Source organism: Ranitomeya imitator, chromosome 4 (genome assembly GCF_032444005.1).
Source record: "Ranitomeya imitator isolate aRanImi1 chromosome 4, aRanImi1.pri, whole genome shotgun sequence".
In the NCBI taxonomy this organism is placed as follows: Eukaryota; Metazoa; Chordata; class Amphibia; order Anura; family Dendrobatidae; genus Ranitomeya; species Ranitomeya imitator.
In genome coordinates, this window is record NC_091285.1 from 579742486 (window position 1) to 580030843 (window position 288358).

Sequence of the window (288358 nt, forward strand, 5' to 3'; positions counted from 1 at the left end):
GTGAGGGATCAGTGACCTGTCATAAGCCCATACTGATAAATATGTAAGCAAAGCACCATATAAAGACCCGCCTATATGCCGCCACGAGAATCTCATTAACTGAGAACTACAAAGATTAAACAACAACCACAAGACAGATTTCATCACCAGGCATCATTTTAATCAGTATAACTGTCTGACACTGTCTGTAGGTTACTGTGCCAATCCTGCTGATAGGTTTGCTTAAAAGTTTGAAAAAAAAAAAAGATCTGAAGCCTCAGTTACTTCAGCTCTATTCCTCACCTAGTGCCACCTCCTCCTGCTTGACTAGCGGCCTCTATTTTGTGTGACCTCAAGGCAAATGAGCTGTCAGTCAAGCAGGAGCCGGTATGGAGCATGCAATGGGCTTCAAATCTGCCTAATTTACATATCAATAATAGAGGAACAGACTGGCACTCAAGATATTGTGTGACTTGTTTGAAAGAGCTACATGCTCATATAAATAGTTTGTAGTGTGAAATCCTGCTGATAGATTTCCTTTAAGGGATTTTACATTTATAGGTTCTAAGAATCCGCCAATACCAAAAGATATGGTGGTGTGCAAGGTTAAAAAACAGGGATTTTTGTATACTCACCGTAAAATCCTTTTCTCTGAGCCACTCATTGGGGACACAGGACCGTGGTGTATGCTGCTGTCACTAGGAGGCTGACACTAAGTAAATACAAAAAGGGTTAGCTCCTCTGCAGTGTACACCGCCCACTGGCTCCGGATCAAACCAGTTCTTCCTTAGTGTCCGTAGGAGGCACACTGGGGTCTGCTATTCAGACCATACTTTTTTTTAGTTTTATGTTTTTTTACTTTTTAAACCTTTTTCACAAGGAAGACTGGGACGACTGACCCTTTCACGGCCTCCCCGTATCCTTTCCCACGACGTGGGATGCCAGGCCTGAGCTATCTTGGGGAACTGTTCCCTTCAGGGTGCCGATCTCCCCACACCAGCAATAGATGGGAACATGGAGTATCGCCTCCATGTACCCCTTTCTGAGCCAGGCTACAGCCGGACATAGCCCTGTGAAAAAAATCCTAGGGGAGCAAACCCTTAGGATACAGAGAGGCCCCCATGGCGTCCGTGCTGCTCCCACTGCACCACCACTGATGGAACAGCGGTGCTGCAGGGAGCTGGACGGTCCCTTTCCACCTCCCTGCGGCGAAGGAGAAAAAGTAAAAATAAATACTGAAGGCAACCACCCAGAACCTTCAGTCAATTGATAGGGGCTAGACTGGAATGGCATTGTGCATGTGTGACCTAAAATCTATTAGTTTCCCAAATTAATTGGCTTTTTCCTGCAGCCGTGTACAGAACAAATGGCATGGTGACAGTGCTATTTTGTAAAGGAGATTAAAGTTTCCCCATCAAGGATAAAAAAAAAAAAAAAAACATCCGTTATGAGGATCAGTGCCGATCTCACCAGCAGATCAGTTATCACCTACACTCTATCTGAAGTTGTAATTTCAATGTTGAGTGTATATTAGATATTTGAATGTATTTCTTTCTGTGTGTCCCTGATGCAATTAGGTTTATCATCTTCTTAAACCGTTTTAACCAAGCTCATAAAAATTCTACAGTATAAATGTTTAAAGTTGGAATTTTTGATAAAAAAAAAAAAAATCTGTGGTATGTTAGAGTACACAGTAAAGAGGTTTTCCCCATTTTATAAAATAATGTCATTTAGGCCGGCGTCACACTCGGCGTAAGACAATACGGTCTGTATTTTATGGCCGTAATACGCAGAAATGTTCCCAAAATAGTGATCCGTATGTCATCTGTAGGCAGGGTGTGGCAGCGTATTTTGCGCATGGCATCCTCCGTATGTAATCCGTATGGCATCCGTACTGCGATTTTTTTCTCGCAGGCTTGCAAAACCGACATCTAATGGATTTATGGGCTCAAATGTTCGTTACAACATAGATACAGTATATATATATATATATATATATATATATATATACATACACACACTGCTGGATGTCCCTCGAGCGTGGGAAAATATTCAGAAAAATTCCCAGGCTCGAGTTCATATGAGGACATCCAGCAGAGGGCGAATGAAGGTAACTACAGGTCATTGACCTACTTTCCATTCATTCGCTGGGGTTTTACAGGCAGGAGCACAACTGCATTAGCAGAGCTCCTGGGTGTAAAATTATTTAACCCCTTCAGATGGATTTACAGCGTGGGACGTGACAGATCATCGGAAGGTATGGGATATTGGTTTTTTTTTATTTTTACTTTGTTACAGAGCGAGGGTCTTCAGGTGGATTAAGAGAGCAATAAAATATTACAACAACCTGTGTTTTTATTTCATTAAAATACTTTGTAATAATGTGTATGTGTTTTTTAACCATTTCATGCTATTGGATTAATAATGGATAGGTGTCATAATTGACGCCTCTCCATTTATTAATCTGGCTTAATGTCACCTTACAATAGCAAGGTGACATTAACCCTTCATTACCCCATATCCCACCGCTACACGGGAATGGGAAGAGAGTGGCCAAGTGCCAGAATAGGCGCATCTTCCAGATGTGCCTTTTCTGGGGTGGCTGGGGGCAGATGTTTTTAGCCAGGGGGGCAATAACCGTGGACCCTCTCCAGGCTATTAATATCTGCCCTCAGTCACTGGCTTTACTACTCTGGCGGAGAAAATTGCACGGGAGCCCACGCCAATTTTTTCCGCCATTTAACCCTTAAATTTAATAGAGCGCACAAATTTTGCACATACACACTACTAACATTAGTAGTGTGGAATCAGGGCCGACTCCAGGTTTTTGAGGGCCCCGGGCGAAAGAGTCTCAGTGGGCCCCCCCTTTAACACATACCCCGATTCATGATCGCATATAAACACAGCCATGTAGTATATAACACTGCCCACGTAGCATATAGCAGCCCACGTAGTATATAGCAGCGCAGCCCACGTAGTATATAGCAGCGCAGCCCACTCAGGCACTGGTAGGACTAGGAGCTCCTCCTGAATCTGCCTCATAACTTCAGCAGGGCAGCCAGCCAGGGGCGGAGATCAGAGCAGAGAACGTGCTCTCTCCGCCCACAAACAATGTCACACTGGCTGCCTTCTCTTAACCCCTATGTGTGCCTGCCTGGCTGCACTCACTGAGTGAGAAGATGCTTGTGTCAGAGCTGGCACAAAGGGGTTAAGAGAACGCAGCCAGCAGTGACTTTGTGGGCGGAGAGAGCATGTTATCTCCTGCTCTGCTCTTCCAGCTGTATCTATGACAGCGTGAGTGGGCCCCCCCTCTCTCTCTAGGGCCCCGGCATTTGCCCAGGTGCGCCGGGTGCTGACGCCGGCCCTGTGTGGAATATGCAAAAAAAAATGGGGATATGAGATGGTTTACTGTATGTAAACCATGTCTTATATCATGTCGGGTTTAGGAAGGAGATAGCTTAAAAGCCGGTAATTAATTTGTCAACTTTTGCTATCTAGCAGCTGAATGAAATATTAATATATATACATATGTGTCTCAATGACATAGAATAGATATACAGTATATATACAATGTGTACACATTTATTCTAACTATTCTATTGTAAGCTGTCAGTGTGATTTTACTGTACACTGCAATGAATTGCCGGCTTTTCTCTCTAACACCGCTGCGTATTTCTCGCAAGTCACACTGCTGGTCCGTGTGTAATCCGTATTTTTCTCGCCCCCATAGACTTTCATTGGCGTATTAGTTGCGCAATACGGTGACAAACGCAGCATGCTGCGATTTTGTACGGCTGTAGAAAGCCGGATAATACGGATGCGTAATATACGGCTGATAGGACCTGACCCATTGAGAATCATTGGGCCGTGTGTAATGCGTGTTTTACGGACGTATTTTATGCGCTCATACATCCGTAAAACTCGCTAGTGTGACGCCGGCCTTATAGGACGGGTCATCAACTTATGATCAGTTAAGGTCCAACCTTTGGGACCTATTGTAAAAATGAATTGGGTATAGAACTGCCTGCCCCTAACAAGCGCCCCATCCACCCACAGTGCAGGTTACTGCAGCATGACCCCATTCACATGAAGAGAGCGTGAATATCAAGCCCAGCTCACCCAGATTTTGACAGGGATATAAAACGTTAGTCTTATATGGAATTAAAGCTTGAAATCGACACAGTATCAACCACAGACCAGACACTCGCAGAAGAACTAGTCTTTATCAAAACTGGTTCACTGGTGGATGGATGCGCGTCATACAGAACATACCACTGTTTCCCCAACATCTCAGAGCAGGGATGGGGGAATGAATATAAAATAGACGATTCAGATTTGTTTCTAATAAATAGACAGTTGGGGATCACTGATGAGAACATGTGCTAGACATAGGGGGGGACGTTAAATTCCTTGCTTTGAAGGAAATATACAAAAAGTGAGGAACAATCACTATAAGCACAACAGAAATGTGACGGTGTTATTCCTCATGGCCTCTTCAGTATACACAACGCTTCTTGCGATCAGTTCTCTTCATCAGAAGAAATGCCTTCAATTTCATCCCGGTCTCCGCCAATGGCCATCCAGAATGCTTTGGCAACCTTTGAAACAAAAGAAAAAAAAGAAGGTACAAGTAGTTCTACCGGAATTAATTTTCCATGTTACACTATGAATGATACGGATAGTGTTCGAAAGTTTGAGACACCGTTGACCTTCAGGTTGCTTACACAACAGAGAATGCTAGACTACTCTCCATGGACTTTATGGTTGGAGGTCAATGTGATTGGGGGTGTTTGATAAACAGGTTACCATCTCCACCATTCAGCTCCGTGAACTACTGTGTTTCTAAAACTCCAGGGTTGAGTCGTGCTGGGTTACGCCATTTCTGTAACTCCAAGTCACTTGGTATTGGTAGTAACGGTAGCAGTGATGCCTGCTCAGATTTTTACATAATCCGGTCAACTATGTGCTGCACGTGGCCATAAATTGTCGGGATAGGAATCCCCACCTCTTTATGGTGCTCAGACTTGTGCATACACTAATTATACACTGCTGTCTTACTGGTCATGGCAGTCATGTATAGTCCATTTAGCAAGGAATCTAGCAGCAGGTTTGTACTTTCCAGTTTGAGGGAAGAATAAAATCGGGACGGAGACCCTCATTCCAGGGCTGGGTAACTTCTTGGCTTCTTGCTGTAGTTTTGATAAAACAGTATTCCCTCTGGTGCAGCTCTACTAGCCTCCCAATGGTGAACTCCTGCGATGTGGTAGAGATGGGAAAATTGATGTCCATCAGCCAGGTGAGTAACGTGTGACCGCTGTACAGTAGACCTGCTAATCTCCACTCTCCAGCATTCACAGCTTTTCTTCCGATTAGCGAGGCTGGCCAATTGTGTGTACTTCATGCTATAATGATGAACTTTGGCTAGCCTGACTAACCTAAAGTACATCAGTGAACGTATGGAGGTAAAGAGATTCACAGACCTCTTGTCTAGGGGGTCACAGATTGCTGACCTGGCCGACGGGCTAGAATACTGCCAATAGATTCACTCATCTCTAAAGGGATCTCATTACTATCAAGGACGACATAGCAGGAGTTCATCATTGAGAGACCAGCAGATAAGAAAACACTTATCAAAACTACAGCAAGAAACCCGAGCAAGGGACACAGTGCTGCAATAGTGTCTGGCCCCAATTTCCGCTGCTCTCAGATGGGCAGAGTCAATTCAAGTGATCAAATCCAACTAACAAATGAAAATTGGGCAGTCAATCTCAGCGACAGAAGCAATCTACAAGGCCATCTCCATTGCAGAAAACAACGTGCAAGATATCGCCCTTTTACAATCAACATTATGGTGAAAAATACTGGAGCTGTGATTGGTTCTCTGAGACACTGTCCCATCTACGAGCGCAGATTTGTATTATAGAGTATCCATTACCACTATGCAACTTACCTTTTCTGCATGAAGCTTCCTTTGTTCGTGTGGCAAAGAGGCAGCTTTATCTGATGAGAATAAAACATTTTGGAAACTTGTATGACAATTGAATATTGGAAGGAAAAACTTCAGAGGGGTATTCCCGTCTCCAAAATCCTTTCCCAATATGTAGTAGGTGTAACAATAATAATATTAGCAAATACCTCTAAATAAAAAAGGAGATTTTTGTGTACTCACCGTAAAATCTTTTTCTCCGAGCCAATCATTGGGGGGACACAGGACCATGGGTCCTGCAGTATACACCCCTTCACTGGCCATGATTCGACCAGTTTGGTAGTAAAGCAGTAGGAGTATTAAACGAAAGACAATAAAAAACTGTCAAAACCAAAGGAGTAACAACAAGCCAAAAGGCTAACAGGGTGGGTGCTGTGTCCCCCAATGATTGGCTCGGAAAAAAGATTTTACGGTGAGTACACAAAAATCTCCTTTTCTCCTACACCTCATTGGGGGACACAGGACCATGGGATGTCCTAAAGCAGTCCCTGGGTGGGGAGCAACATAGCTGCTAATACCCCATGTACCACTGGCTTACCGCTAAGTTACCGCCAATTGCAGAATACGTCTGCCAAGGGCAGCGTTTGCAGAAGATAGAGAATGTGAGAATGTGGTAATGCTTCGTAAAAGTATGCAAGCTGGACCATGTCGCAGCTTTGCAGACCTGTTGTGCTGACGCCTGGTGCCGAATGGCCCAAGAGGCGCCCACCGACCGAGTAGAATGGCCTTAATCCCTGCTGGGATAGGAACCCCCTTGACACGATAGGATTCCTGAATAGCCGATCGAATCCACTTGGCTAGAATAGCCTTGGAAGCGGGAGAACCCTTCCTTGGTCCCTCTGGAAGTACGAATAGGACATCGACTTGCGGAAGGGAGCCATCCGTGAGACATACCGTCTAAGGGCCCTCACCACATCGAGAGTGTGCAGAGCTTTCTCAATGCGATGGACTGGTGCCGGACAGAACGAAGGCAGAATAATCTCCTGATTGAGGTGAAAAGAGGAAACTACCTTGGGCAGAAAAGAAGAAGTCCTCAAGACTGCCTTATCCGGGTGAAAAATCAGAAACTGAGGTCGGCAGGAAAGTGCCGCCAACTCCGAAATGCGCCTGATGGATGTAATAGCCACTAGGAAAACTACCTTCCAGGAGAGGAAGGTCAGAGAGATGTCCTGCAGTGGTTCGAAGGGGGCCTCCTGAAGGGCTCCAAGGAACAAATTAAGATCCCACGGATCCAAAGGCATCTTGTAAGGAGGTGCCACACGGGAAACTCCCTGGAAGAACGTCTTAACCGGTAATCTATTGGCAATTTTTCGTTGGAACAGGACGGATAATGCTGACACCTGTCCCTTGAGGGAACTAAATGCGAGACCCGACTCTTGTCCTGATTGGAGAAATTCCAATATGGAAGGGATGGAAAATGCCAGAGGTGTTCGTCCATGTGCGTCGCACCATGCGAAGAAAATTTGCCAGGTACGGTGGTAACTGCGCATGGACACGCGTTTCCTAGCCCTGATCATGGTGGAGGACACCTTGGGAGAGAAACCCGCTTGGCCTAGAATCCAGGATTCAACGGCCAGGCCGTCAAAGACAGGGCCCCTGAGTTCTGGTGGTAAATCGGGCCCTGTGAAAGAAGATCCATGCGATCTGGAAGACGCCAGGGGACGTCGGTGACAAGCTGAACCAGTTCCGCGTACCATGCTCGGCGCGGCCAGTCCGGCGCCACGAGGATCACTGGCACACCCTCTGCCCTGATCTTCTTGATGACCCTCAGTAGCAGGGGGAGAGGAGGAAAAATGTATGGGAAGCGGAATTGACGCCACGGCAGGACCAAGGCATCTGCTCCGACGGCACATGGGTCGAGGAATCGGGCAGTGAACTGTGGGACCTTGTTGTTTAGCCTGCAGGCCATTAGGTCCACGTCTGGGGTCCCCCAACGAAGACAAAGCTGTTGGAAAACTTCCGGGTGAAGGGACCACTCTCCCAAGGCGAGACCCTGGTGACTGAGGAAGTCCGCCGCCCAATTCTCCACATCTGGTATGTGGATCGCTGAGTGAATAGTTGGTTTCGGCCCAACGGAGAATGTGGGACACCTCGAGCATGGCAGTCTTGCTGCGGGTTCCCCCTTGGCGGTTGATGTACACCACAGATGTGGCGTTGTCGGACTGGATTCTGACGGGGTCACCCGCCAGAACGTGGTGAAAACTGAACAACGCTAGCCTGATAGCTCGGATTTCCAGGATATTGATGGGGAGACGAGACTTGAGTGGACCACCGCACCTGTGCTGTGTGGTGGTTGAAAACCGCCCCCCAGCCCATGAGGCTGGCATCGGTGGTCACCACCAGCCACCGCACTGGGAGAAATGACCTTCCCTGGTTCAGGGATGACTTCAGCGTCCACCACCTGTGGGTCTGTCTGACCCGTGGGGACAGACTGAAACGGCGGTCGAGAGAAAACGGGTTCCCATTCCACACCAACAGCAGCGCAAGTTGTAGGGGACGAAAATGAAACTGCTTCCATGGCTGCTACCATCTGCCCGAGAATGTGCATGCTGAAACGAATGGAGTGTGAGACTGGACGGGAAAGCCTCTGAGCTCCCCGCCGCAAGGCAAGGGCCTTGTCTGGAGGGAGGATGACTAGACAGCGGGAAGTGCCCAGTATCATTCCCAGAAAGAAGATCCGTTGAGTCGGGATCGGAGAGGATTTTTCGAAGTTTATCTTCCAACCAAGGCGAGAAAGAGTATCCACCGAGAGATCGACGGACTCTTCGCAGGCTGGGTATGATGGGCCTTTTATCAGTAGGTCGTCCAGGTACGGAAGTACCACCACTCCCCTGGAATGAAGAATGGCCATGGCAGCCGAAAGGTAAGGCCACAAACTGGAAGTGTTCCTCGTGAAATGCGAAGCGAAGGAACTGTTGATGAGGAGGAAAAATTGGGATGTGGAGGTAAGCATCTTTGATGTCTATAGGTGCTAGGAACTCTCCTTTTTCCATAGATGCGACGACAGAGCGGAGAGATTCCATTCTGAAGCGCCGAGTTTTTACAAATTTGTTCAGAAGTTTTAGGTCTAGAATCGGCCGCAACGATCCGTCCTTTTTTGGGACCACGAATAGGTTCGAGTAAAACCCTTTGAAACTTTGGTCTTGGGGAACCGGAATGATGACTCCATCCCTTTGTAGTGCCTGTATGGCCTGGAGAAAAGCCGTTGTCTTTGGTTTGGGAGGACACGACTGGAGAAAATGTGTCGGGGGGAGGAAAATTCTATTTTGTATCCGGAGGACACCAGTTCCCTGACCCACTCGTCGGATACGACCGAGAGCCAGGCTTGACGGAACGAAAGTAGGCGACCTCCTACTTTGTCGACGTCCTCCAGATGTTGCAAAGAGTCATTGAGTGGAGGATCTAAGGGATCTGGATCCCTTGGACCCAGATGACCATGGTCTGGGTTTCCAGTTATGGTTAGGTCTGTAAGAGACCTGGGAGCGTCGGCCCCCGCGGGCACCTCGTCCTGATGCGGGGGAGAAGGATGTAGACGGCCAATTGGGATTGTTACGAAAAGGCCGGAATCGAGATTGTTGTTGATACCGAAACGGCCGGGTAGGCTTTTGTTGGGGGAGAAATTTACTTTTCCCCCCAGTAGCATCCGAGATTATTTGGTCTAATTTTTCTCCAAATAGGCGACCAGCTTGATAGGGTAGAGATGTCAATGAACGCTTGGAAGCAGAATCTGCTCGCCAATCTCTGAGCCACAGGGCTTTTCTGATGGAAATTGCATTTGCAGCTGCATGTGCAGCGCAATTGGCCGCGTCTATTAAGGCATTAACTACGAAGTCCCCAGCCTGGGCTATCTGGTTAGCCAGGTTGATCTCCTCTGGAGGGAGATTACCATCTTGGATGGTCGTGGTAAGCACCTCAGTCCAAGCGACCATAGCTTTAGCCACCCAAGAAGCGGCGAAGGATGGAAAGAGAGACGCTCCTGTGGCCTCGAAGATGGAGCGAGCCAAGTAGTCAATTTGGCGGTCAGAGGGGTTCTTGACTGAGGAACCATCTGACAGAGATAGGATCGTTTTGGAAGCGAGATGTGGTACAGCAGGATCCACTGAGGGGGACTGTAGCCAGTCCTTGATTAGTTCCTGAGCAAAAGGGTATTTGGCCTCAATAGACTTTTGCCCCATGAAGCGTTTGTCAGGGCGGTCCCTGTGTTTTTGTACGATTTCTTTAAACTCAGGATGAGTGACAAATACTTTTTGGACACGTTTTGTCTTCTTAAAAGACACCGCGTGTTCCGGAGTGGATACGGATTCTGTGTCCACATTCAGGGTCTTGTTGACCGCTTCAATGAGAGAATCTAGTGTCTCCTGGGAAGTCGAGGGATCCTGAACGCAAGAGTCCTCGGACTCATATTCAGAGTCATTTAGGTTCTCCGGAGAGGGGGAACGAGAGACTGAGCTCGCTGATGCTGAAAAGCAAGCACGCCCGTGGTCGGAGGGTGAGACATGGGTACGTTTCCTGGTACCTCGAGCCCTTAGTGACAGAGGGCGCCCCCTGCTGGAGGACGGATCCGTACCATCGCCAGAGTCCTCCGCGGTCTGACTTAAAGAGGGACCCCGGAGGGAGTCAATTGCTTTGGCTAGAGAAACCATAGATTGTGAGAGGGAAGTGGCCCACTGAGGGGGACAAGGCTCTGCAGGGTCGTCGGCGGCAATGGCGGCAGGCAGCTGCACAGAGGCCTGGTCACAAACCGCACATAATGGAGTATTGGGAGCTCGGGGCAGGGCCGTATTGCAAGTGGCACAAGAAGTGAAAAACACTGTATGCTTCTTGTTAGTCTTTTTGGTCTCCTTAGGTTGAGACAGTGTTTTTATACAGACAGGGGCAGGATATGTGCTATGGTGCAGGGAAGGGGTTAAGCTTTCTTGATGCAGCTTACCCACGGTCCTGTGCCTGTATCCCCGGGGAGGAATTGTCCCCGCGGCGGTTCCTGTCAGTCAGCATGCCACCTTGGAGTCCTCGCAGATGAGTAATATGGCCCCCGAGATTTGCACGGGCGCCTCTCGTCCCATACGAGAAGCGCCGGGAAAAGGGGGCGGAGCGATGGACGTGGGCGGAACTGTGGCCTAGTCCGGCTGAAAGCCGGGGACTAAATTTTTGGGCCCTGCCGGCAATGCGCGGCGGCAAAACGCTGCTGACTGCTGCTAACACCCGACTGACGGCGCCTCTCCCCAGGGACTCGGACCGCACCTTTGCCGCAGATGGGAGCGCTGTACTCACAGTGCCACTGGTAAATCGCTGGCCTCCTGTCATGTGAGGGTGCTGAATCCATGCACCTGTGCCATCCATCTTCCTCTGTCCCCCAAGGGGGGCTTTAGTCATAGGGCTGTGACGCCATCCGATGTGGGCCTTGTCTTAGGTGTCGAGCCCCGGAGAAGAACATGGGAGCCTGGCTCTCAATGTGCTCGCCGTCTTGCAGGGGGACGGGGGGGGGGGGGAAAGATCGGGCCATAAAAGGAACCGTCGCCCCAGTAAGGTGGCGTGCCCCAGACGTCACAGGAGAGGGACAGGGGGGTATACTCGCCTGTTGATGGTTCAGGGGAGAATGGACCCTATAAAAAGGAACCCGTCGCCCCCTTCACTCTGTTAAGTAAAAAATTAAAAATGTACAGAAAAATAAAATCTTTAAAATAAAAATAAGAAAGTTGGGGTCTGAAAACAGACCCAAGTGCCTCCTATAGACACTAAGCAAGAACTGGTTGAATCCTGGCCAGTGAAGGGGTGTATACTGCAGAGGAGGGGTTAATCTTTTTGTGTTAAAGGGAACCTGTCACCCCGTTTTTTCGGTTTGAGATAAAAATACTGTTAAATAGGGCCTGCGCTGTGCGTTACAATAGTGTATGTAGTGTACCCTGATTCCCCACCTATGCTGCGAAATACATTACCAAAGTCGCCGTTTTCGCCTGTCGATCAGGCTGGTCAGGTCAGGTGGGCGTAGTGACATCGCTGTTTCTTCCCCAGCTTTCCATTGGTGGCATAGTAGTGTGCGCATGTCCAAGTGCCGAATCCACTGCGCGCAGGTGAAGAAAAAGCGCGCGATCTGCGCTATTACCCTTGTCATCGGTGGGGGCGGCCATCTTCCTGAAGCCGAGATGCAAACTCGGCTTTGGAAAAATGGCCGCCGCGATCTCCATCTGCGCACGCGCGACATCCCACGGCCATTTTCCTGAAGCCCCGTGCAGCAGAGCACTCCATCTGCGCCCCCACCGATGACAAGGGTAATAGCGCAGATCGCGCGCTTTTTCTTCACCTGCGCGCAGTGGATTCAGCACTTGGACAAGCGCACACCACTACGCCACCAACGGAAAGCTGGGGAAGAAACAGCGCAGGCCCTATTTAACAGTATTTTTATCTCAGTCTGAAAAAACGGGGTGACAGGTTCCCTTTAACTTAGTGTCCTCCTAGTGGGAGGCAGCATACAACCCATGGTCCTGTGTCCCCCAATGAGGCGTAGGAGAAATGTAATATAGTTCTTCTAATTAGCTATGTTGCTTACCCCATGTGCAGGGCACTGCAGCAGCTTAGATATCCATGGTTATGACCATTAACAACTGACTGTCACTATATGAGTGGTCATAACCATGGATACCCAACCTACTGCAATGCCCTGCACATGGGGTAAGCAACATAGCTAATCAGAAAAACTATACTACTAATTGGAGGTTTTTGCTAATATTATTATTACTATACCTACTACATATTGGGATAAGTTCTCGGAGATGGAAATACCCCTTTAACTATGTAACCTTTTGTCAAAACTGTCAAAGAAAAATGGTCCTTGTTGCCAATAGAAACCAATCAATGATCAGCATTCAATTCTTAAACTGTATTGGGAAAAATTAAAGCTGCACCGTGATTGGTGGCGACTTGCTACAATGACAGTTCTACTGATAGTTATAAGCTAGAAGGCCATAGTGTGTAAGGACTTATTTTAAAGGGGACAACAAGTAAATAATTGTATTTTTCCAACAGCAAGAAACACTTCACAATAATAGATTGATTAATGTTCATCTGCCAAATCCATACAGCACTCCAGTACTTCCGTTCCAGTCTCGCTTTGCTTCCAGCTGATCACATGCAGTCTGAACACGAACACGTGACTATGAAAGCCAGTCATAGACCTCAGCCGTGTCACGTTAACCAAGCGGCCAGACAGCAGGTGATCAGCTGGCTAGGAAGTGGCGACACTGGCGATGTAGGGCTACTACACTGGGGAGTTTTGGCAAGTTTACTACTTTAGATTAGGGGAGGCAGTGAAAGTTCCCAAGGGACCACATAAGAGACCATGACTATTGTGGAGGGCTGAACCAATAGGCTGAAATTAAAATTAATTCTGCTTGATATTAATATAAAATAATAATACGTTTATTATTGTATCTTGAGCAGAAATAGCTGTAGGATTCCATACATACAAACACATTGTGTGATGGTAATGTGACGAGTCCAGACTACACTGTCACTGTGTAAACACTGTCAGATTATTCTGGAAAACCCTTTAAATAGGAACCTTGAGAAACACTGTGTGCTTACAGCTAGAGGATTAATCTGCAAGAAAATGGCATTTATACCGCTTTCTGGAAGTGCGGACACTGAGAAAACAAAGTTTTATTCTCCCTGCAGCTGCTCGCTTCCAGTCATTGGGGCGGTGCAAGGAGCCGGCACAGTCACCCCTCACTATACAATGAATACACCTGTAATCACTGCCGACCACTGCGACAGCCTGCTGTGCAGCATAGGGGTGCAGTGTGTATGTAGTGTGCGCAGAGCAGGCTGTCAATCAATGTACCGGGGAGGAATTACAGTGCGATGACTGTTCACAGCTCCCCCTAAAAAAAACTTAATTTGCAACCTGTAGCCAGCTCTTCCAATAAACTGGCTGCACAGAATGTACCTGCAGATTAACCCTGTGTCTGCAGGTAACTAGCATTTTTTAGAGTTGACAGGTTCCCTTTCAAAATGCAATTTTGCTACCCAACCAAACATCTTTGGCAAAACCATATTGAACAGTAGTGCGATACCCAAAATTCTTTTCAACATGATGAGTGCTACCTTTCATTTCCTGAAGTTTATTGAAAAGTCGTCCGAAATTTTCCAGATCCCCTTCCCCGGAAGTAAGGCTGGCAAGCTCTCGAATATCAAGATCCAGCATAGGGTCTGGGGAGGACAACAGTTCGTTAAAAGCTGTGAATTGCTTTACTTTATATTTTTCAAGTATATTTTTTGCCGGATGAGGAGACCTGATGAAAAAAATAAAACGGCTCAAAAATAAAATGGAGTCTCTGGAGCTGCAAGAAACAACATTACATGACCTGAAAGCGGACAGTCACTTCACATAGAAAGCCTACAGTGATTGGTTATATGGAGCCCGACTTCTTGTACATATGTGGATATCACTGGTACATGTAGGCGACATTACACTAGTAGGCACGGTGAAGGGATGACGACAACATGACCCCTCTATACTGCTTCTTGGTATGCTTATAGAGAGGTGCGCTGCATGTTCCTCATCCATAATGCTTCCAAGTAATCCACATGATTGTTAATGAAGATAAATCACTTCTTGTTGCTGCTGGGAAGGCCAAGATTTCTCTGGCACAATCTGAAAATGATCATCAGGGCACGTCATAGAAGACTCACCTACTACAGTATTGATCTGAGAATCACTAGGACTGCTGGAGTCACCAGCTCGCCCCTGATCGGTGGAAGGCAATGTGGCGGCTCCACCGGACACCTGCAAGGAACCATTAACAACTTAGGTCAATTCACGCACTGAATTTTCTAGATACTTTTGATCTGACATCGCAGGCATTTATGACATTGCGGATTTACACACCAAACATTCCACATTTGTGCATTGCTACATTGATCGTGATCATCCCATAAAACTCACATTAGCTTGTGGATCCCCATTATTCTCTGTGCTGTGGTTCATGGCCGCCAAGGAGCTGAAGATCCCGTAAGATGGTTCTAGAATTATAAGGAAATGGACCTGATGTGGCCGATGTGTTCATTTTGAAAATCCATGTATAATCCCATCTGAAATTTGAAACTCAAGCTCCTCCTATCTAGCCAGATTGACAGCTCCTCCGTGTCCCTCCTCCCTGCTAAGGTCGCACACTGCTCAGTACAACCTGTAGGAGGTGTGTGGGACTCATCACATGCGCATTTCACTATCAGGGCTATAGAACCATTCTAACATGGATTTTCAAAGTAAATACCTGAGACTCATCAGGTCTAAGATATATTTAATAAATAATACAGCTTGTATTGTAAAATCTAGGGAGAGATTCGATTTCAAGAGGTTTAATCATTTTAGGAAGTGATGTCATGTCTCTAGGACAAGAATACCCTTATTATCAGTGAGGAGCCCCTAACTGATCCTTAGAATTAAGGTCTAGTGCACTCATTCACTGTTTTTGCTTGAATGATGGCTGTCATGATCCCAATGGCAGGGGATCACAAAAAGGACAAGCACAGATACAAACAAGCTCTAGGGCGATGGAACCTGAGCTGACCGCGACCCTGAACCTAACACACAAATAAAAGTAGCCGGGGAACGTGCCTACGATGATCCTAGACGTCTCGCTCCAGCCGAAGATCTAACTTCCCCTATCAGAAGAAACACAGACCTCTCTTGCCTCCAGAGAAATACCCCACAGCAAATAGCAGCCCCCCACATATAATGACGGTGAAATGAGAGGAAAGCACATACGTAGTATGAAAACAGTTTCAGCAAAATGAGGCCCGCTAAAGCTAGATAGCAGAGGATACAAAAGTGAACTGCGCGGTCAGCGAAAAACCCTTCAAAAAAACCATCCTGAAATTACTTGAACTCATGTGCCAACTCATGGCACATGAAAAGCAATTTCAGCCCACTAGAGCAACCAGCAGCAGAGAATCACATATCTGCAGGCTGGACTAAAAACCAAATTAAGCAAAACACAAAACAGGAAAATCCAAACTTAGCTTGTCCAGAAGGTTCTAGGAGCAGGGAGCAGAGGTAACAAGACACACTGGATACATTGATAACCGGCGAGGAAATGCCAGCAAAGCCAGGTTAAATAGGAAACTCCCATATGCTGATGGAACAGGTGGAACCCAGAAACCCAGGAAAGACAAGTCACCCAGTACCATCAGTAACCACCAGAGGGAGCCCAAAAACAGAACTCACAACAGATGGCTCCCTGTCCTACCGATGTACAGGGAACCTCTTATGGTAACGGTCTCCAGCTTCATGCAGAGCAGATGGCCGGGGACCAGGTGGGGGCCCGTAGGCTGGACAGGCACACATTATAAAGCAATATATTCTGGAGATATGCCAATGACCATTACAAAACCATATTTTTTAGACATTATTTTTCCACCACTTACCACTCTTCATCTCCACGTTGGACCATACATTGGCATTAAGAGCTTGAATTATCCGAGTGACACCAGTGGATTCTGGGAAATCATCTACAGAACAGATTAAATGTAAGTGAACAGGATGAACATTCTTGGTTGATGGGCAAAATACCAACTAAAGTTGCCAACCTACCATCTTCATCTGGCAGCTCTTCAGGGTTCACTTCCACCAACTCGAAGCCATGCTGTATACACCACTCCTGTGCCGCCTGTCGGCCGACGCCTGCGCAGAAAGCAGTAACACCATTAACCACAACACCTACCTGGCAGGGCCTAAAATAATGGAAAATAATGCGGCCTAGCAAGGAACAGAGAAGACTGACGCAGCCCCCTCTGCTGGACAGAGAGGGCTGCACGTGACGGAGCATATCTATTAACTCCATGATCACCATAGCGCTACTCCTCACCTGTATCACAGGCACGATCACACACCAAGATCATAACATCCAGCAGCCAGTCCTCCAGCAGTGGAAGCCAAGACTTCACCTTCTCCAAACCCGATTTCTGACATTAAATGTGAGAATGCAGGGTTATAGGATCACAATATTCAAGGTTGAAGTCACAAGTAAATTCACCATTTTATTCAGTCACCTTAATGTTTAAAGGGAACGTGCGTTATTGAAGGTGGACTCCGATCTGCAGGCGGCACATTATAGAGCAGGAGGAGCTGATCACTCACAGTTTTATAGGAAATGTTTTAGTAAAACTTATTAATTGAAATCCCGAGTCCAGTGGGCGGTCCTACTAATGATTGACAGTCTTCCCTGTATGACTGCATGCAGAGATAGCCGTCAGTAACAAGCTAGGACCGCTCACTGGACTCCTACACATAAAAACACCATGGATTTCAATCAATGAGCTGCAGTTTTGAATGTCAGCAAATGTTTCCTGACAACCAAAAAAATAATTGTGGAATGAAATAAAACAAATACAAATAATGCAAATCTGCTGTTGGGGTTATACATTGAACACTAAAAATAACCTGGTAACTCTTTGCTGCCAGATAATACAATTATGGCCATATCAAATGGTTATTATGCTTTTCTGCTTTATGAAATAAGCATTAAAAAAAAAAAAAAAAAAAGGGGGGAAGTTAGTTTATGTCACCATCACTTTATTTTTCTAGAATTCTTTAGGTAAGCGGTCTCTGTTTTTGTTAATACCACTGTAATAATAATAAATACATTTATATACTACACCTTTTTGATAATTTTTAATTTCATTTTTCTCCATTTATTTTTTTCTTGTCTATGATGTTCACCATACAGGGTGAGTAATGTGACCTCTTATATGCCATGGTCACTTATCAATGTATCCAGGGGTTAAACTGCGGTGACCAGACTTTGCTCTGACCGCGGCAGATACATAGGACAGTAAACCTGGTGTTCATAGATCTAGCACAGTTCTTCAGCGCACTCACTATATGCGCCCTGCGGCTGCCGAACATGCATGATGGAGCATGACAAGCGTTATTATTCGAGCGCAAGTGTTTTATAGCGTTTCACCTGTAAAATTAATCGGGACATGAGTATATGATAGCTAGTGGTCAATCATTTAATTACATACAGAGGATACGCTGCCGTCAGTCACTGTTGGCGCCACTTATCTCCCTGGGCTACAATGATTGGGCAATTACATTCCAACATATTCGTTGATCCTCCCGACAGCAGATGACCTGACTTTAGCGATGCAGTCTTCCTGACTGATGCACAATACGACCCCCCGCATTTTCACCCTTGGATGTGTGAAGGGGCTCTATCGTGGATGCAACTGCCCTCACAGCACAATTCACCCATGATACATTACCCCAATGAGTGTGGTAAGAAAATAACTTTCCCCTATTTATACACTTCAGCTATTCGAGGAGTCAAGTGGTATTCTGTATATGGAAAGTTAATTGCAGATGACCAACCAGCTATGGTTCATTATATGAATGAAAAAGAACATTGTTTGACGTCACAATTCACCTTTATTTTTTATTAAAGCCGATATATACAGTGCTGCGCAAAAGTTGTGGGTGCGGAAAAATGCTACAAAGTATAAATGCGTAAAAAAAGAAAATAGAAGTCTTTATAATGTATTATTTTATCAGTTAACAAAATGCAAAGTGAATGACCAAAATAGAAATCAAAATCCCATCAATATTTGGGGTGACTGCACTTTGCACTTGAACAGTTTTCGAAGGAACTCGGCAGGGAGGTTGCTCCAAACATCTTGGAGATCTAACCACAGATCTTCTGTGGATGTCGCTTGTGCAAATCCTTCTGCCTCTTCATGTAATCCCAGACAGACTCGATGTTGAGATCAGTTTTCTGTGGGGGCCAAATCATTACTTGCAGGATTTCGTGTTCTTCTTTACACCAAAGGTAGTTCTTAATTCCATTGGCTGTAAATATCGGGCCAATCAGAAGCCTCCCAGATAAGTATCTGCCAGTAATTCTTAATACTGAGGACTCCCAAACAAACGGACAACATTGAAGCCTGTAAATGATGCAGTGGTTGACCAAAAAAATCTTAGCGCACACCTGAAAGAAACCTCATGCTTACTTTCCTTCTAAATTGGTAGATGTCCAGCAGTGCCATCAGCTCAGAACCGGCATCAACCAGTGATATTCAGCCACACCAATCTACTATTTGTAAAGTCCGTCTAGAAGTGGTCGTCATTGAAGAATACCATCCAAAAAGCCATTACCTCAACACTGGAAAAAAGGCCAAACGACTCAACGAACATAGGAACTGGGGTGCAGAAAAATGGCAGCAGGGGCTCTGGACTCAGGAATCAAAATGTGAAATATTTGGCTGTCACAAAAGGCAATTTGTTTATCAAAGCGCTAGAGAAAGGCACAATGAGTGTCTGCAGGTGACAGTGAAGAATGGCGGAGGTTCCTGGAAAGTCTCAGCCTGAATTTCAGTAACTGGAGTTGGGAATTCAGTTAGGATTAATGGTGTCCTCAATGCTGAGAAATACAGGTAGATACTTATCCATAAGACAATACCATTAAGGAGGAGTCTTACTGGCTCCACATTTATTCTGCAGCAGGACAATGACCCCAAACATACAGCCAATGTCATTAAGAACTACATTGTGTGTAGGCAAGTTGTATTTTGATAACATGATACTTTTTATACATGTTGTCCTACTCCAAGCTGTTCAGGCTTGAGAGCCAACTACTAATTAAGTAAATCAGGTGATGTGCATCTCTGTAATGAGGAGGGGTGTTGTCTAATGACATCAAAACCCTATATAAGGTGTGCGTAATTATTAGGCGACTTCCTTTCCTTTGGCAAAATGGGTCAGAAGAGAGATTTGACGGGCTCTGAAAAGTCCAAAATTGTGAGATGTCTTGCAGAGGGATGCAGCAGTCTTGAAATTGCCAAACTTTTGAAGCGTGATCACCGAACAATCAAGCGTTTCATGGCAAATAGCCAACAGGGTCGCAAGAAGCGTGTTGGGCAAAAAAGGCGCAAAACAACTGCCCATGAATTGAGGAAAATCAAGCGTGAAGCTGCCAAGATGCCATTTGCCACCAGTTTTGCCATATTTCAGAGCTGCAACGTTACTGGAGTAACAAAAAGCACAAGGTGTGCGATACTCAGGGACTTGACCAAGGTAAGGAAGGCTGAAAAACTATCACCTTTGAACAAGAAACAAACGTCAAGACTGGGCCAAGAAATATCTTAAGACTGACTTTTCACAGGTTTTATGGACTGATGAAATGAGAGAGACTCTTGATGGGCCAGAGGCTGGATCAGTAAAGAGCAGAGAGCTCCACTCCGACTCAGACGCCAGCAAGGTGGAGGTGGGGTACTGGTATGGGCTGGTATCATCAAAGATGAACTTGTGGGACCTTTTCGGGTTGAGGATGGAGTGAAGCTTAACTCCCAGACCTCCTGCCAGTTTCTGGAAGACAACTTCTTCAAGCAGTGGTACAGGAAGAAGCCATCACATGCCTCCAACTACTCCACAGCATGGCTGGCCAGTAAAGGTCTCAAAGAAGAAAAAATAATGACATGGCCCCCTTGTTCACTTGATCTTGAACCCCATAGAGAACCTGTGGCCCCTCATAAAATGTGAGATCTACAGGGAGGGAAAACAGTCCACCTCTGGGAGCAGTGTCTGGGCGGCTGTGGTGGCTGCTGCACGCAATGTTGGTGGTAAACAGATCAAGCAACTGACAGAATCTATGGATGGAGGCTGCTGACTGTCATCATAAAGAAAGGGGGCTATATTGGTCTCTCATTTTTTGGAGTTTTGTTTTTGCATGTCAGAAATGTTTATTTCTAAATTTTGTGAAGTTATATTGGTTTACCTGGTGAAAATAAACAAGTGAGATGGGAATATATTTGGTTTTTATTAAGTTGCCTAATAATTCTGCACAGTAACAGTTACCTGCACAGATATCCTCCTAAGATGGCCAAATCTAAAAAAAAAAACCACTCCAACTTCCAAAAATGTTAAGCTTTGATATTTATGAGTCTTTTGGGTTGATTGAGAACATAGTTGTTGATCAATAATAAAAATAATCCTGTAAAATACAACTTGCCTAATAATTCTGCACACAGTGTACTTTCAGCATAAATAAGAGCATGGAGTCCTAGAAGTGATGATTCAGCCTCCACAGAGCTTGGATCTCAACATCATTGAGTTTGTGTGGAATTATATGAAGAGACAGAAGGATTTACACAAGCTTACATCCACAAAAGATCTGTGGTTAGTTCTCCAAGATATTAGGTGTTGAGTTCCTTGAAAACCTGTGTACAAGTGTACCTAAAGGGTTGTGCCCATAATCCGGAATAACAGCTTTTTGGAAGCAGCTCACCTGCGCCGAGTCCAAAACTCTGCACCCTACATTACGAGCACAGTGGATGGGATTTCTATATATCCCATGCCCACTGTGCTGTCATTTGACATGGTGTAATCTCACCAACAGTGCGGGTTTACGAGCTGCAGCATGTCAGTTATTCGTAACAGACACTAGTCTCCGCTGCGTAGTCTCACCCATAGCCATTCATTACATGCGGTAAATCCACATGATTTACTGAACTGCATCCAAAGAGCTGAATATCTTGATTGTGGGCACTCAACCTTAAAGATTTGATGCCGTTTTGAAGGCAAACTGTGGTCACACCAAGTATTGATTTAGATTTCTCGTTTGTTTATTCACATTGCATTTTGCTAATTAATATAAACAAACTATTAAGGCTTCTGTTTTTTAAATCAATCTTACTTTTGCAGCATTTTGTTTTCCACACAGAACAGTATATATTATATATTAGACTTTTACACATACAGCAGAAAATCTGCATGATTCAAATCCACCATTGCCTCGCTAGTAGCGGTTTTATTTCGTCCCCTATCTGATGCACCACAGGCAGAATACAGACAAGCAGAAGCGGCGGCCTGTACTCCGCTGACTGGGGCACAGCACTGAACAGCTTCCCCGCTAGTTTACCATAATTCTCACTAAGCATTTACAAATGTGGATTAGATGTGTATTCTTTAATATCTGAAGGTGAACTTGGATTTTCAGGTGGCTACATACTTCATATTTCCACTCAGCAGACAAACAAGTAGTGGAAGCTATTTCAGAGTGTTTATCCGTTTTGGAGGAAAAAAACATTGCCTGAAATGTTTTCTTTGGTATCCACACATTTGCTCAACAGCTGCTGAATCACTCATGTGAAAAGTTAGGGAAAAGTAGCAAACTCCTACAAAGCATACCCTCAGCCTCTACACATTACTTACCTCATTTCTTCAGCTTTCACATACGATGCCCTCCACGGTTGGGTAGATGGGTCATTTTGAGGATTTTGTTCAACCCTGTGGCTTCTCCTTTACCTCCCTGATACTTCAGACTTTTGGTGGGCCTCCATAATTGACCCTTGATGGTCTTAACCTCTCTATAGATCAACCTTCTTCTGTTGTCATCTCCTATTCTACCCCAATAACCTTGATTCTGGGTATTTATGACCCATTTAGGCCATCATCGTTTAGATGGGTTGTCCATTGAAACCAAGTTTACTTGCTGATAGGTGGTGTCCCATCGCTGAGACCTGCACTAATCAGTAGATTGGGGTATTTTGGCCCCATAACAAATTGGTGCTGTAGCTCAAATGCCTGACTGACGCTTTATTCTCTAGGGGGCCACCAGAAAAAGTAGAGTGCAGCAGTATGCAACCGCCTAAGGAGTTAATGGAGGGCGGGTTGGGCATGAGCACTGCCGCTCCATCCTAACGAGGATAAAAGTTCCCCAATCTATGAAAATCCCAGTGGACTTACCCCCACCGATTATCAAGCTATCACTTATCCTGTAAGTGTCGCTGTTCTTCTGTATCTGGTTAGATTCTCTTTTGTTCCTGCTCCGCTCCGTACCTAAGATATGGCCCATTGTTCCCTGTGCGTAAAACTAGTCTTTCAACCGAGTGGGCGTGGTAATCAAAACCTCTCCATGGGCCAGTTCTTGACGATCACGCCTAGTTGTATAAAAAGACTAGATTTACGCACAAAGAAGAAGGGATCACATCTCAGAAACAGAGGTGTGTGAACAAAAGAAACACAGGATCCCCTTTAAGGGTTTTCAAAACACTGACTCGTGCAGAACATGGTGATGTCTACTTTCACTATGTGACCATGGACACTTACCGATGTGCTGTCAAAATATACAATGAAAGCCTGGACGGACTCTGCCACCGGAGTGGTAACATGTGCTGTGCTGGGTACAATGCAGATATTCACATTGGCAGAGTAATACTTGTTGTCTATCCTCCATGGGTACTGTCGCACGTCCTCGGCTTCTTGTACCGGTGCAGGAAGCTGTTCTGCTCCAATGATTTCTACAAGAACCAGAGAGTTTAATGTATGGAACCAAGATGACTTGGAAGCTGGGAACCAAACTAAATCTTGTCAACTGGAAGAAAACTACAATGGTACATGGGGGACAAGCCGGACTCAAACTCCCCTCGACGTCACTGGGGGTCTACTTGTGCATAACCGGTCAACTTACTTTTCATCTACAGATTTGCAAGACAAGTTTCTCTACTCTTCGTTATTATCAGATTGCCTCTGTCCTTAGAAGAATGTTGGTGATTTAAGGTGGCACAACTGCTTCCGCCTCTTCATTCTCAGGATCGGTGGGGGTCATGGCAGCTAGATGTCCTCCAATCATTAAAGGGGTTTCCCACAAGCAAAGTTAATTTTAATCAATAGATTTTGGAATAATAATAACTTCTACAATTGGATGAGTTTAAATAAAATGTTCCTGTGCTGAGATAATCCTATAAATGTGCCCATGCTGTGTACTGTGTAATGGCCGTGTCTGACCGTACAGGAACATGGTCTGATCATACCACATCTCCTGGGAACGGGGAAGAAGCAAAAGAGTATACAGATAGCTGTGATCCTCTGCTGTAATGTCTGTTTGCTTCCTCCCTGCCCAGGAGCTGTGGTATGATCAGACCATGTTCCTGTACGGTCAGACACACGGCCATTACACAGTACACAGCAGGGGCACATTTATAGGATTATCTCAGCACAGGAACATTTTATTTAAACACATACAATTGTAGAAGTTATTATTGTTCCAAAATCTATTGATTAAAATTAACTTTGTTCATGGGGAAAACCCCTTTAAATAATGGCTGATCCTGGTGACAAGCACTATACCTTTTACTATAGGTCAAACACATGTGACTACTAAATTTCCAGTAGCTAAATATTATTTAACCGTGAAAGCCATCATATGTAGAGAAATATTTTCCCACGCTTCAGCCACATTTTCTTACTAATGTCACTGACTGTTTTCCCATTGAAATTAACCATGTTGTATCGTTCACTCTGATACAACAGGTGGGATCAAAAAAAGACCCCAGTAGTGGCCGTTTAATCCCTGAGATGCTGCAGGTAACATCAACTGTGGCATCTGAGCATTTAGACAGAGCGGGGGCAACTGGCCTATTACACGTCAGTACTGAAGCATTGCAATGCATTAATAGAGCGATTGTATGATTAAAGTCCCTAGTGGGACAAAAAACGTATAAAAAAAAAAGGAATATAAATATAAACAAAACTGCATGAGTTTCTATTTTCTGCCCAGAAAAAACCCCTAAAACTTAAAATGGAATTAATAAGGCTATGTTTATATAAAATGATACATGTCAGAAATTTTGCGCCATTGTATCAGGAGCCTGCCTTGGATTTCCAGTTTAAACTGCAGATCCGCACAGGAATTGGCCACATTTATTGGTGATAATCAACAGGCCATTAACTAAAATAAAAAATATAATGGGCCTTGCAGATTTTGGCACTAAAAATTTACACATTTCAGGACCCCCCCAAAAAAAACACCTCTCCATGAGAACAGATTCCCATTCCTCTTGTCAAAGGGGAGTGAAAGTCTGAACAGAGGTGGGATAAGAAATATGGACAGGTCCTTATCACAATTGTACCATGGATTTAGGAAGAAAAGCTTGGAACAATTGTTTCTCTTCCAGATTCTCTGGCGGCCATGCATGTCATGATAAAGCAGAGTAGTCCTCCTGATCAGCCTTGCTTCTCCTATTGACTTTCCATTAAGTCTCCCGAACTACAGCACCGTGCCTCCTCGCAGACAGTTGTAAAACACAGAGCGGCCGCCTCAGACAGGCTGTGCCTCCAAAACAAATGTTATCCCAGGAATGTGCTTTGAACGTGTGCCTTCCGGGCCTGGCTACCAAGAGGAACCCAATGTGAGCGAGAAATGTGCACACAGCACCAACAAGGTTTCTGTCAGGTTTCCCGACAACTGGCTTCGCGTCACCTCCTTTATTGACACCTCCTTTATTCGTCCACAACTCCACCACAAATGCGCAACGCTCGGGTTATTCTACATGGGGCGTCCTATATTCTGGGCCCAACACAAAAAACAGCACCACAAGCTGGAATGAAGGGAAACAGCCACTGCAAGCCGGCTACAGAAAATCATCGCAACGTTGGCCAACTCCACCCAACGTGTAAGCCTGGATATCAAGGTCGTGGCACACAACAGACTCCTCATTTATCTCAGTGGAGGTTTTAGTTTCTAATTATTATTTCCTTACTGTTATGAAATTGAACTTTCCTGGAATATCTGGTCTGGTACACCACACGTGGAGAGGAAGAGTTGCAGTGTAAAGCAGGGAGGGCAGCTCTGGTGGTCTCCCGCAGGACAGGGAGTGGTAATGTCCGTTTTTGTTTTATTTTGGGTCATCTGACTGCTGAAGTGAATGATTGGCTCTGACTGCTGAAGTGAATGATTGGCTGCAAACCCCCGGAATTTCTAGGAACTTAGCGATTTTACATGGGCATATAAACCGCCAGTAATGAGTTTAGGTTTAGGCTGGTGCGCCGATAGCTCAACCCCACCTGTCATACAAGTTACATTATTGCCAGTTTATATCATGGGATCAGCTGCTGACCAATAATGATTAGGCTTCAGTGACATCCATGTGCAGTGTCCGTGTGCTGCCCAATTTTTTAATCTGACAGTACATTGACCCATAGAGGTGTTCACACATCAGTTAAAATGACAGCTCCGAGAATGAGATCTGTGAAACTCAGAGGATCTAAACAAACTGGAACTGCAGGCAGCAACTAACAGAATGGTTTTTAAAGGGAGAAATGCAAAGTCCTACATCTGGGCAAGAAAAATTATAAAAACATATACTGAAAGGGAGGAATAGGGCTAAGCAACAACACGTGTGAAAAAGACTTGGGTATACTAATAGATCACAGACTGCACATGAGTCCACAGAGTGATGCAGCAGCAAAAAGGCAACCACAGTTCTAGGCTGTATTAAGAGAAGCACAGTGTAGATCACATGAAGTAATTATCCTCCTCTACTCCTCCTTGGTCAGGCCTCAACTGGAATACTGTGTTAGGTTCTGGCAACCACATTTTAAAAAAGACATTGGAAATCTGGATCAAGTTCATTTTTTTTTTTAAGTTCAGAAAAGAGCGACCAGAAGGGTGACCAGTCTGCAAACTAGGTCCTATGAGCAATGGTTAGAGGATTTGGGAATGTTTAGCTTGCAAAAGGGAAGACCGAGAGGAGACTTAATAGCTGTCTACAAATATCTGAAGGTATGTCACACTGTAGAGGGATCATCCTTATTCTCATTTGTACATGGAAACACGAGAAACAATGGGATGAAACTGAAAGGGAGAAGATACAGAGTAGATATTGGAGAAAAAAAAAAACACCTTTTAACAGTGAGGGCAGTAGCGCAAGTACCAGTGGGGCAGAAGGGGGCGGCCGCCCCAGGCCCTATGCTCTGAGGGGGCCACCCGGAGCTACGCTACTTTAACTGTATCGGCGTGCACAGCACACCCATAGTTTCTCTACTCTGCCACCCGGCCGCAATGGGGGCCCTGAGGAGTAGGGGTGGGCGGATGCCAGCACTGGGCCCTCCTGCCCATCATCACAAGTTAAACTGTCGTCTAGATACTGATACAGATAACCACATTGATGAGAGTGGGAGAGTCACGCTCCCTCTCCCATCATCCCCTCCACAGCATCTGACAGGGGACTACTCGGCGCCCACTGTCCAAAGATGTGCGAGCGCTCGGAGCAGCAGGGGAATAAGGAGGAGAGATGAATATTGTATTTATGGGGGTGCATTATACAACTATATATAGAATTTTCCTATGGGGGGTGCATTATATACCATATAGCCTGCCTATGAGGAGTGCACATTATACTATACAGAGGCCTATGGGGAGTGCACATTATACTATACGGAGGCCTATGAGGAGTGCACATTATACTATACGGATGCCTATGGGGAGTGCACATTATATTATACAGAGGCCTATGGGGAGTGCACATTGTACTATAAGGAGGCCTATGGAGTGTGCACATAGTTCTCCGTATAGTACAATGGAGAGTGCACACTACACTATACAGAGGCCTATGGGGAGTGCACATTATACTATACGGAGGCCTATGTGGAGTGCATTATACTATACGGAGGCCTATGGGGAGTGCATTATACTATACGGAGGCCTATGGGGAGTGCATTATACTATACGGAGGCCTATCGGGAGTGAATTATACTATATAGAGGTCTATGGGGAGTGCATTATACTATATAGAGGCTTATCTGGTACATTATACTATATGGAGGCTATCTAAGGGGCAATCAATCATACAGTGTTGGAGCCATCAAAAAGTTTGGGGGCTACAAAGGGGTTAGTATACTGTGTAGGTGGTATCATACAGTGAGAGGGCATCATACTATGTATAAGAGAACATCATACTTTAAATTACGTGATCACTTATCGTTATAGGGGAACTTAAGTTACTGTGACTGTTAAAGGGGCACACAGAAGGCATTATTACTTTCTAGGGGAACAGAATGCAAGCACTGTGTCCTAGGGAACTTACACACGGCATTACTGTATTCTAGAGGCTTGTTTTACCAGCTAGAGGGAACATGTAAAACCTATTCATATACAGTACAGAGCAAAAGTTTAGACACACCTTCTCATTTAAAGATTTTTCTGTATTTTCATGACTATGAAAATTGTAAATTCACATTGAAGGCATCAAAACTATGAATTAACACATGTGGAATTATATACTTAACAAAAAAGTGTGAAACAACTAAAAATATGTCTTATATTCTAGGTTCTTCAAAGTAGCCACCTTTTTCTTGGATGACTGCTTTGCACACTCTTGGCATTCTCTTGATGAGCTTCAAGAGGTAGTCACCGGAAATGGTTTTCACTTCACAGGTATGCCCTGTCAGGTTTAATAAGTGGGATTTCTTGCCTTATAAATGGGGTTGGGACCATCAGTTGTGTTGTGCAGAAGTCTGGTGGATACACAGCTGATAGTCCTACTGAATAGACTGTTACAATTTGTATTATGGCAAGAAAAAAGCAGCTAAGTAAAGAAAAATGAGTGGCCATCATTACTTTACGAAATGAAGGTCAGTCCGAAAAATTGGGAAAACTTTGAAAGTGTCCCCCAAGTGCAGTGGAAAAAAACATCAAGCGCTACACAGAAACTGGCTCACATGAGTACCGCCCCAGGAAAGGAAGACCAATAGTCACCTCTGCTTCTGAGGATAAGTTTATCCAAGTCACCAGCCTCAGAAATCGCAGGTTAACAGCAGCTTAGATTAGAGACCAGGTCAATACCACACAGAGTTCTAGCAGCAGACACATCTCTACAACAACTGATAAGAGGAGACTTTGTGCAGCAGGCCTTCATGTTAAAATAGCTGCTAGGAAACCACTGCTAAGGACAGGCAACAAGCAGAAGAGACTTGTTTGGGCTAAAGAACACAAGGAATGGACATTAGACCAGTGGAAATCTGTGCTTTGGTCTGATGAGTCCAAATTTGAGATCTTTGGTTCCAACCACCGTGTCTTTGTGGGACGCAGAAAATGTGAACGGATGGACTCTACATGCCTGGTTCTCACTGTGAAGCATGGAGGAGGTGTGATGGTGTGGGGGTGCTTTGCTGGTGACACTGTTGGGGATTTATTCAAAATTGAAGGCATACTGAACCAGCATGGCTACCACAGCATCTTGCAGCGGCATGCTATTCCATCCAGTTTGCGTTTAGTTGGACCCTCATTTATTTTTCAACACACCTCCAGGCTGTGCAAGGGCTATTTGACCAAGAAGTAGAGTGATGTGGTGCTATGCCAGATGATGTGGCCTCCACAGTCACCAGACCTGAACCCAATCGAGATGGTTTGGGATGAGCTGGACCGCATAGTGAAGGCAAAAGGGCCAACAAGTGCTAAGCATCTCTGGGAACTCCTTCAAGATTGTTGGAAGACCATTCCCGGTGACTACCTCTTGAAGCTCATCAAGAGAATGCCAAGAGTGTGCAAAGCAGTCATCAAAGCAAAAGGTGGCTACTTTGAAGAACCTAGAATATAAGACATTCAGTTGCTTCACACTTTTTTGTTAAGTATATAATTCCACATGTGTTAATTCATAGTTTTGAGATGAGATGAGATAAGATAGATAGATAGATAGATAGATAGATAGATAGATAGATAGACTTCCGCAGCAAAGCACAGGTCCGGTCGAAAGTCAAAGTTGACTGAGCAAGACCGTCAGACTCTAAAGCGAATTGTGAGGGACCACGGCTCAGAAAATCACTGCTGAGCTCAATGAACACCTACAGAACCCAGTTTCCATGAAAACTATTCGTCGGGAGCTGCACAAATCTGGATTCCACTGAAGAGCTGCAATTAGAAAAGCGCTGCTCTCAATGACAAATGTTTCCAAGCGTTTAGAGTGGTGTAGAAACCTCCAGAATTGGTCCCTCGAGTAGTGGAAACATGTGATATTCTCAGACGAATCATCGTTTACCCTATTTCCGACCTCCGGCCGAGTATACGTTTGGAGACAGCCGAACAAAGTGTTCCATCCTGACTGCCTTCTCCAAACCGTAAAACATGGTGGAGGTTCTGTGACGATCCGGGGTGCTATTTTGTGGAGATCCGCCGGGCCAATGATATCCCTTCATGGAAGAATTAACAGCTGAGATTATTTAGGCATTTTGGGCGACCAAGTGCATCCAATGGTTCAAGCACTGTTCCCGGAGGGGAACGCCATCTTTCAGGACGATAATGCACCAATTCATCGTTAAAGCATGGCACGAGGAACATTCTAATGAAGTTGAGCATCTCATCTGGCCCCCACAATCCCCAGACCTCAACATTATTGAGCATTTATAGTCAATTTTAGAGATTCAAGTTAGACGTCGATTTTCGCCGCCATCGTCGCTCAAAGTACTGGAGGGTGTTTTAACTGCAGAATGGGCTAAAATTCCTTTGGAAACAATTCACACCTTGTATGAATCCATACCTCAGAGAATTGAGGCTGTAATCGCCGCAAAAGGTGGACCTACACCATATTAAACTAACCTTTGTTGATGACAAGGACAAAATTGGAGGTGGGTTTTTCCTTTTTTTTATCATCATTGAACCCCTTAGTGACTGAGTCATATATCCCTTTGATTTTGAAAATATTTTTTCGTGACACTTTATCATACTTCATGATGTTAAATTTAGGTTGATATGTTTTGGGTTTATTTCTAAAAATATTAGAAGTTTTACAAAAAAAAAAAAAAAAAAAAAGTAAAAAAAAAAAAAAATTGCAATTTTCAAACTTGGAATGATTATCCCTTTAATCCCAATAGTCACACCACAAAAAAACATTAATAAAGAACATTTCCTGCATGTCTGCTTTACATCAGCACCATTTGTAAAATGTTGTTTTATTTTGTTCTTATTTTAGAAGGTTTAAAAATGTAGCAGTCATTTTTCATGGAAATTTACAAAACTTTTTTTTTTTTTCAGAACTTCAGTTTTAAAGTGATTCTGGGGGTCCCATATATTGGAAACCCCCAAATGTGAGACCATTTTAAAATTCGCACCCCTCAACATATTCAAAAATGCTGTCAGGTAGTTTATTAACCCTTCAGGTGCTTTTCAGGAATTAACGCAAAGTGACATGACAGGAATGAAAACGTGTATTTTTAGCACCTACATTTTGATACCTTTTGAACATGCCGCTGTAGCCGTCAGACTTTAGGGCCGTTATTTGGCATTGAACCGCCATGGCAAACATCAGGACCACGCGGTCAAGATCTCAGGGTGCCGATGAGGTTAAAGAGGGACCCCCACACTGTTAACCATCTAGATGCCATAATTACTGTTGACAGAAGCATTTAAGGGGTTAAACAACCATAGACGGTGCCAACGCTGATCGTGGCTGATGCAGCACGTGGTCAGCTATAGTGGTCAGCTATAGTGGACAGCTGCTGGATTGTCCCCCTTCGCGAGATGCTATTCTCTTATATCTCAGGTCAGTAGAAAGACGTATTGGTGGTGACTAAGGGGTTAATCTCACAGCCCTCATATGTCAATGGAAGAATACAAGAATTGTGGAGGAAACGTGTCCTGAGTGGGACATCTGCAGTAAGACCCCCACTACCCTATATAATGCTGAGCCTGTGTACCCCAATAGTTACACCCTGGCTCTATGTACCCGGATACTCGGGGTAACTATGGCGGAGACAGAAGCCTTCCCTGCCATAGATTACAGCACGGTCCGTCACCTCCAGCCCTCCCCTCCATTACACACACATGCGGCCTTACGTGTCACCAGGTCTTCCCCGGTAAATCCAGCAGCACAGCTAGTGAGGAGCACACAGGGGACAGAGGCCATGGCTGGACCGCTGCCTCTTCCGTACTACTGCCCAACACACTTCCGCATGGCAACAACCCAACTTCCTCATGGCAACTGTCACACTTCCGCCCTGCCTTCCCCGTATTGTGCTAGATGGAACATTCCCTCTCCCCCTGTTTTAAATGGTATGCTCTGTAGTGCGTCTCGTCGTCATGGCAGCACAAGCAGCGGTGAAGGGCTCTGATCACCGGGCGGATCCATGGCGGGATTATCGGGGGGCGCGGATCCTGTGGGCCGCCTGCTGGTTCAGGTAGGACCCTGGGGACGGTGGGAGGGCAGGTGTGCCCGCATGGCGCCCAGTGTCGTGTCAGCCAGTACGGTCACTGCCCCTCACTATACATAGTTATACCCCTCCCGCCTCCCCCAATATTCTCATTTTTGTTCCCACTTCTTCCCATAACTTTTTTATTTTTCCATCCACACAGCGTACCACCGATTGTTGTTGTTTTTTTTTTTTTGGCGGGACGAGTTATAGTTTGGAATGACGCCGTTCGTACTGTACTGAAAACCAGAAAAAAATGCTGAGAAACGGCAAAAAAATCCGTAATTCTTCCTTGTCTTGTGGGGTTTGTTTTTACGGTTTTTATTGTGCAGTAAAAATGCCAAAGCCGCATACAAGGAGGTATCAAAATCAAAGCAGCTTTATTTAAAACGCGAGACAAAAAAACGCAATGAATAAAACGCAAGTAACGTAATAGGCGCAGAAAATCTCCAACAGCAGATCCTCATCACGGGAACATAAAGTGATTTATCTGGGGACTGTGCCCCCTACCAGCCGTGAGCCGGGCGCACTGTAATCTGGGCCGCAGACGCCTATAAGAACTACAGTCTGTCCTGTAAGGAGAGCCATAACATATATCACGTGCAGAATATGAAGGACCCCTGGCCAAGATGGCCGATTCTTGTATTACAGGTCCAGGATGACTTGGAACATCTGAAGAAGGATCTGCTGCAGACGAGTCAGGAGACGGGGGCCACTGTGGATGTCCAGGCCCTGGAGACGGCCATTCATAGGACAGAACTGGGGCTGAGGGTAAGAACCGGCCACACGAACCTATATGTGCTATATACGCGTCATCATTCCTTAAAATATAAATGTTAATTTAAGGGAATTCTTCCCTTTCAACATTCTTTATCTGACAGGCTCCATTTTATATGAAGCAACAAATTGAGGTTACATTTGCCCTCCCCAAGTCCAGAGCTGCCCAGATCTGTTGATTGACTGCAGCAGTGACGTCACTTGGAGAACGCTGCAGCCAATCACTGATTTCTGTGGCTCGTGCCTTTTACGTTGGCTGATGCTGTACTGTTGAGTCGATGTCACCACTGCAGCCGATCAGCAGAGACGGGGGGCAGCTGCAGAGACGCAGTGCTGGACCCAGGGAGGATAAATATAAGGGGACGCCCACATCTGCATACGTAAAGGAGCTGAGATTTGCATCCAGAAGAGTTGGAGAGTGTCGTGCGTTTTTTCTCCTCACCTAGCATCCATATGACGTGCGTATGCAATGCGTTTTATCATCAGTTTTTACATACAGTAATTCTCTGTCATTTCAAGATAGTTTTCTAACTAATAATAAGATCTTATTTGTAGACATAGATAGATGATAGATGCCACTGAGATATATAATCAGTGCAGTACAGCTGGAGCTTACTGTACATGTATTTAGCTAATAAATAATTTTTTTTTAAAAATGGTGTGGGGTCCACCCTATTTTTCTTACCCAGCTGAGGAAAAACCAACAGCTGGGGGCAGATGTTTATAGTCTCGGAAAGGAGTAATAAACATGGAGCTTCCCAGGCTATTTATATCAACTCACAACTGTCTACTTAGCCGTTACTGGTTATTAACAAGGGATGACTTTCCCCCAAAATTACTTGTGGTCCCCCCCCCCCCCTATTTTTAATAACCAGCAAAGGCTAGGCAGACAGCTACAGCTGCGGGCTGATATTAATAGCCTAGGAAAGGGCCATTGATATTGCCTGCTTTACAAACTAATAACATCATCCTCTCCAGAAATGGTGCATCCATTAAATGCACTTGGCTGTGGCTCTTCCCTCTTGTCCTGGTGCAGTGGCAAGTGGTATAATAGTATTGGGTTGGTGTCAGTTTTGTAATGTCAGCTGACATCATGCCCAGGGGTTAGTAATGGACCGGCGTCTAAAAGACACCCCCATTACTAACCCTGTTAGTTTAAGTTAAAAAACAAACACAGAGTTATTTGACCAAAAAACTCCCCTACCCTCTTTTATCCATTCATTAATATCCAAACAAAAATAAAAAAAACAAGAAAATCCTCACCTGTCCACTGATAGTCTATATGTCCCGCCACGAGCCCAACTCCGCCACATCTGGATGCATTGCTGATCGGTGACGTAGAATGCTACCGCTCAGCCCTGAATCCTGGAGGTGCTGTGCGTGAGAATGCATCTTCACTACCGAGCGCTGACGTCAGCAAGGTGAGCAGAGTCCATAGCCGATGAGCTGCGGTTGCCTTACTGATGTCACTGATCGTACTAGGAGAAATTTTAGCCCTCAACTGTCTGCTTTCCCTCAGCTTGTTAAGAAAAATATGGGGACCACGCACCTTTTTTTTTCTTATATTCTATCTATATATCTGTTCTATTCTTACAGTTCATGCTGTGAATTTACTGTTTTTGGCTGATGAAATGTCAGGTTTCCTATGAGATCATGGTACACTCATGATGCATGTGCTGTGTGATTTTTTTTTTTTTTATTATTTATTTTTTCTTTTTTCTCGCATCCATTGACTTTTTTTTGGAGAGTCTCAGCCATTTTACGCCAGCATATGTAGCATGCTGCAAATTTTTCCTCACCCCAATTCCAGATGAGGAAAAACTCACAGATGAGCATTGCCTAATTGAATAACATAGCAGCACGTGTAATGCAATGTCTTCTCACATTGCACCTGCCGAGTTTAAACACAGATATGAGCGCACCCTTCCACAATTTATTTGGATGTTATTCCCTATCCATGGAATAAATAAAATTTTCCTGATCGCTGCAATCCCCACCTTCTGAAAAAACCCCATGTGAATGGAGCAGTGGTTGATCATGTGCATCTCCATCCAGTAATGGGAGTGCTGCTATCTCCGGTGCCATAGAGATTGCATGGAGTGGCAGTGCGCACGACTGACCGTCGCTCCGTTCACATGGAGCTCTTCGGACTCAGGTTCTCGGGATCGGTGTGCGTCTCAGCACTCCAACCCCCAAGCGATCGGGAAGTTAACACATATTGCTTGCATACTAATTAAAACTTCCAAACTTGGTGCAACCCCAAGTAAGGCCGGTTTCACACGTCAGTGGCTCCGGTACTTGAGGTGACAGTTTCCTCACGTACCGGAGACACTGACTCACATAGACACATTGAAATCAATGTGTCTCTGCACATGTCGGCGTGTTTTTTTACGGACCGTGTGTCCGTGTGCAAAACACGGAGACATGTCAGTGTTTGTGGGAGCGCACGGATTACACGGACCCATTAAAGTCAATGGGTCCGTGTAAAACACGCTGTCCGTGTGCAGTCCGTGTGCCGTGCAGGAGACAGCGCTACAGTAAGCGCTGTCCCCCCCACGTTGTGCTGAAGCCGCCATTCATATCTTCTCTTCAGCAGCGTTCGATGGAAAGAAGATATGAAAAATCCTTTTTTTTTTTCTTTTTCGTGTTTTAAACAAAGATCCCTGTCCCCACCCCCCTCCCACCCCCTGTGCGCCCGCCCACTGTTATTAAAATACTCACCCGGCTCCCTCGCAGCGTCCTGTCCTCGCCGCAGCTTCTCCTGTATGAGCGGTCACGTGGTGCCGCCCATTACAGTCATAAATATGCGGCTCCACCTCCCATAGGGGGGGGAGTATTTTATTAACAGCGGGGGGCGCACAGGGGTGGGAGGGGGATGGGGACAGGGATCATTATTTTAAACACGGAAAAAAAAAAAAGGATTTTTCATATCTTCTATCCAGCGAACGCTGCTGGAGAGAAGATATGAATGGCGGCTTCAGCACCAGATGCAGGGGACAGCGCTTATCTCTAGCGCTGTCTCCTGCACGCTCCGTGTGGTACCCAGTCGGCACATGTGTGCCGCACGTATGCCACACGGATGGCCTACGTGAGCTCACGGACACGGATAACTCCGGTACCGATTTTTTCGGTACCGGAATTATCTGGACGTGTGGGACAGGCCTTAGTAAGATCTGACTTTAAATTGTGTTGCTTACACAGATGTAGGGCTTGTATTGGCCTGTCAGCTCTCCATGCCTGAGCAGAAATGGATTCAGGCTAGTTTTGAGCTTCTTGACCTACACAAGAATAGCTTTATTCACTGACTGCAAGCAGAAATCGTAAAAGCTGTGAAGATTATTACAAAGTTGTACATTTTGTAAGCTGATCCGTGAAAACAAAATGTTGTAAATTACTGATGAATAATGATGAGCGATTGTGCTAGAATAGTGTGTTATCCGAGTATCTTGGGTGTGCTCAAGTAATATGTTCGAATCCTTGCAGTTGCGTGTATTGAGGCTGTTAGACAGCTGCAATAGTGATGAGGGAACGTGCTTGGATAAGGTGTTATATGAGCATGCTCGGGTGCTAACTGAGTGACTTCGGCGTGCTCGAATAATATGTTCGAATCCCCGCGGCTGCATGTCTTCCGGCTGTTCAACAACAGCAATGCATGCAGGGATTGCCTAAGAGACAGACAATTGCATCTGTAAAACAGCCACGAGACGTGCAGCCGCAGGGACTCAAACATATTATTCCAGCACGTGGAAGATACTCGCCCAAGATAACATGTTATCCAAGCACGTTCACTCATCACTACTGATGAACTAATGCTTTGTGTAGATGTGTTGCAGATTTCTCTGCCTAAATTCACACTTGCAGTGTTGTCTGTTTGGCAGAAGCACACCCAGGACTACCTAAGTTACATCAGCTGCAGCCCAATGACCATTGTGCAGGACAATAAGGAGAAGTATACACCAGCTGTCTATAAATGGTGAGTGCCCCCACGGATGTGCATTAGTGCCAGTGTGCTGATAAGGATTCATAACTGTGCAATTTTATAACATTTATTACATAGGACTCCTCAGCATGAAGCTGCAAAACTGAACCAGAAAACATTGGTGTCAGATCTCCTGGACAGTAGACCACATCCTCCAACAAGTCACGTATCCCCCGGGCAGCAGGTCAGTCCAGTACAAGGCGGGTGCTGTAGATTGGGATTGTTGTGTTGTCAGCTCATCAAGGCAGGTGACAGATTGTCATGTAGGAAATCTTATCAGGAGCCATTGTCTGCTACTGTCAGTCATAGGCTGGCGTCACACTACCGTGTTTTACGGACGTAAGAGAGGTGCTGAAAATACGGATTGCATACTGTACAATGCTTCTCTATGCCCCAGCTCCTATCAGCCGTATTTTACTGATCCGTATTATATGGTCTTCTACGGCTGTAGAAAATCGCAGCATGCTGCGTTTGTCACCGTATTGCGCAAAAAAATAAATCCGCCAATGAAAGTCTATGGGGGCCAGAAAAATACGGATTACACACGGAACAGCAGTGTGACCTGCGAGAAATACGCAGCGGTGTTAGAGAGAAAAGCCGGCAATTCAGTCATTGAGACACATATATGTATATATATTAATATTTAATACAACGCTAGGTAGCTTTAAAGCCGGTAATTCAATTGCCGGCTTTTGCTATCTCCTTCCTAAACCCGACCTGATATGAGACATGGTTTACATACAGTAAACCATCTCATATTCCCCTTTTTTTTTGCATATTCCACACTACTAATGTTAGTAGTGTGTATGTGCAATATTTGGGCACTCTAGCTATTAAATTTAAGGGTTAAATGGCGGAAAAAATTGGCGTGGGCTCCCGCCCAATTTTCTCCGCCAGAGTAGTAAAGCCAGTGACTGAGGGCAGATATTAATAGCCTGGAGAGGGTCCATGGTTATTGGCCCCCCCTGGCTAAAAACATCTGCCCCCAGCCACCCCAGAAAAGGCACATCTGTAAGATGCGCCTATTCTGGCACTTGGCCACTCTCTTCCCATTCCCGTGTAGCGGTGGGATATGTGGTAATGAAGGGTTAATGTCACCTTGCTATTGTAAGGTGACATTAAGCCAGATTAATAATGAGAGGCGTCAATTATGACACCTATCCATTATTAATCCAATAGCATGAAATGGTTAAAAAAACACACATTATTAAAAATTATTTTAATGAAATAAACACACAGGTTGTTGTAATATTTTATTGCTCTCTCAATCCACCTGAAGACCCTCGCTCTGTAACAAAGGAAAAATAATAAACCAACAATATACATACCTTCCGATGATCTGTAACGTCCCACGATGTAAATCCATCTGAAGGGGTTAAAATAATAATGCAGCTGTGCTCCTGACTGTAAAACCCTGGGGAATGAAGGTAATGTAGGTCAATGACCTGTAGTTACCTTCATTCGCGGTGATGCGCCCTCTGTTGGATGTCCTCATATGAACTCGAGCCTGGGAGCTTTCCAGGAACAGATCATCGGAAGGTATGTATATTGTTGGTTTATTATTTTTCCTTTGTTACAGAGCGAGGGTCTTCAGGTGGATTGAGAGAGCAATAAAATATTAAAACAACCTGTGTGTTTATTTCATTAAAATGATTTTTAATAATGTGTGTGTGTGTTTTTTTAACCATTTCATGCTATTGAATTAATAATGGATAGGTGTCATAATTGATGCCTCTCCATTATTAATCTGGCTTAATGTCACCTTACAATAGCAAGGTGACATTAACCCTTCATTACCCCATATCCCACCGCTCTACGGGAATGGGAAGAGAGTGACCAAGTGCCCGAATAGGCGCATCTTACAGATGTGCCTTTTCTGGGGTGGCTGGGGGCAGATGTTTTTAGCCAGGGGGGGGGGGCTGGATCAACATGTTAGGGCATGTTAGGTTAGGCTATGGATTGAACTGGATGGACATATAGTCTTCCTTCGACCTTAATAACTATGTAACTATGCAATAAATGTGTACCCTCTCCAGGCTATTAATATCTGCCCTCAGTCACTGGCTTTACTACTCTGGCGGAGAAAATTGCGCGGGAGCCCACGCCAATTTTTTCCGCCATTTAACCCTTAAATTTAATAGCTAGAGCGCCCAAATTTTGCACATACACACTACTAACATTAGTAGTGTGGAATATGCAAAAAAAAGGGGGGATATGACATGGTTTACTGTATGTAAACCATGTCTCATATCATGTCGGGTTTAGGAAGGAGATAGCAAAAGCCGGCAATTGAATTACCGGCTTTCTGCTATATCGCGCTGAAGTAAATATAAATATATATATATATATATATATATATATATATATATATATGTATATATATATATATATATATATATATATATATAAATATATGTCTTAATGACATATATATATATATGACAGTATATATGTTTTTATGATTTTTTGAGAACATGGATCCATTGTATGTCCGTATGTCGGTTTTGCAAGCCTGCGGATCTCGCAGTACGGATGCCATACGGATTACATACGGAGGATGCCATGTGCAAAATACGCTGACACACCCTGCCTACGGAGGAGATACGGACCACTATTTTGGGGACTTTTCTGCGTATTACGGCCGTAAATTATGGACCGTATTTTTATACGCTGAGTGTGACGCCGGCCATACCCTGCAGTTAGCTCAATATCTGGCATGGTGTGATAGGCCGCCCTGGTACATATTTTACATTGGAGGCAGCAAGTTATGTATTTGTCACCCCAAAATCAAAATGTATCCCATATCCCAATTTACTGATCGCTGGAGGTCAGACCTCTGCCTGTCACTAATGCTTTCCATTTTGAACTTCATGGATTTTAATTGAAAGGCCGAGTAGCCATGCACAGACCTGAGATCATCATGCATTGTATCAGATCGTCCCCACGATGGTGTAAGGCTACGCTCCCACCATCAGTATTTGGTGAGATTTTCATGCTGCAGATTTTCTGCACCCATTACCTATATTAACTTAGGCTACTTTCACATTAGCGTCGGTACGGGGCCGTCGCGCTGGGTCTGCCCGACGTACCGACACATACTGTGCAAGCGCCGCACAACGGGGGCAGCGGATGCATTTTTCCATCGCATCCGCTGCCCCATTGTGAGTTGCGGGGAGGTGGGGGCGGAGTTCCGGCCGTGCATGCGCAGTCGGAAATGGCGGACACAACGCAGCAAAAAACGTTACATGTAACGTTTTTTGCTGCCGACGGTCCGCCACAACACGGCGCAACCGTCGCACGACGGTTGCGACGTGTGGCAAAGCATTGCAATGCGACGCTAATGTTAGTCAATTGAGAAAAAACGCATCCTGCAAGCAATTTTGCAGGATGCGTTTTTTCTCCTAAACGACGCATTGCGACGTGCAGTGCACGACGCTAATGTGAAAGTAGCCTTAGGCTTCTTTCACACTTGCGTCGTCTGGCGGCCGTCACAATGCGTCGGCGTGATGAATCGACGGATGCGTCAAAAATAGTGAAAAATGGATGCAACGCATACAATGTTTCAACGGATCCACTAGACAGTTCCATCGAAAAACTGGATCCGTTGCATCCATCTTGTCCGTTTTTACCATCCGTTTCATCCGTTTTTATGACGGATCCGTTTTAAGGGAAACCTATGTATTGACTGTTTTTACACCCCATCTTTGACAGGGTTTAGAGAAAGTGGCAGAAATGGAAGGAGTGCTTGTGAAGATTGCGACCATATGTTCTGATGTTATTTTTGAGACCAATAGGATGGCAATAATAGTTCACAGGCACACGCAAACACACACAGATTCTGGCTGGATGCTGGCTTCTGGCTGGATGCTGGCAGGAGTCTTGGCACATTTGGGGGTGACACCCCAGGCCAGGTTTATATAGATTTGGGGCCTGTCTGGTGAATGGCCTACAAAATCCTGATTCTGAGCATGCTCAGTGTAAAAAGACGTATTCCAGCGCTGGATTCCGTCATACGACATGCCACGACGGATCCTGCGTCCATAGGCTTCCATTCTAGCCAACGACGTATGCCGCAGGATCCATCTCTACACGTTTTTCCTACGCAGACAAAAAAAACGTTACGTTGAATGATTTTTCCAGACGACGGTATGCCAAATTCCGACGGATCCAGTGCACGACGGACGAAACGTGTGGCCATACGTCGGCATTCGTCGCTAATACAAGTCTATGGGAAAAAAACGCATCCTGCGGGCACATTTGCAGGATGCGTTTTTTTCCCAACACGACGGATTGTGACGGAAGCCAAAACGACGCAAGTGTGAAAGTAGCCTAGGGCTACTTTCACACTAGCGTTTTTTGCAATACATCGCAATGCGTCGTTTATGGGAAAAAACGCATCCTGCAAAGTTGTTTGCAGGATGCGTTTTTGCCCCATAGATTAACATTAGCGACGCATTGCGACGGTTGCGCCGTGTTGTGGCGGACCGTCGGGAGCAAAAAACGCTACATGTAACGTTTTTTGCTGCCGACGGACTGCTTTTTCCGACCGTGCATGCGCGGCCGGAACTCCTCCTCCACCTCCCTGCACCTCACAATGGGGCAGCGGATGCGATGAAAATCTGCATCCGCTGCACCCGTTGTGCGGCGCAAACAACGCTAGCGTCGGTAACCCGACGCTAGTGTGAAAGTAGCCTAAGGCGGAGAAATGCATCCGCTGCACCCGTTGTGCAGTGCATCAAACGCTAACGTTGGAATCTCTGCCCGACGCATTGCGACGGGGAGATTCCGACGCTAGTGTGAAAGTAGCCTACTTGCATCTTTTTCCTTGTGTTTTTATCATGGTGTGATGCTGCGGTTATTGTCTCTTTTTGTTGTGTCAGGTCCGATTCATCTATATTCTGGAGTAAATTGCTTTGAAAAGTCACAAAGTCTTGGCACAACTTAGAATTGCGCAAAAACTCTGCAACTTTTGGTGTTTTCACCCCAGTTTCTCCAAGCTTCTCCAAATTGGGCTGAGCGGGGGGTATGACACCACGGCTTGTGATGACGATTTGTGACGTTCTCTGAGTAAGAAATCTTACTCCAGTCAGGAACCAGTTCAGATTTCTGGTGCGTGCACCTATTAACGAATCGGGAGCATCTCACTCCACCACATCGTCTCATCGAAACCGAAGAGAAAATCACCAGTCTTAATTAATCATAGCCGTCATATTTTAAATAAGGTTTCTTTGTTTTTGATACTTCCTGGTATTTGTCTTTGACAAAACTTTATTAATACACTCATGTGCGTTACATGCATTTTTTTTTAGTGAGTTTCCGGATGTGTTTTTTTTTGCCTGCAGATTTTTTGCATCTAATGTAAGTCTATGGGGAAAATCTGCACATAAAACTCTGCGTACCCGCAAGAGAAATTGACATGTTGTGGGTTTGAAACACGCACCGCAGATCGGTTTACGCAGCGTAAATAAATCCCATCCACATTGCTGGAAATGTAAGATTTTGCGTCAAAAAAATCTTTATGGGAACTTAACCTTCAGCACACCATCTATGACCACGGGGGAGCCATGTTTTCTGGAGTTATTACTGCGGTCATAATCTGGACATCAGACAATAATTCTAAATTTGGGTGCCAGCTGTAAAGTTTTAGTGAGAGAGGGGAAATGGTTTGAGCCTCCGCTATAATGGAGCCCCATGTAGAAGGCCAGGTCCAGAAAAAAATATGTTGAATATCAGAAGCAGACTAAGGCTGCCGTCACACTATCAGTATTATTAGGCTACCGTCACACTAGCAGTATTTGGTCACTATTTTACCTCAGTATTTGTAAGTCAAAACCAGGAGTGGGTGATAAATACAGAAGTGGTGACGTGTTTCTATTATACTTTTCCTCTAATTGTTCCACTCCTGGTTTTGGCTTACAAATACTGAGGTAAAATACTGACCAAATACTGCTTGTGTGACGGCAGCCTAATAGTTGTTTTAGAAGTTGATCATCGCCAAAATCCTCCTCAAATACTGCTTTAAAAACACCTGAAAGACTTTTCCTATTAATTTCTATTGGACATCATCTTTGTGTGTTCGTATGAGGAGTTTTCAGGATTCTTTTTTGCCTGAAGAGGTTTCGAATAACTACTGGTAGAAAAAGAAGCACAACTTGATGAAATCCGTTCCAAACTATCAATAGGCTACGAAAACACTTAGCAAAAATACTGTTCAGAACCTTTTCGGGAAAAAAAAATACTCCAAAACTCCCCAGAGAAGGAGCGTTTCCTGAAGCAGCTTCCACTTTAAAAAAAATTAGGGGCTGGTTCATTGAGATCGGCGTTATACAAGCCAAGGAATCCGTCAGCAGGTTTTGGCTATATAATCTGAGAACACCATGAGGTAGGGGCTCAGACACTGATTTAATAATAATAAATAATATTCTTTATTTTTATATAGCGCTAACATATTCCGCAGCACTTTACAGATTGCACACATTATCATCGCTGTCCCCGATGGGGCTCACAATCTACATTCCCTATCAGTATGTCTTTGGAGTGTGGGAGGAAACCGGAGAACCTGGAGGAAACCCACGCAAACACAGGAAGAACATACAAACTCCTTGCAGATGTTGTCCAAGATGGGATTAGAACCCAGGACCCCAGCGCTGCAAGGCTGCAGTGCTAACCACTGAGCCACCGTGCTGCCCTGATTTCAGTGATGTGTCAAATACTAGACTGGGTGCTGCTGTTTCAGTACTATCAGTGTGTTATCAGCAGGACATTATGACTGCTGGACTAGCTGCCCTCGTGCCCCCTGGTCCAACCACTGATTACGATACGATATGATACGATACACTTTATTGATCCCGTGGGAAATTATGGTATCACAGCAGCAATCATAAAAATCATAAAGGAATTACATAGTTGACATGACAGTGGAGTTGACAGAAGAACATTATACATTAGAATAGGACATACACAACGATTGAACTGAAATGTAGAGAAATAAGTAGAAAGTCACCTTTATGATTTAACCCTAGTGTTATTGTTGTACATTCCCATGGCAGTTGGCACAAACGATTTCCTATATTTTTCCTTCTTACACCTCAGAAGTATAAGCCGGTTGCTGAAGGTGCTCTTCTGTCTCATGAATAGCTCATATAGTGGATGTGCATTATTGTTCATAATTGCCATACACTTTTTCGGAGTTCTTTTCTCCACTACCTCCCCAAAAGAGTCCAGATTACAACCCACAGCAGAACTTGCCTTCTTAATAATCTTATTCAGCTTATTAGCATCAGAGGCCCGCACACTACTACCCCAGCATGTGATTGCAAAAAAAGATGGCACTTGCCACTACAGATTGGTAGAACATTTCTAACATTTTGCTGCACACATTAAAAGAGTTCAGTTTCCTTAGGAAATACAGTCTGCTCATCCCCTTCTTGTAGACAAACTCTGAGTGGCATCTCCAGTCCAGTTTGCTATCCAAATGGACCCCCAAATATTTGTAACTCTCCACCTGCTCTACCTCCTGACCAGCAATAGTGATCGGTAAGCATTCCATCTTTATCCTGCTATAGTTGGCCACCAACTCCTTAGTTTTCTTAACATTTAGTTGTAGATAGTTACCATTGCACCAATCCACGAAATTCGACACCACACTTCTGTATTCCTCATCCCCCTGATCTCCCCTAATGCATCCCACAACCACGGAGTCATCCGAAAATTTTTGAAGGTGGCAAAGATCACATTTATACTGAAAGTCTGATGTATACAATGTGAATAGAAAGGGCGCAAGCACCGTTCCCTGGGGGGCACCTACACTGCTCAATAATCTGCTTGACACCACTGCTCCCATCTGTACAAACTGTGGCCGATCTGATAGGTAGTCAGTTATCCAATTTCTCATCCCCACCTCCACCTTCATATCAGTCATCTTTTTGTGTAGTAAAAGTGGCTGCAGGGAGTTAAATGCACTCGAGAAATCGAAGAACATCGCTCGCACCGTGGTTCCGTCAGTCTCCAGAAATGAATGTACCTTATGTAACAGAGAAAGAATAGCATCATCCACCCCCAATCTATGTCGGTAGGCAAACTGAAGGGGATCGATAAAAGCATTGACCTTTGGTCTTAAGTGAGCAAGCACTAATCTTTCCAAGGCCTTCATAGCATGAGATGTTAAGGCTACAGGACGATAGTCATTTAGGGTTGCAGGAGAAGAAGTCTTGGGTACCGGCACCAGACAGGAAGTTTTCCATAACACAGGTACCCTCTGTGTTTGTATACTTCCATTAAATAGGCGTGCAAAGACAGTACACAGCTGGTCTGCACAAACTTTAAGGACATGTGAGCTGAGTCCATCTGGTCCTGCTGCTTTACCAATGTTAAGTGACTTAAACTGCCTCCTCACATCATTTTTGGATACTCTAAAATTAGTCTGCTCCTCCTCCAATATCGATGTTGCAGAATTTGCACCCAAGTCCCATCCACTATCAGTTGGCAGTGCACATGTACTGTTGAAATACTCATTCATCTCATTAGCTTTGTCCATTGTTCCACCATCATATTCAGACCTTACCTTAAGCCCAGTCAGTAATTTCATTCCTGATCAAACCTCCCTGGTATTATTGTGGGACAGTTTCTTTTCAAGTTTAATTCTGGAGGCTTCCTGGGCCTCCTTTATTTTATGTTTCAATTCATGCTGTATCATTTTAATTTCCTCTTTGTCACCTAGTTTAAATGCCTTTTTTTTCCTGTTGAGCAAATGCTTCAATTCCTTTGTTATCCATGGCTTGTTGTTTGCAAAACACCTAATCTTTTTAGCCGGCACCAACATATCAGTGCAGAAGTTAAGGTACCGTCACACTAGACGATATCGCTAGCGATCCGTGACGTTGCAGCGTCCTCGCTAGCGATATCGTCCAGTGTGACAGGCAGCAGCGATCAGGCCCCTGCTGTGCTGTCGCTGGTCGGGGAAGAAAGTCCAGAACTTTATTTGGTCGCTGGACTCCCCGCAGACATCGCTGAATCGGCGTGTGTGACACCGATTCAGCGATGTCTTCACTGGTAACCAGGGTAAACATCGGGTAACTAAGCGCAGGGCCGCGCTTAGTAACCCGATGTTTACCCTGGTTACCATCCTAAAAGTAAAAAAAAACAACCACTACATACTTACCTACCGCTGTCTGTCCTCCAGCGCTGTGCTCTGCACTCCTCCTGTACTGGCTGTGAGCGTCGGGCAGCCGGAAAGCAGAGCGGTGACGTCACCGCTCTGCTTTCCGGCCGCTGTGCTCACAGCCAGTACAGGAGGAGAGCAGAGCACAGCGCTGGAGGACAGACGGCTGTAGGTAAGTATGTAGTGGTTGTTTTTTTTTACTTTTAGGATGGTAACCAGGGTAAACATCGGGTTACTAAGCGCGTCCCTGCGCTTAGTTACCCGATGTTTACCCTGGTTACCGGCATCGTTGGTCGCTGGAGAGCTGTCTGTGTGACAGCTCTCCAGCGACCAAACAGCGACGCTGCAGCGATCCGGATCGTTGTCGGTATCGCTGCAGTGTCGCTTAGTGTGACGGTACCTTTAATGTAGTCAGTCACTCTACCAACCACTTCATTAACATTAGTATACTCGTCCATTGTCCCAAGCAACACATCCCAGTCTGTAAGATGAAAGCAATCCTGCACAGCCTGTTCATTTGTTGGACTCCACATTCTAACTGATTTAATGGTAGCAGGCTGTTTTCTAACAACAGGTTGGTAGACTGGTGACAATAGTATAAGATTGTGATCAGACTTCCCCAAGGGCGGCAGGGTAGACGATGAATAAGCATTCTTGACATTCGCATAGAGTAAGTCGAAAGTAATTTTGTCACATGTTGTACATTTAACAAATTGATAGAATTTAGTTAAGGCAGTAGAAATTGTAGCCCGGTTAAAATCCCCAGAGATTACAGTAAGCGAGTTGGGATGTTTCAGCTGGAGCCGAGCAATGACTCCTGACAGCAATTCACCTGCAGCCTCATGGTTTGCAGTTGGTGGTATGTACAACACTATTGCAGTAACAAGCGAAAATTCTCTAGGAATATAGTAAGGTCTGAGTCCAACAACTAGCAATTCAATGTTAGGACAACAATGGCGCTCCCTTACAGTCACATGCCCCTGATTGCACCAACCATTGTTTATGTAGAGTATAACTCCACCGCCCTTTTTTTTGCCGCTCTTCATAGTGTCTCTATCCGCCCGGACCATGTGAAATCCTGGTACTGAGACACTTGAGTCCCGGATCTCGCCACGTAACCATGTTTCAGTAAAACACATCAAACTGCATTCCTTGTAATCCCTCTGGGTCCGTATTAATGCCAGCAGTTCATCCGACTTATTAGCAGTTTTCTGTCAATATACAATGTACATAGAAAGCTGCCAATCAGTGGTGTGGGTGGGGTCAGCTTTCTGAGCTCTGCTACATCTACGACCTGCCCACACGTCCAGATAATTCCGGTACCGGAATTATCCGTGTCCGTGTGCTTACGGAGCACATCAGTGTGGCACACGTGCGGCAGCAGTGTGCCGCCCATGTGCCGACTGAGGACCACTTGGACCATGCAGGAGACAGCGCTACAGTTAAGCGCTGTCCCCTGCGTGCGGTGCTGAAGCCGGTATTCATCCCTTCTTCCCAGCAGCGTTCGCTGGAAAGAATGAATGAATAATCTTTTTTTTTTCTTTCTTTCCCCTTAAAAATAAAGTTGTGCGTCCCCTCCCGCCTCCCATCCCCTGTGCGCCCCCCCCCCCCCCCCCCGGCTTGCCAGTAAATACTCACCCAGCTCCCAGCTCCAGCAATGTCTCCTCTCAGTGGCTGCAGCAGGCCCTGTGTGAGCGGTCACGTGGTCCCGCTCATTACAGTGAGGAATATGCGCATATTCCTCGCTGTAATGACCACGTGACCGCTCACACAGCACAGTCTGCAGCCGCTGAGAGGGGACATCGCTGGAGCTGGGTGAGTATTTCCTGGCAAGCGGGGGGAGGCGCACAGGGGATGGGAGGCGGGAGGGGACGCACAAACTTTATTTTTGAGGGGAAAGAAAAAAAAAAAGATTATTCATTCCTTCTCTCCAGCAAACGCTGCTGGGAAGAAGAAATGAATGGGGCTTCAGCACCACACGCGGGGGGGACAGCGCTTACAGTAGCGCTGTCTCCTGCACGGCACACGGACTTCACACGGACAGCACCCGTGTGCGGTACGTGTTTTACACGGACCCATTGACTTTAATGGGTCCGTGTGATCCGTGCGTTCCCACAAACACTGACATGTCTCCGTGTTTTTCAAACAGACACACAGTCTGTGAAAACATGTTGACATGTGCAGAGACACATTGATTTTAATGTGTCTACGTGAGTCATTGTCTCCGGTACGTGAGGAAACTGTCACCTCACGTACCGGAGCCACTGACGTGTGAAACCGGCCTACAGAAGAGAAAACTCTTATTGCGTCACCCAGTAAAGTAAGTGATACATCTCTGGAATCAGGTACTCTTTCCCTACATTTTACTGTTCCCCAATGGAGAAGCAAAAACCTGTTGACAGATTACTTTTAATTAAGGGACATGAAGGAGTAAGATGCATCTGATTAATTGAAAAGCGCACACCACTTAATGAGTTAGGTGCATTTTACAAGTGCTGTGTGCCTCCAACAGAGATGTACTCTAGCCAGGGATTGGAGTACATTTCTGGAGTAAGTTATGTCACCAAAATGACAACTTTGCATGCATTAGACAAACAGGCGTAGGCACGCCTTGTGTCACCCACCAGAATTTTGGCATAAACACCTTAATGAATTAATTATTCGAGTTTTTAAATTCCTCAAAAAACTTAGCATGAACATATTTGAAGGCCAAGCTCAGACCGGCCTTAATGCTGGGCCGGCTGTCAGTCAGTTCCAGGGATGCGGTTTCGGCTGTCGCTCTCTATACACAGAGTAGTGACTGAACCCGCACCGGTGTCACCCTGTGACTGGAAGCCGAACACTGCCAGGGGGATTAAAGCTTGTTTCCTCCCGCCAGCGGGGCTCTCAGTGCCGTCAACGCAAGGTGTTAGAATGCTATTAACATCAGTGGATCAGTGAAAAACAAATGCAACACAAATAAAAAATGTATATTTTCCGTTTTCATCTGTGTCTGATGGATCCCCATAATCTAATATAACAAGAGTCTGATAGGAATGAAAACAGGACCTGCTCGGAGTCTCGTGGGCCGGACACACAGATCCATTTTTGAAACTGATACGTGTATGGATCGCCGAAACGCTATGGGTCCGTGTTCTGTCCAGTGAATAAACGGACCACACATTGACGGGTTAATGGATGTGTGAGTGTAGCCGTAGCGTGACCCTTGGGAATTCCAGTAAATGTTATGTCACAGGTCTTTTTCTTACATATTCCATATGTTACATGTGAGTCAGTATTTGTGAATTCCTATTTTCTAACTTGTTTTCTATTTCTGGCATTTTTGTGTTATTTTAATATGGAGGAAACCACACACATGGCTGCCCTCCTACAGAGTGGATTCTGGGAACTCTGCACCCACAGAGGCTCCTGAGCTCCCCTGTAGTGATGAATCACACTACAATGAAACTTGGTTCAATAGCAGTACTTCTTTGTTTTATTTTTTTATGTTTTTTAAGACCCTCAAGCACGAGATGAAATCAAACAATGACCGATCATCATTCATACAAAGATTTGTTTCAAGACTTCGCCATACGTTATACAATTTCATCGGAAATGTGTATCTGGAAGATAAAGCCATCCATTTTTGATATATAGCAAAAAATAACTCTTCGATAATTGTGGATCAACACCCACGCGAGAAGCTAAAACAAAAAAAACAACAATATCTTTCATTTTTTGAACACTCAGCACATACACATTGTGCCATTGGCAATAGTTGAGCGAGGATACCCGACACGCTCCATCGATTCTTTGGAACGACTACAAACGTTCATCATTCTAAACTCCATCGGCGTTCGCTCTTTGGTCATCCAAAATTGCAACGAAAAATGATCGATTTTGTCGAAATTGTCCGTTTTGTCCAACTTCAATCTAATGTGTATGGGGGCCTCTAACCAAAGTGCAAAAAAGGGCAACATATCACACTCCCTCTGCAAATTGAACACAGATCCTCAACAAACTTTTCCTCAATCTCCCAATGGCCAATGCTGATGACAAATATTTGCAAACCAGCAAGGTGGAACTCAATAGCAAAAATTTAATATTAGATCCCAGGAGTATGAAAAATAAAAACATTTGCTCCTACTAGTAGCTGCATCATATATTTCATTTCATACAATACAAATGATTAATTCATATTGAGCATATATTTTACTTGTATAGCACCATTAATTCCGCAGCCCTTTACAGACATCATCATCACTGTCCCCATTGGGGATCACAATCAAAATTTCCTATCAGTATGTGTTTGGAGTGTGGGAGGAAACCGGGGAACCCGGAGGAAACCCACAGGGAGAACATACAAACTCCTTACAGATGTCATCCTTGGTGGGATTTGAGCCCAGGACCCCAGTGCTACACAGTAACAGTGCTACCCACTGAGCCACCGTGCTGCCCTATACGTCAGGTGTACAGTATATCAGGGATTTACAGAGCGTACGTGCAGCAGATCTTGGCATAGAATTACATAACTGCATAGTAAATCCATTCCTAATTTTACTTTTACCTGGTCAGTAAATGTAGCTGCAGTTCTAATTAATATCCCCATACTTGTATAATTGGAAATCATTCCCATTTTTCATCTGATACTTCTATGATAGAATCACCCAGGATAGTCCCTTACAGATAGAAACCTATCCCTGTACTCGATATATAATGGCTATTCTGTAGAATAAAGGAACCTTATTTAATTGACCCATTGCTGCCACCTGCACCTCCCTCGGGCAGAAAATTGCTTGCGGCAGCGACTCTCCAACACCTGCTTAAAAATACATATCCTGTGACAGGGCACACGCACCTCATTTCTTAATGGAGTGAGAGTGCTGCTTTACCAGCTGTTCCTCATGCCTGGCATGCAGGCGGGCGCCGTGTTATTATTAACTAGTTAGGGTTCCAGCTGGGAAATTGCCACCTATAATTTGCCACCTTCTATCCTTCAAACAAGGTAAGCCTCGGTTGGCATAATAAAGCTTAGATCCTGATGGTGAAATGCCGTGATTGAGTAGGCCACAGCTGCGACGTGCGTGACAGTCGCAGAGTATTTGGCCGCAGCTTTATTTCTCCTTTCTGAACACGTTTTGCAAGATTTTATTCACTTATAAGGCCTCATTCAGATGTCCGTGATTCACGTATGTATGCCATCTTTTGATTTTCACAGCCTGAACTCATCCCATTATAGTCTATGGAGCTATTCGCACATCGGTGGTTCTGTAGACCACGCATCCTCAAAAGACTGACGAAGACTGGATTATTTTTTTGTCTGTGTCATGGGTCAAAATTTGCATTGTTTTTATGTTTTCATGTGTGAAAAAACACTGATGAAACACAGGCATTAAAAAGTGACAGACTGGTTAAAATGATCAAAAAACGGTCCATGTTTTTAGATACGTTAAAAAAATCCCTTATGGCCAAATAAGAACTGATAAAGCTTTTATAGTCATGTTTATTCTGTTAGGAAAACAGTGTAACGTAATGTAATATTAAATATCTATAGCTAAAGATGGCATTTCTGTAGCTTTCGTCATAAGAATTTTCACAATAATTACAATATCATCATAATATAGACTTATTCCAGTAGTTGGGCCCTTACTATGCAGCCTTTTTTGTATAATTTCATATGGAGGCTGTGACGCAGTGAGGGGTACGGTGCTGGATCAGAGATATATTCCTTCCATCAAGTGTCTCTCGCACTGGTGAACAGCAGGGAAGGAGGTCAAGATCTGGCCTGGACCTTCTCTGCTATCCTGGGTTTTTGGGGTAACGCCCGGATTGCACAGCTGCAGGTCTTCGGACAGCATAAATAGACAGAACTCCTCATAGTGTGTTTTTGGGATGAGAAAGCTGAGGGATGTTTTGTTTCAACATCAGACCTGACTGGACTGGCACATCCGGGCCCTAACCTGTGTTGTTTAAACAAGCTGGACTTTTGCTTTGTCTGATGAAAGACTGTGTTTTTTTTCTGCTGCTAGTATGAATAAAACGCTGAGCTTGAATTGAAAACCTGCATGTGCTTCTTTACTGTTTCCCTGCCATTGCCTATCAAATCCCCACAATTGGTGGCTTGAAGCGGGCACACACAGTGAGGCAAGCGCTAAAACCAGATTTTGTGCTTCTGGCCGGCTGCCTGTGTATGTCCTGGGTAAAGGGATTGTGGCAAACCCAGATGGGGATTTCTGCAGAGATGGAGGCAGTGGTTCAAGCACTCATGAAAGCCACCCAACAGTAACAAATATTTTACCAACAATAACTGGAAACCACCCAGCTGCTGCTGACTGTTCTAGAGACAGTAGGAACTCCGCGGGCAGTGCATGATATCTGGAAAAACAGTCCATTTGGCAATCCCCCAAAATGGAATCATCAGATGACAATGATGCCCACCTGTACATGTTTGAGAGTGTGGCCGAAAGGGGGTGGGTCGACCCCAGGATCAATGGGCAGAAGTCCATTTCGGACATGAGGACCACAGAAGACTTACTATGACTTACTGGCTGAGCAAGCGATGGACTACACAATCTTCATGGGTGAGATCCTGGCACGACTTGGCAGAAATGTGTTGGTTCTGGCTCACCTCTTCCGACAAGCCTACGACCTGCAGTAACCACCGCTCGACCAAGCCGCTGCATGACCAGCTCTACCCTCGCCTATTGTATCCTCACCTAACCCTTGTAGATTGTGAGCCCTCGTGGGCAGGATCCTCTCTCCTCCTGTACCAGTCGGTGACCTGTATTGTACTGTACTTGTTTTTATTATGTATACCCCTCTTCACATGTAAAGTGCCATGGAATAAATGGCGCTATAATAATAAATAATAATAACAATAATAATCTTGTGCATCAGTGGGAGTTTATTCAAAACCGGCGAGGTTGCAGGGTTATGACTTATTGCATCTGATACTAAAGTGGTTGCAGCTCGAGGTGTTGTGTCCCATTGCCATTTTGGACCACATAGTGACTGATAAATTCTGGAGGGCCTTACCACACCCCCTCCAGCTCTGGTTCGAACGGGCGTCCCCTAGTAATGTGCTCCAGATGGTGAACCTTATAGAGGGGTATGGGGCTACCGCACTTTGAAATTAGCCAAGACCAAGGTATTGTGAATTCTGTCCAGTGTGTCAGGTGACCAGATCCCATCTGCATTTCCAGAGTCCTTTTGCACCTCTACCAATTATAGATGTACCGTTCAAAAGAATAGCCAAGGATACGGTAGGGCCAGTAATTAAGTTCATCAGAGGTCATCAGCATATTCTGGTAGTCCTTGATTATGGTATCCGGAGACCGTTACTCTGCACCATATGTCGGCTAAACTCCTAGCCAAAGAACTAATGGGCATGTTCTCTCGGGTGGGTATACCTAAGGAAATTTTGACAGACCAAGAGACTCCCTTTATTTTTAAGGTCATGAAGGCACTTTGCCAGTTGCTAAATGTTAAACACTTGCATATGTCTGTTTATCATCCACAAACAGACAGCAGAAAAGTTTAACAAAACATTAAAGAACATGCTTAAATAAGCTGTATTCAAGGACAGAAAAGACTGGCATCTTCTGCTGCCCTATTTATTTTCGATGTGCGAAAGGTGCCCCAGGCATCCACGGGGTTCTCGCCCATCGAACTGTTGCATGGCAGACATCCACGGTGGTTGTTCGACATGGCCAAGGAGGCAAGGGAGCAAGAAGCCACCCCGCATAAGAGTATGATTGAACACGTCGCAAAACTACAGGAAAGGATGGAGACAGTTCTGTCTCTTGTCTGGAAGCCTTCGCTGTAGTAAGTATAGCGGACACTCTGTCCATTAAACAGGTTCAGGAGGCCCAGAAATTCGTTAGGCAGAATACAGATGTCTCCTCCACACTCCTTGGGCGTACCTCGGTAATCTAGCATGACATTCTCACTGAGCCCCAGGCCACAGTCCATCAAAAGCCGTATCGGGTGCATGAGACTCGGCAACAAGCCATCGAGGAAGAGGTGAAATTGATGCTACGACTAGCTTGCTTGACTAGCTAGCTTGATAGTACTAATACCTAAGCCGCATGGAGCGTTACGGTTCTGTAATCTCTTCTGGAGACTCAATGAAATATCAAAATTTGTCGCCTACCCCATGCCTCGGGTGGACGAGTTGATAGAGCGAATGGGGCAAGCACAGAAGTTTTCAGGTCCAAGACTTCACAAACGGGTATTGGCAAGTGCACTTGATGGAGGCTGCCAAGGATAAACCGGCCTTTATCACATGTGAATTGCTGTATCAATATAAGGTATTACCTTTTGGCTTGCATGACACTCCGGCAACATTCCAGCGGTTAATGGATATCCTCCTCTGTTCCCTTCGTCGGTACGCCTCAGCATACCTTGATATCATGGTCTATACCGCTAACTGGGCAAGTCACCTACCAAAGGTGCAGGCGGTAGTGTACTCCCTCCGGCAAGCGGGGCTGACTGCCAGCTCAAAGAAATGTACCATAGGGTTAGGAGAAGCTCAGTACCTATATCACTGGATAGGGAATCCTCAAACTGCAGGTGAAGAACATAGAAGCGATACAGAACTGGCCCTGCCCTCACACGATGAGTAGATTTATTCACAATTTTGCCACACTGTCGTCTCCGTTGACGGACTGCCTAAAAGGAAGGAAATCCGCAGTGGTCCGCTAGGATGCTCAGACCGAGGAGGCTTTCGTGACATTGAAGTCATTGTTGTGCGGGACACCTGTCCAGGTTACCCCTGACTTCAAAAGGGAGTTTATCGTACAGAAAGATGCCTTGGAAGTAGGACTAGGCATGGTACTGTCTAAGAAATAAAAGGGGAAGAGCACCCCGTGGGTTACCTGAGCCAAAAGCTCACCCCAGCCAAAATCAGGTACAGTGTAGTGCCTCACCTTTAAGTGGGCACTCAAATCTCTATTATTTGCTGGTGAAGACATTCCGCTTAGTAACGATCATCCACCTCTTATGTGGATGAGTCAAGCCAGGGAGGGGAATGCTCAGGTTACCATATGGTTCCTGTCCCTACAAAATTTCTGTTACCAGTGGAACATTGGGCAGGCAAGCTACAGGGGAATGCAGATGCCTTATCCAGAGTCCACTGTATGGCGTTTGTCCATCCCCTCCGGGTTGTACAAAGGGGGAGTATGTGGCGCATTGAGGGGTACGGTGATGGATGGGAGATATATTCCTTCCAGCAAGAGCCACTTACACTGGTGAACATCACGGAAGGGGGCCAAGCCCTGTCCTGGACCTTCTCTGCTTTGCCGGGTTTTTGGGAGTTACCCCCGTATTGCAGAGCTGCAGGACTTAGGACAGCATAAATAGACAGCTAGAAACCCTCAGATTGTGTTTTTGGGTTGGGAATAGCTGAGATATGTTTTGTGGCAACATCCGGCCTGAATGGTATGACACGCCGGGCCCTAACCTATGTTGTGGAAACAAGCTGGACCTTTGCTTTGTCTGATGTTAGACTGTTTTATTTTTCTGCAGCCAATGTGAATAGAAAACCTGGGCGTGCTTCTTTTCTGCTTTCCTGCTATTGCCTACCAGAGTGAATCCCCACAAGGCACAGAGTATTTTACTGACTGATTAGTCTGGTAAATAATTTGCGCTCTAGGCTCCGTGCGCTCGGCTGTGCTATATCTACTACACTGGCAGACAATCGTTTGGCTTAAATGTATAGACCCCTTTCGACTTCAGAAATATCTCAGTTTTTATTAAGAAAGAAATCAAGAAATCATATTTGCTTCTACATTCCTCAACATTACTATTGTAAGACCAAGAAGGAAAAGTCACGGAATTTTGGAAATCGCAGCATTGATAGCCATGTCAGTGATATGCAGAAATGCTCACACTCCTATATATGATAATGGTTATCAGTGCACTATGGTGGTATATTAGCAAACTTGACAATAATTTTTATTTTGCTGGGAGAGTCCTTAGAATCTGAGCACAAAAGAGGTGGAGTTGTTTCGGCAAACCTACACCCCCTCCAAAAAATATAATAAATCATGGCAGTTCATGTATTTTTGAGCAATATTGAATTAAAGAACACAATATATTGATATAATCAGCAAGGGTGAAACTAGTAGGTGCTGGCGTGGCATGTGCCCCTGGTATGGTGTACCAGGGTGCAAAGAACCACTCTGCTTCAACCAAAGTATGCAGATACAGAACAAGGGCAAAATATTAAATTAATGTTTACTTAGGGTGAAGGTAAGTCTAGATAGAATACTAATAAACAGACTTAACTGTGTTTTTTCAGGAAAAGACTTTCCTTCGCACAACCCTCATAAAAGAATAAAAATCAGCTTGGCACAAAGATGTGTCTAGCTGGAGGCTCTATCAGTCAGCAAGAAAATAACATGTGGCTTTGTGGTGGGCATGCTGTGTGTATTGTATGTATGTGTCTGGGGGTCATTTATAAGATTTATAGATACATTCACATGTAGAAAATAGTATTGCAGCATAAATAACAATTCCATACATGTGACCGGTATTGTTTCTGCACGTGTGCATGGATTTCTGCAATGGAACAGAAGCAGACATGTTTGTATAGTTTTTACCTCAATTTTGAAAATCCAAGGCAAGTAAGATGTGATTTTAATTTGTCTTCATAACGCGGGAATGCAGCCTTAGGTCAGTTCCACTAGCGTATTTTGGTCAGTATTTTGCAGGCCTTCAGCTTACATAAATCCCTCTGTAATACTAAAGTATCCTCCTCTGTGTTGATTATTTTACAGAGTTTAGTGTCATCTGCAAATATTGAAATTGTACTCTGCATGCCCTCTACAGGGTTATTAATAAATATGTTAAAAAGAAGAGGGCCCAATACTGACCCCTGTGATTCAAACTGTCTCCTGTTACTCAATCTCTGTGTTCCATTAACCCCTTAATCCCATATGACGTACTATCCCGTCCAGGTGACCTGGGACTTAATTCCCATGGACGGGATAGTACGTCATATGCGATCGGCCGCGCTCACGGGGGGAGCGCGGCCGATCGCGGCCGGGTGTCAGCTGCCTATCGCAGCTGACATCCGGCACTATGTGCCAGGAGCGGTCACGGACCGCTCCCGGCACATTAACCCCCGGCACACCGCGATCAAAGATGATCGCGGTGTGCCGGCGGTGCAGGGAAGCATCGCGCAGGGAGGGGGCTCCCTGCGGGCTTCCCTGAGACGATCGGTACACGGTGATGTGCTCACCGTGTACCGAGCGTCTTCTCCCTGCAGTCCCCGGATCCAAAATGGCCGCCGGGCTGCATCCGGGTCCTGCAGGGAGCACTTCCGGGTCAGGATCAGGCTGCAGCTGCAGCTCTAATCCTGCCCGGCTGTATGTCAGATCACCGATCTAACAGAGTGCTGTGCACACTGTCAGATCGGTGATCTGTGATGTCCCCCCCTGGGACAAAGTGAAAAAGTAAAAAAAAAAATTTCCACACTTGTAAAAAAAAAAATAAAAAAAAAATTCCTAAATAAAGCAGAAAAAAAAAATATTATTCCCATAAATACATTTCTTTACATAAAAAAAAAACAAAAAAACAATAAAAGTACACATATTTAGTATCGCCGCGTCCGTAACGACCCGACCTATAAAACTGGCCCACTAGTTAACCCCTTCAGTGAACACCGTAAGAAAAAAAAAAAAAAAACGAGCCAAAAAACAACGCTTTATTATCATAACGCTGAACAAAGAGTGGAATAACACGCGATCAAAAAGACGGATATAAATAACCATGTTACCTCTGAAAACGTCATCTTGTCCCGCAAAAAACGAGCCGCCATATAGCATCATAACCAAAAAAATAAAAAAGTTATAGTCCTCTGAATAAAGCGATGCCAAAATAATTATTTTTTCTATAAAATAGCTTTTATCGTATAAAAGCGCCAAAACATAAAAAAAATGATATAAATGAGGTGTCGCTGTAATCGTACTGACCCGAAGAATAAAACTGCTTCATCAATTTTACCAAACGCGGAACGGTATAAACGCCTCCCCCAAAAGAAATTCATGAATAGCTGGTTTTTGGTCATTCTGCCTCACAAAAAAATCAGAATAAAAAGCGATCAAAAACTGTCACGTGTCCGAAAATGTAACCGATAAAAACGTCAACTCGTCCCGCAAAAAACAAGACCTCACATGACTCTGTGGACCAAAATATGGAAAAATTATAGGTCTCAAAATGTGGAGACGCAAAAACTTTTTTGCTATAAAAAGCGTCTTTTAGTGTGTGACGGCTGCCAATCATAAAAATCCGCTAAAAAACTCGCTATAAAAGTAAATCAAACCCCCCTTCATCACCCCCTTAGTTAGGCTAGGTTCACATTGCGTTAATGGGTTAACGCTAACGGACAGCGTTGCACGGCGAAAATGTCACAATTAACGCCGTGCAACGGGTCCGTTAGCACAACCATTGACAGCAATGTGATTTTCAGGTGTAGCGCATCGCTAGAGCGTGCCATTTTCGGCTCGCGCTAGCAAGGTGCCATTCTTTTGTGGCGCGCCTCAGACGCTGCTTGCAGCGTCCGCGGCGCGCCCGAGGTCCGATCCCCGATCTTCCAGAGCGGGGACGTTAACGCGACCACTAAACACGACACCTAAAAAGACATTGTGTTAGCGCAATCCGCTAGTGCTAAACGGATTTCCCTAACGCAATGTGAACCTAGCCTTAGGGAAAAATAATAAAATTAAAAAAAATGTATTTATTTCCATTTTCCGGTTAGGGTTAGGGTTAGGGTTAGGGCTAGGGTTGGGGCTAGGGTTAGGGTTTGGATTACATTTACGGTTGGGATTAGGGTTGGGATTAGAATTAGGGGTGTGTCTGGGTTAGGTGTGTGGTTAGGGTTACAGTTGGGATTAGGGTTAGTGGTGCGTTTGGATTAGGGTTTCATTTATAATTGGGGGGTTTCCACTGTTTAGACACATCAGGGGCTCTCCAAACGCGACATGGCGTCCGATCTCAATTCCAGCCAATTCTGCATTGAAAAAGTAAAACAGTGCTCCTTCACTTCCGAGCTCTCCCGTGCGCCCAAACAGGGGTTTACCCCAACATATGGGGTATCAGCGTACTCGAGACAAATTGGACAACAACTTTTTGGGTCCAAGTTCTCTTGTTATCCTTGGGAAAATAAAAATTTGGGGGGCTAAAAATCATTTTTGTGGGAAAAAAAAGGATTTTTATTTTCACGGCTCTGCGTTGTAAACTGTAGTGAAACACTTGGGGGTTCAAAGTTTTCACAACACATCTAGATAAGTTCCATGGGAGGTCTAGTTTCCAATATGGGGTCACTTGTGGGTGGTTTCTACTGTTTGGGTACATCAGGGGCTCTGCAAATGCAACGTGACGCCTGCAGACCAATCCATCTAAGTCTGCATTCCAAATGGCGCTCCTTCCCTTCCGAGCTCTGCCATGAGCCCAAACAGTGGTTCCCCCCCACATATGGGGTATCAGCGTACTCAGGACAAATTGAACAACAACTTTTGGGGTCCAATTTATTCTGTTACCCTTGTAAAAATACAAAGCTGGGGGCTAAAAAATCATTTTTGTGAAAAAAAAAAGAATTTTTATTTTCACGGGTCTGCGTTATAAACTGTAGTGAAACACTTAGGGGTTCAAAGTTCTCACAACACATCTAGATAAGTTCCATGGGAGGTCTAGTTTCTAATATGGGGTCACTTGTGGGGGGTTTGTACTGTTTGGGTACATCAGGGGCTCTGCAAATGCAACGTGACTCCTGCAGACCAATCCATCTAAGTCTGCATTCCAAATGGCGCTCCTTCCCTTCCGAGCTCTGCCATGCGCCCAAACAGTGGTTCCCCCCCACATATGGGGTATCAGCGTACTCAGGACAAATTGGACAACAACTTTTGGGGTCCAATTTATTATGTTACCCTTGTGAAAATACAAAACTGGGGGCTAAAAAATTTTTGCGAAAAAAAAATAAATTTATTTTAACGGCTCTGCGTTATAAACTGTAGTGAAACACTTGGGGGTTCAAAGCTCTCAAAACACATCTAGATAAGTTCCTTAGAGGGTCTAGTTTCCAAAATGGTGTCACTTGTGGGGGTTTTTAATGTTTAGGCACATCAGGGGCTCTCCAAACCAACATGGCGTCCCATCTTAATTCCAGTCAATTTTGCATTGAAAAGTCAAATGGCGCTCCTTCCCTTCCGAGCTCTGCTATGCACCCAAAAAGTGGTTTACCCCCACATATGGGGTATCGTCGCACTCAGGACAAATTGCACAACAACTTTTGTGGTCTAATTTCTTCTCTTACCCTTGGGAAAATAAAAAATTGGGGGCGAAAAGATCATTTTTGTGAAAAAATAAGATTTTTTATTTTTACGGCTCTGCATTATAAACTTCTGTGAAGCACTTGTTGGGTCAAAGTGCTCACCACACATCTAGATAAGTTCCTTAAGGGGTCTACTTTTCAAAATGGTGTCACTTGTGAGGGGTTCCAATGTTTAGGCACATCAGGGGCTCTCCAAACGCAACATGGCGTCCCATCTCAATTCCAGTCAATTTTGCATTGAAAAGTCAAATGGCGCTCCTTTCCTTCCGAGCTCTGCCATGCGCCCAAACAGTGGTTTACCCCCACATATGGGGTATCGTCGCACTCAGGACAAATTGCACAACAACTTTTGTGGTCTAATTTCTTCTCTTACCCTTGGGAAAATAAAAAATTGGTGGCGAAAAGATTATTTTTGTGAAAAAATATGATTTTTTATTTTTACGGCTCTGCATTATAAACTTCTGTGAAGCACTTGTTGGGTCAAAGTGCTCCCCACACCTCTAGATAAGTTCCTTAAGGGGTCTACTTTCCAAAATGGTGTCACTTGTGGGGATTTCAATGTTTAGGCACATCAGGGGCTCTCCAAACGCAACATGGCATCCCATCTCAATTCCAGTCAATTTTGCATTGAAAAGTAAAATGGCGCTCCTTCCCTTCCGAGCTCTGCCATACGCCCAAACAATGGTTTACACCCATATACGGGGTATCAGCGTACTCAGGACAAATTGGCCAACAATTTTTGAGGTTCAATTTCTTCTCTTACTCTTGGGAAAATAAAAAATTGGGGGCGAAAAGATCATTTTTGTGAAAAAATATGATTTTTTATTTTTACGGCTCTGCATTATAAACTTCTGTGAAGCAATTGGTGGGTCAAAGTGGTCACCACACATCTAGATAAGTTCCTTAGGGTGTCTACTTTCCAAAATGGTGTCACTTGTGGGGGGTTTCAATGTTTAGGCACATCAGTGGCTCTCCAAACGCAACATGGTGTCCCATCTCAATTCCTGTCAATTTTGCATTTAAAAGTCAAATGGCGCTCCTTCCCTTCCGAGCTCTGCCATGCGCCCAAACAGTGGTTTACCCCCACATATGGGGTATCAGCGTACTCAGTACAGATTGTACAACAATGTTTGGCATCCATTTTATCCTGTTACCCTTGGTAAAATAAAACAAATTGGAGCTGAAATAAATTTTGTGTGAAAAAAAGTTAAATATTCATTTTTATTTAAACATTCCAAAAATTCCTGTGAAACCCCTGAAGGGTTAATAAACTTCTTGAATGTGGTTTTGAGCACCTTGAGGGGTGCAGTTTTTAGAATGGTGTCACACTTGGGTATTTTCTATCATATAGACCCCTCAAAATGACATCAAATGAGATGTGGTCCCTAAAAAAAAATGGTGTTGTAAAAATGAGAAATTGCTGGTCAACTTTGAACCCTTATAACTCCCTAACAAAAAAAAATTTTGGTTCCAAAATTGTGCTGATGTAAAGGAGACATGTGGGAAATGTTACTTATTAAGTATTTTGCGTGACATATCTCTGTGATTTAAGGGCATAAAAATTTAAAGTTGGAAAATTGCGAAATTTTCAAAATTTTCGCCAAATTTCCGTTTTTTTCACAAATAAACGCAAGTTATATCGAATAAATGTTACTACTAAAATGAAGTACAATATGTCACGAGAAAACAATGTCAGAATCGCCAAGATCCGTTGAAGCGTTCCAGAGTTATAACCTCATAAAGGGACAGTGGTCAGAATTGTAAAAATTGGCCCGGTCATTAACGTGCAAACCACCCTCGGGGCTTAAGGGGTTAATAACAACCTTCAGTTTCCTATCACAGAGCCAGTTGTTATCCTAATTAGTCCCATTTATCTTGTTCTATGTAACCTTTTATGTGACACAGTATCAAACAGCTCTGAAAAGTCAAACTAGAGGACATCCACTGCATTACCCTGGTCCAGCCTGGAACTTACCACCTCATAGAAGCTGATCAGAATAGACTTAAAGGACCCATCTCTCATAAACCCATGTCAATGTTGGGTCATGAGCCTATTCTTATTGAGGATAGCATCTTTTAGAAAACACTCAAAGATTTTGCCCACAGTTGAGGTTAAACTTATTGGCCTATACTTTCCAGTCTCAGATTTGGCCCCCTTTTTGAATATTGGCCCCACATTTTATGGGTAGAAAAACACAAAGAAGCAATAATCAGCTCACCGGATTGTGAAATGCCTGGGATGAGGGTGCGGTGCATGGGGGGGCTTCAGGCTGGTTTCCTGAGCAAGTGAACCATGAAAAAATGTGGAAAATCCAGCAACCGCAAGGTTCATTAAAACATCACCTGTATTTGTAGATTGAAACATGAACAAAACAAAATTAAAGAGACATATCAGTGCCACTGTTGACCCATTTCTAGCTACACTAGCCCTTAATCCTGACCACATTGGCCAGTCGTGTGGTACAAATCCTGTTATTATGGAATCCTTGAATATTTTATACTGGGTTTTTTTTTCTGCAGCGTATGAATGAGATTTCATGCCTCGGTAATACACACTTCGAAAATATGGAATGAAAATAGGTCGTGGGAACAGATTCAAACGGTGGTGGGGACTGCATTTAATTACCTCTGCATTCAACATTTTTTTTAACACCCAAAAAATTGGAAGGCAACCTATATTTTACATTATTTGTTTTGCAACATACGTAAAAGTACATAAATGTCTGTGCACACGTCCAGAAGAAAAATTTTGACAACTGAATACTTGTATTAAAACTCCACTTTTTCTAATTCTGCCCCATGTGTCCATCTGTCTTGCAGCACAAGCTGACCTTGAGCACACGCATCATGTGTAATCCTGAGAACCTGACTCACCGTGACCTCCTCAGTCAGAGCTATGGGATCAGCCTGCCCCTGATCAGCTGCAAACCGAAAACATCTGTAAGTCTGCCAGCCCTAATATTCTCCTCACAGTCCCAGCGTCTTGTAGGAACAGACAGCACCGCGTCCTGTTACTTGGTGTAACTTAAGCATACAGATCTGCTTGCTCATCAATGAAAATGTTAATAGGGATTAAACAAACCATCCATGGTCCTTACTGTAGACAAAGCCCGGATTATCGTCTGCTTACTGTAGGGCTTTGTCTCTCATACATCTGGGTGTATTGCAAAAGTAAAACCAGACTTACAGAATACATTTGATACAGAGGTTTATTATTCAGCTTCATTGTATCTTCGTGCATATTAAAGGGCCTCCTCACCCAGAACGAAAAATTACAGAGACAGAAAAGTTGTTGAGTTTCTTTCTTATGACAAATCAGTAAACCTTCTATTTAGCCATTTGTTAGGATTGGTTTATGGCACATTTTGAGTGCACATTTGAACAGTGTAATTGAATGTGTGACCCAGCTATATGCAACTTTATGGCTATAAAAATGCAAACCTCTGCCTATAATTTTATTGAAAAGTAGTGAAAGGGCTATTTCCATCTCCAAGACTCTATCCTAATATGTAGAGCAGGTGTATTAATAATAATATTAGAAAATACCTCCAGTTAAAAATATAGTATAGTTCTTCTGATTCTCAGTCACTTACCCCATGTGCAGGACATTGCAGTAGCTTAGATAACCATGGTTACGACCACTCATATTGTGACAGTTAGTTAGCTGTTAGATTAGTGGTCGTAACTAGGCTTGAGCGAAACGGATCGGACAAATTCAAAAGTCGCTGACTTCTGGCAAAGTCGGGTTTCATGAAACCCGACCCGATCCTAGTGTGGGATCGGCCATGCGGACGGCGATCTTCGCGCCAAAGTCGCGTTTCGTATGACGCGTTTGGCGCCATTTTTTCAGCCAATGAAGGAGCGAGAGAGAGAGAAAGAAGAAAAAAAAAATTAGATTTCCCATTGACTTTGCATTGGGTTTCGTGTTTCGGTCGATCCCCGACTTTTCGCCATAATTGGCCGATTTCACTCGACTCGACTTTAAAGATAGTTGGGTTTTGCGAAATCCGACTCGACCCTAAAAAAGTAAAAGTCGCTCAACCCTAGTCGTAACCATGGATAACTAAGCTACTGCAATGTCCTGCACATGGGGTAAGTGACATAGAGAATCAAAAAAACTATGCAACATTTCCAACTGGAGGTATATGCGAATATTATTGTTATTACCATACCTACTACATATTGGGATAGGATCTTGGAGAAGGGAATACCCCTTTAAATTAGACTAAAAATACACAGTTAAAAAAAATCTATGTCAACACATACTTGCTAAGCGTACTGTCCTTCAGGCAAATTCCTGGCTATTAGTCTATTGGCGCTTTAAATGTAAATTTTAGTACATATTCCGAATCATAAACCAAACTTAAATGAAAGCTAGCATTAGAAAATGATCTAATGATTAAATCAGTTTTTTTGAGTTACTTGTATTTTTTATGTTTTTTTAACATAGCGCAATCCGTATTCAAAATAAAAATAGAAATCTTGCAATTTACACGCTGGCCACCAGGGAAAATTACAGATTACTAATTTAGGCAATGTGCACATGTTGCGGATTCTCTGCGGATCCGCAGCGTTTTTTGCAGTGCAGAAACGCTGCAGATCCGCAATTGATTTACAGTACAATGTAAATCTATGAGAAAAAAAAATGCTGTGCACACTTTGCGGAAAATCCGCTGCGGAAACGCTGCGGTTTAAAAGAAGTAGCATGTCACTTCTTTTTTTGTTAATCTGCAGCGTTTTTGTACCCATTCCATTATAGAAAGCCGCAGGGGTAGAAAATGCAGCAAATCCGCAAGAAAACCGCAGCAAAAATGCACAAAAAACGCTGCGGAACCGCACAAAAAACGCAACAAATCCGCAGGCGTGTTTTCTGCCAGGAGAGGCAGAATCCGCACCAGAAATTCCTAAGCCTAATCCGCAACGTGTGCACATAGCCTTAATTGAGATCGTGATATGAAAAAAGAACATTGCCAAATTATAAAAAAATACATGTACCACAAACATCTGAATTACACAATGTCACTTTCTAATGATAGCATCCCTTTAATAGTTTCATATAAGCCTTCTTAACATCCACCCAGTTTTGTATTTTTTTAACACTTATAACAAAAAAAAAAAAACACAATAAATTTCAAACAATAGAATTTTTTAAAACTTTATTTATTGTTTTTCAAAGCAAATCCTATGGCTACCAAAACAAGAAGCAGCAGGACATTTTGTTTAATTCACACATTCATTTCATCATCACATGCTCCCCCACTAGCGGCCATTTTTTTTTTTCCAAAGTGCTGTTCAGTTTGTGAGGAAAGCTGCATTAAAGGGAATCTATTTTGCGGTGTAATATGAGAGCAGCAATGATATAGGGCCTGATACCCTGATTCCAGATATGTGTCCCATATTAGGCTGTGTCTTGCTGTTTCAATAAAATCAGTATCAGCAGGAGATTCACTACAGGACTCTGTGTCCCATGCCTCCTAGTCATCTGCTCTGTATAACGCCGCCCCCACCACTAATTAGCAGTTTTCTGCCTATGCACAGTGTACACAAAAATCTGCCAATCAGTGGTATACAGGGCTCAGCATTTAAAGGGACACTGTCACCTGAATTTGGAGGGAACAATCTTCAGCCATGGAGGCGGGGTTTTGGGGTTTTTGATTCACCCTTTCCTTACCCGCTGGCTGCATGCTGGCTGCAATATTGGATTGAAGTTCATTCTCTGTCCTCCATAGTACACGCCTGCGCAAGGCAAGACTGCAGTGGTAGCCCGGCGTTGCACATGCATGATTGCCCCTTTAGTGAAATGAAGGACACACATCCCTTCTGGCGACCATTGGGGTCTCAGTGGTTGGATCGCCACTGATCTTGTGCTTATTCTGTGGCTATATGATAACATGTATCTGGAATACCCCTTTTATTTAATATCTCCTTATAAAAAAGCAGCAGAGAAAAATGTCAAGAAAAGCGATGAAGAACGCTGTGTGTGACAATGGCCTTCTGGTTCCTGGAGATCTCACACATGTCTCCAGGGCTCCTGGATGGAGAATGTGGTTAGTTAGGGCTTCACGGGTGGCAGCCTTGGATTTTACTCCAGTTTCCAGCTGAAATGATCACAACACTCCATTTCTACTGCAATATAAAAATTAGCGTAAAGAGCATGAGCTGACCGGATCCCGGCCCCTGCTGGGTTTGATCCCTAGGTTTTAGTAGATCACTGACGGCATTGTGCAGGGGTCTCCACCAGCTGTCAGGCAGCGCACACCACCAGGAGTAACACTGGAATAATATACATTTCATGCCCTTGTTGGAGGTTGTCACGGAGGTTTACTTTCATTGTAATCAAATTGATGTTTCCATTGCAATGTACTTACTAAACCAGTAATGGGAAGCGTGACAATTTCCCTGATCGGATGGGAGGTAATTGTGTGTGTAGGGATGGGGGGGATGATATTATACAAGAGAGAGGGGGAAAAAACAAAAAACAAGCCCGGAACTAATTGCCGGAGAGTCGGAGCTGATTGGAGTCAGCGTTCCTTCCACCTAGAATCTGGGGACGCTCCGATATGCTCCATCTGGGATGACAAGGAGAGGAGGATTCTGCTGGTAAACAAATTAATCTTTGGAAAGGTCACCATTTGTTTAAAGTTTGTATCCAGTGCTTGTCATGTGGAATGGGAGATTGGCTGTCATTTCGCACGGTGAGCCTCCGACATTGCTTCTCCACTACACACAAATCCCTGGAAACCGCTCGGTGCCTGCTTGCAATGCCATGGACGGCTGCGTTACATCTGTCTCTGGACAGGCAGCGAGGGCCACCACTGAATTCCAATAAGATGGGCCCGCTCTTCTCTGCCTGGCCCTATGCCCACGTGCAAAGCATCAGGCAGATTGAGCCAGCTCCTATCTTCCTCTCTAAACCCCCATCCTACCATCCTTTTCTCACTCCTTTCTGCACCGCTGGTGTCACCCGCTCTGCGAAACAGATGTGGCGTTAGCAAAAGTTCTGCATGCGTTCCCCTTACCACACCTGCCGGATACATTTCCGATGAGGACCAGGGACCAGAAATGGCTCTATTTCTAATAGTGCATAGTGTCTGGAGAGTTTCCAGGGAACATGTCACCTCTTCCTGACAGGCTAGTAATATAACAGGACATAGCAGAAATGATGCGTTCCCAGCGTTCACTGGGTTAAATCTTCCTCCTTACAGGTGCCCATCGAGAGGGTCGCCAGGGGCCCCACCGTCAGTCATCTGTCCGTCCTCCCGGCCTCTCATCGTATGGACGCCTCTCTACCTCCACCACCAGTGCATGAAAAAGACATGCAGAAAGGTGAGAGGCGTGAATGCAGACCCCACGGCCACCACACCGGGGGATAATTACCACTAACTACCACCATTACCACTAACTACCACCTGTTTTCCCTATGGCCAGTGACAACATAATGTATGTGGGAAATTAGCCCCATCAGCTGAGATCAGGACATCCGACGTCCTCTTAGAAAGATGGAATTCATTATTGTTTGTATTTATTCTTTTTGATGATTTCTGTTCCAAAGTCATCGGTGAAACATATTTTTTCTGAAAAGTGACAGCTGGTGTGCAATGCAAGGAAGCCATTTTCCCAATTTATTTATTTATTCAATTTCCTATATTTTAAGTATGTTCTGTTTACACTGGAACTGATACATTTATACTACAATTCTTATTATACTATATATTATATACTATACTGTAATATAATACCTTCTGTTGTATCCTTAGCCTGTATAGAAAACATTAGAGCTCTGTGATCACTTATAGAGGTTGTTCTGTTTTATTAGATGGGTAAAATTGCTAAGTGTTTGTAAAAACAAGCTCATTTACCACTTATTCAAAATCCTGTCAGTTCTTAAGAACGGAGTTTTTTTTAATTGTATAGTTTACTGCTTCTTGCCTAGATCACTGGCCACCTCTGCAGACTATCGGAGGTGGCCAGTTTCCTAAGCAAGGCGTGCAACACAAGTTTATTGCAATATTGCTGGATCTAACCAGTTTCAGAGCTCCACATATGCAGCATAGACAAAGCTGCCAGTGTTAGAGAGCGCACTGTTTGGATCAGCAGCTCAGACCGGCCGCCGTCCTGAACTGTCAGTCATCACAAGCGCACCGCTGCACCCAGCTAGTAGGAAGCGGTGAGGCCAGGGAGTGGTTCGCTCCTGAAGATCAATAATGAGAAAACTCTGATTTACCTTCACTGACACAAATGAGAAGATGGAGGAATCTTGTTCTCCATCTGTTCCTCACAGTGTGCCCCGATTCGCTCATCTGAGAGAATCTGATCACACTAAGCTGACACTCTGAGCAAACTCTGATCAGTGCATAATCAATAAGATTCTCTCAGATGAGCGAATATGCGGTCGTGTGACACCAGCCTAATCGTTATGTTTCACAGAGAGATTTGCCTCTGGCAGATGTCTAATCCGCTCTCCCTATTGGAAACATATGCACACTTAACTGAAGTGAGTGTGAATTTGTATGGGGAAAGTCAGCAAAGAAAGAGCATCCAGCTGGCTCCTAACTAAAGGTACCGTTACACTAAACGACTTACCAACGATCACGACCAGCGATACGACCTGGCCGTGATCGTTGGTAAGTCGTTGTGTGGTCGCTGGGGAGCTGTCACACAGACAGCTCTCTCCAGCGACCAACGATCAGGGGAACGACTTCGGCATCGTTGAAACTGTCTTCAACGATGCCGAAGTCCCCGGGTAACCAGGGTAAACATCGGGTTACTAAGTGCAGGGCCGCGCTTAGTAACCCGATATTTACCCTGGTTACCATTGTAAAAGTAAAAAAAAAAAACACTACATACTCACATTCCGATGTCTGTCACGTCCCCCGGCGTCAGCTTCCCGCACTGACTGTCAGCGCCGGCCGTAAAGCAGAGCACAGCGGTGATGTCACCGCTGTGCTCTGCTTTACGGCCGGCGCACTGACAGTCAGTGCAGGGAAGCTGACGGCGGGGGACGTGACAGACATTGGAATGTGAGTTTGTACTGTTTTTTTTTTTTACTTTTACAATGGTAACCAGGGTAAATATCGGGTTACTAAGCTCGGCCCTGCGCTTAGTAACCCGATATTTACCCTGGTTACAAGTGAACACATCGCTGGATCGGCGTCACACACGCCGATCCAGCGATGACAGCGGGTGATCAGCGACCAAAAAAAGGTCCTGATCGTTCCCCAGCGACCAACGATCTCCCAGCTGGAGCCTGATCGTTGGTCGCTGTCACACATAACGAGATCGTTAGCGGGATCGTTGCTACTTCACAAAAAGCGTGACGTTGCAACGATATCGTTAACGAAATCGTTATGTGTGAAGGTACCTTAAGGTGTCTGTCCGCCTTCGCAAGACCATCAGTGAATGGTAAAAGCAAGCTGCTGTGGATCAATCTGTACTCTGACCGAGGGGCTGCAGGACAATTGCCCCTGACGGTTCTTTTCAGACCAACCCTAAGACCACGTTCACACTATCAGTATTCGGTCAGTATTTTACCTCAGTATTTATAAGGCAGAACCAGGAGAGGAACAATCAGAGGAAACACCCACTGCTGGATTTGGCTACAAATACTGAGGTAAAATGCTGAATGTGTGAACATGACCTAAAAGGGATGTCCAGAATTAGAAAAACATGGCTACTTTACCAAAAACAGCACCACTCCTGTCGTTAGCCACTGTGTGGTATTGCAGCTTAACACAACACCTTTCACTTCAGTGTACAGTGCCTGCAAAAAAAAACTTTACATGTAAAATCCACATCATAATTTCACTTTTTAAAAGTGTACACAATGGGGGAGATAATAAAAAAAATGTCTAATATTAACCCCTTTACCCCCAAGGGTGGTTTGCATGTTAATGACCGGGCCAATTTTTACAATTCTGACCACTGTCCCGTTATGAGGTTATAACTCTGGAACGCTTCAACGGATCCCAGTGATTCTGACATTGTTTTCTCGTGACACGTATTGTACTTCCTGATAGTGGTAAAATTTATTCGATATAACGTGCGTTTATTTGTGAAAAAAACGGAAATTTGGCGAAAATTTTGAAAATTTCGCAATTTTCCAACTTTGAATTTTTATGCAATTAAATCACAGAAATATGTCACACAAAATACTTAATAAGTAACATTTCCCACATGTCTACTTTACATTAGCACAATTTTGGAACCAAAATTTTTTTTTTGTTAGGGAGTTATAAGGGTTAAAAGTTGACCAGCAATTTCTCATTTTTACAACACCATTTTTTTTTTAGGGACCACATCTCATTTGAAGTCATTTTGAGGGGTCTATATGATAGAAAATACCCAAGTGTGACACCATTCTAAAAACCACTCCTCAAGGTGCTCAAAACCACATTCAAGAAGTTTATTAACCCTTCTGGTGCTTCACAGGAATTTTTGGAATGTTTAAATAAAAATGAACATTTAACTTTTTTTCACCAAAAATTTACTTCAGCTCCAATTTGTTTTATTTTACCAAGGGTAACAGGAGAAAATGGACCCCAAAAGTTGTTGTACAATTTGTCCTGAGTACGCTGATACCCCATATGTGGGGGTAAACCACTGTTTGGGCGCATGGGAGAGTTCGAAAGGGAAGGAGCGCCGTTTGACTTTTCAATGCAAAATTGACAGGAATTGAGATGGGACGCCATGTTGTGTTTGGAGAGCCACTGATGTGCCTAAACATTGAAACCCCCCACAAGTGACACCATTTTGGAAAGTAGACCCCCTAAGGAACCTATCTAGATGTGTTTTGAGTGCTTTGACCCACCAAGGGCTTCACAGAAGTTTATAATGCAGAGCCATAAAAATAAAACAAAAATTTTTTCCCACAAAAATTATTTTTTAGCCCCCAGTTTTGTATTTTCCCGAGGGTAACAGGAGAAATTGGACCCCAAAATTTGTTGCCCAATTTGTCCTGAGTGCGATGATACACCATATGTGGGGGGAACCACTGTTTGGGTGCATGGGAGGGCTCGGAAGGGAAGGAGCGCCATTTGGAATGCAGACTTAGATGGAATGGTCTGCAGGTGTCACATTGCGTTTGCAGAGCCCCTAATGTACCTAAACAGTAGAAAGCCCCCTACAAGTGACACCATTTTGGAAAGTAGACCCCCTAAGGAACTTATCTAGATGTGTTTTGAGAGCTTTGAACCCCCAAGTGTTTCACTACAGTTTGTAACGCAGAGCCGTGAAAATAAAAAATCTTTTTTTTTTTCCCACAAAAATTATTTTTTAGCCTCCAGTTTTGTATTTTCTCAAGGGTAACAGGAGAAATTGGACCCCAAAAGTTGTCCTATTTGTCCTGAGTACGCTGATACCCCATATGTTGGGGTAAACCCCTGTTTGGGCACACGGGAGAGCTCGGAAGGGAAGAAGCACTGTTTTACTTTTTCAACGCAGAATTGGCTGGAATTGAGATCGGACGCCATGTCGCGTTTGGAGAGCCTCTGATGTGCCTAAACAGTGGAAACCCTCAATTATAACTGAAACCCTAATCCAAACACACCCCTAACCCTAATCCCAACGGTAACCCTAACCACACCTCTAACCCTGACACACCCCTAACCCTAATCCCAACCCTATTCCCAACTGTAAATGTAATCTAAACCCTAACCGTAACTTTAGCCCCAACCCTAACCCTAACTTTAGCCCCAACCCTAACCGTAGCCCTAGCCCTAACCCTAGCCCTAACCCTAGCCCTATCCCTAGCCCTAACCCTAACCCTAGCCCTAACCCTAATGGGAAAATGGAAATAAATACATTTTTTAAATTTTTCCCTAATGGGGTGATGAAGGGGGGTTTGATTTACTTTTATAGTGGGTTTTCTGGCGGATTTTTATGATTGGCAGCCGTCACACACTGAAAGACGCTTTTTATTGTAAAAAATATTTTTTGCGTTACCACATTTTGAGAGCTATATTTTTTCCATGTTTTGGTCCACAGAGTCATGTGAGGTCTTGTTTTTTGCGGGATGAGTTGACGTTTTTATTGGTAACATTTTTGGGCACGTGACATTTTTTGATCGCTTTTTATTCCGGTTTTTGTGAGGCAGAATGACCAAAAACCAGCTATTCATGAATTTCTTTTGGGGGAGGCGTTTATACCGTTCCGCGTTTGGTAAAATTAATAAAGCAGTTTTATTCTTCGGGTCAGTACAATTACAGCGACACCTCATTTATATCATTTTTTTATGTTTTGGCGCTTTTATACGATAAAAATTATTTTATAGAAAAAATAATTATTTTTGCATCGCTTTATTCTCAGGACTATAACTTTTTAATTTTTTTGCTGATGATGCTGTATGGCGGCTCGTTTTTTGCGGGACAAGATGACATTTTCAGCGGTACCATGGTTATTTATATCTGTCTTTTTGATCGTGTGTTATTCCACTTTTTGTTCGGCGGTATGATAATAAAGCGTTATTTTTTGCCTCGTTTTTTTTTTTTTTTTTTCCCTTATGGTGTTTACTGAAGGGATTAACTAGTGGGACAGTTTTATAGGTCGGGCCGTTACGGACGCGGCAATACTAAATATGTGTACTTTTATTGTTTTTTTGTTTTTTTTTAATTTAGATAAAGAAATGTATTTATGGGAATAATATTTTTTTTTTTCATTATTTAGGAATATTTTTTTTTATTTGGAAATTTTTTTTTTTAACTTTTTTACTTTGCCCCAGGGGGGGACATCACAGATCGCTGATCTGACAGTTTGCATAGCACTCTGTCAGATCACCGATCTTACAGTGCTGCAGGCTTCACAGTGCCTGCTCTGAGCAGGCTCTGTGAAGCCACCTCCCTCCCTGCAGGACCCGGATGCCGCGGCCATCTTGGATCCGGGTCTGGAGCAGGGAGGGAGGTAGGAGACCCTTGCAGCAACGCGATCACATCGCGTTGCTGCGGGGGTCTCAGGGAAGCCCGCAGGGAGCCCCCTCCCTGCGCGATGCTTCCCTGTACCGCCGGCACATCGCGATCATGTTTGATCGCGGTGTGCCGGGAGTGGTCCGTGACCGCTCCTGGCACATAGTGCCGGATGTCAGCTGCGATAGGCAACTGACACCCGGCCGTGATCGGCCGCGCTCCCCCCCGTGAGCGCTGCCGATCGCGTATGACGTACTATCCCGTCGGTGGTCATAGGGGCCCACCCCACCTCGACGGGATAGTACGTCTAATGTCAGAAAGGGGTTAAAGCTGGCTTTGTTGCAAATATCAACCAATCAACGCTCAGTTTTCACTTCTCTGGTAAAGCGAAAGCTGCACTCTGATTGGTTGTTATGTGCAGCTCAGCCAGTTTTGCTATTAGGCAGACTTTTATTATCTCCCTCAGTTTTTTATTATCTCCCACAATGGGTCAAAAGAAGCTTAAAATGGAAGAGAAATCCCGTGCCTTGACTCTGCTCGAGAAGGGGGATTCGGTGATTGCTGTAGCTAGAGATCTGGGAGTGTCAAGAGAAGCAATTTATCAACTGAAGCGGTCGGCGGCATCATTGCCTCCTGGGATGGTACCGCAGAGGAAACCAGGCTCTGGCGCACCTAAGAAGTCTTCACCAAGGACTGATAAGCTTCTGGAGCGTGAAGTGATGTCACATCCTTCTATAACTGCCATTGAACTAAAAAACAAGTACCCTATGCTCCTCCAGAACATCGCAACCAGGACAATTCGTCACCGCCTGCAGAAGGACCTGGGTCTACCAAGTTGCCGTGCCGCAAAGAAGCCCCTGCTCACAGCAGCAGTGAAGAAGAAAAGGCTTGCCTTATGTAAGAAATATCAAGATTGGACATCTGAAGAGTGAAAGAAAGTGATGTTTAGTGATGAGAGCACTTTCAGACTGGTCAGGGGAGGCTCAAAGGTCGTGCGAAGTCCGAGTACCGTGTCACGGTATGAGCCAAAATATACAGTTAAGACTGTTAAACACCCTGACAGTGTGATGGTGTGGGGTGCTGAATCCATGCCTAAACGACTGCAGATGGTGATAAAATGTAAGGGTGACGTGACAAAATACTAATTGTAATAAAATATCCACAATAAAACACTTGAATCCACTTGAATGTTAAGATTTTGTGGTTTCATTGAACTTGCAAAGATTTTTTTTGCCGACACTGTAGCTGAACTACAATTCCAGATGTAACCCACAGACGGAAGGAAAGCAGCCATGGTTTTTTTTTGTTTTTTTGTGTTTTATTTTTAACTGTGGACAGTTTCTTTCTGAAATATCAAGCATATAACGTGTATTTTACTGTATTTTTATTTTACAGTTTTACAACTAAACACATAACCTTTACTGTATTTGGACAACTTATTTTAAGGGTTTTTCCTAAGTTAGTAAGTTTCCCCTATCCACAGGACAAGGGGTCAATCATCACTGAGGATTCGACCACTGTGACCCCCGTTGATCCTGAGACCAGGGCTCTGCACCCGGCTGTGTGGTGTGGTCTAGAGGCTTGCATGCTTGACCCTTGCTCCTGTCATATGGATTGCTGGAGAAAGCAGAGCAAAGCCACGCACACCATTTCATAGCTTAATACTGTATTAATCTTCAAAAAAATATTTTAAAGTGAATGTGTCACCAGGTTTTGCCACCTAATCAGGGAGCAGCATAATGTAGAGAAGCCCAAATTCCAGCGATCTGTCACTTACTGGGCTGCTTACTGTAGTTTTGATCAAATCACTATTTTATCAGGAGATTAATATTAAATCTGCTGCCAGGTAGTCCTCCATATTCATCATCTTTGTGCCACCCCTGCCCTCAATACTGACTAGCAGCTTTCTGCCTATGCAGTCAGGGCCAGCGTCAGCAGGCGGGGGAGGCCCACTCCCCGTCACCTTTGTGTTACTCATGCCCTCAACACTGACTAGCAGGTTTCAGCCTATGCAGTCAGGGCCGGCGTCAGCAGGCGGGGGAGGCCCACTCGCCGTCGGGGACACCAGCACGCTATGGGCGCCCAGTGCCAATGCCGGTGCCTGCAAGTGGGCACCCCACCGCTTGCTCCAGGCCTCGGCACTTGCGATACTTACCTCTCCCCGCTCCACTGCTGCGGTGTCTTCCGCCTCTCCTGACTGTCACGTTCAGGTTAGAGGGCGCGATGATGTCACGTCTGTGTGTCCTCTGCCTGAAGGCCAAGGAAAAAGAAACCGAACATGTGGAGTTTTAAGGTTAAAATACCTTTATTGGTGAGGGTAATAAGAAGTAGCACTACATACAGAAGAGGTGCTTGTACAGGTTAAAAAATGAATGAAACATGATTATACGTAATGATAAAGATATATTAAAAATGGAGCCGCAAGAAAATAGATGAAAAAATAGTATATAAATATATCAGCATAAATAGCGAAGTATTAGATAATTTAAGAAATAACAGGGGCCCACAAGAAATTGCCTCACAATGATAGTGTGACTAAAAATTGGATCACAATATCAATGTGACTGAGATAATAACGCAGTCTGGATACAAAAAATGTATATATATCAGAGGTACTAATAGCCAGGCTATATGCAATAGAAATAGGTGCAAATGCATCAGCAGCAAAAGTAATACATCACTTCATATAATATATAGCATGTACAAAATATAGGAAAGACAAGTGAATAAGAACAGGACCTGTGAAGGAGTGATTGCGATATAGAGCAAGTTAATACAAGCATGTTGGCGTAATCCAGGATAAGATGGAATAGTGTGGACATGGGCACAAAATGACCTGTGTGGCTCACGGTCACTGGTGCTGCACACACCACGCGTTTCAGAACGTATCATGAGCAGTCACAGTGCAGAGAGAGGGAAGATGCTGACGCTGAGGAGTCAGCGGCCAGCGACGAGAGGTGGGTATTTCATATTTTTTTTTAGGTTTGGAGCATCATATATGGGGGCCATCACATACTAGGGCATCATATATGGGGCCCATTATATATAGAGCATTATATGGGGCCCATCTTACACTGGAGCATTATATGGGGCCCATTATATATGGAGCATTATATGAGGCTGGTCATGGAGCATCATATGGGACCCATTATACAGCTCTGGCAAAAATTAAGAGACCACTGCAAAATGTTCAGTTTGCCTGATTTTTCTCTTCATAGGTATATTTTGGAGTAAAATGTAAATTTTTCTTTTATTCTATAAACTTCTGACAACATGTCTTAGAATTTCCAAACAATACATTTTGTATTTTTTTTTCTGACAAAGAGAAATGGTCAAAATTGAAAAAAAACAGTGCTTTCAGACATAATCATTTAGAACCAACAATACTAATGTTTTAACTCAGGAAGGGTTCGGAAATCAATATTTTGTGGAATAACCATGATTTTTATTCACAGCTTTCATGCGTTTTGGCATGCTTTTCACCAGTCTTTCACACTGCTTCTGGCCCAAAAAATGTAAGCAGTTCTTCTTTGTTTGAGGGCTTGTGACTATCCATCATCCTCTTGATTACATTCCAGAGGTTTTCAATGGGGTTCAGGTCTGGAGATTGGGCTGCACATGACAGGGTTTTGATGTGGTGGTCTCTTAATTTTTGCCAGAGCTGTATATGGAGCATCATATGGGGCCCATTATGTATGGAGCATCATATGGGGCCCATATTATATGGGGCCCATTATATATGGAGCATTATATGAGGCCCATACTGTATGGAGCAATATATGGGGTCTATTATATACTGTATCAAGTATTACCGTATATTGGACTCATACTGTATGGGGCTCATTATACTCTATGGGTCCCATCATATACTGGAGCATTATATGAAGCCCCTCATATACTGTATGGAACATTATATGGGACCCATTATGTATGGAGCAATATATGCGGCTCATTATTCTTTATGGAGCATTATTTGGGTCCCATTATACAGTGTAGAGCAATATATGGGGCTTATTATACTGTATGGAGCAATCTATGGGGCCTATTATATACTATATGGAGCAATATATGGGGCTCATTATTCTGTATGGAGCAATATATGTGGCTCAATATACTGTATAGAACATTATATGGGGCCCATTATTCTGTATGAAGCAATATATGGTGGCCATAATACTGTATGGAGCAATATATGGGGCTCATTATACTGTGTGGAGAATTACTTGTGGCTCATAATACTGTATGGAGCATTATATGGGGTCCATTATACTGTATGGAGCATTATTTGGGGCTCATTATACTGTATGGAACATTATATTGGGCTCATTATACTGTATAGAGCATTATATGGGGTCCATTATTCTGTATGGAGCAATATATGGGGCTCATTATTTTGTATGGAGCAATATATGGGGCTCATTATTTTGTATGGAGTACTATGTGGTGCCCATATTACTGTATGGAGGACTATACTGTCCGGTTTCTGACCTATTGTAGAATTTACAGTAGATATCACTCATGTAATGTAAGAAGTGAAATCTTTGGCATTGTACTATACCTTTATTTCTCTGCCGTATCTGTGCACCATGAATTGTGGCATGTGTTAACGGAGCCCACGAAATCCTGGAGCCGGCCCTGTATTCAGTGTACACAGAAAGCTGCCAATCAGTGATGTGGGCGGGGTTATACAGAGCTCAGCATTTAGAGAACTGCTAGATCTGGAGCAGATAAAACGGGGATTTTATCAAAATGACAGAAAGCAGCCTAATAAGTGACACATCGCTGGAATTAGCGTCTCTCCCCCTATATTATGCAGCTCTCAGATGGAATAGCAAAAACCTGGTGACAGATTCCCTTTGCTAAGATATATAATTTGTGTTAGCCCAGTGCTGCATTCATAATTCTTCAGGAATGATGGCAATGAGATGTAGAGAAAGCAATGGGTTAGTTCACATGTACACAGCTTGGTCAGTGTGTGGACAGGTAATCGCTGGCTGTACCCATAAAAGCACAGAGGGCGTCAATATGAACCACATCGGCATTTTCTTCAGCCAAATCTACACTGCTCCGTGGCCACCATGTGTGTATTTATCCTCCTTTACTCGCTACATTATAGTAGCTCAGCTAATCCTTAAGACTTCTTTCATACACAAGTTTTTAAGAAACACTTCTAAATGTCTCCATGGATGTTAAGCATTTTTATTTTTTTCCTTTCGATTTGTGGATTTTATATTTTGTAACATTTGAAATGTGCTGTTTTTGTGTTGCTTTTCAAGTCTACATAAGGCCCCACATCCATGTCTCCAGTATGTGTGGTGACAGGTTTTCACACGTACCGGACACACGTACACACGTAGACCCATTCAAATGAATGGGTCTGTGCACATGTCAGTGTGTTTCCACGGACCGTGTGTCTGCGGGCAAAACACGCTGACATGTCCGTTTTTTGCCGTCAGCACGGACAGCAAAACGTCCCACTCACGTGCACACATTGATGTCATCCGTGTGATACGGACGGCCGCCGGGGAAGAAGCGCTACAGTAAGCGCTGTTCCCCGGAGGCAGGTGCTGAAGCCGGCTCTCCTCGTTCTCCCCTGCTCTGCCGGCGAGCAGAGGAGAATGATGAGCATTATATTAAAATATGAACCATAGCATGTGGTGGCTTTTGGGACTGTTACCCCCATCATCTGACACCTGCTGCCGCTAATAACAGTGACAGTAGATGCGGATGATCTGGATATTCCACAACCGCTTACTGTAGCGCTTCTTCCCTGGTGGCTGTCCGTGTTGCACTGATGCGGCACACAGGTGGCAGACCGTTGCCACACATAGTATACACAAGGATATCTCCGGTACTGTTTTTTTCTGGTACTGGAAATAAACGGACCTGTGAAAGGAGCCTAAGGGTATGTGTCCACCTTCAGGATGGCCGGCGGTTTAGTCGGAGCGGCAAACCCGCTCCACGCTAAGCTCCGCCCCCTTCTGGGACGTGATGATGCCGGATGTGTTCATAGCACACATCCGGGATCATCGCACCCCACACATAGGGCCCTGTGTTATACCTTGCGGCGACGCAGTGTTGCTGCAAGGTATATGGACATGCTGCGATCTTAAAAGACGCGCCACATGTCCGGAGTCGCAGGGCCGCCGCGTGCGTGTCACCACGCATAGTGGAGATGGGATTTAATTCAATCCCCTCCACTATGCTGTAACATCTGGACGCTGCGTGTTTGACGCTGCATCTCTATGCAGCGTCAAACACGCAGCGTTTACTGCACGTGGAAACATACCCTTAGGCAGTGAAAAGGCGTCATAAAAACTCCATACCCAGAGCATGCTGGTGTTGAAAAAAATACCTTTGACCCCAAGAAATTTGCAGATCAAAACATTTTGTATAAAATATTAATATTATTATTATTTATTATTATTATTATTATTATTATAGCACCATTTGTTCCATGGTGCTTTACATGTGAAAAGAAGTATACAAAAAAATTTTGAGTAAAGTAATCTTAAACAATACAAGTCACGACCGGTACAGGGGAGAGCGGACCCTGCCCGCGAGGACTCACAATCTACAAGGGTTGGGTGAGGATACACTAGGTGAGGGTAGAGCTGGTCGTGCAGCGGTTGAGTTATATATTTATTGTTATATATATTTCACTTTGGACTATCGTTTCACTTGTGCACACACTGTCACAACTGCCATATCTTACCCATGTGCGTGAATGGAAACATGGCTGCTCACATTTTCATATTTGTGGTCATGTGCCAACTAGACTCTCCTGAGAAAGACTAGTCTGCATGTGACAACAAGTATACACAGTATAACAAACATACAGGGGAATCCTGACAGTGTCCTTACCGCACGCCGTCAAGATTCTGCAGTCACATACAGCGATTTGACTTCACATTTCAGCCCTGAAAGCGTCTTTAAGTACAAGGGAGGTGTCTGATTACAAACTGGTTGAATGGTTCCGATGAAAGCTGCAGGACTGTGAATAAGTTCTTGTATACAGAAGTCATATTTTTCAGATTTTCGATACACTTACTAAAACGCTCCTTCCTTAGGAATCCTGAGTCTGATACAGAGGGGCCTTATTCCTCCAGCTGCTCGTATTACGTTGGTTCCTCCTGCTATAAAGCAACAACCTCTGCCCCTGCATGGTGTCCATGCAAGAAGAGCAGCCATGCTTCTGCAAGGCAAAGGTAAACTTTGGGGGGAAAATGTATGTAAAAGCAGTCTGCCAGCAGATTTCTCCCGAGAACTAAGAACGACAGATGGTCCACCTAAACACATGTGAAAACGATTTTTTATTGTTAATGATTTGTGTGCAACTTCTGTTGCATATGTGCAGTCTCAGGCCAGGCAAGGAACACCAGGTCCATGTGTCCTGAGTGATGGTGTCAGTGCTGAACTGCACCTGTCCTGGTTGTTCCCGGTGCCCAGTAGGGTGTCTGGTGGGGGTATTGGCTTCTCTAAGTTACTGTGGTGTATTCATGAGGGGACGGCTCCTCCCGAATATGGCCCCCTTAGGGAGATGATTGACAGCGAACTGCTACTCCTCTGCAGACACAGCAGCCTATCGGTCACTTCGAGGAGATTAGGAGGCAGGCAGAGGCGGAGGGAGCGCTCCCCTCATTAATCATCTGATTTATTTATTATGACCCCAATTTATCAAGCCGTTTTCTGGTGTAAAATGTAAATTTTACATAGGATAAGCTATCAATAGAAAAGTAATGGCCAACCTCATTGCTTACCATGATTACAACTGACAGAGGGCGCTTGTTCCAAATTGTTAATTTTTGGTTCAATATATCTATAATTGGGAGTAGATTTAACCTTTTATAGTAAAAAAAAGCGAGATAGGAATATTGATTCTTAAATATTTTCATTCCAGTAAACTGTTATCTATTGGCATTATTACTGACTTTAACCAATTTGGGACTCATCCAGAACATAGTCCAAAATTTCCACCGACCTCCATGGTACCCGGTAACGACTCTTGTACCTTCTTCTCCTAGACGCACACCTTTAAATGAATTTTGCGCACATCGTTCATGAAGAATGGCGTGAAAAAGTCACTCTTGATGACTCCAGGCTTATATGGTGTCGGGATCACACTCAGTCGGAGCAGCCTTTGGAAGTGGGGAATCACCAGAAATAATACACAAGACACATCTTGTATAGTGTATCACTGGGAAGTCTCTGAAGCACACCTGCCTTCAAGGTCCTATCCCTTCTTTATATAGCTGTTTCAGTAGGTTTAGTGGTTATACAAGTTTTGCATGTTTAAACAAAGAGACAAAACAGGAAAGAAAGAAAAGAAAAGAAAACAGTTTCGTGGGCGGCAGTTTCACAACAAACAGTACAAAGGCAATTCCACAGACAAGAAAAACAGGATTTCATACTATAGCTAAAATGTCCTTGAATGGACAGGTCAATATTTATCACAAATTCTTTTTTTTTATTTTTGTTCATTGAGGTAATCATTTTTGTTCTGCTCTTCACAATCCCCCCTTTGACATATTCAATTCAAAACCTTGTCGATCATTTTAGTCATTCTTTTTGTGATATTACAAAAAAAAACCTTTATATTCTCGCATCCATTACACAAAATTTATTTGTGCATACCGAGATACCCTTGAGCACAACCTTGAATAATACATATATAATTACAATAACCATAACTGTATGTATTAGGCTTTGCACAATCCCGGTAACCCACCCACCGATCCCTCTGAACCAATTGGCCGGGTTAAGAAAAGAAAAGGTATCTGACCACCAGCTATCCTTATTTTGGTCATTGTCTTTGTCATACTGATCCCTGAGTCGTTGTACGTCTTTTAATTTAAATCTCATACTCATAGTACTATTCGGGTCTATATAATGACAGCAGGTGGGTCCGATGATTTGACACATACCCCCTTGTGAGGCAGTTAGGTAATCCAATACCAGGGTATGTTGGTTAGTGACTATTATAAGCTGATTCTGTACAGCTATACTAGTATTTAATATGTCCAATATATCCCAAATCTGATCATCTAGATAATCCGTGGCTCTAACTAATTTATCCCACATTTGTGTTAACATAGGATAAATAAAAATGGTACTAGCAATTTTGTTGGGAATTCCCATTTGTACTATATGCGGCCTCCCCGAGGGACGTGGTGATTTATCTGTAGCTCTTTTATACAGTGTGTGCTTGGGCACGGCTTGCATATTCACTTGTTTATTTGAAATTATGAAAGTAGCCGGGGTTAGGCGTCCTAATGTACAAGTACCCTTTATACCTACGGGAAGCCATTTATATGCTCCTTCTCCGCATATCCAAAATGTACCCTCAGGCAGATCCCACAAAGCTGAGTGCTGCAATACCAATCTGTGAGCCAAATCCACAAAACTAGATACATTCTGAAGCATACACCAAGAGGGTTTTTGTCCCAAGGGGCTACAGTACCCGGCTGCGGGATTCCCACATACATGCATTCCGTTGACATACTCATTGGATTCATTACAAACCAGGTTCCCTGGCTTACTTGTACAACTGTCTGCATCACCTTGGGGGAACAACTCAGAATGTTCCCATTTTCTATTATGTATGTATCTTTCCAATACTGTAGGTTTGAAAGCATCAGAGGAAGGGGTGGTTGTACTGAAACTGAGCTGTAGATTTTCAGTGGGGACCTGTCCTAAATCAGTTAATCCAGTCTTATTCCTAGGTACCCATTTTCCTCCCTTGAATGCTAAATATTGTAAGTTGTCTATTTTTCCTGTAAGATTGCCCTGCCACCAAGGAAATTCTACCCATCCCACAATTGGTATGGCGATTGTAGTATTCCATAGCCTAGTATTGCCAGGTTGGTTGTTGGCCAGGTTGTCTGAACAATTAGGCCAAGCGAATATTTCTTCAGCTGACACGGGAACTGCTAGAAAAGGTATACTTGTGGCTGATACTGGTGAATGGGTACAGATCCAACAATCTGCCAGGGGTTGCGTATTATTTAACAAGTCATGCACTAATTTTTCTATGATGTTGTACGAATCTATTGTTCAAAGGGGCTAGAGAATTCAGTCTTTCCCATGCCTCCGTTGAGGTTAACATTATTAACATCAATATCATGAGTCTTATACTGCTTTTTTGCAATGGCTTGCATGTATCCATGATGCCTTTCCTTCAAGCTTGACTGCTGTTGGAGTTGTTAACAGGACTTGGAAAGGTCCGTCAAATCTCGGTTCCAGAGTCTTTCTGGTGTGTCTTTTCACGTAGACTTGATCACCAGGTTCCAACTTGTAGCCTCCTTCGAGATTTTCTGGATCTGGAAGGGAAGCAAAAACTTGCGAATGCACTTTAGTTAAACGTTTTTGTAATTCTTGTACATAAGCAGTTAAAGTCTCAGTATTCAACATCAGTTGTTGTGGAAAATAACAACCCAAATTTGCTGCTCTACCAAAAAGAATCTCATGTGGTGACAGCTTAGCCTTCCCCCTTGGGGTGTTTCGGATGGAATACAGGGCAAGTGGTAGACACTCGGTCCATGGCTTTCCTGTTTCTGCCATGGCCTTCTGGATTTTTAATTTTATTGTCCCATTTAATCTTTCCACTTTACCTGAACTCTGTGGATGATATGGAGTGTGAAACTGGTTTTCTACTCCCAACATTTTCATAACATTCTGGAATATTTCCCCAGTAAAATGGGTACCTCTATCTGACTCGATCACCTCAGGCATGCCGTAACGGGGTATCAGTTCATGTGCTATTTTAATGGCAGTAGTTTTTGCTGAGGCTTTACGAACTGGATAAGCCTCTGGCCACCCTGAGAACATGTCCACACACACAAGCACATATTCGTATCCATTGTACCTAGGAAGTTGGATGTAGTCGATCTGGAGTCTTTGAAAGGGATACAGTGGTCTTACATGATGCTTGGTTGGGGTTTTAATGGCCTGACCTGGATTGTGTGCCAGGCATATAGCGCATGCAGCACACATGTTCCGAGCAAAATTACCAAAGCCTGGAGCCAACCACCTTTCTTTTACCTTGAGCGTCATACCATTTGCCGACACATGCGTGGGTAGGTGGAGGTCACTTGCCACTGCGGGGTACCAGGCTCTGGGTAAACACAACAAAGTTCCTTTTTTCCATAATCCTTGCTGATCTTCTGCCCCTTTTTTCTGCCACTGCCCTCGTTCTTCGTCGTCTACCTGTTTCTGAGCTTCCTTCAATCTTTCCTCATCATCTTCAGAGCTATCTAGTGTGTGGGCATGATGTAAGGGTTTACGTGCTGCCTGTTTTGCTGCCTTATCGGCTTTATCGTTACCCCTGGCTTCCTCGGTGTCGAGTCTCACATGTGCAGCTACCTTTATCACCGCTATTTCTTTAGTTTCTTGTGCTGCCTCCAGAATCTGTCTAATGAGGGAGGCATGTTTAACAGGTTGGCCTGAAGCAGTCATATAACCTCTGGCTCTCCATATTACGCCAAAATCGAAAATAATGCCATGTGCATATCTAGAATCAGTGTATATGTTTGCTGTCTGATCTTTGGCTATTTTTAGAGCTTCAACTAATGCCGTAAGTTCTGCTTCTTGTGCAGACTGATTAGCAGGGAGAGGTTCTGCTTTCAGCACTTCATGCTGAGTTACTACCGCATAACCTGTATGAAATTGTCCATTCATATCTGCATATCTACTGCCATCTATGAAAAGTTCAAATGTAGCATTACAGAGTGGCTTGTCACGTACATTACATAAGCCCTGAGTCTCTTGTTCCATTAATTGTACACAATCATGCATTGACTTTGATGGGTCAAAGGAGTTGGAGAGTGCAGTTTCCTCAGGTATGGTACCCCCCTCAGACTCTAAAGGGAGCAAAGACGCGAGATTAAGAGTCTGAATCCTGGCAAAGGAAATGTTGGGCGGCAGTAGTAGGGAACATTGGAGACGGAGGTGTCTGGCCATTGAAATATGTTTAGGTTGGACCTGGTTAAGAATGCGAATTGCGGCTACTACTCTTACACAAGAAGGTGCGGCTCTAGCTACAGGGTCCAGATGAGCTGATATGTATGCCACAGATCTCTGTTTGTTTCCATGTTTTTGTGTGAGCACCCCTGTAGCATGTGAGGATATCTCAGCTGCCATCAATTGAAAAGGTTTAGTGTAGTCTGGGAGTCCCAAAGCCGGAGCTGATACCAGTGCTGTTTTCAAAGAGGAAAATGACTGTTTAGCCTCTTCACTGAGTGAATATGGTGTGTTGGCAATACAGTCATATAAAGGCTGCATGAGTTGACTTGCATGTATGATCCACTGTCTACAGTGTGAAACAATACCTAGGAAAGCACGCAGCTGTTTGTGATTCCTGGGTTCAAGCATGTTACGTATGGCTTCCGTACGTTGAGGTGTGAGGTGTCTGATGCCCTGTGATATGCAGTGACCTAAAAACACGACTGTTTGTTGACAAGCCTGGAGTTTCTGTCTATTTACTTTACAGCCTTCTTGCGCTAGGAAAATTAAGAAATTAACAGTTGAGGTAACTGCCGTCTGTTCATCAGGGCAACAAATAAGTAAGTCATCTACATACTGTAGAATGACTACTCCTGGTTCTGGGATGAAATTTTTTAGCACGGTCTGCATTGCTTCAGAGTACAAAGTTGGTGAGTGTACCATACCTTGTGGCAATCTTGTCCATGCAAAATTGTTTACCCTTGAATGTAAAGGCAAACAAATGCCAACAGTTCTTATGTAGTGGCACAGAAAAAAATGCGTTTGATAAGTCAATTACCGTAAAATATGCAGCAGTGCTGGGAATTTGAGACAGTAAGGTATGAGGATTCGGTACCACAGGGGTGACCGGTGCCAAAACCTTATTGATTTCCCGTAAGTCGTGCACCATGCGATATTTCACCATAGTTTCTTTGGAGGACTTTTTCTTTTTAACAGGATATAAGGGTGTATTGGCGGGTGACCTGATTTCTACCAAAACACCTTGTAACACATAATCCTGAATTTGTTGAGAAATCGCCTGTTTTTGCTGGGCGCTGATGGGGTATTGCCTAAGCTGAGGTAATATGGTTCCCGGGGCAGTTTCTAACAGTATAGGAGCTACTGATAAAAATCCTACATCAGTGTCTCCTTTTGCCCATAGGCTGTCAGGAACCCGAGACAAGTCAATTTTTGCTTGTTGAGTGTAAATTTCGGGAAAATCCTCCATTGCCTGTATTCTAACATATGGTTCCAGAGTTTCTGCATCTTCAGGGATGGTCAGCATAACTGTGCCATCTTCTCTAAAATGGATGTTTGCATGCATTTTACTTAAGACATCAGTACCCAACAAGCAGGTAGGTGCACCTTTAGCAAATAAAAATTTGGATACAAAAGTTTTAGGGCCAAAGCTCACATTTAAAGGTTTTGTAAAGGGCAACGCCTGAATTTTACCATCATACCCTTCTGCATATGTAACCTTTGAGGATATATTGTCAGGATATGGTAAAAAGTCCTGATTTAAAATGGAGGATGTTGCTCCCGTATCTATCAGAAAAGGTACATTTTTACCCTCAACTTCAACTTGTATTATTGGTCTTCTAGAAGGAAGAGAGACCTGCATAACTTTCAGTCATTCTGAGCTGTCTGTTTGATCAGGCACTGGGTTATTTATCCTATTTTTGGGTACAAAGGTTCCTGAATCTATATCTGTTTTTCTCTTCCTACATTCCCTTTGGAAATGTCCTGGCTTCTTACAGTAATGACAAGTAAACTTTTGATTAGCAGAGCCAGTATTAGCCTGTGCAATTCTTACTGGCTTAGAATTTTCTCTTAAGTCCATTTCTATCCCTACAGCTTTCTGTCTAGCCAGGTGTGGGTCTTCCAAGGTTCTCCAATCAGGGGTTGCGGCCTTAAGCTTTTCCTTCACTTTTGGAGACAATCCATCTATAAAGGTTTTTGTAACTAACCTCATCATTCCTGGAGCGGTTAGATCCATGCCTTCATCTCTGAAATTATTTTCTACACTTAGATAATATTCGTCTACTGATTGTCCAGATTTCTGAGCCACCACTCCCGTTGTTCCTCTCTGCCTCTGTCTCTCCCTCATGAAAACCATTAAGTGATCTACAAATTGTGTACCTGATTCTATCGTTTGTAAGGCACCATATCCTGCTTGGGGCCTATGTACCTGTAGATTTGCTAATAGCTCCTGGAAGAGTCCAGGAGTCATTTTCATTCTACATAATTCTTCTCCATCTGCCCAAACTCCAGCGTGAGTCTGCATAATTTGCTGTATATATTGTGCAAATCTAACTGGACACTGGGTGGGATCTGGTGCGTTATGCAAGAGAGACATGCCTTCAGCGGGGGACCAAGGGAAATATTGTCGAGTTTGGTGATATCTAGTTCCCATTACTCCGTCAGCACCAGGTTCCCTAAAGGGTCTTGGTACTACCCTAACAGGGGCAAGTACAGCGCCATGTCTAGGTGTACCACAGGCTAGGCAATCATTTCTCCAGTCTGGATTTTGTTGTCCACAGTGCGGACATACCCATCCTCCTGGTCCGGCTAAACTTTGGGGTGGTGTTTGGAGAAAAGATGGGGCATGTGGGTTAAGGTATGGGGGTGGGGTATTTTTAGATTTCACATTTTGTTTTTCTCCACAGCCTGTGGGTCTAATACACCACTTTTTACTCTGTTGATTATATGTCCATCCCTCATTTTCTGCTACCCTAGAGACATCAATCAATGCTTGGATCTGATCTATCCATTTCTTGTCTCTGATTATGCCTTTTTTCCTTTCCTGAATTCCTTCCCATAGTTTTCTACTAAAAGCTTCTGCCCTAGTAACTCCAAACTTACTAAAAATCTTTTTCAGCCCCTTAGTGGCATCTTCACCACTTCTCTCCTTTATGATAGTATAGATATCTAATTCTTCTGGTTCCGACTTTGTTTGCTTATTCCCCATTTTCTTATCCTGAGCTTTCTTGCCCTAGGTGGCGTTTGGGTATGAGAATACCTCGTTACCTTCTTCCTAAGGAGCTAGGATGTCTTTTTTCTTGCCCTAGGTGGCGTTTGGGTATGAGAATACCTCGTTACCTTCTTCCTAAGGAGCTAGGATGTTTAAACTGTGTTGATGTAAGAAAATCCTGATTCCTACACCTATAGCAAACAACACAAATGCAACCAGACAGAAAAAGAACATACAACGTATCTTGTCCCAGGCTAATTTATCTGTCCTGGGCTTATACTATCACATACAATGTATTCTTGTCCCAGGCTAATTTATCTGTCCTGGGCTTATACTATCACATACAACGTATTCTTGTCCCAGGCTAATTTATCTGTCCTGGGCTCATACTATCATACACTTATCCGTCACCAGGTTTTTGTCAAAGACAGGATCAGAGATTGAACATAGGCGCGGAGGTCTCCCCAAAAGGACGCAACCACGTTGCCCAGTGGGACAGTCACTTCTTCTGTTTCAACCCCCTGGGCGGCTTATAGGGCTATTCCCAACTTCCACACACCTTCTATTCACATTCACTCTCATTCAATGCCGTACTCCGTGAGGTGATCAATTCCTAAATAGTTTAAGAACCCGAGCTATAGGTATCCTCCTCTACTAGAACTACCCGCTAAAGAACACGACACAGAAAATCTTACGGACAGTGCAGGGCAGATATAAGAGATCTAACAGTGTCTCTTACCTGGCCAGGTTTTTGTTCATCTGCCGTCCATTATCCCAGATTCTCTTTTCGTTCGTATTCTGCCGGTGTTCTTGAAGGAATACACAGACCTCGGGTCCCTGTTCAGGCGCCAGGAAATGTCGGGATCACACTCAGTCGGAGCAGCCTTTGGAAGTGGGGAATCACCAGAAATAATACACAAGACACGTCTTGTATAGTGTATCACTGGGAAGTCTCTGAAGCACGCCTGCCTTCAAGGTCCTATCCCTTCTTTATATAGCTGTTTCAGTAGGTTTAGTGGTTAAACAAGTTTTGCATGTTTAAACAAAGAGACAAAACAGGAAAGAAAGAAAAGAAAAGAAAACAGTTTCGTGGGCGGCAGTTTCACAACAAACAGTACAAAGGCAATTCCACAGACAAGAAAAACAGGATTTCATACTATAGCTAAAATGTCCTTGAATGGACAGGTCAATATTTATCACAAATTCTTTTTTTTTATTTTTGTTCATTGAGGTAATCATTTTTGTTCTGCTCTTCACATATGGGGTATTCTGCCATGCGTCTCATTAGCTGATTAGCACGGACTTAGTTTTGGAAATATTATTTTCAAAGATTACATCAAAGTTGGTGTGAGAGTTCATAAAAAATACCATGTGCTGCCTATAACATGATAGAAGTCAACTGATTCCCCATCATTATAACACTCTTTTTTTTTTTTTTTGCAACTTCCACTTCCAAGCAGAACATACAGAGATTTTTATTACCACCCAAATTATTTTGAACCACAGAATTGCATTACTTCATTAGAAATGATCTTTATATTACCAATTACGCACTCTAGTACAGTAACCAAGGCCATCTCTAGAGTAAGATTATCAACGTGACCAATACCCTTTTTAACACATTATTGTTGTTCTATCACCATAGCCTCTGATATTACTGCTTGGAATGACCATGGCGTCCTAATTATTGGTTTATATATGACCTAATTAAGCAAAACCCATCTGTCCGATCACCGAAAGAATGTAGGAGCAGGCAACGACATTTTCTAACTCCAATGTGACACCATGAGTTTGGATTCTCCTATTAGTTCATCTCATGCCATAGCCACTGAACTTAGATAATTCTCTGCTCAGAACATTTTTTTACTGTTATTATGTATTCAGCAAATTACACGCACTCAGCGCTGAGTTTTGTTTTTTTTTAAAGAGGGGTCATGTGAATGACAAGAAAAATTAGGGCTCCATTCCTCCATTTTTCCACAGATTTTTCTAAGTATTTTTAAAGCTGCAGATATACAATAATACATGTGGTAGATCGGCTCACTTGGCTTCACATAGAGGTAGACACAGAAACGCTGTCTCTTTAAATCTTCCACTGGTTTATTAAAGGTACTGCATAAACTAGTGCAGTTTTAGCAAAACGAACACATTTTTTCTGACCTAACGGGAAAACAAAAACATAAAGTATGGCGCAGTCTGTATTTCTGCAGGATCGCCCGCTCAGGAACAAACAACCAAAGTTCAGCTTTCCTTATCATGAAAACAGAGCTCTGGAGCATGCACCTCCAGACATACCCCACACTGAATGAGCCAGAAGGCAGGGTATTTATCATCTGGACTCCACTCACTCTACAGCTGTTCACTCAACCTAGCCCTAAACATGGCTGATTAACCCCTCTCAGCACTTTGTGTACTGGAGTGTTTTCCTAGGTTCATATCACTGAAGCTAACAACCACAGTGATACATATCTCTCCTCCAGTACTTTGTCAATGGCTTTGTCACACACCATACAAAACCTAAATAATGCTTCAACAGAGTATTTAAATAATATCACTATCATATACTTCCCCTGAATAAAGGCCAATATTACTCCCAATATTGCTGTCCAAATAATATCATCTTGTAGATCTGTAATCAGCAGAAGACACAGAGGACTGTGCTGCTGCCATTCTTTAGCTGCACAGCTCTCTCTAGTGCTTCACAGACAACTGGAATTGGAATATTTTTCAGCTCAACCCTCGGGTCCATCTGTGGGATTAGTCCTCAGAGGCCTCAATGTAAAGGGAGCCCTATCCAGTTGGCCAAACTAGTCATTACCATCTTAATGGGTATTTATGACGCTAGTATACAAGTTGGTAAGCTCTATGTTTGTATACATTTTAAGGGTTGTCTGGTCTTATAAAAATGGCAGACTCCTGTATTCCCTGTGTGAGTGGGTGGTCGCATGACTGCATGTATGCAATTTGCATACTTGCGGTCATGTGCCAACTAGACTCACCCAACTTCTGGTTGGCACGTAACTGCAAGTATGCAAATCGCATACAAGCAGTCACGTGACGGCCCACCCGCACAGGGAATACTCGGGAATCAGGACATTGTGCACCCTGTCACGACTTAGCAGCCCGCAATCACATGGGGTGGATGCAGACTTTTCTTCTGAGATCAGACAACCCTTTTAAAGGGAGTTTTACATTTTTCAAGTTTCTTGAGCCTATAGGATTGTGCTATCAAAAAATAATGAAATCACCTTTGCTCTAATGGCTGATGTAGACGGCACGGGCAGTTGAGCCTAGTGATTAGCTGCAGTGGTCACTCCTGCTATAGTCATGACATCACTACTGTAGCCTATAAACAATAAACTGGGGGTAGTAACAGGGAGACGGCGCTGGAGCAGGGAAAGGTGAGGAAAGCCCCCCATTCATTAGAACAATGTGAACCAAACAAACGAACAGTGACACCTCCGGCTGACGGCCTAATGTATGTGGAGGCCCTGGACCATTGATTATCTGGGGATTTAAGGGCTCTGCATATCGGATGTATGGTCAATTCTTTTTTTTTCTCCAGGAGAGGAGCTGCCACCATATATGCCTTTCTCATAGATCACACGGGGCTTCACATGTGTATGCGAGCGACAGCCGAGATGGCTCCTCGACCAACCATCAGCCGAACCATCGATCAGTCAACAGCTCCCTAATGTGTATGGCTGGCTGAACGCTCATTGTATTATTTTCGGCTAGTTCAAGACTATGGGCTAAAGGAGCTTGAAAACACAACTTACTCATACACCAGGTTCAGGGTGTATTATATATTTTCTCACGCTGTGTGTATTTCACCATCTTACCATATGGGTTGAAATTCATGGAGGGAAAAATGGTAACAAAATTCTCATTGGGGTCTGTTACAAACCCCCAAATATAACAGAAAGCATGGAAAGTCTACTTCTAAAGCAGATAGATGAAGCTGCAACCCATAATGAGGTCCTGGTTATGGGGGACTTTAACTACCCGGATATTAACTGGGAAACAGAAACCTGTGAAACCCATAAAGGCAACAGGTTTCTGCTAATAACCAAGAAAAATTATCTTTCACAATTGGTGCAGAATCCAACCAGAGGAGCAGCACTTTTAGACCTAATACTATCTAATAGACCTGACAGAATAACAAATCTGCAGGTGGTTGGGCATTTAGGAAATAGCGACCACAATATTGTGCAGTTTCACCTGTCTTTCACTAGGGGGACTTGTCAGGGAGTCACAAAAACATTGAACTTTAGGAAGGCAAAGTTTGAACAGCTTAGAGATGCCCTTAATCTGGTAGACTGGGACAATATCCTCAGAAATGAGAATACAGATAATAAATGGGAAATGTTTAAGAACATCCTAAATAGGCAGTGTAAGCGGTTTATACCTTGTGGGAATAAAAGGACTAGAAATAGGAAAAACCCAATGTGGCTAAACAAAGAAGTAAGACAGGCAATTAACAGTAAAAAGAAAGCATTTGCACTACTAAAGCAGGATGGCACCATTGAAGCTCTAAAAAACTATAGGGAGAAAAATACTTTATCTAAAAAACTAATTAAAGCTGCCAAAAAGGAAACAGAGAAGCACATTGCTAAGGAGAGTAAAACTAATCCCAAACTGTTCTTCAACTATATCAATAGTAAAAGAATAAAAAGTGAAAATGTAGGCCCCTTAAAAAATAGTGAGGAAAGAATGGTTGTAGATGACGAGGATAAAGCTAACATATTAAACACCTTCTTCTCCACGTTATTCACGGTGGAAAATGAAATGCTAGGTGAAATCCCAAGAAACAATGAAAACCCTATATTAAGGGTCACCAATCTAACCCAAGAAGAGGTGCGAAACCGGCTAAATAAGATTAAAATAGATAAATCTCCGGGTCCGGATGGCATACACCCACGAGTACTAAGAGAACTAAGTAATGTAATAGATAAACCATTATTTCTTATTTTTAGTGACTCTATAGCGACAGGGTCTGTTCCGCAGGACTGGCGCATAGCAAATGTGGTGCCAATATTCAAAAAGGGCTCTAAAAGTGAACCTGGAAATTATAGGCCAGTAAGTCTAACCTCTATTGTTGGTAAAATATTTGAAGGGTTTCTGAGGGATGTTATTCTGGATTATCTCAATGAGAATAACTGTTTAACTCCATATCAGCATGGGTTTATGAGAAATCGCTCCTGTCAAACCAATCTAATCAGTTTTTATGAAGAGGTAAGCTATAGACTGGACCACGGTGAGTCATTGGACGTGGTATATCTCGATTTTTCCAAAGCGTTTGATACCGTGCCGCACAAGAGGTTGGTACACAAAATGAGAATGCTTGGTCTGGGGGAAAATGTGTGTAAATGGGTTAGTAACTGGCTTAGTGATAGAAAGCAGAGGGTGGTTATAAATGGTATTGTCTCTAACTGGGTCGCTGTGACCAGTGGGGTACCGCAGGGGTCAGTATTGGGACCTGTTCTCTTCAACATATTCATTAATGATCTGGTAGAAGGTTTACACAGTAAAATATCGATATTTGCAGATGATACAAAACTATGTAAAGCAGTTAATACAAGAGAAGATAGTATTCTGCTACAGATGGATCTGGATAAGTTGGAAACTTGGGCTGAAAGGTGGCAGATGAGGTTTAACAATGATAAATGTAAGGTTATACACATGGGAAGAGGGAATCAATATCACCATTACACACTGAACGGGAAACCACTGGGTAAATCTGACAGGGAGAAGGACTTGGGGATCCTAGTTAATGATAAACTTACCTGGAGCAGCCAGTGCCAGGCAGCAGCTGCCAAGGCAAACAGGATCATGGGGTGCATTAAAAGAGGTCTGGATACACATGATGAGAGCATTATACTGCCTCTGTACAAATCCCTAGTTAGACCGCACATGGAGTACTGTGTCCAGTTTTGGGCACCGGTGCTCAGGAAGGATATAATGGAACTAGAGAGAGTACAAAGGAGGGCAACAAAATTAATAAAGGGGATGGGAGAACTACAATACCCAGATAGATTAGCGAAATTAGGATTATTTAGTCTAGAAAAAAGACGACTGAGGGGCGACCTAATAACCATGTATAAGTATATAAGGGGACAATACAAATATCTCGCTGAGGATCTGTTTATACCAAGGAAGGTGACGGGCACAAGGGGGCATTCTTTGCGTCTGGAGGAGAGAAGGTTTTTCCACCAACATAGAAGAGGATTCTTTACCGTTAGGGCAGTGAGAATCTGGAATTGCTTGCCTGAGGAGGTGGTGATGGCGAACTCAGTCGAGGGGTTCAAGAGAGGCCTGGATGTCTTCCTGGAGCAGAACAATATTGTATCATACAATTATTAGGTTCTGTAGAAGGACGTAGATCTGGGTACTTATTATGATGGAATATAGGCTGAACTGGATGGACAAATGTCTTTTTTCGGCCTTACTAACTATGTTACTATGTTACTATGTTACAGTCAGAAATGCTATGAAGCCAGCAAGCCCAACCTTGGAAGCGGAACACATCCATAAGAACGCCAGCAGTCTCTGTGATGAATCTGAGAGTCCGATACCAGACAGTGGTGTAGAGACCCCTTCAACACCCCATAATGTGTCAGCCAAAACTACAAGGACATTTACCAATGTAATGTGGAGGGAGGAGCAGGGCGATGGATCTCCAGAGTCACAGGTAGTTGATTTTAAAATCATATTATTTCTTCATATACAAACCATTGCACACAATGCTGTAGGGATGAAGAAGAAGAAGGACAGAAAATAAGTCACTACTTATCCCATAAATGTGACATTTTAATTAAACGATATTTTATACCAGATGCTGACTACATATGTTAAATGTTGGTAACAGTCTCAAAAATGATGCGCTGTCAGATTATAGTGATCTTCTTGGTGAAAAAATTGAAAGTCACCATGACAGAATCGTGACAGACCCTATTATAAGTCATTGGGGTCCATCATGTGTTTTACAATGGATCTGATACAGGTGCATCTCACAAAATTGGAATATCATCAAAAAGTTAATTTATTTCAGTTCTCCAATACGAAAAGTGAAACCCATATATTATGTAGAGTGATTACAAACAGAGTGATCTATTTCAGTTGTTTATTTCTGTTAATGTTGATGATTATGGCTTACAGCTAATGAAAACCCAAAAGTCTCAGTAAATTAGAATACTTTATGCACCCAGCTTGAAAAAATTATTTTAAAATCCAAAATGTTGGCCTACTGAAATGTATGTTCAGTAAATGCACTCAGTAGTAGGTTGGGGCTGTTGTTTGTAAACCAGGTATTGGCACTTTTGGCAGTGTTGACAGATGCCAAGTCCTGCTGGAGAATTAAATTTCCATTTGCAAAAAAGCTTGTCGGCAGAGGGAAGCATGAAGTGGTCTAAAATTTCCTGGTAGTCGGCTGCACTGACTTTGGTCTTGATAAAACACAGTGGACCTACACCAGCAGATGACATGGCTCCTCAAACCATCACTGATTGTGGAAACTTCACACTAGACCTCCATCAGCTTGGATTGTGACCTCTCCACTGTTCATCCAGACTCTGGGACCTTGATTTTCAAGGTCTAGTGTGAAGTTTCCATAATCAGTGATGGTTTGGGGAGCCATGTCATCTGCTGGTGTAGGTCCACTGTGTTTTATCAAGACCAAAGTGGGCACAGCTGTCTACCAGGAAATTTTAGAGCACTTCATGCTTCCCTCTGCCGACAAGCTTTTTAGGAGATGGAAATTTCATTCTCCAGCAGGATTTGGCACCTGTCCACACTGCCAAAAGTACCAATACCTGGTTTAAAAACAACATTATCACTGTGCTTGATTGGCCAGCAAAACTCCTCTGACCTTAACCTCATAGAGAATCTGTGGGGCATTGTCAAGAGGAAGATGAAACACCAGACCCAACAATGCAGACGAGCTGAAGCCTGCTATCAAAGCAACCTGGGCTTCCATAACACCTCAGCAGAGCCACAGGCTGATCGCCTCCAGTGCCACAGGCTGATCGCAATCTTGCCTTGCGCAGGCGTGTACTACGGAAGACAGAGAATGAACTTCAATCCAATATTGCGGCCAGCATGCAGCCAGCGGGTAAGGAAAGGGTGAATGAAACACCTGAAAACTCCGCCCATATGACCGAAAACTGGTCCCGCCAAATTCAGGTGACAGGTTCCCTTTAAATCCAAACATAATAAATGTTCCAAGACTGAATGTTTTGTTCTTTTGCTCGCCTTATGTTAGCTAGTAATGCTCTTCTCTTTTCCAGGATGCATGGGCATTAGCTCTATATACTCCTGACACTGGTCGCTGCTTCACCATCCATAATGGTTTAATAAACGACAAAGCGGCAGACTTTTTGGCCTTTAAACAGCATTACTGTCTTGGCTGGGAAAGCTTTCTGCCCTTTTTGAAGAGCTTGCAGAAGTTGCTCCAGGCCTATGCTGTACCTACAGCAGTGGTAAATGGAGACAAGATGAGAGCAGCTACTCTGGATCAAGAGCTGGGCAGGACGCCATCAGTATCCCAGCTTCTATCTGTCTTGGAAAACGGATCCTGGGTTCAGAATTTCCTGAGCCGCCCTGGACAGCGTTATAAGGGCAAAGATGGAAAGGCGGCCGCAGCTCAGAAGATCCAGGCCACATGGCGAGGCTACAGAGACAGAGTGGCATTCCTAGCTTATCGACGGCAGAGGTGGGCCGCCGGGGTAATTGTCATTGCTTGGCTTCTGCATGTACAAAGAACCCGGGTAAAGAAAATGTTAGGAGAGTCGAGGGAACGTCATTTACAGAACTTTCGATCCCGAAGAAAGGTGAGCAATTGGTGGATTTTTAAGGTATAATATATAAAAATGTTATTTTATATATAATTACTGTCATTTAATTACCGTATATTCATTAGAGTTAAATAATATAAAGAAATCTTTTGTATTTAATTTTATTTTTATGTATTAGACTTAACAGTGAAAAAGGGAAATCAGATACTTGTTTTTTTTTTTTATTAATGTATACTTCCTGCTCTGTCTTTAAAGAAAGTGTAGCACATTATGAGATCTTATCATAGCTACAATGAATGAGAGTTAGTTTCATACTCTCATTTTCAGGATCCTCATCTCTCGGTCAGACTCTGTGTCCTGTATTACACAGTCTATTTATTGATTTGAATAGGCACTATGTAATGCATATACAGTTGGGGAAATAAGTATTTGATCCCTTGCTGATTTTGTAAGTTTGCTCACTGACAAAGACATGAACAGTCTATAATTTTAAGGGTAGGTTAATTTTAATATTGAAAGATAGAATATCAAAAATAAAATCCAGAAAATCACATTGTATAAATGATATCAATTTATTTGCATTTTGCAGTGAGAAATAAGTGTTTGATACCTCTGGCAAACAAGACTTAATACTTTTTGTAGTTGATTATGAGGTTTGCACACGTCAGGAGTAATTTTGGTCCACTCCTCTTTGCAGATCACGGCTGTCACTTGGAAGCTCGGAGCTTCAACTTCCTCCATAAGTTTTCTATGGGATTAAGGTCTGGAGACTGGCTAGGCCACTCCATGACCTTAATGTGCTTCTTTTTGAGCCACTCCTTTGTTGCCTTGGCTGTATGTTTTGGGTCATTGTCTTGCTGGAAGACCCAGCCATGACCCATTTTTAATGTCCTGGCGGAGGGAGGGAGGTTGTCACTTAGAATTTTATAGTACACTAGATGGCAGCCCGATTCTAAAGAATCGGGAGTCTAGAATCCATATATACTTTATTTATTCAAATGTAAGAATAATACAATTAATAAATAATAGTAAGAAAGAACAAAAATAATAGGCAGTATATGGAGAAAACACCAAACAAAAGTTCAAAATTGGTGTGAAAATGTCACTGAACCACTTCACAACTAAATATATATAGTTTTGGTAAATGGTATTATCATTTTTTTGACGAAATTCGGCAGGAGCTTGAAGAGCAACGTCACTGGGCCCGCCTCCACGCAGTAGAAACTTGCTGGGAGGTAAAAATTCAAAAATCACACCAAAATGGCGGGCGGAGTGTGTCACAGTACGGCACGTTTCTGATTGGTCGCTCGCAGCAGGCGGCAACCAATCAGACACTGGACACTGTTGACGTCACTTATCTCCGGACATTAGCTCCGGACATTAGCTCCGGACATTAGCTCCGGACAAAGCCACGGAAGTTGGCACAAATTGCAGGAAGTAGTATTCTAGGCAATTATATATTAGATGGTTCCATCCATTCTCCCATTGAAGCAGTTAAGTAGTCCTGTGCCCTTTGCAGAGGTGTTCTTTGGGTCATAGGCAGCATTTCTCTTCCTCCAAACATGGCGAGTTGAGTTAATGCAAAGACCTCAATTTTTGTCTCTTCTGACCACAGCACCTTCTCCCAATCACTCACATCCAGGTGTTCATTGGCAAACTTCAGACGGGCCTGCGCATGTGTCTTCTTGAGCAGGGGAAGCTTGCAGGCACTGCAGGATTTTAACACCTAAACAGCAATGCCCTCTCGGCCAGCAGGGGGCATACCTCTAAGCCAAACCAAATAAACCTAGAAAAATTGCAGGATTTTAAACCTTTACGACATAATTTGTTACCAATGGTTTTCTTGGTGACTGTGGTCCCATCTTCATTGAGATCATTAACAAGTTCCCCCCCGTGTAGTTTCAGGCTGATCTCTCACCTTCCTCATGATCAAGGATGCGCTACTAGGTGAGATATTGCATGGTGCCCCAGATCAATGACGATTGACAGTCATTTTGTATTTGTTCCATTTTCTTACTATTGCACCAACAGTTGTTTCCTTCTCACCCAGCGTCTTACTTATGGTCTTACTTATGGTCTTACTTATGGTTTTGTAGCCCATTCCAGCTTTGTGCAGGTCTGTGATCTTGTCCCTGACATCCATATAAAGCTCTTTGGTCTTGCCCATGTTGTAGAAGTTAGAGTCTAACTGAGTCTGTGGACAGGAGTCTTTTATAAAGGTGACTATGTAAGACACCTATCTTTAATGCAGGTAACGAGTTGATTCGGAGCGTCTTACTGTTCTGTAGGAGCCAGAGCTCTTAACCCCTTACCGGCATCGGACGTACTATACCGTCCGATGCCGGCTCCCCTGCTTTGATGCAGGGCTCCGCGGTGAGCCCGCACCAAAGCCGGGACATGTCAGCTGTTTTGAACAGCTGACATGTGCCCGTAATAGGTGCGGGCAGAATCGCGATCTGCCCGCACCTATTAACTAGTTAAATGCCGCTGTCAAACGCAGACAGCGGCATTTAACTACCGCTTCCAGCCGGGCGGCCGGAAATGACGTCATCGCCGACCCCTGTCACATGATCGGGGGTCGGCGATGCGTCTGGATGGTAACCATAGAGGTCCTAGAGACCTCTATGGTTACTGATCGCCCGTCGCTGTGAGCGCCCCCTGTGGTCGGCGCTCACAGCACACGTGCAATTCTGCTACATAGCAGCGATCAGCAGATCGCTGCTATGTAGCAGAGGCGATCGTGCTGTGCCTGCTTCTAGCCTCCCATGGAGGCTATTGAAGCATGGCAAAAGTTAAAAAAAAAAGTTTAAAAAAATGTGAAAAAAATAAAAAAAACGTAAAAGTTTAAATCACCCCCCTTTCGCCCCAATCAAAATAAATCAATAAAAAAAATATCAAATCTACGCATATTTGGTATCGCCGCGCTCAGAATCGCCCGATCTATCAATTAAAAAAAAGTATTAACCTGATCGCTAAACAGCGTAGCGGGAAAAAAATTCGAAACGCCAGAATTACGTTTTTTTGGTTGCCGCGACATTGCATTAAAATGCAATAACGGGCGATCAAAAGAACGTATCTGCACCGAAATGCTATCATTAAAAACGTCATATCGGCACGCAAAAAATAAGCCCTCAACCGACCCCAGATCATGAAAAATGGAGACGCTACGAGTATCGGAAAATGGCGCAATTTTTTTTTTTTTTTTTTTTTTTTAGCAAAGTTTGGATTTTTTTTCACCACTTAGATAAAAAATAACCTAGTCATGTTTGGTGTCTATGAACTCGTACTGACCTGGAGAATCATAATGGCAGGTCATTTTTAGCATTTAGTGAACCTAGCAAAAAAGCCAAACAAAAAACAAGTGTGTGATTGCACTTTTTTTGCAATTTCACCGCACTTGGAATTTTTTTCCCGTTTTCTAGTACGCGACATGCTAAAACCAATGATGTCGTTCAAAAGTACAACTCGTCCCGCAAAAAATAAGCCCTCACATGGCCAAATTGACAGAAAAATAAAAAAGTTATGGCTCTGGGAAGGAGGGGAGCGAAAAATGAACACGGAAAAACGAAAAATCCCCCGGTCATGAAGGGGTTAATGGATGGTAGGGGATCAAATACTTATTTCTCACTGCAAAATTCAAATAAATTTATATAATTTATACAACGTGATTTTCTGGATTTTATTTTTGATATTCTATCTCCCAATGTTAAAATTAACCTACCCTTATAATTATAGTCTGTTCATGTCTTTGTCAGTGGGCAAACTTACAAAATCAGCAAGGGATCAAATACTTATTTCCCCCACAGGAAGCGACCAGGAAGCCATTATCCTCCAGTGCTGTCATATTCCAGAGCTGCCACCTTCGTGGAGACCCAGAAGTGCAAGGTGTTCAGTGCTCAGAGACATGGCTGTGGTAGGGAAGGCTGAAACCTAACCACTACTGAGTAACACGCAGAAAAACTGGGCCATGAAATTTCTGAAGACAGATTTTTCAAAAGTTTTATGCGCTGATGAGATGAGTGACTCTTGAGGACCAGATTGGTGGGTCCAGGCCTGGATCAACAATGGTCACAGTCCTCCACTACAACTCAGACGCCAGCAAGGTGGAGGTGGGCACTGCTATGGGCCGGTATTATTGATCATGAGCTAGTTGGACCTTTTCAAGTTGAAAATTGGCTCTAAATCAACTCCTGAACCTACAGCCAATCTTTAGAAGACACTTTTTCAGACAGTTGTACAGGAAATGTCTGCATCTTTCACGAAAACCAAGATTTTTATGCAGGACGATGCTCCATCGCATCATCGAAAGACTAATGCCATGGCCCCTTCCTCACCTGACCTAAACCCTATTGAGAGCTTATGACTGTTGGTGACAAAAAACGCGGTCACTGATATATTTTTTAATTTTAGGAATGTATTTTAGTACATGTTTAGTGGTTTGGTTATTATTCTCACAATAACAGATGAAAATAAACGATTGAGATGGGAAAACTTAGAATTTTCATTTAGTTGCATAATGGTCTGCACGCAAACCGTTTCCAGTCATTCTGCACACAGCGATATTCTCCTAAGAAAGACAAAACCTCACTTTTACTGTCTTAAATATTCAGGTTTATTAACCTTATGTTTTGACCGACATCAATGTAGTTGTTCAATAGTAATGTGAATTATCAAAAATACAAATTCCCTCATAATTGAGCGCACGGCCTATAACGTAATCTTAATGATGAGGTTACCGTGCCTCTCCACGTGACGTCTGAGGCTGTATAACCAGGGATAATCCGATCACTGTCACACATCGCTCTGTATCCTCTAATCTGCAGCTTGTGTTTAATTATCCGCTCTCATATCATCCAGGCAATTAATAAATACACAAATATGAAAATGAATTAATGTGACAAAACATGACTATAAATTGGCGGACCATTCTGCAGCACGAGCGCCCTGCAGCTACATGAGCATGAATTGACACGTACACTTCAGTCCTCCTCTTTAGCTTTATTCCAGGTCTCATTTTATTTCCAGAGATTTCTGAGGAATTTTGAAGATTAGGATTTCTCATTTTGGGGGAATCTTTTCTAAGGTCGATTTTCAGTAGTGTTTATTTAATGTAAGGAAAGACCATGACCCCTATATAAAATGCCTCCATAGACAACACATTTGCTAACATAGGCCTATTTACCCTTCCTTCATGCATCATTCATCTGGATTTCTGGATTATTTCTTTATACAATAGCACACAGCCTGCGTTACTTCATGTAGTGTTCTTTTTGTATGTAATAAGGTACTTTTTCTGTTTCTTCTTCTCTCCATTAGTGGCCAACTGGCTTTTTTTCACTATTCTCTATGATGTTTTGATCCAAGTGTTGAATTTCATTATATTACTGCACTTTTCATGGACAGCTTTTGTGTATGTGTGTGTGTATATATATATATATATATATATATATATATATATATATTATGCACTGCTCCAAAAAAATAAAGGAAACACTTAAGCGACAGAATATAACTCCAAGTAAATCAAATTTCTATGAAATCAAACTGTCCACATAGGAAGCAACACTGTTTGACAATCAATTTCACATGCTGTTGTGCAAATGGAATAGACAACAGATGGAAATTATTGGCAATTATCAAGACACCCTCAATAAAGGAGTGGTTCCCCAGGTCGGGACCACAGACCACATCTCAGTACCAATGCTTTCTGGCGGATCTTTTGGGTCACTTTTGAATGTTGTTTGTGCTTTCACACTTGTGGTAGCATGAGATGGATTCTACAACCCACACAAGTGGCCCAGGTAGTGCAGCTCATCCAGGATGGCACATCAATGCGAGCTGTGGCAAGAAGGTTTGCTGTGTCTGTCAGCGTAGTGTCCAGAGGCTGGAGGCGCTACCAGGAGACAGGCCAGTACACCAGATGTGGAGGGGGCCGTAGGAGGGTAACAACCCAGCAGCAGGACCGCTACCTCAGCCTTTGTGCAAGGAGGAACAGGAGGAGCACTGGCAGAGCCCTGCAAAATGACCTCCAGCAGGCCACAAATGTGCATGTGTCTGCACAAACGGTTAGAAAACGACTCAATGAGGATGGTCTGAGTGCCCGACGTAAACAGATGGGGGTTGTGCTAACAGCACAACACCGTGCAGGACGATTGGCATTTGCCACAGAACACCAGGATTGGCAAATTCGCCACTGGCGCCCTGTGTTCTTCACAGATGAAACAGGTTCACACTGAACACATGTGACAGACGTGACAGAGACTGGAGACACCGTGGAGAGCGATCTGCTGCCTGCAACATCCTTCAGCATGACCGGTTTGGCAGTGAGTCAGTAATGGTGTGGGGTGGCATTTCTTTGGAGGGCCGCACAGCCCTCCATGTGCTCACCAAAGGTAGCCTGACTGCCATTAGGTACCGAGATGAGATCCTCAGACCCCTTGTGAGACCATATGCTGGTGCGGTTGGCCCTGGGTTCCTCCTAATGCAGGACAATGCCAGATCTCATGTGGCTGGAGTGTGTCAGCAGTTCCTGCAAGTTGAAGGCATTGAAGCTATGGACTAGCCCGCCCGTTCCCCAGACCTGAATCCGATTGAACACATCTGGGACATCATGTCTTGCACCATCCAATAACGTCACGTTGCACCACAGACTGTCCAGGAGTTGGCGGATGCTTTCGTCCAGGTCTGAGAGGAGATCCCTCAGGAGACCATCCGCCTGCTCATCAGGAGCATGCCCATGCGTTGTAGGGAGGTCATACAGGAACGTTGAGGCCACACGCACTACTGAGCATCATTTCCTTGTCTTGAGGCATTTCCACTGAAGTTGGATCAGCCTGCAATTTGATTCTGCACTTTGATTTTGAGCATCATTCCAACTCCAGACCTCCATTTGATATTCATTTTGATTTACATTCATAATTTTTATGTTTCATTGTTCTCAACACATTCCACTATGTAATGAATAAAGATTTGCAACTGGAATAGTAATAAAGAGTTGGCTTATGTTCCCAGAGACAACTCCAATCTTGTCCATGCACTATGTTTGTTATTGCATTTCTTAAAGGGAACATTTCACCAGGTTTCTGTTACCTCATCTGAGAGCAACATGATGTAGAGAAAGAAATCATGAATCCAACGATGTATCAATTAGTTTACTGAGTGCAATGATTCTGACACAATCACAGTTCTTAGATTTAGCATGAAACAAAGCTGAGAAAGCTACCCCCGCCCACACCAGTCTCTGTATGTATATTGTCTATAGACAGTGAGCTGCTTATCATAGGAGGGGGCGGAGTCAGACTAGCATGCATGCATTACTGTAGCTGCTGTGGTCTGGACTGTGATAATCATCAGTTGATAAAACCTTCATTGTATGTAAAGAACAGCATACAGCAAGACATGACACATCTTTGCAACCTGTGTTTTAACCCCTGCCTCATGCTGTCCTCAGATTACATAGCAAAATCCTCCTGATAGATTCTCTTTAAATGTACCTGAACTGCAGTACCATTTACTGACCATGGACAATGGTGTCACCGTGTCTTCTGAATCTATTCCCTGCAGGCCTTCTGCTTTAAAGGGGATCTGTCACCAGTTTGTTGCCACCTAATCTGAAAGCAGCATGATGTAATTACAGAGATCCTGATTCCAGCAATGTGTCACTTACTATGCTGCTTGCTGTAGTTTTGAAAAATCACTGCTTTATCAAAAGGAGTATATTGCTAGTGGACTAGTAAACCTGCTGCCATGTAGTCCTCCATATTCATGAGCTGTGTATAACTCCGCCCCACCACTAATTGGTAGCTTTCTGCCTATACACAGTGTACACAGAAATCTGCCAATCAGTGGTGTGGGCGGGGTTATGTAGAGCTCAGCATTCAGAGAAGTGCTAGATCAGCAGAAGATAAAACTGCTATTTTATCAAAATTACAACAAGCAGCCCAGCAAGTGTCACTGCTGGAAACCTGATCTCTGTGCTTATATAACTTTACTTTCAGATGAGGTAACAAAAACTTGGTTAAAGAATCCCTTTAAGTAATGGTTAACCCAGTAAACCCTCTGCTACAGCTCCTAATGTTTGACTTTTGACATTTCTCAAAACTACCAAAAACATAAAAATTGGTCATAATTGTATAAAAAAAATCTGTTCTACTATGTAGTAACCATTGGGAATGTTTTGCTATTGTTAACACAGATTTTAAAGGGGTTGTCCAGCAGGGCATCACTTCTCCCAGACTAGTCCTGGCATGGATCTTCTGATCACATGACATCCTCCATGAAATCCATGTAAACATGTGATGAAGCCGGTGTATCTTCCCCAGCCTCATCAGTGCGCTGCGCGTGCCAAGGAAGACTACACTGTTGACCACTCTGCACGCAGCTGCCCAGGAGGATCCTTTTTAGGTTCCTAACCTGCACTTTTCTGGTTGCCAGCGTCCTTACTATATAAACTGACTGACTAGCTCAATCCTTCTAAGCTCTATGTAGAAATAGGAGGTCAATTTTCCCTGCATGAGTCTTCAGTCACTGCAGAAACCCCTGGTAGGGTGAGGAGGGAGCAGCTGGGTCAGGAGATGAAGAGTGAATGGGACAAGAGACTTCCTGTTTCTACATAGTGCAGAGAAAAGAGAAGAATTAGCTGGGTAGAAAGGCAAAATGAGCAATTGTAAGTGCACAGTGCTATATATTATGATGACTGCAATATATCAAGAGGATGAAAGCTTTGATGGGAGGAGAGCTTCTTTAACAGACCCACCGCTTGTAGATCCAGAGCCGTGGCGATCTCATGACAACGCTTCCTCCCAGGGCTTAGCCCTTCTCCAGCCTTGTCATAGGCTCATTAATTGGGTCCCTTTCACCCCAGTGTGCACAGATCTATTCCTCCATCTATGTACACCAGTTAGGATGTGAATGGTGGCTCGGAGGATTGCACATCTCTAGTGGGAAGGATAGAGTTATAATGATGTGGGGCGGGCGGTGTGATTTGTAGGGTCACTATCATCCAGATGTTGGAAGCTAATGGCGCAGAGATGGCCTAATTTATTCCGAGAGGAACAGATTGTACATCCTGTCTACATTTCGATATCAAACCTCTCCTCACTTACGGTGGGATTAAACACCTCTCTGCTGTCATTGCTCCGTCAAGAAGTATTTAACACGGCCTTTTAATTAGTGCGCACCATTTCATTTATATTTGCTCTACCTCCCCCCACCCCACACTTTCCGTGTTAATTCATATTCTTTTAATTAAAGCGAGTACGGCCTTAATCTCCCCTCACCAGCCGCATCATGCAGCCTCCTAATTAAATTAATTGGGGAGGGAGGGTGTGTGTGTGGGGGGAGGGGGGGGCGTAGATGTTTTTAAAGCATATAATTAAATCAATTAATATAATTTAAGCTTGGATTAACCGTACGGCAGGATGAAGGAAGGAAGCTTAAGACCCCCCTCGCCCTCTCCGATAAGTGTGTTCCAGACTGCCTCTCTCACTCATTGCTCTTCCCTTGATTTTTTAGCATCTGGCATCCAACTGGAATCACATCAGGACGTGCAGGAGGAGCATTATCCATATCCCATCATTAGGTAAAGAGCTCTTAGCCTCCAGATCTATCAAGCACCTCTATTACCCAGCACATTACGCTTCCCTGATTGAGTTCAGCGCGGGGACCTTCTCTTATTCAGATGGGTCTCTGCAGGAAAATGTTCTCGACATGATGAGAGTGATATTACCAGGCCCGCACTAGAAGCGGCGTTTAATTCGGGGAGTTAAACAAATAAACTCATTATGGGATGTGGGGGATAAGGAGGGAGATGAGCAGCCGAGGGGCCATTTCCTATAATTTGCTTTTCATCTGTGTGAAATGAGTTAAGAAACTTGTGTGTGTGTAATGAACAGAGCCGTGTGACTACATGTGTATTGTGTGTTCCACGTATGTGCATTGTGCCGTCCCAATATTACTAGCGTTCATTGCCTTTTTACAAAATGCACAATTTGCCTCTAGTTTTGGGAACCCGGGTCCACAGCCTGCATCTGTGTTACTGACTGCGCTCCTGCTTCTCAGATATTCCAAACATTCACCTACCGTAGCCCCCCGCGGGTCAGGTACCCCCTCGCCCCGTTCTCACGCTCACGCTCGTCGCTTTGGGATATCGCTTGTACAATGTTTTTAATCAAATGTGCAGTCAAAATGATAAGCTACATTGTCGGAAATTATTTAGTTCTAATTACCAGCAGATGGGCTGCTTTATCTGCACCTAGGGCGCGCGAGCAAAAGGAAATGCTGTGTGAACAAGAATAATTAAGAAGTTGAATAGTGTTTTTTTTTGCGCTTAAATAATCTGCCGTTTCATGTTAATTAGCACTAATGTAATTATTTAATTACATTTATGAATTAGAGGAACTTAAAAAGAGGTTTCCGTGCAAAGTGCAGGCAAATAGGTGTGCAGGGGCCCCTAGGGAAACCTCCCCCCCACCACCGCCACCACCACCGCCGCTCCGTGAGAGCTGGGGATGCAGACTGTACACCGCTCCTCTATCTGGGTTACTAGTATGGGCTTAGTGAGTAATAGTGGCGGCTAGGAATAAAATGGCTATGAGGAGCAGCCAGACAATTTTACGGTCATTTAGCATTTTAACCAACACGTTTTTAGGACCCCTGGAACCTACAATTCTCAGTTCAAGACTTTCTCTGACATGTTGACAGCTATCATAGCTGTGAAAAAGCTTCTCCAGGGTTAAAAAAATGCATCTCCATGGATGGTGTCTGGTATTGCTGCTCATCCCTGTTTAGGATAGGGCTATATGGTAACTTTGGCCAAGCGACAGATTGCACGGGCAAAGATTGCTATATGCCACTGCTACATTGCGGAAAAATGCAAGTGATCCACAAGGTACCATAATAAGCAAAAAAAGTCTAATGGATTGGGACTTATTGCGAGTTTCTTGCAACTGGCAGGCTCAGTGGTTAGCAGTGTTGATTTGCAGCGCTGAGGCCTGGGTTCAAATCCCACCAAGGACAGCACCTGTAAGGAGTTTGTATGTTCTCCCCTTGTTTGCGTGGGTTTCCTCCCACACTCCAAAGACATACTGGAGGGAATTTAAATAGTGAGCCCCAATGGGGACAGTGATGATGATGTCTATAAAGCGCTGTGGAATATAATGGCGCTATATGAGTAAGCATAATAAATGCGGTTAATAAGATGGGTTGCAATGCCAGCCCATTTACTTGCATTATATTGCATCCTTTAGCTGTCTCGTGGCCAAACTTGCTGTGTATCCCCTTCCTTAAAAAGGTTATCCATCTCTAAAAAAAAACCCCTAAAATCTGTATTCACCTGTCCTGTAGATCCAGCACAGATGGCGGTCCTCCTAGTCTTTGTTTACACGTGGCCGGCACTTGACTACTGAAGCAAATCAGTGATCACGGCTCCCATTGCTTTACAGTTAAGCCAGTGTTATGGCACGTGACCACTGAGGCCAGTGAAGGCCCCGGCCAGTGACCATACAGCTCCTTGTAAACAGAATAGGAGGACCGCCAGAGCGTCACCGCTCGATCTACAGGTAATCATTGGTAATGTCCTTGTTTTCTCAAATTTGCAACAGTTTTTTTATTTTGATTTAAAAATGTGATAATCCCTTTAAATGCATGGGACTAAACTGCAGTACTGAACACAGCCATTGGCCAGAATGGCGCTAGGGAAAAGCAGACCTTATGTTTTAATTATGGTCAAACCTCCTGAAGAAAGTAAAATAAATTTTTAATTGTAGAATAATATCTTTGCAAATTCCATAAGTAAGAAATCCATTACAACCAGTATTAGAATACACACAAATGCCATATTTATTAATGCGACACATTGTACACCTTCTTACACACGTCTTCTTACACATATTCTTATGCACCTTCTTCTTACACACCTTCTTACACACCTTCTTACACACCTTCTTCTTACACACCTTCTTCTTACACACCTTCTTCTTACACACCTTCTTACATACCTTCTTCTTACAAATCTTCTTCTTACACACCCTCTTCTTACACACCTTCTTACACACGTCTTCTTACACATATTCTTATGCACCTTCTTCTTACACACCTTCTTCTTACACACCTTCTTCTTACACACCTTCTTCTTACACACCTTCTTACACACCTTCTTACACATCTTCTTACACATCTTCTTACACACCTTCTTACACCTTCTTCTTACACACCTTCTTACACACCTTCTTCTTACACACCTTCTTACACACCTTCTTCTTACACACCTTCTTACACACCTTCTTACACACCTTCTTCTTACACATCTTCTTACACACCTTCTTCTTACACACCTTCTTCTTACACACCTTCTTCTTACACACCCTCTTCTTACACACCCTCTTCTTACACACCTTCTTACACACCTTCTTCTTACACACCTTCTTCTTACACACCTTCTTACACACCTTCTTACACATCTTCTTACACATCTTCTTACACACCTTCTTACACCTTCTTCTTACACACCTTCTTACACACCTTCTTCTTACACACCTTCTTACACACCTTCTTCTTACACACCTTCTTACACACCTTCTTCTTACACATCTTCTTACACACCTTCTTACACACCTTCTTCTTACACATCTTCTTACACACCTTCTTCTTACACACCTTCTTCTTACACACCTTCTTCTTACACACCCTCTTCTTACACACCCTCTTCTTACACACCTTCTTACACACCTTCTTCTTACACATCTTCTTACACACCCTTTTCTTACACACCTTCTTACACACCCTCTTACACACCTTCTTCTTACACACCTTCTTACATACCTTCTTCTTACAAATCTTCTTCTTACACACCCTCTTCTTACACACCTTCTTACACACGTCTTCTTACACATATTCTTATGCACCTTCTTCTTACACACCTTCTTACACACCTTCTTCTTACACACCTTCTTCTTACACACCTTCTTACACACCTTCTTACACATCTTCTTACACACCTTCTTACACACCTTCTTACACACCTTCTTACACACCTTCTTCTTACACACCTTCTTACACACCTTCTTCTTACACACCTTCTTCTTACACATCTTCTTACACACCCTCTTCTTACACACCTTCTTCTTACACACCTTCTTCTTACACACCCTCTTCTTACACACCCTCTTCTTACACACCCTCTTCTTACACACCTTCTTACACACCTTCTTCTTACACATCTTCTTAAACACCCTTTTCTTACACACCTTCTTACACACCCTCTTACACACCTTCTTCTTACACACCTTCTTACATACCTTCTTCTTACACACCTTCTTACACACCTTCTTCTTACACACCTTCTTACACACCTTCTTCTTACACATCTTCTTACACACCTTCTTACACACCTTCTTCTTACACATCTTCTTACACATCTTCTTACACACCTTCTTACACCTTCTTCTTACACACCTTCTTACACACCTTCTTCTTACACACCTTCTTACACACCTTCTTCTTACACACCTTCTTACACACCTTCTTCTTACACATCTTCTTACACACCTTCTTACACACCTTCTTCTTACACATCTTCTTACACACCTTCTTCTTACACACCTTCTTCTTACACACCTTCTTCTTACACACCCTCTTCTTACACACCCTCTTCTTACACACCTTCTTACACACCTTCTTCTTACACATCTTCTTACACACCCTTTTCTTACACACCTTCTTACACACCCTCTTACACACCTTCTTCTTACACACCTTCTTACATACCTTCTTCTTACAAATCTTCTTCTTACACACCCTCTTCTTACACACCTTCTTACACACGTCTTCTTACACATATTCTTATGCACCTTCTTCTTACACACCTTCTTCTTACACACCTTCTTCTTACACACCTTCTTCTTACACACCTTCTTACACACCTTCTTACACATCTTCTTACACACCTTCTTACACACCTTCTTACACACCTTCTTACACACCTTCTTCTTACACACCTTCTTACACACCTTCTTCTTACACACCTTCTTCTTACACATCTTCTTACACACCCTCTTCTTACACACCTTCTTACACACCTTCTTCTTACACACCCTCTTCTTACACACCCTCTTCTTACACACCCTCTTCTTACACACCTTCTTACACACCTTCTTCTTACACATCTTCTTAAACACCCTTTTCTTACACACCTTCTTACACACCCTCTTACACACCTTCTTCTTACACACCTTCTTACATACCTTCTTCTTACACACCTTCTTACACACCTTCTTCTTACACATCTTCTTACACACCCTCTTCTTACACACCTTCTTACACACCCTCTTACACACCTTCTTCTTACACACCTTCTTACATACCTTCTTCTTACAAATCTTCTTCTTACACACCCTCTTCTTACACACCTTCTTACACACCCTCTTACACACCTTCTTACACACCTTCTTACATACGTTCTTCTTACAAATCTTCTTCTTACACACCCTCTTCTTACACACCTTCTTCTTACACACCTTCTTACACATCTTCTTCTTACACACCCTCTTACACACCTTGTTACACACCTTATTACACACATTCTTATGCACTTTCTTCTTACACATCTTCTTAAACACCTTCTTACACACCTTCTGCTTACACACCGTCTTCTTACACATCTTCTTACACACCTTCTTTTTACACACATTCTTCTTACACACCCTCTTCTTTTTACACACCTTCTTCTTACACACCCTCTTCTTCTTGCACACCTTCTTACACACCTTCTTACACACCTTCTTCTTCTTACACACCGTCTCCTTCTTACACACCTTCTTCTTACACACCTTCTTCTTACACACCTTCTTCTTACACACCTTCTTCTTCTTACACACCGTCTCCTTCTTACACACCGTCTCCTTCTTACACACCTTCTTCTTACACACCTTCTTCTTACACACCTTCTTCTTACACACCGTCTCCTTCTTACACACCTTCTTCTTACACACGTTCTTCTTACACACCGTCTCCTTCTTACACACCTTCTTCTTACACCCTCTTCTTCTTACACACCTTCTTACACACCTTCTTCTTCTTCTTCTTGCACACCTTCTTCTTCTTGCACACCTTCTTCTTCTTACACACCTTCTTCTTCTTACACACCCTCTTCTTCTTACACACCTTCTTCTTACACACCTTCTTCTTCTTACACACCTTCTTCTTCTTACACACCATCTCCTTCTTACACACCTTCTTCTTACACACCTTCTTCTTACACACCCTCTTCTTCTTACACACCTTCTTCTTACACACCTTCTTCTTACACACCGTCTCCTTCTTACACACCTTCTTCTTACACACCTTCTTCTTACACACCTTCTTCTTACACACCTTCTTCTTACACACCTTCTTCTTACACACCTTCTTCTTCTTCTTACACACCTTCTTACACACATTCTTACACACCTTCTTCTTACACACCTTCTTACACACCTTCTTCTTACACACATTCTTACACACCTTCTTCTTCTTACACACCTTCTTCTTACACACCTTCTTCTTACACACCTTCTTCTTACACACCTTCTTCTTACACACCTTCTTACACACCTTCTTCTTACACACATTCTTACACACCTTCTTCTTCTTACACACCTTCTTCTTACACACCTTCTTCTTACACACCTTCTTGCACACATTCTTACACACCTTGTTCTTACACAGCTTTATCTTACACACCTTCTTCTTACACAACTTCTTCTTCTCACACACCTTTATTTCAGAAGAACTTTGCTGGAACTACACAATGCTTCCTAAATATCCCACATACCATGATCTCCATGATCCCAACAGATTTCCATGTGCCCTGTTGGATCGTGATCCTGAATAATTGGTAATGATTTATTCTTGTCCATTTCAGGCTACACAGAAAGACAGAGAAGTCAGACCCCGGACCTGCATATCCAGCAGAACCTGCAGATCGGGCGACTGTGCGACATAGCAGGTGACTCCCAATCTCTATGGTCTGCTTCGGTGGGGAGATTTCCCAAGTCTAGTGAAGAACATAGGAGCAAAGCTGTTATTTATTTGACTTGAAAATGAGAAATGATGTGTGAAATAGTTTGCTGTGGGCAATTATATGGAGCAATAGGAGTAATTACTGGGTGCAGTTACATAAAGCAATGAGTAGATAGAGATATAGATTGTGTATAGAGCATTAGAAGGAACCAGAGCGAGAAGTTATTGTAATTGAGCAAGAAAAAGAGTTATAGACAGTCACGCATCTGTAAAATAATGCAAGGGATAGAAAGCGATTGCTGTGTGAAATGCTATCTACTAATAATCACAGAGGACTAATAAATAGATGATAGATATGAGACAGAGTAATGCAAAGATTTGACATGGATACATAAATACGAGAGATGGATGGATAAATAGACATGAGATAGATGTATTATTATTATTTATTATGCTTTGCTCATATAGCTCCATCATATTCCGTACATACATACATACATTATGGGCACTGTCCCCATTGGGGCTCATAATCTACATTCCCTATCAGTTCTCCCACTCAAACACCGAGAAAACAAATGTTAATGATAATAATAATCATTTTTATTATTAACATACAAACTACTTGCAGTGGGATTTGAATATGTTGATTTCTATAGTGCCATCATATTCCGCAGCACTGTACATATCCGTGGGGGGACATGTATATAAGACTTTACAGATCAATACATCATTCAACAACTAAAGAAGAACAATCTTACAATCTATGAGACATATATGAGATACATAGATATTTATTTATTTTAGTCACTTATATAGCACCAATAATTCCCCAGCGCTTTACAGACATTATCATCACTGTCCCCATTGGGGCTCTCGATCTACATTCCCTATCAGTATGTCTTTGGAGCGTGGGAGGAAACCGGAGAACCCGGAGGAAACCCACGCAAACACGGGGAGAACATATAAAGTCCTTACAGATGTTGTCCAAGGTGGGACTCCAGTGCTACAATGCTACTGTGCTAACCACTGAGCCACCCTGCTGCTGCGATATGAAATAAAGAAGGGAGATGTGAGCTAGATATGTATTAGACATGAGATACAATAATTATCTGTGTAGATAAATGCATGGTTCTGAGATTGAGACATACAGTGGAGGCATAGAGAGATAGGAGCTATATTATGGAAAAAAAACATGGATATGTGAGAGAGTAGACAGTTCCCGGATACATCCATAATCTATTTTGTAATTTAATTAGAAAAGAGAAGACGCTCACAAGTGACATGGAAGACGTGTTTCATATTTCTTCTGTTGGTATCAATGTATTTCCATATATATTTATAGAGTATAATGACGAGGGAAGTGCACACAAATGTACATATATATACACACATATACAGTGGGGCAAAAAAGTATTTAGTCAGTCAGCAATAGTGCAAGTTCCACCACTTAAAAAGATGAGAGGCGTCTGTAATTTACATCATAGGTAGACCTCAACTATGGGAGACAAACTGAGAAAAAAAAATCCAGAAAATCACATTGTCTGTTTTTTTATCATTTTTTTTGCATTTTATGGTGGAAAATAAGTATTTGGTCAGAAACAAACAATCAAGATTTCTGGCTCTCACAGACCTGTAACTTCTTCTTTAAGAGTCTCCTCTTTCCTCCACTCATTACCTGTAGTAATGGCACCTGTTTAAACTTGTTATCAGTATAAAAAGACACCTGTGCACACCCTCAAACAGTCTGACTCCAAACTCCACTATGGTGAAGACCAAAGAGCTGTCAAAGGACACCAGAAACAAAATTGTAGCCCTGCACCAGGCTGGGAAGACTGAATCTGCAATAGCCAACCAGCTTGGAGTGAAGAAATCAACAGTGGGAGCAATAATTAGAAAATGGAAGACATACAAGACCACTGATAATCTCCCTCGACGCAAAATCCCACCCCGTGGGGTCAGAATGATCACAAGAACGGTGAGCAAAAATCCCAGAACCACGCGGGGGGACCTAGTGAATGAACTGCAGAGAGCTGGGACCAATGTAACAAGGCCTACCATAAGTAACACACTACGCCACCATGGACTCAGATCCTGCAGTGCCAGACGTGTCCCACTGCTTAAGCCAGTACATGTCCGGGCCCGTCTGAAGTTTGCTAGAGAGCGTTTGGATGATCCAGAGGAGTTTTGGGAGATTGTCCTATGGTCTGATGAAACCAAACTGGAACTGTTTGGTAGAAACACAACTTGTCGTGTTTGGAGGAAAAAGAATACTGAGTTGCATCCATCAAACACCATACCTACTGTAAAGCATGGTGGTGGAAACATCATGCTTTGGGGCTGTTTCTCTGCAAAGGGACCAGGACGACTGATCCGGGTACATGAAAGAATGAATGGGGCCATGTATCGTGAGATTTTGAGTGCAAACCTCCTTCCATCAGCAAGGGCATTGAAGATGAAACGTGGCTGGGTCTTTCAACATGACAATGATCCAAAGCACACCGCCAGGGCAACGAAGGAGTGGCTTCGTAAGAAGCATTTCAAGGTCCTGGAGTGGCCTAGCCAGTCTCCAGATCTCAACCCTATAGAAAACCTTTGGAGGGAGTTGAAAGTCCGTGTTGCCAAGCGAAAAGCCAAAAACATCACTGCTCTAGAGGAGATCTGCATGGAGGAATGGGCCAACATACCAACAACAGTGTGTGGCAACCTTGTGAAGACTTACAGAAAACGTTTGACCTCTGTCATTGCCAGCAAAGGATATATTACAAAGTATTGAGATGAAATTTTGTTTCTGACCAAATACTTATTTTCCACCATAATATGCAAATGAAATGTTAAAAAAACAGACAATGTGATTTTCTGGATTTTTTTTCTCAGTTTGTCTCCCATAGTTGAGGTCTACCTATGATGTAAATTACAGACGCCTCTCATCTTTTTAAGTGGTGGAATTTGCACTATTGCTGACTGACTAAATACTTTTTTGCCCCACTGTATATACATACATACATATAAGCCCATATATGCAAATGTAAACCTCTAAACATCTAAGAAAATCTCATTAGGTAATTGTGGGTTTATTGTGTGCTCTTGCTATATTACTGTATCCTGTATTAAATTAATTACTATAGACTTTGCGGGATAATAAATATTCTTTATTAATACACGGTTTTGTCTGTTAGTCGTCGTTCATACAATACATAGTATAAGGAGCAGAAAGCGCTAAGGCGTCACTAAGTTGTATATTAATTGTTAGTAGTCAAAGCTGACATTAATCTTTAATATCGGACCTGACCAGAGGTGTAGGAGTCCCCCTAATATTTTGGCGGGGACTTCCCTCTGTACCAGATATTATGGGAACAATGGATATTATTCTCGTGTGCTGTAGTATATGGATACTGACTCCTTTTTCGTTACCTAATGCATATTCCATTGATACGAGGCGCCGGCTGTAGTAAGCGGAGCACACACCATTATATATGCAGAAACACTAACGGCACAATGATAAATGCAAGTAATGGCCCTCTGTATGCAAAACGTCCTGATTAGCCAGAATCCTGGCATCTCCTGTGTTTATTGTGGGCTTTTCTCCTGTAGACCCCAACGTGGATGTCCTCTATATTTCCCCTGTGAACCTGGATGAGGAGACGGAGCAATATTACCGCAAGCTTCTGGGTCTGCGGGCGGCGGTATTATCTGGGAACCCCCAGGACGCCACTGAGCTGCATGACAGATTTACCATCCTCACCCCCGAGGCTGTGGACAGATTCCCTGTAAGTCCTTATGGCAACTAACATCATATCACAAGCAAATCAATTGCCGGAATAATCTTCCTACTCTATAGGGTGATATAGGCCGGATATATATGTGTATACAGGAATATCGGCCCCTCTGAGACCCCGCCATTCTCCAGTCTGCCCCTTACACAACACATTGTGTCTCTTTTTATCTCCGTTTGATTCTCTCAGTGTTACTGCCACAATATAAGCCAGGAGGGCGCATGGGATGAGTTAGCGTTATACAAAAGGCTGGCAGCTTCTTCTCCGAGTGACAGAAGGATAATTCTGCGTGGATCAAATAAATACAGATGTGTAGTAATTAGTTGTATTCCCAGAGAGGCCATTTCTGAGGCACTAAAGATGTGAGCGATTATAGTATCACCTCAACAGCTTTTATCAATTTAAAGAGCTCAACTACAGCGGAGGTCACAACCCAGCCACGGATTAATCAGGGGGATTCTGATGGCTAAGCAGGGTACGCAGCGAGTGCCCGGAAATGATACAGCTCCACGGCTCATAGGCTTTTCATATCTCTACTAACAAAAAAAAAATATATCTATCTATCTATCTATCTATCTCTATATATATATATATATTTGAAAAAAATATTTATACCTAGATAGATAATATATATACACATATACATGTAAATATATATATAAATATATGTATATGTGTAAATATATTATCTATCTAGGTATAAATATTTTGTTCTCAAATAACTGAAGCCATGTATTTAAAAGACAAAATTAAAAAAAAAAAACATTTCAACATTATTTAGTAGTTTTTCCTGTATTATTTTCTATCTCCGTTAAAAAATCCTTTTCTAACATATATAAAAAAGTAAATTCCGTCTGACTAGTTTACATGCATTATATTATTCTAATCATTACTTTTATGAAATGATTACATTTTTGTAAGACATATTCCATTTATTATTCAGAAGTAATTATCTGAGATATTTGTAGAAATAAATCCATGTTCTCCTGTGCCCTCACACTGTGATCTGTATATGAATGACTGGTATATAATGGAGCATGGTATATTTGTATGTGTAAGATGTGAAGTTGTTACTGGTTGTGGCTGCTGCCCACTAGTGGTGAACAGCTGTGCTGCAGCTTCAGACCAATACTGATGTAATGCTAATTTGACTACAATATCCTATAATGTGAAATCTTCTACATTACAGTCATGACATATTTTATCAACTTGGGAATTATTTTTGCCATCTAGCGTAACACTACAGTAAATGGGATTTTCTAAAAAAAAAAAATCCCTTGCACACTATGCACTAAGGAGAAATACATAAAAAATACTTGAAAATCCCTTTGAACTAAGTTACCTCCTTTACACCCATATGTATTACTGACAACCTCAGTATTGTAGTTTCTTATGCTAACAATGTGTTTTATTCTCAGATATACAGTGAGGGAAATAAGTATTTGATCCCTTGCTGATTTTGGAAGTTTGCCCACTGACAAAGACATGAACAGTCTATAATTTTATGGGTAAGTTAATTTTCACATTGAGAGATAGAATATCAAAAATAAAATCCTGAAAATCACATTGTAGAAATGTTATAAATTTATTTGCATTTTGCAGTGAGAAATAAGTATTTGATCCCTCTGGCAAACAAGACTTAATACTTGGTGGCAAATCCCGTGTTGGCAAGCACAGCAGTCAGGCGTTTTTTGTAGTTGATGATGAGGTTTGCGCACATGTCAGGAGGAATTTTGGCCTACTCCTCTTTGCAGATCATCTCTAAATCATTAAGATTGTGAGGCTGTCGCTTGGCAACTCGGAGCTTCAACTTCCTCCATAAGTTTTCTATGGGACTAAGGTCTGGAGACTGGCTAGGCCACTCCATGACCTTAATGTGCTTCTTTTTGAGCCACTCCTTGTTGCCTTGGCTGTATGTTTTTGGTCATTGTCTTGCTGGAAGACCCAGCTACGACCCATTTTTAATGTCCTGGCGGAGGAAAGGAGGTTGTCACTCAGGATTTTACGGTACATGGCTCCATCCATTTTCCCACTGATGTGGTGAAGTAGTCCTGTGCCCTTACCATAGAACACCCCCAAAACATAATGTTTCCACCTCCATTCTTGACTGTGGGGACAGTGTTCTTTGGATCATAGGCAGCATTTCTCTTCCTCCAAAAACGGCGAGTTGAGTTAATGCCAAAGACCTCAATTTTTGTCTCATCTGACCACAGCACTTTCTCTCAATCACTCACAGAATCATCCAGGTGTTCATTGACAAACTTCAGGCAGGCCTGCACATGTGCCTTCTTGAGCAGGGGGACTTGTGGACACTGCAGGACTTTAAACCTTTATGGTGTAATGTGTTACCAATAGTGTTGAGCATTCCGATACCGCAAGTATCAGGTATCGGCCGATACTTGCGGTATCGGAATTCCGATACCGAGATCCGATACTTTTGTGGTATCGGGTATCGGTATCGGATACATAGAGATGTGTAAAATAAAGAATTAAAATAAAAAATATTGATATATTTACCTCTCCGGCGGCCCCTGGACTCAGCGCGGGTAACCGGCAGGCTTCGTTGTTCAAAATCAGCGCTTTTAGGACCTGAGAATCACGTCCCGGCTTCTGATTGGTCGCGGGCCGCCCATGTGACCGCCACGCGACCAATCACAAGCCGCTACGTCTTTGAAAGTCATTAACGCGCTCATTTTTAAAAATGAGCGCGTTAATAGCTTGCGGTGACGTCGCGGCTTGTGATTGGTCGCGTGGCCGCGACCAATCACAAGCCGCTACGTCTTTGAAAGTCATTACCGCGCTCATTTTTAAAAATGAGCGCGTTAATAGCTTGCGGTGACGTCGCGGCTTGTGATTGGTCGCGTGGCCGCGACCAATCACAAGCCGCTACGTCTTTGAAAGTCATTAACGCGCTCATTTTTAAAAATGAGCGCGTTAATAGCTTGCGGTGACGTCGCGGCTTGTGATTGGTCGCGTGGCGGTCACATGGGCGGCCCGCGACCAATCAGAAGCCGGGACGTGATTCTCAGGTCCTAAAAGCGCTGATTTTGAACAACGAAGCCTGCCGGTTACCCGCGCTGAGTTCAGGGGCCGCCGGAGAGGTAAATATATCAATATTTTTTATTTTAATTCTTTATTTTACACATCCCTATGGATCCCAGGGCCTGAAGGAGAGTTTCCTCTCCTTCAGACCCTGGGAACCATGAGAATACCTTCCGATACTTGATGTCCCATTGACTTGTATTGGTATCGGATAGCGGTATCGGCGATATCCGATATTTTTCGGGTATCGGCCGATACTATCCGATACCGATACTTTCAAGTATCGGACGGTATCGCTCAACACTAGTTACCAATGGTTTTCTTGCTGACTGTGGTCCCAGCTGCCTTGAAATCATTAACACATTCCCCCGTGTAGTTGTAGACTGATCTCTCACCTTCCTGATGATCAAGGATTCCCCACAAGGTGATATTTTGCATGGTGCCCCAGATCGATGTCGATTGACAGTCATTTTGTATTTCTTCCATTTTCTTACTATTGCACCAACACTTGTTTCCTTCTCACCCAACATCTTCCTGGTTTTGTAGCCCATTCCAGCTTTGTGCAGGTCTATGATCTTGTCCCTGACATCCTTAGAACACTCTTTGGTCTTGCCCATGTTGCAGAGGTTAGAGTCTAACTCATTATTTGAGTCTGTGGACAGGAGTCTTTTATAAAGGTGACTATGTAAGACAGCTGTCTTTAATGCAGGTAACGAGTTGTTAGGAACGTCTAACTCGTTTGTAGGAGCCAGAACTCTTTTAATTAAGGTTTGGTAGGGGATCAAATACTTATTTCTCACTGCAAATTGCAAATAAATTTATATAATTTATACAATGTGATTTTCTGTTTTTTTTTTTTTTTATATATATATATATATATATATATATATATATATATATATTCTATCTCTCAATGTTAAAATTAACCTACGCTTAAAATTATAGACTGTTCATGTCTTTGTCAGTGGGCAAAATTACAAAATCAGCAAGGTATCAAATACTTATTTCCCCCACTGTACAAGATATGGGGTATATATAGTATGCGATATATATAGTACGCGATGTATATAGTATATACGTGTGTGTATATATATTATTCTATATAAGCAAGGATAAATAAATAAGAACTATTAATTACACATAATCCTAATTATATATAATATAACTATTATGTAATTAATAGTGTATAGTTATTCATCTTGCTTATATAGAATAATATTCCACAGCGCTTTACAGACATCATCATCACTGTCCCCCTTGAGGATCACAATCTAGAATCCTTATCAGTAAGTCTTTGGAATGTGGGAGGAAACCGGAGTGCCCGGAGGAAACCCACACAAACACGGGGAGAACATACAAACTCCTTGCAGATGTCCATGGTGGGATTTGAACCGGGACCCCAATGTGGCAAAGCAACAGTGCTGACCAATGAGCCACCGTGCTGCCATTGTACAATATATGCTACATTTACAAAAACAGTATAAATTACAAAGCAGTATAGGCCTGTGATACTAAGGTGCGGCTTTTCATAGAAGCAGTCCCAACAGTTTACATCCAGCTGATCTCTTTGCTTTTCTACATGTCCATATATTCTTATGCCTTAATACAGTCACAATTTATATATCGAATCGACATTGATGGTCTCTCACTACCCGACCTCCAGGACTCCGCTTCATTCAAGAGGAAGAGCCTAAGCTGTAGCGTCCCAGTACATCTGCTGCTTCATTGTGACCATCACTGGGGGTCAGGGGTCCGGCCCCCTCTATCACATTGTAAAGTTGTAGCTATTGTTCTCTTTTGTGCATCTTCTTCTATAATATTGGTAGAAATATGTCTAACATTTTTTTAGTATCCATAAATGAGCGGTCTGGCCAAGCAGGCACTAGTAGAATGTCTGGTCGCCTTCTAATTAGAAAGGAGAGAGAGAAGTTCAGAAGATTAAATATAAGAATAATGCTCTTTAACTTTCCCTTTTCTATTTCTGTCCTGTGCTATTGCAATGGCCCATTACATGGTAAGTTCTTTTCTGCACTGATTACCTTTATATACCATTGTTTCCTAAGCATTGATCTTTTTAACCAAGTTCAGCCAGTCTAATATTAACAAACAAGAATTAGACATCCATTTACTTATCTGCCCCGGAATAGAATTTTATATACAAATATCTGTTATTTTATTTCCTCCAAAACTGGGAAAAGTCCAAAGAAAATAATGTATACATTGTGGGAAAGTCTTATCTTTAACCTAGTTCAATAATGGCAAAACCTTTGTCGAGTAGATATACATTTTTTCACAAAACATTATATATTCCCAGTTAGCATTTTCCTTTTAATCATGAGTTATTTCTCAAGACCAAGGAAAAGTACCATATACGGCCTGTGAATAATATTAAATTGAGAACAATTATGCTTTTTTCTATATAGCAGCTTATTTTTATATATAGGTTTTCAATTATCTGTGTGTAATTGGTCAGCTCCCAATGACCATTTACTTTTATAAGTCTTTCCCCCCCCCCCCCCCTAATTAGAAGGGGGAAGAGGGAGATGACGACTGTGGGTGGCCGAGCGTTTTAATTATAATGCATTGTTTGTAGTGATGAGCGAACGTCCTTGGATAAGGTGTTATCAGAGCATGCTCGAGTGTCTTCGGCGTGCTCGGATAATATGTTCAAGTCCCCAAGGCTGCAAGTCTCACAGCTGTTCAACAGCCGCAATCCCTGCATGTGTTGCAGTTGTCAAATAGAAACGAGACATGCAACCACGGGGGCTCGAACGTACTATTCGAGCATACCGAAGTCACTCGACTAGTATCCGAGCATGCTCATATAACACCTTTTTCGCTCATCACTAATTGTTTGTCATTGTATCATCCTGCAATATCTTCAATTTTATTAGAAATTTTCTATTGAATTGTATCTATCTTCATATAAATAAATAATATTACTTTGTGTGTGTATGTATGTGTGTATATATATATATATATATATATATATATACGGTATATATATATATATATATATATATATATATATTATTATTATTATTTATCGCACTTATATAACACTATTAATTCCACAGCGCTTTAGAGACATTATCGGCACTGTCCCATTGGGTCTCACGACGTAGATTCCCTATAAGTATGTCTTGGAAAACCCACACAAACACAGGGAGAACATACAGACTCATTCCAGATGTCGTCCTTGGTGGGACTTGAGCCACTGTACAATATTCCAGGGCTATCTCCACACCACCCAGTTGTAAAGAAACACCATGGTCACAAGATCACTTTGACCATCTTACTGATCTCTAAAACCAATTGTAAACTGAGAAGAATATTAAATATTACAAAGAGATGAAAAATTAAAATTAAAGTATTGCAAAATAGAATGACTGACTTCCCAATCTTTTTTCCCCATGACAGAATCATCACATGTGCCTTTTCACGCTACTCAAGTACAGTCCAAAGACTTTGCAGCGCATTCGAAACTTGACTCAAGGCCGGGAGACGTACATTGTTGGCAGAGTCCCACACGTTGATGATCTGACCGTGGCAGACATGCTTGGGGTCCCTGTCCTAGGCACGGAGCCCGACGTGGCACATCTCTACAGCACGAAGTCGGGAAGTAAGCGGATATTCACAAGTGCCAACATTCCCACTCCTCCAGGACAGTACGATATCTATAGCCAAGAGCAGGTGAGAATCTTTGCCAATTATGTAAAACTAGATGGTGGCCCGATTCTAACGCATCGGGTATTCTAGAATATGTATGTAGTTTGCTTATGAAGTTTTCAGAATAATGCAATTTATACACAGGATTCGGCCGGCCGGGCGAGACCAATTAGCGAAGCGTGGTTCAAATTCCGTGCCAATTCGCGGCTGGACTGCGCCTGTCACTGATTGGTCACGCCAGGCCGCGAACAATCAGTGAAGCCAGGGCCTGCTCCAGGTTTTTGAGGGCCCCGGGCAAAAGAGTCTCAGTGGGCCCTCCTCTTTAACACATACCACGATTCATGATGCACAGATACAGCAGAGAAATATACCACAGCCAAGTAGCATATAACACAGCCCACGTAGTATATAACACAGCCCATGTAGTATATTGCCCAGCCACGTAGTATATAGCATAACCCACATAGTATATAGCACAACCCACATAGTATATAACACAGCCCACGTAGTATATAACACAGCCCACATAGTATATAGCACAGCCCACGTAGTATATTGCCCAGCCACGTAGTATATAGCAAAGCCCCGTAGTATATAGCACAGACACGTAGTATATTGCCCAGACACGTAATATATTGCACAGCCATGCAGTATATAACACAGCCCATGCAGTATATAACACAGGCCACGTGGTATAGAGCACAGCGATGTAGTATATTGCCTAGCCACATAATATATACCACAGCCACATAATATATAGCACAGAGACGCAGTATATAACACAGCCCACGCAGTATATAACACAGCCCATGCAGTATATAACACAGCCCACGTAGTATATAGCAATGTTGGCACCATATCCCTGTTAAAAAAAAGAATTAAAATAAAAAATAGTTATATACTCACCTTCTGTCGGCCCCCAGATCCAGGCGAGGCATTTACCGATGTTTCTCGCGACGCTCCGGTCCCAAGAATGCATTGAGGTCTCGCGAGATAATGACGTAGCGGTCTTGCGAGACCGCTACGTCATCATTTCGCGAGACCGCAGTGCATGGACCGGAGCATCGTGAGGAGCAGCGGGAAAGTCGACGGAAGGTAAGAATATAATGATTTTTTATTTTGTTTATTATTTTTAACATCAGATCTTTTTACTATTGCTGCTGCATAGGCAGCATCAATAGTAAAAAGTTTGTCACACAGGGTTAATAGCAGCGTTAACAGAGTGCGTTACACCGCGGCATAACACAATGTAACGCAGCCATTAACCCTGTGTGAGCGCTGACTGGAGGGGAGTATGGAGCGGGCACTGACCGAGAGTAGGAAGGGGCGAATTAGCGGCCGGACTGTGCCTGTCACTGATTGGTCGCGGCCTGCTGGCCGCGACCAATCAGCGACGCGGGATTTCCGTGACAGACAGAAAGACAGACAAACAGACGGAAGTGCCCCTTAGACGATTATCTACTATATAATTGTCTAAGGGTCACTTCCGTCTTTCTGTCTGTCTGTCTCAGAAATCCCAAATCGCTGATTGGTCGCAGCAAAACGGCCACGACCAATCAGCGACGGGCACAGTCCGGCGGCGAAATGTCCGCTCCCTACTCCCCTGCAGTCAGCGCCCGCTCCATACTCCCCCTCCAGTCAACGCTCACACAGGGTTAATGCCAGTGTTAACGGACCGCGTTATGCCGCGGAGTAACGCAGTCCGTTAACGCTGCTTTTAACCCTGTGTGACCAACTTTTGACTATTGATGCTGCCTATGCAGCAGCAATAGTAAAAACATCTAATGTTAAAAATAATAAAAAAAAATTAAAAATCATTATATACTCACCTTCCGGATCCAGCCGAGACCTTTCCTGCTCCTCACGACGCTCCAGTGACCGGTCCATGCATTGCGGTCTCGCGAGATGACATCATCATCTCGCGAGACCGCAATGCACTCTTGGGACCGGAGCGTCGCAAGGAGCATCGGTAAATGCTGGCTGGATCCGGAGGGTGAGTATATAACTATTTTTTATTTTAATTCCTTTTTTTTAACAGGGATATGGTGCCCACATTGCTATATACTACGTGGGCTGTGTTAGATACTGTGTGGGCTGTGTTATATACTACATATACTACATCTCTGTGCTATATACTATATGGGCTGTGCTATATACTACGTGGCTGTGGTATATATTACGTGGCTGGGCAATATACTACGTGTCTGTGCTATATACGACGTGTCTGTGCTATAAACTATGTGGCTGGGCAATATACTACGTGGCTGGGCAATATATGACGTGTCTGTGCTATATACGACGTGTCTGTGCTATATACTACGTGGCTGGGCAATATACTACGTGTCTGGGCAATATGCTATGTGGGCTGTGCTATATACTACGTGGGCTGTGCTATATACTACGTGGGCTGTGTTATATACTACGTAGGCTGTGTTATATACTACGTGGGCTGTATGCTACTTGGCTGTGCTATATTTCTCTGCTGTATCTGTGCATCATGAATCGTGGTATGTGTTAAAGGGGGGGGCCCACTGAGACTTCTTTCGCCCAGGGCCCTCAAAAGGCTGGAGCCGGCCCTGGCTTCACTGATTGTTCGCGGCCGGGCATGACCAATCAGCGGCAGGCGCAGTCAGGCCGGCCGAATCCTGTGTATAAATTGCATTATTCTGAAAACTTCATAAATAAACTACATACATATTCTAGAATACCCGATGCATTAGAATCGGGCCACCATCTAGTATAGATAGATGCCCTTACAGTCCTGGAATTATGTGTATTTTACCCATGGCTCCTTCACTTACAGCTCACTGATGTTTCTAGAGCATGTATGATTTCTTATTTATTATCATTTTTTACCTCCATCATATCATCGGGACTGATTTTTAACACTTGAAAGTAAAGAATGAACTGGGGTCAGAATACACATTCATCTATTAGTTTGTGGTGTTGATCCAGATGAAGGCAAAAATTAACCCCTTAAGCCTCACTCAGTCATCTGTGTTTTTTCCAAAATGTCCAAAACGCCAAATCCACAACATCCCCCCAAAATTAAAAAGCTTCTCCTATACATTGCAGTGTTCATTACGGACAGCCATTAGTGATTTTCATGGATCCATAGACTTCCATGACTCGGATCAAAAACAGACATATCTCTGTGATTTTCCTTTTTGCAGGCACAGGGTAAAAAAAAAACAACCCACAGGCTTGTGAATAGTACCATAGACTTTAACGGGCATCTGCTCTATTTGTGAAAAACGCAGAACGTGTCCATGACTGATGGACGTCTGAATGGGGCTATTGGAGAGATTTTCATTGTTGTACGAGGATACAGCTGTATGTCTGGGCAGATACTTTCTACCCTAAGTCATGCAGCAAGGCTCCTTAAAGGGTCAATATTGACTTTTAGGATTGCTACTTCCTAAAGGTGGTACTTGGGTTTGAGTCCCCTTCCTCTCTATTTGCATATTTAATTTGCCAGAGGAGCATTGCATGGCCTACAAGTCTCCTTGTACCAGTTTGGCACTGTCCTCAAGCAGAAACATTAAGCTTTAAATCCCCTAGGCAGTGACATAAGCATTGATAAAGGTCCAAGAAGGACCGAAAAGTAGTCTGCAGTAAGTATTATTGATGATTAAACGCAGAACTCCCAATAAAAAGTTTATTCCTAACTGCATGCCAAGGGCTGTGATTTACTATTACTTACTCTTGAGGATTGACGTCCTACCACTGAGCACCGGGACAGAGCCATGAGTGCTCACACTATACAATTCCCACCAATTCCTTTTTGACTTGAATCCATTAGATCACCTATAAATGCCTGATTAATTTTAATATCAGAATTTTATCTTGTAAATACCTGAGGCAGAGCATTTCATAGGTCAACATCTTTTTTTTTCTCTAGTGTAAAATCTATTTTGGTAAAACCTTCTTTCCGTCATGTATGCCCCCATGTTATAGAGACTCCAGGTATGAAAAGAATATTAGACAGCTCTCTATACTAACCATGCTATATTTATACCTAGTAATTAGGTCACCCTCCAAGCCATGGCTTCACTTGAGAAAACTTTTTTTTGGGTGTCAAGCCTTTTTCCACCATATAAAAAAAATGTAGCACATTAACAGCCCAGGAAACTATCTGACTATATGAATCTGCAGTTCATTTTGTCACTATACCATAAATCAGTATTTTAAATTAACAAAAGTAGAAACTGACAATTATCCTCCTTGGACCATTCTGCTATTATTCATATTAGTGGACCAAAAAAGTAATACTGATATGGTCACATGACAGCCATAGCTGGAACCACTGTACGCCAAGAGTGCCCTTTTTCCTAACTAAATTTTACCGTAAAACAACAAAATGCTAAACATTGAATGAAAGGTATAGAAATATAAGATTAAATGAACAGTAGTATTGGATCCCACCTCTTAATCATTGAGTTTAGACTTTTCATTCAGTGCCACGTCCACCGGTGTATAATCTCCAGCCCCTCGCCAGGCCGTCGGCCTTTACTAACATTTGTGACCATACAAGTCATTCTAAAGAGCTCACCGATACCGTGTGGTCCTGTAATAGGATGCCACGGGTTTAATAAGCTGGTTACCAAATTTTTTCCCTCCTGAATATTCCACCATCAACTGGAAAAGTTTAGGAACTGCAGCAACTCGGCCACAAAGTACAGACCATGTAAAGTTACAGATTAGGGTCACCGAGTCCTTAGCAACATTGTGCATAAAAGTCACCAAGTCTCTGCTGACTCCATGACTGCATATCTCTAAACCTCCTGCAGCATTAATGGAGTTATCCAGTGACATCACAGGCTGCGCTTTTCCACATTGGAAGTTATTGGTGCTGATAGCATTAAGACTAGTCCACTATCGGCAGGTATTGTGCACATGTCCTAGTCTAATGAACAGGACACGTGTCTGATACATGTCATTGTACCCATCTCAGCAGTTGTGCTGGTTGTAACTTCAACACCTGTCACTTTTGATACGGAAATGAGTGACTTTGGATATTGCCAGATATCTGTTTAGTATCAACAGGAGCTTCAAAACATGTTTTTTTATGGCTAAGAAACTGTATCTAAGCCTTACATCACCAAGAACATTGCCACAGAACAAGCCACCATCGGACTCTGGAGCAGTGGAATCTTCTTAAAGTGAACCTGTCAGCAGGATTTTGCTAAGTAAATTACAGGCATTGTCATGTTGACATTGTTACACTGATTAAAATGATACCTGGGGTGAAGAACTCAGTCTTGTGGTTCTTGTGTAATCAGTGTTAGAAGTTTTCAGTTAATGATATGCTGTGCTCCGGACTGTAGGCAGATTCTCATCTTCCTGCTCTAAGCCAGAGAAACCAAGGAAAGACCTAGGAAAGACCTGCCCACAGGCTGCCTCAAAACAAAAACATGTTCCTCATCATATAGACAGAGAGAGACAGACTGTTTGTTTTTCAGGGTGGCCTGTGGGCAGATCTTTCCTTGGTTTCTCTGGCTTAGAGCAGGAGGATAAGACTCTGCCTACAGTCCGTCCCTGGAGCACGGACATATCATTAACTAAAAACGTCTAACACGGATTACACAAGAACCACAAGACTGATTTCTTCACCCAAGGTATCATTTTAATCAGTGTAACAGCCCCAACATGACAGTGCATGTAGTTTACTTAGCAAAATCCTGCTGACAGGCTCACTTTACGTGGAGTGACGAATTGCACTTCTTTATGTGGCAGTCTTAGTAGCCCCTTAGTTCCAGTGAAGGTAAATCTTAATTCTTCACCATGCAAAAGACGTTTTGGCAAATTGAAGCTTTCAACTTTGTGGGAACAGATTGTAAAAGGCCCGTTTCTGTCCCAGTGTGATTGTGCCTCCAGAGTACAAGGTCTATATTGGCATGGTTGGATGACTTTGGTGTGGAAGAACGTGACTGGCTGCACAGAGCCCTGATCTCAACTCCATCCAAAACGTTTGGAATTTACTAGAACGGAGATTGTGAGCCAGGCTCTATCGTCCAACATCTGTATCTGATCTCACAAATTCTCTTCTGGACACTCCAGAAATCACGTATAAATCATGTTATAACTGCAAATAAGGGACCAACTCCATACTCTAAGGATTTCGCAGGGGATGTGATAAAAGCTTCTATAGGTGTAATGTGTAGGGTGGTCCAATACTGTGGTCCATGTAGAGTACCAATGACTACGGCATTTAGTTACATACATTGGGGCTATATGTTCTGTGTGAGGCAGGATGATTTCTGCTAAACAAGCACCATGTATGTGATTTTATGGATCTTTAGTACAGAAGACTTTCTGGCCCAGGATGATATTGTCGCCCAGAAGCCATGCTGTGTGTATCAGAGAATCAGAGAAAGTGTGCCAAAATTGCATTGTGTGAGCAAGGTGTGAAGGAATAACTTTTTGATCTAGTCATAGGAATGTACAGTTCCTCCTTGTAGGTAAAAAGGACCATTCCTTCTCTTGTCTAACTTTCCATTGCCTGCAGAAGGGGTGAGCCACTTAAAATATCACATCCCCATTGTAAATAGAGGATGAAACCAAGCTGCCATCTTCACAGGTGCCATCAGTTGTGTCTGCCTGAGGGAGGTAAGGTGAAAATATATTGGGGGCAAAAGCACCTGTTAAATATTAAGCCCATTATTATTTACCTTATAATATATTCTGGTAAGACCAAAGCCTTATGGCCAAAACCATTACCACATGTGGAAGCTATTGGCCGGATGATTGGTTGGGTGCAGTCATTGGCCATCGGACTGAGGGGTCTTACCCTGAGACCCAATATATCATTCCTTATTTCTTTATATAAAGTTATCATACCAACAAGTGTGAATACCACACAGGTCATGGTGAAATAGTCGTTTCTTGTGGTGATTACAGCTAAAGTAAATGCAATTAATAAGAATGAGGCCTTATTAAGAAATTGCAAATCTGCTGCATTTTGCTGTGATTTTCTGTTAATAACTTCATTAGTTTGGCAGCATTTAGACCGCAGACCATCCTGGGGGGGTCTTCTGTGTATCTGATTGAAAGCAGTATTGGACTGATGAAAAATTGTGACCCATGTCTCTACATGAGTAGCCACCATTGGCCATCTACCCCTGACAGCCGCTGTCCTCGATCACTAATATTTCGGAGTGTTTGATCTGGTATGTGGTCGTCGATGATGGGCTTCTTAGGCCAACCATCTATTTCTATTTACTCCATTGTCCTCCTTTGTGTACAGCCATCCATACTATATCCTACCACTGATCTATAGCATTGCTTAAGGCTACAGAAACCTAATATATTATGGAACACGGAAGTGTAATGATTCCGCAAAGGTTAAATAAACTCAACTTTGCTATATAAGCCTGTTTATAAACCTATATATGTCATGTTCCCCTTTGTATATTGTCCTTATTGTTTTACGTTCTTCAGTATCTGCATTTCTACCATATTCACAGTTCTTCAGTTCTCTGAGCCAACTTATAACCGATAATCTGCTGGTGACCCGCTGGTTATTTAAAGTGGACAATGAATGTGGCAGCAACGGGAGCGCTTTTTGTGACACTGCTGCACACCTACCATCTTATGCCTGGGCAGTGAAGGAGCGTCAGAGGTACAGCGCCGAAACCTGGAGGCAGAAGTGGGCACAGGTGAGTCCATTTTCCAGGTAATGTCCCCCAAACTCATCACAGATGGGGTTAACAGACCTGCATTGTCAGTAACAGCAGCTTCAAAGCCTCGGGATCCCGCACACCGGCAATGCTTTAATGTCCTGTTATTCCCCGACCTGTTCTGTTCCTTAATGAGGACAATGTAAGAGTGTCATCGGCAGCGGCACAGCCGGTGAATGCTGGCAGGTTATTAAAACATTACAGCATCTTGATGAAAGACTTTCCTGCAGGCTAAGAACGACAGAACAAGACTCCATTCCACTGCGATGATTAGAAATGAGTGTATGTCTCTGAGCGCTAAATTATGTTAATAGTTACAAATTGAGGTATTTGCATAACAGTTTATGATACATAATGACAAGTTCCCCTTTCTCTGTGTGTGTCACATCATTGGGACCTGTGCCTGCGAAAGAAGGATGAAGCAGATAGATGATTGAGAAGCTGTCCGCTGCCATGCTCAATACGAAATGGCCACCACCCACCATTGCTCCTTTCACTTTTTACTCCAATCGCTTGTAAAATGTGGCCCCCTAATATCTGCTAGTGCTCTAAATAAACACAAATGGAATTTATCACTATGCGTTTATCTTACATTATACTGGTTCATCTAGATGGAGATATTGATACTTGTATTCTCAGCAGCGCGAATATTATAACCACTTCCTGTAGCTAATATTGTGTAGGTCACCTTTCTACCCCTAAAACATCACACACCCGCCAAGACCCCACTGAAAGTGACCTTTGGTATCTAACCCCAGGGCAGCAGCAGATCCACTTCAAAAGGGTTGTCTCTGTTCTGAAAATCCCAGTCCCTGGCGCCATTTGTTGTAAAAAGTCAAACTGCACTTTATTGACCATCCCCAGGTCCATCGCTGAGTCTCTGCCACCGCTACCGGTGTCTGATATTGGTTGCAGCACTGACGTTACCTCAACAGCTGAGCACAGCGCCTCTGGCCTTGTAGATGGGCCCTACTCTGAGCTCACTGGTGCAGTGTGACGTCACTGTGCACCTACCGGCAGACCTGTGGACAGGGAGTAAAGATATTTTTTAGAACAAACTGCATGGTATTTTCTGATAGGAGACATCCGCTGAGTCCTGTTGTGTTGTGAGGTGGAGCCTTCATGGAATGGACTTGTTTTTCCAGAATATCCCACAGATGCTCGATTAATTTGAGAATTTGAAGTCCAAGTCAACACTTGAACTCTTTGGCATTTTCCCTACACCAGTCACAAACAATTTTTGCAGTGCGATAGGGTAGATTATCCTACTGAAAAAGGCCACTGCCATTAAGGAACATTGCTGCCATGAATGGTTGCACGGTTTAGGTTTAGGTGATATCCACGCCAGAAGCCAAGGTTCTTCTGCCAAAATATCAACTAATGCATTGCACTGTGCCTCTAGGTACCATCTCTTCCCCTGGTAAGTGACACACATGTACTGCCTGCCTACTTAACGTGAATGCGATTCATCAGACCAGGACCACTGCTTCCATTAATCCAGACTAGTTCTGATGCTCATTGTACTTGCTTTTGGTGGGGGACAGAGATCACCATGGGTCCCCTGACCTGTCTATGGCTGTACAGCCCCGTACGAAGCAAGCTGTGATGCACTGTTTGTACAGACACACTTCTGTCTCGGCCAGCATTAATGTTCACCCGATTGTGCGATCGTACAGTAACTCTCTGGGATCAGCCAAGAAGCCTTGGCTGCCTGTGCACATCAGTAAGTCTTTGGCACCCATGATCTTTCTCTGGTTCACCGCTTGTCTTTTTTGGACAACTTTTTGTAGATAAATAAAACAAGTGTCAGCTCAACACTCTTGATAGAATCCCACCCATCCACAAAATCCCCTAGGCAGGACAGAAGTCTATTTTTCTTTTTTGGGGGTAGGTACCAACCACTGCATATTACTTACACCCCACAACACCTGTCATTTTGGAGAATCTTTGTCAAGGAAAAGGACCTAAGAATAGATTGTCAATGAATGGCCTGTGGGGGTCCGAATTCAACTAGTCTCATTGACACTTTATGATGTTGATGTAATGGGGTCACGGGTGTCAGACCTCCAGTGTTCAAAAAATTGATGGCTATTCCTAAGGAAAGGCCATCAAATTTTTTTGTACCAGAGAACCCCCAATCAAAAATCAATCTCAGGAGGCTAAGAAACTAAGTTGGGGTATTCCAAATATTATGCATCATATACACAAAATGTTTTTTTTTTTCCCCGTAACAAATTTTGCATAAATCAATAGTTGAAGCTAATGTAAGTAACTTTGTACTATATCTTATCTATCTTATAAGAGAATTATGCTTCTTTCTCCACTTATGAACCTCTTTTCTGCCTACTTCCTGAACTTTTCATCCAGTATGAAAAGAAAAACACCTTTTCTTATACTTTATGGAGAATGGAGGGGCAGCAGGAGTGAGGAGCAGAGTGAGAAAACAAGCAAAGATTGTGCTGATCTTTCTGCCAAGTCTTGTATCCCACCACAGAACTGGATCTGAGAACAGCATGAAGTAAGGGCAGAGACCCTGAATTTTTTTTCTATAAAATCTGTTTTATCTGCTGCAGGACTACCAGTTCTAAGCTCCATATAACCCCACCTACACCACTGACTGGTGGCAGCTTTCAGTGTATACTGTGTGTAGGCAGAAAGCTGTCAGTCCGTGGTGGGGGCGGGAATATGTAGAGCTCATGAATATATAGGACTACATGTTGGCAGGTTTATTAGTCCTCTAGTGATAATCTGTTTTTTTTTCAAAACTACAGTAAACAAACTAGTAAGTGACACAGGGTCTCTGTACATTAGATAAGGTGGTGAATTTAATTGGTCGACCATGTACTGGATTAAATAAAAATGGCTACTGTTGAAAATGATACGACAATCGTCTTCCTTTATATATAACTTCAATTGAGTTGGGCAGTAATTGTAGATGTACTGCCCGGATGGTACAAATTATTAGTGTTTTTAAAGAATTTTGCCACTTTACTTGACCAAAGGTCTGTTTACACACCGACGTAGGGCACGACACGACCGCTGATCGGGAACTTGTCGCTTGATTGCCTGTTTACACAGGCAGATCACTATACTAGATCACTCCGTTCGCACAGGCTGCCATGGTTTACAAAGGACAGCGCCTTTCCAAGAAAGATCATCTTTTACTTTGCACAAAAGATCATCTCACCCGATGAACGAGTGTTTTGCCTGTTCATCAGGTGATGGGCAACTTGTTTACTCCGCAGAATAATTGCGAGACCATCGTTTTCAACAGCGCTTGATCACAATTATCCTACAGTGTATACATGTAAGGAAAAAGAGGGGAGAACATTTTGGCATAAAAATGTAATCCAAATTAACCATCTGAGTGACAAAGGAGTCTGCGCCGGATGTATCATTAATCATGAGCCGCTGTGATAAACTCACCGCAGCTTAATTCTAAATGTAGGAGATTATCAGTTCGTCTACCCCATTATATACATATTTTTAAAACGTTTGCAATTATTTGATTTTTCGAGTGTAGCGCCCACATTTATCAAAATACTGACGAATAAATGTTGCTGATATAATTGAGTATTTTCGTCTCGATCTGTTCCGCCTGTACTACAAGCGATAAATCCCATGGTGCGGTACAGCCTACCTCTTCAACACCTCTCGCGCCCCCCCCTTCCTTCTTTTGTGGGCAGGCAAAAAAAGGGTTAAGTAATCTTTCTCACTGTGGGGTTTTGGCTGCATTCCCCATATCTAGGGCAGTCATCAGACTCCTGCTGTTCGCTGTGTTCTGCTGACAAATGACGAGTGTGAATTCCTTATGGCATCCCCTGTTTGCCGGAAAATGAGATCAGACTCAGACAACAGACCCCTCATGCTACCCCTTAGCCAAACCAGGAGATGGGGGTCGAAAGCGTGACCTGCCATAACCCCCAATATTTCTATAGGGAAAGTCCGGCTCGTGGATCCGTCCCTGCGCGAGATGATTGACAGTAAAGATCTGAAATAATATGCCGATCACAATGGCAGGGTGTTAATCAGTTCTGAATATCCCTGTCTGGAAATGAGCGTTAAATGCTTATTCTTATGAGAACCTTGCCCTGAGGGGCTGCATTTAAAACTCTATTGTTCAGAGCAAGTCTCCCAAATGGGGGTCTTCCCAGCAGCGAGGCATTCGCACATAATTTCCAAATCAGCTTGCAAAGAAATATGATGTTTACAAAGCTCCATAGACGTTGTATAATCACTATATCTTAAAGTGCTACTATTTGCCTTAAATATTGATACAAGAGTCCTGGATGGCGTGAATTAACCCCGTAGATGCCACATTGGGGGGCTAGATATACAGAGAGCGATAAGATGTAAGCTAGTAAATCAAAGGAGACATGAAAATATATGAAGACAAAGATGTATACTTAGCCGCAGTGATCTATGGGGATGTGGAGGCTGATAATAATATCATGAAAAATGATACGGCGATAAAGAAAATGATATAATAACGCACAGGGAAGTTTAATAAGCAGCAATATAATATCATGTAGAGCAATGTGTTTGTGGGCCCCCCAGGTATCAATCTCACGTTCTGCTCACTATTGATTTAATTCACTTGTATCCCTCCGTGTTAATTTTTCATATGCTTACAAAGCAACCCTTTGATTTTCTGTCACTCGTTAATTACACTGTTTTGCCATTAAATAGAAGGCTTTGTGTAAACTAATTACTAGGTAATCATCGTCGACCGCGAACGCGCCGCTTGTACCTTTTTATTCCATCCTACAAAATAAAGAAGAAAAAAACCAAAACAACAAAAACCGTTTCACCGTCTGCGCTCAAGCCCCCTCTCCACTTGCAATCATTAGCTCCCACTAATTCACAGCGTTACTGCCGAAGAGAGGGGGACTTGTAATTGTGGCCATATCAGTACTGTTAATTACCGAAGTAGAACATTGAAATGATGCCAAGGACCATTGTTAGAAGCAAATAAAAAAAAAAATCACACACAGACCCAAGGAAAAAAAAAAAGAGTTTGAAATGTTATTTTCACCATCTGGGGAGCAGAATAGAGAAAAACAGCAAGAAAACAGCAGTGACAAAATATCCTAGCTGCAGCTCCGGGCTTCATGGGCCAGATGGAGGGAAGAGATTCCACCCCATCAATTGGATGCGGAGGGCCAGGTTCCAGCAGCCGAGCGGAGATGTGCAATGTGTTCTTACAGGACCATTGTTAACTCATTTTCTGCCAGAGAAGAAGTATTTCGCCATTCTTTTGTTCGGCGCCATAATGCAAGATTCCATAGAATCCTAGAACGTTAGAGGTGGAAGAGACCTCCAGGGTCACCGCGTCTAACGCAGGATTCACGAAACCATCATTTTTTAGTATCCCACACAGAAAACATGCCGGTATATACCCTGTTATCCCCTGTGAATAGTACTCTCATTTTCACTATAGACATACTTGTGTACACTTCTAAAAATTAGCACAGACAGTAATTTTTCATAAATCCACAATAGTAATGGTGAAGGTGCGTTATAGTCATATGTGACTGATGTGCCACTCTTTAAAGGGGTTGTCCACCACTAGGAAAACCCCTTCTGAATCCCCTTTGTGAAATAATAACACTTATACGCAACCCCTTTTACATAGCCAGTACGACATTTCCTTCCTAAACTAGACTAGGTAACAGGATTTTGCTATGGTGAAATGTTGCATGCTTGTATCGAGCAATTACTATGCCCAAAATATGCATCCTTTGTGGGGGGTTTTAAGCTCATGTGCTGATGAAATATCTAAAGAGTACCTATCCTGTCACCCAAATCTTGTATGAAGGCATGATATTGCTGTCCTATTTCCCCCCAAAATGTTTAAACTGCTTTTGGTGCAAACACCAGTCTAATGTCTGCAGGGACTGTCTCCATTATTTTGCCATCCTCTGCTGGTGTCAAACTGCATTCCTCGAGGGCTGCAAACAGGTCATGTTTTCAGGATTTCCTTGTACTGCACAGGCGATAATTTAATCATCAACTCATTATTTGTGTAGGTGATTAAATTATCACCTGTGCAGTACAAGGAAATCCTGAAAACATGACCTGTTTGCAGCCCTCGAGGAATGCAGTTTGACAGCCCTGCTCTTCATCACTGTTCTGCCAGCACTATAGGACCTAGAATTTCCATTAGCCCACCTCCCTGCAAGGACAAGGATTACTCCTACTACTGTCTAGTGGCTCGCCTGCACTGAACTGAATGCTTGCCTCTCTGACATACAGTATGGCGAACAGGAGCGCTAGAGCAAAGATCTGCCCCCGCCTCCCGGTAATCTGTCTCGGGGTCTCTGATAGAGACACATTACACTTTAACAGCAGTTAGATAGCAAAGGGAGACCCCTAGTGGCCAGCATTGGCTTGTGATTTTTCTGGTGTAAGACAACACAAATTAAAATAATTTGCAGACTATCCATTTATCACATCGTCTGTGATTTTTCCCTTATGTACGGCACTACAGTATAAATAACATAGCGCTATACAAAATAGAGCGGGGTGTGAGGTTAATTTTCCCAAAGGTCCACACGACAGACCGTGATTATTGTGGAGGCCGAACAAATACGCTGAAATGAATTCTGCTCAATATTAATATAATATAAAAAATAATTATTAATAATTGTATGACTTAATATTGAGCAGAATTAAGTATGCCGACATCCCCCATATACAGTGTGACCCACACATAGCCCCCTACATACAACAGGAGCCCCCCACAGGCCCCTCATTCAACAACCAGAGCAATCAATCTATGGGGCCCATACATGTAAACTATAGCAAAAAAACGTTAAAAAATCTCTTTTAGTTCGTTTAAAAACCCAATACATAAATACAAACACATTTACATGGAAACCCAGTGATTTAAAAAAAAAAAAAGAGCAGAAATGAGGGGAGATAGGGACTAGTTTTGCCCTTCACAATTCCATTCCCGACAGCGGAGGTTGGCCCATAGGTTGAAATGGTATGGCACCCCCTCCACCCCCCGCTCACTATTGATTGCCCCTATGTATCCCTACCACTGCTCTAACTGCACAGAGTGGTATCAATGGATTTCCGAGCAAAGGGTACCATGATCACTGGGGCATACTATGCTTCATTGCTGCGGAAATTGCAGGAGGCCATCCAAACCGAGAGATTTGGCATGCCCACCAAAGGTGTCTGCCTTCTGCAAGACAGTGCGCCAGTTCACAACTCACATGTTGCCCAAATGGAAGCATGCTCCTGTGGCTTTGAAATTCTACCGCATCCCCCTTATTCACCCGACCTCGCACCATCAGACTTCCACCTCTTTCCGACAATGAAGTTATTTTTGTAGGGCAAGCATTTTCCAGATGATGAGACTCTGATTTACGAAGTGACTACGTGGCCGTTGGAGCAACCTGTCGACTTCCACAAGCGATGTGTTTACAGTTGCTTAAAGAGATGGGAGAAGTGTGTGTCCCTAGATGGCACCTATGTAGAGAAGGACTAATAACTGTGCCAAGTTTCATTGCTCTCGGTCCACAGGAAGTAGGTCATGGGAAATCTTAAATGAACAACCCTTGTGTGTGTATATATATATATATATATATATATATATATATATATATATATATAACAAAGAAGAAAAGCATTTGGATGGCACTCAAGAGTATAACGCTGCACAGCCTATGGACTTCGCAACTTCTGACAACTAGGCGTCACGCAAGCTATGGGTATATAGGTGCACTGCATAAAAATCAATGAGCTATATATAGTCCTGGAAAGCAGAAAAATATGCGGCACTCACCCAGTAGAAGCTGTATTTACGTGCTCTTTATTGGAACAAAGAATGTGAATACATCCATTCAATACAGCTTCTACTGGGTGAGTGCCGCATATTTTTCTGCTTTCCAGGACTATATATATACAGTGGGGCAAAAAAGTATTTAGTCAGTCAGCAATAGTGCTAGTTCCACCACTTAAAAAGATGAGAGGCGTCTGTAATTTACATCATAGGTAGACCTCAACTATGGGAGACAAACTGAGAAAAAAAAATCCAGAAAATCACATTGTCTGTTTTTTTAACATTTTATTTGCATATTATGGTGGAAAATAAGTATTTGGTCAGAAACAAAATTTCATCTCAATACTTTGTAATATATCCTTTGTTGGCAATGACAGAGGTCAAACGTTTTCTGTAAGTCTTCACAAGGTTGCCACACACTGTTGTTGGTATGTTGGCCCATTCCTCCATGCAGATCTCCTCTAGAGCAGTGATGTTTTTGGCTTTTTGCTTGGCAACACGGACTTTCAACTCCCTCCAAAGGTTTTCTATAGGGTTGAGATCTGGAGACTGGCTAGGCCACTCCAGGACCTTGAAATGCTTCTTACGAAGCCACTCCTTCGTTGCCCTGGCGGTGTGCTTTGGATCATTGTCATGTTGAAAGACCCAGCCATGTTTCATCTTCAATGCCCTTGCTGATGGAAGGAGGTTTGCACTCAAAATCTCACGATACATGGCCCCATTCATTCTTTCATGTACCCGGATCAGTCGTCCTGGCCCCTTTGCAGAGAAACAGCCCCAAAACATGATGTTTCCACCACCATGCTTTACAGTAGGTATGGTGTTTGATGGATGCAACTCAGTATTCTTTTTCCTCCAAACACGACAAGTTGTGTTTCTACCAAACAGTTCCAGTTTGGTTTCATCAGACCATAGGACATTCTCCCAAAACTCCTCTGGATCATCCAAATGCTCTCTAGCAAACTTCAGACGGGCCCGGACATGTACTGGCTTAAGCAGTGGGACACGTCTGGCACTGCAGGATCTGAGTCCATGGTGGCGTAGTGTGTTACTTATGGTAGGCCTTTTTACATTGGTCCCAGCTCTCTGCAGTTCATTCACTAGGTCCCCCCGCGTGGTTCTGGGATTTTAGATTGTGAGCCCCAATGGGGACAGTGATGATAATGTGTGCAAAACTGTAAAGCGCTGCGGAATATGTTAGCGCTATATAAAAATAAAGATTATTATTATTATTATTATTTTTGCTCACCGTTCTTGTGATCATTCTGACCCCACGGGGTGGGATTTTGCGTGGAGCCCCAGATCGAGGGAGATTATCAGTGGCCTTGTATGTCTTCCATTTTCTAATTATTGCTCCCACTGTTGATTTTTTCACTCCAAGCTGGTTGGCTATTGCAGATTCAGTCTTCCCAGCCTGGTGCAGTGCTACAATTTTGTTTCTGGTGTCCTTTGACAGCTCTTTGGTCTTCACCATAGTGGAGTTTGGAGTCAGACTGTTTGAGGGTGTGCACAGGTGTCTTTTTATACTGATAACAAGTTTAAACAGGTGCCATTACTACAGGTAATGAGTGGAGGAAAGAGGAGACTCTTAAAGAAGAAGTTACAGGTCTGTGAGAGCCTGAAATCTTGATTGTTTGTTTCTGACCAAATACTTATTTTCCACCATAATATGCAAATAAAATGTTAAAAAGACAGACAATGTGATTTTCTGGATTTTTTTTTCTCAGTTTGTCTCCCATAGTTGAGGTCTACCTATGATGTAAATTACAGACGCCTCTCATCTTTTTAAGTGGTGGAACTTGCACTATTGCTGACTGACTAAATACTTTTTTGCCCCACTGTATATATATATATATATATATATATATATATATATATATATATATATACAGTACAGACCAAAAGGTTAGACACACCTTCTCATTTAAAGATTTTTCTGTATTTTCATGACTATGAAAATTGTAAATTCACACTGAAGGTACACAACTATGAATTAACACATGTGGAATTATATACTTAACAAAAAAGTGTGAAACAACTGAAATTATGTCTTAAATTCTAGGTTCTTCAAAGTAGCCACCTTTTGCTTTGATGACTGCTTTGCACACTCTTGGCATTCTCTTGATGAGCTTCAAGAGGTAGTCACCGGGAATGGTCTTCCAACAATCTTGAAGGAGTTCCCAGAGATGCTTAGCACTTGTTGGCCCTTTTGCCTTCACTCTGCGGTCCAGCTCACCCCAAACCATCTTGATTGGGTTCAGGTCTGGTGTGTGTGTTTGGGGTCATTGTCCTGTTGAAAAATAAATGATGGTCCAACTAAACACAAACTGGATGGAATAGCTTGCCGCTGCAAGATGCTGTGGTAGCCATGTTGGTTCAGTATGCCTTCAATTTTGAATAAATCCCCAACAGTGTCACCAGCAAAGCACCCCCACACCATCACACCTCCTCCTCCATGCTTCACGGTGGGAACCAGGCATGTAGAGTCCATCCGTTCACCTTTTCTGCGTGGCACAAAGACACAGTGGTTGGAACCAAAGGTCTCAAATTTGGACTCATCATACCAAAGCACAGATTTCCACTGGTCTAATGTCCATTCCTTGTATTCTTTAGCCCAAACAAGTCTCTTCTGCTTGTTGCCTGTCCTTAGCAGTGGTTTCCTAGCAGCTTTTTTACCATGAAGGCCTGCTGCACAAAGTCTCGTCTTAACAGTTGTTGTAGAGATGTGTCTGCTGCTAGAACTCTGTGTGGCATTGACCTGGTCTCTAATCTGAGTTAACCTGCAATTTCTGAGGCTGGTGACTCGGATAAACTTATCCTCAGAAGCAGAGGTGACTCTTGGTCTTCCTTTCCTGGGGCGGTCCTCATGTGAGCCAGTTTCCTTGTAGCGATTGATGGTTTTTGCCACTGCATTTGGGGACACTTTCAAAGTTTGCCCAATTTTTCAGACTGACTGACCTTCATTTCTTAAAGTAATGATGGCCACTTGTTTTTATTTACTTAGCTGCTTTTTTCTTGCCATAATACAAATTCTAACAGTCTATTCAGTAGGACTATCAGCTGTGTATCCACCAGACTTCTGCACAACACAACTGATGGTCCCAACACCATTTATAAGGCAAGAAATCCCACTTATTAAACCTGACAGGGCACACCTGTGAAGTGAAAACCATTCCCGGTGACTACCTCTTGAAGCTCATCAAGAGAATGCCAAGAGTGTGCAAAGCCGTCATCAAAGCAAAAGGTGGCTACTTTGAAGAACCTAGAATATAAGACCTAATTTCAGTTGTTTCATACTTTTTTGTTAAGTATATAATTCCACATGTGTTAATTTAGTTTTGATGCCTTCAGTGTGAATGTACAATTTTCATAGTCATGGAAATACAGAAAAATATTTAAATGAGAATGTGTGTCCAAACTTTTGGTCTGCACTGTATGTATATATATATATATATATATATATATATATATACATATATACACAGTGGGGCAAAAAAGTATTTAGTCAGTCAGCAATAGTGCAAGTTCCACCACTTAAAAAGATGAGAGGCGTCTGTAATTTACATCATAGGTAGACCTCAACTATGGGAGACAAACTGAGAAAAAAAAATCCAGAAAATCACATTGTCTGTTTTTTTAACATTTTATTTGCATATTATGGTGGAAAATAAGTATTTGGTCAGAAACAAAATTTCATCTCAATACTTTGTAATATATCCTTTGTTGGCAATGACAGAGGTCAAACGTTTTCTGTAAGTCTTCACAAGGTTGCCACACACTGTTGTTGGTATGTTGGCCCATTCCTCCATGCAGATCTCCTCTAGAGCAGTGATGTTTTTGGCTTTTCGCTTGGCAACACGGACTTTCAACTCCCTCCAAAGGTTTTCTATAGGGTTGAGATCTGGAGACTGGCTAGGCCACTCCAGGACCTTGAAATGCTTCTTACGAAGCCACTCCTTCGTTGCCCTGGCGGTGTGCTTTGGATCATTGTCATGTTGAAAGACCCAGCCACGTTTCATCTTCAATGCCCTTGCTGATGGAAGGAGGTTTGCACTCAAAATCTCACGATACATGGCCCCATTCATTCTTTCATGTACCCGGATCAGTCGTCCTGGCCCCTTTGCAGAGAAACAGCCCCAAAGCATGATGTTTCCACCACCATGCTTTACAGTAGGTATGGTGTTTGATGGATGCAACTCAGTATTCTTTTTCCTCCAAACACGACAAGTTGTGTTTCTACCAAACAGTTCCAGTTTGGTTTCATCAGACCATAGGACATTCTCCCAAAACTCCTCTGGATCATCCAAATGCTCTCTAGCAAACTTCAGACGGGCCCGGACATGTACTGGCTTAAGCAGTGGAACACGTCTGGCACTGCAGGATCTGAGTCCATGGTGGCGTAGTGTGTTACTTATGGTAGGCCTTGTTACATTGGTCCCAGCTCTCTGCAGTTCATTCACTAGGTCCCCCCACGTGGTTCTGGAATTTTTGCTCACCGTTCTTGTGATCATTCTGACCCGACGGGGTGGGATTTTGCGTGGAGCCCCAGATCGAGGGAGATTATCAGTGGTCTTGTATGTCTTCCATTTTCTAATTATTGCTCCCACTGTTGATTTCTTCACTCCAAGCTGGTTGGTTATTGCAGATTCAGTCTTCCCAGCCTGGTGCAGGGCTACAATTTTTTGTTTCTGGTGTCCTTTGACAGCTCTTTAGTCTTCACCATAGTGGAGTTTGGAGTCAGACTGTTTGAGGGTGTGCACAGGTGTCTTTTTATACTGATAACAAGTTTAAACAGGTGCCATTACTACAGGTAATGAGTGGAGGAAAGAGGAGACTCTTAAAGAAGAAGTTACAGGTCTGTGAGAGCCAGAAATCTTGATTGTTTGTTTCTGACCAAATACTTATTTTCCACCATAAAATGCAAAACAAATGATAAAAAAAACAGACAATGTAATTTTCTGGATTTTTTTTTCTCAGTTTGTCTCCCATAGTTGAGGTGTACCTATGATGTAAATTACAGACGCCTCTCATCTTTTTAAGTGGTGGAACTTGCACTATTGCTGACTGACTAAATACTTTTTTGCCCCACTGTATATATATATACAGTGGGTACGGAAAGTATTCAGACCCCCTTAAATTTTTCACTCTTTGTTTCATTGCAGCCATTTGGTAAATTTAAAAAAGTTCATTTTTTTTCTCATTAATGTAAACTCTGCACCCCATCTTGACTGAAAAAAGCATAAATGTAGAAATTTTTGCAAATTTAATAAAAAAAAGACTTAGACTGGAACTCTGGTCCCCAGAAGCAACAGTGTTAACCACTGATTTACATATTGCTCATAAAAGAAAATACCGCATACATTGTACTAAAAAACGAAAAATGAATAGTACTCCCAAAAATATTAAGGAAACACTCAGTGCACCTAAAATGATAGCTAAATAAGCCTTAGCATGCACAATATGTAAACGATATCAGTACGTCACAGTGAATTGTATCATACAGGGAAACCATCATAACTGAATTGCATTTATTGTATGCACACTATACGATCTGATGCAGGATTGATTCTTTGTTTTTATTTTTTCCTTTGAAACTGCTCCCCAGATTAATGTCTACCGTGCATACAATCCATCTGTGTATTTATTGGCTTAGGAAATGGATTTTAAATTAAGATTACAATAATAATATAGATTTATGTGCAGCTAATGAAAAGAAGCAATAATGTCATAACATATAGAATTATTTATCTTACACATTTATATATATAAATGCCTAGAGAATAAGGGTGAGAAGAGGCAAATATCTGCTGAATGCTATCATCATTTATTCATTACCCAATATTTATATATTAGTTACATCCAACCGAGGGTACGCTAACATCACTTCCTGTCCCCAGAGGGGCTCACAATATAATATACCTATATATAGGTGTATATATATAGGTGTTATATATAACAGGTGTATATATATAGGTGTTATATATAATAACTATATGGTGGCCCGATTCTAACGCATCGGGTATTCTAGAACATGCATGTCCACGTAGTATATTGCACAGCCCACGTAGTATATTGCCCAGCCACTTAGTATATTGCCCAGCCACGTAGTATATTGCCCAGCCACGTAGTATATTGCCCAGCCACGTAGTATATTGCCCAGTCACGTAGTATATTGCACAGTCACGTAGTATATTGCCCAGTCACGTACTATATTGCCCAGCCACGTACTATATTGCCCAGTTACGTAGTATATTGCCCAGTGACATAGTATATTGCCCAGTGACGTAGTATACAGCACAGAGCCACGTAGTATATTGCACAGCGACGTAGTATACAGCACAGAGCCACTTAGTATATTGGCCAGTCACGTAGTATATTGGCCAGTCACGTAGTATATTACCCAGTCACGTAGTATATTGCCCAGTTACGTAGTATATTGCCCAGTGACATAGTATATTGCCCAGCGACGTAGTATACAGCACAGAGCCACTTAGTATATTACCCAGTCACGTAGTATATTGGCCAGTCACGTAGTATCTTGCCCAGTCACGTAGTATATTGGCCAGTCATGTAGTATATTGCCCAGCCACGTATGTCACAGGTTAAAAAATAAAAAATAAACATATACTCACCTTCAGAGGGAGTCCTTGCGGTGCACTCGGCAGCTTCCGCTCCCAGGGTTGGTAGCGCAAGACCCGTGATGACGTCGCAGTCACATGACTGTGACGTCATGGCAGGTCCTTCTCGCGCAGGACCTGTGATGAGGTCGCGGTCACATGACCGTGATGTCATGGCAGGTCCTTGTCGCATACCATCCTTGCCACCGGAACCTGCCGCTTGCATGGAGCGGTTACCGGAGCGTCGCGAGGAGCGGGAAAGGCGGCGGAAGGTGAGTATATAATGATTTTTTTTTTTTATTGTTTTTAACATTAGATCCTTTTACTATTGACGCTGCATAGACAGCATCAATAGTAAAAACTTGGTCACACAAGGTTAATAGCGACGGTAACGGAGTGAGTTACCGGCGGAATAACGCGGTCCGTTACCACCGGCATTAACCCTGTTAGCGGTGACCGGAGGGGAGTATGCGGGCGACAGGCACTGACTGCAGGGAAGATGGAGTGGCCATGTTGCCGCCAGACTTCGCCCGTCGCTGATTGGTCGTGGCAATGGTCGTGGGCGTTTTGCCACGACCAATCAGCGACTTGGATTCCATGACAGACAGAGGCCGCAACCAATGAATATCCGTGACAGACAGACAGAAGGACAGACGGAAGTGACCCTTAGACAATTATATAGTAGATACCTTTTTCCTATTGTCTTTTTGTACAAATACAGCTGTACTTACCCTCTGCAGCCACAGGTGCAGCTTTCCGCTGCTGTCTCTGGTCTTTGTTGATATGGCGGCAATAGTGACGTCACTTTGACATTAGGTAATCGCTGCCATTTACATCGGCATCACCCCTGCGCCCAGTGATTGGCTGCAGTGGTCATTAAATGTCAACATAATGTCAACGCTGCAGTCATATTAACAAAGAATAGAGGCAGCTACGGTGAGCAGTGGCTGGATATTTTTATGTAGAAAGAGCCAATGTAAAAAATACAAAAAATGTGATAACCCCTTCAAGCATTCTTTATAGGGTTGTTTTTATTGGATTCCTATAATTTCAGTTATGAGAAGATGCGTACGTAAGTTTTTGTAGAACATACAACGGTCTGCTGTCCTTCAGATGTGATACTGATGACCACTACAGAACTTTTGTTTTATGGCACAGGAACTGCGAGTGTCTACATAAGGCCGGGGTCACACTTTCGAGTGCAATGCGAGAAACTTGCGCGAGTCTGTCGCATCAATACCCGGCACTGCCGCCCGCACTCGGACAGGAGCATTCAGCTGGATAGAAATACATGCATCCGCATGCTCCAGTCCCGAGTGCCGGGTATTGATGCGATAGACTCGCGTGAGTGTCTCGCATTGTACTCATAAGTGTTACCCCGGCCTAATCGTCACAGTTAGGGTTCGGGCACACAACCGATTATATTGGATGAGTTCTATCCGTATAGCCCTGGTACCCATGGGATTCCATGAGGCTGTGCAAATGTTCGATTTTTTTCCTTTAACTGAGTGGTCCTAGGAAAATATCGGACGCATGTCTGATTTGATCAGAGAGTCGGATCAAAATCTGCAATGTAAGTCTATGGGTACGTGAAAAACATCGTACCACATGACGTCCCAGTGTGGTCCAATTTTCACGGACTGACAGAATACAGAAGGTGGAGAAATTTTTTTTTTTTTTTTGCTTTTAGATTACAAGAAAAACTGATGCCATTCTGATCAGAGTCTGATCTGAATAATCGGACCGTTTTTCCCGGAGGAACCTACCCTCATGATGTATATATTCTACTTGCTCTTGATGTAATGTAATGTTGCTCTTCTCATATCAATTTCACTCTAGGAAAAGGCCCTGCGGAGAATTGCACAGGAACTTCCACAGGTCTTGGCGCACTATGCACAGCCAATAAACAGGAGCCGTTATCCAACATGGGACACGTTTCTACAAGTACTAGTGAGCCAAGGTGAGTGCTCGACTTTGTCCTCTTGACACCAGTTGAACTTGTGGTAGTAAATTAAATGACATTTTCACCCCGTAAAGGCAATCGGTCAGCAGAATATCACACTCCAAACTATTTATATGCGCATGTAGCTCTTTTCAAGAAAAGTTCAGCAATACATTCATATGGCCAGTCCGTTCCTCCATTACTGAGACATCAACATTTTAATTAATATGCAAATAGGACGGAAGAATTATTTGAAGTTCTGAAAGCTCTGTCACTCCAGCTCTACTCCCTGCCCAGTGTTGCCGCCTCCTGCTTTACGGACCGTTTCTACGATGTGTGACTTCAGGAGCCATCAGTCAAGCAGGAGGAGACTGTGCTGGGCGGGAAATAGAGCTGGAGTGACAAAGGCTTCAGATCTTCACCCTCATTTGCATATCAATCCAAACACTGAATTCTCAGTAACAGAGGAACTAACTAGTCATGTAAAAGGTATTGCTAGTCATGTTTTTTAAACAGTTGCATGTGCTTAGGCATTGTTTTGGGGAATTAAATCCTGCTGACAGACTCCCTTAACCCCCAGAGCTTTTTTCAGTTTTGCGTTTTCCTTTTTCGCTCCCCTCCTTCCCAGAGTTTACTCAGCAAACCGAATCTGAGCAATCTGCTCTAGATTAATCTGACTATAATATATACACTATCCAGCCTAGCCAATTCCTAAATTTGATAAAACTTAACATTTAATATAGATAATATAAAATACATGGCAGACAAACAAATAAAGTGCTCATAAATACCAGTGCGCTTAATAAAATGGTACAATCTCACCCAGTTGTTATCTCCCGATTCTCCAAGGTTCCGTGTAGGACCTGGGTAGGTGAGTCCAAGATGAAGGGGGGGGAGTATTCGGGGTCTGACTTCCCTGTCGTGCCCTCTGTAGAGAACTCCTGCCCTGACAAGGGCAGTACCCGAGTATCGACCTACTTCGTGGGGCCCGTGATAAGTATAGCCTCCCTGGGTAATGTGTCTTCCCTTCCCAACGCGCTTCCTCCCCTGTTCAGGGGGTTCATCAGGGGAAGTTATCCAGGCGCATCGAGGTCTCCTGCAGTGGCAGGTCCGACCTCCCTGTGTCGTAAATGCCTCAGTATGAGGGTAAAAGGTCTCTCTCCTAGTTAAAGCCTGCTGCCAGGCCCCCCCCTCTCTTCATCTTGGTCTCACCTACCCAGGTCCTACACGGAACCTTGGAGAATCGGGAGATAACAACTGGGTGAGATTGTACCATTTTATTAAGTGCACTGGTATATATGAGCACTTTATTTGTTTGTCTGCCATGTATTTTATATTATCTATATTAAATGTTAAGCCTCCTTCCCAGAGCCATAACATATACATTTTTTCGTCAATATGCCCATGTGAGGGCTTGTTTTTTTTTTCGGGACGAATTGTATATTTGAACGACACCATTGGTTTTACCATGTCGTGTACTATGAAACGGGGAAAAAAATTCCAAATGCGGTGAAACTGGAAAGAAGTGCCATCCCACACTTGTTTTTTGTTTGGCTTTTTTGCTAGGTTCACTAAATGCTAAAACTGACCTGCCATTATGATTCTCCAGGTCATTACAAGTTCATATACACCAAACATGTCTAGGTTCTTTTTTTTTTTAATTTAAATAGATTTTTATTAACCATAAACGAAAAACATCACATTCTCATCCACATTTCAATATGTTACATACACATTTTCTTAATTTTAAGAAACCCCAACATACCCGCAACCACCACCCCCCCCCCCCCCACAGGACAGCTCATCCCCAATCTAAACTACCCTGAGGCCGCCAATGCCTCCACTAGTTCTCACCCATCATAAGTCTATAGTTCCCAACTTCTTTTACCCCTCATCCCAACTCATGTCATGGGTCTAGGTTCTTTTTTATCTAAGTGATGAAAAAAAATTCCACACTTTGCTAAAAAAAAAAAAATTGCGCAATTTTCCGATACCTGTAGCATCTACATTTTTCATGATCTGGGGTTGGGTGAGGGCTTATTCTTTGCGTGTCGAGCTGACGTTTTTAATTATACTATTTTGGTGTTGTGGTGACCAAAATAATTTAGTTCTAGCATTTTGACTTTTTTTCTCGCTATGCCGTTTAGCGATCAGGTTAATCCTTATTTTTATTGATAAATCGGGCGATTCTGAATGCGGCGATGCCAAATATGTATAGGTTTGATTTTTTTTTTTATTGAATGGGGCAAAAGGGGGGTGAGTTGAACTTATTTTTTAATTTTTTTTCATATTTTTAAAAACATTTTTTTTTTACTTTTGGCATTCTTCAATAGCCTCCATGGGAGGCTAGATGCTGCCACAACTTGACTGGCTTTGCTACATAGAGGCAATGCTCAAATCGCCTCTATGTAGCAGAATTACAGACTTGCAGACTACATGCACTACCGACCCCATTCCCTCACATCTCCTCCAGTCTCTCTCTCCAGTCGTCACAACTCACCTAACTACAATCTTTAATCTCTCCCTCTCCTCTGGCATTTTCCCCTCCTCCTTCAAACACTCTATCATTACTCCATTACTAAAGAAATCCACCCTCAACCCATCCTGCACAAATAACTACAGACCAGTCTCCAATCTCCCCTTTATCTCTAAACTCTTGGAGCGCCTGATCTACTCCCGCCTTACCCGATACCTCTCCACACACTCCGTCCTAGACCCTTCACAGTCGGTTTCCGCCGCCTACATTCGACAGAAATTGCACTCATCAAGGTGACCAACGACCTTCTAACAGCAAAGTGTAACGGTGACCATTCTCTGCTCATTCTTCTCAACCTCTCTGCAGCTTTCGACACTGTTGACCAGGGCCGGACTGGAACTAAAATTCAGCACTGGCATTTGAAGTTACACAGGCCCACTTGTCACATGGTGACTGTATAATATCTTTGTACACTTGTAGGTTACAAGTAGTGAGGGGAGTGTAACACGACTATATAACATAATTACAGCTGTATCCAGCATTACAGTTCAGTCCTATTTATTGATTTTAGTTGCAGTACCAAGAAAAGCCGCTACTTTACCTACATAACTGGATCTCATAGATAATGAAGGGATGAGACGACCAAAGGCTATGGAACCTCATTCTGATGCTCCATAAACTTTGCCTACAGCCACTTTTGGTTCCGCTGCGCAGCACGAGTCCTGGTGACTCTGAAGAGCGGTGACATCAGTAACGTCACCGCTCTTCAGATATTCCGGGTCTTGCGCTGAGCTCGGCGACTGTGAAGAGCGGTATTGTTACTACCGTCACCGCTCTTCAGAGTCTCTGGGTCTCGCCAGGTCTGGGCTAGTAGTGGGGATGTCTGATAGACACCTCTCCATTACTTACACCAGGGATTGATAGCAGCTGACATTACGCAGCTGACATCAACCCTAAAAATCATTACACATACCAGAATTAAATGCTCTGGCGGCTAGGAAAAGCAGTAGAGTTAGCGCTATTCCCAGGCGCCGGGTGCTAACTACAACTGTCATCATCCTTGCCTCATCTCCCTGCGAAGCATTTCTGTTGTATTTACATGCGCTGATCTCAGGCCACTAAATGAGTGTGATCGACAATATTGAAGTCATTCGCTTGTTTCCCGGCCTCTTTAAACCAACTGAGAAAGACTGAAGGGAACAGACCAATCACAATTAGATCAATCTGTCCCCATACAGTATCATGTTATCAGCAGCACACCTACAGTTTACACCGGCGATGTGCTGCTGAGAACACGGATTTCTGTTCCCACATAAACAATCCAATCACTCGATGAATAGGCAGCATTTTGCTTGTTTAGTATAATACACCCATAGTCCTCCATATATTATAATGTGCACCTCAGTCCTCCATATAGTATAATACACTTCTCAGTCCTCCATATAGTATAATACATTCCTCAGTCCTCCAAATAGTATAATACACTCCTCATAGTGCTCCATGTAGTATAATGCACCGCCATAGTCATCCATGTAGTACAATTCAGTTCCCATAGTATAATGCACCCCATAGTTCTTCATATAGTATAATGTATTCCCCATAGTCCTCGATACAGTATAATGCAACCCACATATAGTATAATTATGCCACCCCAGAGTATAATGCAGCCACCCCACAGAATATATTGTAGCTCCGAGTATAATGTAACCCCCAGAGAATATAATGCAGCCCCCTCATATAGTATAATGCAGCCCCTGCATATATAATATATGGTAGCCCCCTCAGAGCATAATGCAGCCCCCCATAGAATATAATGTAGCCCCTCCATAGAATACAATGCAGCCCTCCTAATATAGTATAATGCAGCTTCCCATAGAATATAATGTAGCCCCTCATAGAGTATGATGCAATCACCCCTCATAGAATATAATAAATTTAATACATAGAATACATTTCATATAGAATATAATACAGCCTACCTCCCCATAGAATATAATGTAGCCCCATAAAAGAGTATGATGCAATCCTCCCTCATAGAATGTAATACAACCCCCATAGAATGTAATACAGCCCCCCATAGAATGTAATACAGCCCCACCACAGAATGTAATACAGCCCCCCATAGAATGTAATACAGCCCCCCCATAGAATGTAATACAGTCCCCCATTGAATGTAATATAGTCCCCCATAGAATATAATACAACCCACAATAGAATTTAATACAGCCCCCCCATAGAATGTAATGCAGCCCCCCATAGAATGTAATGTAGCCCCCCCCCCAATAGCCCAACAATCCAGTTATCACTCATTTATATATTAAAAAAAAAAACATACAATCCTCACCTCTCCTCGTGCCCCGTGCTGCTCCTGGCTCCGGTCTCAGCGGCTGCAGTCTGCCCGGTCACACAGCAGGTACGCGATGATATGACGTCATCGCGCACCCGCAGTGTCAGAGGCAGAGCGGTAAGTGATTGGAGATGGAGCGTCAGCAGACGCTCTCTCCTCCATCATTGCATTCAGCTAGTAGTTGAATGCGGCGGCGCTGGTGGGGGGTGAGCCAGCGCTGGCGGGGGGGGGGGGGGGAGGGGGGAGTCGGCCCAGTGGCAGAGCATGCAGGGATCGAGCGGCCCACTACTGGCACCAGCCCTTCTGGCATTTGCCAGAAGTGCCGATGGCCAGTCCAGCCCTGCTGTTGACCACCCTCTCCTACTCTCTAGGCTCCAGTCACTAGGCATTAAGGACACTGCTCTCTGCTGGTTCTCTTCCTATCTTTCTGACCGCTCCTTCAGTGTTTTGTTCTCTGGCTCCACTTCATCTCCTCTTCCTCTTGCTGTTGGGGTACCTCAGGGCTCAGTCCTTGGCCCTCTTCTCTTCTCCCGCTACACGGCCCCAATTGGACAGACCATCAGCAGATTTGGCTTTCCGCACCATCTTTATGCCGATGACACACAACTATACACGTCATCCCCTGACCTTACCCCCGCTGTACTACAGAACACCACTGACTGTCTGTCTGCAGTCTCCAACATCATGTCTGCTCTCTATCTGAAACTCAACCTCTCCAAAACTGAACTTCTTCTGCTCCCGCCATCTAACCTCCCTAAACCTGATGTTTCCCTCTCTGTGGGTGGCATCATAATTACACCCCGGCAGCAGGCGCGCTGTCTGGGTGTTATGTTTGAAATCAATCTCTCCTTCACATCCCGTATACAATCTCTTGCCCGCTCGTACCGCTTACACCTAAAGAACATCTCTAGAATCCGCCCTTTTCTCACCATGGAAACAACAAAAACCCTCACTGTCGCCCTGATCCACTCCCGCCTGGACTACTGTAATGCTCTATTAATTGGCCTCCCCCTTACTCGACTTTCCCCTCTCCAGTCCATCCTTAATGCAGCAGCCAGGGTCGTCCATCTGGCTAATCGTTACTCGGACTCGTCCGCTCTTTGCCAGTCATTACACTGGCTGCCCATTCATTACAGGATACAGTTCAAAGTACTTGTTCTCACCCTCAAAGCTCTCCACAGTGCGGCACCCCCTTACATCTCCTCCCTCATTTCTGTCTATCGGCCTAACCGACCGTTGCGCTCTGCAAATGACTTTCGACTAACCTCTGCACTAATCCATACCTCCCACTCCCGACTCCAAGACTTCTCCTGTGCTGCACCAATCCTCTGGAATGCTCTACCCCAAGATATTAGGACCATCCACAATTTGCATAGTTTTAGGCGCTCCCTCAAAACACATGTGTTCAGAACGGCCTATCACGTTCACTAATCAAAGTCATTTTATGTTTGTGTGTGTGTGTGTAGCCCATTCACTATCTCCATCTATCCCCCACCCCCTGAAGATGGCTGGACCATCATTGTAAATACACACCTGTGCTTTGTATCTCCCCCATCTCATTGTAGATTGTAATCTCTCACAAGCAGGGTCGTCTTATTTTGCTTTAAATATTGTATTGTTAATATTGTTACTTATGACTGTTGTGTTTGAAACTGTTAAACTGTAAAGCGCTGCGGAATATGTTGGCGCTATGTAAATAAAGATTATTATTATTACTTGCTATGAGCGCCGACCACAGGGTGGCGCTCATAGCAATCCGGCATAGACAACCATAGAGGTCTCAAGGAGACCTCTGGTTGTCATGCCGATGCACCGATGACCCCTGATCATGTGACGGGGGTCAACGATGCGCACATTTCTGGCCGGATGGCCGGAAGCGCTTGTTAAATATCGCTGTCAGAGTTTGACAGCGGCATTTAACTAGTTAATAGGCACGGGTGGATCGCGATTCCACCCGGTCCTATTATGGGCACATGTCAGCTGTTCAAAACAGCTGACATGTCCCGGCTTTGATGCGGGCTCACCACCGGAGCCCACATCAAAGTGGGGGATACTGCCATCGGACGTACTATTCCGTCCGATGGCAGTAAGGGGGTACGTTTGATTTGGGTCGCCATTTTCTGAGACCCGTAATGTTTTTACTTTTTAGTCGATGGAGCTGTGTGACAAATTGTTTTTTTGCATAATACGCTGACATTTTTATCGATAACATTTTGGGGTACGTACAACGTTTTGATTGCATTTATGGCATTTCTTAGGGATGTGTGGTGACCAAAAAAACTGCAATTTTTGCATTTATATTATTTTCTGTGTAAATCGTTTACTGCGTGAGTTAATTAATTTTATATTTTGATAGACTGGATTTTTGTGGATGTAGCAGTACCAGATATGGTTGCTTTTTATTTATTTTTAATAAGGGAAGAGGCGTAATTTGTAAAAAAAAAATGTATACATTTCTTTTAACAATTTTTTTTTTATATTTTACATTATTTCTAGTCCTTTTAGGGGAACTTCAAACTGCAATCCTTTGATCGCTTGTTCTGTGTACCGCAGCATCACTGTGTTGCAGTATATGTGTAAATGGCGGTCTTCTATCAAGCTCCGTCTTTGGGTAATTGGTGAACGATTCATTAAAATGCAGCTGTCAGAGATTGAATGTGTCATAAATGGTTAGCAGCAGAGATCAGAGCCCAGCTCTGATCGCTGCTGTTATCAGGTGCCGAATACGTTACACAGTCTACGCCTCTGGAGAGAGCTCAGCTCCTAAACCCACACTTGTGGAACAGTTATTTTAATTTTCACTAAGGGGTTAAAAAGACATCTGAAATGTAAAAACGTGTCCCTTTAGTAACCCTAAACATAATAACCTAAAAAATACAGATGAATTACATTTGCTTGTATGTTTTCTGTTTAGTGTCTTTTTCTTCTGTTTATTCCAGGAGGTGTTATTGAGGCTTTTCCACCGGCAGACAGTATTACCTGCCTGACTATAGACCTGCTGATCAGCCCAGATGGAGAAATCCATATGTTGTCCTGTGGGGACCAGATTCACAGCTTCAGCCCATTGCATTGTGTAGGCAGCTCTGTTCCTCAGTGCTCTGTGCCCCCCGACATACTGACGTCAATGTGTGATGGCATCGGAGAGGCCTGCAAGACCCGTGGGGTACTTGGATATTTGTCCTTAGAACTGGTAACATTCATAGACCCTCAGAGTCTTGAGCAAGTGGTAAGATGCTAACATACCGTATATGTTATATATATTATGCATACGCACCTTTAGAGGCCTGATCTGAGTTTTCATAGACACCCATGAGGCCTTGCTTCACATCTAAGGCCTCTTTCACACTTGCGTTTTCTGCTGTACGTCGTTGTGCAGCAAAATGACGTATCGACGGACGTCACGAAAATAGCAAAAAACGTGTGTGACATATCCAGTGTAATGACGGATGCGTCGTCCTCAATTTGAATGGAGAAATTTTGAGAGAGAGACTAAGGCTACTTTCACACATCAGGTTTTTTGCATCAGGCACAATCTGGCGAATGTTGGAAAAAACGGATCCGGCGCAGATTGTGAAAAACTGATGCGACCGATCCGTTTTTTCCTCGGATCCGGCTAGTATATCTAGATAATTGGATAAAAAAAAAATTGGCGCATGCTCAGTTTAAAAAACCATAATCCGGCGCCGGAGTCCATCATTTTCCGGATCCGGCACGTTCCGGCTCCCATAGGCTTCTTTTCTAGCAAACAGAGAGAAAGAGACAAAAAACGTTGCTATGGACGGTTTTTCCAGAAACGGCAGATTTGCCGGATCCAGCGATAACCGGACAAAACGCAAGGTCATCCGGCGCAATCCGGCACTAATACAAGTCTATGGGAAAAAATTGATCCGGCGGCAACATTCACCAGATCCGTTTTTTTGAAATTTGGCCGGATTGAGCCTGACAGCGAAAACCTGAAGTGTGAAAATAGCCTAACACATCCATAGATGTTTCTTTCTTCTCAAACCTCACTTGTCTCATCACAGATTTCCTTTTCGTTAGATTTCATACATTTTCCAATATACATTCTGCAGAAGTTCCTCATGATTTTCAGGAGCTCTGCTGTCTGTCCATCTTTATCTCTTGCCATCTCCTGCTCACACAATTGAACGGCTCGTTGTAAGGCATACATGTAGTAGATTGTTCCAAGAACAATGTGGTGGAGACCATCTGCAATTTGGCAAAGTTTTGAAATCTTATTTTTCAACTGTATGGCAAGTACAGATGATGAAAAGATTAAATCCTGTGGCGGAAAAACTCATAGCAAAAACGCAACAGATCATGGTAAACAACGTGCGAGTTTTGCAGCTCCGTTCCCAACCGCATAGCAAAAACCCGATAAAAGTGTAACTGATAACTGCAGCAATCCTTGCTCCCTTGTGATGACCACATACCACTCATTTTTATCCAGAAGATGCTACAGCAATCAGAAATCTTGAAAACTTTGAGGAAATGATAAAGAAAATATGTTAGAAAAGTATATAGCTTTATATATTACTAGATGGCAGCCCGATTCTAAAGAATCGGGAGTCTAGAATCCATATATACTTTATTTATTCAAATGTAAGAATAATCTAATATATAATTGCCTAGAATACTACTTCCTGCAATTTGTGCCAACTTCCGTGGCTTTGTCCGGAGCTAATGTCCGGAGCTAATGTCCGGAGCTAATGTCCGGAGATAATGTCCGGAGCTAATGTCCGGAGCTAATGTCCGGAGATAAGTGACGTCAACAGTGTCCAGTGTCTGATTGGTTGCCGCCTGCTGCGAGCGACCAATCAGAAACGTGCCGTACTGTGACACACTCCGCCCGCCATTTTGGTGTGATTTTTGAATTTTTACCTCACAGCAAGTTTCTACTGCGTGGAGGCGGGCCCAGTGACGTTGCTCTTCAAGCTCCTGCCGAATTTCGTCAAAAAAATGATAATACCATTTACCAAAACTATATATATTTAGTTGTGAAGTGGTTCAGTGACATTTTCACACCAATTTTGAACTTTTGTTTGGTGTTTTCTCCATATACTGCCTATTATTTTTGTTCTTTCTTACTATTATTTATTAATTGTATTATTCTTACATTTGAATAAATAAAGTATATATGGATTCTAGACTCCCAATTCTTTAGAATCGGGCTGCCATCTAGTACAATTAATAAATAATAGTAAGAAAGAACAAAAATAATAGGCAGTATATGGAGAAAACACCAAACAAAAGTTCAAAATTGGTGTGAAAATGTCACTGAACCACTTCACAACTAAATATATATAGTTTTGGTAAATGGTATTATCATTTTTTTGACGAAATTCGGCAGGAGCTTGAAGAGCAACGTCACTGGGCCCGCCTCCACGCAGTAGAAACTTGCTGTGAGGTAAAAATTCAAAAATCACACCAAAATGGCGGGCGGAGTGTGTCACAGTACGGCACATTTCTGATTGGTCGCTCACAGCAGGCGGCAACCAATCAGACACTGGACACTGTTGACGTCACTTATCTCCGGACATTAGCTCCGGACATTAGCTCCGGACATTAGCTCCGGACAAAGCCACGGAAGTTGGCACAAATTGCAGGAAGTAGTATTCTAGGCAATTATATATTAGATATTATACAATGAATAACTTTTGCTGTAACTAGAATACTTCTTTAAAGAGAATCTGTCACCAGATTTTTGCTATGTAATCTGAAAGCAGCATAATGTAGGGGCTGAGACTCTGATTCCAGCGATGTGTCACTTTCTGGTCCCCTTGCTGTCATTTTGTTATAATCAGTGTTTTCTTTGCAACAGATCTAGCAGTGCTCAGAATGCTGAGCCCCGTATAACCCTGCCCACACCACTGATTGGTTGGTTTCTGCCAATTCAGTGTACACAGAAAGCTGCCAATCAGTGATGGGGTGGGGTTACACTGAGCAGAAGACCAGGAGGCACAAGACACCTAGTCCTGTAGTGATAATCTCCTGCTGATAAAACACTGATTTTATCGAAACAGCAACACACAACCTAAAAGTGATACACCACTGGAATCAAGGTCTCAGCCCCTACATTATGCTGCTCTCAGATAACATAGCAAAAACTTGCTGACAGATTCCCTTTAAATTTCTTGCCTTTTTAATATTACCACAATACCAATTAACCTTTACTAATATGTTTGCATATCCTTTGTATTCCAAACCAGGTACTAGATAGAAGGCTCCGAGTGTAATGCCTCCACAAATCCTAGTTAAAAGCTTATATAATAAAATTATAAAAAAAAATGCAAATACACATTTAATGAATGAATTAGAAGCCTCTGCCACACAGACACTGCCAGAGAGTTGTCAGCTGTATACAATGCATTGACTTTAATCACTGCCCTTTTTGACAGCCATCACCTAGTCACACCGCTTAGTAAAAGTGGCAATATGACAGAGCGTTGTTCCTGGCAGCAAAAACAATGTGAATTGTTGTGGTCATGTTTGTCCATCTCTAAATAACAGAAGTGGACAGCCCCCTTGTGGGCAGCTCGTTACCAGCTGCCGATTAGCGCTCCCCTCGCCCCCTGGAGCAGATCCTTACGATGACGGATTGGATCTTTAATAGCCCAGCAGATTCCTGCCAGTTGGTTATTAAGGAGAATCCCGGCAGTGATTCATTTAGAGGGCATTTGCTGGTGAATATGATTTAAAAATTAGCAGGAGTTTAGCAAGAGGCTGAGACTGGCTGACCTCTTAATAATGTTATAATGATGCCATTTACCATCCGCCGCTTACACCACTGACTCAGCGCAGTGCCACCAGAGTCGTTTCTCGCTGGCAGGCAGCACATAGGGGGGAGACCCTAAATCTGACCCAGCATTGAGCACGGAGCAGGACAGCTGTCCGTGTGCAGAATGTCAAGTAAGCGAAGTGACCCACCTCTTAATTGTGACTATTGCCTTTGCTCACTACGACCTTGCAAAAGTCATTACACACTTCTACCAAGAATGCAAATGCAAGACAGCAATTTCCCCTGAACTGTGCACATGCGTGCTTCATGTGTTCATGTTACAGAAGTTGTGCATTAAAGGGGTCAATACAGATGGCACATTGCTGAAGGAAGGCAACTCCTTTAAGACCACTCCTTTCAGTGTGCTTGGGAGCTCCTAATTAAATGGCACCCCTCTAGCAACATCCCTGATCTAGAAGTGTAAACCATGAAGTTTGTAGACCACTGATTTTATGTTCTGCAGGCGTCTTCGGCATTAGATTACAGGGTGTGCCGACCAAATAGCCCAGTTATGTCCAGCTTGGATTAATGGCAGTCGATAGATAGAACTTGATTCTGCTAATTGATCAGGACATGGACATGAGCTGTGTGTTAGACTTTGTTCATTTTCTTTCTTTAGATTTGGGCAACAGACCTAGACTTGTGTTATAGTGATCAACTAGCAATGACCCAACTTTTGCTCTATCTTACCAATGGGACACTGGACTGTAGGAACAGCCGCCTGACTGTGCCACTGGTGCCAAAGAAAGCGGGACGCCCCAGACACAACGCTCAACCAGCACAGGTAAATCCGAAGATCGTCTCGCTTCCTTTACCTTCTCAGAATTATAAACAAAATAGTCTACTTACAGGGCGAAGCATACGTCAGAGCGACTTGTACTACCAGAATACAGTATGGTTACACCCAGTCTGTCCCAGTATCACATTAGTAGGGTCCATTAATAATGACGGAGCTGTAATGGTCTACGATTGTCCTATCCCTTCCTGTACTACTTCCTGACACGCGGTTAGAGGTAATCCATTTGATCATGTCTGTTCATAAAAGATTTCATGACTAGGAAATCTGTGTGAGTCGCCAGAGATAGAGGTGTAGGTAATTGGTAGAGGTCAAAGAAGCAGAGGAACCTTTTTATATCATGATATCATGGTCATGGGGGAACTGTGCCGAAAATCGTGCAATTCTTTAATATGAAAACATACTCTAAATGTGAATGAACTTTGCTGAAATCTTTCAGAATTAATTGCTGATTCTGTATATGAGCAGAGCTCACTCTGGTGATTTGATCAAGCACTTTCCCATGATCTGATGTTTGTGGTCATATCTACAAGATATGCCATCATGGTATGGTAAGAGTGGATCCCAACAATAAGACCCCCAACTATGTCGAGAACGGGTCCCTCATGCGCGGTACTCTCAGTGGATAGAAGGTCAAAATTCCCTTACTAGTCTGCGTGCCTCTCTCCATTCATTTGTATGGGAATCTGACCACCAGTTCATTGACAGCCGCACCAGATGGGACTTTGTGCTGAAGGTAGATTTGGGTTTTGTTGGTGCCACCTTTATCTGCCATTTATTGCATATCCTGTGGATATAGCATAAATGTTCAAGATAAGAATACAACTTTAGAAATCAAATGTTCTTATGTACAGTCACTGGTATGTTGTCAGTAGAGTGCTCATTTCTGTCATGGTGGGCATAGATACAGATAAGTAAATAATTAAAGACCACCAACGCAGAATATTACCCCAAATATACAGCACTGTGCCACCAACTGGACAGTGTAGGTTGTGGACAATGTCATTTGGTATATCCATCACTACAAACACAACCAACACACAAAGCCAATCGGCCAAACAACCAAACCAGCAGTCAGAATATATATATAAAAAAATTACATGTACTATATTATATTACACTGACAAGAATAAAAATGGATCACGCAGTGCATGAGAGGACAAGACGTGGTCTACAATATCAATAGGAGTCTAAAGTGTAGAACGATGAGCACCCAAGTCCCAGGCTGAACAGTAGAGGTGGCCACTAGGTCAGATAAAGACAATCCAGGAAACTGATATTGTACAGAACACACAGGTCAAAAGTGAGTACATACCCCTGCTTGGTGGGATTCTGCCCACTTGATACAGATAAGTATGAGGGCTCGTTCTGACGAGAATGTTATACGGCTATGTGCTGTCTGTGTAAAGATTGGACTTCACACTGACCAATCTAATTCCATAGAGATGTTCATATCAACGTTTTTTCACATGGATCGGGTGTCTGTGAAAAGAATCACATCATGTGCTATTCTCTTCCATGTCTCGGGTGAGACTCAATCAAGTCTATAGGTGCAAAAAAAAAATTGATTCCATACAGAACACCATAACACCCGTGTGCCATCTCATTTTTACAGATACATTGCCATTATTAACTTAAGAAACTGATCATGTACATTTTTGAATGAAAACAGATCACACCCGGACATAAAAAATGGACATATGGATGAAAAATTGCATGAGTTTTCTGGATGAAACGCAGTCAATTTTCTATACTCTTGTCTCTTTCATATGAACAATCCGATGATCAAGATACAGTAGTCTGGAAAATAATTTCCACATGATGGTCCATCGAAGTGCTAAAAAAAAATCTGACGAAAATACAGCTACTAGGGATGTTCATGCAGGCTCTGCTGCTATATTCGGCCTTGTTAGGATCGTGCTTTGTGTTAGCAGTGTCATAAGTAAGAGAATTTATGGTTTTGATCATGAACTCGCAGACTGGTTGGATGTGTGGGCAGCTGAGATTCATTCCTGCCATATCCACACAATTACTGACGTTCTATTCACATCTTTTCCGTCCCGTTCCTGCTGTTTTCTCATTTAATGAAGTTTATCTCCTCTTCTCCCCTTTCAGTAAGACGCAGTGTAGTGTGACTCACCACGCTCTTACCTTTCTAGCCCTCACTACATTAACACCCACTTTTCCCTATTTATGAACCCCCTTCAATAAAAGAATACATTTTCTCAGTGCTGCTGCTCCTGTAATTATGTATAAAACCAATCACTCATTATTTGCAAGATAGATGAGGCTAAATAAGCACAGCATTAATAATTTACAAGACTCTTCATTATGCCAGTGTATGGGCTGTGAAGACCCAGCAAGAGCAATGCCAACCCTTAAACAATGGCGTTCCATCACCGCCGCCCCATCCTGCTTCACGCTTGTTAAACAGAGACATGGATTATTCTATCAAACGCTCCTCGAGTTTCTGCTCCCCCACTGCAAGTGAACAGCTTCTGAAATGCACCTCCTATAGTCCCCCCTCTGCACGTTAATGACTCCAGCCATGGGTGATAATAATTCTGCAAATATTATAAACATGATTAGCTTGCACTCGGAGATTGATTGCGGCAGAGTTTTCCAAGTGCTCTTGTCAAGGTTCACGCTGGCATTTCATTATATTCGATGGGATCAAATGTACCGAATGATCTGCAAGGTTGTGATATACAGGCACTCCTTCACGACTTTCACATTGTGTGATCGCATGGTCAGAATAATGTAGGCAATATGGGAGAGGGGACTAAAAAATTACACTAATCAAACCACTAGTATAAAAAAATCGGGAACCAGAGTTATGATGGTTGTCTAAAAACATAAGTGAGTTTAGGGAAATTGGTAAAAAAAAAAATAGCAGTAGTCATTCGTTCAAACCCTTCCAGCGTCCATGCCACTGCTCCGGTAGACCCCTATGGTCTTCATTTATTGGTCCTGCAGTGATGACATGCAGGACACACACTGGTCAGTTCAGCCAATCACTGACCTCAGTAATCCTATGCTGTTCTAGCCACTAAGGCCAGTGATTGGTTGTGGCGGTCACATGCATGGACAACATGTTATCACTGCCGGGATGTAAAAGGAGACCACCGGAGTGATGTTTCTGGAGCTGCAGAAGTTTAAACAGATGAGTATTGAATTTTTTAAAATTATTTTTCAACTTCCCTACACTTAAGCTGGTTATTCACATTAAATAACTGTCAGAAGAATGGTCATTTAGCTGACAGCTCTCTCCCAAAACTCCGCCATACACCAGACCACTTACACTGACGGACCGCGAGAGAGGTTTGGCAGAGGCTTATCCTTTGGCTAGGTGATAACTTGTTTTCACAGGACAACCCCTTTAGGTATCCAAACAACCATATATGACCATGTGTAAAACTATTCTAAATAATGCATCACATAAAGTGGAGCTTAAATCATGTAGGTTTGTCCACCTTAAAGAAGCATTCCTTACATAGTTTTTTTCCTCTTAATATATTGCATTCATCATATTATATAGTACTGTGTACTTACAATTGCTCATTTTGCTTTTCTACTTACTTAATTCTTCTCTTTTCTCTGCTCTGTGTAGAAGCATACTGTTTGTCAACAAGTCATTTGACTCTTCAACTCCTGTCCCAGCTGCTCTGCTCCTTCCCCCTGCCAGGGACTTTTGCAGTGATGATTCATGCAGGGAAAATAGACTTCTGTATATACCAGAATATACTGTACTTTCATATACAGTAAACTTAATCTGAGGTATCACAGGAACCGTTTTTATTTAAAGTCTGGCTGGATCACTTCATTCCTCATAAACCACATCACAGGAAACTGAAATACAGCCCTTGTCCCAGATAAAATAAAACATAAACCAACAAGTCCATACAATAATGGTGGTTAGGCCACCTGGCTTAGAGTCCAGCTTCATAGTCCTGTAGCAAAGGCACTCAATCCAGGAGATCTGCACACCTCCATACACACAGCCATGTGTGAGGCTAACAGCTCTCAATTTACAAAGTCAACCACACCCAGGGGTGGAGATATGGTGAGCAGCCAACTCTCCTAACTCTTCAGCTACTCACAGTCAGTCAATCTGTCATGGCCAATTAACCTCTTTAAGGCTATGTGCACACGTCAGGATTTCTTGCAGAAATTTTCCTGACAAAAACCGGACATTTCTGCCAGAAATCCGCATGCGTTTTTTTCGCGTTTTTGTGCGTTTTTTGTGCATCTTTTCCCAAATGCATAGAATTGCGGGAAAAACGCAGAAAATCCGCAAAAATAATGAACATGCTCATTTTTTTACCGCGATGTGTTTTTTTCGCGGAAAAAAGCGCATCCATGTGCACAAAACATGCAGAATGCATTCTAAATGATAGAATGCATAATGTATGCGTTTTTAATGAGTTTTTATAGCGTTTTTAGCATGAAAAAACGCGGGAAAAAAACGCGAAAAAACCTGAACGTGTGCACATGGCCTTAGTCCTACCTGTACTAAAGCATTACTCCAAGTTTATCTACCAAACACTAGGTGTCCAACAGCCACTTTACATACCTCCCCCCTCTGCCTAAAGCCATGGGCTTGGCACCACCTTCCACTAGTCATGGGATTCTCGAGAGGACATCGGAGCTACCATGTAATTCCTGGCTACATGTTCCACATGCAAGCGAAAATCCTGCAGGGCTAAAAGCTAGAAGGTAACACAAACATTTTTCTCTTTTTCCTCCCTCATCCACCTGAGTGGGGCATGGTCTGACACTAATTTAAATTTCTGCCCTAAGAGATAGTATCACAGTGTGTCCACCGCCCACTTTACAGCCAAGCATTCCTTTCCTACAATGGAATAATTTTTCTCACATGTTGACATTTTCTCAAGTAAAGAACAGGATGCTCTTTTCCGTGTAGCTCCTGAGAAAGGATCGCTCCTAATCCGACTTCTGATGCATCCGTTTAGAGTACAAATTCCTTGTTAAAGTCGTGGGCACCCAGCTTACACAAATCTACTTTCAGTTCTTGAAAAGCTGTCTCCAGCTCCGACATCCATTTGGCCATGACTGATTTAGTCCTCTTAAGGAGATCGGTCATGGGTACGGCCACCATGGCATCATTTGGAATAAACCTCCTGTAGTACCCTACGATTCCCAGAAAGGCCTTTACTTGCATTTTTAGAGTGGTTTCGGACAATTTTGAATTGCGTCCATTTTATTGATCTGGGGTTTAATTTCGCCTCTACCAACTACATATCCAAGGTATTTGGCCTCCTCTTCCACATGGTACACATTTTTGGATTTATAGAAAACCCCGCCTTCCAATGAGCATCAAACACCATCTAGACCTTTACTAGATGGCTACCCCAGTCTGGGTTGAAGATTATGTTATCGTCCAGATATGCAGAAGCGTAATTTTTATGGGGTGCGAGGATCCAGTACATAGCTCTCTGAAAGGTGGCCTGAGCTCCCTGTAGTCCGAACTGCCAATATCCCTTTGTTAGCTCCAAGGTGGTTACGTAGCTTCCCGGACCAAGTCAGCGAAACGCGGCATTGGATATACAGTGAACTTGGAGACATTGTTCAGCTTACGATAATCATTACAGAATCTCCATTCTCCATTGGGATGTCAAAATACAGCTGCTGGCCAAGCACTGTGGTCCCCGGGAATCTGCCCGGGGCCGGATAAAAAGGTCATCGATGGCTGTAAATGGCCCACAGGCCTGAGGTTCCCCACCCTTGGTATATAGAGTCCTGGTATCAACAATTGCTCCACTATTTCCTTTCTGACCTTAGTAACCTGGTACAATAACTCCCCATTCATCATAAAATAAGGAAATCTAGTGTCTTCCACCGGCTCATGTGCTATGCCATTTAAAACAGTTAAATTATTGAATGCTTCTTTTAGAGTTAGGCCTCTATGCTGGGTGGACCCAAAATATTTTCTCTGGTCACCCCTATCTCAGGAATATCTGCCTAAGGGAATGCTACCTCCTTGTCTCCTACCATTGCACAGAAGGGAAACCCGTCAGACTCTGGAGATGGTGAGACTTCCTTAGGGCCAACCCGTCTCATACCCGAGCAATCTAGGCATCAGAATGGAGTGGGTTGCCTCCCTAAGGAACCGTTGACCCCCTGATACCTTTCGGCCAGTCCGAGAAAAGTCATCGGCGTTCCTGGGATATACCTGGGCAACTCATGTCTGCATCGGGCTCGGAAAGGAGTGTAGGAAGCGGTCCAATACAACTTTCTCGACCATCTGCGCCGGGGTAGAGGATTCCGGCTTCAACCAATTAGAGTCCAGCTTCTTATTCCAGTCCTTTAGCAAAGGCACGCATTCCAGGAGATCTGCACATTTCCGTACACACAGCCATGTGGGAGACAAACGGCTCTCAATTTAAAAAGTGAACCACACCCAAGGGTGGAGATTTGGTGAGCAGCTGTCTCTCCCAACAATTCAACTGCTCAGAATCAATCTGTCATGCCCGGTTAGCCCCTTTTAGTCCTATATGTATTAAATCATAACTCCAACTTTATATCCCAACCACTAGGTTTCCGATCTGTATTAATTGCACCTGTTTTCACTCATTACCTGTATAAAAGACACCTGCCCACACACTCAATCACTCACACTTCAACCTCTCCACCATGGCCGAAGGCCAAAGAGCTGTCTAAGGACACCAGGGACAAAATTGTAGACCTGCACAAGGCTTGGATGGGATACAGGACAATAGGCAAGCAACTTGGTGAGAAGGCAACAACTGTTGGCGCAATTATTAGAATATGGAAGAAACACAAGATGACTGTCAATCTTTCTCGGTCTCTCCTTGTGGGGCATCGCCGGAGTCCTGGGTTCAAATCTCAGCAAGGACAACATCTGCAAGGAGTTTGTATGTTCTCCTTGTGTTTGTGTGGGTTTCCTCCTGGTACTCCAGTTTCCTCCCACACTTCAAAGACATACTGATAGGGAATTTAGATTGTGAGCCCCATTGGGGACAGTGATGATAATGTGTGCAAACTGTAAAGCGCTGCGGAATATGTTAGTGCTAAATAAAAATAAAGATTTTTTATTATTATTATTATTATTATTATGAGAAAGGTCAGGAATCAGCCCAGAACTACACGGGAGGACCTGGTCAATGACTTGAAGGTCCCCCTGCTCACGCCAACACATGTCCAGGCCTGTTTGAAGTTCACCAATGACCATCTGGATGATCCAGAGGAGGCATGGCAGAAGGTCATGTGGTAAGATGAGACCAAAATAGAACTTTTAGGTATCAACTCCACTTGCCGTTTTTGGAGGAGGAAGAAGGATGAGTACAACGCCAAGAACATCCACCCAACCGTGAAGCATGGTGGTGGAAACATCATACTTTGGGGGTGCTTTTCTGCATAGAGGACAGGACGACTGTACCATATTGAAGGGAGGATGGATGGGGTCATGCATCTCGAGATTTTGTCCAGCAACCTCCTTCCCTCAGTAATGGCACTGAAGTTGGGTCGTGGCTTGGTCTTCCAAAATGACAATGACCCAAAACACACAGCCAGGACAACTAAGGAGTAGCTATGTAAGAAGCATTTCAAGGTCTTGGAGTGGCCCAGCCAGTCTCCAGACCCAAACCCAATAGAAATGTTTGGAAGGTGCTGAAACTCAATGTTTCCCAGCGACAGCCCGGAAACCTGGAAGATCTGGAGAAGATCTGTATGGGGGAGTGGGCCAAAATCCCTGCTGCAGTGTGTGCAAACTTGGTCAAGAACTACAAGAAAGCTCTGTAATTGCAAAGGTTTCTGTACCAAATATTAAGTTCTGTTTTTCTATTGTATCAAATATTTATTTCATGCAATAAAATGCAAATTAATTACCGTATATACTCCTGTATAAGCAGAGATTTTCAGCACATTTTTTTTGTGCTGAAAACGCCCCCCTCGGCTTATACACGAGTCACGGTCTCAGAAAGCCGGAGGGGGAGCTGGGAGCCGGCGGCTGTAGCACAGTGACAGCTGCAGCCGCCGGCTTCCAGAAGACATCAATACTCAACCTCTGTCACTGCATCTTGGTCCCTGCATCTCTGTCCGGGAGCAGGCAGCTCTTTCCTGTTCCTGTGCTCAGCAGTCAGATGGTACCGCTCATTAAGGTAATGAATATGTACACGTCTCCACTCTCATAGGCGTGGAGCGTATATTCATGACCTTAATGAGTGGTACCCCACAGCACAGGAAGAAGCTGCCGCGCCAGGACAATGGAGATGCAGGAACGTTCAGCGATGGCGCGAGGAGGGTGAGTATGATGGAGGAGGACGCGGGAGGATGAAGCATACAAGGGGGAGGACGCGGGAGGATGAAGGAGCCGAGCCATGCATACAAGGGGGAGGACGCGGGAGGATGAAGGAGCCCAGCCATGCATACAAGATGGGACGGGGGAGCCATGCATACAAGATGGGACAGGGGAGCCATGCATACAAGATGGGATGGGGAGCCATGCATACAAGATGGGACGGGGAGCCATGCATACAAGATGGGACGGGGGAGCCATGCATACAAGATGGGACGGTGGAGCCATGCATACAAGATGGGACCGGGAGCCATGCATACAAGATGGGATGGGGGAGCCATGCATACAAGATGGGACGGGGGAGCCATGCATACAAAATGGGACGGGGGAGCCATGCATACAAGATGGGACTGGGAGCCATGCATACAAGATGGGACCGGGAGCCATGCATACAAGATGGGACGGGGGAGCCATGCATACAAGATGGGACGGGGAGCCATGCATACAAGATGGGACCGGGAGCCATGCATACAAGATGGGACCGGGAGCCATGCATACAAGATGGGACGGGGGGGAGCCATGCATACAAGATGGGACGGGGGGAGCCATGCATACAAGATGGGACGGGGAGCCATGCATACAAGATGGGACGGGGAGCCATGCATACAAGATGGGATGGGGGGGAGAGCCATGCATACAAGATGGGATGGGGGGAGCCATGCATACAAGATGGGATGGGGGGAGCCAAGCATACAAGATGGGATGGGGGAGCCATGCATACAAGATGGGATGGGGGGAGCCATGCATACAAGATGGGACGGGGAGCCATGCATACAAGATGGGACGGGGGAGCCATGCATACAAGATGGGACGGGGAGCCATGCATACAAGATGGGACGGGGGGGAGACCATTTATTGTGTTTTTTGAAGGATTAAACCATGGCAGATGTCATGTTACAAGTGCTTTAAATTGACCATGAAAAATCAATATGTACAAGAAATAATGTGCATTTACATCAGTGTGTACATGAAATCAGCTAGATCAGATAGAAGAGAAAGCTCGCTCCTTTTAAATCACGTACAAAATAAATACAATATATACTCACCTCTGTTCCAGAGAGCTAGGAACATCTTTCTCTAAGCAAGAACATTAAGAGATGGAAGTGTCACCCTTGTGAATGGATTTGCAGATTACAGTGAAACTGCGAGTTGCAGGTATACTTTGTTATATTTCTGGCGAGTGCTCCTGTGTCCTCCATGAGAAATTTCTCCCAGACTCGTCTGGTGGTGTCTTATCTCGCCAAGAATAAAAGGATCAGCAGTACGAAATCAGACATGACGTATACTTATCTCCACCGACAGATGAGGCACCTACACATATCTGTCAGCCGATGACAACATCAGTCTAATGTGTATGGGGACATCAACTCCACTGACAACCGAAAAAAAAAGTCAGAAGACTATAGCTAAACCTGCCATCCATAAGCCACCCTTAGAGGTCTGGCAAGCCGAGATCCCGGTAATTGTCTGTGGAGTCCATGAAGAAAAAAATGTGACTTCTAAACCTAAAGAGACTCTACGTTATATAAAATAAGGAAAATCAATAATGACCACCAGTAGACTCCTGAGCCACTATTTAAATGGAGCAAATTAAATACTAGAGTCTTAAAGTCAAGACACAGGCGTGTGTCTAAATGGGCCTTAAATAGGTCTAGGAAGATGATGCAAAACTGTTAGCTGAACCAGGGGAAGGAAACTGAGCCCAGGGTACCCGGGACAGGTTTAATACTGGCTCTGTGTTACACCACTGCCTGCATCCCTGCATGGCTTCCCATCCCCCATCATGCAGGGACAGCGAGTTACTCACCACTCCTGGCCGTGCTGTAAGCTCCTTGTCCTCTGCTTGCTGTGCATTTTTCCTGATAGCATAATTAGGGCGCACTCTTTAAGAACTTCCTGGTCCTTAAAGAGACAGTGTGCGCGCTCCTAATGTGTTCCCAGCCAGTTGCTGGGAGTCACTTAGTACTTAAGGCACCTCCACATGTTGGGAGGTGCCTGAGCAACATTCTCCTTTAGTGATGGTGCAACTACTAAGTTGCCAAATCCTGTCCCCGTTTCTGAATTCTGAACCTGTTTTCCCTGGGCTGTATACCTGAACCTGTTTCCCTGGGTCTGTATGCCCAGGCCTGTACCCCCAAGCTTGTGCCTGTGCCTGATTTTGACTGTATTAGGACCTATCCCTGAACCTGTTTGTATCTAAATCTGGATCTTTCCCTAAACCTTCTGTTTCTATACCAGTACCTATCTCAAGACTCTCTGTGCCTGAACCAGTATCTCTTATCCTGCAGTATCTTACGCAGCACCTATCTCTAAAACCTGCAGTGACTGAACCAATACCTATCTCCAAACCAGCTGTGTCTGAATTAGTATCAATCTATATTCTGTTGCTGTGCCACATTAGTGAACTGTTGGTACAATTGCTGCTTCATTGTAAGTACTCTTTGTGAATCTCGTCCTGTCTGGCCTGCCTGTACCTGTCCTTGTGTTTGTTCTGTGTTCCTGACCCTTTCTGTTCTATGTTACCCTGCTCTTGTCTGTCCTGCTGGAATCTGCAGTTCCCTGCCTGTCCGCACCTGCGATTCCCTGTCTGTCCACACCTGCGGTTCCCTGCCTGTCTGCACCTGCGGTTCCCTGTCTGTCCACACCTGCGGTTCCCTGCCTGTCTGCACCTGCGCTTCCCTACCTGACTACACCTGCGGTTCCCTGCCTGTTTGCACCTGCGCTTACCTACCTGACCACACCTGCGGTTCCCTGACTGTCTGCACCTGCGCTTACCTACTTGACCACACCTGCGGTTCCCTGACTGTCTGCACCTGCGCTTCCCTACCTGACCACACCTGCGGTTCCCTGCCTGTCTGCACATGCGCTTACCTACCTGACCACACCTGCGGTTCCCTGCCTGTCTGCTCCTGCGCTTCCCTACCTGACCACACCTGCGGTTCCCTGCCTGTCTGCACATGCGGATCCCTGCCTGTCTGCACCTGCGCTTTCTTACCTGACCACACCGCGGTTCCCTGCCTGTCTGCACCTGCGCTTCCCTACCTGACCACACCTGCGGTTCCCTGCCTGTCCGCACCTGCGATTCCCTGCCTGTCTGCACCTGCAATTCCCTAGCTGACCACATCTGCGGTTCCCTGCCTGTCCGCACCTGCGGTTCCCTGCCTGTCTGCATCTGCGCTTCCCTAACTGACCACACCTGTGGTTCCCTGCCTATCCGCACCTGCGGTTCCCTGTCTGTCCGCACCTACCGTTCCCTGCCTGTCCACTCCTGCGGTTCCCTGCCTGGCCGCACCTGCTGTTCCCTGCCTGTCCACTCCTGTGGTTCCCTGCCTGTCCACTCCTGCGGTTCCCTGCCTGTCTGCACATGCGGATCCCTGCCTGTCTGCACCTGCGCTTTCTTACCTGACCACTCCTGCGGTTCCCTGCCTGTCCACTCCTGCGGTTCCCTGTCTGTCCGCACCTGCGGTTCCCTGCCTGTCCGCACCTGCAGTTCCTTGCCTGTCCGCACCTGCGCTTCCCTACTTGACCACACCTGCGGTTCCCTGCCTGTCTGCACATGCGGATCCCTGCCTGTTTGCACCTGCGCTTTCTTATCTGACCACACCTGCGGTTCCCTGCCTGTCTGCACCTGCGCTTCCCTACCTGACCACACCTGCGGTTCCCTGCCTGTCCGCACCTGCGGTTCCCTGCCTGTCTGCATCTGCAATTCCCTAGCTGACCACACCTGCGGTTCCCTGCCTGTCCGCACCTGCAGTTCCCTGCCTGTCTGCATCTGTGCTTCCCTAACTGACCACACCTGTGGTTCCCTGCCTATCCGCACCTGCGGTTCCCTGTCTGTCCGCACCTGCCATTCCCTGCCTGTCCACTCCTGCGATTCCCTGCCTGGCCGCACCTGCTGTTCCCTGCCTGTCCACTCCTGCGGTTCCCTGCCTGTCCACTCCTGCGGTTCCCTGCCTGTCCACTCCTGCGGTTCCCTGCCTGTCCACTCCTGCGGTTCCCTGCCTGTCCACTCCTGCGGTTCCCTGTCTGTCCACTCCTGCGGTTCCCTGTCTGTCCGCACGTGCGGTTCCCTGCCCGTCCGCACCTGCGGTTCCTTGCCTGTCCGCACCTGCGGTTCCCTGTCTGTCCACACCTGCGGTTCCCTGTCTGTCCGCACCTGCGGTTCCCTGTCTGTCCGCACCTGCGCTTCCCTGTCTGTCCGCACCTGCGGTTCCCTGCCTATCCGCACCTGCGGACTGAAACCTTTTCTGTCTATGATCCAATTCTTCCTGAAGCTGTTCCTGTCCGTCCAGTCTGAACTGGGTCCTATCTCTACCAGTATATCAGCCGTGCCCGCCTGCATCTGCCAAAATATCAGTTGTGTCCACCTGCACTGACCTGCCTGTATACCAGCCCTGTCTGCCTGAAACTGCCTGTCTGTGAATCAGCTGTGCCAGTCAGTTTACCTACAGTATCTGGCTGCACCTCCCGTTACTTTGTCCTGTCCCTTTGCGTGTCAGCTTGCATGCATTCGAGGTCTGTCCTTAAGTAGCACCTGGCGTCCATCTGGAGCCAAGTCTAACCCCACCATCAGGGGCTCTAGTGAAGAGTCAGGTGTTTGCTTAACAGGGCCCCTCCAAGCTCTCCTCAGTCCACGACTCATGCGTGCCGCCTACAGGGAAACAAACGAGGTAGCGCTCTTACTCTTGATGGAGTTATAATGTTTATATACAGTACGTATAATTTTGTGTAGGCCACAAGCTCACTTTAAGGCATTATCCTTTTTGCTATTTTGGATGGCTTGATGGGCGGCACATAAACTGTAATAAATATCTACTTTTAACACAACCGTTAGAAGTCTTTTCTGTAGACGGGGAAGGCAGTGTAAACACAGGGAACACAATGGACCAGGTCAGCTGTAAAACTCAGCCATCGATACCCTGCTCTTTGATTCCTCACAAAGGTTTTGGATTACAGCCTATAAAAGGTATTGATCAGAGAAAGCCATAAAGAGCAGTGCACACATGGTGCTCCTGTGGGAGACTGTAAGAGAACAGGCTGCACCATTTTTATGTACCCCATCATTCAATGTCCTTTGTGATACACGGACAGGGACCACTTGTGTTTACTGAACACAGACGCAGGTACATAAGTGCTTTGTCCCCTATGTGAGGCTACAACATATCACCTTTTCTCTTGTGGATTATTAGACTGAAATGAAGACCTCTTTTTCCATGGTAGAGTACTGATCTGTGCAATTACTTCAAGGACAGACGTATCCTCCTTCAGTGACGCTAGATGCAAATAGTACGATGTGATGTCAGCAGAATAAATGTCCTGCAACGGAGGTTTAATAAAAAAAAGTCATCTCTCTCATGGGAAATTCTGTTTTTTCTCTATTCCAGACAATAATTTTAGACCGAGTTGCCGTTCTCAGCACCCGGATGGTTCACACAAACCTTTCACTTGTGTATTACAATGTCTTCTTCCAGATGTGTAAAGCCCATGGTATTGGTTATGATGTAAAGGTGAGATATAAAAGTATAGATAATATCCATGTGCTTAAAATGGAATGATATTAGTGTAAATAGCTAAGATGGCCACACTGTGGTTCATCCGTGGCACAATGTACATTCAGACACATCCATGGCAGGTCCTGTAGCTGATAATGGTGCCTGCAGTATGGTGCAAAAGTTTTAGGCAGGTGTAGGAAAAATGCTTTAAAGTAATAATGCTTTCAAAATTAGAAGTGTTCATTTATTTTTGTCAATTTAACAAAATGCAAAGTGAATGAACAAAAGGGAAATCTAAACCAAATCATTATTTGGCGTGAACCCCTTTTGCCCTAAAATTAGCATCAGTTCTTCTAGGTATACTTACACATCATACTCCAAGATGTTCGGTAAAACCTCCGTGCCGAGTTCCTGCAAAAACTAACGACAGAGCGAAATAATAATTATAATATTATTTCTATAGCGCCAACGTATTCTGTAGCACTGTACAGTTAAGCGGTGACATGAACAGTGACACACAGTTCAACAATTACAGGAGTAGTGAGGGCCCTGCTCACAGGCTTGAAATCTATAGGGAAATAGGGGGGGCACAATAGCTAGAAAATGCCCGTCATGTGTGGTCCAGCCATCATTATAATAATTAGGGGTTCTCATATAAGCTGCATGATCCGGGCATCAGCCAGTATCGAAGTATACAGTTACCAAGTGCTATTGGATTAATGGAGGATGTGGAGACTGATGAGTAGGAAGGACCAGATTATGTGGAAAATTTAGAAAGAGGGAACAGGGAAGAGTTAGCTTAGTGAAGTGAGGTACTAGGCCTGTCTAAAGTGGTGTTTTTAAGGCACTTAAAAATGTGGGAGTTAGGAATTAGTCGGATCGTATGGGGTAGTGCATTTCAAAAAATTGGTGCAGCATGAGAGCAGTCTTGGAGATGGACGTGCTAGGTTCAGATTATGGAGAATGTTAGTCTTAGATCAGTTGCAGAACTGAGAATTGGTAGCGTGATAGACAGAAATGAGGAAGGAGATATACTGTAGGTTGGTGCAGAGCTGTGGAGAGCTTTGCGGGTGGGAGAGATAAGTTTGTATTGCATTCTGTAGCTGACGGGCAACCAGTGTAATGAGTGGCACAAGGTGGAGGCATCAGTGTAGCGGCTGGACAGAAATACAACCCTGGCTGCCACATTCAGGACAGATTGGAGTGGAGAAAGTTTAGTTAGAGGGAGACCGATCAATAGAGAGTCGCAGTAGTCCGGCCCAGAATGAATAAGAGCGACAGTAAAAGTTTATGCAGTCTCAAAGGTGAGAAATGGTCGGATTCTGGAGATGTTTTTAAGATGCAGGTAACATGAGTGAGTGAGCGATTGGATATGGGGAATATACAGTTAAATGAAAAAGTTTGGGCACCCCTATTAATCTTAAGCTTAATGTTTTATAAAAATTGTTTTTTTTGCAACAGCTATTTCAGTTTCATATATCTAATAACTGTTGGACACAGTAATGTTTCTGCCTTGAAGTGAGGTTTATTGTACTAACAGAAAATGTGCAATCTGCTTTCAAACAAAATTTGACAGGTGCATAAGTATGGGCACCGTTATCATTTTCTTGTTTTAAATACTCCTACCTACTTTTTACTGACTTACTAAAGCACTTTTTTTGGTTTTCTAACCTCATTGAGCTTTGAACTTCATAGCCAGGTGTATGCATTCGTGAGAAAAGCTACTTAAAGTGGCCACTTGCAAGTTGTTCTCCTGTTTGAATCTCCTCTGAAGAGTGGCATCATGGGCTCCTCAAAACAACTGTCTAATGATCTGAAAACAAAGATTATTCAACATAGTTGTTCAGGGGAAGGATACAAAAAGCTGTCTCAGAGATTTAAGCTGTAAATTTCCACTGTGAGGAACATAGTTAGGAAATGGAAGAACACAGGTACAGTTCTTGTTAAGGCCAGAAGTGGCAGGCCAAGAAAAACATCAGAAAGGCAGAGAAGAAGAATGGTGAGATCAGTCAAGGACAATCCTCAGACCACCTCCAGAGAGCTGCAGCATCAACTTGCTGCAGATGGTGTCACGGTGCATCGGTCAACTATACAACGCACTTTGCACAAGGAGAAGCAGTATGGGAGAGTGATGCGAAAGAAGCCATTTCTGCAAGCACGCCACAAACAGAGTCGGCTGAGGTATGCAAAAGCACATTTGGAGAAGCCAATTTCTTTTTGGAAGAAGGTCCTGTGGACTGATGAAACCAAGATTGTTGTTTGGTCATACAAAAAGGCATTATGTATGGCGGCCAAAAAACACAGCATTCCAAGAAAAACACTTGCTACCCACAGTAAAATTTGGTGGAGGTTCCATCATGCTTTGGGGCTGTGTGGCCAATGCCGGCACCGGGAATCTTGTTAAAGTTGAGGGACGCATGGATTCCTCTCAGTATCAGCAGATTCTTGACAATAATGTTCATGAATCAGTGACAAAGTTGAAGTTACGCAGGGGATGGATCTTTCAGCAAGACAATGATCCGAAACACCGCTCCAAATCTACTCAGGCATTCATGCAGAGGAACAATTTTTCACGGGGCTACCGCGACAGAGAGGTTCCAGAGAACTGCAGCGCTCTGAGCCTCGTTCACACACTGTGAACAGAAGCTCTTCACCTATATTCTGACCTGGCTGGTTTGTGCCAGCAGTGCAGGAGTTAACCTTATTGCTGAGAGCTGGGTCTCTCAGCTGGATTTTGTAATCTGATCCTCTATATAGACCCAGTCCTGACTTCAGCTATTGTCAGTGATCAGTTCTACTGCCTGGCTGGAGGTTGATGGAGAGAGGTGTTGGTGTTGGAGGTTTGTTTACAGAGATTGGTGTCTGCAGTTTTTGTTGCATGTTAAACCTGTTTTCCTTTCTAAGTTTATTCCTTCTCTTCCCTTCTCTGTTTCCTCTGTGATTGTGTGAGCATTTGGTGAGTTTGAATCTTTTAGTTACCTTGTCTGTTTACCCTGTTATTTGTTGTATTACACGGGTGCACTCCACCTCCTTTGGGGGGAGAGGGGGCCACTCATAGGGCCTGCACAGGAGACAGGGATACGCTGGCGGCTCGGGCCTCCTAACCTTCATAGGTACCCCCGAGATAAGGGAAAGCCAGGGCCCCATTAAAGTGGTAGGGTCAGGTGCGGGTCCCAGTACGCCGTCCTGCCCCTTAACGCCGCTTACGGTGTGACAGTATCACTGACCTAAAAAAATTTTCTTGGTCCAATATGGACCCCCATTGCTGCTTTAGCTGGACAAATGCAGCAACTCAGTCTAGAGGTGGCTGACCTCCGCTCGGCGGTTGTGCAGTGCACTCCAGTGGCCACTGCAGGGGTTGCTACACCTCCTCAAGCTTCGCTGGAGCCTAAAATTGCGTTACCTGACAGGTTCTCTGGGGGGCATGACAAGTTTGTTACATTCAGGGAAGCCTGTAAATTGTACTTTAGGTTGCGTCCTCACACTTCAGGTTCAGAGGAGCAGAGGGTTGGAATTATAGTATCGCTCCTACAAGGGGACCCTCAGGCCTGGGCATTTTCACTTCCCACTGACGCTTTGCCGTTACGGACTGTGGAGGAGTTTTTTTCGAGCCTTAGGTCAGGTGTATGATGATCCTGACCGCGTCTCCCTCGCTGAGTCCACTATACGCCATCTTACACAGGAAGACCGGCCAGTAGAGGAGTACTGCTCTGAGTTTCGGAGATGGGCTACTGACACATTGTGGAATGACCCTGCATTCCGTAGTCAATTTTATCAGGGCCTATCTGATAAAATAAAAGATGCTTTCGCCCTACAGGAGACACCAACCACACTGGAGGAAGTTATGTCTCTTGCGATCCGTGTGGACCGCCGCCTGCGCCAGAGACTTAATGAATTGCCGCTATTCAAGGGTAAATCAGATTGGGACTCACCAGAATCTGAGTCTCTAGGTGAACCTATGCAGTATGGTGGCGCTTCTCGTTCTAAGGGAGCTGCAGTAGTACGGCGCAAAGAAGGGGCATGTTTTTTTTTTTGTGGCAGAATGGGTCATTATGTGAATCCGCAGGCGCCGGATTTCATGGGAAAACAGAGCGGAGGGGGCGGCGCCCGGCGCCCCAGAAGATTTGAGTGACGGCAGTGTGGCGTTTCCAGCAGGGGGGTTAAGACCTGCCTCTCTGTCTAAAGAAAGGTATTTTGGCGAAATTATAAAACGCTTTATTTTGGCAATAACTGCACCAAAAACTAAAAGAGCCACCTTGTTAGAATGCAGTATTACTGCTGCACCAGGTAGCTCTTTTAGTTTATAACGGCTGGAGGGGGTGACAGAGTCCCTTTAAGCTTAAAATTAATAGGGGTGCCCAAACTTTTTCATATAACTGTAGGAAAGTTCTGTTGATGTAGACTTCTGCAAATCCGTATGTCTCTTATCAGTCCAGCGCACTTACTGCCATATTTCTTCACCGCAGTTCCTATATTTTTGTGCACATTTGAGTGTCTTAACCTTGTTTTCATGTTGTAGTTGTGGCTTCTTGGCCACGGTTCTGCCAAGATGTAGATGTAGCTGTGTCCCACTGGTTGCTGCCAGTCAATGACATAACTAGACTCTGATGGGCCCTGGTGCAAAATTTGGATCTGGAGCCCCACCTGCATATTGTCCAGATGTATGAGCCCCTGTAGCGATCTAGATGCTATAAAGGCATACGTGTTCGCCCCTCATGTAATAATGTCCCTATTCTGCCGTTATCCTGTAATAATTTCCACATCCTGGCCCCTTCTTGTTATAATGACTCCATTAAGGGCTCCCTGCAATGTCCCCAATCCTGAACCTTTTACAGTAATAATGTTCTCCATCTTGGGCCCCTTCCAGTAGTAACGTTCCCATCCTGGACCCCTTCTTGGTATAATGTCCTCTATGCTGGGCCCCTGCTAGTAATATTGTCCTCATTCTGGTATAATGTTCTCCATCCTAGGCTGCATCCAGTAATAATGTCCCCCATCCTGGTATAATGTCCCAATCCTGAGCCCTTTCCAGTAATATTGTTCCCATCCTGGTATAATGTCTTCCATCCTGAGCCCCTTCCTATAATAATGTCCTACATTCTGCTGCTCTTTTCCAACATATTTTTAAAAAAATCTACAGTACAGACCAAAAGTTTGTAAACATCTCATTTAAAGATTTTTCTGTATTTTCATGACTATGAAAATTGTACATTCACACTGAAGGCATCAAAACTATGAATTAACACATGTGGAATTTTATACTTAACAAAAAAGTGTGAAACAACTGAAATTATGTCTTATATTCTAGGTTCTTCAAAGTAGCCACCTTTTGCTTTTATGATTGCTTTGCACAGTCTTGGCATTCTCTTGATGAGCTTCAAGAGGTAGTCTCCGGGAATGGTTTTCAATTCACAGGCGTGCCCTGTCAGATTTAATAAGTGGGATTTCTTGCCTTATAAATGGGGTTGGGACCATCAGTTGTGCTGTGCAGAAGTCTGGTGGATACACAGCTGATAGTCCTACTGAATAGACTGTTAGAATTTGTATTATGGCAAGAAAAAGCAGCTAAGTAAAAACCAAGTGGCCATCATCATTTATTAAAGTAAAGGTCAGTCAGTCTGAAAAATTGGGCAAACTTTGAAAGTGTCCCCAAGTGCAGTGGCAAAAACCATCAAGCGCTACAAAGAAACTGGCTCACATGAGGACCGCCCCAGGAAAGGAAGACCAAGAATCACCTCTGCTTCTGAGGATAAGTTTATCCGAGTCACCAGCCTCAGAAATCGCAGGTTAACAGCAGCTCAGATTAGAGACCAGGTCAATGCCACACAGAGTTCTAGCAGCAGACACATCTCTACAACAACTGTTAAGAGAAGACTTTGTGCAGCAGGCCTTCATGGTAAAATAGCTGCTAGAAAGCCACTGCTCAGGACAGGCAACAAGCAGAGGAGACTTGTTTGGGCTAAAGAACACAAGGAATGAACATTAGACCAGTGGAAATCTGTGCTTTGGTTTGATGAGTCCAAATTTGAGATCTTTGGTTCCAACCACCGTGTCTTTGTGCGACGCAAAAAAGGTGAACGGATGGACTCTACATGCCTGGTTCCCACCGTGAAGCATGGAAGAGGAGGTGTGATGGTTTGGGGGTGCTTTGCTGGTGACACTGTTGGCGATTTATTCAAAATTGAAAGCATACTGAACCTGCATGGCTACCACAGCATCTTGCAGCAGCAGGCAATTCCATCCAGTTTGCATTTAGTTGGACCATCATTTATTTTTCAAGAGGACAATGACCCCAAACACACCTCCAGGCTGTGTAAGGGCTATTTGACCAAGAAGGAGAGTGATGGGGTGCTACGCTAGATGACCTGGCCTCCACAGTCACCAGACCTGAACCCAATCGAGATGGTTTGGGGTGCGCTGGACCGCAGAGTGAAGGCAAAAGGGCCAACAAGTGCTAAGCATCTCTGGGAACTCCTTCAAGATTGTTGGAAAACCTTTCCCGGCGACTACCTCTTGAAGCTCATCAAGAGAATGCCAAGAGTGTGCAAAGCAATCATCAAAGCAAAAGGTGGCTACCTGAAGAACCTAGAATTTAAGACATAATTTCAGTTGTTTCACACTTTTTTGTTAAGTATATAATTCCACATGTGTTAATTCATAGTTTTGATGCCTTCAGTGTAAATGTACAATTTTCATAGTCATGAAAATAGAGAAAAATCTTTAAATGAGAAGGTGTGTCCAAACTTTTGGTCTGTACTGTATATATACTGTATATTCTTCTTAGGGTACCGTCACACACTGCCATTTCGATCGCTACGACGGTACGATTCGTGACGTTCCAGCGATATCGTTACGATATCGCTGTGTCTGACACGCAGCAGCGATCAGGGATCCTGCTGAGAATCGTACGTCGTAGCAGATCGTTTGGAACTTTCTTTTGTCGCTGGATCTCCCGCTGGCATCGCTAGATCGGTGTGTGTGACACCGATCTAGCGATCTAGCGATGCGATCTAGCGATGCGTTCGCTTGTAACCAGGCTAAACATCGGGTTACTAAGCGCAGGACCGCGCTTAGTAACCCGATGTTTACCCTGGTTACAAGCGTAAAACTAAAAAAAAACAAACAGCACATACTTACATTCTGGTGTCCGTCAGGTCCCTTGCCGTCTGCTTCCCGCACTCAGTGACTGCCGGCCGTAAAGTGAAAGCAGAGCACAGCGGTGACGTGCTTTCACTTTCACTTTACGGCCGGCAGTCAGTGAATGCGGGAAGCAGACGGCAAGGGACCTGACGGGCACCAGAATGTAAGTATGTGCTGTTTGTTTTTTTTTACGCTGGTAACCAGGGTAAACATCGGGTTACTAAGCGCGGTCCTGCGCTTAGTAACCCGATGTTTACCCTGGTTACCCGGGTACCTCGGCATCGTTGGTCGCTGGAGAGCTGTCTGTGTGACAGCTCCCCAGCGACCACACTACGATTTACCTACGATCACGGCCAGGTCATATCGCTGGTCGTGATCGTAGGTAAATCGTATAGTGTGACGGTACCCTTACCTTCCCGGCTCACACAATGCTTGGTTTCCTCTTATATAGCCTGCAGCATAAGCCAGCAGCTGACCTTGGCATGCCCACCAGGAGCTGAGCTTGACGTCATTGCTGTATGCTGCCCGTGATGGGCAAACCGACTTCAGCTGTCGGCCCCTGAAGGGTCATATATTTACTGTGTATTACGAAATGCCCAAACCTCTATATTCACTGCATTTTGCCAAAATTAAAACCAGTTGCATTAAGTACCTTATAGGCTGAAAATCAGCTCCTTAAAAGTAGTATGTAATATCAGGACAATGGAAAAAAACTTTAAACAATGTGTATGGTGTTATGAGGAAAGCACTGAACTGATAGAAATGGTGAACTGAATTGCAGTGGTGAACAAACCATGGCTATGACAGGATTGTGACTGAAGTTCATGTGGGAACAGTAAATCATAACATGAGGTCCAATAAGCCAGGCCATTCTATAGAAGAATAAGTTTTGGAGGATAAAGACGTTTGTATTTCAATCCCTGGCTGACAATGGGTTTATTATTGAAATGTAAGTCTGGCAGATAATCAGTCATTGACCCCTGACACCATCCCCGTACATGGCAGCAGGTTATCTTAGAACTTAATATATATTGATTATTCAGACTAATCAGGTCACAAATACCACATTTTCTTTACTTGGCAGGAAAAACAAGGGACAGTGTTTACGCTCTTGGAAAACCAGAAACGGCATCGCATAGGAATGATGTGAGTATCTCAATACAATCCTGGAGATTTCTGGCCTTAAGGTACCTTCACACTCAGCAACTTTACAACGAGAACGACAGCGATCCGTGACGTTGCAGCGTCCTGGATAGCGATCTCGTTGTGTTTGACACGCAGCAGCGATCAGGATCCCGCTGTGACATCGGTCGGAGGTAGAAGTCCAGAACTTTATTTGGTCGTCAGGTCGGCGTGTATCGTCATGTTTGACAGCAAAAGCAACGATGCCAGGAATGTTTTACATGGAGCTAACAATCAGCGGGAACGATAAGTGAGTCGCCGTTACGTCACTGGATCGCTCCTGCATCGTTCTGGAGTTGCTGTGTTTGATGTCTCTTCAGCGACCTAAACAGCGACGCTGCAACGATCGGCTCGTTGTATATATCGCTGCAGCGTCGCTGAGTGTGACGGTACCTTTAGACTTTTTCATAAATTTTACCTGGTGATATGAAAATCAGTTATTACCTAGCCATAGAGATTGCTTTATTTTTCTGCAAATGGAGTGCTTCCCATGGGTTCTGCTAAGGCAAAAAAAAATTGTCTTACAGAGGACCTTTCACTACTTTTTTATTCATAACTACCTACCTTATCATAAAGTGGCTGAAGAGCTGATTACATTTTTTTTGTTTCCTTTTTCTTTGTGATCACTCTGTTGTAGAACGTCTGTGGATGGGAATGTGTTTTTCTTTTTCTCCCTCTATAATGCTGGCCAATCATAACCATTTTCAGTGTGATCATGTGACACTTGAGGTATCTCACTGACGACGGCTTACTCCCGTTGGTTCCAGCACCAGTAGAGGAGAAAAGCTGCTGTGTGGGAGCTCCTTAGCTATGAAGATCATCGTGTTAGCTGCATTTATCACATAAAACACTCTGGGCAGGTATCGGGGAATAAGGAGATTGGTGGTACGCCCCGATACCTGTTATAGGTCCAGCGTGTTGTATGTGACACATGCTGTTCACATAATGACCTTCATATTTCTTCATTCCAACGCTGTAGCTCTCCTCTACTTCTGGTACTCAACAGAAGATAAGAGTTCTCATCATGATCAAATGACACGCATCAAGTCTCACCAGATCAAGATGAAAAACCTGCATGGCCGCCCCCACCGATGACAAGGGTAATAGCGCAGATCGCGCGCTTTTTCTTCACCTGCGCGCAGTGCATTCAGCACTTGGACATGCGCACACCACTACGCCACCAACGGAAAGCTGGGGAAGAAACAGCGATGTCACCACGCTCACCTGACCTGACCAGCCTGATTGACAGGCGAAAACGGCGACTTTGGTAATGTATTTCGCAGCATAGGTGGGGAATCAGGGTACACTACATACACTATTGTAACGCAGAGCGCAGGCCCTATTTAACAGTATTTTTATCTCAATCTGAAAAAACGGGGTGACAGGTTCCCTTTAAGGTCATTTCAACATATCTGGTGGGAGCATTTTAAGGGAATAAGTCAGCATTGATTGTTCTTCCGAGATGTGAGTGTCAGGTAAGGAAAGTTTACAGCCAGAAGGACCTGTTGTGGTCGAGTGTGATACTGTATTTTCAGAGTGCAGAAAAATGGACCCTTGTGACGACAGAAGTGCCAAAAACTGTATGGAAAGATTGGTCCCACAAGGGTGATTGGTTGCCAAGGAGGCATTTAGTAATGGCACCTGTTTGAACTTGTTATCAGTATAAAGGACACCTGTTCACAACCTCAAATTGTCACACTCCAAACTCCACTATGATGAAGACCAAAGAGCTGTCGAAGGACACCAGAAACAAAATTGTAGCCCTGCACCAGGCTGGGAAGACTGAATCTGCAATAGGCAAGCAGCTTGGTGTGATGAAATCAACTGTTGGAGCAATAATAAGAAAATGGAAGACATACAAGACCACTGATAATCTCCCTTGATCTGGGGCCCCACGCAAGATCTCACCCCGTGGGGTCAAAGTGATCACAAGAACGGTGGGCAAAAATCCCAGAACCACACGGGGTGACCTAGTGAATGACCTGCATAGAGCTGGGACCACCGTAACAAAGGCTACTGTTACAGAACCCCTAGCACCAAGAATATGTTATGCTATATATATATTATGTATAATAGGTTCCATGTGAAATGCATCAGTCCACAGGCTGCATCCCTGGGCAGAGAGGACAAGATATCCCCCTTCTGTCCTCCCCACCTTTGTAATTCCCCCAGTAAATACCAGCAGGCTCCGGCCCCCTGCGGCTATTGTAATGTATGTCTGGCCTGTTTTTTTCTATTGGCCTGCCCTGTGCATCTGTGTTATATATTCTGTGTGCGGTAAATAAAGTGTGTTCTTTTAGACTGGAAATACCTGGAGTAGCAGTCAGCTTTTATATGCTCCCATGTAATCAAGAAATCCTAGCCAGCGTCCTTCATTCAGAATCCAGCAAAAGCAGAATGGACCTCCTGAAACACGGGGGGTGCTGAAAGAGGTACTACAGCACAGTAGACCCCGTTACAGCTACCATCAGTAACACACTACGCCGCCATGGACTCAGATCCTGCCAGACATGTCCCCCTGCTAAGCCAGTACATGTCCAGGCCCGTCTGAAGTTTACTAGAGAGTATTTGGATTATCCAGAAGAGTATTGGGAGAATGTCGTATGGTCTGATGAAACCAAAGTAGAACTGTTTGAAGCAGAAGCATACGAAGGTCCTGGAGTGGCTTAGCCAGTCTCCAGATTTCAACCCCATAGAAAACCTTTGGAGGAAGTTGAAAGTCCATGTTGCCCAGCGACAGGCCCAAAACATCACTGCCCTAGAGAAGATCTGCATGGAGGAATGGGCCAACATACCAACAACAGTGTGTGCCAACCTTGTGAAGTCTTACAGAAAACATTTGACTTCTGTCATTGCCAACAAAGGATATATAACAAAATATTGAGATGAACTTTTGTTAATGACCTTATTTTCCACCATAAATTGCTAAATAAATCTTGCCAAATCGGACAAGGTGATTTCCTGGATTTGTTTTCTCATTTTGACTTTCATAGTTGTGGTCTACCTATGATATCAATTACAGGCCTCTGTCATCTTTTTAAGTGGGAGAACTTGCACAATTGGTGTCTGACTTAATACTTTTTTTCCCCACTGTATGTATTCTTTGGTAGTGGGGGTAAGGAGTCTCCACGGGTCACATGGGATCAGACAAGATAAAAAGAGAGTAGGGCTGATGTGACTGGGCTTGTTCTGCTCATTGTTCCCAATCTGTCTAGCTCAGCCTGTAAACCGCATTAAAATGTCCCACCATCTCAAGGGTGCCCAAAGATTTACCTTAGAGAAAGGCCAGCAAGGAAGTGTAAAAGTCTTGGTAGGGTGTCGTGGGAGCATACTTGTTTAGTAACGTATATGGAGTTTTGGCTAATGTTGGGTTATCAAGAAGAGATCTGCCCTATGGATCTGTATGTGAGTGTATGATGGAATGTGGCAAGGTTTTTTTAGGACAATGGCAATTTCCCTGCTCTTAGAAGTGCAGGAGGCTTCTAGACAGCAGCCAATCCAGTTAGCTTTTAAAGATTGGTGATCAGTCCCACTCCAATGAGTTACCCAGAGGATGAAATATCAGAGTTTAATGAGGTTTTTCCCACTTTGCAGGTATATGACAATCCACCACATTCCATGAGATTATCTTGATGTTTGTGGAAGTGGTGTAGTTATTATCACTTGTAGGATAGTATGTACTCATGCTTTCTCTGGAAAGCTCAGTAATGGAGACCAGATGAATTGGTGTAAGCAGGGGGCGCCGTCTCTTGGAAGGAGTGATTCTAGGGCAAAGATCCTACCACAGCCTAAGGGAAGGGTAAGTAAACTAAACAAAAGGAAAATAGCACAAGACTTAATTCACATATGTGGCTTTTAGGACCAAGTATAGACAGAAGGACATTTTCTTCAACAACATTAATAGACAGTTTTGTAATAACCCCAGGGTGGGGTGTTTAAGCAGAAACTTGTTACAAGAATTCAACCAATTCCAGTCAACCATGGACCAGTCAAGGATCAGGGCAACTAAAGTATTTGAACTGCTGCTGGGTCATCAAATAGGAGAGGCTTGTTACTAACTATGATACCAAGCCAAGATGGAAATTGATGTTGGAATGGGAGATTTTTTTTACTATTAGGCATTTGCAGATTGGGGGGAATGAACACCTTTTCTGAGTGATGGAAGTAGAGTAGTCTTGGAAAAGCAAAATCTATTGTAAGTGTATTAAAGTGATTCATGCTGGATAATAATTGTGATGCATTTTAGACTGTGATCTAAGTTTACGTTTACTAATTGGCCTACTTTGGTCTACTATGTTACTCCAATTCGTGACACAATTTTGGAGCATGGGGTTGCATTTTAGGCCACACCATTCCCCTTGGCAACTTGTCAATAGACCATGCCCCCAGGGTCAAACGTGTCAGAACCATGAATAAAACATAATAAATGTGCTGCAAGGCATGTAAGTGTGTTTGGACACAAACTATGATCAATGTTAGATCATGAAAGTGACCACAGAGAAGCCCATATAGATGTCCCGGTGCCTCATCTGATTAGTAGGCCTGTTGCATCGTTTAGTACGCGTTGTGCTGCAAAAGTACATTGTGCTGACTCTACTAATCAAAAGATATACTTGGGGATGCCGGCAGGTAGGAGGAGGTTGTCTGGGCTTAGGACTAGTGGCCATGGACTACTCACATGGCCTCTGCATTGTGGTCTGCTGCTTATCTCTAGTAGCTGCCTCCTCCTTCTCAATCTGTACATTTAGGGACTTGAGAAGTCCACTAGGCACAAGCGATCTATGATTGAAGTCCTAGGACAAATAAAGTGATTTTACCAATATGCTGCAGATACTGGGTTTGCCATGGGTGCACCTTTGTGCCAGTATTACGGATGCAGGTCCTTATCCTACTGCAGTTCTATGGGCCCAAACAGACCACTTCATATGTCACTATAGCCCCGCCAGTTTGGACCCTTATCAGGACTTGCGTCACACAAGTGCCAATAAAACGTGTCTGAAACTGGCCTTACAATGAGAGCTGTACTGACACAATTGATGTGGACACCCACCCCTGTATATTTTGTCAAGCAGCTCGAGAGACTGAAATTAGTGTGAATGACAGGAATAGGCATGGTCATATATAACTTTGCATAAGTGGACAATTATAAATAGGCCAGTCCCTTAAGTTTGTAGTAAGGCTAAACTTCTACATATGAATAAATGGTAAAATAATGCATGCATTGGGGCACTGACCTGCTTCTCTCTGATTCTCATTACCAGGAGCATTGCTGAAGACCTCCAGGGAGCACTGATGACCTTTGCACGCAATCTGTTCATCATCCATCAGGAAATATCAGCCCCTAAAATGCAGGGAGAAACTAATTTCAAGGTGAGTTGTTAATTAAGTAACGATTTCAGCTCTGTTTTGGCAGTCACTGGGCAGGAACATGTACAGAGACGCTTCATTCTTCATGAGAACATCTTTCAGTGTCTAGTAATTACTGTCCTGCACGAGAGACAGAGAGTTAATGATCGGCACGAGGTTCCTATCACTGGGAGATTATATGTAACAATGAGATGATTTATACTGAAAGGTTACCTACATCAATAGTGAAATGGACAGACACAGCCAATAGTTATAGCCAACATTGTTATGGGACATTAAGTTGTAAGTAGATATTACATAACACTTGTAAATCTCAGAGTAGTTGTATGAAATATGTTCAGAGACATTATTATCCTTTTGGCTGCATTGAATAGAAATATTCACTATATTACCACAGATAGTTGTTATATTCCCCCTGCTCACTTGCCGATATGTGTCCTTAATTGTCACCAGATTACATAATAAACTGTACATTACTAAACAGGTATTTTAGCCTTTATGAGGCTGGTGTGTTTACTTTAAAAATCCATGTCAGAATGGTTGCATAATCCTTTTGGAAAGTCTCCTCGCACTGAGCCTGATTGACAACTCCTCAGTGTTCCTCCTCCCTTCTGAGCTGTCAGATTGGGAGGTCAGAGACTTAATACACTTCATTTAAGGAGCACTCTCACTTTATAACATACCCATTCTAATATAGGGATTAAACAGCCATTTTTCCATGTTTAATAATGTATGTGGTTTGTGTTGTGAAATCCTCTGGCAGGTCCACTTTAATTAATCTGGTTCCTCCATAACTTGAGTTAGAGCAATAGTACAGGATTTGTTTTATACAGAAATGTGAACATATGAACTTTTACAGTGAGAGTACATGACTCCATCTATTGGAAGTTGTGAAAATGTAACTACTGTACAAAGCAGGGGAGGCACACTGGACCAAGGGGTGAAAGTAGTAATTAAAGGGGTTCTACTGTCAAGTAGGACATACGGACATCATAGAGGAGAGTCCCTGGATCTGGCAGACTGAACAGCTGTCATGTTTTACTAGGTTTTGTGCAAAATATGGCTGACAAAATCATCTGTCTGCTGGAATCGCTGGTGGCTGGGCATGCATTGGTCTCCACCAGTGAGAAAGAGGTTCCATCCACCCAATATAAATGTAATGCTCCTATAGCATTGTCCATTGGCCATCACTGATAACATCATAGCAATGTCAAAAAGTGGTGAAGGTAATGCAGAGAAGACATGTTCCGTGTCTTCCCTGCAAAGTGTAATAAATGTTTCACTAAAAACAGTGCTCATATTAGCTGTCATATCACCATAACCACAGCTCCATGCATGAAGACATGTAGGGACCACATAGATGTTCCCTGTTAATCTGAGCCAGTAGCGTAACATAAATGCAATAATACATTTATATATATATATATATATATATATATATGATATATATAATGAAGGGGGAAAACATCCATACACATATAACTAACAGGGGGCATTTGTTTTTCTGTTCTACAACGTTCCATGTTGCATATCTGCAACATTTCAGAAGGTGATTTTTTTTCTGTTTAGAACAACCTTAGTCATGAAGGAATTACTAAAACCACATTCCATGACATAATAGAATCACATTGTCACTTTCTCTCCCACAAATATAGCATAACTTTATGAGTGAACAACCATGCAGTTTGAAGAATCTGGGACCCAACGCAAATTCGGAACAATTATCATGTGTTACTTATCACATTGGTCTCCTCCAGTGGTTAGGAAAGACTTATGGGGCCCTCAAGGTCTTTGCTGTGAGCTCAACTTTTGCCCAGTAGGGTTCACTGATTTTTTTATTATATTGAAAAAAGTGTTTCATCATTGTCTTGGATCTGATTTTCATCAGTGTTTGGTCAGTGTGCCAGTTTTTCCCATCAGCGTTTCATAAGTTTTACATGTGAAAAAGTGAAAAAAAAAACGATAGAGGTTTCTCTAACTTTTCCTATCAAACAGTCAAGAAAAATGGAGAGTACACTGATGGCATCCAAGCACTGTCCAGTTTCTTCAGACCCATAGATGTGCATTGGAGAGTTTGTTTTTTTGAGCAGCCCACTAAACTATAATAGGTATGAGTTCTATCCGTGAAAAACACAGACAGAACTCGTACGTGAAAAACTGACATCTGAATGAGGCCTTGTAGTTATGAATGAATCAGTCATTCCAATGGATGAACTTGAGGCATGGAACAAAACCTCACTATTTCCTAAACCTATAACGCAATACTGTGCTATTTATGGAATATCTGATCATTAAGGAGGTTTCTATACAGTAACACCTGACATTCACTTTCTAATTTCCAGGAAACGGTACAAGAAATTGAAGTGATTCTTGGAGTTACAGAAGAAAACAAACTAAAATTTGAAGAATAATGTTAGACCATTCTTCTAGACCCCAAGATCTAGACTGGCTGGTAACCACCAAGAAAACTGAATGCATAGAATATCCTCACAAGAAGGTCAACTATGACGGAAAACAAGTACAGAAGAAAGAGCATAATAACCAGCAGTTAATCCAGATTACGGAGTAGATTGTGCTATTTTAATCTGCATTTAGAATGTATATGTGGCTAACATATAATTGTGTCTTCTGTAATCCAGTACAAGAAGGGTATTATGAAAATCCTAACAAAGGATGGCTTTCTAGGTTAAATAAGGACTACACCTCGCACGAGTCAAAATGCAAGATCCTGGAAAGCATATGTGGTATACGCCATTATTCTACATGCCTAATCTCTAACCTTATGGATGATTTTGTCAACTAGTAAAATAAAATGTGTTCCTATTTTATATTGTGCGTTTCATATGTTCACTCTATTAATTTACTCTGCATGCAACATTTGTGCTTCTGTTAAGGCACCACTCCAGCGGGGAGGGGGGCGAAGGGGGGGCAAAGTTCAGCACTGAAGTGGTGCTTATAATCTACTAGAAGGTGGCGCGATTCTAACGCATCGGGTATTCTAGAATATGCATGTCCACATAGTATATTGCCCAGCCACGTAGTATATTGCACAGCCCACGTAGTATATTGCACAGCCACGTACTATATTGCTCAGCCACGTAGTATATTGCCCAGCCACGTAGTATATTGCCCAGCCACGTAGTATATTGCCCAGTGACGTAGTATATTGCCCAGCCACGTAGTATATTGCCCAGCCACGTAGTATATTGCCCAGTGACGTAGTATATTGCCCAGCCACGCAGTATATTGCCCAGCCACGCAGTATATTGCACAGCCCACGCAGTATATTGCACAGCCCACGTAGTATATTGCCCAGCCACATAGTATATTGCCCAGCCACGTAGTATATTGCCCAGCCACGTAGTATATTGCCCAGCCACGTAGTATATTGCCCAGCCACGTAGTATATTGTCCAGCCACGTAGTATATTGGCCAGTTACGTAGTATATTGCCTAGTGACATAGTATATTGCGCAGCCACGTAGTATATTGCCCAGTGATGTAGTATATTGCCCAGTGACGTAGTATACAGCACAGAGCCATGTAGTATATTGCCCAGTTACGTAGAATATTGCACAGCGACGTAGTATACAGCACAGAGCCACGTAGTATATTGCACAGTGACGTAGTATACAGCACAGAGCCACGTAGTATATTGGCCAGTCACGTAGTATATTGCCCAGCTACGTAGTATATTGCCCAGCCAGGTTTGTCACCGATTAAAAAATAAACATATACTCACCTTTCCGAGGGCCCCTTGTAGTCCACGGCAGCTTCCGGTCCCAGGGTTGGTATGAGCGCAGGATCTGTGATGACGTCGCGGTCACATGACCGTGACGTCATGGTAGGTCTTTGTAGCGCAGGCGCACAGGTCCTGTGATGACGTCGCAGTCACATGACCGTGACGTCATGGCAGGTCCTTCCCGCGCAGGGCCGGTGATGGCGTCGCGGTCACATGACCGTGACGTCATGGCAAGTCCTTCTCCCATACCATCTTTACCACCGGAACCTGCAACGGAAGATGGCGGCCGGCGCGAGCGACTACGGAGGGTGAGCATAGCAGGTTTTTTTTTACATTTTTTTTAACATTACATTTTTTACTATTGATGCCGTATAGGCAGCGTCAATAGCAAAAAGTTGGGGACACACAGGGTTAATAGCGGCAGTAACTGAGTGCGTTACCTGCGGCATAACGCGGTCCGTTAGCGCCGGCATTAACCCTGTATTAGCAGTGACTGGAGGGGAGTATGCGGGCAACAGGCACTGACTGCGGGGCGGAAGGAGCGGCCATTTTCTTCCGGACTGTGCCCGTCGCTGTTCCTGGCGCTGCTCCTGTTGGTCTCCAGTGTTTGCTGGGTGAGTTGGAGGTCAAAAGTCAATGTAAGTCTATGAGAGGCAGAACAAGGCCAAAACAAGGATCTCATAGACTTGCACTGAGAGCTGTTACCTCTGACTTCTGGTCAGACACAAGTTGCTGTCGCAAGATGGCAGCACATGACTGGAGCATTGCCGGAAACAGCTGAAGACGGCGGCTGGTAAGTAGAACACTAGGGGCGAGAACTTAGATTAGTGACACCACTCCAGTACTAAAATAGTAACAACAAACACTGGAGTGGTGCTTTACATATACATTATTGATGGGCAAGTGAGGGCAACCATCAGCTAGTGTGACAATCTGCGGAACTCCAAGGGTGAACCCACTGGATCGCGGTGACGAACCTCCCTTGGGTGAACTAACCTAATGAGGACCACCCTCTATAGAGAGAGCGTCAGGGGCAGGCCCAAGGGAGACTATCACCGCGATGGCCAGTACCAAGGAATGGCCCGTTGGAGAGACAAGAAGGACAACTGGTCAGGGAGTGCTAGGGAGAAGGGGCAAGACCTGAAGTATGACGGGGTACAGGATACAGGAGGGACGGCCAGGAAGAGCCGAATAGACCACACTGGAGAGGTACGGAAGAGAACCGGAGACTAGAGAGGAGTAGGGAAGACGGGCACTAGCAGGAACAAAAGAATGGAAGGAGAAAGCTTACTCGGGAATAAGATAACTTGGGTATATACAGGAAGCAGGGAATCAGAAGACACGGGGACACAGAGTAACAGGCCCAAATCACTAGAGAGCACAAGATATAATCAGGCACCTCCTACAGGAAGAGGCTGCCTGATATACCCAGTACGTACCGCAGGACTTCTGGGTCATCCCCTGAGCAAACAGGCTCCAAAGTTCCAAGCAATACATTTTGTATTATTTTTCTGACAAAGAAAGATGGTCAAAATTTAAAAAAAAATTAATTGTGCTTTCAGACCTCAAATAACACAAGGAAAACAAGTTCATAGAAACAACAATACTAATGTTCTAACTCAGGAAGAGTTCAGAAATCAATATTTTGTGGAATAACCATGATTTTTAATCACCGCTTTCATGGGTCTTGGCATGCTTTCCACCAGTCTTTCACACTGCTTTTGGGTGACCTTATGCCACTCCTGGTACAAAAATGTAAGCAGTTCTTCTTTGTTTGATGGCTTGTGACTATCCATCATCCTCCAGAGGTTTTCAATGGGGTTCAGGTCTAGAGATTGGGCTGCCCATGACAGGGTTTTGATGTGGTGGTCTCTTAATTTTTGCCAGAGCTGTATATGATTAATTGGTTATTTTGGGTGGACATCTTCAAAGCAAATCACCTAATTTGTAAATAAAAGTATTGAGTAAGATCGCCATATATGTGCTTACTGGGGGAGGGGACGTGGTGCAAGCAGTTAGAAGAGGCAAATCACACTGGTTAAGAGTTAGGCAAGGATCAAAGGCTTACGTTCATCCTGTTCTGCTTTCTTCAGAGGATTCCTGAAATAGGAGAGATCTGTGCTGTCACTGGGACTTCACTGTGTGCTGTATTCTTACTTACAGAAATTGGATTGTGCATACAGAAGTCACTGCAGACCTATGTAACCTGGGTTTCTCACTGCTCTCAGAAAAGGATGTGACCTCAAAGCAAGTATATTTATCAATGCCAGTAGTCATGGGACCAAGTGTGCAGTATTCTTCTTAGAGGTCAGCGAGTAAAGGGGCAAAAAAAACCACAAAAGTTTGTGGTCACTCTGTGACTGCAGACTGTGCGTGTCACACACTGTCATGATTTGGCAATGTCTGTATCAGTGGTCATCCAATCACTGCATTTATGTGATTTGCATGCTTTTGGTCATGTGCTGACTAATAAAAGAGAATTGATCGTTTGTCTCACAACACTTATTAACCACTTCACTCCCGGGCGCTTTTTTGTTTTCAAGAGCCATAACATTTTTATTTTGATGTCACTATAGCCGTGTGAGGGCTTGTTTTTTTGCGGGACGAGTTTTACTTTTCAATGGCACCATTCATTTTACGACATACCGTACTGGAAAACATGAAAAAAATTCAATAAAGAGTTCAATATATGGTCAAATTGACCAGGCAATATTATTCAGGCATTCACAGGAGGATCGTGATGAGAGGCATAGGGGTCTTCAGTAGACCCTCAGCTGTCATCACAACCCATCAGCTCAGCGAGATCATGTGACGGGCACGCCAATGGGCGGGAACAATGATGCTATTCCTATGTGCTCTTGTTAAATGCTGCTGTCATTGGTTGAAATATGCATTTAACTTGTTAACAGCCACAGGTGGATCTCTGATCCATCTGTGGCTGTTAGAGGCAATTGATGGCTGATTAAACATGCTGGGAAAGAAGCAGGCTCAGCGTATGAGCCCACGTCAAAGGCAGTGACACGGCCGATGATGTAAATTTATGTCATCAGTCGTGAAGGGGTTAAAGTAGGATGTATTAAATCCTAGCAATGAAGGTCTTAATTAGACACACCTGGCTCGTTTTTGACTAAGCACCAGGAAATGGGTTTACTTTGTGTCAGTCTGCTGGATGTTGAGCAGAGTGGAGTGTGGTGAAGCTGGTGAGTGACCAGCCAAAATGTGAGTTGCTGATGGGAGAGACAAGTCAACATCTCTCTCTGTATGGAGACTGCACAGGTCAGCTAGGAAAGCTGAACAGTGTGTGTGTTAGAGCACATGATAATTTCCTTTTGTGTGTATTGGAACAACACAAAAAACACCACACTCAACTTAATATTTAGTTACACACACTTTGCAATAAATAACTGCAACCAATTGCTTCCTATAACCAACAATAAGCTTCTTACACCTCTCAAATGGAATTTTAGACCACTTTTCTTTTGCAAAATGCTCCAGATTTCTCATACTTGAAGGTGCCTTTTCCCAACAGCAGTTTTAAGATCTCTTCCACATGGGGTTCAATTGGATTTAGATACGGACTCATTGTTGGCCACTTCAGAACTCTCTAGTGCTTTGCTTCCATCCATTTCTGAGAGCTTCTTAAGGTATGTTTGGAGTCATTGTCATGCTGGAAGACCCAAGACACAAACCCAGCTTTCTGACACTGGCCACTACAATGTGACCCCAAATCCTCTGATAATCTTCAGATTTCATGATGCCTTACACACAGTCAAGGCATTCAGTGCCTGAGACAGCAAAACAACCCCAAAACATATTTGAACCACCACCATATTTCACTGTAGGTACTGTGCTCTTTTCTTTGTAGGCTTCATTCTGTTTTCGGTAGACAGTAGAATGATGTGCTTTACTCAAAATCTATATTTTGGTCTTATCAGTTTGCAAGATGTTTTTCAGAAGGATTTTGTCTTTTTCATGTACATTTTGGCATACTGCAGTCTAGCTTTTTTATGTCTGTGTCACCAGTGGGGTCTTCCTGGGTCTCCTGCCATAGTGTTTAAGTTCATTCAAACATGAACGAATAGTTCACGCTGACACTGATGCACTCTGAGCCTGACAGACGGCTTGAATTTCTTTGGAGCTTGATTGGGGCAGCTTATCCGTCATCCGGACTATCCTGCGTTGCAACCTTTCTTCTTAATTATGTTGCACACCATGGACTTAGGAACATCAAGATCTCTAGATATGAACTTGTAACCTTGAGATTGTTGATATTGTTCAACAATTTTGATTCTCAAGTTCTCAAACCGTTCTATTCTTCTCTTTCTGTTCTCCATGGTTAGTGTGGGACACACAGGCACAAAATACAAAAATTGAGTCATCGTCTCCCCTTTTTATCTGATTTCAGGTATGATTTTCAGATTGCCCACACCTGTTACTTGCTACAGGTGAGTTTGAACAAACATTACATGCTTGAAACAAAGTTGTTTACCCACAATTTTGTAAAGGTGCCAACAATTTTTTCTGGACCATTTTTGGAGTTTTGTGTGAAATGATGTCCAATTTGCCTTTTTTATCTGTTTTTTTTTTTTTTTTGTGTTGTTCCAATACACAAAAAGGAAGTAAACATGTATAACAAAACACGTGTAATTGGAATACTGTTCTGGGAGAAATACTTCATTTTCTGGAACAACTTCAAGGGTGCCGACACTTGACACATGACTGCATAACTTCTTTTAACCGCTTCAAGATTTGGAAACCTTGTAGCAGTTAAAAGAAATAACATTCGCTCTTGGGGCTGCTTCGTTTGGAAGCCGCCCACCCTATTTACTTGAAAGTATAGAGCAAAGATGCTGGTGAAGATACTTGAGAAAAACGACCACCAGCATCTGCTCCACCCATGGCTGTTAGAGGCAGATGATGGCTGAATAATTCTGCCATCATCTGTTAGGAAAGATGCGGGCTCAGCCTGCAAACCCACATCAAAGTCAGGGACTCGGCCTATGATGTAAATGTATGTCATATGTCGGGAAGGGGTTAAAAGCAATGTTTGAAGCCAAGGATCAGTGTAGCATGCTGCCTGTTACCTCCTAGTCCTCGCCAAGTTCAGCACAGTGCTTATAACCTACACCGCAATGGTGGTCGGTCTCATAGGCAATCAGCTATAAACAAAAAAAAACATTAAATAGCTCAAGAATGGCCACATATTTTAAATAAGCAATAATTATTTTATTCCCGCTGCTCCCGTAATTATTGCTTTTTTTAGTTATTTTCATATTCACTGTACGGTTCCAGAGAGATGGTCCTTTTTATTTATAGTAATTATTTTTATGATCTTTACCATAAGGGCGTTGCTCATATGACCCTCTGAGATCTTGTCTTTCAGCTGCTTTGCATTACTCCAAGGTGAGCCTCACCCAAGGCCATACAAATTAGCACTTTATAAAAAGTCCATATCTCTGGGAACCTATGTAGGATTTGAAAAAAAAAAAAAAACACCCAGGGAAGCAGTGGGAAGAAAATAATCGCAAAAACTTGTTCTTCTTGATGTGGTGACTGGTCTTAAAAGTGAAGCTATAATCAGAAAATGACCTATTTTTATATCCGGTTTTTGTGTTTAAATTATTTATTAAAATGCGTTGGGTTTTTTCCCCACATAACTTTATATTTCCAATACAGATTGTAATCAGTCACATGCAAATGGAGCAGTCAGGCAGAAGGAAGAAAAGCTGTGAAATCCAGCTGCAGATTTTCACAGGTAGCAAAGGGGGAATGAGTAGCACATGCTAGAAATGGTGCACCGTGCCGGGGTCAGGGACACAGGGGGATAAGTGAATAATTCCAGCTCATAATGCTGTTAATGGATTTTGTCCCAGGTAATGGAGACCAACCTACGTGCGTGAGAGTATTGCCAATATGATGATAAAGACTGGGATCACACATGCGAGAAACACGGCCGAGTCTCGCATGTTAATCCCTGGCACTGCCGCCGGCACCTGGGAGCGGAGCGTGCGGCTCCATGTATTGCTATGCGGCCGCACGCTCCGCTCCTGAGTGCCGGGTATTAACATGCGAGACTCGGCCGTGTTTCTCGCATGTGTGGTCCTGGCCAAAGGGCGAGGATGGCCACCAAAGAGGGAGCAAAGAGACTTATCCCTGTAAGTTAGACAAGTAGTCAAAGTTTAGTCAACCCCAAAGGGCGGAGGAGTTACCACACTGGAAGGAGTCTGGGCACTAATGCCTGGGGGTTTAGAGGAGTTATCATGATGCGCTAGCTGCACTAATTAAAAGGATGCCATCCGCAGAGTATAAGGCTATGTGCACACGTTGCGGATTAGCCTCAGGAATTGTTTGTGCAGATTCTGTATCTCTTGGCAAAAAACGCAGGTGCGGATTTGACACTTTTTTTTGTGCGGATTTGCTACATTTTTTACCCCTGCGGATTTCTATAATGGAATGGGTACAAAAACGCTGCAGATCCGCCCAAAAGAAGTGACATGCTGCTTCTTTAAGGGTATGTGTCCACGTTCAGGATTGCATCAGGATTTGGTCAGGATTTTTCCTCAGTATTTGTAGCCAAAACCAGGAGTGGAACAATTAGCGGAAAAGTATAATAGAAACATGTGCACCACTTCTGCATTTATCACCCACTCCTGGTTTTGGCTACAAATACTGATGGAAAATCCTGACCAAATCCTGATGCAATCCTGAAAGTGGACACATACCCTTATAGGCTATGTGCACACATCAGGATTTTGTGCAGAAATTTCCTGAACAAAACCGGACTTTTTCTGCAGGAAATCTGCATGCGCTTTTCGCACATTTTACTCGCGTTTTTTGTGCGGATTTTTTTTTCCCGGAGCTTCAAAATGCAATAAATAGCGGGAAATCCACAAAAAAATCGGCAAAATTAATGATCATCCTGCGTATTTTTCCTCGATACGTTTTTATTGCGGAAAAAACGCAACATGTGCACAAAAATTGCAGAATGCATTAAAAATGATGGGATGCTTAATGTATGCGTTTAAGTGGCAGGAAACCGCTGAAAAAACGCGAAACATCCCGAACGTGTGCACATACCCTTAATCCGCAGCGTTTCCGCACGGAATTTTCTGCACCATTAGCACAGCATTTTTTTCTCCTTTTGATTTACATTGTACTGTAATCTGGATCCGCAGGAAATCCGCAACGTGTGCACATACCTTTAGGAATGATTTTTATTCACACCAACCTAACATCGTAATTCTAGTGTTGTCCGATTTTCACAGAATGGATAAGGTGGAGAAACTTTTTTTTTCTCCATCTCCCAGAAAATCGTATCCCACGCCGCTCCCTCTCTGATCAGATTGTAATTGGCATAATTGGATTTTCTTGGATGGAGAGAAAACTGTTGTCTGCACCTGCCCTCACAATGATGGCGATCTCACAAACACTGCCCAGGCCGACAGTCACAGCAGAGCAGAAGGTGCGGGTCATCACAGAAATGAGGAAAACCACCGGCAAGAGATGTGATGTGACGGTGCCCAGATCTGCAAATCATCGCTTCAACAGGACGGTAACTAGGGCACAAAATCCTTCTTTTAGGCTACGTTCACACTTGCGTTGTGTGTTGCGTCGGCGACGCAACGCACAACGCATGCAAAACGCATGCAAAAACGCATTGTTTTGTGACGCATGCGTCCATTTTTGGCCAATTTTGGACGAAAAAAAAAATGCAACTTGCTGCGTCCTCTGCGCCCTGACGCTTGCGCCAAAAAAGACGCATGCTTCACAAAACACAAGACAACGCATGTCCATGCGCCCCCATGTTAAATATAGGGACGCATGACGCATGCGTCGCCGCGGTTGCGCCCGACGCACCGCAAATGTGAACGTAGCCTTAGCCATGAAACGTGTGCGGTTCGGACCGGAGCGTTCAGCTGCATAGAAATAAATGCAGCCACACGCTCCGCTCCTGAGTGCCGGCGGCAGTGCCGGGTATTGATGTGCAAGTGTGACCCCGGCCTTAGTGGACACTCAGCTACGGCTCGGTTTTATCACAGGACAAAAAGACAAATCTAATATCCTACAACAGGGACCCAAAGATGGCATAAGAATAGAACAACTTCTATAACTCCATCTTCACAGTCTACTCTGCACTGTGTAACTGTGTGCCTACAGGAGCAGAGAGCAGACGCCACACACAGATCTGACCACACTGCGCAGGCTCAGAGCACACACACAGGAGCTAGAACTTGCAGTCATGTGACCGCTCACATGACCATGACGTCAGAGGGCATTCAGCTGCTTCTGCTGTGATGAGGCAGGTGAGCTGCTGCTCGGTAGTGACTGGCGGAGGGATACTGGGAGGTCACCTGTGCTGGAAGACCCTCAATATATGTGTGGGGGGCAGATATAGGCGCCTGAGCTCCCCGCTACTGATAGTAACACCGAGTCCCCAGTGTTAGCAGGGCGCTGTGATAATGGGAGATACATGTGTGGAATGGATTACTGCTGTTTCAAGCAATGTGCTGTGTGTGGTATAAAATGTGTGCACAATTTATAGCGTAATATACATTAATGGACCTTAAAGGGAACCTGTCTGTAACTTTTACCTCCTCTACCCCCAAATATATATATACTAGACTAGATGGTGGCCCGATTCTAACGCATCGGGTATTCTAGAATATGCATGTCCACGTAGTATATTGCCCAGCCACGTAGTGTATTGCCCAGTCACGTAGTATATTGCCCAGCCACGTAGTATATTGCCCAGCCACGTAGTATATTGCCCAGCCACGTAGTATATTGCCCAGCCACGTAGTATATTGCCCAGCCCACGTAGTATATTGCCCAGCAACGTAGTATATTGCCCAGCCACGTAGTATATTGCCCAGTCATGTAGTATATTGCTCAGTCATGTAGTATATTGCCCAGCCACGTAGTATATTGCCCAGTCATGTAGTATATTGCTCAGTCATGTAGTATATTGCCCAGCCACGTAGTATATTGCCCAGCCCACGTAGTATATTGCCCAGTCATGTAGTACATTGCCCAGCCACGTAGTACATTGCCCAGTCATGTAGTACATTGCCCAGCCACGTAGTATATTGCCCAGCCACGTAGTATATTGCCCAGCCATGTAGTATATTGCCCAGCCACGTAGTATATTGCCCAGCCACGTAGTATATTGCCCAGTCATGTAGTATATTGCTCAGTCACATAGTATATTGCCCAGCCACGTAGTATATTGCCCAGCTACGTAGTATATTGCCCAGCCACGTAGTATATTGCCCAGTCACGTAGTATATTGCCCAGCGACGTAGTATATTGCCCAGCTACGCAGCATCAATAGTAAAAAGTTGGTCACACAGGGTTAAAGCTCCCAGGCTTTCTAGGCAAGTTCCCACGATCTATAAACAGCCAGCAGAGGGCGCCTCACCGCAAATGAAGCTAAATATAGCTCATTGATCTATATTTAGACTCATTCCCCGGGGTTTTGCAGCGAGGAGCAGCCTGCATTAGCAAAGCTCCTTGCTGCAAAATGTTTTAACCCCTTCAGAAGGATTTACATCGTTGGACGTTACAGATCTGCGGAGGGTAAGTATATTGTTGGTTTATTATGTTTTTTCTTTCACAGAACGAGGGTCTTCAGTGATTGGATTGGGCGTAGAATAAAATACTCCAACAACCATTGTTTTTATTTCATTAAAATAATTTTAAATAATGTGTTTGTGTTTTATTTAACCCTTTCATTCAATTGGATTAATAATGGATAGGTGTCATAATTGACGCCTCTCCATTATTAATTAGGCTTAATGTCACCTTACAATAGCAAGGTGGCATTAACCCTTCATTACCCCATATCCCACCGCTACACGGGAATGGGAAGAGAGTGGCCAAGTGCCAGAATAGGCGCATCTTCCAGATGTGCCTTTTCTGGGGTGGCTGGGGACAGATATTTTTAGCCAGGGGGGGGCCAATAACCATGGACCCTCTCCAGGCTATTAATATCTGCCCTCAGTCACTGGCTTTACTACTCTGGCGGAGAAAATTGCGCGGGAGCCCACGCCAATTTTTTCCGCCATTTAACCCTTTATTTTAAGAGCTAGAACGGCCAAATTTTGCAGATACACACTACTGACATTAGTAGTGTGGAATCTGCAAAAAAAAATGGAGAGAAGACATGGTTTACTGTATGTAACTTACTGTATGTAAACCATGTCTCAAATCATGTCGGGTTTTAGGAAGGAGAAAGAAAAAGCCGGTAATTGAATTACCGGCTTTCAAGCTGTATAGCGCTGGAATAAATATTAATATATATACATATATGTGTCTAATGACATATATATATATATATATATATATATATATATATATATATATAGACAGTATATATATATATTTTTTTCTTTTTGGGACACATGGATCATTTCTATAGCGGTATGTTGGTTTTGCAAGCCTGCGAGAAAACCACGCAGTACGGATGCCATACGGATTACATACGGAGGATGCCATGCGCAAAAAACGCTGACACACCCTGCCTACGGAGGAGCTACGGACCACTATTTTCGGGACATTTCAGCGTATTACGGCCGTAATATACGGACCGTATTTTCATACGCTGAGTGTGAAGCCGGCCTTACAGTCCAATAGCCCCTCATAATGACTGCCACTGACCTGTCAGGGGAGGATGCTGCTGGCTGGGAAATAGAGCACAAGGCCGAGACGCTGTAAGTGCATCATCACGCCTCAGTGCACTTCCAAACACAGCTTTAACCCCTTTACCCCCAAGGGTGGTTTGCACGTTACTGACCGGGCCAATTTTTACAATTCTGACTACTGTCCCTTTATGAGGTTATAACTCTGGAACGCTTCAATGGATCCCGGTGATTCTGACATTGTTTTCTCGTGACATATTGTACTTCATGATAGTGGTAACATTTCTTTGATATTACCTGCGTTTATTTGTGAAAAAAATGGAAATTTGGCGAAAATTTTGCAATTTTCCAACTTAGAATTTTTATGCCCTTAAAGGGACACTGTCACCTGAATTTGGAGGGAACAATCTTCAGCCATGGAGGCGGGGTTTTGTGGTTTTTCATTCACCCTTTCCTTACCCGCTGGCTGCATGCTGGCTGCAATATTGGATTGAAGTTCATTCTCTGTCCTCCATAGTACATGCCTGCACAAGGCAAGATTGCACCTTGTGCAGGCATGTACTATGGAGGACAGAGAATGAACTTCAATCCAATTTTGCAGCCAGCATGCAGCCAGCGGGTAAGGAAAGGGTGAATGAAAAACCACAAAACCCCGCCTCCATGGCTGAAGATGGTTCCCTCCAAATTCAGGTGACAGTGTCCCTTTAAATCACAGAGATATGTCACACAAAATACTTAATAAGTAACATTTCCCACATTACTACTTTACATCAGCACAGTTTTGGAAACAAAATTTTTTTTTGTTAGGGAGTTATAAGGGTTAAAAGTTGACCAGCAATTTCATTTTTACAACACCATTTTTTTTTAGGGACCACGTCACATTTGAAGTCATTTTGAGGGGTCTATATGATAGAAAATACCCAAGTGTGACACCATTCTACAAACAGCACCCCTCAAGGTGCTCAAAACCACATTCAAGAAGTTTTGTTAACCCTTCAGGTGTTTCACAGGAATTTTTGGAATGTTTAAAAAAAAAATGAACATTTAATTTTTTTTTCACAAAAAATTTACTTCAGCTCCAATTTGTTTTATTTTACCAAGGGTAACAGGAGAAAATGGACCCCAAAAGTTGTTGTACAACTTGTCCTGAGTACCCGGATACCCCATATGTGGGGGTAAACCACTGTTTGGGCACATGGCAGAGCTCGGAAGGGAAGGAGCGCTATTTGACTTTTCAATGCAAAATTGGCTGGAATTGAGATGGGACATCATGTTGCTTTGGAGAGCCACTGATGTGCCTAAACATTGAAACCCCCCATGAGTGAAACCATTTTGGAAAGTAGACCCCCTAAGGAATTTATCTAAATGTGTGGTGAGCACTTTGACCCACCAAGTGCTTCACAGAAGTTTATAATGTAGAGCCGTAAAAATAAAAAATATTTTCTCACACAAAAGAAATTTTCACCCCCAATTTTTTTTCCCCAAGGTTACCAGAAGAAATTGTACCCCAGAAATTGTTCAATTTGTCCTGAGTACGCTGATACCCCATATGTGGGGGTAAACCACTGTCTAGGTGCATGGCAGGGCTCGGAAGGGAATGAGCGCCGTTTGACTTTTCAATGCAAAATTGGCTGGAATTGAGATGGGACGCCATGTTGCGTTTGGAGAACCCCTGATGTGCCTAAGCATTGAAACCCCTCACAAGTGACACCATTTTGGAAAGTAGACCCCCTAAGGATCTTATCTAGATGTGTTGTAAGAGCCGTGAAAATAAAAAATCTTTTTTTTTCCACAAAAATTATATTTTAGCCCCCAGCTTTGTATTTTCCCAAGGGTAACAGGAGAAATTGGTCCCCAAAAGTTATTGTTCAATTTGTCCTGAGTACGCTGATACCCCATATGTGGGGAGGAACCACCGTTTGGGTGCATGGCAGAGCTCGGAAGGGAAGGAGCGCTACTTGGAATGAAGACTTAGATGGATTGGTCTGCGGGCGTCACGTTGCATTTGCAGAGCCCCTGATGTACCTAAACAGTAGAAACCCCCCACAAGTGACCCCATTTTGGAACCTAGACCCCCCAAGGAACTTATCTAGATGTGTTGTGTGAACTTTGAACCCCCAAGTATTTCACTACAGTTTATAATGCAGAGCCGTGAAAATAAAAAATCTTTTTTGTCCCACAAAACATGTTTTTTTAGCCCCCCAAATTGAAATTTTCCCAAAGGTAACAAGAGAAATTGGACCCCAGAAGTTGTTGTCCAATGTGTCCTTAGTACGCTGATACCAGATATGTTGGGGTAAACCCCTGTTTGGGCGCATGGGAGAGCTCGGAAGGGAAGGAGCACGGTTTTACTTTTTCAACGCAGAATTGGCTGGAATTGGGATCGGACGCCATGTCGTGTTTGGAGAGCCCTGATGTGCCTAAACAGTGGAAACCCCCCAATTATAACTGAAACCCTAACCCAACCACAACCCTAACCCCAACCACACCCCTAACTCCAACCACACCCCTAACTCCAACACACCCCTAACCCTAATCCCAACCATAACCCTAACCACACCCCTAACCTTGACACACCCCTAACCCTAACAAAAAAAGCAGATGGCCGACAGCACATTAGATATGTGGATGTACGTCCTAGTTCCACTGGACCCCCATGGAAAGTGTACATACCAAGTAAACAATGAAGGACAGCATCCAATCCAGGTGAAAGTGTTCAAAAACGGATTCCTTTATTTGCCAAAGTGCAACGTTTCAACCCACATGGGTCTTTTTCAAGCTTTCACCTAGATTGGATGCTGTTCTTCATTGTTTACTTGGTATGTACACCCCTAACCCTAATCCCAACCGTAAATGTAATCCTGACCCTAGCCCCAACCCTAACCCTAGCCCCAACCCTAATGGGAAAATGGAAATAAACACATTTTTTAATTTTTTTTATTTTTCCCTAACTAAGGGGGTGATGAAGGGGGTTTTGATTAACTTTAATAGCGGGGTTTTTAGCGGCTTTTTATGATTGGCAGCTGTCACACATTAATAGACGCTTTTTATTGCAAAAAAAATTTTTTTGCGTTACCACATTTCCTAGAGCTATAATTTTTCCATATTTTGGTCCACAGAGTCATGTGAGGTCTTGTTTTTTGTGGGATGAGTTGAAGTTTTTATTGGTAACATTTTCGGGCATGTGACATTTTTTGATCACTTTTTATTCCGATTTTTGTGAGGCAGTATGACCAAAAACCAGCCATTCATGAATTTCTTTTTTTTGGGGGGGGGGTTTATATCGTTCCGCGTTTGGTAAAATGGATAAAGCAGTTTTATTCTTCGGGTCAGTACGATTACAGCGATACCTCATTCATATCATTTTTTTATGTTTTGGCGCTTTTATACGATAAAAACTATTTTATAGAGAAAAAATAATTATTTTTGCATCGCTTTATTCTGAGGACTAGAACTTTTTATTCTTTCACTGATGACATTGTATGGTGGCTCGTTTTTTGCAGGACAAGATGACGTTTTCAGCGGTATTTATATCTGTCTTTCTGATCGCGTGCTATTCCACTTTTTGTTCGGCGGTATGATAATAAAGGGTTGTTTTTTGCCTCTTTTTTTATGGTGTTCACTGAAGGGGTTAACTAGTGGGACAGTTTTATAGGTTGGGTCGTTACGGACGCGGCGATACTAAATATGTGTACTTTTATTGTTTTGTTTTTTTTATTTAGATAAAGGAATGTATTTATGGGAACAATATATATATATATATTTTTTTTTTTACACATCTGAATATTTTTTTTTTTACTTTATAACATTGCTCCGGGGGGGAAGCATCATGTTATAGTGACAGATCGCTGATCTGACACTTTGCATAGCACTGTGTCAAATCAGCGATCTGACATGCAGGGCTGCAGGCTTACCAGCGCTTGCTCTGAGCAGGCACTTAGTAAGCCACCTCACTGCAGGACCCGGATGTAGCCCCGCGGCCATTTTGGATCCGGGGCCTGCAGGGAGGAGACGCTCGGTACAAGGTGGGCACATCGCCTTGTACCGAGGGTCTCGGGGAAGCCCGAAGGGAGCCCCCTCCCTGTGCGATGCTTCCCTATGACCCCAGAACGCTGGATCATGTTTGATCGCAGTGTGCCGGGGGCGGTTCGTGACCGCTCCTGGCACATAGTGCCAGATGTCAGCTGCGATAGTCAGCTGACGATCTGCCGTGTTCCCCCCGTGAGTTGAGTGCGGCCGATCACTATGGCACACAGTACGTCACATGTCAGAAAGGGGTTAAAAAAAAAAGTGATTTCTCTCCTGGAGCAAATCTTTGAGCAATTTTTTTTTATTTCACTGCTGCAGTGGTGCCACTAATCAAAGTTCCCAGCCTTTAGTATTATACTCACCAGCTGCCGTCTTCTGCGATCATCTTCTGCAGTTTGTGACCTGCAGGATCGCGTCAGTGTTTGCTAGGCAGCGGAGCTCAAAATAAGTCTGAGACCAGAATGAGCCTCTTATAAACTTACACTGAGAACTTGTGGCCGTTACCTCTGACTTCCGGTCAGTCAGTAGCTGCAGTCACAATATGGTGGAGCGGGACCAGAATGGTGCTGAGGAAGAACAGAAGACGGTGGCTGGTACTTGGGGTAGGGAACATGCAATAGTGATACCACTCCAGCGGTCAAATAAAAAAACTGAGCGGTACTTTAAGGATCATAAAAGGATCAGCTTATCTTTTACTGGGCTGCATGTTCATTATTTGTTTCGGGAGGGTAATCTCACAGGTTGCTTCTGAACCTGTGGCTCCACCAGTGCTTGCTCTTTAATCACTTGCTTTTATTATGTGACATCCCCAGATCTGTTATGTACAGGTGCTTCTCGCAAAATTAGAATATCATCAAAAAGTTAATTTATTTCAGTTCTTCAATACAAAAAGCGACTCTCATATATTAGATAGTCATTACAAACAGAGTGATCTATTTCAAGTGTTTATTTCTGTTAATGTTGATGATTATGGCTTACAGCCAATGAAAACCCGAAAGTCATTATCTCAGTAAATTAGAATAATTAACGAAAAACACCTGCAAATAATAATAATAATCTTTATTTTTATATAGCGCTAACATATTCCGCAGCGCTTTACAGTTTTGCACACATTATCACCACTGTCCCCGATGGGGCTCACAATCTAGAATCCCTATCAGTATGTCTTTGGAATACTGGAATACTGGAATACTGCAAAGGCTTCCTAAGTGTTAAAAAAGGTCCCTTTTGGCCGGTTTCACATATCCGTTTTTTTCCAGGAGCGGAAAAAACGGTACTGGAGATATCCGTGTCTGTGTGCAATACTTGCGGCACACGTGTGGCAACCGTGTGCCACCCATGTGCCGCATCAGTACCACACGGACGGCCGCTGGGGAAGTAGCGCTACATTAAGTGTTGTTCACTGGCGGCGGGTGCTGAAGACCGCTCTCATCATTCTCCCCTGCTCTGCTGGTGGGAACTTTTGCGACTGTTACTCCCATCATCCGACACCTGCTGCCGCTAATAACAGTGACAGCAGGAGCAGATGATGGGGTATTCTTCACCCGCCTCCAGCGCTAGAACTAAATGAATTAATGAAAAACCCGACGTGCGTTCCCCCCTATTTTTGATAACAAGCCAGGCAAAACTCAGAGCTGTCAGCTTCAGCAAGGCTAGTTATCAAGAATAGAGGGGTCCCCACTCTGTTTTATTTTAATAATTTAAAAAAAACGCGTTGGGTCCCCCCATTTTTGACAACCAGCCTTGCTAAAGCTGACAGCTGGGGTCTTGCATTCTCAGGCTGGTAAGGGACCATTGATATAGGCCCCCCAGCCTAAAAATAGCAGCCTGCAGTTGCACAGAAAAGTCTCATCTATTAAATGCGCCAATTCTGGCGCTTTGCCTGGCTCTTCACAGTTGCCCTGTAGCGGTGGTAAGTGGTGTTCATATTTGTGGGGTTGATGTCACCTTTGTATAGTCAGGTGACATCAAGCCCACAGCATAGTAACGGAGAGGCATCTATAAGACACCTCTCCATTACTAATCCTATAGTTGTATGGTAAATAAAGACAACCAGAATAAAGTACTTTATTAGAAATAAGACTAAACACAGATTTCCTTTTTAATTTTAAAATAACAAACACAGTTATACTCACCTAACGCCTAAGTTCACCGAAGCCCTCATTCTCCTGTAATAAAACTAAAATAAAAATAACAGTATACCATACCTGTAAGTCGTTTTGTCCCACGCTGTCCATGTCTATCCGTGTCTGGGGGATAATTATTTTTCAACCTGGATGGTGCCAAGATGCGACCGTCCAGGCTCAGAACCACTGGTGAATGAGATGTTGCGAGCGCAGCATCAGTGACGTCACTGAGGCTGCGTTCCCAGCCAGGCTGAACTGCGGTGACCTCAGGACCGGGGAAAAATGACAGTGATGGTCATTGATGCTGCGCTCACTGGTGAATGATATGCCCACTCCGGGATTTTCATTAATTTAGTTCTAAGCCAATACCTGGTTTACAAACAACAGTATCACTGTGCTTGATTGGCCAGCAAACTCACCTATAGAGAATCTATGGAGTATTGTAAAGGGGAAGATGAGAGACACCAGACCCAACAATGCAGACGAGCTGAAGGCTGCAATCAAAGCAACCTGGGCTTCTATAACACCTCAGCAGTGCCACAGGCTGATCGCCTCCATGCCACGCCGCATTGATGCAGTAATTGATGCAAAGGGAGCCTCGACCAAGTATTGAGTGCATTTACTGAACATACATCTCATTAGGCCAACATATCGGGTTTTAAAATAATTTTTCAAGCTGATGTTAAGTATTCTAATTTACTGAGATAACGACGTTTTAGTTTTCATTGGCTGTTATCCATAATCATCAACATTAAGAGAAATAAATACTTGAAATAGATCACTCTGCTTGTAATGACTCTATATGAGTTTCACTTTTTGTATTGAAGAACTGAAATAAATTAACTTTGATATTCTAATTTAGTGAGACACACCTGTATGTTACCGAATAGGATTAGGAAAGATGTATTTTTTCTAACTAGTAGAAAAGATCGCAGCACTATATGGTCAGATCAAAATAAGTGACTAGAAACTTGTGCAATGTTTCAGCCTGTGAGAAGTCTTTCTTTAGCATGTGCTTATGATATCAATGATCTAGCCTTGGAAAAGGTCTGAAAAATAAGATCGGTAGGAGTCTGAAAGCCGCCACTGCCATGATCAACTGGGAGTATTACTGCTTGCTCACAAATGTCAGTACCGGAGAATTAGGAGCGCGCGTGCTGTACGCTATCACAATTCAGGAATCACTATGTGACTGCATAGTTTGTTCTCAAACCTGGACATGCCCTTTAACCTCTTCATGACCCAGCCTATTTTGACCTTAAAGACCTTGCCGTTTTTTGCAATTCTGACCAGTGTCCCTTTATGAGGTAATAACTCAGGAACGCTTCAACGGATCCTAGCGGTTCTGAGATTGTTTTTTCGTGACATATTGGGCTTCATGATAGTGGTAAGTTTAGGTCAATAAATTCTGCGTTTATTTGTGATAAAAACGGAAATTTGGCGAAAATTTTGAAAATTTCGCAATTTTCACATTTTGAATTTTTATTCTGTTAAACCAGAGAGTTATGTGACACAAAATAGTTAATAAATAACATTTCCCACATGTATACTTTACATCAGCACAATTTTGGAAACAAAATTTTTTTTTGCTAGGAAGTTATAAGGGTTAAAATTTGACCAGCGATTTCTCATTTTTACAACGAAATTTACAAAACCATTTTTTTTAGGGACCACCTCACATTTGAAGTCAGTTTGAGGGGTCTATATGGCTGAAAATACCCAAAAGTGACACCATTCTAAAAACTGCACCCCTCAAGGTACTCAAAACCACATTCAAGAAGTTTATTAACCCTTCAGGTACTTCACAGCAGCAGAAGCAACATGGAAGGAAAAAATGAACATTTAACTTTTTAGTCACAAAAATGATCTTTTAGCAACAATTTTTTTATTTTCCCAATGGTAAAAGGAGAAACTGAACCACGAAAGTTGTTGTCCAATTTGTCCTGAGTACACTGATACCTCACATGTTGGGGTAAACCACTGTTTGGGCGCACGACAGGGCTTGGAAGGGAAGGAGCGCCATTTGACTTTTTGAATGAAAAATTGGCTCCACTCTTTAGCGGACACCATGTCACGTTTGGAGAGCCCCCGTGTGCCTAAAAATTGGAGCTCCCCCACAAGTGACCCCATTTTGGAAACTAGACGCCCCAAGGAACTTATCTAGATGCATAGTGAGCACTTTGAACCCCCATGTGCTTCACAAATTGATCCGTAAAAATGAAAAAGTACTTTTTTTTCACAAAAAAATTCTTTTAGCCTCAATTTTTTCATTTTCACATGGGCATCAGGATAAAATGGATCCTAAAATTTGTTGGGTAATTTCTCCTGAGTACACCAATACCTCACATGTGGGGGTAAACCACTGTTTGGGCACAAGGTAAGGCTCGGAAGGGAAGGAGCGCCATTTGACTTTTTGAATGGAAAATTAGCTCCAATTGTTAGCGGACACCATGTCGCGTTTGGAGAGCCCCTGTGTGCCTAAACATTGGAGCTCCCCCACAAGTGACCCCATTTTGGAAACTAGACCCCCCAAGGAACTTATCTAGATGCCTAGTGAGCACTTTAAACCCCCAGGTGCTTCACAGAAGTTTATAACGCAGAACCATGAAAATAAAAAATAATTTTCTAATTTTTTAGCCTGGAATTTCCTATTTTGCCAAGGGTAATAGGAGAAATTGGACTCCAAATGTTCTTGTCCAGTTTGTCCTGAGTATGCGGATACCCCATATGTGGGGGTAAACCACTGTTTGGGCGCACAGCAGGGCTCGGAAGGGAAGGCACGCCATTTGGCTTTTTAAATGGAAACTTAGCTCCAATCATTAGCGGACACCATGTCAGGTTTGGAGATCCCCTGTATGCCTAAACATTGGAGATCCCCCACAAATGACCCCATTTTGGAAACTAGACCCCCAAAGGAACTAATCTAGATGTGTGGTGAGGACTTTGAACCCCCAAGTGCTTCACAGAAGTTTATAACGCAGAGCCATGAAAAAAAAAAAAAATTATTTTCTCAAAAATGATCTTTTAGCCTGCAATTTTTTATTTTCCCAAGGGTAACAGGAGAAATTGGACCCCAAAAGTTGTTGTCCAGTTTCTCCTGAGTACGCTGATACCCCATATGTGGGGGTAAACCACTGTTTGGGCACATGCCGGGGCTCGGAAGTGAAGTAGTGACGTTTTGAAATGCAGACTTTGATGGAATGCTCTGCGGGCGTCACGTTGCGTTTGCAGAGCCCCTGATGTGGCTAAACAGTAGAAACCCCCCACAAGTGACCCCATTTTGGAAACTAGACCCCGAAAGGAACTTATGTAGATGTGTGGTGAGCACTTTGAACCCCCAAGTGCTTCACAGAAGTTTACAACGCAGAGCCGTGAAAATAATAAATACGTTTTCTTTCCTCAAAAATAATTATTTAGCCCAGAATTTTTTATTTTCCCAAGGGTTACAGGAGAAATTGGACCCCAAAAGTTGTTGTCCAGTTTCTCCTGAGTACGCTGATACCCCATGTGTGGGGGTAAACCACTGTTTGGGCACACGTCGGGGCTCAGAAGGGAAGTAGTGACTTTTGAAATGCAGACTTTGATGGAATGGTCTGCGGGCGTCACGTTGCGTTTGCAGAGCCCCTGGTGTGCCTAAACAGTAGAAACCCCCCACAAGTAACCCCATTTTAGAAACTAGACCCCCCAAGGAACTTATCTAGATATGTGGTGAGCACTTTGAACCCCCAAGTGCTTCACAGACGTTTACAACGCAGAGCCGTGAAAATAAAAAATCATTTTTCTTTCCTCAAAAATGATGTTTTAGCAAGCATTTTTTTATTTTCACAAGGGTAACAGGAGAAATTGGACCCCAGTAATTGTTGCTCAGTTTATCCTGAGTATGCTGGTACCCCATATGTGGGGGTAAACCACTGCTTGGGCACACGTCGGGGCTCGGAATTGAGGGAGCACCATTTGACTTTTTGAATACAAGATTGGCTGGAATCAATGGTGGCGCCATGTTGCGTTTGGAGACCCCTGATGTGCCTAAACAGTGGAAACCCCTCAATTCTAACTCCAACACTAAGCCCCCCACACCCGTAACCCTAATCCCAACTGTAGCCATAACCCTAATCACAACCCTAACCACAACCCTAACCCTAAGGCTATGTGCCCACGTTGCAGATTCGTGTGAGATTTTTCAGCATCATTTTTGAAAAATCCGCGGGTAAAAGGCACTGCGTTTTACCTGCGGATTTTCCGCGGATTTCCAGTGTTTTTTGTGCGGATTTCATCTGCGGATTCCGCACGGTATTTTCCGCACCATGGGCACAGCGGATTTGGTTTTCCATAGGTTTACTTGGTACTGTAAACCTGATGGAACACTGCTGCGAATCCGCAGCGGCCAATCCGCTGCGGATCCGCAGCCAAATCCGCACCGTGTGCACATGGCCTAATTCTAAAGGTATGTGCACACGCTGCGGAAAACACTGCGGATCCGCAGCAGTTTCCCATGAGTTTACAGTTCAATGTAAACCTATGGGAAACAAAAATCGCTGTACACATGCTGCAGAAAAACTGCACGGAAACGCAGCGGTTTACATTCCGCAGCATGCCTCTTTCTGCGGATTCCGCAGCGGTTTTACAACTGCTCCAATAGAAAACCGCAGTTGTAAAACCTCAGTGAAATGGGCAGAAAAAACATGGTATATCCGCCATAAATCCGCAGCGGTTTAGCACTGCGGATTTATCAAATCCGCAGCGGAAAAATCCGCAGAGGACCAGAATACGTGTGCACATACCAAAACCCTAACCCTAGCTCTAACCCTAGCCCTAACCCTAGCCCTAACCCTAACCCTAGCTCTAACCCTAACCCTAGCCCTAACCCTACCCCTAACCCTACCCCTAGCCCTAACCCTACCCCTAACCCTACCTCTAACCCTAACCCTATTCTAACATTAGTGGAAAAAAAAATTCTATATTTTTTTATTGTCCCTACCTATGGGGGTGACAAAGGGGGGGGTCATTTATCATTTTTTTATTTTGATCACTGGGATAGATTATATCTCAGTGATCAAAATGCACTTTGAACGAATCTGCCGGCCGGCAGATTTGGCGGGCGCACTGCGCATGCGCCCGCCATTTTGGAAGATGGCGGCGCCCAGGGAGAAGACGGACGGACCCCGGCAGGATCGGTAAGTATGATGGGGTGGGGGGGGAGCACGGGGGGGGGGGGTGATCGGAGCATGGGGGGGTGGAACGGAGCACGGGGGGTGGAACGGAGCACGGGGGGGTGGATCGGAGTGCGGGGGGGTGATTGGAGCGCGGGGGGGTGATTGGAGCACGGGGGTGAGCGGACAAGAGCACGGGGGGGAGCGGAGCACAGGACGGAGGGGAGCGGGGCAGTGTACCGGGCAGATCGGAGGGCTGGGGGGGCGATGGGTGGGGTGGGGGCACATTAGTATTTCCAGCCATGGCCGATGATATTGCAGCATCGGCCATGGCTGGATTGTAATATTTCACCCGTTATAATAGGTGAAATATTACAAATCGCTCTGATCACCCCCCCCTGGGCTAAACTACCACTCCCCCTGTCCCTGCAGATCGGGTGAAATGGGAGTTAACCTTTTCACCCGATCTGCAGGGACGCGATCTTTCCATGACGCCACATAGGCGTCATGAGTCGGATTGGCACCGACTTTCATGACGCCTACGTGGCGTCATGGGTCGGGAAGGGGTTAAAGCCTGTTTCAGACTGGTGTATTTCATGGTCCATATGGTGACTGCAAGGCCCGGGCTAATCTCATGTTTCCTGACCCAAACTAGCAGCCTCATAGACTCGTGTGACTGTACGTCCAGGTTGTGAGACATGCAGTCCGTCTGGTTGTATATGAACCATGTTATATGCCAGGCTAATGGGCAGGGAAGCAGATGCCACAGTGATAGTAAAAATGGATGAAAATTGCATCCAGCACACTAGTGATAAACAATACATTTTTTTCTGTATGCAAAAGGCGGACGTCTGCATGAGACTGAAGGGTTGTACTTGCGAATCAGCAGGGCACATGCTTCGCCCGATGCTACCATGTGGATGCAATAGTAATCTTAACAGGTACCATATGTTGCAGAACTAATGGCAGCATTTAGTAAAAACCATTTTGGTTTTGGTGCTATTAAGGAAATCACTGAAAAACCCTGTCATAAACTGCCACCAAAAGAAAAAACCCCGTGTAAATACAACACAAGAGGTCTTGGGAGATAAAACGTTGCATGTGTTTGTGGTAATAAAGGATTCAAGTTTTTAAAATGTCTGTGAAGATGAAGAAACCAAGACGTCGCCTGCCTTGCACTATTCTTAATGTATATGGAACGTCTTATGCTGCTTATTTTTCCTAGTTTTGAGGATGTCTTTCCTAAATGTGAAGAACTTAATTTGCACCTTTTCTTTGTAACATATGATGCCAATATATTTTGACATTTAAAGGGAACCTGTCACCCCCAAAATCGAGGGTGAGCTAAGCCCACCAGCATCAGGGGCTTATCTACAGCATTATGTAATGCTGTAGAAAAGCCACCAATGTATCCTGAAAAATAAGAAAAAGAGGTTACATTATACTCACCCAGGGGTGGTCCTGGTCTGGTCCGATGGGCGTCGCGGTCCAGTCCGGGGCCTCCCATCTTCATATGATGATGTCCTCTTGTCTTCACGCTGCGGCTCCGGCGCAGGCGTACTTTGTCTGCCCTGTTGAGGGCAGAGCAAAGTACTGCAGTGCGCAGGTGCTGGGCCTCTCTGACCTTTCCGGGCGCCTGCGCACTGCTTTACTTTGCTCTGCCCTCAACAGGGCAGACAAAGTACGCCTGCCCAGAGCCGCAACATGAAGACCAGAAGAGGACGTTCTCCTATGAAGATGGGAGGCCCCGGACCGCGACGCCCACCGGATCGGACCACCCCTGAGTGAGTATAATCTAACCTCTTTTTCTCATCTTTTAGGATACATCGGGGGCTTATCTACAGCATTACAGAATGCTGTAGATAAGCTGTTATGATCCGGTGACCTTGGAGCAGCATGAAAACTTTCACTGGAGTAGGTGGTAACTATACTGACCGCAAATCCTGATCTTAACACCGCAACTAGAAGTAGCCGTGGGGTGTGCCTAACAAATCCTAGACACCTCATCACAGCCGGAGGACTAAATACCCCTATAGATAGAAATAGGAATACTACCTTGCCTCAGAGCAGAACCCCAAAGGATAGGCAGCCCCCCACAAATATTGGCTGTGAGTAGGAGAGGAAAGACAAACACAGTCAGAAAACAGGATTTAGCACAAGAGGCCGCTCTAGCTAAAATAGGAAAGGATAGGACAGAGTTCTGTGCGGTCAGTATTAAAACCCTTCCAAAAATATCCACAGCAGATTATACAAAAAAATTCCTCCATCTAACTAAAGACGTGGAACGTATATCTGCAACTCCAGAGACTCCTACACTCAGAGCAGGAATACAATCAAAAAACAAGCACACAGCTTGTGTGCCATAGAAAAAGAAACATACACTTATCTTTGCTGAATTGGCAGCTAAGCAGGAGAAGCCAGACATAAATCCAACACTTCCCAAGAAACATTGACAACTGGCAAGGACTAATGAGTCCTGCAAACCTAAATACCCCAGTCAGAGTTGCAATCAGCAGATACACCTGTCCAGGACTGCAAGCCAGGGACAACTGCATTACCACCTACAACCACCAGAGGGAGCCCAAAAGCAGAATTCACAACATAAGCCCCTGATGCATTTTTGGGACAAAAATGCAGCAAATTGTATGTTTCGAAACCAGCAGCAGACAGATAAGAGTGGATTAGATTGTAAAAAGTGGGAACCCTCCTCCCCAGTAATCTGACAGTTACGGCGGGTACGTGCAGTGCGCAAGAGGTCAGTGTAGGTGCTCCTAAAGCAGAGTATCATGAGGGAGCAGGCCTAACACCAGTATCAGGTGACAACGCCTTATAAAAATCATCAGTAAGTTCTCAAGTAGTATCCTGATAGCAGTTGTCCTTTGCCTACCCATCTACTCCTCTTGGAAGGGCATTTAAAGGGAATCTGTCAGTAGGATTCACCACTTGGCCGTGATATTTTAGGCACACAGGAATGGGAATCTCACACAACCAGTCCATCCGGTTTATTTTTATGCAGCATAAGCCGGGTCATGCACAGTTCGTTATATAAATTTTAACTCTGATACTTCATATACGGCTATAACTCGCAGTTCAGACACTACACACGCCAGTCATCCTCTGACACGTTCTCTTGTGGTGTCCGTGCACCTTATCAACGTCTACTCACATAGCATCATAACATGAGATTGCAGTCTGTAAACACGCTGGTCCTCCTCTGACCAGGCCCCAAAGCCTCACCACGTGCTCTTCACTCTCAACACATAGGCTTTTCCAGGACCTTGCACATGGACCATATAGATCCAAACACTCCTCATGTGACCACACCATGGTCACATTATGTACCTGTAACCCCTCCCCTGGGTGGGAGGTGTGTGTGGTTAGTCAGACCCGCCCAGCTCTCTAACTAACCCTGTAAGCCTCCCTTTCCAACTATACAAATACTTGTGGGACTACAGGTCCCAGAACAACAACATTACTGGCTTACAGCGCAGACTCCCTCTGCGACATACCGGCCATTTACAATAATGCCAGTCACTGTCTCATTATCACTATTACAGTTACGGCTCCATGCGTATCCTGAGGAGCACATACAGCATCCCCTAGCTGTAACAAGGGTCACTGCATCACATCGGGCACGCACTTAAATAAAATGATACCTTAATATCTGTGATCTAATATCTTACTCCAGAGAAACCACATTTTTTCTTGTTATGGAAACGAGCTGTTAAGATCTATGGGCCAGACAGAGATGTCGTTGAGAATCTGCATCCAGAGATTATTTTAAGTGAAAGCAGGTATTACCAGTGACAGACATGTAATGACTGACAGTCCGCTCTCCGGATCTACATGTCTCACACTGGTAACCCATCCATAGATTTTAACAGCACGTTACCATATTAGGGAAAAATGTGGATTTCTCTGGAATAAGGGTACCGTCACACTATACGATTTACCTACGATCACGACCAGCGATATGACCTGGCCGTGATCATAGGTAAATCGTAGTGTGGTCGCTGGGGAGCTGTCACACAGACAGCTCTCCAGCGACCAACGATGCCGAGGTCCCTGGGTAACCAGGGTAAACATCGGGTAACTAAGCGCAGGACCGCGCTTAGTAACCCGATGTTTACCCTGGTTACAAGCGTAAAACTAAAAAAAACAAACAGCACATATTTACATTCTGGTGTCCGTCAGGTCCCTTGCCGTCTGCTTCCCGCATTCACTGACTGCCGGCCGTAAAGTGAAAGTGAAAGCACAGCCGCTGTGCTCTGCTTTCACTTTACGGCCGGCAGTCACAGTGCGGGAAGCAGACGGCAAGGGACCTGACGGATACAAGAATGTAAGTATGTGCTGTTTGTTTTTTTTTAGTTTTACGCTTGTAACCAGGGTAAACATCGGGTTACTAAGCGCGGCCCTGCGCTTAGTAACCCGATGTTTACCCTGGTTACAAGCGAACGCATCGCTGGATCGCATCGCTAGATCGCTAGATCGGTGTCACACACACCGATCTAGCGATGACAGCGGGAGATCCAGCGATGAAAGAAAGTTCTAAACGATCTGCTATGACGTACGATTCTCAGCAGGATCCCTGATCGCTGCTGCGTGTCAGACACAGCGATATCGTAACGATATCGCTGGAACGTCACGAATCGTACCGTCGTAGCGATCGAAATGGTATAGTGTGACGGTACCCTAAGACATCGGATCACAGATATCAATCATTGCATTCAAGTTTCTATGACCTGCAAGTCCATAATATACAAGGGTTGATCCTAATCACAGAATTGTTGTAAAGTGCATTAGTCAGCAGGTGAAAAGCATAACAATAGTGATGTCATGTTGACATCATGGGATCACTGCAGCCAATCACTGGGGTTAGCCATCCTGTCCTGTCTACACCAGCATTACCGCTAATCCCCTTGACCGAGGGCGGCAGCATAGAGCAGGAAACATTGAATCTGTTATCTGGTAGAGATACAACTAGTGGTGAGCAAACATGCTCTGATAAGGTGTTGGCTGTTCATGCTCGTGTTCTAACCAAGTGTCTTCGGCAGGCTCAAATACTATGTTAAAGGCCCCGTAGCTCCATGTCTCGAGGATGTTCGACATCCGTAACATGTGTAGGGGTTGCCTGTTTGTTAGGCAATCCCTGCATGTGTTGCAGGTGTCGAACTGCTGCGGGGACTTGAACATATTATTGGCACACGCCGAAGATACTCAGAAAGCACTCGAGCATGCTCAGATAACACCTTACGTTCACTCATCACTAGATACAACCTTTGTCTGGATCAGCTGGTGGTCTCCAGATCTGAACCCAACAGGTGGAATATCCACTCCATGTTACAAATTCTCACCCACACACTGCAGAGAAAAAAATGGAGCAAGAATTGACCAGCGCTGCGAATTTGAAATCGGTAACACGTCAATTCACGCTGCAGATTTCAAAGTGGATTTAAAGGGATTTTTCGTTTTCGAAAAATCTGCTTCCCCAGGTGCAGTGTGTTGTAAACACAAACTGTGCTTTACTCACCCTTCTCGGTCCAACACTAGCCCAATGTCTCTTGTCTGCAGCGCTGACTTCACGTTGACACTGCTGCACCCAATCTAAGCTCATCGATTGGCTGCAGCGCTGCAGATGACAGCAGACACTGGATATAGTAAAGTAAACTGCTCTGAATCTGGGGAGGGTGAGTAACGCACAGTTTATCTTTTTTATATCAAACTGAAGGAAGGGACTTAAGTTTTCTGAAAACCCCTTTAACACTTTGCAAAGCAAAATCTGAAATGTGTAAAAAATGTACATTATTGCATTGAAAAACTGGAAACTCCACAACAGTCTTGCGTTCACATATCCTTATTACTCCTGATGAAGAGCTGTAGGATCTCGCCTCCTGATAATTAATCCGCTCCGTGTTTATTTACTGCAGTAAAATGGCAGGTGTTGGGATTTATTAATCATAGCCAGGCACAAACAAGGCCGCCCTCACCTCCATAATTAACAGAGCAGGAGCCTTCTCTTTGTGTGCTAATAAAGAGAAGTGGAGACAGTTAGCAACTTTCATGTCTTAACAAAGCCGGCTAATGAGCAGCAAAGGCTTCTTTCTATTATTTCCTGCGCTGTCGGAGCAGCTTATAGCCGGCACTGCTGCAGGCGCTGCACCAGACCCCCAGGATCACTGAGAGGGGACATGCAACCACTAGTGTCCAGAGATAAGGCTGGATCTGCCAGCATCCTGGAACCCCAGATAAGAAAGTTGGGGAGGATGATGATGATATAATGACTAGAAATTAAATATAAATGTTATATTTGGAATCACCTCAATGTCTCACAGTCATTGTCTCCACAGGTGAAGATGGGAGTGATTATCCAAAGGAAGTCTGTAACTCTCAAACCTGAAAATGAACAAATTAGACTATCATATAGAGGACTTAGCCCCTATAAAAATCATATACCGTAGATACTGTAGATTTTATCTTTATCTGAAAATAGTTTTATTGTATATGTAAGTAAGGGGGTGTACCCTGTACCATTCTGCCCCTAAATGACCATCCTCCGCTTCTCCTCCCCTTTAAGGTGAATGACAGCTCCCGCTTTGGAGCGCTGCCTGATCCATGTCCCTCGCCCTTTGTCTTGGCCCCTGCAGTGACAGTATGTGCACGGCGGGGGATTTAGACCAGGCATCGCTCCAAAGTGAGCTGAGGGTGCACCTAGGACTCCTAATATATGTGAAACTGTGTATATACAAAGCAATATTCTACAGCACCAATATGATTTTTATAGCGTCTAAGTTCCCCATATGAATAGTTCAATACCAGTTTTGGGGGTGACGAACCTCTTTTAAGAACACAGCCAATTTTTTGTTTTTGTGCTTGTTTCTCCCCTTGTTCCAAGAGCTATAACTTTTTTTTCTATTGACCTAGTCATATGAGGGCAAGATGTACCGTAGTTTTGAGTGACTTCATTCATTTTACCATATAAAGTAAAACTATGCTGAAATGATAAAAATTTCTGGGGAACATGATTTTCCAGGCCAGTACGAGTATGGCAATTCCCAACCTGTAGTATTCCCAACTAATAGTATTTTAGTAGCTTAAATAATTATATAAAATTCTGAACAAAAATTGTTTTGCTTGGTGTCATTTCTAAGACCTGTAACTTTATAAATTTTTCTGTCCTCGGAGTTGTAGGAGAACTTGTTCAGTGTGTGCTGTAGTTTTATTGATACCATATTGGAGTACATATGACATTTCAATTGCTTTGCATTTTTATAAGTTATACTTAATTATTATTTATCTTATTTTGATAGCGTTTTTATATACATAGTAATACTCAATAAGTTTAATTCCCTTTCCCTTTATTTTATAGTCCCCCAGAGAACTTGAATGTGCAATAATTTAATCACTTGCACTATATCCTGTAATATATCAGTACAGTATTCAGTATATACAGCAAATAATGATATCCTTAGCCTGTTGCTGGGTCTCACAAGAGCATCAAGATGGCCATGGGAGCTTTCAGCAGCCCATTGGCACCAGGCGATCATGTTGTAGTGCACAGGAACAATGTCCGCCAGATTTGTGCCTCTGAAATGGCAAATCCAGAGATTGACAGTAGTCGTTAAACAATAGTAATCGGAGCTAGCTCCAATCAGTGCTATTAAAAACCAGTTCTGACTGTATAACACAGTTGGTACCAGCCCTCCATAGAGTGCGTTCAGCTCTTGAGCCTGCTCCATGCACCTGCACCCATGATGTACTATTATGTCCTGTGGAGGAGAGGTCAAATAGATTTTCTAATACGTATTGATGGCATATCACTAGGATAAGCTATCGTAGGACACCTGCCTAATGAAAGAGCTAAATTGCAACAACAAATAAAAGTTTTTATTCCATTACCCAGTGGTACATTATCTCATTAACTTTGGCAGCGCTGAACCCAACCACCATTTTTCTACCTTTCTTGGTTTTTACAATTGGTGGGATCTGACCTCTTGAGACCTCAATGATTCTGAGACTGGGCGAAAGCTGCAGTTCTGTGCACATCCGGGTAACCAGAGAAAGCTGGGCAGAAAAATCAACAGCAAATAGGACACAGTGCTACACTTGCAATGTATTCCTTTAATTTTCAGGATCAGTGGGACCACAGAGGTTGGACGCCCACTATTGCCTTGTAGCGCTGGGGTGCCATCATCAAATCTGACCAAGGACAACATCTGCGTGGAGTTTGTATGTGGCCCCCATGTTTGTGTGGATGTCCGCTGGGTACTTCCTATTGAAATTGACTATAATGTGTGTTTACTTAGGGAATGTAAATTATCAACCCCATTAGGGACAGGGATTGTATATGGTAGAATTATATGCACATCACCGTGGGATACGTTGGTGCTATATAACAAAAGGGGAACTCTGACCATTATAGAGGCAGTTTAATAAAGTGGTCATCATCTGCTGTTTTTGGCTGGTCAACAAAATGATAAAAAGTTTAAAAGTATTCAAAAATTGAAAAGCTTCTGAGTCCTGTGCATGTCGGTGAATGCTGCGTGTCCTCAGGCTTTGCGATATTTTCCATGTTTTCATTTTTGGCCGGCGGTCTACGAACAAAATATTAACTTTGGCTTTGTGTCTTGCAGACATGCTTTTGGGGAAAAAAGCCCACGACACATTGCTACGCATCCTTCTCTTCCCTGCCGTGTCCTTCAGACATCCTCGTCCTGACTCCTCGGAGGTTCTGACCCAGCACCTTCTCCAGCGGGATCTGCCACATTGGACTTCTTTTTGTGTCAAGTACAGCACAGTTAATAATGACCAGTTTGGCTTATCGAACTTCAACTGGGAGGTGAATGGCAGAAATTACCATATCCTCCGAACGGGCTGTTTCCCATTCATTAAATATCACTGTTCCCGTGCTGCCCCCCAGGACCTGCATCTTCACAACCACTTCTTTACCATGCTAAAAGCTATAAATCTAGGTAAGTGATGGAGAGATGCTGTAATTACACCCCACACACTCCATCCTGCCTCCCACCCAAGGCTTATTAAATATTTAGCTTTATAAAGGCCATCAATTGTCTTTTCAAACAGAATATGTGGAGCGTGGCTTCCTGTGGCTGCTTATCCATATGGCTGGGATTAATTACTTTGCTTTATTATCGCAGCTTATTAAAATCTCCCTTGCTGCCGTTGGTTAGAACAGCCCATTATGTTAGCGGGTTATTATGGGTTTCATATTAATCGCATTATTATCTCTCTGGCTGCCTTTCATTAGTAAAGCTGCAGAATGCTTCTAACATAAATAAATAAAATAAAGTTGCCCCTTCATTGCTAGCACAATAATGGGGAAGCGTGAGATGACGGGATGAGAATGCAGAGCAGTGCATGGTAGGTAATGACCGTGCCGCTTTCTACCCTCCACTCTTTGATTGGTTCTGTGTCCGCTCGGCAGGGATCCCCACTCTGATGTACGGCCTGGGATCGTGGCTGTTTGCCCGAGTCACTGAGACTGTTCCTACCAGCCGTGGACCGGTGACCATCTACTTTCTCATCAAGGAGGACAAAGATGCCATGTTCTGACACCAGGACAATCCTGAGTTGACTTTGTTCCACCAGTTCTCTCTCATTTTTTTTTTTCAAAGTCATAACCTCTGTTGTTAATGTTGCCTGCTGGCGACCCTGTGAGTATGTTCTCCGATTCTGGTTGTATACCTTGGATGTTTTATATAATGTATTACTGACAAATGTACCATGTAAATTTGCACTGGCAGAGGGGATTACATGAAGCCAAGTATTAAGCTTAGAATTCATGATTTCATGCGTATACATGGCTCTTGTAAATCTACCCTTTATCTCCACATGGTGCACACTGCCATGCTCTTAGATTTGCAAATATGAACTTTTGAGTGACCCTGTGGTCCACATGTATAAAAAGGAAGGGTGACCCAAAACTCAGATTCCGGCTCTTTATTTTCTAAGGTGGGATGGAAATAAAACAAGTGATTGATTAGCAACTACGGTATATATAGCTGCACAGATTTTCTCTTAAAGGGACTCTCAGCACAGAATGACTGTTCAGAACAAGTGCAGGCGCTCAGTGCTTCACAGCGCGGCCAGTCATGTTGCTACACCTTCCCACCTGCTTGGTTTCCATCTATTTACACCCTCCTCTGGCCCTATGAAGCCAGAGCTGTCAATCAAAAAAGGGGGATAGAGATAGATGGAAAACAATCAGGTGGGAGTTGTATATAAATGATTGGCCGCGCCGTGCAGTACTGCGTGGTGGGACTTAGTTTGACCATTCGTTCTGAGCTGACGGAGTCCCTTTAAATGTGTCTGGTTGATGAAAATCAAGCTGATATCATAGAAGGCTAGGAGTCTTGACAGCTTTGGCCATGCAAAATGTCAATCACAAGGTTTCATTGCATCATCACACATGATAATTATGAATGTGGTCGTGTTCCTACACACAGTGTGATGCTCTTGTGTCACCACCGTTGCAAAAATTACAACCAGTTGGATTTTTGGTTGCAGATTCAAATTGGCCATTCCAGCTCAGATATTAATGACTGCAACAACCCACAGTAAGAGGGTTTTTTTTACCCGTGAATATTGCAAATCCTAAATCACATGTGACTCGTAGCCATATTACATCCCAAGGATATGTACACATGACATACTTTACATGCAGGAGAACCTGACAAGTTTTCCAAGAAGCTAAAGAAAGAGAAAAAAAAAAAACGTCCTAAAGCATCGTTTTGGATTTTTGGGGGGATATTTCCTGAGCACTTGCTTTGTCTTTTTTTGACCGCAAGTGTTTTTTTTGTTTTTTGTAAACATTTCACCATAAGTTTTGGATTTTCTTTATTGACTTTTTATGGTCGTTTTTTTTTTTCCCAATGCAACAATGAATTAACCGCTGTTGGCATCAGATTCCAATAAATCCCATCCAATTGGCTGGAACTGTGATATGGTTTTTTTTTGCACAGTGAAAATATGCAGCATCAAAATATTTGTTGTGGGAAGTTAACCGAAAGACAACGTCTGGCTTAGACATGTTGTATTCCTCACTGGGGCAACTAGGGAGGACATTTACTACTATCTACAGCGAAGAACCGCCTATAGATTTGGAACAAGAGTTGTCACTGACTGTGACTGTTGTCAATGAACCTTAAAATGCTTTTTCTTCCTCCATCAAGATGGGGCTCCCAGCAGACAGACTCTCAAGATCAGCTTCTAACTGTGGGGGCAAGATCCAACAATCTTAGGGGATCATTGGCTTTGTGCTCTCACCGAGATTCAGCCATTTATAGGCCATGAGGTTTTGTTTTACACTTGACGCTAATAAAATGTTTTTTAATTACCTGAGTGATCGCAGCCTCTTCTAGTGTCCTCTCCCCAAGCCTGGAGCAGGGCTGCTTTGATTTCGGATAACATGTTCTGCTGACTATGCACACCTGATTTCCAATAAATACAAATAACGAGGCCTCGTGTCTGATCAACGGCGGAGCAAGCTCCTCCGAGGACGCCTCTGACAAACTGCTTCATCGATCTGGCTGCTGCGAGCTGCAAGCTGCATTAAACAGGCGTTTGATTTCTTGCCTTACACCGTCACTGTGTAACAATTAGGCAAATGTAATATTTTCTTGTATTACATGGAAATCAATGCACCTTTTGCTCCCATGGAGTTGATCATGGTGAGAGATGAGCTGTCAAGGGTCAGAGGTCAATGTGACAATATCATTTCTCAGCATGGATAAAGCTGCTCTTCCATCTGTCACTGAGACCTCATTCACACTTCGGAACTGAGCTCTCCGCACTCGCAGACTGTGAAATCTTTCCGACATAAGCGTTATTGTTTGGTAGTCCAGGTCTACTGCAAAAGGTCAATTTTGCAGGAGATCGCTAAGGGGAATCATTCCTGTGAGTGGAATACATGATTTGGTTAATCTCCAATTGCTCTTGGAAATTACACAATTACAGATCGAAATTTAATGGCCACCTGGTAGGTAAATGGTTACTGCTTCCCGACACTGGCTGTAATTGAAGCTTGGCACCCAGATCAGATCCCTGCCACTTTTCAACACTCCGTGTCTCTGTATTTTGTATCGTCATGCAGCGGGGGTCAGACAGATAGTGTGTCTTTGAAATAAAGTCTCTCGTCGCTGAAAGATCAGACCCTCACAGGGCAGATAGGGTGAAATGATTGCAAGAAATGCCAAAGTTTGGTTTCATAGCTAATGCAAAGGTTAGGGTCCTAATAATACTAGACTGAGGCAGATCTGGGGTTATTGTTGCCACTAGATAAATCGAGACGACATTGACCCTTTCCGAGATGAAAATATATAATTTAAATAGAAGATTTGTTGCAGATATTTCCGCAACTGTTCTATTCATCTCAATGGGGATTACGGGAATCGTTGCACAGGTATCAGAAACCATCACATTCAGGAGATTGGAGCTGGAAATGCCCAAAGGTCGTCCTGACATGCAGTCTTTTTCCATAGTGGAGCATTTACCTCCATGTAGTGAAAGCTTGCATAACGAAAAAAAACTGAAAAACTATTTCAGTATTGTCCCCCTGGTTCTACTGAATTACCATAGAACCGTGAGCAACTAAGTGTGAATTAGTACAACCGCAGGGGATGGGAAGAGGGGGTAGCCAGATCTTCTGTAATACAAACCATGGGTTGTGGGCTAGCTGTGTGGAGCCTGGCTGCAATGTAGCCACATGTTTGGTAATTTACAGTACAAGCTTTCAATGGGGAGGGGGGTATAGGCCTCTGCTAGCCACCTCTGATAACAAATTATCTCCTGTGAGAAGCAGGGATCGGACATTATGAAATGCAACATGCCCAATCCATCTTTCTCCTGACATCTGCTTTGGGGAAGAGTTGGGGTACACTTGGTCAACAGTCATCCAGGGTGTATGGCCACCTTTAGACTTGTCTAGATTTGAAAGTAGTTTGAGGTTGTCACGTTAGCAGTAGCACCTATTGGTGCTTCCAAGGGTACGATGCAAATCGTCAAAATCTAATTTGTATTTTCTCCAGAATCCACCACAGAAATTAGAAGCAAAATCTCAGGTGTATATCAGAGTTTCATCTGTGTTTTTTACAATATTTTCATCAGTGTTTCATCATTTTTGGAGGGACCCAAGGGGTAACATTCCTTCTTGTTGAAAGTGAGATTTCAGGCCTGGTATACCAATGTGAGGAGGCTTTTAAGCCCTACAATGCTCCTCTGGGAAATTAAATATGCAAATTGTCTCTTCAGAGAGGCAGAGGGCTAGAATTCTAGTCCCACCTATTGGACGTAGAAATCCTAAAAGTCAATATCGACCCGTTAATGAGCTTTGCCACATGACTTAAGATGAAAGCCAAAGCAGAATCTGAATTTGCAGACAGTGTTTCGGGGTGCTGCTCCTCCTCAGTTCAAAGTGTGAGATCTGGTGTGACTGGATGAGAGGCTTCTGACCTGGATAGGTGACCCTAGAGTTCTTGTCCTCTTAATCTCTGAAGAAGTCATTTGCATATTTATTTACCCAGAGGATCATTGCAAAGCTTAAAAGCCTCCTCACATTGGCATGCGAGGCTTAGTATGTCAATTTCCACAAGCAGAAACAATACCGCTTTAATCCTGACCAGAAGCCACTCACCTAGCCAGATGAGATCTCACACTTTGCACTGATGAGTAGAAAAGCCCCAAAACACTGTGCCTGCAAATTGAGATTCTGGTTTGGCTCTTATCCCAAGTCATGTGACAAGGCTTGCTAAAGAGTTTATATTGACTTTTAATATTGCTAACCCCAATAGGTGGCACTAAAGTTCTCGCCCTCCTCCCTTGTGAAAAGGCAATTTGCATATAATTTTTTTTCAGGTGAGAAAAAAAAGAACGTTTCTCTACCTTCTTTCAATATGTGAAAAAATGTAAAGTGCTGTCTGATGTTTTTCACAGAGCCATAAACTTTCAATGCTGAATTTGATTCAACACTCAGATCAAAATCAGACACGTCTTCGTAATTTTACATGGACTACTCAGTCCTCAAAAATTCACAAAAATGTGAACAACCCCATAGACTGTCATAGGTACAAGTGCTATCCTTGTAAAACATGGATAACACTCGTACGCATAAAAGTGTGAATGAGCCCTTATGAACATGAGTATAATTCAATCATAGGGTAAGTTTACATAGCTGTATAGAAAAAATCATCTGATTTTCATCTAGACTAAAATTACAATTTTTCATCTGCATTGTCATCCATATTATTATTTATTTCTTTATATAGCACCATTAATTCCATGGTGCTGTAAATGAGGAGGGGTTACATCAAAATACAAATATCACAGTAAACAAACTAACAATGACAGACTGATACAGAGGGAAGAGGACCCTGCCCTTGCAGGCTTACATTCTACAGGATTATGGGGAAGGAGACAGTAGGTCGAGGGCAGTAGCTCCGATGGTGTTGAGGTGGCCATGTGGTCATTACAGGTTGTAAGGTTCTTTGAAGAGGTGGGTTTTCAGGTTTCTTTTGAAGGATCCAAATGTGGTGGATAACCGGACTCGTTGGGGCACAGAATTCCAGAGGATGGGGGATATTCGAGAGAAGTCTTGGAGGCGATTGGGTGAGGAGCGAATAAGCGTGGAGGAGAGGAGGAGGTCTTGGGAGGACCGGAGATTACGTAAGGCAGGGCCGGACTGGCCATTGGGCAATTCTGTCAAATGCCAGAAGGGCCTGTCAGGTTATGGGCTGCCTTGTCTGCTACGTTGTTAGCAGAATCAGTGTTCTCAAGACTCCTATACTGTTAACAGTTGATGGAGCACAAAGTCGCTGACTCCGTCACTTACCCCAGCAGGCCACAGGTATCATTAGGAATATTGGTCTTGTAGTAAATCTTGCTTTCCTCCATCCACGATAATGTTAATAATATATCCCCATCTGTTGCTTGGAAATGGGACAACATGGGCCTGTGTGATTGCAAAGGGGGGCTGAATTTTAGTCCCAGTCCGTACCTGACGTAAGGGAAGATATTGAGAGATTAGTTCGGAAATATACGGAGGAGAAAGGTTATGGATGGCTTTGTAGGTCAGTGTTAGTAGTTTAAACTGGATACGCTGGGAAATTGGGAGCCAGTGAAGGGATTTGCAAAGAGGGGAAGCAGGAGTGTAGCGAGGAGAGAGATTAATTAGTCGGGCAGCAGAGTTAAGGACAGACTGAGGGGGTGTGAGAGTGTTAGAAGGTAGACCACAGAGCAGGATGTTGCAGTAGTTGAGGCGGGAGATGATTAGGGCATGCACAAGCATTTTGGTAGCGTGAGGGTTGAGGAAAGGACAGATTCTGGAAATATTTTTGAGCTGGAGACGACAGGAGGTGGTGAGAGCTTGGATGTGCGGTTTGAAGGACAGGGCAGAGTCCAGGGTTACTCCGAGGCAGCGGATTTTGGGGACAGGGGAAAGTGTGATTTCATTTATTTTGATAGATAGATCAGGTAGGGAAGATACACAAGATGGAGGAAAGATAATTAGTTCAGATTTGTCCACATTGAGCTTGAGGAAGCAAAAGGAGAAGGAGGATATGGCTGATAGACACTCTGGGATTCTGGAGAGCAGAGGGGTGACATCTGGGCCAGAGAGGTAGATCTGAGTGTCATCAGCATATAGATGGTACTGGAAGCCATAGGACCTTATGAGTTGTCCCAGGCCGAGTGTATAGATTGAGAAGAGTAAGGGCCCAAGGACAGAGCCTTGAGGGACACCAACAGAGAGGGGGCGAGATGAAGAGGTAGTATGGAAGTAGGAAATGCTAAATGAGCGGTTGGCAAGGTATGAGGAGATCAAAGATAGGGCGAGGTCTTTGACCCCAAAGGAAGAGAGGATTTGTAGTAGGAGGCAGTGGTCAACTGTGTCGAAGGCAGAGGACAGGTCTAGTAGGAGGAGTATAGAGAATTGTCTGCTAGGTTTGGCTGTGAGTAAGTCGTTAGTAATTTTGGTCAAGGCAGTCTCAGTAGAATGGTGGGGACGGAAGCCAGATTGTAGGTTGTCGAAGAGAGAGTTAGATGCAAAGTGAGAGGAAAGTTCAGCATGGACATGCTGCTCAAGGAGTTTGGATGCAAATGGGAGCAAAGATATGGGGCGATAGCTGGACAAATGGCATCCATTTTTATACATCAGCAGTAAATAAAATTTACAAAAGCAAATTCAGTTTCCTTCACAATGTCTGTGTAAAAGTCACAGGCAATACGGATGATCTGTATGGCAACTGATTTATATTTTGCGGACTTATAGACTTGAGCAGGGGAGTCTCATCCAAAATCTGGAGCAAAATAGTGCATGTTATAATTTTTTTAACCTGGAAATTTGGTCTCTGTGTAAAAGAATGGTCATCTGAGCAGCCTTATTGAGTAACATTGTTCCTAGTGCAGTCTGTGTGAGCGCAGTCATTTTCACTGATAGCACTCAAACAGAAAATACGGTCATGTGAACATACCCATATAGGGCTGAATTAGAAGTTGGCACTAAGTAAATGGCTGAAGTAAAAGTGTTTGAGAAGGAGAATACCTTTTTGGGTCACTAGGTTTCATAAGGAATAGACGAAAATAAAACAATTGGAGAAGTGCTCTCCAATCTCATTTGTATCATACTGTGCGTGTAGCCATTCGAAACTTCTAGTAGTTAAGGCTCTTCTCACCTCTTTTAATGTTAAATGGGTATAAATCAGTAAACCCAATCATATTTGGAGCCAGTTACGCGACTATTACTCCTGAGGGATCCTGTGTAATCAGGGAGTTTTATATTAAGAAGATGAATGGCTAACGAGCAGAGGATGTAAAACTCGTCAAGATCTCTAACACGTGTGCTTATTAACTCTTGAAAGATTACCTATGACACACAGATCAATAGCACACCGATTGTAATCAGCATATCTCAGGCTGTCACTCTCACTAATGTGCTTAATGGTAGGAGGCATTTAGCCACAATGTGACATCCTAACATTGTGGTGACAAGACTGGAGCATTGCCAGTGACAAAGCACAAACCTGTGCAGCCCAGCAATGCCACTGTGCATAAAGCTACATAATACATTAAGCTCTTATCCAGTCCAGTGAATGATCAGATATATAGCCAGGAGATCTTCTCTGTAGATAGATTTCAGCTTCTACATACAGTAATGGCCAAAAGTGTTAGCACGCTCGAAATTGTTACAGAAAATGAAGTATTTCTCCCAGAAAATTACTGCATTTACACATGTTTTGTTATATGCATGTTTATTTCCTTTGCGTGTATTGGAACAAAAAAAAAAAGACAAATTGGACATAATTTCACATAAAGCCCCGAAAATAGGCTGCGCAAAATTGTTGGCACCCTCAACTTAATATTTGGTTGCACACTGTAATGCAACTGTGAAGCAGTTGCGCTCAGCCACCACCAGGGGGCAATGTTACGGGAAAAGGGTTGCACTTACTGTGTAGCACTTCAGTGCAGAAGTGCAGGCCACCACCAGGAGGCGGCAGAGTAGTCAGGCAGAAGTCAGCAACAACCAGGAACATGAAGCACCAGAGGTCTCAGCAAAGCACGAGGTCAGAGCCAAAAGTCAAAGCCAGACGGGAGCGCGGTATCCAAGGAGTCAGGGTACAAGCCAGAGGGTCAAAAGCCAGATGGGAAATGCAGTACCAGAGACAGAAAAATCGTAGGCGGAGTTCAGAGTTCAAGCCGAGTCATACACTGTAGGGAAATTACCAAACGTACACTGAGTCAGGGATAGGGAACAGGTCAGACACACACACACGGGAAGTCAGATGCAGAAGGATCACTAGGATAGTGATAGGTAGTAGGATCACTCATCATTAGCTCCTCCATGACCAGGCCAGGAAAAGAGAACCAAGAAGCAAACCCCCAACATGGATCATGACAGTACCCTCCTCTCAGGGGGGCCACTGGACCTCCAGGCTTCCCAAGATACTGAACACGAAAGGCCCGAACCAACCGATCCACATGGACCGTTCGCGCCGGAACCCAGGACCGGTTCTCCGGACCGTAGCCCCTCCAATGGACCAGATACTGGTGTGATCAACAGACCATGCGAGAATCCACAATCCGTTCCACCTCATACTCATTCTGGCCATCCACCAAAATGGGTGGTGGAGGAGATGGAGATTCCCCAGAGGAAGAAACCAATGGTTTCAAAAGAGCCTTATGGAACACATTGGGAATCCGTAAAAACGGGGGGAAAGCGCAAACGGAAGGCCACGAGATTGACCACCTCCACAATCTTATAAGGGCCAATGAACTTGGGCCCCAATTTAGCAGAAGGAACTTTGAGCTTAATATTCCTGGTGGACAACCAAATCTTATCCCCAACCCAGAATACTGGCCCCACAGATCACCTTTTGTCAGCAAAGAATTTATACCTCCCCTGAGCCTCCCCAATATTCCTCTGAACCTCCTGCCACACCTCCCCCAAACATTGCACAGCTAGATCAGCCCCAGGGAACCCTGAATCCAGTCGGGAAAACTCCCAGAAATGAGGGTGAAACCCATAATTGCAGAAGAAAGGGGAGGTACACGTGGACTGATTAATGTGATTGTTAAAAGCAAATTCGGCCACAGGCAAAGAGGAACACCACTTGTCCTGCCGAGTAGTGGTGAAACAACGCAAGATTTGTTCCAGGGACTGATTGTTTCTCTCTGGCCATTAGACTCAGGATATGCTGAAGAAAAGGTCAAACAGATACCCGACCTTTTAGAATAGGCCCTCCAGAACTTGGACACAAACTGCACTCCCCTGTCAGAAGGCACACCATGCAACTGTACCACATGTTCAATAAACAATTTAGCTAACGTCTCTGTATTAGGTAGACCTGTCAAAGGTACAAAATGCACCTGCTTACTTAATCTGTCCACCACCACCCAAATGACCGTTTTACCACTAGAAGAAGGACGATCAGTGATAAAATCCATGGACAGATGAGTCCATGGTCTATCAGGAATTGGCAAAGGCACCAATTCCCCGGCCGGCTATGGGAACTTTTAGCATGAGCACATACATCACAGGATGACACGAACTTAACCACATTCCAAGCCAACGAGGACCACCAAAACAACCTAGAATCAGCTTTACGGGTAGCCAGGATTCCAGGATGTCCACTCAGGACAGAATCATGAAACTCCCGAAGTATCTTGAGACAAAATTGAATGGGCACAAAGTGCTTATTAACATGCATTGAAGGGGGAGCAAAAGCGTGAGCCTCACGAATCTCTCGCTCCAACACCAAGGACACCCCAGCCACAACCACACCATGCTGGAGAATGGAGGAAGGAGGATCAGGTGGTGATATCAGGTCCAGACTACGGGATAAGGCATTAGCCTTGACATTTTTAGAACCAGGCCGAAAGGTAATAGAGAGCTAAAACCGTGAGGAAAAAGAGTGACCATCTCACCTGTCTCGGTGTCAACCTCTTGGCAGTCTCGATGTAAGCCAGTCCCTGGGACAATACCACCCCCAACCCCACCTCTGAGGCGTCCACCTCCACAATAAATGGTTCAGATGGATCCGGTTGAATCGGTACGGGGGCAGACATGAAACACTTCTTTAACGCCGAAAATGCCGCTGCGGCAGGAGCAGGTCAATTCTTGATATTAGACCCCTTTCAGGTCAAATCAGTGAGAGACTTAACAATTTGAGAAAAACTCTTTATAAATTTCCTTTAGTAATTAGCGAACCCCATGAAACACTGAAGACGTTTAAGATCCCTAGGTTTAACCCAGTCCACAATGGTCTGAACCTTTCTGGTGTCCATACAAAATCCCTCAGCAGACAAGACAAACCCCAGAAAGGACAACTCCTGGACCAAAAACAAACGTTTCTCCAGTTTAGCAAATAGACAGTTCTCCCGGATTCTCTGGAGAGCTACACGCAGATGACCTATGTGGTCCTGCTTCTCCACAGGAGTACACCAGGATATCATCAAGATACACTACCAAAAAGTGCCCAATAAAGTCAGAAAATACATGGTTGAAAATTTTTTTTAAAACAAGCCGGCGCATTTGTCAACCCAAAAAGCATATCCAAATTTTCGAACAGCCCCTCAGAGGTGAGACACGCAGTTTTCCACTCATCTCCCTCTCGTATACGGATGAGATTGTATGCCCCCCGAAGATCCAATTTAGAAAACCACTTAGCCCCAGACAGTTGGTTGTATAAATCAGGGATAAGTGGGAGAGGGTAAGTATTTCTCACAGTGATCATATTCAACTCTCGGAAATCGAGGCATGGGCGCAAAGAACCATCTTTCTTTTTCACGAAAAAGAACCCAGCAACCACAGGGGATATGGAAAAGTGAATTTACCATTTGCGAAGACTCTCAGAGATGTATTGCTTCATGGCCATATGCTTGTATAAATTATACAAACGGGCCTTGGGCAATTTAGCATCAGGAACAAGATCAATGGTACAATTAAATGGGCGGTGTGGTGGCAAAACCTCAGCCTCTTTTTCAGAGAATACATCCGTAAAGTCATTCAGGTACTCCGGAATACCCTCCAGACTGACGGACAACATAGACATACTAGTAAAACAAGCTTCAGAACAGTTAGGTCCCCACTTAAAAATATCCTGGGACCCTAGGACATATGCCTACTCATGTTATTCAGCAACATACGGATCTTTATCTCGCATTGATGTGGCTTTGGGAAATGGGGGGGTGAATAATCTAATACATGAGGTGGAGTATAGGCCTAGAGTAATATCGGACCATAGCCCAGTACTGGTCTCGGTACAAATGACTGGGAAGAGTGGTCTGACGGGGTTGGGATGGAAATTTCACCCCTCCTGGCTACAGTATTTGGATATGGAACAGGTGGGAACTGAACTCGGGGAGTTTTTCAGGATTAATGAAGGGAGTGCGGGGAATCTTGTAGTGTGGGACACCATGAAGGTATACCTGAGAGGAATTTTATTCCGGGACATCTCGAGACATAAAACTAAGTCTAAAATTCAAGACAATACAGTGATGGAGGAACTGAGGGTGGCGGAAGAGACACTGGCCTCTCAGAATTCAAGAGAAGCGCAACTTCGTATGAGGGCGGCTCAGGTAGCGGTCGATGAACTCCATATGCGTAGGGCAGATAGGTTGAGAGCCTTTCAAAAGGAAACATTTTATTCTGAGGGAGAGAAGGTAGGACATTTGCTCTCGGTGGTGGTTTCTGCGCAGCGGGATTCTTCACATGTATACTCCATAAGAACAGAGGAAGGTAAAGCGGTTACTCGGGGGGGGAAATTTTAGACGTTTTTCGGAGATTTTATAGTAAATTATATTCCTCTAGGGTGGATAAAAGTCCTGAGGAAATGAATAGTTATTTGAAAGAGGTTGACTTACCCAGACTAGGTAGAGAGGAAAGGGAGTGGATGGATAGACCGCTTGGGGAGGAAGAATTGAAGGCGGCTTTGGCGGATATGGCGGGGGGCAAGGCTCCGGGGACGGACGGTATCCCAGTAGAGGTTTATAAAATTCTTAATGCAGAGTTAATGCCCAAATTGGAGCGAGTGTTCTCTGAGTCGTTGGAGAGGGGAGTGCTGCCCCCATCAATGAGAGAGGCCATTGTGGTGGTTATTCCTAAAGCTGATAAAGATCCTCAACAGCCGGAGTCGTATAGACCAATTTCACTTCTAATGGCTGACATAAAGATTTTGGCGAAGGCCCTGGCGAACAGGCTGTCCCAAGTGATCGATAAATTGATTCACCCAGACCAGTCTGGCTTTATGCCCAATAAATCCACAGCAGTTAACTTGAGAAGGCTATTTTTAAATATGCAAATTCCTGCAGACAATGCCGGAAAAAGAGTTGTGGTGTCTTTAGATGCCCACAAGGCCTTTGATTGTGTGGAGTGGAGTTACTTGTGGTCGGTACTGGATCGCCTGGGGTTTGGTCCAAAATTCATCTCCTGGGTTAAGTTGCTGTACTCGTTCCCAACGGCAAAAATTAGAGTTAATAATAATTTGTCAGAGAGTTTCCCGCTGATTAGGGGTACCAGACAGGGATGTCCGCTGTCCCCGTTGCTCTTCGCTCTGGCCGTGGAGCCGTTAGCGGCTAAAATAAGAGGTGCTCAGGAGGTCAGAGGTTTCATCTATGGTAGGAGGGAAGACAAAATTGCATTATATGCTGACGATATTTTGTTGTTCCTGGAGGATTCTGAAAGGTCCCTGTGCAATGCGGTTGCTTTGATTGAGGAGTTTGGTCGGTTTTCGGGTCTCACAATAAACTGGGATAAGTCTTGTATGTTGTTGATTGAGGGGGACAGTATTGGCAGTGGAGAGAGGGCGATAACCACAAAATTAAAGATTGTTCAAAAATTCAAATATTTGGGTATTCAGATTGCTCTTCCTCTAACTACCTTTGAGGAACTGAATTTAAGTCCATTAATGCAGAAAATTCGTACTAAGATTGCGGCATGGAACAAATTACATTTATCGGTGGTTGGTAGGGTGAACCTCTTAAAGATGATTGTAATGCCACAGTTGTTGTACGTGCTACATAAAGGTACCGTCACACATAGCGACGCTGTAGCGATACCGACAACGATCCGGATCGCTGCAGCGTCGCTGTTTGGTCGCTGGAGAGCTGTCACACAGACAGCTCTCCAGCGACCAACGATCCCGAGGTCCCCGGTAACCAGGGTAAACATCGGGTAACTAAGCGCAGGGCCGCGCTTAGTAACCCGATGTTTACCCTGGTTACCATCCTAAAAAGTAAAAAAACAAACGCTACATACTTACCTACCGCTGTCTGTCCTCGGCACTCTGCTTCTCTGGTCTGGCTGTGAGCGCCGGGCAGCCAAAAAGCAGAGTGGTGACGTCACCGCTCTGCTTTCCGGCTGACCGACGCTCACAGCCAGAGCAGGAGGAGAGCAGAGCACAGCGCTGGAGGACAGAGAGCGGTAGGTAAGTATGTAGTGTTTGTTTTTTTACTTTTAGGATGGTAACCAGGGTAAACATCGGGTTACTAAGCGCGGCCCTGCGCTTAGTTACCCGATGTTTACCCTGGTTACCAGCAAAGACATCGCTGAATCGGTGTCACACACGCCGATTCAGCGATGTCTACGGGGAGTCCAGCGACGAAATAAAGTTCTGGACTTTCTTCCCCGACCAGCGACAGCACAGCAGGGGCCTGATCGCTGCTGCCTGTCACACTGGACGATATCGCTAGCGAGGACGCTGCAACGTCACGGATCGCTAGCGATATCGTCTAGTGTGACAGTACCTTAACTCTCCCATTTGGATTACACAATGCAGATTCCGTAAGATTAGGTCTTTGTTTGGGGAATTAATATGGGGAGGAAAGAGTCCTAGGTTTAAACAGGAGATACTTCAGAGGGCCAAAACAGAGGGGGGTCTTGCACTTCCTAATCCATGGCTATACTTCTTAGCAGCACAGTGTCAACATCTCAAAGGATGGGGGGAGGAGGCAGGGAGTGTGCAAATACCTAATAGCTTGAGGTTCTTACTACAGGCAGACGTTTTGAGTGACAGTTTGGAGGGAGGACAATTCAAAAAAATGGGTTCACAGGGGTGCACTATCAAATTAATTCACAGAGTATGGGAAAAAGTCAAACTCATTAGGGAAGTGAGTGGGTTCACCAGATTCTCGCCTATTTGGGACAACATTTATCTACCGGAATTTAGGCAGAGGGAGGGTTTTCACTTTTGGTCTGCAGCAGGTATTAAACGGCTGGGGCAGCTGATAAGTCAGGGCAGACTTAAAACATTTGAGGAGTTGCAGGAAGAATTTCAGTTGCCACAGTCTGAATTGTTCCAGTATAATCGTATCTCTCATGCTTATCATGCACAGAATAAAAGGGGAGCCATAGTGGTACAGATTGATCTCATGATCGACTATATCCTTAAGAATAGCTGCACGAAGGGGGCGATTTCAGAAATATATGGGTTTCTACTTTTTTCTTTCCTGGAAAAATATCCCATCCGAGCCAAAGGGAAATGGGAAGCTGAATTGGGAATAATTGACAATGATAGATGGGAGTCGGTCCTAGAATATGTGCCCAAGATATTAATGAGTGAACCTGGCAGGCTATCACAGTTATTCGTAATCCATAGGGCCTATAGAACTCCTGACAGGTTGTTCAAGGCTGGGCTTAGGCAGAACTCGGAATGCCCTCGGTGCTCACAATCCCAGGCGGGGATATTGCATATGATGTGGCAGTGCCCTAGACTGTCCTCCTTCTGGATAGTTGTTTTAAATCGTATTGAACTGGTGTATGGATGTTCTGTCCCTAGGGTTCCACTGACTTGCATATTGGGATATGTGGAGGAAATTGTTACGGACAACATGTTTAAAATAGCTATTGCACGATTGTTATTCATTGCTAGGAAATTGATCGCCAAATTTTGGATTAGAGAGGAACCTCCAACAAGAAGAGACTTTCTTAAGCAAGCGGAGCATATACTTACTTTGGAGAAAAGTATCTACACCAAAAGGAATAAGCTGGACATCTTCCACAAGCTGTGGCAACCGTGGATGGACTTGAATTAGGATGATAAATGAGAATATAGGGAACCTAGTATTCAATGGAAATATAACGGATGTTTATTCAAATGTTTGTATGATGATGGGAAGTGGCTCTGGCTGAGGTCTCTGGGGAGGGGCAGGGTGGGGTGGGTGGGCTCTGGGTCGGGGGGAAAAAGTTATCTGTAAATGTTTAATGAAACATTGCCATGAGAAATATTCTGATTGTTTATTCTTTGCGGATAATACAAAATCTATCTGATAAAAAAAAAAAATATCCTGGGACCCCCAGTCAATCACTAGGTTATGAAGTTGCAACCAAGGAAACCCTAAGACCAGGCCAGCAGGGAGATTATCCAAGACAAAACATAAAATACGCTCCTGGTGTAGGGCCCCCACCTTGAGGGTGAACTCTTTAGATATGAAATTAACCCCGCCCTTGGTGAGGAGTTTAAAGTCAATGGGCACAATTTTAATAGGAGTCTCCAACCAATCTGTCCCTAACTTACAGCTGGCCACCAGTTTAGAGGCAATCAGGTTAATGAATGACCCACAGTCCACAAAGGCCAAAGTGGGAGTGAAGCAGTTCTCTACACCAAGTTCCACTTTTAACAGTACTTTAAGGAATGAGGAAAATGGTACCTGTGAGTCTAGGCAACCTCCTCGGTAGACCCAGACTTAGGCATTTCCCGACACCTTAGGAGTAGGAGGACAGGAGAGACAGTCCTTCCAATGTCCTGGAGCACCGCAGTAAAAACAAAGTTTGCCTTCCCGTCGACGTCTCCTCTCCTTTTCCTTGAAGGTGATGGCCCATACTTACATGGGCTCAGCAGATTGTGAAGGTTCCAATTTAACCGGAAGGAAAGTGGCTTCCCGTTGCACGACTCCTCTCTCCTGTAACCTCCGATCCATGCGAACGGCCTGAGTCATGGCCTCTTCCAAAGAGTAGGGAGGAGGATGTAGAGCCATCCATTAAATGATCAAACAGTCCCCTCTGTAACCGACACCTGAGTGCCAAGTCATTCCAGGACACCTCCGAGGACCATCTCCAAAATTCCGAACAGTACCATTCGGCAGAGAGCTTTCCTTGCGATAGACCCATAATGGTATCCTCTGCCAATCTGACTCAGTCTGGTTTGTCATAGATGAGGCCCAGAGCCTCAAAAAACTTATAGACAGCCATTCTCTCAGAGGCGGTTAGTGGTAAGGAGAAAGTCCAAGACTGTAGACCCTCCCTCAGTAAAGATATAATTATCCCCACCCACTGACTCTCATCCCCTGAAGATCGGAGTCTAAGGGAAAATAATAATCTGCAACCCTCCCTGAACGTGCGGAACTTGTCCCTCTTGCCAGAGAAGGGGTCAGGGAGTTTCACGAAGGTTCAGGAGAGTGCAGAGACACATCAGTCACCTCAACAGACTTACTGACAGAGGAGGTCCCCCGGGTTAACTTAATTGTCTCAGCCATCTCCCTCTGCAACTGCTTCTGGGAAGTAACCAAGGCCCTGTGTTCCACAGATAATTCCTGCATCACCTAAGCCACCTGGTCCGCCAAGTACAGAGCTGATCCATACCAGAGAAAAAAGGTGCAAACTCCCCTTTAAAATGTAGTCGGTCAGTGATTGTAATGCAGCTGCAGAGCAGTTGCGTTCAGCCACCACCAGGGAGGCAATGTTACGGAAAAAGGGTTGCACTTATTGTGTAGCACTTTGATACAGAAGTGCAGGCCACCACCAGGAGGCGGCAGAGTAGTCAGACAGGCAGAAGTCAGCAACAAACAGGAAGATGAAGTACCAGAGGTCACACCAAAGCACAAGGTCAGAGACGAGCCAAAAGTCAGAGCCAAACGGGAGCCCGGTATCCAAAACGTGAGACAGAAAGAGGAGTCAAGGTACAAGCCAGAGGGTCAAAAGCCAGACGGCGAATGCAGTACCAGACACAGAAAAACTGTAGGCAGAGTTCAGAGTTCAAGCAGAGTCATAAATTGTAGGGAAATCACCAAATGTACACTGAATCAGGGATAGGGAAAAGGTCAGACACACACATGGAAATCAGAGGCAGAAGGATCACTAGGGTATATGGATCAACTGCTCCAGCTAAGGACTAGAACTATCACTGACAAAAGCTACCAAAAATGGCACCAATAAATAGCCACCAAGAACCAAAGAGAGGCAGGAAAAGTTAACTCCTCCATGACCAGGCCGGGGAAAGAAGCAAGAAGCAAACCCCGACCTGGATCATGACGCCCACTCTTTGGAATAAATATCTGCAATCAATGACTTCCTATAACCATCAACGAGCTTCTTACACCTCTCAGCTGGAATTTTGGACCAGTCTTCATTTGCAAAATGCTCCCGGTTTCTCATATTTGAAGGGTGCCTTCTCCCAACAGCAATTCTACAATTTCTCCAGAGGTGTTTAATGGGATTGAGATCGGGACTCATTACTGGCCATTTCATAACTCTTCAACGCTTTGTTCCATCCATTTCTTAATGCTTGTTGAAGTATGTTTGGGGTCATTGTCCTGCTGGACATGCTACATCCATCTATCGAACCATCTGATGAGCCGTGTGGTGAAACGCGTAAAATCACATGACATCTATTGGATAAGTACCCCTCTGATTTTGTTATCATGTGTTATCCTATATCTCACTGATACATCTAAGTATGGTCTATATTTTATGGACTTTGTTTTGAATATCATCTAAATATCTTATTGGAGGATCTGGTTATATCTATATGTGTTTAATCAGTGTAGAGTTTGATATTATATTAATTGATTGGAATTTGATCATTTGAATGATTTGGTACCCACACGCCCTCTGTCTCCAAACACCGTATTTGGTGTATATTTTGCAACCCCTGGGTTATTGATTTACTAGGGCTTCCGAGGGATAGCCGTCGTGGAGCGGGGGCGCCTTATCCGCTGACAAATAGGGTGCCAACCTTCACTGTGTAGGCAGGGCACAGTGTAGGTTCAGTACAGAGGGGTCTTTTGCAATTTGTATCAATCTTTCTTCATCACTGTGCATGACAGGTCACTATCCCATACCTTGTATTTATCTTCCTTCCCCCCATTTTTTCGCTGTCCCTTCAGCAATTAGCATGACTGTGTTGTCCTCTTTGGATATGTTGGCTGTGCATTGATCACTTACAAGGAGGGACGCACAGGACATTAGGGTCAGCCACCCTTGAGCGGGGGCGCCATTCTCGTATTTCTTAATAAGGTGCCAACCTCCGCTGGTAGATAGGAGTTAGGTTGAGGGATCATTGTTAGGGTGGACCCAGTATGCACTTTTTGTATGGTGTGTGTTACTATGTGTTGTTTGTCTCCTCTTTATAATTTATTAATAAAGGTTTAACTTTTTATCTCTCTTTAACCTCTTAAGCCCTGAGGGTAGTTTGCACGTTAATGACCGGGCCAATTTTTACAATTCTGACCACTGTCCCTTTATGAGGTTATAACTCTGGAACGCTTCAACAGATCCCGGTGATTCTGACATTGTTTTCTTGAAACATATTGTACTTCATGATAGTGGTAAAATTTCTTTGATATTACCTGCGTTTCTTTGTGAAAAAAATGGAAATTTGGCGAAAAGTTTGAAAATTTTGCAATTTTCCAAGTTTGAATTTTTATGCCCTTAAATCACAGAGATATGTCACACAAAATACTTAATAAGTAAAATTTCCCACATGTCTGCTTTACATCAGCACAATTTTGGAAGCAAAATTTTTTTTTGTTAGGGAGTTATAAGGGTTAACCCCTTAAGCCCCGAGGGTGGTTCGCACGTTAATGACCGGGCCAATTTTTACAATTCTGACCACTGTCCCTTTATGAGGTTATAACTCTGGAACGCTTCAACGGATCTTGGCGATTCTGACACTGTTTTCTCGAGAGATATTGTACTTCATGTTAGTGGTAACATTTATTTGATATAACTTGCGTTTATCTGAGAAAAAAATGGAAATTTGGCAAAAATGTTGAAAATTTCGCAATTTTCCAACTTTGAATTTTTATGCCCTTAAATCACAGAGATATGTCATGCAAAATACTTAAGTAACATTTCCCACATGTCTACTTTACATCAGCACAATTTTGGAACCAAAATTTTTTTTGTTAGGGAGTTATAAGGGTTAAAAGTTGACCAGCAATTTCTCATTTTTACAACACCATTTTTTTTAGGGACCACATCTCATTTGAAGTCATTTTGAGGGGTCTATATGATAGAAAATACCCAAGTGTGACAACATTCTAAAAACTGCACCCCTCAAGGTGCTCAAAACCACATTCAAAAAGTTTATTAACCCTTCAGGTGTTTTACAGGAATTTTTGGAATGTTTAAATAAAAATGAAGATTTAACTTTTTTTCACACAAAATTTATTTCAGCTCCAATTTATTTTATTTTACCAAGGGTAACAGGAAAAAATGGACCCCGAAAGTTGTTGTACAATTTGTCCTGAGTATGTTGATACCCCATATGTGGGGGTAAACCACTGTTTGGGCGCATGGGAGAGCTCGGAAAGGAAGGAGCGCCATTTGACTTTTCAATGCAAAATTGACTGGAATTGAGATGGGACGCCATGTTGTGTTTGGAGAGCCCCTGATGTGCCTAAACATTGAAACCCCCCACAAGTGACACCATTTTGGAAAGTAGACCCCTTAAGGAACTTATCTAGATGTGTGGTGAGCACTTTGACCCACCAAGTGCTTCATAGAAGTTTATAATGCAGAGCCGTAAAAATAAAAAATCATATTTTTTTCACAAAAATGATATTTTTGCCCCCAGTTTTTTATTTTCCCAAGGGTAAGAGAAGAAATTAGACCACAAAAGTTGTTGTGCAATTTGTCCTGAGTACGGTGATACCCCATATGTGGGTGTAAACCATTGTTTGGGCGCATGGCAGAGCTTGGAAGGGAAGGAGCGCCATTTGACTTTTCAATGCAAAATTGACTGGAATTGAGATGGGACGCCATGTTGCGTTTGGAGAGCTCCTGATGCGCCTAAACATTGAAACCACCCACAAGTGACACCATTTTGGAAAGCAGACCCCCTAAGGAACTTATCTAGATGTGTTTTGAGAGCTTTGAACCCCCAAGTGTTTCACTACAGTTTATAACGCAGAACCGTGAAAATAAAAATTCTTTTTTTTTTTCACAAAAATGATTTTTTAGTCCCCAGTTTTGTATTTTCACAAGGGTAACAGGATAAATTGGACCCCAAAAGTTGTTGTCCCATTTGTCCTGAGTACGCTGATACCCCATATGTGGGGGGAACCACTGTTTGGGCGCATGGCAGAGCTCGGAAGGGAAGGAGCGCCATTTGGAATACAGACTTAGATGGATTGGTCTGCAGGCGTCATGTTGCATTTGCAGAGCCCCTGATGTACTCAAACAGTAGAAACCCCCCACAAGTGACCCCATATTGGAAACTAGACCCCCCAAGGAACTTATCTAGATGTGTTGTGAGAACTTTGAACCCCCAAGTGTTTCACTACAGTTTATAACGTAGAGCCGTGATAATAAAAAAATTTTATTTTTCCCACAAAAATGATTTTTAGCCCCCTAAATTTTTATTTTACCAAGGATAACAAGAAAACTTAAACCCCAAAAGTTGTTGTCCAATTTGTCCCGAGTACGCTGATACCCCATATGTTGGGGTAAACCCCTGTTTGGGCGCACCGGAGAGCTCGGAAGGGAAGGAGCACTGTTTTACTTTTTCAACGCAGAATTGGCTGGAATTGAGATCGGACGCCATGTCGCGTTTGGAGAGCCCCTGATGTGCCTGAACAGTGGAAACTCCCCAATTCTACCTGAAACCCTAATCCAACAACACCCCTAACCTTAATCCCAACGGTAACCCTAACCACACCCCTAACCCTGACACACCCCTAATTCTAATCCCAACCCTAATCCCAACCGTAAATGTAATCCAAACCCTAACCCTAACTTTAGCGCGAACCCTAACCCTAACTTTAGCCCCAACCCTAACCCTAACTTTAGCCCCAACCCTAACCCTAACTTTAGCTCCAACCCTATCCCCAACCCTAGCCCTAACCCTAGCCCCAACCCTAACCCTAGCCCCAACCCTAGCCCCAACCCTAGCCCTAACCCTAGCCCCAACCCTGGCCCCAGCCCTAACCCTAGCCCTAACCCTAGCACTAACCCTAGCCCCAACCCTAGCCCCAACCCTAACCCTAGCCATAACCCTAGCCCTAATGGAAAAATGGAAATAAATACATTTTTTTTAATTTTATTAATTTTCCCTAACTAAGGGAGTGATGAAGGGGGGGTTTGATTTACTTTTATAGCGTTTTTTTTGGTGGATTTTTGTGATTGGCAGCTGTCACACACTAAAAGACGCTTTTTTATAGCAAAAAAAGTTTTTGCGTCTCCACATTTTGAGACCTATAATTTTTCCATATTTTGGTCCACAGAGTCATCTGAGGTCTTGTTTTTTGCGGGACGAGTTGACGTTTTTATTGGTAAAATTTTTGGACACGTGACAGTTTTGATCACTTTTTATTCTGATTTTTGTGAGGCATAATGACCAAAAACCAGCTATTCATGAATTTCTTTTGGGGGAGGCGTTTATACCGTTCTGCGTTTGGTAAAATTGATAAATTAGTTTTATTCGTCGGGTCAGTACGATTACAGCGATACCTCATTTATATCTTTTTTTTATGTTTTGGCCCTTTTATACGATAAAACCTATTTTATAGAAAAAATAATTCTTTTGGCATCGCTTTATTCTGAGGACTATAACTTTTTTATTTTTTTGCTTATGATCCTTTGTGGTGGCTCGTTTTTTGCGGGACAAGATGACGTTTTCAGCGGTACCATGGTTATTTATATCCGTCTTTTTGATCGTGTGTTGTTCCACTTTTTGGCGGTATGATAGTAAAGTGTTGTTTTTTGGCTCGTTTTTTTCTTTTCTTACGGTGTTCACTGAAGGGGTTAACTAGTGGGACAGTTTTATAGGTTGGGTCGTTACGGACGCGGCTTTACTAAATATGTGTACTTTTATTGTTTTTTTTTTTAAGATAAAGAAATGTATTTATGTGAATAATATTTTTTATTTATTTATTTATTTAGTATTTTTTTTTTTTTTCACATGTAGAATTTTTTTTTTACTTTTTTACTTTGTCCCAGGGGGGGACATCACAGATCGCCGATCTTACAGTTTGCATAGCACTCTGTAAGATCGGCGATCTCACTCACATCGCTGCAGGCTTACCAGCACCTGCAGTCGACCCGGAAGTACTCCCTGCAGGACCCGGATGCAGCCCCGCGGCCATTTTGCATCCGGGGACTGCAGGGAGAAGACGCTCGGTACAAGGTGAGCATATCACCTTGTACCGATCGTCTCAGGGAAGCCCGCAGGGAGCCCCCTCCCTGCGCGATGCTTCCCTGTACCGCTGGCACACCGCGATCATGTTTGATCACGGTGTGCCGGGGGTTAATGTGCCGGGAGCGGTCCGTGATCGCTCCTGGCACATAGTGCCGGATGTCAGCTGCGATAGTCAGCTGACACCCGGCCGCGATCGGCCACGCTCCCCCCGTGAGCGCGGCCGATCGCTATGACGTACTATCCCATCGGTGGGAATTAAGGCCCACCCCACCTCGACAGGATAGTACGTCATATGGGATTAAGGGGTTAAAAGTTGACCAGCAATTTCTCATTTTTACAACACCATTTTATTTAGGGACCACATCACAGTTGAAGTCATTTTGAGGGGTCTATATGATAGAAAATGACCAAGTGTGACACCATTCTAAAAACTGCACCCCTCAAGGTGCTCAAAACGACATTCAATAAGTTTATTAACCCTTCTGGTGTTTCACAGGAATTTTTGTAATGTTTAAAAAAAATGAACATTTTATTTCTTTTCACAAAAAAATTTACTTCAGCTCCAATTTGTTTTATTTTACCAAGGGTAACAGGAGAAAATGGACCCCAACATTTGTTGTACAATTTGTCCTGAGTACCCAGATACCCCATATGTGGGGGTAAACCACAAGTGACACCATTTTGGAAAGTAGACCCCCTAAGGAACTTATCTAGATGTGTGGTGAGCACTTTGACCACCAAGTGCTTCACAGAAGTTTATAATGTAGAGCCGTAAAATAAAATTTTTTATTTTTTCACAAAAAAGAATTTTCACCCCCAATTTTTTATTTTTCCAAGGTTACCAGAAGAAATTGTACCCCAAACGTTGTTGTGCAATTTGTCCTGAGTACGCTGATACCCCATATGTGGGAGTAAACCACAGTTTGGGTGCATGGCAGAGCTCGGAAGGGAAGGAGCGCCGTTTGACTTTTCAATGCAAAATTGGCTGGAATTGAGACGGGACGCCATGTTTCGTTTGGAGAGCCCCTGATGTGCCTAAACATTGAAAACCCCTACAAGTGTTTGGAAAGTAGACCCCCTAAGGATCTTATCTAGATGTGTTGTGAGAGCTTTGAACCCCCAAGTGTTTCACTACAGTTTATGACGCAGAGCCGTGAAAATAAAAATTCTTTTTTTTTCCACAAAAATTATTTTTTAGCCCCCAGTTTTGTATTTTCCTAAGGGTAACAGGAGAAATTGGTCGCCAAAAGTTGTTGTCCAATTTGTCCTGAGTATGCTGATACCCCATATGTGAGGGGAACCACCGTTTGGGTGCATGGCGGAGCTTGGAAGGGAAGGAGCGCCATTTGGAATGCAGACTTAGATGGATTGGTCTGCAGGCGTCACGTTGCATTTGCAGAGCCCCTAATGTACCTAAACAGTAGAAACCCCCCACAAGAGACCCCATATTGGAAACCAGACCCCCCAAGGAACTTATCTAGATGTGTTGTGAGAACTTTGAACCCCCAAGTGTTTCACTACAGTTAATAACGCAGAGCCGTGAAAATAAAAATATTTTTTTTTCCATAAAAATTATCTTTAGCACCCAGTTTAGTATTTTCCCAAGGGTAACAGGAGAAATTGGTCCCCAAAAGTTGTTGTTCAATTTGTCCTGAGTACGCTGATACCCCATATGTGGGGCGGAACCACCGTTTGGGCGCATGGCAGAGCTTGGAAGGGAAGGAGCTCCATTTGGAAAGCAGACTTAGATGGATTGGTCTGCAGGGATCACGTTGCATTTGCAGAGCCTCTGATGTCCTAAACAGTAGAAACCCCCCAGAAGTGACCACATATTAGAAACTAGACCCCCAAGGAACTTATCTAGATGTGTTTTGAGAACTTTGAACCCCCAAGTATTTCACTACAGTTAATAACGCAGAGCTGTGACAATAAAAAATCATTTTTTTCCCACAAAAATTATCTTTAACACCCAGTTTTGTATTTTTCCAAGGGTAACAGGAGAAATTGGTCGCCAAAAGTTGTTGTGCAATTTGTCCTGAGTACGCTGATACCCCATATGTGGGGGTAAACCACAGTTTGGGTGCATGGCAGAGCTCGGAAGGGAAGGAGCGCCGTTTGACTTTTCAATGCAAAATTGGCTGGAATTGAGACGGGACGCCATGTTTCGTTTGGAGAGCCCCTGATGTGCCTAAACATTGAAAACCCCTACAAGTGTTTGGAAAGTAGACCCCCTAAGGATCTTATCTAGATGTGTTGTGAGAGCTTTGAACCCCCAAGTGTTTCACTACAGTTTATGACGCAGAGCCGTGAAAATAAAAATTCTTTTTTTTTTTCCACAAAAATTATTTTTTAGCCCCCAGTTTTGTATTTTCCTAAGGGTAACAGAAATTGGACCCCAAAAGTTGTTGTGCAATTTGTCCTGAGTACTCTGATACCCCATATGTGGGGGGTAACCACCGTTTGGGCGTATGTCAGAGCTCGGAAGGGAAGGAGCGCCATTTGGAATGCAGACTTAGATGGAATGGTCTGCAGGCATCACATTGCGTTTGCAGAGCCCCTAATGTACCTAAACAGTAGAAACCCCCCACAAGAGACCCCATATTGGAAACCAGACCCCCCAAGGAACTTATCTAGATGTGTTGTGAGAACTTTGAACCCCCAAGTGTTTCACTACAGTTAATAACGCAGAGCCGTGAAAATAAAAATATTTTTTTTTCCATAAAAATTATCTTTAGCACCCAGTTTAGTATTTTCCCAAGGGTAACAGGAGAAATTGGTCCCCAAAAGTTGTTGTTCAATTTGTCCTGAGTATGCTGATACCCCATATGTGGGGCGGAACCACCGTTTGGGCGCATGGCAGAGCTTGGAAGGGAAGGAGCTCCATTTGGAAAGCAGACTTAGATGGATTGGTCTGCAGGGATCACGTTGCATTTGCAGAGCCTCTGATGTCCTAAACAGTAGAAACCCCCCAGAAGTGACCACATATTAGAAACTAGACCCCCAAGGAAAAGGGGGTCTTTATGTATCTATGTATCATATCTAGATGTGTTTTGAGAACTTTGAACCCCCAAGTATTTCACTACAGTTAATAACGCAGAGCTGTGACAATAAAAAATCATTTTTTTCCCACAAAAATTATCTTTAACACCCAGTTTTGTATTTTTCCAAGGGTAACAGGAGAAATTGGTCGCCAAAAGTTGTTGTCCAATTTGTCCTGAGTATGCTGATACCCCATATGTGGGGGGAACCACCGTTTGGGTGCATGGCGGAGCTTGGAAGGGAAGGAGCGCCATTTGGAATGCAGACTTAGATGGATTGGTCTGCAGGCGTCACGTTGCATTTGCAGAGCCCCTGATGTACCTAAACAGTAGAAACCCCCCACAAGTGACCCCATATTGTAACCTAGACCCCCCAAGGAACTTATCTAGATGTGTTGTGAGAACTTTGAACCGCCAGGTATTTCACTACAGTTTATAACGCAGAGCCGAGAAAATAAAAAAATCATTTTTTTCATACAAAAATGGTTATTTGGCCCCCAAATTTTTATTTTCCCAAGAGTAACAAGAGAAATTGGACCCCAGAAGTTGTTGTCCAATTTGTCCTGAGTATGCTTATACCCCATATATTGCGGTAAACCCCTGTTTGGGCGCACAGGAGAGCTCGGAATGGAAGGAGCACTGTTTTACTTTTTCAGCACAGAATTGGCTGGAATTGAGATCGGACGCCATGTCGCGTTTGGAGAGCCCTGATGTGCCTAAACAGTGGAAACCCCCAATTCTAACTGAAACCCTAACCCAAACACACCCCTAACCCTAATCTCAATCACACCCCTAACACCAACTCCAACATCCCTAACCCTAATCCCAACCATATCCCTAGCCCTAACCCTAACTCTAGCCCTAACCCTAGCCCTAACCCCTGCCCTAACCCTAGCCCTAACCCCTGCCCTAGCCCTAAACCTAGCCCTAACCCTAATAGGAAAATGGAAATAAATACATTTTTTTAAATTTTATTATTTTTCCCTCTCTAAGGGGGTGATGAAGGGGGGTTTGTTTTACTTTTATAGCGGGTTTTTTAGCAGATTTTTATGATTGGCAGCTGTCACACACTAAAAGACGCTTTTTATTGCAAAAAATATATTTTTGCATCTCCACATTTTGAGAGCTATAATTTTTCCATATTTTGATCCACAGAGTCATGTGAGGTCTTGTTTTTTGCAGGACGAGTTGAAGTTTTTATTGGTAACATTTTCGGGCACGTGGCATTTTTTGATCGCTTTTTATTCTGATTTTTGTGAGGCAGTATGACCAAAAACAGCTACTCATGAATTTCTTTTGGGGGGGTGTTTATACCGTTCCGCGTTTGGTAAAATGGATAAAGCAGTTTTATTCTTTGGGTGAGTACGATTACAGCGATACCTCATTTATATCATTTTTTTATGTTTTGGCGCTTTTATACGATAAAAACTATTTTATAGAAAAAATAATTATTTTTGCATCGCTTTATTCTGAGGACTATAACTTTTTTATTTTTTCACTGATGACGCTGTATGGCAGCTCGTTTTTTGCGGGACAAGATGATGTTTTCTGCTTTACCAAGGTCATTTATATCCGTCTTTTTGATCACGTGCTATTCCACTTTTTGTTCGGTGGTATGATAATAAATCGTTGTTTTTTGCCTTGTTTTTTTTTTTACAGTGTTCACTGAAGGGGTTAACTAGTGGGACAGTTTTATAGGTCAGGTCATTACGGACGCGGCGATACTAAATATGTGTACTTTTATTTTTTTTATTTAGATAAGGAAATGTATTTATGGGAACAATATATATTTTTTTCTTTATTTAGGAATTTTTTTTTTTTTTTTTTTTACACATCTAAATATTTTTTTTTACTTTATAACATTGCCCCAGGGGGGGCATCATGTTATAAGGTCAGATCACTGATCTGACACTTTGCAGAGCACTGTGTCAGATCAGCGACAGACATGCAGGGCTCCAGGCTTACCAGCGCTTGCTCTGACCAGGTGCTGGTAAGCCACCTCCCTGCAGGACCCGGATGTAGCCCGGTGGCCATTTCGGATCCGGGGCCTGCAAGGAGGAGACGCTCGGAAAAAGGTGAGCACATCGCCTTGTACCGAGGGTCCCAGGGAAGCCCGCAGGGAGCCACATGCTTGATCGCAGTGTGCCGGGGGTTAATGTGCCGGGGGCGGTCCGTGACCGCTCCTGGCACATAGTGCCGGATGTCAGCTGCGATAGTCAGCTGACACCCGGCCGCGATTGGCCGCGCTTCCCCCGTGAGCGCGGCCGATCGCTATGACGTACTATCCCGTCCCTGGGAATTAAGTCCCAGGTCACCATGACGGGATAGTACGTCAAATGGGATTAAGGGGTTAATGAGGTTTTTTATAACTATGTTTAATATAGCCTCGTATAGAATAGTTTTTTGCAGTAACTTTAGAAACAAATACTATATGTAAACCTGCTGAAAGGACACTATTTTGGCCTTGAAACCTGTAGGAAATGTAAGTTATATGTTTGTGAAGGTGTATGCGACAGAGCAGAAAGAGAAACCAGGCTGATAAACAATCCAAGATTTATTGGAACAGGGAACTGGGACAACACAAATGAAAGTAATTATGTAGCGTCCATAATGAGTGCACACAAAGGGAGCAGATCCGGGGGTGCCACCCGGCAATCCGACACCAGGGAAATAGCAATAGTCCTTGAGTGAATTCAATAGATCCAGCAGATGAGGGGCACAACACAGTCCCACGTGACAGCTTCCAACAATACTCACGGTCACAGGGATCTCCCCTCAGCCTAAGATCCCAGCCCTTCGCAAGTCGCCTCACAATTGAATCAGCCAACACATGAGTCTATTTTTCTGTGTCCTGGGATCCACCCCTCCATGGCGGAGGTCTCCTCCCTACTGGTTGTTGACTCCAGCCTGATTACATGGCAGTCCAGGAACACAGGCCGGGGAAGGGACACGCTGTGACAACCCCTTCCCCTCTCAAGTAGTGTACATACTAGTGACCTCAACAGGTCACTTGTCAAGTACACGTAAACATAGCCAACATAACTCATGGCTCCTGCGTGGACAATCTATTAGCGTTTGTGTTGACTGCCTCATCTTTATTGTATGGTGCATTTGTAGGCTTAAAGGCGGGTTCCATTTTACATTCTCTTTAATTTAAACTCTGCTTCCTGCACTCACAAATCGACATTGTAGCTCTCCCACATCATTTCCTAAGACAATAACTTCAGGCAGGCCCCTCATCACCCCAAACACGCATTGCTTGACCCCAAAGCCAAAGTCCAGTTCTACACTTGCTTTTGGGATATTCTTCCATTGTCCTCCAGCTAATTCACTAATTCAATGGTAATCCCAGGTCCATGCTGTATTGCCTCTGGCCGAACCACTCTGGGATCAGCGATGGTGAGAAATGCCCCAGAGTCACAAAAGCCAAGAACTCTCCGACCATCCAGCATGACCTCCTGTAAGTGCTTTCTTTGAGGATTAAAGGAACTCATGGCTGTGGCCTGCACCCCATAAACCCCTAATGGTCGAACATGGGTTTCTGAGCTATTAGGCAAATCAATTGGTAGGGGTGGCGCCTCTTCCTCCATTGTGTTTGGCTGTAAATAATTGATAGGTCGATTTGGTGCAGGGTCTATCCTCAATTGACCCTGAGGGCAGGTGTCTTCCAGATGCCCAGTCTTCCCACATCGGTAACAGCTGCGCTGTATCACACTCCTTCCCATGTGCTCTCTGGGGATGGAGGTAAGGGAACCGGGAGGCTGATATCTATGTGACGGTGCATGAGGTGGTTGTTGGGGTGAGACCGATTTCTCCACTGTATAGCTGGGCAGGTGGCATACAGATGCCCGGGATGCCCACATCCATAACACCTGCGCTCTACTACTTTCTCTCCTTAAGACACAAAAGAGAATAGTAAAACCAAAAACACTCAGTTTGAAAAAATGTTGCAGTAATCCGCAAGTGCTAGTAAAAGATGTAAAAAACAGGGTATTTGGTTGATACGTTTTTTGCAAAAAATGTATACTAAGCTGCTCTACCAATCTTCACGGTATACCCTTATCAGAGCAGTCCTAACTAATGTATGCAATCCCTATCTGATGTATTTAAAAACCTGATCATCTGTATATAACCTGTGTGAACAGGGTTCAGAGAGGAAAAAATCCATGTGTGCATACAGGGTAGAACAGCTTTTGTGCAGATAGCCCAAGAGGAGTGGTGGAACTCCCCAGTCTTGTAGACACAAGAGAACGATTATGGAAACAGGAACACATGGGCTACTTGCACAGTGAACAAGTCTGTATGATCATGTTCACACACCACCAAGAAACCTGAAGACACAAAAGAGAATAGTAAAACCAAAAACACTCAGTTTGAAAAAATGTTGCAGTAATCCGCAAGTGCTAGTAAAAGATGTAAAAAACAGGGTATTTGGTTGATACGTTTTTTGCAAAAAATGTATACTAAGCTGCTCTACCAATCTTCACGGTATACCCTTATCAGAGCAGTCCTAACTAATGTATGCAATCCCTATCTGATGTATTTAAAAACCTGATCATCTGTATATAACCTGTGTGAACAGGGTTCAGAGAGGAAAAAATCCATGTGTGCATACAGGGTAGAACAGCTTTTGTGCAGATAGCCCAAGAGGAGTGGTGGAACTCCCCAGTCTTGTAGACACAAGAGAACGATTATGGAAACAGGAACACATGGGCTACTTGCACAGTGAACAAGTCTGTATGATCATGTTCACACACCACCAAGAAACCTGAAGACACAAAAGAGAATAGTAAAACCAAAAACACTCAGTTTGAAAAAATGTTGCAGTAATCCGCAAGTGCTAGTAAAAGATGTAAAAAACAGGGTATTTGGTTGATACGTTTTTTGCAAAAAATGTATACTAAGCTGCTCTACCAATCTTCACGGTATACCCTTATCAGAGCAGTCCTAACTAATGTATGCAATCCCTATCTGATGTATTTAAAAACCTGATCATCTGTATATAACCTGTGTGAACAGGGTTCAGAGAGGAAAAAATCCATGTGTGCATACAGGGTAGAACAGCTTTTGTGCAGATAGCCCAAGAGGAGTGGTGGAACTCCCCAGTCTTGTAGACACAAGAGAACGATTATGGAAACAGGAACACATGGGCTACTTGCACAGTGAACAAGTCTGTATGATCATGTTCACACACCACCAAGAAACCTGAAGACACAAAAGAGAATAGTAAAACCAAAAACACTCAGTTTGAAAAAATGTTGCAGTAATCCGCAAGTGCTAGTAAAAGATGTAAAAAACAGGGTATTTGGTTGATACGTTTTTTGCAAAAAATGTATACTAAGCTGCTCTACCAATCTTCACGGTATACCCTTATCAGAGCAGTCCTAACTAATGTATGCAATCCCTATCTGATGTATTTAAAAACCTGATCATCTGTATATAACCTGTGTGAACAGGGTTCAGAGAGGAAAAATCCATGTGTGCATACAGGGTAGAACAGCTTTTGTGCAGATAGCCCAAGAGGAGTGGTGGAACTCCCCAGTCTTGTAGACACAAGAGAACGATTATGGAAACAGGAACACATGGGCTACTTGCACAGTGAACAAGTCTGTATGATCATGTTCACACACCACCAAGAAACCTGAAGACACAAAAGAGAATAGTAAAACCAAAAACACTCAGTTTGAAAAAATGTTGCAGTAATCCGCAAGTGCTAGTAAAAGATGTAAAAAACAGGGTATTTGGTTGATACGTTTTTTGCAAAAAATGTATACTAAGCTGCTCTACCAATCTTCACGGTATACCCTTATCAGAGCAGTCCTAACTAATGTATGCAATCCCTATCTGATGTATTTAAAAACCTGATCATCTGTATATAACCTGTGTGAACAGGGTTCAGAGAGGAAAAAATCCATGTGTGCATACAGGGTAGAACAGCTTTTGTGCAGATAGCCCAAGAGGAGTGGTGGAACTCCCCAGTCTTGTAGACACAAGAGAACGATTATGGAAACAGGAACACATGGGCTACTTGCACAGTGAACAAGTCTGTATGATCATGTTCACACACCACCAAGAAACCTGAAGACACAAAAGAGAATAGTAAAACCAAAAACACTCAGTTTGAAAAAATGTTGCAGTAATCCGCAAGTGCTAGTAAAAGATGTAAAAAACAGGGTATTTGGTTGATACGTTTTTTGCAAAAAATGTATACTAAGCTGCTCTACCAATCTTCACGGTATACCCTTATCAGAGCAGTCCTAACTAATGTATGCAATCCCTATCTGATGTATTTAAAAACCTGATCATCTGTATATAACCTGTGTGAACAGGGTTCAGAGAGGAAAAAATCCATGTGTGCATACAGGGTAGAACAGCTTTTGTGCAGATAGCCCAAGAGGAGTGGTGGAACTCCCCAGTCTTGTAGACACAAGAGAACGATTATGGAAACAGGAACACATGGGCTACTTGCACAGTGAACAAGTCTGTATGATCATGTTCACACACCACCAAGAAACCTGAAGACACAAAAGAGAATAGTAAAACCAAAAACACTCAGTTTGAAAAAATGTTGCAGTAATCCGCAAGTGCTAGTAAAAGATGTAAAAAACAGGGTATTTGGTTGATACGTTTTTTGCAAAAAATGTATACTAAGCTGCTCTACCAATCTTCACGGTATACCCTTATCAGAGCAGTCCTAACTAATGTATGCAATCCCTATCTGATGTATTTAAAAACCTGATCATCTGTATATAACCTGTGTGAACAGGGTTCAGAGAGGAAAAAATCCATGTGTGCATACAGGGTAGAACAGCTTTTGTGCAGATAGCCCAAGAGGAGTGGTGGAACTCCCCAGTCTTGTAGACACAAGAGAACGATTATGGAAACAGGAACACATGGGCTACTTGCACAGTGAACAAGTCTGTATGATCATGTTCACACACCACCAAGAAACCTGAAGACACAAAAGAGAATAGTAAAACCAAAAACACTCAGTTTGAAAAAATGTTGCAGTAATCCGCAAGTGCTAGTAAAAGATGTAAAAAACAGGGTATTTGGTTGATACGTTTTTTGCAAAAAATGTATACTAAGCTGCTCTACCAATCTTCACGGTATACCCTTATCAGAGCAGTCCTAACTAATGTATGCAATCCCTATCTGATGTATTTAAAAACCTGATCATCTGTATATAACCTGTGTGAACAGGGTTCAGAGAGGAAAAAATCCATGTGTGCATACAGGGTAGAACAGCTTTTGTGCAGATAGCCCAAGAGGAGTGGTGGAACTCCCCAGTCTTGTAGACACAAGAGAACGATTATGGAAACAGGAACACATGGGCTACTTGCACAGTGAACAAGTCTGTATGATCATGTTCACACACCACCAAGAAACCTGAAGACACAAAAGAGAATAGTAAAACCAAAAACACTCAGTTTGAAAAAATGTTGCAGTAATCCGCAAGTGCTAGTAAAAGATGTAAAAAACAGGGTATTTGGTTGATACGTTTTTTGCAAAAAATGTATACTAAGCTGCTCTACCAATCTTCACGGTATACCCTTATCAGAGCAGTCCTAACTAATGTATGCAATCCCTATCTGATGTATTTAAAAACCTGATCATCTGTATATAACCTGTGTGAACAGGGTTCAGAGAGGAAAAAATCCATGTGTGCATACAGGGTAGAACAGCTTTTGTGCAGATAGCCCAAGAGGAGTGGTGGAACTCCCCAGTCTTGTAGACACAAGAGAACGATTATGGAAACAGGAACACATGGGCTACTTGCACAGTGAACAAGTCTGTATGATCATGTTCACACACCACCAAGAAACCTGAAGACACAAAAGAGAATAGTAAAACCAAAAACACTCAGTTTGAAAAAATGTTGCAGTAATCCGCAAGTGCTAGTAAAAGATGTAAAAAACAGGGTATTTGGTTGAAAAAAACGTATCAACCAAATACCCTGTTTTTTACATCTTTTACTAGCACTTGCGGATTACTGCAACATTTTTTCAAACTGAGTGTTTTTGGTTTTACTATTCTCTTTTGTGTCTTCAGGTTTCTTGGTGGTGTGTGAACATGATCATACAGACTTGTTCACTGTGCAAGTAGCCCATGTGTTCCTGTTTCCATAATCGTTCTCTTGTGTCTACAAGACTGGGGAGTTCCACCACTCCTCTTGGGCTATCTGCACAAAAGCTGTTCTACCCTGTATGCACACATGGATTTTTTCCTCTCTGAACCCTGTTCACACAGGTTATATACAGATGATCAGGTTTTTAAATACATCAGATAGGGATTGCATACATTAGTTAGGACTGCTCTGATAAGGGTATACCGTGAAGATTGGTAGAGCAGCTTAGTATACATTTTTTGCAAAAAACGTATCAACCAAATACCCTGTTTTTTACTTTCTCTCCTTGTAGCATTTCAGAGGAAGAGACAGGACTAGCTGGAAGGTGAGTCACATGGATATCAACATGAGGTGGTGGTCTAGTGGAACAACAAACTTTGGGGACTGAAGGACAAGAGACCACTGGTGGTGGGGTAGTTTTTACTTCATCCACCAGTACATTTTTCCACTGAGGCTTGATGGTGAGAACCTCATCAGCTAAAGCAGCATCTTGCTCCACTGTCACTGGTTTCCTTTCTCACACCCATTCATGGATCTCAGCAGGGCATTTGGCATAGAACTGTTCTTTTAGGATGACCCGGAGGAAGGCCTCCCAAGTTAAGGCCCCCTCTCCCTCCAGCCAGCAGTGACACACTTGTTTGAGCCTGTGGGCATATATCTTGAAAGACACTTCCCCCTCACAGCCTAAGGAGCGGAACTGCGCTCTGTAAGTGTCTGGAGTTACAGAATAATGTTCCAAGATGGTGTCTTTAATATTCCCATAATCACAGTTCCACTGAGGGTCCATAGCTCTATAGGCTTCAGCAGCTCCATCCTCTAAGAGCCCCACTAGATGTCTGCACTGGATGCGTCGGTAATTGGCGGACCGTCGTCATAAAAAAGTTAAATGTAACGTTTTTTTGTGCGTCACGTCTGCCATTTTCGGCAGCGGATGTGTCGAAAAACTGCATCTGCTGCCCACATCTTGCAGAGAATTCACAACGTCCGTCGGTACGTCGGCCCGACGCATTGCGGCGGGTCCGTACCAATGGAAATGTGAAAGAGGCCTTAAGGAGAATAACAAAAAAAAAAAAAACATCGAAAGTGACCTGCTGACAAATTGAACACACCCCTGTTGACAAAATAACCAGCCCTTGCTGAATATTTAGGAGAAGTTTGTTGAAAAGTGATTGGCTGTTTCTTTTCCCCACCAGCTCATTTGCATATATTGATGAGCAAACACTGTGATTGGCTGGCTGCAGTATGCTGCTCTGCAGCCACAGAATCCTAGAATGTTAGTGTAGGAAGGGACCACCAGGGTCATCGTGTCTAACCCCCTGCTCAATGCAAGATTCACTAAACCATCTCAGACAGATGTCTGTCCAGCCTCTGTATGAAGAATTCCATTGAAGGAGAACTCACCACCACTCGTGGCAGCCTGTTCCACTCATTGATCATCCTCACTGTGAAAACTTTTTTTTTTCTAATATCTAATCTGTATCTTCTCCCTTTCAGTTTCATCCCATTGCTTCTCGTGTTTCCATGATGTGCAAATGAGAATAATGATTATCCCTCTACAGTGTGACAACTCTTCAGATATTTGTAGACAGCTATCAAGTCTCCTCCGTCTCATAAAAGTGAATGCCTTTTCGACTACACAGGTTGGCTGAACGAGGGACATCGCTTCACAACTCAATTCAAGGCCGTATTGCCATTAGGCACCAGAGGGCTGGTATCCAGGGCAGAAGGCTGCAGTGGGCAGCGCCACCATGAATGAATACAGAAAAAAATAATTCCCCCTGCTTCACCTCTGGACCAAGTGTCAGAGGGGATATCTACTGTATATAACTTTTTCTCTATGTAACTTGATCAATCTATCTATCCATTCATCCATCCATCACATCCTAACAATAATCTAGGGCATCATATTATTATCCCCGAGGAAGCAAGTGTGCGAAACACGCGTCTGGGCTCTCTATCCCGTGTCCAGGAACAGGTTGGTTCATGTGTACCTGTCATTCCCCTTTATTACCTTTGGCCCTGTGTTTTCTCTGCACATATCTATTAGGAATTTCTCCTGTATAATCCTCTGTGTGTTACTCTTAGTTAGCCTAAGGTAGCTTATGGTACTTACCTATCTTATTAATTATTACACACAGGGGTTATTATTCCCCTATGAACTATTGCAGTTTTTGCACCTTGAACTTTATCATTATATAATTCATTTATTCAGATCTGTTTTTTTCTGCATAGGTCTTTGTACGCTATATCAAACTATTTATTTGGCTATTTTGGTTCTATTTGGTGGGGTCCTATATATAGGACTATTAGCACTTTGCACCTTACATTTATTGTACTATCTATTTAGTAAATATTATCAATTATTTTCTATAACTACTCTACTGGTCCAAATATGCTCCTCACAAATTAATTATCTATTAGAATAGCTTATGTGGTCTTATTGTGGAGTTATATCCATTACACTGTTGGCACTGTGCACTTTACTTGTATTTGATCTGGTTATTAGGGTCTGATTTGGTACCATGAATTTCTAGCCTATATACTTAATTCTGCTATCTCCTATTTATAATATAAAGGAATTTTGAGATTATCAATTTATATATGCAGTATATTTACATTATTAAGTGGCTATTTTGATTAATCCTGCTACATCTTTCACCTGTACGTGGTACTAGTGTGTTGCCTGTTTATCTTACCTATTGTGTCTTTTATTTGTGTGTCTCTATTCATTATCTATGATTGTTCTTTGATCATTTTTTAGAATATTTCTAATAAATTTACAAATATTTTTAGCTCAAGTTCCATTTCTTTTTGGGTTTCTATCACCTTATCATACATCAGGCCACACCACACGTTCACTTTAGGGGTGTTACGTTCATACTCAACGTAGGCATGAGGATGTTCAGCAGCCCATATTTGTCATGGTTTGCCCAGGAGTTCTTTGGCAGTACTTCGAGGGTTAATACTATGTGGCCTCTCTTTGGTTGGGAGAGGGCTAAAACTACCCGCCCCTGTGCTGTGCTGGTTGTCAGTTATACCTCTGTTCTCAGTTGGGCAGCTGACCCCTTTATTTCTGTGCGAATTGCCTGTCTTTGTAAGTTTGTCAGTGAACCACTCAAAGCAAATAGTATCAGGATCCTAGAGAACAACCAAAAAACCAAAACGCAACAAGGATCTTGATATATCTGTGGCATTGATCCATGTCCCCTGATGGACCCCCAGGATTTTCACGGGGGGGAAACGCGTCGGGCAGAATAGGGAGGACATCCCGGCAGGAGTCTTAACGGAGCTGGATGATCGCATCACCACCCAGAACGCCTCTGGGACGCAGATGAGTAGAAGCGTTGGATACAGTATTGAACTATGGGGTGTCTTTGGGACAACTTTTTTAACCGGCTTTGATGGTCCTCTGTTTTTTCTTTTAGCTGGGATGTCTCTGGTATGAGGTGGGCCACTGTCCTCTTGTGAAATCCATTTATTTGGGAGTCATTGGACTGATTTTGGATTTACTTTCTGGACTATATTATTATTTTTTTCTTGCAAGTAAAAATATATGGGATGGAGTGGCTCGCTGATATTTTATGGATAAACGAGACATTGGTATTTGTACTTATTGGGATGTGATTTTGGACTATTTCCCTTTAAGGGACTTTTTTCCTCTGGCAGACAACAATTTTGTTTTTTTGTTGTGTTTATTGTTTTCATTTTTTATTTTTGTAGTTTTTTTGATTTTTTATATTCCTTTCATTTTTTTGGGGGGTATTTATACTGGATATGTCCCTTTTTGGGAAACATCATTGAATGTACAGAAGCACATGATCACCCTGAAGTATATACAGTGGGGCAAAAAAGTATTTAGTCAGTCAGCAATAGTGCAAGTTCCACCACTTAAAAAGATGAGAGGCGTCTGTAATTTACATCATAGGTAGACCTCAACTATGGGAGACAAACTGAGAAAAAAAAATCCAGAAAATCACATTGTCCGTTTTTTTAACAATTTATTTGCATATTATGGTGGAAAATAAGTATTTGGTCAGAAGCAAACAATCAAGATTTCTGGCTCTCACAGACCTGTAACTTCTTCTTTAAGAGTCTCCTCTTTCCTCCACTCATTACCTGTAGTAATGGCACCTGTTTAAACTTGTTATCAGTATAAAAAGACACCTGTGCACACCCTCAAACAGTCTGACTCCAAACTCCACTATGGTGAAGACCAAAGAGCTGTCAAAGGACACCAGAAACAAAATTGTAGCCCTGCACCAGGCTGGGAAGACTGAATCTGCAATAGCCAACCAGCTTGGAGTGAAGAAATCAACAGTGGGAGCAATAATTAGAAAATGGAAGACATACAAGACCACTGATAATCTCCCTCGATCTGGGGCTCCACGCAAAATCCCACCCCGTGGGGTCAGAATGATCACAAGAACGGTGAGCAAAAATCCCAGAACCACGCGGGGGGACCTAGTGAATGAACTGCAGAGAGCTGGGACCAATGTAACAAGGCCTACCATAAGTAACACACTACGCCACCATGGACTGAGATCCTGCAGTGCCAGACGTGTCCCACTGCGTAAGCCAGTACATGTCCGGGCCCGTCTGAAGTTTGCTAGAGAGCATTTGGATGATCCAGAGGAGTTTTGGGAGAATGTCCTATGGTCTGATGAAACCAAACTGGAACTGTTTGGTAGAAACACAACTTGTCGTGTTTGGAGGAAAAAGAATACTGAGTTGCATCCATCAAACACCATACCTACTGTAAAGCATGGTGGTGGAAACATCATGCTTTGGGGCTGTTTCTCTGCAAAGGGGCCAGGACGACTGATCCGGGTACATGAAAGAATGAATGGGGCCATGTATCGTGAGATTTTGAGTGCAAACCTCCTTCCATCAGCAAGGGCATTGAAGATGAAACGTGGCTGGGTCTTCCAACATGACAATGATCCAAAGCACACCGCCAGGGCAACGAAGGAGTGGCTTTGTAAGAAGCATTTCAAGGTCCTGGAGTGGCCTAGCCAGTCTCCAGATCTCAACCCTATAGAAAACCTTTGGAGGGAGTTGAAAGTCCGTGTTGCCAAGCGAAAAGCCAAAAACATCACTGCTCTAGAGGAGATCTGCATGGAGGAATGGGCCAACAACAGTGTGTGGCAACCTTGTGAAGACTTACAGAAAACGTTTGACCTCTGTCATTGCCAACAAAGGATATATTACAAAGTATTGAGATGAAATTTTGTTTCTGACCAAATACTTATTTTCCACCATAATATGCAAATAAATTGTTAAAAAAACAGACAATGTGATTTTCTGGATTTTTTTTTCTCAGTTTGTCTCCCATAGTTGAGGTCTACCTATGATGTAAATTACAGACGCCTCTCATCTTTTTAAGTGGTGGAACTTGCACTATTGCTGACTGACTAAATACTTTTTTGCCCCACTGTATATGAGATGGAGTGGCCCGCTGATATCTTTCTGGATTAAAGAGACATGGGTGTTATTTCTACCCCTTTGGCAGTGACATTTCCAAACATCCCTATTTAAGGGACTCTCTGATTCAACGGATCAAGAAAATTTTTTTTCTGTTTTTCTGCTTTGTTTATTTTTTTGATTTTTTTCTATTTTCATTTGTGTAGTGTTTTGATTTTTTATATTTCTTTCATTTTTTCTGGGGTGGATAGATTTGGCATGTCTTTTTCAGGGAATATAGGGTCTATTTAGGGCTATTAGGGCCATTCGTCGAGGAGCGGGGGCACCTACCGCAGAAACTTAGGGTGCCAACCTCCGCTGTCAGGTAGTGATTGAGAATAGGCTACCAGACAGGGTAAGGTAGTTTGTGTCTGACTTTCATGGGTTATAACTTGAAATACCTTTGTTGCATATATTGGAACAAACTTTTTTAGCTTTAAATATTAAAAGTTATATTTTAAGGATCCTTGTTGCGTTTTGGTTTTTTGGTTAAGTTTGTCAGTGAATGACCCCGTCTATTCCTCATTTGCTATCTGCCTGTTGACTCTATACTGTCTGCTACTCTCTTGGTTTTGACCTCGGCTATGTCCTTTGACTTCCCTCTTACTTGTCCTTCTGGTACTGCTCCGTCTTCTGAATTCCGACCCCGGCTTGTCTCTGACCACTCTACTCGTCTGCCCCTTTTGGTTACCACGCTGTTCTCTGGATTCTGACCTCGGCTAGTTTTGACACTCCTACAGGCTTGACTGTCCCACTGTCATCCCCGGGAGACCGGTGCCTTGCTCCGCCTCCAGCCACTCCCCCAGCGTTCACGTGCTGCAGATCCTATTCACCTGAAGTACACTCCCAACCGCGTTCAGAAGTCTCTGTAGGACTCCTCCCCAGGGTTTCCCAGCACGTTCCTGGACACGTGCTGTCTCTGGTAGTGAGTCTGGTATGGTGTCCATCACATTATAACTGACCTTTAAAGTTTTCCCTTTTTTGGTTTGGGGTTTCGGTGGCATTTGTTTTGGTGGTATTATGGATCCTCTGCACACTCTCTCTGAGCAGGTTAAAAGTCTCACCCAGATGATGCAAAAATTGTCGGTGGAGCAGAGAAGCAGCTTCAGCTTATAAACCTGTAAGCATTGTTTAATATTTTTGGGGGCACCACATGCATCACGTTTCAATGATTCAAGGGCAGAATAATGTCTGTAATTCAGCTAGTGATAAACCTAGTACTATCTTTTTTTTCTCTCAAGCATTCATTATGTATTTGAAAGAATATCTGTTAGCCTCTGTATATGACTGGAGGTATAGTCGGACGTTTGACCCTTAAAGGGAACCTGTCACCTGAATTTGGCGGGACCAGTTTTTGGTCATATGAGTTTTCAGGTGTTTGATTCACCCTTTCCTGCTGGCTGCATGCTGGCCGCAATATTGGATTGAAGTTCATTCTATGTCCTCCGTAGTACACGCCTGCGCAAGGCAAGATTCCCTTTAACCATCTATGAGTACTTTCTTACAGGTATGTAATATGGGCAATTTAGCTGTGCTCTACTGCCTCGATGTGCGGGTCTAGCGTCATAGCCTTGAATTAAACATTGTTTTCTTTGTGGTTCAGCTGCTTCAGGAGATGAACACAAGAGATATTTTGTCCATCGACGTAGAATTCTTTCATTGATATGCCTTTTCATGCCTCACATAAATATATGACAGCCCCAATACTCATCAGATGTAAATGGGCTAATGAATGATCATTCGTAAGTCAAACTAGCAATTCTTTGTCGATGGACCCAAACACATCACTAGCTGAATCTGCATTTTTGGATTTTTTGGCCTATGATGCAGCCAGTATAAATCATTAGCAAAAAAAATAATTCCGCACTCCTGATCAATGTTTTGAACGATAGCGAACGATCACTTGTTTAATTGAAGCAGCTGATGATCACTTGTTGGAGTTCAAATTGGTCATTTCATTTGGTTTTTTTTCTAATGTACATGGGCTCTCCAAGGTCTGGTCTCCGCTCAGCGCTCTATTAGGAGTTTCCACAAGTATGATTCTGCTTGTCCACAATCAAGAGAAGCAAAGATTAATTTGATTGATAAAAAGGGTGCCCAAATAAGAAGACCCATTTAACTATTTCATGACTGGTCCAATATTGGCTGTGAGGACCTGCATAATTTTTTTTAATCTTCTGCCTCTTTAAAGTCTGCGGTGATAACTTGTTCTGTTCATCCTAGGCGTATGAGGCTTTCTTTTTGAAGAAAAGATGTACAATTATACTGAATGCAAATGTGCGTGTTACACGGTCAGTAGAGGAAATAAATGGAGAGACAGCATCTCATATGTAGCATCCCCAGAGAAGGCATGAATACAGGAGAGGGAATCTCACTTACCTGGTAAAGTTGTGGTGTCAAGTTCAACTGATGAGAAACCAACTCTCATCAGTGGAATTGCTGCCCTTGATCCTTATTACAATCTTGCTGACAGGTTTGCTTTAAGAAGGGGTTGTCCTGTAGTGAACTAGCCCCTTAATCACAGTAGCTGTTAGGCTACGTTCACACTTGCATATCGGGGCTTGTTGCGTCCCCGTGCAGTCGGCGGGCGTGTCAAAACAACGCATCAGCATGTCTTGCATACCCAATGTTAAAGATAGGTACTCAGGACGCATGCAATAGGTGGAGCTAAATGGAAGATGTGCATAAGTGGGCGGAGCTTAAGGAGGAAGTACTCAGCCGTCCGCAAAGCCCCGGTATGCAAGTGTGAACGTAGCCTTAGCAATTCCTTTTCTAATAAAGTGCTCCAAATTCCCTGCAAACCATGACTTTAAAGAGAATCTGTCAGAACGATTTCCTCTGTCCTCACCCCAAATTGTTTACATGGTTATGTAGCTCCTTGACTGAAAAAAATTGCTGCATGAATTTATATGTAGATGAGGCTTAACGGGTTATTTCCTTCTTCATAAATGGGTATTGTCGGATAGTGCTTGTAAATGCAAGCAATTTTCTCATTTACTGTTTATTAAAATTTTCAGGCATTATTGAGATATTAACACTGTCAGGCAGCAGAACATGTACAATGCTTACAGGATCTTTTCTATTCAGCTAGTAAGCACTGTGGTGAAGCTGATTGCTAGATCGCACTGTTAGCTCCTAACCCTGGACAGCTTCAGCGCAGCGCTTACAAGCTAGACAGCAGCGGTGGTCGGTCTCTTAGGCAACAATCAATAAACAAACAAAATTGTTAATATCTCAAGAATGACTTCAAATTGTAATAAGCAGTAAACTGCATAAGTGCTATCCAATAACAACCCTTTAAGTGCTCTAGGGGTGTCAAAGCACTCTCCAAGGCCCTGTCTCCCTTACTCTAATTGTCCCACCTTTCCCTGCATGACTGACTCGTCATTTTGGCCACCTTAAAAGAAAACCTCAGATTTGTGGTATGTTCACACTGGCAGTAAAAAACTTCATTTTCTTGAAAGTAAGATACTTCAGGAATCGCTGCTGGTCCCTGGTGTTTTAGGTCGTGCTTTGCTACGTTAATGTTTTTGGGTAATTTTTAGTGTTTTTATGAACAAATTTTTGACATTTGATGTAATTCATTAAGCAATGAGGAAAACGCTTCTTCTGTTCTTTTTGTTTTTCCTTCCAATTGACGTCTATTCTAAAGTCTCTTTCGCCTTTCTCGCAGGATACGTCTGAGGCGCGGACATCGGACTTCTTGCTTGGAGTTTTGAAGATCTGAAGTCTTTAGGGAGAATTATCCTTTGCGGCTTTTTAGAGAAATCCTCTTCTGAAATCCAGGCGTTTTTTTGCTCTGATATTTTCAGACCTAATGTAATTTGAATTTTTTTTTTTGCAGTCTTATTGGAATCCTTGCCAAAAAGGTGACACTTCTATTCCTGTGCTGTTATCAAAACCTAACTCTCTAAAATTGCGAGCATATTGCAGAGATCTATTTCTTTGGGGGTTGAGAACTAGCTGGGTGACAGGCGACCCGGACCGAAACAACTGAACAGCAAGAGCCCAATAGGTTTCTCTTCGAGAACTCCATTTTAATAGCGTCGGGTGATGGAAATAGTATTTCCCTGTTCCTCAAGACGAATGTGACATGTTCTTACTGAAGGCTGACTGAACAGCTGACTGCTCGGTGCCACTGACAAATATGTCGCAAGTACGGGCTAATCACCAGTTTCCCTCTTTAAATATGGCGGCATGTCCGTTGCCCTTTTCTTCCCCGATCTTCCGGCGCACAACGCTTTGGTTCCGCCAGTCACACTGTTCCCTGTGAGCCCCCGTACGATGTAACCCGGCCCGGGCCGGGATGCTGCTACTTGGCTACGAGCACCCTCAGGACATGGACAGCCAGGCCTTAGTCATCCGGATCTGCATCCCTGATGGAGGCGCCGTGGACTGGACTGTGCAGCCGGCTACACAGCTGCTGTTTCGGGACATCCTGGTAAGGAAGGCCCCAAGGGACTGACACGGGTGTCCCTGCTTCCGTCACAGTGACGTCACACCCTGCTGGAGGTCCGGGCATCTCTGCCATTAGCTGCTCTGTATGTTAAAGCCTCCTCCCCTCTCCGGGCACTGTCCACACTACAGGGGGCTTCTACCTGTCATAGAGCCCTTCACGTCAGTCATAGAGCCCTTCACGCCAGCCATAGAGCCCTTCACGCCAGTCATAGAGCCCTTGACGCCAGTCATAGAGCCCTTCACGTCAGTCATAGAGCCCTTCACGTCAGTCATAGAGCCCTTCACGCCAGTCAGAGAGCCCTTCACGCCAGTCATAGAGCCCTTCACGCCAGTCATAGAGCCCTTCACGCCAGTCATAGAGCCCTTCACGCCAGCCATAGAGCCCTTCACGCCAGCCATAGAGCCCTTCACGCCAGTCATAGAGCCCTTGACGCCAGTCATAGAGCCCTTCACGTCAGTCATAGAGCCCTTCACGTCAGTCAGAGAGCCCTTCACGCCAGTCAGAGAGCCCTTCACGCCAGTCAGAGAGCCCTTCACGCCAGTCATAGAGCCCTTCACGCCAGTCATAGAGCCCTTCACGCCGGTCATAGAGCCCTTCACGCCGGTCATAGAGCCCTTCACGCCGGTCATAGAGCCCTTCACGCCGGTCATAGAGCCCTTCACGCCGGCCATAGAGCCCTTCACGCCGGCCATAGAGCCCTTCACGCCGGCCATAGAGCCCTCCACGCCGGCCATAGAGCCCTCCACGCCGGCCATAGAGCCCTCCACGCCGGCCATAGAGCCCTCCACGCCGGCCATAGAGCCCTCCACGCCGGCCAGAGAGCCCTCCACGCCGGCCAGAGAGCCCTCCACGCCGGCCAGAGAGCCCTCCACGCCGGCCAGAGAGCCCTCCACGCCGGCCAGAGAGCCCTCCACGCCGGCCAGAGAGCCCTCCACGCCGGCCAGAGAGCCCTCCACGCCGGCCAGAGAGCCCTCCACGCCGGCCAGAGAGCCCTCCACGCCGGCCAGAGAGCCCTCCACGCCGGCCAGAGAGCCCTCCACGCCGGCCAGAGAGCCCTCCACGCCGGCCAGAGAGCCCTCCACGCCGGCCAGAGAGCCCTCCACGCCGGCCAGAGAGCCCTCCACGCCGGCCAGAGAGCCCTCCACGCCGGCCAGAGAGCCCTCCACGCCGGCCAGAGAGCCCTCCACGCCGGCCAGAGAGCCCTCCACGCCGGCCAGAGAGCCCTCCACGCCGGCCAGAGAGCCCTCCACGCCGGCCAGAGAGCCCTCCACGCCGGCCAGAGAGCCCTCCACGCCGGCCAGAGAGCCCTCCACGCCGGCCAGAGAGCCCTCCACGCCGGCCAGAGAGCCCTCCACGCCGGCCAGAGAGCCCTCCACGCCGGCCAGAGAGCCCTCCACGCCGGCCAGAGAGCCCTCCACGCCGGCCAGAGAGCCCTCCACGCCGGCCAGAGAGCCCTCCACGCCGGCCAGAGAGCCCTCCACGCCGGCCAGAGAGCCCTCCACGCCGGCCAGAGAGCCCTCCACGCCGGCCAGAGAGCCCTCCACGCCGGCCAGAGAGCCCTCCACGCCGGCCAGAGAGCCCTCCACGCCGGCCAGAGAGCCCTCCACGCCGGCCAGAGAGCCCTCCACGCCGGCCAGAGAGCCCTCCACGCCGGCCAGAGAGCCCTCCACGCCGGCCAGAGAGCCCTCCACGCCGGCCAGAGAGCCCTCCACGCCGGCCAGAGAGCCCTCCACGCCGGCCAGAGAGCCCTCCACGCCGGCCAGAGAGCCCTCCACGCCGGCCAGAGAGCCCTCCACGCCGGCCAGAGAGCCCTCCACGCCGGCCAGAGAGCCCTCCACGCCGGCCAGAGAGCCCTCCACGCCGGCCAGAGAGCCCTCCACGCCGGCCAGAGAGCCCTCCACGCCAGCCAGAGAGCCCTTCACGCCAGTGCCAGCCCCCGCAATGTCCCCCATACATCAGGAAATCTCTCAGCGCCGCCTTTGCTATTTTAAATTATGGAGTAAAGATACAATATTTGTATATTTATGTCCTGGAGCTGGAAATCTTGCTTTTAGTATTATATAGATAGATAGCTTGTGGCCGCATATTCTTATAGTTACGGCACCAAAACTGTGTACCACCATACTACCGTGCAATCATCGTTCCTTTGTGAAGCTCTCAGGCTGAGCTTTATAGGAGGACCAGGATGGCAGTGATCGGAGGAGGGGGGGCGCTTCAGTGGGTCCCTGGCTGCCATGGTAACCGAACATCACAAGTCGGGTGATTGGGGGTCACTGTATGCCAAAATGATTTACAGTGGTATGTGAATGCAGAGAACGGCACTGCTGTGTGACACTTGCCGGGTGCAGAGCAGGCACAGATCCTGAGACCGCACCATACATGTGAGTCCTGACTCTGACGTGTCGGTATATCAGGGTTTAAATAAAGAAAATGCGTCCCAGCCGATTGTGGAGAAGATGTCATGTACCCAGTGTTGTGCCAGCGTTCTCTAGATGCGGTGCTGATGCCACTCACTATTGTGCCACTTCCTGAACACGCCACCTAATATCTGGTAGAAATGTGGCTCATTTTGCCAAACCCAAAGCCGTGTTTCATGGACTGCTGTGCACGGACCGGTTATGGGTCTCCTGACCAGAACTGATCGCCTTATGGACACATATGACACGGTGGAGTTTGGGTCAGGAGCCCTGCGGCAGGTCCGTGCATCACAGCCCTCACTCAGACCATGATGTGAGGCATAGAAGAGGTCGCTCAATGCCCACTATGGCTCCGGTCACATTTCTGTTCAGGAGTTCCGTTTTTCTGTCTCATTTTAAGAACAGATAGAATTCACACCAAAAACATATTTGTTGCATACTGACACAGAGGACTCTGGTGATTATCCCAATCTCTATTATGAGCATTTCTTAGAACTGAAGAAAAATCTCAGCACAGAGAACTGTTTCTACTGTTATAAAAACTGACACATAAGGTCACCCAGACGTACCTTATAATCAGTGGGGTCCTCTGCTCCATTAGCATCAGTTAGAAAACAGGTTCAGTTTGGCCATGAATTCCAACAAAGGGACCCCCATACGGATATGTGAACACATTTTAAGTTATACTGTTCAGAATTAAGAAAAAAACTAAGATAGAAACAAAAGAGAACAGATACCCTGCTATAGGGAAATAAAAAGCAATAGTGCATATAAATAACATATGGTACTTAGTCAATTCTGTTTTGGATCAAAAAAGTGTAAAAGCCGTCCCGCTACCCAGTCGGGATGGTGCTAACCTCTAGTACTAAGTGCCCTCTGTTATTTCCATTGCTTTTTACTCACCGCAGGGTGTAAGTTCATTTTGTTTTTTTCTAAGGTTTTGTCTGATGGCCAGTGTGGACATGTTGAGAACTTTGGAAATGCTGGGCGACCACTTCTGTGGGGGATTAGTAGTCATCCAGCAAAGGACTTGTCCATTTAGGGTATGTGTCCACGATCAGGATGGCCGGCGGTTTCGTCGGAGCGGCAAACCCGCTCTGCGCTAAGCTCCGCCCCCTTCTGGGACGCGATGATGCCAGATGTGTTCATAGCACACATCTGGGTTCATCGCACCCCATGCATAGGGCCCTTTGTTATACCTTGCGGCGATGCAGCGTCGCCGCAAGGTATATCGACATGCTGCGATCTTAAAAGACGCGCCGCATGTCCGGAGTCGCAGGGCCGCCGCGTGCGTGTTACCACGCATAGTGGAGACGGGATTTCATAAAATCCCCTCCACTATGCTGTAACATCTGGACGCTGTGTGTTTGACGCTGCATCTCTATGCAGCGTCAAACATGCAGTGTTTCCTGCACGTGGAAACATACCCTTACACATTGATTCCGTCCAAATACTCTGCTAACAATGGGAGTGTCAATTTTGTATATTTCCTGGAGGAATAATGTCATGCAGAGATCTAAGATAATCTGTCCCAGATTTGCTCTTTCATGGTGTACCCAAGTATTTATTAGAACATACATGCCAGGAGTGGTGATCAGGACTCTAGAGGAGGTAAAGCGCACGTTCTTCAGTCCGACTTGCTGATTCAGTATTTTTTTTTGTTTCACTCTCTCTAGGATGTGATCGGCCAGGTTCTCCCGGATGCTACAACGACCGCATTTGAATGTGAGGCAATTATTATTATCATCTTTAATAATAACAATCGTTATTTATATAGCGGCAACGTATTCCGCAGCGCTTTACAGTTAAACAGTTTCAAACTCAACAGTCATAAGTAAGAACATTAATAATATAATGAGTAAAGCAAAATAAAACAACTTTATAGAAATTTTTATAAAAGACTCCTGGTAAAACCAGAGCTATCAGCCTCAACTGTCAGTATGTAATAGGTTCATTTTTTTTGTAGGGGATACAGCCCCTAGAAAAATCGCACCTTTAGTGTTGTAATCGCTGTCTCTGTTCTGCAGAAACCGAAGTTTAATCATACATGCTAATTGGGAAACTGGGGGCACCCTGGGTGTGACTAAGAGGCTCAGTGCACCACTCCTAACATTGGTTTTGCACACACTGCCTTCCTCACGGGTTATTGACAGAGCTGGATTATCTGAGCTTTCTCTGTAGACAGTGCTCGCTCCAGGCAACCAAAGCTGTCAATCACCAGTGAGGGAGACAGGGACATTCAAAACCAGTGAGCAGAAGGTTGCGTTGGGCCTTGTAGCCACACCCAGAGTGCACAGAGTAGCCTAATTAGCATGTCGGATTAAACTTCCGTTTCTGCAGAACGGAGTCAGCCATTGGGCTGTAGTTCTAACATGTTAATGGCCATCGGGAATCCATATTGGTAGCCAGTCTTTAAGGAACCTTTGAGATATTAGACAGTGACAGTTCAGCTTATGTTAGACTTGTATTTTCTGTAATTTTCCCAACACCTGGACCGCATAGAAAGCATATGTTTATAGTATCATCCAATTACTGCATAGTTTTGTAATCCAAGTTTAGTGAGGAATGTTGTGTTTATAGTATGGTAAACATTTGGTACCAGGAGAGCCTTTTGCATATTTTATCTGGTGATGTATTTGTCCGATGTTGATTGACGTTTGAAGAGTTGGCTACTCCGCCAGAAGGATAATATACTGGACAAATAGAACTTGGTAGGGCTTGTGTAATACTTGGTTACGCAAGCATTTGTTTCTAAACAAGATATAAGTTGGGGAAGACTTCAGCTAAGACAGAAGCCCTGTTAACCTGTGGACTAATAAGGGGACGCCCGTGACGCCACAGTGTGGATCCCAGGAATTTCTCTGTCTTCGCTGTTCTGCTTCTCACAGCTGATGTTCCCGGACAGATGATGTGCTACTCCTGGTGAAGTTTTTCCTGTGTAGTGTGCAATGTAAGTACTTTACCTTTGTGATTTATATTATGCAAAAGTATACGCAAAATCACACTATTTCCTATTTTCTGTAATCATTTAATTATAACAATAAAATTAATCGCCTTCTTTAAAGCCTTATCCGACCCCTTTGAATACTTGGCAAAACGTGGGCTGACTGACCCCCTTTAATACAGCCACCCACCAGACAGCTATTTATACCAACTCAATCCACTGTGCTACTATATCAGCTTAAAGGGCAACATATTCCCTGCATGGGTGCAGGGAATATAGAAATCATTGGAGCCTGTCCCCAAAGGGGAGAAATCATCTTGTATAACTGAATGTATTGTAAATTGGTATGTACAGTATATGTATAGTTATATAATGCTGCCCTATGCAATCTTCGTCACTGCCATAGAAATGAATGTGAGGTTTTTCCTATAATTCCCATATACTTCTGTGGGAGTTATGCAAACAGTGCAGCGCAGGTGCATTTTCCTGTTTTGTATCTCCGCCTTGGGTGGTCGGGAACTACAAGCAGTTATTGAAAACTTGTCCATGAAAGATAGACATTGGGATAACCCTTTAACAATTCACATCTCTCCTTTTTTATATATTTAGGTGAGGAAATCCTGCCTCCCATCTCTTGTTTACTTCCCTGTAGTGATTACGTGAAATGTGATTGGCTGCAGCTGTTACGTCGATGTATGTGACTACGTAGATGCAAGGAATTAAACAGTGATGGCAGAAGACCACCAGATATTGTCTGAACTTGCAAAAAAAAAGAATGAAGCCCTCCAAACTGTTAGTTTTTTTAGCTTTTTATTCTCCTCGTAGCATGGTGCAACCTTTTAACCAATATAGGGTCTGAACTGGTTATTTTTATGTTTTATCACAATTTCAATTATTTGTTGTTTTTCATTTCCTATAGAATTCCTTTGAGTTACCCCCAATAAAATTTAGTTGGGATTCTATATATAAAAAAGTATGCATTTAGCTCCCTCTAGTGGCAGCTGCTGGTAAACAGAATTTTAGCTTTTTCCTCTGCAGTGACGAATTAGGACCCAGTCACCTCAGGCCCTATGCTAAGGCTTTTAGAGGATTTTTATTGGGACTGTATACCATCAGAACTTAGCAGTTCCCAATCCAGCAAACACCCGTCCAAAAGCCGTCACATTGTAATTAACTTGTGTAAACCCATTTCATCCTTCCACTTCCCCAAGCACGTTATATTGGGGGACATCTGCAGCTGGTCGGATTTTCTGGAAATCATAAGATCTGCAGCTTGCCCACGAACCAATGCCGATTTTTTTTTTTTTTTTTTTTTTTTTTTTTTTTTTTTCTTTCTTCCGAGTGTCAATTTTTTTTAATATCCAAATATTCGAATAAGCCACATAAATAAGGACTGTTTTGGAGAAATTCTTGTTAATAATGAAGGTAAGGATTTGGATGCTCCACTCGCCGTCTGCACTAGTTTCTGTACGTGACACTCACCATTGGCAGTAGACTGATGGTAATGTATGGTGCAGGGTGGGAGAGTGAAGCGCCTGTATACTACCTGTATACTATATCACATGATGAGATCTGCGCTTCGACGCGTCCCTCTCTATCAGGTAGCGCTTGTTCAATGTGAATATTTACAGCGGGAGAGTTGTCAGTTAAGTTTTTACTGCATCCCTTCGTTTTCTATGTCCTGGGCCTCATTAGGTGACCTCCTGAGCAGCTCATAGAAATCTTTGGTGGAGACTAAAACCTTAAAAAGAAATTGGTTGTGCAGCTCTCTGTATCGAAAAGCTGTGATCGCACTGGGGTCTCTTCACTGCCGACGCTTTGCACAGCTAGTGTGCTTTGGATTAGGATGCCTCTCGTACTTGCAGGATTCTTTTCAGTTAGTGAATAGTGTTTGTTTTTTTAATTCTTTTTTCAGTTTCTGTACATAGTGTGATGTTAGCATGGGCTGTAGTCCTCATAACTTTCTATAACTCAAAGGTGGTAGCATGTGCTAGAACTGTGAGAAATAGTACCTGGTCCCAAAGTTGGACTTCATTTCCAGCTAGGGCTAACTATGCTGTTGAGTTTCTCCGTCATCAGAATTGGGCATTACATGGGAGTTTAATTGCAGGTTTCCCAATGAAGTGAATGGGACAGAGTGCGATCACTACGTGTAGAAGCAGAGAACCACTAATGTGCCTCTACTTTTCTCTGGAAGTTTTGTTCATACAGCTTGTAGCTGCAGTCATAAAGGGTCTTCCCATATTGAAATGCATTGGCGTATGCCATCATTGTTTGATGAGTGAGGGTATGACTTCTGGGATCCCCACAGATCATGAGAGCGTTGGGGCTATAGTGCCCTGCTGGGAAATGCGGCTGACCCTATTTATTTGAATGATGACCTGCTGCAGTTCCCTGCATGCTGGGTGTGGTATGCCATCACTATAAAATGGAGTGAAGCTGAGAAAATGGGAGTAGTTGGTCTGCACTCAGTCCACTGACTGATCTTCGGGTACAAGAAGAACTTTCTTGAAGCTTCAGGACAACAGCGCGTTTCAGAGACTAATTGTCGTCTTCGTCAGGTAAGTAAGTTGCGTAAATTCCCTTTTTATACCTGATGAAGAGTCGGTTAGCCTCCGAAATGCCTCGTTGTACCTTTAATAAAGTTCTTCTTGTACCTAGAGATCAATTCAGTGGATAAACGATGACCAACTACTCCCATTTTCTCTTCTTCACTGCTATTACTGTTGGTTTGGCAGGCACCCATTTTCCTACAGGCTTCTCTTGATGTTCTGCTCCCAGCAAAACTAAATAAAGGTTTTTGACGTTATCTCCACAATTTTTCGACCCACAAAACTATTTGACGCTCGTTCTTTCATTCTTGTAATGATCACTTTAAAAAATGGGAATACTCCTTAAAGCTTGCCATATAAAATAAGAAGGAAAAAAAGTTGTCCATATGTTCAATAATTGTGGTTGGATCGTTTAGTAATCCTAGGTGTTTAAGGACATCTTGACTCTTGCTCAAAATAGCTGTGTCTTCTTCCGACCCCCAACTGCAGAATCCAGGGTATCGTCACTGTTGGAGTAGAGTGGGCCATGGTCATGCTTTTTGGCCATGTGGGTATACAGACAGGTTCATAATTGTGATAAAAATGTGTTGTTGTTTTTTGTTTTTATTTCTTAAATTTCTGTTCTTTTGTATTTGTAATCTTGTAGATGAAGATGAAGACGGTGACCGGATTACTGTCAGGAGTGATGAGGAGATGAAGGCCATGTTGTCCTATGTAAGTCCTACGTCCTATATAAGTGTTTTATAATTTATGTTAATTTTCTCATCCCCTCTGTTTTTCCTGCACTGCTGCGCCCCAGCCCCTCGCTCTGCAAAGAAAACATGGAGCCGATGCAGCACTTCACCATCACTGTGGCCCCTTTTATTCTTGAAAACAGTGAGGGTCTTGCGCCATTCATAATGTATTGAGCATACAAAGTGAAAAGCCATCATTTTAAAGTGGGAATAATTCTTAAAGGGATTTTCGGGACTAAACCTCTATTTCTGCAATGCCCCTATCTCCTTACAGATTGCCAATATGCACACTCTCAGGATTCCTCCATGTTGCCTTGGTGAGAGGTCGTCACCTGCCCACTCGCATGCGACGTGCATAGTTGTGGTGGTGTGCCATCTAGCTTCTCATCCTCTTATCTCTTAAATTTTCATTCAGAGAAGCAGGAAAAATTGCTAGTCCATACATGACCGCAAGAACGCAAATTGCTTGAGTGGTCATGTGACATCCTCTCGCGTAGGCAACAGGCAGGAATCCTGAGAGTGTGCATATTGGACACTGTCAGGATTCAGCAGTGAGATGGAGGCAGTGTAGGAATGTATGTATAGGCGGAAAACCACTCTAAGGGTATGTGCACACGATGCAGATTTAGTGCAGTTCTGCAGCGTTTTTTTCTGCAGCAGAAACGCTGCAGAACTGCACTGTGAGTTACAATTCAATGAAAATCAATAGGAAAAAAAAAAAAGCTGTGCACATGGTGCAGAAAAATCCGTGCAGAAACGCTGCAGATTTCAAAGAAGTGCATGTCACTTCTTTTGTGCAGTTCTGCAGCGTTTTTGCACCCATAGGCTCCCATTTTGTGGGTCAAATCCGCATAAAAACTGCAGATGTAAAAACCATCTGCAGATTTTATGCGGATTTGGGTGTCAAAACCGCAGCAGACGGGAGTGGCGTCAGTGATGTGGAGAAAGTGTGTGGGCGGAGTGTAGTGAAAATGGAGTCGTACCGTCGGATGGGGATCGATGTGAAGCGCATGGTGGAAATGGTATGTAGTGTCTGTGTGTGTGTGTCGGTCTGTCTGTGTGTGTGTGTGTGTGTGTGTCGGTCTGTGTGTCTGTCTCTCTGTCAGTAGTGACTCATTGTAGTCATTCGTCGGGTGGGACTACTTCACCCATCGAAATGTGATGATGGGAGAGTTGTCCCATCGTCAGGCGACTGACTACAATGGGTTAAAAACACAAACACACATAAAACATACATTACATATAACATGTGCCCCCACCCCACCGATTCCCCCCCAAGCCACCGATCTGTCCGGTACACTGCTCCGGCTCCCCTCCGTCCTGTGCTCCGCTCCCCCCGTGCTCTTGTCCGCTCACCCCCGTGCTCCAATCACCCCCCCCCCCCCGTGCTCTGATCCAACCCCCCTGCACTCCGATCCACCCCCCCCCCCCGTGCTCCGATTCCCCCCTCCCCCCCGCACTCCGATCCAACCCCCCCCCCGCGCGCTCCGATCAGTTTTGGCTGGATTGTATAGCAATTGTATGAATACTGGGACCTCCTGACTCTTTCCCCAATGGCACAGGGACCTTGACAGGCCCAATCCTGTGTTAGCGCAGGTGTGGGGCCTCCGCTTTTCCGGGTGGTAGATAATGCTCTTGTACAGATCTCTCCCACTGCAGAGACTCCATAGGACAGGACACAATGCGTAACTCCGCTGTCGGAGCCCTTGTTCAGCACTGTAATCCTCCGTCTAGCACTTACCTGTGTCTGTGTAGTCATCCCTAGCCGTCTGTCTTCCAGCTACTTGTCAGGTCCTGGAGATACAAATGATCTCTTATGACTTGGAGGTTGAGGGTCTCGCTTGATGTTTTTTAATGTGAACAGCACATTAGGAATAATCTCTCTTAATGACTTGTGCATTAGGTATCGTGCCGGATAAATGAACTATCAATTTCTTAGCTTTTTTTATGCAGTACTTAAAGTTACGCCTCATTGGTAATTAACCCCCTCCAGGCTGTCAGCTGCCTCTACTTCTTCTCATTCCGGTGGGATTGCACTAACTTAAGTCTACTTGTGAAGTGTATCCACACATGCTATAAGCTGAGCGAGACCAGACATCATGATTAAGATGCTGAGTCTGCAGTTCCCTGTGCCGGCAGTATGAAGTGGGCGGCATTGGCCATACACCGAGAAGTCTCGGCTGAGTGCTCCTCTCACTGACCGCTATTTCCACCCAACTTCCCTTTCATGCACCATATACAGTCAAGTACTAATTACCATTAAATGAAAGCTTTAAAGATGATTGAATTCTTTCCAGGTGGTGACTGTCTGTTATCGAAACTGTCGTTCATTGTTAAATTTCACCAAATGAGCGATTGTTTAATATAGCCACCCTAAGAGCGTTCCATCGGTAGGGTAAACCTCATGGTGTACTGTGCTCTGGAGGCAGCAGAGATGACAAATGATGGCCCCGCTCACCGCTACTGATGCACAGAGGCGCCAGGCACTGCCAGAATGGCAAACTAATAGTATATTAAAGGGAACCTGTCACCTGAATTTGGCGGGACTGGTTTTGGGTCATATGGGCGGAGTTTTTGGGTGTTTGATTCACCCTTTCCTTACCCGCTGGCTGCATGCTGGCTGCAATATTGGATTGAAGTTCATTCTCTGTCCTCCGTAGTACATGCCTGCACAAGGCAAGATTGCTTTGCGCAGGTGTGTACTATGGAGGACAGACAATGAACTTCAATCCAATATTGCAGCCAGCATGCAGCCAGCGGGTAAGGAAAGGGTGAATCAAACACCTGAAAACTCCGCCCATATGACCCAAAACCAGTCCCGCCAAATTCAGGTGACAGAGTCCCTTTAACAGCACACTGTCACTCCAGTGTATATCTTCAAGTTTTATTATAATTCTCGAAAACCGTAAGAAACTCAGGGAAGATGGTTCACTTACTTTTTCAGGTGCCGTTTTGTACCCTTAATGATCGCAAACTGCACCACAACTGCGTACAGGTACTTTGTAGAATTACAGCTTAGACCTATTCACTTCAATGGAGTTGAGCTGTAACACAAAGTGTAAGTTTTATCTACCAATGGAATAGGTAGGGAATACATTTGCTCAATTCATCTTTGGTCCTGAGAGACCACTAATCCCCTTAATTATATATATATATATATATATATGTGTGTATATATATATATATATATATATATATATATATATATATATATATATATATATATATATATATATATATATATATATATATATATATATATAGATATAGGGTGGAGTGCGGTAATTTGCTCATTTGGGAATGAAATAAAAAAATTATGATCATTAGAAAAATTTATTGTATATTTTAATTATACTGAACAGTAATGGAATTTTTAAATTACATGGTTTTAAATAGTGTATCTGGCAAATGTCGACCTTCGCTATCCACACACTGCTGCATACGTTTTCTGAAGTTTTCATGAACTCTAACAAGCATGTCCACTGGTATTCTGCCAATTTCAGCTTCAATATTGTTCCTTAGGTCTTCCAAGGTGTTGGGACGGTTGATATACACCTTAGACTTCAGGTAACCCCAAAGGAAAAAATCGCATGGGGCTAAATCTGGTGAGCGTGCTGGCCAGTTCACATCTCCCCTCAAAGAGATAAGCCGTCCAGGAAACATTTGCCTCAAACAATTCATGGTAACCCTCGCTGTGTGTGCAGTGGCACCATCCTGTTGGAACCATGTATCCTCTAGTTCCATTGCCTCAAGAGCCGGCTGAAAATAATCCTGTATCATAGACAAGTACCGTTCGGAGTTCACAGTTATGGCACGACCATTATCCTGAAAAAAGTAAGGACCAATGATGCCTACTCGTGATATGGCGCACCACACAGTGACGCGGTCCGAATGCAGAGGTCTCTCGTGAACTTCTCTGGGGTTTGTTTCACTCCAGTAACGCATATTTTGTTTGTTTACACACCCACTGAGGTGAAAATGTGCCTCATCAGAAAAAAACACAATTGCGTCACGGGGTATCGTTGCTAACATGTCTTCACAAGAGGTCCGCCGTGTCAAATAGTCCCATGCTGACAAATGTTGGACCACGCACATTTTATACGGGTGAAAATTCAGTTCATCATGAAGAATCCGGTGGAGAGAACGTCTTGAAATGCCAAGAGCAAATGATTGCTTCCGAGCAGAGCGTTTCGGAGATTGCAGTACTGCTGCTCTAACTCTCTCGATGTTTTGTGGTGTTGTAATCCTTCTCTCAGGTCCCCTTTGTACACATGACACATTCCCTGCTGTTCTGAATGCATTCACCCAATTTACAATTGATTGCCGTCCAGGAACACGTCCGCGTGGAGGAACAGCGAATTGTAAACGAAAAGCACGCTGCACTGCAATGATCAAGTGGGCATTTGAAAAATACGCTTCAACACAAAATGACCTCTCCTCACGTGTCCACTGCATGATGGCAACTGAAAGGCAGAGGAATACAAATCTCCCATCAGCCACTGTAAGCCACACCCACTCTCCCCTCTCTTCGACCAACAGTGCCGCCACAGCATGCAGTGCAAAAAAGCAAATTACCGCGCTCCACCCTGTATGTGTGTGTGTGTGTGTATATATATATATATATATATATATATATATATATATATATATATATATATATATATATATATATATATATATATATATATATATATATATATAAAATTGCTCCAGAAAATGAAGTATTTCTCCCAGAAAATTATTGCAATTTTACATGTTTTTTTTTATTCACATTTATTTATTTTGCGTGTATTATGATCGTGCAATATCATACAGGGGAGGAAGTACATGCCTCCAGTAAAAACTCTGTGATAACACCCAGTTGGACTTAAAAAAACGAGACTCATTAGGTGCCAAATAATTTTATTGCTATTATCTACCAAATGGAGAGTCAAATAATAATAATCTTTATTTTTATATAGCGCTAACATACTCCACAGCGCTTTACAGTTTTGCACACATTATCATCACTGTCCCCATTGGGGCTCACAATCTAAATTCCCTATCAGTATGTCTTTGAAATGTGGGAGGAAACCGGAGAACCCGGAGGAAACCCATGCAAACACGGGGAGAACATACAAACTCCAAAAAAAAAGTTTTATTTTGCTCTGTAGCTACTATTTGATCATATTTCCAATTCAACATGAAACATTTGGATCTCTTTAACATTATACATTTATTTCCAGAAATATTTGGACAGTGGCGAATTTTCGTGAGTTGTAATCTGAATTCCACAATTTTTTTTTATGTAAAATGAAGTAACTGAGATGCAATTGAAGTGTAGACTTTTGTGTTTAACTAAACTAGTTGAAAAAAAATATCTTGTGAAATATTTATGAATTGTGACCACTTTTCTACGAAGCCTCCTTATTTCACAGGGGCTCAAAAGTAATTGGACAAATTAACTTTACCATAAATAAAATATTAATTTGTAATACTTTGTTGCAGGCAATGACTGCCTGAGGTCTGGAAGCCATGGATGTCACCAAAACTGGGTTTCCTCCTTTGTGATGCATTGCTTATTTGTGGGTCTTTCTGCTTTTATATAGTACTGGAATAATGATGAGATGACAGGACTGAAGGCCAGCAACAACAGTATGCCAGCCACACTTAGTGCAAGCTGTCATGTTAATGCACACCCTTGAGTCCTGGGGTACTCTTCACCCACTTAAGAGAGGAGGATTTTTGCAAATCCCTTCTCAGGTGCCAATAGTGGGGTGGCTGGAAACTCTGGCCACAGTTGGGTCAAACGCACCAATAACCTATACCAGTAAAGCAGAACTGAAACTAACAAACAATCTTGGAAGGTCAGGGAGCATAAAAACAGACCTAGGAACCAGAAGTCATAATACACCAGAGCCTGAGACAAACCGAATAAACACTCACCAAAGAACTACCAACCGTACCACGGAAGTGCAATTGAATAATCACCGGTAAACAATGGGATATGGTGGGTTTAAATATACCTCTCAATAATTACCTTTGAGGTAAGGCCGAATCTCCACCTCCTACCCAGAGAGACAGAGGTGAGGAGGGCAAAGAGAAAGGAACCTCCCTCCACATATATAAAGCAGGAGACATAGCGTCTCATGTCTCCTGTTAACAGCTGACGCTAGGGAATCCGGTGTCCTGGAACCCCTGAATAGCTTTTGCGCTAGGAGCGACGGTGTCCCACCTCCCTACCACACTATGCCCTGAAGTAGGTCCCCTGGAACGGAATACATGGACAAGTCAACAGCCCACCCCTTGGAACCAGAGAGCTGCGAGAGGCAACTCGCCAGAGAGTCGGGGTATGCCCGTAAGCATGAGGGGTACACTTGTGCGCAGAGAGACGAGAGCCCAGCCCTCTGTCAACTGGAGATCCGCTCCGGCACTTACCAATATCCAAGGTGCCAGATCCCTCCTGGTAAGACCTCAACCTGGCTGCCTGAAAGTACCCCCTTCTTGAGGAGAGACCTCTAGACTTTCACTACCTGGTTTGTCAGAAATCCTAGAATGAAACTACGCAATTAGTTTATCCGCATGGATGCGCCCCTTAGGTACCCTTGACTGATTCTCTGGCCCATAATCCTTCCAGTGAATTAAATATAGGATGAAATTGTGGACTTTACTGGAATCAATGATTTGTTCAACTTCATATTCATATTGATTATCGACCAAGACAGGACCAGGAGGGGATTGAGAAACCAAAGATCTCCGTGCTTTCTTAAGGAGAGATTGATGAAAAATGTTTGTTGGGAATCCTAAAACGGTCAGGAAGCTTAACCCTGAAAGCAACTGGATTAACCTACTCTAGAATAGGAAAAGGTTCAATGAAACTAGGGGTGAGCTTAAAGCAAGGAACCTTAAGTTTTAAGTTTATTGTGGACACCCACAACAAATCCCCAACCGCCAGATTTTCCCTCTGAGTTGCAACCTTCTGGCTGAATGTTGCTTTGTGGAACTGCCGGCGAATTTCCTCCAATACCCCTTTCAGTCTATTGGTGATATCAGAATCTCTTCCCAACCTTTGAGGAAGGCAGGAGACCTGAGATGGAACCCAAAATTGCAAAAGAAGGGGAACGTTCCCAAAGACTCATGATGTCTGTTAAGGGCAAATTCTGCCTATGGTAAGTAAGCCCCCCATTCGAGTTTGTTATGAGAACAGAAGCACCTGAGAGAAATTTCCAGCAACTAATTGGCCCTCTCAGAGAGACCATTAGACTGAGGGTGGTATGCAAAGGAAAAATACAGTTCCATCCAAATCTGCCCACAAAAGGCTTTCCAAAATTTGGAAATAAACTGTGCACCCCGATCGGACATAATATTAACAGGGGCACCATGCAACCTAACCACACTAATAAATGTATTTACCATATCAAAAAATTACGGCAACTGAGGAAAAAGATGACACTGGCCGGGAGAAACGGTCAACAACCCAGATAAGTCAAACCTGCAGAGGTGGGGAGATGCATTATAAAATCCATTGAGATGTGCAACCAGGGTCGGTCTGGGATAGAAAGAGGGAGGAGCTTACCAGCTTGAGCCGACCGCTGTACGTTACTTCTGGCGCACACCTCACAGGACTGGACAAACACCTCAGCGTCCTTACATAAAGAATGCCACCAGTATTCTTGTCTAACCAAAAGCATGGCCCCATTAACTCATGGTTGACCAGCCAGTACAGAATCATGCCACCTCTGTGTAATACAGAGCCTAAGGTTACAGGCACAAACATCTTATCTATTGGTGATTTGAGTACTTTCCATTCAACATTAGTAGCAACCACCATTCCTGGGGAAAGAATAGGGGATGAACTAAGCTCCTCTTTGTGGACGAGTCACAGGCTCCGAGAAAGTGCATCTGCACAAGTATTTCTAGATCCAGGAATATAAGAAATGGAAAAATGAAATGGTGAAAAAAATCAAGACCCATCTTGCCTCTTGGCATTTTCCAGGTAAATTTATTTTTTTATGGTATGTGAAGACTATGAATGGATGTCTTCCACCATCCCGAAAGTGCCTCCATTTCTTGAGAGCCCATTTAATGGCCATCAACTCCTGGTCACCTACATCGTGACTTAATTCTGTGGAACAGAACCTCCTTGAGAAAAGGGCACAAGGTTGAAGGTGGTTAAAAGAAGACGACCCCCTGGGACAATACCGCCCCAACTCCTACTTCTGATGTATCTACTTCCACAACAAACGGTGTATCCAAATTGGGCTGAACCAGGCCTGAGACTGAAGAAAATGCCTTTTTGAGACAGGAAAATGTTCTGTTAGCCTCAACCCCCCTCCCCCCCCCCCCCCCCCCACTTTGACACATCTGTTTCTTTGCAGGTGAGATCAGGAAAGGGTTTGACAATCTTACAAAAACACTTAATGAACCTTCTATAGTAGTTGGCAAAACCGAAGAACCTTTGAAGAACCTTAAGGCTCCTGGGTTGGACCTAGTCCCATATTGCTAGCACCTTGGCGTGAACCATGCAAAAACTGGCAGGCAACAAGATAACCCCCCGAAATCCAACCTTCTCCACCTCAAAATAACATTTGGGTAAATTAACATACAAGAAATTTTCCTTCAGCCTACTGAGGACAATACGAACATGATCTCTGTGGGAATACACATCTTTAGATAAAATTAAAATATCATCAATATACACAATAACGAATAACCCCAAAATATCCCTGAAAACGTTATTAACTAAAGCCTGAAATACAACAGGCATTACAAAGACCAAATGGCATGACTAGATACTCATAATGCCTTTCGTCCGTATTGAAGGCTTTCTTCCACTCGTCCCCAGCCTTGATGCGGACAAGGCTGAAAGCACCCTTTAAGATCTAATGTAGATCTTGGCTCCAGTAAGTTGATTAAACAAGTCAGGGCTGAGAGGAAGGGGTTACTGGTCTCTTACAATGATCTATTCAAGTCTCAATAGTCAATTCCGTAAACCCCCATCATTTTTAGCTACTAAAAAAGAAAACTGCTCCCACAGGAGATTTTGAGGGACAGATGTAGATTTTTCCCCAAACATAATTCCTCATAGTAACCCTCTCAGATTCTGAAAAATTAAAGATTTTCCCCTTGGGCGGGGGGCACGCAATCAATTGTAAATCACAATCATAAGGCCAATGTGGTGGTAATACCAAGCTTCCCCTTTCAGAGAATACCTCAGGAAACTCTTTACTGTACCGAGGGACCTGAGTAGTGGAACGCCCGGCTCGATTGATTTCCCGGAAGCAGTTTCCCCGACGCTCCTCACTTCAACTTACGAAGTCCCCACAAACCCAATCAATATGGGGATTAAGTTATCTATGACAGGGAAGACTCAAAACCACCAGCGGCTGGGAGGGCGCGAAGAACCAGGAAAGTAATTTCTTCCTTGTGGAAACTCCCTACCTGAATGAATACTAGACTATCAGTAATAGTCTCATCGCACTGGGTGAGGAAGGAATTATCCATAGAGGTAAGCTTAATGGCTGGTTTCAGAGGTCTAAGGAGTATTCACAGGGCCCTGGCTGTCGAAATGTGCAAAAAAATCACCCCTGCCACACAATCAACAAAGGCACGAACCTGCACCACACTTCCCTGAAAAGCCAAAACAATAGGAAAAAACTTTTTTAAACAGTGGTACCTGGGCACCTAGATGGGGAGCCCCCACTCCAACTAGACGCGGTTGTTTCCCGGATGCTCCAGGCGAGGGAGACCCCACGCCAGGGGTTTACCCAATCTGCAGAGAAGGCACAGTCTCTGTTCCCAACAGTGCTGTCTTTGGTCATCCAAATGGGCAACTCTCCCTAACTGCATAGGTCCCTCCCCTGAAGAAATGGGCAACTTCGGAGCAGGCAACACTTTTCTAGGGGTGGACTTATCCGGTAGTAAGAGTAATGGTGCCCTCCAGACTTTGAGGCGGCCAGTGGTGAACCAGCATGTTCTTAAGGGGGTTCGCCAACCATCCAAGAACATACTTCGCAAAACAGCATCGTTCCACCCCACTTCAACAGACCTCCGCCTAAACTGAGAACCATAATTCTCTGCAGGAAGGTTGCCCTGATGAAGTGCTCTGAGGTTAGACTCTGCAATGGTGGCACTATCTGGTGCATCATAAATAAGCCCCAGAGCCCTAAAAAAAATTCCCCAACAGAGTTACAGGCAGGGGAATCATCAGTTAAGGTAAAGGCCCATGTCTTGGGATCCCCTCCCAGGTAAGTCTAGACCCAATCTAGTCTTCTCATCCCCTAACAAACAAACTTGGAAGATCAGGGAGATAAAAACAGGGCCGTAGGAGCCAGAGGGTACCATACTACAGAGCCGGAGACAACCCAAAGAAAAGCTTGCCAAAGAACTATCAATCATAACACTGAAGTGCAACTGAATAATCCGCATTGAACAAGAGTATATGGCAGGTTTAAATATCCCTCTCATGGATCACCTGGCACCGCTGAGGTAACGTCCAATCTCCACCCTGTGCTCAGAGTGACAGAGGAAGGAGCGGAGAGAAAGGAACCTCCCATCGCATACCTGAACCAGAAGACATAGCGTGCCATGTCTCCTGGCAGCAGCTGACATTGGGATCTGCCCCACCTCTCACCTTTATCCAAAGTGCCAGAACCTTCCCAGTAAGACAGCCATTGCCTTCCCGGCTGCTTGACACTAAAGTTTTTGTCTTAAGCATGTGAAATGCATGCTTGATAGGGTTGAGATCTGATGATTGACTCGGCCATTGCAGAATATTCCACTTCTTTTGTTTTAAAAGAACTCTTAGGTTGCTTTCTCAGTATGTTTTGGGTCATTGCCCATCTGTACTGTGCCGTCCAATCAGCCTTGCTGCATGTGGTTAAATCTGAGCAGAAAGTATCGCCCTGTACACTCAAGAATTCATCTGGCTGCTTCTGTCTTCAGTCACATCATCAATAAACACTAGTGACCCAGCGCCATTGGACGGCCAGGCCTTTTTGAGTTGTCAAGCTCTCCAGTGTGCTTTTTTTTTTCTTGCAGAATGTACCAAACTGTTGATTTGGCCGCTCCTAACATTTCTGCTAACTCTGATGTATGTATCTTTTTTTTTTTTTTGCCTAATGATGGTCTGTTGTTTTTCATTGAGTGCGCCTTTGACTTTATGTTGTGGGCTCACAGTAACAGCTTCCAAATGCAAATGCCACATCTAGAATCAACTCCAGACCTTTTATCTGCCTAATTTATGATGGATTAACGAGGGAATAGCTCATTCAGCCTATTAAAGAGTTTTTGAGATAATTGTAGAAATTACTTTTGTCTCTTTAAAAAGAGGCAGCTACATATTTTAAAGAGCTGTAAGCAATGTCATGTTGTTGCTGTCTGCCAGCTATGGCCTCTGATAAGCCACAGCTGGCAGACAGCACCGAACGCAGATGTGAGGCATACAGGACTGACTATTTTAAATACTCTAGAACTTGCATACCCATATTAAAAGCTTAGGTACCTCCAAGGGGTTACAGATTCCTTTTAGGATGGGGTTGTTCAGTGGTATACAACCATTTTAAAGGGTGGAACAACCACCTGAAATCCATGAGTGAACTAACTTTCCATTTGTTTCCAATGGGTTTAGAGGATTGTAATAAAGAATGAAGCATCTACCTCGACCCGATGCTGGACTGTTTTTATATTATTTTAGTACTATGTGCTCGGGAACCAAGTATCTAATGTGTCTAGAAATTTGGGCTGTTATGAGGTGGGGGTCTAAATATTTTTTTTGACAAAGCACTTCAAAAGTTTAATTAGGATGAGGTTTAATCTTTATCTGCTTATGTACAGAGATGAGTGAATTGTGGAAAATGCACTTTGTTGGCAAGTTGCAATTTTTGCTGAATCCATATTTTTGCATATCTGGAAGTCCGTTAATAGAAAATTTGCTTCATCATAATTGACTCGCTGATCTCTCCTTCTTAAACATTACCCACTTTTAATGTATGCATAAATGTAGGTCAGTCATATATTTTGCTTCAAGTATAAGTACCGTACTAAGAAAGTGAGGAACGAGTGGTAGGGAGAGTAATATAATAGTGGTGAAATTTGAAATGAAACCTCTTTGGCAAGTTTATAGAAGATATGAAATCATATTCTAGTTAGCTGCTTGTTAATATAGAAATTAACTTTTGCATTTAGCCTTCTCAATCCATTTACTGAAGATACAGTAGCAATTTGTCATATAAAATTCAGGATGAATGGTTCTACTAGCGGTTTTATAAGGTAGAATAGAAATATTGCTGCTGTAATTTCTTTCTCTTTTGCATAAAATTATGCTGGTATATGTAGAATACTCTGTATAGGGGAAAAAAGCAGACCAATATATACTACCCCTCCTCACATGTAAAGCGCCATGGAATAAATGGCGCTATAACAATAAATAATAATAATAATACCGTAAAATGAATGTATGCCAATTATGGCAAATATGCAGTGCAGGGACTGTGTACACTGTGGAATCGGCTCTGAAATGTGCACACTTGTTAGTTATAACAAATTATAATAAAGAAAAAGAAATTGTCGCTGTTGAATATAGCAACGCTCTCGCGCTGGTACACGGAACACAACCGGCGCCATTTTGTTGAAGCAAAAGTTTTTGGTTTTTTTTGACACAATATTAACCCCTTAACGACTCTTACGGCAGTTAAGGGGCCTTGTTCCTCCTGCACCTCACGCTCCTCCTTTGTACACAGCCTCCTCCTGCACCTCACGCTCCTCCTTTGTACACAGCCTCCTCCTGCACCTCACGCTCCTCCTTTATACACTGCCTCCTCCTGCACCTCACGCTCCTCCTTTATACACAGCATTTTTCAACGGCACAGCTTTTCTCCTTTATAGTCGCCTCCTCCGGCAGCACCTCACACTCCTCTTCCGTATACAATTGGAAACACTTGATCCCGAGAGAAATTGCACTAATTGCAATAAAGCATATCGTGTACACAGCCTACTTCTTCTGCAGCACCACACTTTTCTCCTTTAGGGTATGTTCACACGTTCCTGATTTCCATCCTTTATTTCAGGACTAAAAACCGCAGCTCTTTGCAGAAAACGCAGGTCCTTTTTCCGTTTTTTGATGCAGTTTTCTATGCAGAGTCTGTGTGTTTTCTAGGAAGTTTTTTAGGGTTAAAATGGCTGAAAATACCCTAACCCTACCCCTAACCCTAACCCTAACCCTATTCTAACCTTAGTGGAAAAAAAAAAAAATTCTTAATTTTTTTATTGTCCCTACCTATGGGGGTGACAAAGGGCCCCCCCCCTTTGTCACCCCCATAGGTAGGGATAGTCATTTACTATTTTTTTTTATTTTGATCACTGAGATAGGTTATATCTCAGTGATCAAAATGCACTTTGGAACGAATCTGCCGGCCGGCAGATTCGGCGGGCGCACTGCGCATGCGCCCGCCATTTTGCAAGATGGCGGCGCCCAGGGAGAAGACGGACGGACGGACACCGGGAGGTATAAGGGGGGAAGATTAGGGCACGGGGGGGGGGGCATCGGAGCACGGGGGGGGGGGGGCATCGGAGCACGGGGGGGGGGGCATCGGAGCACGGGGGCGGCATCGGAGCATGGGGGGTGGGATCGGGGCAGCCACACTCCGCCCACGCACTTCCGCCCGCTTCCCCGCACTTCCTGCAGCAGCGGTTCGGCACCACAAACCGCAATAAAACCCGCAGATATATTTTTGATCTGCGGGTTTTACTGCGGGTTTGACCTCACAATGGAGGTCTATGGGTGCAGAACCGCTGCGGCTCCGAAAAAAGAAGTGACATGGTACTTCTTTTTTCCCGCAGCTATCCAGCGCGGCTTTTTTTTCTGAATTTCAGGATCGTGTGCACAGTGGTTCCTGTTT

At 43.8% G+C, this 288358-nt stretch overlaps 4 protein-coding genes across 6 annotated transcripts in view; 3 read left to right on the forward strand and 1 right to left on the reverse strand.

The window, feature by feature from the left end:
• Positions 1 to 4183: 4183 nt before the first annotated feature.
• Positions 4184 to 31720, reverse strand: AAGAB (alpha and gamma adaptin binding protein). Its single transcript, XM_069766409.1, has 10 exons — positions 31564 to 31720; positions 23064 to 23254; positions 16828 to 16924; positions 16554 to 16643; positions 16388 to 16471; positions 14907 to 14983; positions 14654 to 14747; positions 14066 to 14170; positions 5930 to 5979; positions 4184 to 4577 (listed from the first exon to the last, which is right to left on the reverse strand). The coding sequence occupies exons 1-10, from the start codon at positions 31631 to 31633 to the stop codon at positions 4500 to 4502; spliced, it is 936 nt and encodes a 311-aa protein (XP_069622510.1). The 5' UTR covers positions 31634 to 31720; the 3' UTR covers positions 4184 to 4499.
• Positions 31721 to 31741: 21 nt separating this feature from the next.
• IQCH (IQ motif containing H) lies at positions 31742 to 190035 on the forward strand. 3 transcript variants are annotated; one of them, XM_069766407.1, is made up of 21 exons: positions 31742 to 31904; positions 32568 to 32687; positions 36572 to 36666; positions 36751 to 36856; positions 62964 to 63083; positions 67349 to 67469; positions 80110 to 80247; positions 94469 to 94680; positions 96275 to 96817; positions 106295 to 106361; positions 112680 to 112763; positions 116369 to 116544; positions 123013 to 123285; positions 130728 to 130919; positions 147189 to 147309; positions 155054 to 155340; positions 159512 to 159676; positions 173411 to 173533; positions 181743 to 181804; positions 187102 to 187210; positions 189550 to 190035. In XM_069766407.1, the coding sequence occupies exons 1-21, from the start codon at positions 31854 to 31856 to the stop codon at positions 189616 to 189618; spliced, it is 3234 nt and encodes a 1077-aa protein (XP_069622508.1). In that variant the 5' UTR covers positions 31742 to 31853; the 3' UTR covers positions 189619 to 190035. The 3 variants fall into 3 exon arrangements, 2 of the variants coding, with proteins under 2 accessions (XP_069622508.1, XP_069622509.1); XR_011320824.1 differs by lacking the exon at positions 181743 to 181804 and having other exon boundaries at positions 189550 to 189687; XM_069766408.1 differs by lacking the exons at positions 67349 to 67469; positions 80110 to 80247; positions 94469 to 94680.
• A 9156-nt stretch (positions 190036 to 199191) lies between these two features.
• On the forward strand, positions 199192 to 222597 carry C4H15orf61 (chromosome 4 C15orf61 homolog). Its single transcript, XM_069766411.1, has 3 exons — positions 199192 to 199251; positions 221521 to 221859; positions 222333 to 222597. The coding sequence occupies exons 2-3, from the start codon at positions 221523 to 221525 to the stop codon at positions 222458 to 222460; spliced, it is 465 nt and encodes a 154-aa protein (XP_069622512.1). The 5' UTR covers positions 199192 to 199251; positions 221521 to 221522; the 3' UTR covers positions 222461 to 222597.
• Positions 222598 to 265607: 43010 nt separating this feature from the next.
• Positions 265608 to 288358, forward strand: part of MAP2K5 (mitogen-activated protein kinase kinase 5) — a 192327-nt gene continuing 169576 nt past the window's right edge. The window contains exons 1-3 of the mRNA XM_069766412.1: positions 265608 to 265816; positions 269928 to 269976; positions 274394 to 274461. Coding sequence (XP_069622513.1) covers positions 265682 to 265816; positions 269928 to 269976; positions 274394 to 274461 — 252 coding nt within the window. The 5' untranslated portion in view covers positions 265608 to 265681. The remainder of the gene's footprint in view (positions 265817 to 269927; positions 269977 to 274393; positions 274462 to 288358) is intronic.

What these genes read in the sequence shown, in the direction of transcription:
- AAGAB (XM_069766409.1), bottom strand. Translation starts at nt 31,633, where the DNA reads ATGGCCTCTGTCCCCTGTGTGCTCCTCACTAGCTGTGCTGCTGGATTT. An exon ending in AGAGCTGCCAGATGAAGATG is followed by an intron (nt 16,472 to 16,553) that starts GTAGGTTGGCAA and finishes TCTGTTCTGTAG; the next exon opens with ATGATTTCCCAGAATCCACT. An exon ending in ATGGGGATCCACAAGCTAAT is followed by an intron (nt 14,748 to 14,906) that starts GTGAGTTTTATG and finishes GGTTCCTTGCAG; the next exon opens with GTGTCCGGTGGAGCCGCCAC.
- C4H15orf61 (XM_069766411.1), top strand. Translation starts at nt 221,523, where the DNA reads ATGCTTTTGGGGAAAAAAGCCCACGACACATTGCTACGCATCCTTCTC. An exon ending in GCTAAAAGCTATAAATCTAG is followed by an intron (nt 221,860 to 222,332) that starts GTAAGTGATGGA and finishes TCCGCTCGGCAG; the next exon opens with GGATCCCCACTCTGATGTAC.
- IQCH (XM_069766407.1), top strand. Translation starts at nt 31,854, where the DNA reads ATGGCGGGATTATCGGGGGGCGCGGATCCTGTGGGCCGCCTGCTGGTT. An exon ending in TGGGCCGCCTGCTGGTTCAG is followed by an intron (nt 31,905 to 32,567) that starts GTAGGACCCTGG and finishes CTTGTATTACAG; the next exon opens with GTCCAGGATGACTTGGAACA. An exon ending in GGACAGAACTGGGGCTGAGG is followed by an intron (nt 32,688 to 36,571) that starts GTAAGAACCGGC and finishes TCTGTTTGGCAG; the next exon opens with AAGCACACCCAGGACTACCT.